Source organism: Eublepharis macularius, chromosome 14, assembly GCF_028583425.1.
Source record: "Eublepharis macularius isolate TG4126 chromosome 14, MPM_Emac_v1.0, whole genome shotgun sequence".
Lineage (NCBI taxonomy): Eukaryota > Metazoa > Chordata > Lepidosauria > Squamata > Eublepharidae > Eublepharis > Eublepharis macularius.
The window spans coordinates 44,385,357-44,664,091 of NC_072803.1; the positions used below are offsets into that span (position 1 = coordinate 44,385,357).

Below are 278,735 nucleotides of genomic sequence, written 5' to 3' on the forward strand. Positions count from 1 at the left end.
AAACTCCCGGCCCAGACCACCTCTTCTTCCTTCTGCCTAGGAAGAAAATGTACTTTTTGCCAGGAATTCTGGCCAAAACCACAATTTTCTTCTGCAGTTCAGAAGAACAAAGTTATCTTGAACAAGACTGTTATCTTGAACAAAATGTCAAATACCTCAGGATCTTCTCCTCTGGTCCATGGTTTGTGTTTGTCAAATATTAGTTTTTAGTACTTACCTAGAGCTCAATCTCTACCTAAGGAATTGAGTAAGGAACAAGAGCTGCAATTACTTGAACCTAATTTGGGACAAAAAAATTAGGAATTAAGCCCTGTTTGCAACAGCCGGCCAAGCAGCTCCCAGTTAATGACTTTGAGGGAGGAATCTAAAAAGTGGATTTTTCTATAGCTGCAAGAAACTCTCCCTTATCACCCCAGCAAAGGATAAGACTGTTGCTATTCTGTTTTTTTAATACAAAGTCAAAAAACATAGCCTTTTAAAAATTAAAGAAGGCCTGTAGACGGCAGCGAAAGTGTTGAGTAGTGCACAGTTAATTTCTGTACAAGGGCCACTGCAGGAAAACTGCATTTCTTAAAGCTCTGATACCATGTGCATCCATCCATTCAGTTCTTCCTCTATTGCTTCAGTCAGGTGGGTTAAGAAAGGAAGTGTAGGGAAGTCAAGTCACTAGTGCACGACTCTACCAATTTCATCAAGAACTCTACCACTGGAGAAAGCCAATACTGGAAGGAAGTCCTCGATTAATTATTCCACAGCCAAGTGTCCACCTTTAACCCCTAACAAGCCTACTTCTGACTTTTCCCTCTCTCTCTCTTCCTCTTGTTGTATTTCTACTGTCCTGACCTGAAATGTTAAAGGGGAGGAGGGAGATGTTGTTTGGAAATCTTGTTGGTATTGAAGGTGCTACCAGACTCAAATCTTGCTCTTTTACTGCAGATCAACTCAGCTACCCATCTGAAATAAACACTATCTGGTTTCTTCATGGTTGGTCTTGGTTTCTACAATAGAGAACACCTCATTTGTAGTGTCTTGAGTCCAGATTCGAACTCTGCCATGGAATCTTGAATCAGTTATCAACCCTGCTTCACAGATCTGTTGGGAAGATGAACTATGCACACTGTCCTTGTAGGGACACCAATCTAATAAATAAAGATAATCATCTAGCAGCAAGGGCTTCAGAAGAACAGTATGACTGCTTCCTCGGATAAAGGGAGAGGGAGATTGAAGAATCAACATGCTTCCTGAACAATCACATACACAAGAGGAATTTTGCTTTGGTGGAACACGCATGGGACAGCAGTGTGAATGTACATGAAATGAACATATATAGACTTCATTTTTTCTCCTTACAAGTGAAATTGTGAAAAAATGTTTTGCTATACCTTGATTAACATTTAGAGGAGAAGGGCAGACAAAATGATTTCAAAGGTGTCATCTGGTGTCATACTGCCAATCAGCTTCCCCCACTCTACATCTGAGAGGCAACAACAACAAAGATCCATCATAGAAGCAAAAAATGTAATTTGGATTCCAGAGGGGTAGGCACATTAACTTCACTGCTGCCAAACCACAAAGAGCCTTGCAGCACTCTGCATTTATCATGCATCAACTTTTCTGAGAAGGATTTGCTTTGTCAGATGCAGATTCCCTTATTACAGCTTGCTATAAATTAAGTTAAAAATGGTTTTAGGCCAGCAACAACCACAACAGGCACCAAACTCCTTTTTTACAAGGCCTATGCCTCTATTAGCAAACTCAATTCTTTCCTAATTAGAAAAATATTCACAATCTGCAAGAAGTAAAACAGGAGATTTGTGTGCCCCAGAGCATTGACCAGGGCAGCCAGGAACATTTTTCATTACTTTCCTTGCCACAACTGCAATTATGTGGTTGAAAAGAGATTTCTTGTAGGTCCAGTTCAAGGCAGCAGAGGGCATTCTTTAGAATTCCCAAAAGAAAATCAATGCTGATGCAACCTAGTTTAGGTTCATAGTATGAGTCACAACAACTCACCAGCCAATATTGAGGGACCTGTGTAAGGCCCCCCCCTTACATTCCATCTCAACCTTCCAAGAGATCAATCAGTAGAAAATGAAACAAGCAGGCTTTCAAGCAAAGGATCAATACACCACAACCTCAGGGTCAGACAGGGTGGAGACTGAAGTACTTCCTTACTGTTTTCTGTACTACATAAAAAGTGTCTGTTGAGTCACTTGCCCTTCATGTATCTGAAATTCTGCTGCACTTCCAATTCTGCTTGAGTTCTGTAAACGTCCAATACTGGAGCTCTGTAAAAGCCTAATACTTGAACTCGGAAAAAATGCCAGTATTTGCAAGTGCCCTTCACCAACCCAAGTTAGTACAATATTTTTCTGACCCTTGGTCTGTTCTAATGCAAAGTGGCTTCCCCTTCAGCTTTGGCTTGGCTAACATGAGATAAAAGCATCAAGCTGCACTAGCAGGTACCTGGAGTCATACCCAGGGGATGCCAAGATCACAGGCTGAAACCAATTTTGCTTGGCAGTGTGTGTTCCGAAAGAACAGAATAAATAAAAGTTCAGTGGCATCTTAAAGACTAACAATATTTACTTTGAGCTTTTGTGAGTGACAGCTCACTTCTTTAGGTATGCGAATGGACTGACAGCTAGTCATTCTGCTTTTCTCAGATACACATACTACCAGAGGAAATCATGGTTTTGCATGGAAATGTGTGTATTTTGATTTTGGGAACAGGCTTGATGTTCTGAGTCTAGAAATGCCTCCCTGTGTGCTTGCTTCAGCACCCCCTTAATGTGTGCACAACCAGTGCATTTGTAAATAAAAATATTATTCAAAGGACATCCAGTATTTCTGGTCTTCTCTCTTCCAAAAGCAGCTTATCTGGTAAAACAAAAAAACTTGTCAATATTCAGGGAATTAAGAGCATTAAAGCAATACCCCTTCAACTATATTCCCAAATCTGTGCCTATTCATTGACTTACACAGGAAACGTCCCATTCAGGCAATTTAAAACTGAATTAGGCTTACAACAATGATTTTGTCATTTGTGCCAAATATGGATGATGCTACCAGATGATTCATTTGCTAAATTTTTATAAACTAGAAGAGTAGTAGTTTTTTTTTTCCTTTTAGGCTATCAATATGCCAAAAATGACTATAATAGGTACATGGAGGCCCAGTGGGGCTAATACTATATTTTTGTGGACAAGAAATTTGTGTGGACATTTCTGTAAGGTTTAGCCAGAGAACAGTTTTATGAGAAGTGCCACAGATGAACTGATACATGGATGCAACTGCAAGTCTGAAGTCTCATAACTTCAACAAAAATTATTGCAGGAGATGGGTATGTGATTTCCTCCATCAAAAACCAAAACAGAACTAACTGTTTTCCCTTACAGATATACTCCAGCAATTAGAATGTGCATTGAATTGCAGTTACTTTTTGCTCTCATGTGGCAAATTCAGTTTATCCTCATAGCATCCCAAACGATGTTTTATTTCTGTCTACTTATCATTATCTGGGGCTATTTTACACATTGGATGAGATCCTCTGACAGAGCAACTATAAGCAGTCACTCTAGTGTACGCCCAATGGGCAGCCCACTCCCCCATTGACTTGTGTGTCCAGATCTTCAGAAGCCCTGCTCGGTGCCTCAGTCTACACCTTCAGTGGTAAGGTAGGCAATTAATGGAGACAGGGCTTTTTCGGTCGCACACCCCATCTTTAGAACTCCTTCCTCCATGGCTGTTTTGCCTGGCACCAGGTTCATTGGGCCCCAGGAGGCAGTTGAAAGCATTTTGACTTTCCCAGGCATCTTATTGATGGCTGCTTGTTATATTATCTGCTTTGATAGTTTGTTAGAGTCAGTGATGAGTCTCATACTAGGATCTGGGAGAGCCAGGTTCAAATCTACACTTTGCCATAGAAGCTTACTGGTTGATTTTGGATCTGTCTGCTTTGTTGGGAATATCTCTAACCAGTGACATTTCCAAAAATTTCCCCGTAACTCTATGTTGGATGAATTAAGGAGAGATTCTGATTTTTTCCCCAGAAGTCTTACTGCAAGCTATTAGACTGCAATTCTATTAGTGGTCTGCTGGTGGTAGTGGGCAGCAAATCCTACTTGGAAAAGGGGATGGAATTAGGGGAATAAAGCCGGAGAAGCAAACTCTTCATTGGGGGTCTAAACCTTGACCTGAGGTGTCGTTTTATCACAAAAAGTTCCTCCTATCTTCTTGCTATTACAAATACAGCTGTGCACACAAGGACCACACAGGGAGAAAAACTGAAGTTGTAGAATTTTAATTATTCTTAGCCTAAGAGTGTACAACCTGCTTTGTACAAAAAGAAGTAACCGTCTTTGGAGCAGGCTTTCAGCTTCAAGTAAGATCTTGTGAAGGGCTGTCACTGCACTCAGAGATGAGTGGGGAGGGAGGAGGGGGTGGAGGGTTAGAGGGTTGGAGAAGATTCTCTGACTTCTGAGCTGCTTCCCCGAGCCACAGCTCTTCGTTATCAATTGAAAGATCACCCTGAGCTAGTGCAGCCCCCTTCCGGATTGCGATCTGCTTACAATACTGCTTGTACTTGGACTCGCTTTTTGATATCTGGTGAATGCTGCTGTCATAACCTAAGCAGAAACAAAACAAAAAAAGATATAGGGCACAGATGTATTCAGCATCAATTGCCTTTATAAGACATGTATGCTTGAAAGAACATGCTTGCAGCCAGGGCTTTTTTTCTGGGAAAAGAGGTGGTGGAACTCAGTCAGTTGCCCTCGGAGAAAATGGTCACATGGCTGGTGGCCCCGTCCCCTAATCTCCAGAAAGAGGGGAGTTGAGATTGCCCTACGCGCCACTGAGCAGCACGTAGGGCAATCTAAACTCCCCTCTGTCTGGAGATCAGGAGGCGGGGCCACCAGCCATGTGACCATTTTCAAGAGGTTCCGGAACTCCGTTCCACCACGTTCCTGCTGAAAAAAAGCCCTGCTTGCAGCACTTTTAAAGTCAGCAGTGCAGATGGAAGCACAATCGGCATGGCGTCTGTAGCCAGTATTGCCTTGCCTCATCCTTGGTTAGAGCAGGAGCTCTTCCCCTTTTTGAAAAGCGAAATTCTAGCAATATCCATTTCTAGTAGGATCCCGGAGAGAAGACTGTAATATGCCATACACAGGAGGACTGCCTTGGAAACATGTTCAGAAGCCTCAACTCGCGCAAAATAGGGAAACCAAAAATGTCCAGTTTTTGTGTCCAGTTTTTGATTTTGATTCTAAACCTAATTCAAAGGGCTGTTGTAAAGACTGAACACCCAAAGTGAGGCCTGGGTAGCTAAAAGACTATTTACTCCTGCCGGAACCTGCCCCTCAGTTAAGTGCTTCACATGAGGCCCTTCTTCATGTTACCTTTCCTTCCTCCTTAAGCAGCATGAGTAGTTACCAAACAGCAGGCCTTTTCTGTACTCAGACTCTGGATGTCTCTCCCTAGGCATAAGTGCCTAGAACCATCTCTGCTGACATTCTCACAACAGACAAAGCCTGTCTGGTTTCCTTGCACTTTTAATAGCACTTAAAAACCATTTGTTTGAGTTTTCTGTGTTCTGCTTGTAACTGCAGCTGCAAACTCTATTTATGTGTTTTGTTTTACGCTGGCTTTATTTTTATTCTTTTTTGTCTTCTATTTTTCTTGCATAAACCAGTGGCAGGCAGAAACGTCCCAAATAAATAAGGCAGTCCCATTCACCACTACATCCATGTAATGATCAAATGGTTTTTTGAGACACATGCAAATGCCTTTGCTTTGAACTGTATCAGACATTTGTTACAGCAGAAAAAAGCCACACTCACCCTCCATGAACAGACTTGCTCTGTTGCTTTTGTACTCCACATACTTCGAAGCAGACTTCCTTCTATTAATGGCCACTTGTGATATCTGAGGGCTGCATTCTGGTAGGCAGGATTTCTCTGCAGACTAGAGAGGATTAGCAACACCCACATTAAACTACAATTTATAGGTTTCTGTGGCAAAAGCCAAAACTGGTATAAGAGGGATATGAGTGTACAGTTCCCTGAAATAACCATCACCAGCTACCCTGTTTTCCTTGCCTCTGTGGCATGGTGCACAAAACTGTTGCTAGTAAGCCAGACAAACAACCTGCTTGGTACAGGAGCTGACACAAGTTTGGTAGTTGCATAAGCTGGTCCAAAACACAAGGGTTTAGTGCCAACAGAACAACGCCTGAAGAGGATATGGGATTGTGTGGTCAGGTAACCTTTATTTTGGCTTTCAGTATTCTGGCAACTACATTTCACTGGTAAGTAGCTACCGGATTACTTCTTTTTTTAAGTGATTCAGGCTTCCAAATAAAGGGTTAAGAGCTCTAGGCATAGGCATTATCCCCAAGCCAGTATGACCCAGTAGGTTGCTGGTGTTACTAAGAATCATAAGACTTGGGAGGTGACACCTAACAGGCTGAGGAAAGTATAAAGAAGGAAGAGGTAGCACGTGGGTTGCATCAGAGACTAGGAAGTGCTATGCAACCAGGCTCAGGGGCACTTCCCTGACTGTAGGAAACCCCCAGAGACTAAGATGGATATAAGAAACTGCTGTCTTTGTTTGTACTGTGGACTTTTAAAAAATTAAACCACATTCATGTCACAAACATATCTTAATTCTGTGAGATTTCTTGACCATCCAAATCCCTAAAAGGCCCCTGCCTGCGGCCAAACAGTGAGATTCCAATAGGGATTGTACTAAAGGATTCACCGTTCTTTATCAGTCAACAGAAGACTAGCTTAGGGCACCAGGCTTCTGTGACTGGCACCTAGTGACAGCTATGGCACAGAGGACAGGGTATCACAGGACTATAGGATGGGAGGAAAGAACCATCACAGGTTGGAACCCAGACAGGAATGGCTCACGAGACTGTCTTCCATCACTTACAGCTTCCTGGGACAGACAGGTTCTATAGAGCAAGTTTCTTCTTTCACTCTTTCGGCCATAGGACTCTGAAGTCTGGAAAATGAAAGGAGCGCTGTTCAGCTGCTGTGCAATGGTTGACGCAAGGTGCTTTGGAACCCTGGGACCTAGAGCGAGGTCAGAAAAACAAGTGTTTTTTTCTAGAAAACATTATAGATGGCAACTAAATCAGGCAGTACCCAAACCCAGAATTACGATATCCAAACCTTCTAAGGCATCCTTGAATTGGCTTTGGATTCTTCTTATGCTTTTACCTTCCACAGGAACCTAATGAAAGAAAGCAACAGGGATGGGGTTAGGTGGAGAAAGATAAATGTGTTACGAGTCAAAGCATGTCTCTGAAAGCTTTCTTGCAAACCAAACACAACAGAATCATTTACACCCTAGACCACCGCAAATGAAGAAATTTGGGCCTCAGAAGGCTCAGTGCATTCTCACACAATGGATAATGACAGAAACAAAACTGTGATTTGCTAAATAACATCCAAACTGAATAGTATCAGTCTATATACTTTTGTTGCACCTTGCTTATTCTCCACTTAAGTTTCAAAGCCACCTAAATGGGACTAGAAAAAGGAAAATACTTAACTTCCCATTTTCAATTTCCTATTCCAGCAACCAAGCTATAGATCTTTCTTAGGTCAGTGCCAAGGTAGTTTCAATCTTTTAAACCAATTAATATGATTATCATCTCATCACTGATGAACCTTCTTTCCATGTTAGGGGATTAGACGTCAATACACATAAAAACATCCAAATATTTCATAATAATACATCAAACACAAACACAAAGCACATGACATCCTGATGCTCAAGAAAGCAAACCATATTTCACAATGTGGAAAACACCAAGAAAATCAAACCAAAACATCAGCCAGACTAGATTAACAGAGCAGAAGTTGAATTGAGAAGCAGGCTATTAACAATCCATTAGGGCAGTTATAATCTTGCATCCTGAAAAAATAGATTATGCTCATGGATTTTCTATAGCAGCTGAAACAAACTTTGTACAGAAAATTGCTTATACTGCTGGAAAATCCCTTGATTTACTAAAGACAACTCCCTCTTTCCCATGGAAAGGATGGGAGAAAGAACGAACCCTTGATACATATAAACTAGACCCATTTCTGAAGAGGGCCAGGGAGATTCAGGCCAGAAATACTGGTTAGAGGAGCTTCTGTGCATGTACACAGAGAGGTGGAGAGAAGTGAGATTCTATCCAGCTTTTCTATCAAATGCAACGTAAGCCTTTTCTGAAAAATTGGTTTGTATTCTTGCAGTACACTAACAAGGGAACTTGCAACTACTGCCACTAAGCTGTCCCAAGGAATAATTTTTTTTCTGCCTGGAAGAACTTGAATTAGAAGTGCTTGCCTCCTGCCAGTTTGGCAACACATCCACATCAAGATTTTTAATATTGCAGTGTTTTGTGCATCCCTGGATATGAGACTTTCAACCAAGAAACTAATATAACGTATGTTCCCCTTTAATTTCTGCTCCAAGTTCTTGCTTACCTTAGGTTCAAATCTGTACAAACAAGGTACCTTCTGCACAGTAAGTGGGGATGATTCCTTCTGCTTGCTGCCTGGTAACAATCTTCTCTTGGCCTCCAGATGCATGACTTCCCTGCTTTGCACCTCTGCTAAGGGAAAAAGCTGCAGGTGCTGTGGGAAGGATTTCCTCTTCCCAGCAGAACATTCCACCACCTTCTTTTCTTTGCCTGTAGGACTACTTCAAGGCAAAATCAACACACCAATCACTGTTCTGGGCTAAAAAAACCTAATTCCTAGGTATGGATAATTTTCCAAAGGATGCAAGTATTCACAATTATGATATTTGCACTTTCATCAGGGTCTCAAATAATTTGGCAAAGACTTGGAGGACCACAATGGCATTTCTTGTCCCAGAGGCTCTCCCAATGTTTCTCTTCATAGGGGGGCAGGAAGCCAGCCCAGTTATCTCAGGAGCTGGCTTTAGGCTCTTTCCCTTAACCCAACTCTCATGAGTTGTAGCTTAGGACTGACCTTGATTTATTGGCAGGAATCTTTGGGTATCTTCTTAGATGCAAGAGGTAGGGCTGGCCTCCTGTAGGAACTTTATTTGACTTTTTTCTTTTCTGTTGATTAGGGTAATACTAACAAGAAGGGAAAACATACACACAAAAATGAGAAAGCCAAACACACAGTTTCACTCTAAACATCACACCCTGCCTTGTGCCTGCCAACCTCAGCATCACCCTCCCAGCGGGGAGGAAAGGAAAAGAGGCCTGTTGTGATACAAAAGCTGTGGGTAGCAGGTACTCAAGGGTTACATGTAAGCCCCTGAATGGGCAGGCAAGGTTCTGCTCTCCTAAGGCTGCACTGCACATCTCTGCCATATAATTCCATATGTTGAACAGTCTCCTTAATCTTATACATTTCAGCTTGGAAATGGAACACTTGGGCTTCTTCTGTTTTGAGTGACGGGTGGCCACTGGCTCTACTCCTGCTCTCTAACAACAGCCTAACAGTCAAATATTTCAACTTTGTTCTGTTTGTTCCATTTTAGCCACAAGCTAAAAAATCATCAAGAGACATGGTCCATGTGTTACAAATTACAGCAGACAGAAAGCAATTAATCAAAAAAACGTTGCTATTACAATGATTATAACATTTCACAACATCACTCTCTATAAGAACTGCAAAGCTTTCTCTCTCTTTTTAAAAATGTATAGTTTATTTGTGTCATCATGACCATCAATAACAATAATATAAAAAGGAATAATAAAAAATAAAGAAACCCACATGATGTTCAGAAAAGCAAATACATTATATCTTGGTGCTACAAAACTAACTGGCAGAGAGGATGGTCCTGAAATTAAATTATGCCTTTGTTATTAGCTATTGAGCTCTGTAAATTCAAAGTGTAATATTCATCCAGGTAAGTAACAACCCACAGAGGGGAAAAAAGAAAAAGGAAAAAGACAGGGAAGAAAAAGTGGCACAACTGTGTGTGTCAACTGTGCAAACAGCAAGAGATAGGTGGTCACAAGCAGGGAAGGTATGGTCAGCATTGTGGGCCCTGCCAAGGTCCACAGCTCAGCAGAAGACCCACCACCAATGAGAGACTCTTGACCCATCTGTTCCAACAAAGAACATGAGAGATTACCCCAGGAGCTCTGCAGTGTCACAGGGACCTCTGGGATGATCTCCCATTTCCTCAAGGGGACACCTCTGCAAGAGAGAGAGCTGCATTCTGCTCCCTTTCAGTTCTCCCATTTAGAAACTAAAGTCTGTGATGTCACAAGGGCCACTGTGTTCATTTTCTATTTGGGACTGGAGATACATTAAGGTGAAAGTGGTGAGAGAGGCACTCTTGTATAAGAGAACCAACTCTACTGCTTCTTTCTAGCATCTCTCTGACAAGAAAATGGGACATCATTTCAGAGACCCCTGTGGTGTCACAGGCACCTCTATTTCCCATTGCCTGGTTAAGGGACATTAAAAGGGTGTGTTACTCAGCCCATCCACTCAAATTCTAAAGCTGGCTCTGGACCCAATGGCTGTTGCTGTAAGGCAATGTCATCAAAGCACCCCAGAAAAGTAACCCATATGCCACAGAATGTATGTAGAAGAGCAAGATTTGAGTCCAGTAGCACATTAAAAATGAACTAGATTTCCAGAGTATGAGCTTTTAAGAGCCTGACAAAAGGAGCTCTGATACTCAAAAGCTCATATCCTGGAAATCTCATTCATCTTTAAGGTGCCACTCAACCTGAATCTTGCTTTTCTACTACAAACCAACATGGCTATCCACTAGAGATGGGCACGAAATGGGGAAAAAAACGAAACGAGCGTTTCGTGTTTCGTCGCATTCCACAAATCATGAACTTTCACGAAATTGTCCTGTTTCGTGAAATGATTCGTCAGAACCCAGGGCACTTCAATGGCCCCCTTCATACCCAGAGATGCCAAACTCACAGGGAGACTTCAGCAAGCTCTCCTCCACTCACCCTCACCCAACAAGCCAGCAAGAACAAATACTCTAAATAAGAATATACACAAAGAAAATCCAGCCAAAAGCTCCCAATTCCACTCTCTCTCTAAATCCCAGCAACAGGTCCTCCCTTTCCCTCTGTCTACCGGAACTGAAAAGCACGAGGCTGTGCCTTATATAAGAAATGCTCACATAGAGCAGAACAGGAGGTCTCTGGTTGGCAGAGGGACCTGCCTAACAGGGCTTGGAGGGATGAGGTTGGTGTTCCCATGGCTACAGAAGGCCTATCTCCTCAGTTGCCTAGAGGATTAACCCTCCTCCCCACTCCTTGCTGTATAGGGCAGAATGGAAGCTCTCCAGTTGGCAGGGAGAGCTGCCTATCAAGGTTATGTGAGCTAAGATTGGGGTTTCCAATGGCAACAAAAGGTCTTCAGACATTCTAGGCCTATGTTGCCTAAGGAATCAATGGATCAGCACCAGCCTATCTGGCATCACGAATCGAACGAATTGGCCCCAAAAGTTCTGACTTTTGTGAAAACCACGGCCCCATATAATGCGTTTCATGAAACATGAATCGTCCTGATTCGTCACGAAATTTGATTCGTATTTTGATTCATGCCCATGTCTACTATCCACCTGGAAGAATTTATGTAAGATATTCCTTTATATATACACATTACAGTTACCAGAGAATTAATTCTAGGACTTCTGCTACGCAGTCATCAACATTGGTCAGAGTTAGATTTCCAAGCCTATAGCAAGTAAAGCTTCTTCCTTCACTTCATCTCAGGAAAAGCTTATCCTGTGAAATCTCTGTGTATCAAGCTGCTATTACATAAAATCACAGAATCAGGCCTAAATTTTTTTTAAGCAACCCTATTTTCAAATGACTTCTAATCTAATCCAGAAAAATCTATACAAGAAAACTTACATTCTCTTTGCTGTCCTTAAAAGACAGGAGGCTTTCCAAAGCAAGGTCTTTCACACACATTCTTTGTGTAGGAGTCGGTCTAAACAAAGAGAAGCCATACAGTTGACTTCTTATGGTCCTTCAGTAAGCATTGCTGGGGTCATTTAAGAGGTATGTGCAAGCAATTCCTTAAGTGTCAACAAGATGACGCTCTCTGGCTTTGTTATCTGCAGTGTACCCGATTTGCTGGCAGAGAAGGAAATCCTTTGCTCCCAAGCATATAACAGCATGAGATCTCCTCGGTTGGAGGCAAGCAATTTTCAAAGTTCATTGTGAGATGCTGTGTATAAGGTACACTACTTACGTTTTTGTCAGTGGTCTCTCACTCAGCAGCAATCTATGCCGTATGTCTGGAATCCACTTCACAACCAAGTTCCCACTGACAGGCTGGTAACCCAGTTTGGTTGAAGCAAGCTCACTGAGATCTGTCACCTGTATCTAGCATACACAAGCGGGGAAAAGACACTGATCAGGAAAATCTGTACCCAGTTACTCTGAAAGAGCTCAAACAGATCACAACTAAAAATTTCCAAGTAATCAAATTGAAAGATTTGGTGCCTAAAAGATGTAATACATTCTTCAATAGTTTGAAATACTGTTATGTTGTTGTGATGTGACAAGCAACACAATTCTGCCCTGCCTAACTCTACTATTTATTTCTTAAGGTTGGGAGGAAAGGCTGTAAGGCCCACAAATTACATGACCGAGCACTAATATATATATATTTACATGAACACACACACAATAGATGGAGAAGTTAGTGTCAGCTGTTCCATCTGAAAATGTTGTTTCTATAATATTTGCCTTTATAAAAAACACTCCAACACCACAAGAGTTACTGTCCCACATCAGTAAAGAGTCCTTTAGCACCTTTAAAACTAACCAACTTTATTGTAGCATAAGCTTTCGAGAACCACAGCTCTCTTCGTCAGATGCATGTGGCTCTCAAAAGCTTATGCTACAATAAAGTTGGTTAGCCTTAAAGGTGCTACTGAACTCTTTACTATTTTGCAGCTACAGACTAACACAGCTAACTCCTCTTGATGTATCTCACATCAGATCTCTAGATAAACCCTGCACGCCCAGCTGTTTTATTCTCAGCCAATATGCAGCTGTCTGGTCTTCAAAATCCAGTTTCTACATGCAGTTTCTCTGCCCTTCAACAGGAGGGATGACATCTTTAAGCTATGATGGGATCCTGAGAGTTATCTCAACGCTATTTTGTTCCTATTGACAGAAACATTCTCAACTCTCATTAATGTTCTTCTGTCAAGGAGCCTGGTTCCAGCAAGGAACCATAAACTAATTCATAGTAATCAGACAGGGAGTCCATTTTAGTTAAAGTAAATTTGAGTAAGTAAGACTGCCAGTTACCCTGACATGGATGGTCCAGGCTAGTCCAATCTTGTCAGATCTCAGAAGCTAAGCTGTTTTACCCCTGGTTAATTACTTGGATGGAAGACCACCAAGGAAGTCCAGGGTCACTATGCAGAACCAGGCAATAGCAAACCACCTCTGCTCATCTCTTGCCTTGAAAATCCATGGAGGTTTTCATTGCCATAGGTCAACTGTGACTTGATGGCAATTTTACACAGATTGGGTAGCGAAGGGCATGCTTGACTGATTTAAGGCTATTTACATTCTGACATAGGATTAAGAGGGAATGAAAAGGCATGGAAGATTATTTTTCTTTTTAGTGTTAAATAGTAGCTTCTGCTTATTAAATTGCAAGTTATGTTGAAAAATGCCTAGCCATGTTCAGGAAATATGCACACTTATTTAAATATAATTGACTGATAATTCAATCAGCAAGCAAGTTTTCATTATTATTTTGATGCCATGTTAGTTCCCACTGACACAAAAAAGCATGATATAAATGAATTGAATAAAGGCCACATAAAAGGAAGTTGTAGCAGTATTCAACAAGCCCTAAATAAAGTGGGATTATTGCTTGGGAGCTAAAAGAAGCAGAGATTAAGCTGAGCTATACCTTCCCATAACATCTATCCTCAGCAAATTGTTAAACTTACTTTGTCAGCTTGTCTTAAAGAGGTGAAACTGATTGGTGTATAGTGGGGACTGCGAGTCTCCACCCTAGAATTCAGCCCTGGGAAGTTATTTCTTTCAGAACTGGAATATGCAAACAAAACAAAAAAACTGAAAAGCTCATGCAAACTATATGGAACAGACAGAATTTATGACTAATAAATACAACTGTTGCACACCAACTAGCACAGGCTGTAATCCACTAGCAAACTAATTTGCACAAGCCAAATTGAAATGTATAAGGGATGTATATGAGCACTGCCACATTCTTGTAGGGCTCCAATTCATTCCAACAGGACTTGCACAGATGAACTTTCTGGTGGGCTACTATTGTTAAGGTGCTTCCAGACTAGGACACTTTTGAATTAATCGCTCCTTTTCTACAATCCACTGCAAGAACAACTGTGGCACCACTCAGTACTTAATATACTGTGCTATATTCCTCATAACATTCTGGCAATGCACTTGTCCATCAGAAAGATCCTACTGTATGTTTGAATGTAAGTCACACTGAGCTAAATTCTATTCTCCCTGCAATTGACCCTCTAAATTTTGCTTTTGTTTTACATGCACTACCCATATCCATTTAACTAGTTACTGGGGGGTGGGGGTTATTGCATACTGCAGCTAAAGAAATAGTTCTTTTTAAATTTTACTTTGTTAATTATCATAATTTTATAACAGTATGATGAAAATAACTGAAAGAAAGAATAAGCAATTACTCCAGTTAAAAAGCAGTCAAGGCCGTAAACTTGCTAGGGAGTCCCACTGAGGTCAACCAGACTTATTTCTGAGTACACACAGCACACTAGAACAGGAACCAGTACATTTCCCAATATTGAAGTCGGGTTACGGATCCATATAGGAATAAGCAGGAAATCATTACTCAGAAAATGGCAGAAGTTATAAAACAGAGGAGCAACATTTAAAGAGATACTAGCCCTGTAAAACCTCAATAGTATTTTTGCTGTTCCAGATGGACAGACTGGGGCTCCAGATTGCCAAAAGACCTGGAGAAAAATGTCCTGTCATTTAATAGAGATTTACAGTGCAATCCTAAGTGAAGTTACACCAGTCTAAGCCAATTGATTTCAACTGGCTTAGACTAGAGTAACTCTTCTTAGGATTGTACTGTTAATCAGTGGAAATAAGTTGCAGAAGCTTTTCTTGGTATGGAGGTAAATAAATTACATCACGTGGAAAATAACACCCTATTAAGTATCTATTAAAGAGACGGTATTTTTTTCCTCTAGTAATCCTACTGGCATTGCAGTTGCATTTTAAGGAAAAAAATCAACACAAATCAGGTATGGAAAAAACAGGTTAACAGAAAAACACTAGAATGCAACTGGTTGGCAATAATGTTATTTGCACTGCCAATAAAATGGTTTAAATATATATTTCAGTTTGGAATTAATATAATTAATTTATGTGGAGAAGGAAAGCATTGCAATTTTCTTCCTCAGGTACTAGGATGTTGTTGATTTATTTTAAAATATATATTCCACAGAAGCAATATGTCCTGGGTTTGTCCAGCAATCTGGATTTAATTTATGGGAAAGTATATGCAGCAGCTTTTCACAGAGTTACTAAAAGGTCTAGAGAAAATGTTATTTCTTGTTAATGGAGGATTAATGTGTGGAAGTGGGCAGCTGTTCTAGGCATAGAGATAAGTAATATCACCTCCTAAATAACGACCATTAAATAGGCCATTTTTTTCCTCTAGGCTGTTGGTAACCCTAACTATGCAACTCCGCATTTATCAAATAATATAAATTCAAAGCCCAACTTCTAGAAGCACCTATGTGTGAGCCAGAGACAGAGCTGAATTTATTAACCTCAGTACAGATAAAGGGGGGACAAACGCCTCAATCATCATAGAATTTGTAGTGTAATTTTGATCATCTTTGATGCTGATGACAGAGCTGGACATTTCAGCACGCTTGAGCCTTCCTCTGTAAGAATAATTGAGCGGGAGATTGAAAATTTTCAATGTTGGCAGTTCATCTGAAACATAGAGAAACCAATGTAAAGCACAAATAACAATACAACATCAACAGAACGGGAAAGCTTTTCATTTCATGTTTATTGCTTGTCTCTGTTAAGTAACAGCATCATTTATAGATTTTTTTTTTGTTGTTTCATATGGTTTGAGGGCTTCTGCATCACGGCCTCACAGAACTGGACTCTGACCACACATGACAGCTCACTGTGACCAATTTGCTACTTACTTTGCAGACAAAATAGTCAAGATCCACTCTGATGCTGGCATGGATGTATGGTCAAATGACATACCTCTGGCATCTGCTTGTCCAATATATATGGATACCTTTCAGGTTACGGAGCCAAGGATGTGGACAAGATCCTTGCAGAGGTGAGACCAACCATCTGTATTCTTGACCCTTGCCCTTGCTGTATGATAAAAGCTGCCAGAGAGGGTCTGGCCAGCTGGGTAAGGAGAGTGATAAATGTTTCCTTGAGAATGATAATTGTATCACCCATGCTCAAGGAGGCAGTAATTAGACCTGTACTGAAAAAAACTTCCTGAGTTTTACTATGCTGGAGAACTTCTGGACAGGCTTCAGTCTTCCATTGTTAAGCAAGATGATACAGTGGATGGTTGCTTCTCAACTCCAAGAGCTCTTGGAAGAGACTGGTTTTCTGGATCCATTTCAATCTGGCTTCAGACCAGGATTTGGAACAGAGATTGCACTGGCCACCTTGGTTGATGACCTCTACCAAGAACTAGACAGGAAGAGTGTGACTCTGCTGGATCCGTAAGAGGCCTTTGATTCCATCAACCATGGTATCCTTCGGGGACAAAGGGGCACTGTGTTATGGTGGTTCGAGTCCTATTTGGGTGATCAGTCTCAGAAGGTGGTATTGAGGGACTCCTGATCCACCCCATGGCCACTGACTTATAGAATTCCTCAGGGCTCAATTTTATCCCCCCTATTATTTAATATATACATGAAGCCACTGGGAGGGGTCATCAGGAAGTTTGGGCTTCTGAACCAGCACTTGGAGTCTGTAATGGGCTGGATGAGAGCGAACAAGATGAAACTGAATCCTGACAAGATAGAGGTTTTCTGGGTTAGTAGAAAGGCTGACCAGCAATGTGAAATCTCCCCAGTCTTGGATGGGGTTACACTACCCCTGAAAAATCAGGTTTGCATTTTAGGAGTACTTTCAGGTGGCTGCAATGGCTTGGAGTGCATTTGCCCAGCTTCAGCTGGTGTGTCAACTGCATCCTTTCCTGGTTCAGTCAGATCTAACCACAGTGATCCTTGTCTTAATTACGTTTCACCTGCACTACTGCAGCACTCTCTACTTGGGGGACCCTCAAAAGTTTGGAAGCTGCAGCTACTGCAGAATGCTGTGGCTAGACTGCAGGTTGGAACGAGCTATCAGGAACACGTGGCCCCAATATTATAGCAACCACACAGGCTACCAATCTGCTCCTGAGCCCAATTCAGGTTGCTGGTTCTATTCTTTAAAGGCCTACATGGACTATTTTCTCCCATAAATTCCTGCCCAAAAGTTTAGATCACAGGGAGAGGCCCTCCCAACTGTCCCACCACCCAAAGCGTCGTTGGTGGGTACACAGGAGAGGGCTTTTTTGTGGCAGTCTTACAAATGGTGAATAATCTCGCTAGGGAGGTGAGCCTGGCCCCATCATTCTCTAACTTCAGGAGGCAGCTTTATTCAGGGCAGCTTTTTAATGTGTTTTAACTCTGTTTTTAACTATTATGTTGTTTATATTTTACACTGTAAGCTGCCTTAAGCACCTTTGGAGGAAAGGTGGCTAAAATGCTTTAAATAAATAATAAATTAAATCATTTTTGCTTTCAATTTTGCTTTCAATTCCATATAGGCTAATTAAAATATGCAACTAAGAAGATACTTAAAAACAATTTTGCTCTTACATTACTCAAGAAAGTCAGATTTTAAAATATGTCTGCTACAACAAAACTACAGCATTCCAGAAGGGTATTTCAGACTGTTAAAGCAAATCCATAATGGTGTCTTGTAGCACCTTAAAGATGAATAGTTTTATTGTGGCAGCTTTTGTGGACAAGAGCCCATTTCATCTCATGAATAAAATGCATTTGGTGAAGCAGGTGCTCCACTTTGAAAGTTTATGCCACAAAACATTGGAGAGCTTTCAGAATCCTTTTGGGTTTTTTTTACTCTAAAATACAGCTCCCAAACTGTATTGAAACACTACTAGTTTCAGGGCTTAGGAAAACCATATTCTGCCTCGTTTGGGCATAGACCCAAGCAGGCTTTGCCCATGACCTGCAAACTACACCCATAATCTGATAGTCTACCTTGGTCCCACTTCTAGTTCGCCCAAGTGCTGCCCTGATCTACCAGGCTCTGTCCACTCTGGGCCTGCTCAGACAAGGGATCAATCATTTTAAAATCAAAAGTGCTAATGTGATCCATTACCACCCCCATTCAATATTTCCATTTACTATTGTAACCCAGGTGGGGGCAGACTCATAGCTGACAAAGGGGAAAACCTCAGTCGCAGAGCACCATGCTTTGCACACAAAACATCCTAGGCAAGTGTTGCAAGTGTTAAGAAAGATGATCTCTCTCTGCCCAAAGCCATGGAGAACCACTGCCACTCACAATACTGAGCTAGATGGACAAATGGTACAATTCAATATAAGGCAGTTTCATATGTTCTGAAGTTCAAACTTGACATTGGCCTAGCATCAATCTGCGGCCAGAAGAGACATGCATTAAGTAGGCAGCAGATTCCTTTTCAGCTGAACTCATGCTTACCTTCTGTTTCTGGAAAATGTCTCTCAAGTGAGTTAAAGTTTTTTATAAGGATCCGTGGTTGCCCCTTCTCGATTCTACGCATAGCCTCCCAGCATGGTGGGTGTTGGCATGCAATCATATTGCAAATGGTTTCATCCCATTGGCTGACATCTACGGTCACCATTTCTGCAGCCATTTCTTGGGTTAAGGAGCCGTCTGAAAACACTGAGTATAAGGAAGAATGCAAAACAGGAATAAGCAAGTTTTACAAATGGAATGGATTTCTGGCCAACAACTACTCCAGGGCTGGTTAGAACTGTGTCAGTTCCCTGCTGTCTTCTGGTCACAGTTCAGATTGCTGATGCTAGTCACTAAGGGCTTAACATTCTGATCCCTAAATAGAGCATAGACATCAGCTCCTCTCTGCTGTGCCATCAATACTAGTGGAGAGACTGTGTCATCTGTATACCAAGTTTTAAACTAGGAACAGAGCTTTATCAGTGGTGGCACCTCATAACTAGCCTTTCCAACTTCAAGCACCAAATAAAAACCTTCCTTCTTATGCAGGCTTGTGGTAGATTTGGGGTTCTTAGCTGGCTTATAGTGCCATCCTAAGCAGAGTCACACCCTTCTAACACTATTGACTTCAATGTACTTGGAAGGGTTTAACTCTGCTTAGGACTGTACTGCTTGTTATTTTCCCTCATTTGACTAATATGTGTTCAGTTTAATGCTGGTTTTATTGCAATCCAAATTTTATTGTTGTATTTACAGCTATGTTGGTCTGCTAGGAACTTTTACTTCCTGTATCATTTTTAGGGATGCGTCCATCTTTTAGGGAATTTAACTTCATTTCTCTTTCCCAGTGCTGGTTTTATTCTATCATTACATTGCTTTTCTTATAAACTGTCTCACAGTTCAAATCTTAGGATTTCACCATCAGTCGCAATTGGCTGTGATGTGTAGCTTATAAGTCTTTTAAATAAATAAACATACAAATAGTAAGGCCTTGTCAAGAGAGATTCTCAATGGCTATCTTACAGCCAAAGAACTCCATTTTTCTAGTGAACTGTCTGAGCATGTAATATTTGTATCTTTAGGCTAGCATTTGACAGCCATGACTAAGCATTTGTACAGCAACTTAAAATTTAATTTGATATTCAGTTTATCTACTGTTTTATTCTTCTTTGGTTAAAAATTAAAACATAAACAGCACTGTACACAGAACAAATGTGGCAATTGTCAGATACTGAGGTATCTGATTATTTATGGCATTTTCATTTTGTTGCATATTGGCATTCCAGTGCAGTGAACAAAAAAAAGTAAAACACATCCAATTTCAAGCACATAAAAATGTCCCTATTAGCAAAACCTTAAAACAAAAGCACATACCAATATAAAATGAAACAGATAGACAGTGGTTAAATCACCAGGATAAAGAACAATTCAAACTCATCTTGTCAAAGGCTAAATGAAATTAATCAACTTTCAAAATGTTAGCATGGATACTGCGAGTGTAAGTTCTTGAAATAGGGTGTTCCAGGGGCAGCTACTAAACAGGCCCTATTTCCTGTTGAGTTCAATCATATCCACCCAAGATGGCACTGAAAGCCACACCTACCAATCTCAGGCGTGAGAGAAGCTCAAATGAGAGAAAGTGGTCACTGAAATACAGTGGTTCTTTGGGTGTTTGCGCCATCACCAGCACTCTGGATTAGGCAAATTGTTCGTCAGTACAGTTGTTCCAACACAAGGATAACATGAAGATATCTTCTTATTGCCGCCAAAACTAATTTGGCTGCAGCATTTTGTATTAAAAGTTGTTTCCATACCATCTTCATGGCCAGCCCCACACAGAGGGCATTCAAAATCTTAAGCGGTTACAATGCACAGTCAGGTCTCTGTATTCCAGTGGGGAATGAAGCCAGCTACCAGCCAAAATGAGAAAGGGCCACAGCTAACACCTGAGAGTGCAGGAGTAAGGTCGTGGCCAGATTTATTATGGAAAGTGTGACCCCATCCAAAACAGGTCTCACACTGTCAATCTGTATTCAGCTGGATTGTTACACTTTGATTTCTAAAACAAAAGGCACTTGTACTCAGGGTCTCACCTGCACATTACAATGCCCCAAGATTCATTTACTTTGTCTTATTAAGAGTTTTACCCCATCCTTATTAATAAGAATAGTAACAGCACTTATATACTGCTCTTCTAGACAGACTAGTGCCCTACTCTGGGTGGTGAATAGTCAATGTTACTATTTCCACAATACAGCTGGGGAAATGGCACTGACAGGTGTGGCTTGCCCAAGGCCACCTACAGAGTTCATGGCAATAGAGGGATTTGAACCAACAAAGTGCTGATTTGCAGTCCAATTTAACCGGCATGCTACAGTAGCTCTTCTAAAGACCTTGGGCCAGTATGTACTCAGTACCAACTTCACACTGACCAGCCCAATATCAAATTCCTATCCAGCCATCACTTAATGGCTGGATAGGAATTTGAACCCAGGTTATCCAGCACTGAATTCACTAGCCTATTCTCTGACAAATATTTAGAACCATCTGTCAGATTTTAACCCGCCCTTCCTCCAAGGATCTCAGAGAGGCATAGTTCTTCTCTCCTTACTCTCACAACCTATGAGGTAGGCTAGGGGTGAGTAGGAATTCAAAACACGATCTGCTGTAAAGCTGATTAAGGGGGGGAAAGAACTCTGCACGCTCTCAGAGACCGTGCCTCTCCTTAAGTTTTGCATTCTGATTCAGGGCCAAACCGCCTTGTCTAACAGGCATAGGGGAAAAGAGCTAAAATACGGTGGGGTGTGATACACTCAGTAAACCTCCCCCCATACCCATATATCCCTCGAGAAAAACATCGGCAGTTCTCACGTGATATGGTCTCACGCGAGCACTTCTTCCCTCTTTCCCCGCCTTTCCCCCCCTTGTCCCAGCGACGACTAAAGACTGGCGCACCTAAACCCCTGCCTTGGCCTAGGCCAGGTTTCCCTTTGGTTGCCAGGCAACGCTAAACGCTCCCCACTAGCCTCAGTCATCTCCTACACATACAAAAGAGAAAAGCTAAAGTGACGCAAAAGCCTCAGCTTCCGGAAAACGGAAGACCGTTCTATCCTTGACTTCTCTATGGTAAGGAAAAGTCCCTCACGATCTATAAGAAAAGGCGAGTTTGTTTTATACCGGAAGTACTTCTTAGGAAAGCTATGGGTGTAGCATTCTAGGTTTCTCTCTCTCTCTATGGTAATTGGCTTTGCTTAAGGTGGTGCTGGTGAAAATCGTGAGCTTGTAGATTTTGGCGCGGAGCACGCTGGGACAGGGGAAGGGGCGGGGCGTAGTGAAGTGTGGTTGGAAGCAACGAGTCTCCTTCTTTCGCGCGCCTTTCGAGCGGCGGCGGACGGTAAGCTGGGGAAGCGGGCGCTCCTTGGGTATGGGAAAGGAGGGGCTCTGCTGCCTATTCTTCCAGCAGCTGCAGGGTGATGGGGCTGACTGGTTTCTTTATGTTGCACTTTGTACATGTTCAGAGACTCTTACTCAGTAGGGACAACGAGCTCATTATAGTGAGGGAGCAGATCATGGTGAGATTAGAGTGGATTCACATACCCCTTTCCTACAGCCCAGGCAAGTGTTATTGGTCCTCCTCCCGTCCATCTCTGCATCCCATTTTTAGCCTATATCCCATCTTTATCCTACCCAGTGGCTCAGCGTGACATACATAGATTTCCTTTCCTTCACTTTATTCTCACGACAATTCTGTAAAGTGGGTTAGGCTGAGTGAGGATGAGAGTGGCCTAAAGAAACCCAAGAGAAGATTTGAGTCCAATAGCATCTTAAAGACCAACTAGATTTCCAAGATATAAGCTTTCCAGAGTCAAAGCTGCCTTTGTCAAGAAAGGCATCTGACAAAGAGAACTGTGGTTTTCAAAAGCTTATTCTGCAGTAAATTTGGTTAGTCTTAAAGGTGCTACTAGACTCTTTACTATTTTGTCAAGAAAGGAAACCCAGTGAGCTTTGTGGCATGGCATTGATTTGGAGTTACCATGAGTATGACCTTCCTCCCTGCTCTGCATGTAATACCCAGGGGTGTGTCAGCATGTGAAATATTAACTTGCCTTATAAGTCAACTCAGTGGTCCAGCTAGGACAGTATTATCTGCATAGGTTCCTAGGCAGGGCTTTTCCAGTGCCTGGGGTCATTTGTCGGAGAGGATAATAACTGCACTTATATTCTATGCTTGTAGACATATTAGTGCCCCACTCCGAGCAGTGAGCAAAATTAGTGCTATTATCCCCACGAACTAGCTGAGGCTGAGTGAAATGGCTTACTCAAGGCCACCTGCTGAGTTCATGGCAGTAGTGGGATTCAAACCAGCAAACTACTGATTCCCAGCCCAGTCACTTAGTCACTATGCTACACCATGCCCTTGTCCTTATTTAAGGTATATGCTAGTGATTCCCCTCTCTGAGCCTCTCAGTAAGGTGAAAATCATACTCCAGTGGTAGTGGGAGATTCCCCTAGGAGAGGACAGTAGTTGATTTGGATTTCATATACTGATATAGGAGTTGTTTTTTACATTTTATCATGTCCTTCCTCCATTGAACCTAGAGTTGTGCACATGGCTCTCCCCTCCCCCATTTTATTTTCACAACACGCTTGTGAAGTAGATTAGCATGAGAAAGTGACTGTTTCCAGCTTAGCTTTCTGGTTGAGTGGGGCTTTGAACCCAGGTGTCTAAGCAGTGCATCGCACACTTCAGCTAATAGACTAGAGGCATAGTCCTTTATCTTTTCATCCTTCCTCAACCCTCTCTTACTCTTGGCTTCAGGTGCCTACAATGGCTGAACGGCCTGAAGACCTGAATTTGCCCAATGCTGTTATAACCCGCATCATCAAGGAAGCGGTGAGTAAAGGGTATTAGAAATCTAAGAATCCTGCTGGGTCAGACTAGTTATCCATCTAGTTCAACAACCAGTTTCCCACAGTGATCAATTGAGTGTACTTGGTTTTAGAAGAACTGCATGAAGTAATGGTTGTTTGCAAATTGGGTAGGCAGCTGAAACACTGGATCACTGCATAGGAAACCCAAACAATCAAATCATCCCTTAGTATCTCTTGGCTCTAGATTGTATTTCCCTGACAAATTAGCATCTCTTTTTTCCCTCCAGCTTCCAGATGGAGTGAACATTTCCAAAGAAGCCCGGAGTGCTATCTCCCGTGCTGCCAGTGTGTTTGTGTTGTATGCCACATCGTGGTGAGTGCTATATTTGTCACAGTGCAGAAGTATGTATATATAACTAATTTACCTCAAGTGGAACTATGCTACTCTTTAAGCTGTCTCACAAATTTTGTTTTGCTAATGAGCATTAGAGCATCTGCTATGCATGCTGTCCCTGGAATTCCTTGGTTAAAGGATCAGGCAGTAAGTGATAAGAAGCACCTCCATATGAGGCCCTGAAGAGCTGCTACCAGTCAGAGTAGACATTACTGACCTTAGCCAACTAATTATGTGTGATAAAATTATTTAAACTTGGTCTTGTTAGTTTAATCTGCAAAATATTAACAAAGCTCCTCTATTAAAAACAGCCCAGCCCCATGATCTCTTACAATATTTGACAGCAATTTAGATCATGTTTATAAGAACAGTGCACAATTCTTATGAAGAAGTTTCTGAAAAATATTCTGTGCCTATCAGTGACTAATAATTTGTATTTGTGCTTCCTTATTTAGTGCCAATAACTTTGCAATGAAGGGAAAGAGGAAAACTCTGAATGCTACAGATGTCCTCTCAGCCATGGAGGAAATGGAGTTCCAGCGATTTGTTGGCCCTCTGAAGGAGTCTTTGGAAGGTAGCACGAAACTTGTCCCAGTGTCTTTCTACTCTTCTTTTCTGCAAATGGATTCTTCTTAACATGAGTCAGATCTAACTTCAGTGCATTTTCTCTTCTAGCTTACAGGCGTGATCAGAAAGGCAAAAAAGGAGCTGTGGAGCTGAAAAAGAAAGACAAAGATAAGAAGGAAGATTCTGAGGATACAGATAAGAACCGTGAGGATGAGAATGAAGATGAGGATGAAAGAATGGAAGAAGAGGAACAAAATGATGAAGAGGAAGTGGATAACTGAGCAGCTCAGTGAGAGGCTGCTGAGGCCAGGCATCCTTTCACGTGGAAGGAAGCGATGCTGCCTCACATTTTGCAGTAAGGTGCCCTGGTGGTCTGTAAGGCCTGTTGCCATATTGGGGTAACACCAACAAAAGTCTTAGACTTCAGCTGCTTGAGGCAAAACCTATTTGGAACAAAGTGCCAGTGATGATGAAGAAAAGGCTGCCTCCCTCCATGATCTGGACAGCTTATTAATGTAATAGACTGGGTGTTGATATAGGGAGTGGGATGAAGCACAGAGGAATCCCGCAAAACTGAGGGAAACAGACATTAAATAAGTCAGTTTTGCTAATGATGTCAGCTTTGGTGCATCTCTGGCTGATTGGGTTCAAATGCGGGGTGTCGAATGCTCAGGCTGTGGAATAGGCGGGGCTTTTTCTCAGAGAGCAGCCCACCTTGGCTGTCTCACTCTGCTATCTCTTCCCTCCAGCAGTGCCTTCTTTTTTTTGTCTGAGGATGCTGTTTGGGTCCTCTCCTCTTAACCTTCATGTTTTCTGTGTCCCCATGGTGGCCATCTTTCCCCACAGTTCTGGTTCTCCTGATGCCTCTTCATGACTCAGTTTTGGAGCTACTGTTTCTACCATGAACTCTCTAAAGTGTGGTTTGTTAAACTGAAGCTTTTCTACTAAAGCAATTAAAAGACAAAACTAAGATGACATTTCTCTCAAGTCTATAAACTGCAGGGTTAGGAGAGGCTTGGGTCAGGTTGTCTACGGGGAAATAGCCTTTTTTCACTAAAGTAGCTAATGGAAAGCAGGGACTTCCCTGCACCTTTCATCACAGTAGTTCCAGTGAAGGAATGATGAGTCTGAGTAATCTCTCCTCTCCACTGGAAATGGAATACTCATCTGTCGCTCCAGAGCTGGCCTACATGGATATGCCACCCTTTCCTTTGGTATGTGTGTGGAGGGGGCGGGGGTTGAAGTCCATCCACTCTGAAAGGATGTACACCAGGGTGCTACTGTTGTTTGCCACCTTGACTGTGATAGACTAAGACAGTTTTTAGAAAATGTAGGTGCATGAGGCATGGGCAAGCCACTTATCACAAAGGCTTTTGGTTTGCTGAAACCAGGTCTTGTGTTTCAGGCTATATTTTGAAGTTCAAAGGTTAAAATACTCATAACAAAGCAATTGCTGATCAAAAATTGCACATGACTATAACCCAGGCAGAGGCTTGAATCCATTCAAACCTTTTTTTGCAGCTGGAAAGATTTCCCACCAGCAAGCATGACTTTCCTGCTGCAGCGCAAAATGCCTTCCCATGCCTGCTCCTTGGGGTGTCCCCTGTCCTAGTCCATCACAATCAAGGAGGCAAAGAGCACTTTCATGCCAGAGCACAGCCCTCTGCCTTTCTGAGGAATTGAAGGGGTGGGCTTCACCTCCCCCTATAGAGAAGAAAGGGTGGTATATCCACATACGCTGTCAGCGGAATCACTGTAGTAAATCCAGGAAAGAGGGTGGTGGTGACATGACTTTTGTGTATAGTCCAATGTTTTTAATACCCACTCACATAATGAAAAAGCCCTATGCTCAGTGTATTTGATGGACTCTTTCGCTGAAATTATTTCAAGGGCACATTCATAAATATAATTTTGTATTAGCTTACTGAGCAAAAATTAGTAGTGACCATTGCAAAAATGAAATATCTAACTTGGTGTCCAGTTGCCAGACAACTGAATCGTAGTATATTTGTTTAGCACTAAAGGGGTGAAATTTTTTTGTACATAGATTTTCTGTTAAGTAAAGGTAATTTTGTTAAATTGGGAGAAGTGACATAACCTGGTGGGATGAGACAGCTAAAGACAGAGCTGTCTCCCGGGGCTGTGTTTTTCAGTAAAAAGCAACTGATCTTGCACTAATCTTTTAAGGAAATGGGTAAGAGAGAAAAGAAAGTGCTAGAGCCAGTTTGGTGTAGTGGTTAAGAGCACAGGACTCTAATCTGGAGTGCTGGGTTTGATTCCCCACTCCTCCACTTGAAGCCAGCTGGGTGGACTTGGGCTAGTCACAGCTGTCTGGAGCTCTCTCAGCCCACCCACCTCACAAGGGGTTTTGTTGTAGAGATAATAATGGCATACTTTGTAAACCGCTCTGAGTGGGCATTAAGTTGTCCTGAAGGGCGGTATATAAATTGAATATTATTATTATCCTTTATGTAAATGAAAGTCTTAAAAAATACTTGCCAGTCAGAGAATCAAACACTATGGGAATTAGTAGAGAGGACAACTTGAGCAAAAGACCTAAACTAACAAACTTAAAACCTAACACGGATTCCTCTTCTAAGAATTTATAAAACAGTTTAGAATCTAAATTAGAGGCTCTGAGCCCATGAAGCTAAATTTATACAGCACTGGAATGAGTGGGTGCTGCATATGCAGCCACAGGGTTAAGCATTACTTTGGCAGGGGAGATAACAAGTGTTACACCTTCCATTTATGGCATATTCTGATTGGTGGTCATTTTGGGTTTGTTTGTTTTTTGGAATTTTGGCCTTGAAATTTCAAAATATAGCATGCCAAATTAGAATGGTTTGCTTGCTTTTCCCTCGAAAAATACAGTAAACCTTATCTAGCACATTCCATGATGGTAATTCCAGATAAGTGGCCATGTTAGTCTGTAGCGACAAAGCAAAAAACAGGAGTCTATGACTCACAAAATTTATACTGGAATACTGTTAGTCTCTAAAGAGACACTAGACTCCTGATCTACTTAGCTAGCATGACATCTCAACCATTCACTTAGTGTATGATAGATTCTACTGAAGTCAGACCTAGGCAAGGGAGAAGGAAAACACAGTAACTATACAAGAGGATTTTCTCATCCTAATAGATTGTTCATTGACTTTATACTTATGGAAGCTGCCCTGTAGCATCCCATGGCCTTTCTCAGGGCAATTTACAGATGAACAAAAACTAAAATCTAGGTCTCTTTTCTGAGGAGCTTGCTATCTACGTTTTGAAAGAATGGGAACTGAAGAGTTAAGGAAAACCAGTAAAATCCAGTCTAATAAGTTGGTACTACCTTCTTACAGGGCTGCTGTTCCTCCCAATTTAATACATTAGGGAAGGTTGCTTGTTGAAAAGTGCCGGCCCCACTCAAAAGCATTAGCTGAAGGATCTTATTACAAAGACTTGGCCAAAAAGAAACCTCACTACTGATTCTAAGCTTTGCCCAGAAGACTTGGAACATCCACCACCCTCCCCACGGATAAATCTGCACCACTCAGACCAGATTGTGCTATGAGAAAAACAGGTGAGCTGCTTCAAGGTGCCAGCAGATTGAAATAGCCAAGAGTGGAATGATTCCCGATCTGATAGAAATGAAACCCTTTGCTGATCTGAGCAAAACTCCAGAAGGAGAAGGCTGGGCTTGGTGGTTCTGCAACCAAAGCAGCATTAGCCTCAGCTGGGGGTGGATGGTGAGATAAGATCAGCAAAGTGAGGGTGCGTAGGAAGAGCTAGCAGAAGCAACTCATACGTGTGCTGGTCTTCTTGTAAGACCGCACTCTGGGTAGGCGAAACTCTTGACTTCAAAGTGCATGATGTATAAGTTGCATGTCCTAATGTGCTGAATGAATTTCAGCATCTCTTCGATCTTTGAAAACAAACGTTACGAGAGAGACTCAAATGTACATATTGTGTCTAATGTTCTTAATTACAGAGAAAGAGTGAGGCTGGTTTAGGGGCACTGCTTATGCTGCAGCTGAACCTGGCACTGGATATAGGGCTTAAGGCTCAAGCTTGGCCTGCTGTCAATTAAACCTCCTTGTGTTCCAAAAAAGCAAAAAGATTTGCAAAGTTTACTTGCAAGTAGGGTTGCAAACTCAAGAGGGCTTGTATACAGGGAATAGGGTTGTACTGTAACAAAATGATTCAGAAAGACGTTTAGGATAAAGGGTTAGTGACTGTGGACTATACCACTGCATATAGTTTGTGTTAGCTGTTGCTTTAATTAGGTTCCTACTATGTAAGGTTTGCCCTATTTAATGAGTCGTGTTAATACTTGGATTTGCCTCTATTTTAGATTTCTGGTTGGTTCCAGATTTCTACAACTCGGGTCCTTATAGTATTGTTTATTGGACATCCCAGCCTGTTGATTGTGTTGACCTACTCTGTGTAAGCTGCCTTGATTCCCAGTATGAAAACCAGATCCATAATAATAAATATAATTACTTATATACTCCTCTTCTAGAGAGATTAGTGCCACACTCAGAGTCATGAACAAAGTGTTATCTCCACAATATAGCTGGGGAGCTGGGGCTGAGAGGAGTGGCTTACCCAAGGCCACCTACTGAGCTCACGGCAGTAGTGGGATTCAAGCCAGCAGAGTGCTGATTCACAGACCTACCACAACCATTATGCTACAGCATAATGTAAATAAAATTAAACTCCAGCTTGGAAAATTCCTGGAGATTTGGGCATGTTGCCTAGGGAAGGCAGAATTTAGGGGAAAGGACAGAGCTCAGTGGGGACGTGACACTATAGAGTCTGCCTTCCAAAGTTGCTGCTTCCTATGGAGGCTTGAAACAGAGTGCCAGCTTTGCCCATAGAAAATCCCAGTTCAATCCCTGGCATCTCCTACTAAAAGAATTTAATAGAAGACAGGAAAAGACTTTCTCTGCCAGAGACCTGCCATCAGCCAAACGAGACAATATTAAGCTAGATGGACCAATGAGTTGCTGCAGTATGGAAGCTTTGTATCAACTTGACTAGAACATGATGCCAAGAACACAGATTTCTTAATTCCAGGGAGCTGGAGTTAGCATGCTGGGCCAGTGGTACTTACCAGACAATCGGGAGAAGGCCTCAGAAGTGCATCTAAAAAGTCAGGAAATATTGTTCTTTAAATTATGTATTATGTATTACATAATACATCCCTTGTCATGCAACTCAATATAGTGCACACTGGGAGATTCCCAAGAGTTCTTTGAGCTCAGATCTGCTTTGCTTTCAACAAGGCTGCCAGCTCACATGACTTACAAGTCCCAGTTTAAGAAGGGCAAGATTTCCACACCCTAGCCTATGTGCTGAACATCCAGAACAACTTTACTTAAAGAGGCACATGTCTTGTAGAAAACACAGGGTTTGTTTCTTATCATTCACACCATTGTTCCGCCTAGGAAGAAAGACTACCCTGCCTTGACATTTTTTTTTTGCCAAGAAAGATTTCGCAATAGTTTCCCATATTTTGATTTGCTCCCCAATAAGGACTGAAAGAATGACTCCAGTCTAAGCTCGTCGAAATGAACGGGCTTAGACTGGAATCACTCTTCTTAGGATTGTACTGTTCTTGGGCCACTGGTCTGATTCAGCAGAGAGCTCAGACATGAGATAAATGTGGCATTTTCCCCATCGTTGAATTAATGGCGAGAACCCTGACTCCCCAGGGAATTAAGGAGGAGGTCTGCTAGATCGGAGGGCGCTTTTTTGCAGTTGGAGCTGAGCCCCCACCGTCTCACAAGCCACTGCAATTTTCACGCGAGACTCAGCAGGCAGCGCCCGCGCTGGGCGCCGTGCACTAAGATAAGCAGAGCTTGTGCGCGGCCCGCCTGGCTCTTTAAGCGGGGCGGGGCGGGGCGCGGCCATGCAGATAAGCGGCGGGGGTTGCTGGGAAGGGAGCTGGCATTCCTTCCACGCGCGGACAGGCGTCTGTGCAGAAGGACAAGCAGTAGGTGAGCCGGCGGGTAAGTAGGTCGTCTTAAAGGCACCAATCCTGTGAGGCTGCGTTGAGGCTCCCAGGAAGACGGAGGATCAACTCCGGGTTGCCCCAGGGGGGAGGCTGGCGGGGCTTGTTTCGTCCCCGGGCATCTCCAGTTAAAAGGACCGGGCAGTGGACGATTTGAAAACTCTGAGACCTGGTAGAGCCTGCATAGACTATACTGACTTTGATAGACCTGTGGTCCGATTCAGTATAAGGTGGCTTTATGTGTTCGTGTGAACTACGTATGGCTCTTGTTCCGCCCCCGGAGGAGTGATCTTTGTCCTAAGCCCCCTCCAGCTCTGATTGGGAAATTCGTGGAGGTTTGGGCGGTGGAATCTGGTGGATTTGGGGTATGATGCCGTCGAGTCCATTCTCCAAAGCAACCATTTGCTCCAGGGGATCTGCTCTCTGTCGGCTGGAGATCAGGTGTAATTCCAGGGGATCTCCAGGCCGCACCTGGAGGTTGGTAAACCTTCGCCCCTTCTGTTTTGCAGCTGTCTGGTCAGTCCTTTGGGGGCGAGGGCCAAGGCGCTTCAACTTTCCCTTATATTTCATAATTCCTGTAGGATTTCACTGCGTGGGAAATGTTTTGCAATGCTTGCGGTGATCCCAGCTAACTAGGGATTAACGATTGGCTTATTGAGAGTAAAGTTGACGGGGTGGGCGGTGACTGTTCACGGGACCTCCTCCTAAGGGCTGAGGACCGGCGGCTTTGCGCTTCTCGAGCTCCCTTTCCCACCGGATGGCGCCTGTTTTGGGAATTCCACAATATCAAATTGTTATAAAGCAACGTGCAGCCGGACCCTGTGCACATTGACTTGGGAAGCAAGCCTCGTTGAAGTCCAGGTGCACGGTTGCGGCTTAAGGCTTGTGTTCATATGCTGGGTAATAACTGAGGACCCTACTAGCCCTCGGTCAGTTATCTTCTTTGTAGATACCGGTTAGCAAAGGGAGAGCTCGATTCCTCTTGGTTTGGGGGCCAGGACTACATGGACTCCTGCTTGGGGCTATTCATTGGGACTTACTCTCAGGAAAGTGTTTGCAGGCTTGCCCGGTTAGTTACTCAGCATTCTGTGTCTTCTTGTAATTGGAAGTATAAGCCATTGCACAAACCAGTTGTAGTTAAGTACACGATGTAGCCCCGGGGTGACAGGGTGGAGACACGAAAGTGGCATTTGATCTGTGATAAAATGTAGTTGCACAGGTGAGCCTTAGAACATAAGAGAAACCATGTTGGATCAGGCCAATGGCCCATCTAGTCCAACACTCTTGTGTCACACAGTAGCCAAAAAACCAGGTGTCGTCAGGAGGTCTGCCAGTGGGGAAGGGACACTCGAACCCCCAAACACACACTGATTGCCCCCCCCAAACACCAAGAATACAGAGCATCACTGCCCTAGACAGAGAGTTCCATCTATACCTTGTGGCTAATAGCCACTGATGGACCTCTGCTCCACTGAAGCCTTGTACTCTCCTTTCTCTTTCAAAATGTGTCAAAATGTGAATTGTAAATGCACTTTTAAATTTACGTGTGAATTGCTTACTTGTCATCTGTTTTTCTGAAGCTATAGAACTGTTCAATGCTGGATGGTAATAATTCTTGAAAACTTACTGACAATAGTGCCTAGTGTTCCACATATATTGTTGTAGCCCTTACCAGCAGCCTTGGAAAGTAGGCCAGGGATTACCCAGTGAAATTACTTAGCAGTAGATTTGGAACTGACCAAAAGAAATAAATCCATCCACACAGAATTTGCTGTTTAAAGGAATGAGACAAATTCATGGTGGACAAAATTTTCAGTGGGCTTGGAGCTGCAACAGCTAAATGCTTGAGGCAGCAAATGCCATTTGCATAGGATACCAAAAAAACCCTGGTGCTGTTGCCTTTGTGCCCTGTTTGTATGCTTCACCATAACATCTGGCAAGCTGCTGTGAGACCAACATGCCAGACTAAGTGGACTTTAGTTCTGATCTGGCAGGGCTCAGATGTTTATACAAGTTTTTTGCCGAACCTACAGCTCTCTTTGTTGCAAATACCACCTTCTCAGCCTGACCTTGAGAGCCCTGAGATCAACTGAACTGCCAGTTTGGTGTAGTGGTTAAGAATGGCAGGACTCTAATCTGGAGACCTGGGTTTGATTCCTCACTCCTCTCCTTGAAGCCAGCTGGGTGACCTTGGGTCAGTCACAGCTCTTCGGAGCTCTCTCAGCCCCACCCACCTCACAGGGTGATTGTCATGAGGATAATAATAATACACTTTGTAAACCGCTCTGAGTGGGTGTTAAGTTGTCCTGAAGGGGGGTGTATAAATTGAATGTTATTATTAAAACACTCCCCTGACTTTCTCTCTCTCATCACTCTTCATAATGTGTCGCTCTAAAATGTGCTGCCTCGTGTGTTGCTACAGGCTACCCTCTTACAAGTGTCTGTTTTTCTGCTGCTTGCAATGGTGGTTCTCTGTGAGTGCAAAGTAGGCTGTTTGACCCATTTGGTGCAAGCGGAAGCTGCTGTGGAGGACTTGGAGGAACAGGGGAATGGTTCTGAGTCACGTGCTGATTATTAATGTCTAAAATTAAATGTCAAGAGTCTTATTTTCTGGTCCCGGACTGTTCTTGTGCTTCAAAACTGATAAATTGGCTTTACTGTTACAGCCTAAAAGCCTTTATTATTTACGTATTTATGCCTACAGGTTCTCCCCAATGAGGCCCAAAACAGCTTACCTACATTGTTCTCTGCTTCTCCATTTTATTCTTTCAGCAACCCCCCCTGTAGAGTAGGCTAGGCTAATAATGAGTGAATGGCCCAAAATATATCTGTGGTGATAAACAGCTATCAGTTTGTGGTGGAGACTTGAAAGAGGGAAGGAGCAGAGTTTAAAATTCCAAAACGAGTGGTGCTAGGAAGCCTTCGTGCCTGATTCTTGCTGTGTACAGAGTAGACAAGGAGTTTAAGGCACTCTGCACACACACACACACACACTAAAAAACTTTCTCAGTACTTTGTGGTTTCGGTTGAGCCTGGGTTCTAGGATTAGGCCTTGCCTAAAATTAAGTCCTGCCTGTAGCAGATCTGTTAAGTGCAAGTTCCCCCAAATTCATCAGTTCTAAAGAAAGGCGGGTGGGAAGTAGCCAGGCACCCCTCCATCATGCCTGGATCCAACTCCACCTGAAAGCTGACTGCATGCCCGTACCAGCCTGCCCAGACAGTGTGCAGCTGTGATGAATACACTAGGTGTGTGTTCTCAGGGCAACAGTTTGGTCCGGGAAAGACTGGACAGTACCCTTTGAACTATGCACATAGTAGAAAATGAGTGTAAAGGAACATGTTCCACATTTAAAGCCCCTGTACTCAGTAGCTGTTTCTACATTTCAGAATTTCTTCACCTGAACTCTACTAGTAAGCTCTTATGATGCAGCTAGAATCTGTCTTGCACAGTGGCTATTTCCACCCCGTGCTTCGCTCATGGCAGACGTCAGCCACCGCTTTTGATGCCACCAATCTCATCTACCCCATCTTTGTTACGTGAGTCAGATGTACAAGTGATTTCACGGGAGGAGGACGATGTATATTGTTAACAAACTTAACACTTTGCAGACGTTAACCTTACAGCAATCCTTTGAAGGAGACCAGTATTATCCTCCCCATATGGTCGATAGGGGAGATTAGGGGGCCAGAGAGAGTGCCTGTGGCCATCAGGTGAACTCATGGTAGAGATGAATTCTAATAGGGGACTTTCTGATTAGCTACCACACAACAACAGTTCGATTAGAACTCTGATCTGGAGTTTTCTCCTTACCAAACCATATGGCTTCCTTGCAATTAGAGGAACTGAAATATGCAGCATCCCCATTTCAGGAGGGCAAAGCATCAGACCCCACTGAATTGTGAGTAGCATTGTTGTGACTCCTGGCTGCAGTCACTGGAGGGGTCAGCAGGAATCAATCAGACCAAAGGGAAACCTCTTGGTTCCATTTCCTTGAGACAGAAGCATTGTGACTAGAGAGCCTGTCCCATCCTGCTGGTGCAGCCATTTCCTGCGCTGCAAGATCTGGGTGGGTTGGCCACTGCTGTGTTGTATCAGATAACTGAAAAAGTACTTTCTCTGGCTGCACTGAAGGCTGCTGGCCTTTTCCGCTTCCCTGACTTGCTTTCAGCCTGAGCCAAGAGTACAGTCCGTGCCAAGCTCTTCTAAATCATTCATCTTTTTCTTCTATTTAACTCTTTCAGGGACAACCCTGATGCCGTGGAACCCATTCCCAGTCTGCCTGGCCAGGCCCGGTAAGTAACTCAAGGCCTCTTTTTGTGGGTGTGTGGCTTCCTGATAGATGTATCCCATGTGACTCCACTTGTTTTGGGGCTTCCTGCTTGCAGGAAGTTTTAGAGAGAGAAGGCTTGGAGAGGGTCATGAGGTCTGAGGACTTTTTTTGTCATGCCTGTTTGTTTACAAATGTACAAGTTGAACAGGGACAGTTGAAAGGCATCCAGGCCCACAAAACAGCAAAGTTATCATTTCTCTGAGCCTGATACAAACTTGAAACATGGGCCCTGCTCCTATCTCAGAATACAATCTCATGAGCAAGCTGTGAAAGAAAAAACATTTAATGTTTGAAGTATTCTAATTGGTGATAAGAATTGCAGTTTAGACCCCCCCCCTAGAGCCACAGGCTTGGGTATAGTGCTCCTGTCCCCACCCCAGGTTTGAGCTCTGAAAGCGCCACCTGGTTTTGGTCTCCAAGTAGGTATATCTAGTAGCCACCAGAAATCAAAAGCCATAGAACAAACATCTTTTAGCCATCTTGTATTTAGCTAATAATTTTCTCACTTTATGGCCATAGCAGTATGAAAGGAGGAAAGCACATCAGAGGGGTGAGCCATGTTGAAAATCCCCACCCCCAATGCCATCTCTATCCTTAGTTTGTTAAAGTAACATTGACACAGAAACTTCTCACATAATCTGTCCCTCCCATCTGATGTTCTCATTTCACACATTAATGGAAGGAATGTGAGATACAGCCAAAAAAAAAAAAAAAGCAATACCTAAGCCCCCCCCCCACCCCCCGTGTAACATGTCAATCAAGATGAAGTGGGCAAGGGGTGGGATTGGGGAGTATTGCTGGGGCAGGTTCTAGAACTATAGGGGAACAATTGCTGAATATGACCAAGGAAGTTGTTCAAGACACCTATGCAAACAGAAACAGGCTAACCCAGCCCCACAACTGGAAAAGCCACAAAGAGGCCTAGAATAAAACAACCTTGGAGAGGGGCATAAAACAATAGAGTTACATGTATAGATTAGAAGAGCCATCAAACTCCTACTAATGCATATAATGTACCAAGGCCCAGGTCTGGCAGGAATGTCTAACTTTATAGAAGCTGGCAATATTATAGATGTACTAGTGGAGGGCCAAAAGATATTCAGATGTGTGAGAAACCTGTGATCACTAATTCTACATAGACTGTGTTAACACAAAAAGTAGCAAGAAGGAACTAGCTGTTATATGTTTGAAGAATATGTTTCAAATATGGATAATCTTGTTTGGTGTATGAAATCATAGTTAGCCACAAATTTGAGTCTCTGAAAACAGCTACAGTTAAGAAAAGGTTCTGAAATCCTATAAATATGACAAGTTAAACTGATAGCAAGAGCTCCTTGCCTGTGACGTTCTTATTTTTGGGTAAGATACTTTTTGGATTCATGTAATTGCCCTCCTTAATGGTCGTTGTATTTGGTATAATGGATATGATTTTCTGTTGATCGAGTTGTTACTAAGAATACTAAGTAGGTACGCTGTAATAAAGGCTTTAAAAGGAAACAGACTCCGTAATTGTATTACTTGTGTACTACTATACCTAGTAATGAGCCAAAAACATTATTTGTGATGTATCTCTGGCCAGGAGTTAAATGATTTGCTATAGGAAAGCTAATTAGATGCTCAGGGCTTCTTAACTGGATGCCTGTATCTGAATCAAGTCTAACCAGAGTCATTCAGAACACATGCTGGATGAGAGGGAATGGGCACGACCCATTGGAGAGAGTATTGATTAGTGGGCCTGTCTTTCATTTGGATAGGGTATAGATCTGGTTCAGAATTTATTTCTGAAGTTAGGATGTAGTCAGGTTTCTTCCAGTGACAGGGAAGAAAGGCATGTGAAAATGTTCTTGCTTGCCTTTGCCCTGGACTTGCATGGGGTATAGTCTCTGGAGCTTGAAAGATAAAAGAATTCTTCAAGGGCAGAGCCAAAGAGGGCCCAGAGTTTGACTCTGCGTCTCTAAGATAAAGGCTCTTTTGTTGCTGGCTGCAAATTGTATTTAAGAGATAAAGTATATCCCAAGGATGCCCACCCATTCAGTGACAGATAAAATGAACTCTTCCCTAACTTGCACTGACTGTGTAGGCAGCTCAAAGCTTCTTGAAGTTAGACCTTGGGCTGTAAATGTTGGCCTGGAAGCTTTGGCAGTGCTGTTTCTCAGCAACAAGGATTTGGCCTGGGCTTGGACTAAAGGAAGACAAGATCTACGTATTATCATCATCTCTGTTGTCCACAGCCCAGCAGATGTTTGGACTTATTATTAATCCGTCAATATGCATGGTGTAAATACTTGGACTACTTTGTGTTTTATTCTGGTGGTTCATGACTGTAATAAACAATTCATTGGTGCGTTCATCAATATGAATGGTGCTTTACGGAATATTGTTTACTAAGTTTAATCCCCCGACAATCCTGAGAGGCGGGGCAGTGGTTTTCTGACTGTGCAGCGGGGAAATCTGGGATTGGTTGGAAGCTTCTCAGGGCCTCCTTAGGAAGAAAATAGAGGCTGGTGCTATGGCTTTTCCCCTGCAACAAGCAGTTACAGGAGGGTGAGTGAGTGAGTGAGTGAGTATATCCTAAGACATAAGTGTGTGGTGTGGCATTGAGACCCAGTACATCTGACCTGAATGTTGCCTGAACTGACCATCTGTCTTGAGAACATCCTGTCAGAATCATCTGCAAGGTAACTAACTCTTTGGCAGACGAGACCATGAAGGTACTTCTGAAGACGAAGGTTGAATTGAGGCTGTGAGTGGCCTTCCTAAGGTCATAAACTGAGGCAAATTGCTGCTTTTCCATCTTTTATCTGTAACTTGCTCCTTGTGCCTTAGTTTAACTGCTCAGGAAGCAGGAATCCTCCAGATCTAACTTTGTTCCTTTACTATATCTCTGCATGAGGAAGATCCTAATGTGTCGCATGCTTATCTGACCCTCTTCCCAGGTATGGAGTCAACAAGCTGGAGGAGATGCTGCACCCCCTGGTGGCCGATGGACTGAAGTGCATTCTGATATTTGGTGTCCCAACTAAAGCGACCAAGGTGCGAACAGGGGCGGCAGCGGTGATGGCAGTTGCAATATGAATCTGGGACCTTCTGTGTGCAAAGCCTGTGTTCTATAATAACAACAACAACATTTGATTTATATACCACCCTTCAGGACAACTTAACGCCCACTTAGAGCGGTTTACAAAGTATGCTATTATTATCTTCAAGACAGTCACCCTGTGAGGTGGGTGGGGCTGAGAGCGCTCTGGAAGAGATGTGGCTGACCCAAGGTCACCCAGCTGGCTTCAAGTGGAGGAACGGGGAATCAAACCCAGTTCTTCAGATTAGAGTCCCGCGCTTTTAACCACTACACCAAACTGGCTTTCCATTTGGCTGTTGCCCAGTTCGGCTAGCTAGGCTACATGGCATGCCCAGTTAGTTGTATTTTGCCCCCCCCTTCCCCCCAGGATGAACACGGCTCCACAGCCGATGCCAAGGACACACCGGCAATCCAAGCTATCAAGACAATCCGGTCGAAATTCCCAGAGCTGCTGATAGCCTGTGATGTCTGCTTGTGCCCATACACTTCTCATGGACATTGTGGTAAGTGCTATGGGACACTGGAGGTGGTGTCTGCCGTCTGTTTGTAGACACAAGGTACTGTTTGGATTGCATGTCTGTGAGGCTAGTTGAGGCCAGAGGGAGAAGAGGCTTCACATCCTTTGCCATTGTGTCTGGAGTCAGATTTCATTAAAAGTATGATCGATAATTTGCATTTGTTTTTAATTGCTGTAAATTTCTTTGAGAACAAATTTAGGTGGTTGTGGAGAAGCAAAGTAAAGATACAAATAATAATAAATGTAGTGGTTCTGCACCAAGAAAATTCTGCAATCAGTATACATTTTTTTTAATGGGACAACAAGGTGGGTGGCAAGGCAAATATTCCTTATTGCATACAACTAAAGATCTATGCAGAGAGCTCTTGTCCTCTGTTTTCTGGCTGTTGGAATACTGTTCAGGCTTTACCACCTCTTCGTCTCCCAAGTTTCTTTTTTCCACATTCATTTCAGTCTGATGGGCTAGAAACTGAGTTTTTGTTTTTAATGTAAGGTGAAAGTGTGATAACAGCCTGAGCTATTACTTATACAGTATAAGGTTTGACTAGTCCATGAGCTTGGTTCAAACAAGCCTAACTGAAGCACTGGGAAAGTGAGAGCAGGTGGAGAAATAGGGCTTCTTTCCATTGCTTCTGAGATTGGACATTGACAGTGGGCCCCCATGTTTTAACTTTGTCTTTCAGGCATCCTTCGGGAAGATGGCACCCTCCAGAATGAGGCCAGTTGCCAGAGACTGGCAGAGGTGGCACTGGCCTATGCTAAGGCAGGTGAGTGCTGAATCCATTCCATTTCAATTTATTATATATAGAAATGACGTCTTACATAGAGCTTGAAGGGATCCCCAAGGGTAATCTAGTCCAGCCCCCTGCACAATACAGGAGACTCCCATCTATCAATAAACATCATTTTTAAAAACCATTGGATCAGGCCAAACGAACATTGGCACAACATCCTGTTGTCAACAGTGGCTAACCAGATGCCCCAGAAGACCCACAAGCCTTGCCCTGTAGTTGGCACCCAAACAACTGGAATCCAGAGTTTATACTGCCTCTGAACATGGAGGATCCAGGGCCAGCCCACCCATTGAGGCCGGCCTGGCAGCCGTCTCAGGGTGCTAAGGCGCCGGAGGGGCGCTGGCCCGGGGGCAGGGGCACGCACCATGGAGCTGCTGCCGCCACCGCCACCAGCCAGGAGTGCGTGCTGGCGGTGGCAGCGTGGGGCAGCTGAGCGGGCAGCCTCCTGTTCAGTTGCTCTGCGGCCCAGGCACACCTGGCCCGCAGAGCAACTGAATAGGAGGGCTGGAAGGCCCCCCATGCGCGCACCAGCCCTGCGTGATGATGTCACACGCAGTGATGTCATCACGCAGTCTGGCGCTTGTGCACACGCACGCAGAGGCAGCCATTAAGCTGCCTCAGGTGCTGGCGACGCTGGAGCCGGCCCTGGGAGGCTCCATTTAGCCATTATGGCTAATAGCAATAGAATGATCTAATCCTGGATCCTGTGATAGTATGTTGCACAAGTTCATTACGTATTTCCTGAAGATGTACTTCTTAGTATCTGTCCTGACTTCGTTGCCCATCAACTTCATTGTGTGCTAGTCTTTGGGGAGGGAAAGAAGTTTCTCTCCATCCACTTTCTCTCCCACTACACATCATTTTATAAACCTCTGTAAGGAGGTTTATATTGATAAAAATAAACAAGCCATGAGTCATGCAAGTTGGCTTCCCACTCTCACAATTCAACACAGCATTTATAGTATACTGACTGCCGTCAAGGTGTTAATTGTCCAGTTGCAGGGTTACCTGGGGCCTCTCGTCTCCTTCATGTTTCTTATTCTTCCAGGATGCCACATTGTGGCCCCCTCAGATATGATGGACGGGCGCATCCACGCAATAAAGGAGGCCCTGATCTCCAACGACTTGGGCAACAAGGTGGGAGAAAAGGTCACAGAAGGAGATTGGAAGCTGCAATGCGAGTGCCCTCAGCTGTTTACCTGAGTCCAGATTTTATTTCTGGGCCGTGCCCGAGCCGCACAACATTTCTTTACACATGAGCATGAGTGCTTTTGACTTGCCACAACCGCAGAGTGTGATTTTTCTCTCATGCTATCCTGACCCAAGATACTGTTTCTTGTCTGCAAGTTATACTCTACAGTTAGGCCTAACCTTATCCAAAGCCTCTGTTGCACTGAGTCAATTTTCTCTTTCCTCAGTGTTGTGGCTGTTTGAGGGAGACACTGATGAGAGTCCCAGAGCATTATGAAACTCAAGACGTGCTGGTTGTGGTTTTCAAAAGCCTGCTGTGAGGGCCTGGTGGCAGGCAAACTGAGCCTTTGGCACAGCCTCATCTTTCTGTTGTGTCTGCAGGTTTCGGTGATGAGCTACAGTGCCAAGTTTGCTTCCTGCTTCTATGGCCCTTTTAGGTGAGACTGTGTTGGGCTTTAGAGTCCATTTCTGACTTCTGAAGAGGAGGGTTTCCATTTGGCTTAGCAAGCTGGGGGAATACTGTGAGGTTCTCTAAGCTGAGTGACAGATTCAAATGCGTATTTCCATTTTAGGCCTATTTCCCCCACGCCCCATTTCAAATTTTAGAAAGCTTCACAGGACAGGGAGCTTGTTTTTTACTCTACAAAGTGATATGAACATTAACATGGTGTAAATAAATAATGATGATAGTCAAACGTTTGCAGAGGTTGATGCTGGTGAAGAATACCCGTTAGAAGTTGCAATGAAGATTTTAGTTGAACAGTGTAAGGCCTTGCTTTGTGTGTGTGTTTTTAAAAAAACCAATAAAATGTTCAAAGCAGTTCACAGCGAAAGATGAAAACTGTTCATTAAGAAATAAATTTGAATTGCATCAGCAAATACATAAATCGAATTACAAATGACATGGAAATCTAATTCTACCGATATTAAAAAATAAGGAAAGATGAATGCACGTTCAAAGCTGCAGACTGTAAAAAAAAAAAATAATAACAATTTTGAGCTGAAGAAGTTAAACCACCTCAAGTGAGCAGGCTGTATTTGAAAGAATTTGTTTGTTTTTTAGCGTCAGCCGTCTTGGGATAATTGCCAGTGCAATACGAAATAGATCCCTCTGTCCTATTCCCACCCCCTTTTAAAAGGAAGGTCAAAGTTAAGCTGTTTTTCTAAAAGGCCTCTCTCTGTGGGACAGTGTGGGGAAATACCTTGTTCTAATCCTCCCTGATCCTCTTTTCCCCCTGCCTCTGTAGAGATGCAGCCTTATCCAAACCTGCCTTTGGAGATAGACGATGTTACCAGCTCCCTCCGGGGGCCCGAGGACTGGCTGTGCGAGCAGTGGTGAGTTGCCTCGTCCAGAGACCTAATGGGGGTCCATATTGCCAGGGTATTTCATTTGGCCCTGAAAGAGAGGCCTCAGCCTCCATCCCTGTTCTCTTCTCTTGAAACTTTAGCTGCTGCTGGTCTGGGTGCCAGATAAAAGCAGTCAGGTGGGAAGATTTTGATTCATTATTCTGAGGGGATCTTGGCCAGGGGAGGGGTTGAAAATATTCCACCCCAGCCTTCTTGCAACACAACTCGGAGTTCCTCTTAGTGGATTTACTTTGTTTGGGTTGGGGATTAAAGCTAAACTTCATGTTCAGGGGTCACCGTTAGAGATTGGGCTATTTTTATTTTATTTCTGTCCCTGTTTGAGAATGCACTACTCTAATGATGACCCAGCACTGAGGTGTAAAACAAGAATCAGGTCTTCACTAACTGTAAAATGGGAGCCCCTTAATCATAGAGTGCATCTGCTGCATGTTGCAAGGTCCCAAACGTAATCCCTGCTATTTCCAATTTAAAAAATTAGTCTTGGGGAAGGCACGCTGTTCAGAAATAACACCAAACCATACCTTGCTGGTGTGATCTGCTCTCATGTTCTCCCCTCCACCCCTGCCGCCCCTTTCTGTCTTCCTCCTTTTCTGTGGTTAAAGTTAGTATTTAGCACAAACCATCATTTGCCTTTTTATCTCAATTGCCAAAACCTAGCAATTTGTCCTCCTCTAAAAGACCACATTATACAGTTAGTCTGAAAGCCCCTGCCCTCCACTCCCATGAGAAAGATACACTCTTTTAGCATACAGATTTTTTTCTCTACCTGCTTACCAAGAGGTGATCTGTATTAACCATAGGTGACCAGTTAAAAGGCCATTCCCACATCTTACATTGATGAATAGAAATAATTACTTGAAAGAAGGTTTGTCTTATGATAAGAGTTTTCACTATAGCCTGGAGAATTTCCAAGGAGGCTGCAGTTTCTCAGGTGTAAGACAGCTTCTCATGTCCTTTTGCTGTTACCTGTTCATAAAAAAATATTACGGGGTACAAGGCACATCATCCAGCATTCTATTTGTGGACAATCATTACCCAAAGGAAGAGAGTGGGCGTGAGAAACCAAGTGTCTTGCCAAATTTGCCCTTTCAGAGTTTCTATCCCTAGCAAATAATCAGCAGAGGGGCAGGTTTGCTGAGCCAAGTTGGGTCATGTGTGCACGTATACATGAAAGAAGACCTGCAGGAACAAGGAAGCATCATTCTGCTTTGAGCTCTCTTCCTGTTAATGTCTATCTATTGTCCTGAGCAGCAGTCATCCTTGCTGTGCTTTATTTAACATCTTTCCTCTGTTTGTTGTCTGTTTTCCACCCTACCCCCAGGACCGGGATGTACGAGAAGGAGCAGATATGCTTATGGTAAAGCCAGGGATGCCCTATCTGGACCTTGTGCGGGAAGTCAAGGATAAAGTAAGTCCCCTGCTTCTCCTCCATAATAATGTGGGATGTCACTGACCGACTTTGCCTGCACCACTTCCCCATAATCCCTGGTGGGCTAAGGCATTCTGGTCTTTGCAAGATCTTGGTTAAACTGTGTGTGTGCTTGCTTTCCAGCATCCCACCCACCCACTGGCAGTTTACCATGTCTCAGGGGAGTTTGCCATGTTGTGGCATGGAGCACAAGCTGGAGCCTTTAACTTGAAGACTGCCGTTTTGGAGGCCATGACAGGGTTCAGACGAGCAGGTGAGAGAGGAAGGAAGATCAGAGGGGCCCGGAGGAAGCTGATATCAGAATGTTCTTGTCTGGGCGAGAGTGTCCACTGCCTCCTCGATTGTTGGCATCACAGATAATGGCACTGATCTTGAAGCACTCATTCTGGTGTGCCGATTTGTTTCGCACAGCAAAAGTCTTTATTGAACACCTACACAAAAACAGCTCCATAAGGTTAATAAAAAGACAGGCCTGCAGACCATTTCACAATTAAATGTGCACTATAAAGACCTAGGAGGAAGAAAGGGTCATGACTTAGTGGGAAAGTACATGTGTTGTATGCAGAAGATTCCATGTTCAGTCTCCAGCTAAAGGGTTCCAGGCAGCCAGTGTCAGCAAAGACCCTTCTCTCCCAGAGACCCCAGAGGGCCACTGTCAATCAGTGTCAACAATTAGATGAAACAATGGTTTGATTGGATGAAAGGCAATGCCGTGTGTTTAATTGAACAGTGGTGGTGGGGATGGGCTTTTAAAAATAGCCTAAGAAATTAAAGGGATACTTGAATTTTGCAACTAAAAATCAAGAAATTGAGAGGAGCACAAAAGATATTTAAGTGAGGGAATAATTTAAGTGAGGTAAATAAATGTTGAGACTTCAGGAGGCACCACAGAACATAAGCTCAGAATCCAGAAAGTTCCAGGTTCAATCCCTTGCAGTGACCCCTGTTTGTTACACTTTTATTTTGCCCTTCTTCCAGGGAGCTCAAAGCAACGTGTACAGATCTTTTATCCTCACAATGACTCAGTGAGGTAGGTTACACAGTGAGAGGCCAGGGAAATTCATGGCACAGTGTGGGCTCTCTTGTCTCAGTCCAGCTGTGTAACCACTACAGTGTATCTATAACCAGCTCAGGTCTGCAATAAATAGACTTTTTTTTAAATTCCAGGGGCTGATATCATCATTACATACTACGTGCCTCAGCTCCTGCAGTGGCTTAAAGAAGATCAGGCATGAAGTATGCATCTCACTCTTTCTCATAATGGGAGGACAAGAGCGAGCTTGGGAAGGGACTAGCAACCGTGTGGATTTTTAGGAGATCAAGCACAGCTTTCGTGCGTGAACAGTTGCAGCCTGCACACCCTCCTGCCTGAAATGTCTCTTAGAAATCATCATCATAATCTCTCTCGAAGTGTTATCCTGAGGCCTTTCCCCTCAGAGCTGGTGCTGCACCCTTCTTTCTTTTTTGAGCCAGGACAATTTCCACAAAATGTGTGTGTTTAAAAATGCCACTAGCAAGGAATGTTTTTCCTACTGCAAATACCTTTGTGGAGTCAGTGGTTGATAAACTGAAGTGTTTATATAGCAGAAGTAGATACTGGTAAAAGGTGCTACTCAACTGTGAAGGCCGGACTGAAGCCTTGTGGGAGTACGCCCAACCCCTTTCTCTGTAATTTCCAATTTTCGAATCTAAAGAGTACCAGAGTCTACTAAGGTGTCTACAAAAGAGGCAAAAAGCCCCCTAAACACACACCCCAAGTCACTCACTGATATACTCAAGGTAGCAATAAAGATAAACTCACCCTGTAAGTTAGGGATAGTGGTTATTTTAAGTATATAAGCTACATGGGTTCTAAAGTTGTTACTTCCCTGGTACGGCTTCTGTGTTCTTAAGCAGCAATATGACAGAAAGAAATTCAACTGTTGAGCTTCGTTTATTGAAATGAACTTTTTTGCGCACAACGGCTGCCCAAGGAATGAACTATGACTTCACCAGTTAATTGTTAATTTGTTAAAGTGGACTGCAAAGTGAGGTCATTCCTTGTCCAGATGAAGCCACTGTAGACAGGCAAATGGCCCATAACTAGGGTTGCCAATTGACCAGGAAAAAAAGTCTTGGTTTGTCCTTTAACAACAGTTTTAGAAGCAGGAGACTGCAAATAAAGCTTTTAATGATTTGGAAATAAATCTTACTACCTAATAAAGTCTATATGGTGAGTTGCTTTTAAAAGTATTGACAGAGGGGCTGGTTAAAAGGTTGGCAACCCTAGCAGCAGTTTACAGCTAAGTGTATTACATTTCTGAGTGCACAAGTGTTTGCCCTTCCTTGTGTGTGTTTTGACCACTAATGGACTAGACTCTCTCCACCCCCCATGCCATGCTGAGTTTCCTGGAGCAATGAGAATATCGCCTACATCTTCAAAAGAGCCAGCAGCCTGCCTTTCATTGGATCACATTAAATTAAGCTTTGTAGAGAAAGTATAAAAATACTGGTATTTTCTGGAAGTTGGGCCTGTTTGGTTTTTAAGAATTGTCTGCATATTTAGCATATAGCAGGAAGACTTTCAGGAGGGTATTGCTATGGAGATGGGCAGACAATGAACGAGGAAGGCTATGCTAGTAGTCATGGGGGAGAGAGGCAGGCGTGCATGAAGAACAGAAAGAAGAGGCTGTGTAAAACTCGGCTGTTTACAGAGGGTGCCTCCTGGCAGGATAGCCGACTCGTCTCCTGACGTGCTGTCTGTGATTTCATCAGATGGTGTCCATACACTTTCAAATCTATTTTCCGACTAGAAGTGTTGAAAAAGTAGGTCAGAAAAGGATTACTGACTATAGGTCCGTATAGTCTTTCACTGATCTTTTAGTCACGGCCTGTTCCTAGGGAATAAGAGTTCTTGCAAAGGAGCATAAGGATACTCACTGTTGTCCGGGCCTTATCCATTCTGCAATTGCCAGGGATCTATGCCAGTTAAATGTGTATTACGTTTCTGGCTGTTTATAGTGCTACAACAGTCAGGGAGCTCTGGGTCATGGGGAATAAACTATTGAAGAGCCTCTTCCTGTTTCATTTAACACATAGCGAATAGATTGCCTGTGTTCTTGGTCTTCGAGCTGGGTGGCAAGCAAGAGGCTTGGCTGCTCCCCCCATGTGACCTGTGCCCTGGAAGATGTCCCAGAATCCTCTGCAACATGTAAGGGGCCATAGATGTGGAAATAATCCTCTAAAGCCTGAAAATTTAGAAACTATACTCTTAGTAGGAAAATGTCTACCCAACACAGGAGAGACTCTATGGTTTCTCATTCTGAATTAAGATACTAGCTTAGCTGAATCTTGCTTAGCTACAGAGATGGCGACTCTTGGTTAATTCATGTTAGAACTGAACAAGATAGGGCTGTTGCTTTTTCTCGAGCCAATTCAAGGAGGCATCTCAAACAAGGACGATTCTGATTGTTATTCCTGTAGATGGTATTTGCTTTTTTAAAATTCTTTTAATTTCCTTAGATTTGTGAAATGTGCCAACTATAAAAGGTGGAAAACTAGCCATCCACCTCTGTATCAGCGCCCCCCCCCCCCCAGCCGTGCCTTTAATCATTGCCCTATCGACAGAAATGTAGCTGGTGCCATTGTTCCCATCATGGTGAACAAAGCTTCACCTGTTGTATTTCTGGCTCACATGTAGCCTTTAAAAGGCACAGGAGCCCTGCTAAGTGGAGAAGTGCTAATTTTTGGCTGCAGGAGATAGGGTTGCCAAGAGGGCTGGGGATTGGTGTTCTCCAGGAATTCCAACCGACTTCCAGGCTACAGAAATGAGTCTCCCTGGAGAAAATGGCAGTTTGGGGGGAGGGGGAGGGGGTATTACATCCCTGTTGATATCTCTGCCCTTTGCAGGCACCAATCTCAAATTTTCAGGAATTTTCTAGGCTGGATTTGGCAACCCTAGTCGGAGAAATTAACTCTGCATGTACCCAGAGATGCACAATCGTAATTTTAATCTAGTTGGGCTCTAAGGTGCTACACACCTGAAACCATCATGTTCCAGAGCTCTGCTTTATCTTGACGTTTGAAAACGGCATGCATAGATCAGGAAGCAAAGTGATCGGAGTTAAGTTACACAGGTTGAATTTCTGCCTGTCTTGCAGCTCTAAAAAGCGCTGTAGCCGAGCTCTACAAAAGCAAGTTCTGGGATTCGGTCCTGGATGGGTTGAAACTGATTGCCTCGCCTCCTTTTCACTGGCTAGAGAGCCCTGCGCGCACACAGGGCAAAGTGGAGGCGGAAGTGACTTTAGCAAGCGTCAACGAGCGTTTTTCGCACACTGTACAAACGAAGCTACATGAGTTTGGGTTTACAGGTAAGGGGGGGACTTGCACGCCCCGCTATGACCCCGCCACTGCTTCCGTCGTTCCTGTTGCAAATTATCCACCGATCCCTGTACGTACACATTCGACCATGCAAACGCAGATGCCAAGGGGGCATTGCGTTGCCAAGAAAATTCGCTACGAGCGCTGCACTTGCTCAGAAACAGTTTTCTTTTTAAAATATCCAGACCCTACTCAGCAAGGATTCTGGACCAAATATGGTCCGTGCACTAGGCGGAGAAAGATGTCATTAATTCTTCCTCAAATGCAATGGTTTCTCTCCCCTCTTCCTCCCCCCTCCTGAAAAGGAGTGATTTTGGGGTTCCTTTCATGAGGGTGACTGAAACGGCTACCTAAATGTGTGGTGGACAGATTGCAGGCCCAGGAGTGGGGGATTTCTGTACATGCTCAGAGGGCACGCTGTATTAAAACAGGGACAAATTGTGGGACGCTGCCTGGATTTATTCATTTATTTGTTTTGATTATTACCCTGATCTCGTGCTTTTGGTCTTTTGCTTCTTGAAGCCACTAACAAAATCACAGAACAATGCAATATCTCTAACAAACAACAATAAATATCGAATTTTTAAAAAAGAGAGATTGTGGAAGCAACAGGGTAAAAATAAACAGCAGCAATTCCCTTCAATACCGTAAATACATTTTGGAGCATTTATTTTTTAGATTTTTGTCTTGTCCTTCCTCCAAAAAAGTCATGGTTGCTGCTCATTTCATCCGCACAACAGCCTTGCGAAGTAAGTCAGATTGAGAGACAGCCCAAGGTCACAAAGCGAACTTTTATGACTCAGTGTTGGAATATTCTAGCTGCTACCCCAATACCTGGCTCAAATGAGAAGATAGTCAGAAACTGGATATTTTGCCCAGAGGAAGGGGAGTTGCCTTAAACTATCCATTGGTACTTCTAGTTCACTATTATCTTCTCTGACCGACAGTAGCTCTTCAGGGCCTTAAGTAGAGAGAAGCCAAGATGAGATCCTTTATGTAAAGATGCTCGAGATTGAGCATTGGATTTTCTGAGTTCCCACAAGTACTAGGGGACAAAAGTCCAGGGCTCCTGGTCACCATAGGTCAGGGTTGCCAGCCTCCAGGTGGTGGCTGGAGATCTCCTGGAATTACAACTGATCTCCAGACCACAGAGATCTGTTCCCCTGGAAAAAATGGCTGCTTTGGAGGGTGGGTTCTATGGTGGTATATCCTGCTGAGGTCCCTCCCCGAACCTCACCTCCAGGCTTCAACCTCAAAATCTCCAGGCATTTCTCAGCCTGGAGCTGGCAACCCTACCATAGGTACCTATGTTGCCAGGGAAATCATATGATTAATTTTCATATGCTTTGCGGGGTTCGCTTTCTATCTTATCTTTCTTTCAAGGCTGGTAACCAAGGCCGTTTGAAAAACTTAAAAACACTTTTTAAGCAAACTGGTTCTCTTTGTTTAATTTCTAAAACAAAGGTGTTGTGGCTCAAAACTGTCTCATGAACTAGACATGATCTAGGGGGGAGCAGATAGGATATGATACCTGATGTGATATTCTTCACCCTCCATGATGGTTATAGTATACATACTCTGCATCCTCACTCCATTCTTAGAAAGAGAGTAGACTCTCAGAGCAATGGCCTTGCCCACCTGTGATCAGGCGGAGTAGCCGGTTTTACTGCTTGGTTGTGTAACATTATCACTGTGCTCATGCTGACATTCCAGGTTAGCTCAGCACAGTCCTGCCCTGTTTTTACATCTCTGCCCAACTGGTTTGTCTGCCCTTTCCTGCTGAGTGACACGGGTTGAAACAGCCTGGCAAGGCAAAGAGGGAGGTGAAAATCTCTCTCAGCAAGGATCAGGAGATTTAAGAACTCTGTTGATTTTCAGAGCTTTTAGAAACCATCAAATGCACTGGAATTAATGATGATAGAGGTTTATAAAATTATATATGGTGCAGAGAAAGTAAATGAAAGATCACTTATCTTTTGCATTACTAAGGGGGACTTGGTTAAGGTGAGAGAGACAGATTCAGGAAAGGCAAAAAGAATTACTTTTTAACACAAGGCATAATTAACTTGAAGAACTCACTGCCACAAGATGGAGGGGTGTGCATTAGAAGGCTTTAAAAGGGGACTAGATCTCTTGGGCTTTTTTATTAATTTTGATTTATTGTAGCACATGGACTGGGAATTAACCTTGTATATTTTGTGGGGGAGTAGAATCCCAAAAGCAAATGTTAAGTAACATTGAAAGTATGTTGTAAAAAAAAGGTAATTGAAGCATATATTCTTATTTTTTCAAGCAAATCTGAAGTAGAATTATCTTTATTCTTTGTCTCTCCCCTTACATTAATTTCATCTAAAGACCCTGCTTGTGGTCGACTACTTCCTCTGTGCCGTCAGAGAAAGTTGCCTGTTGCTTCTCTGTGTGAATCATGGGTTTGAGTCACGTAAGAATGAAACTGTTTTTGTTATCTGGCTAGTCACTACAGCTCACTTTCTCTTTCCCAGGTATAGCCCCTCTCCTGTGATCTTGTCATTTCAAATCACCCTTAGTGAATTATTAAAGTTATTCGTTCTGCTTGATGACCAGATGTCAGTTTAGTAAATTATTATACTTTTAATTTGCATTTTGCTATTTTGGAACATTCCGTATTGGCAGAGATTGAAGAGTGGGTTTTTTGGCCTAGTGTCTGTGCAGGAGCCAAGTTTAACTTCCTGCAGGGCGAAGATTATTCCCCACCCCCTACCCCCTCTCTATGTGTGTGCAAAGAGATCCAATTTCCTGGTCTGAAGGGGTCCGGTCTCAGAACTTGGAGAGGAACATTGTACAAGATACTGCAGGGACTGCAGTTCCGTTAAAGAAGACGATGTTGCTATATGGCAGGCACATCTGCAGAAATGAGCTGACCATCGTCTCAAGCCCTTGTGTTAAGGTGGGCTACAAATGACAGCAATGGGAAAGTGTGATGGGATTGCTGGTGTTCCTTCTCTTATCTGTCATTCCAGGCCATTCAAGTGTTTTGCCACAATGCTGAAGCTACGGCTTTTGACATGGGATGTGAAAGATACTCTGCTTCGACTCCGGATTCCTGTGGGTGAGAGTTACGCTGCTGAGGCCCAGGCCCACGGCCTCCAGATGCAAGCTGAAGCACTCAACCGAGCCTTCTACCAGGCCTACAAGACTCAGGACCAGCGATTCCCCAACTATGGCCTAGAGAGAGGCCTTAGCTCCAAACAGTGGTGGCTGGACGTAGTCATGAACACCTTCCGGCTCTCAGGAGTCCATGAGGACAAGGTCCTCCTCTCCATTGCAGAGAAACTGTACTGGGATTACTGCAGCAAACGCAATTGGGAGCTGCTACCGGGTGCCAGTGAGACCCTCCAACAGTGCCAGCAGTTGGGTATCCGCATGGCTGTCATCTCCAACTTCGATCAGAGGCTGCCAGAGATTCTGGCTCAGTGTGACCTCCAGCAACACTTTGAATTTGTCTTGAGCTCTGAGAATGTGGGTTTTGCTAAGCCAGACAAGAGGATTTTTTTGGAAGCCCTGCGTATCTCTAGGGTACCCCCTCCCTTGGCTGCCCATGTTGGGGACAACTACGTAAAGGATTACAGGGCACCGAGGGAGGCAGGGATGCACAGTTTCTTGATCAAGCCAGACAAGAAACCTGCCAGCTGGGAGACAGAAGTGCCTCAAGAGCACATCTTGCCCTCACTTACATGCCTGCCCTCTCTTATAGAGAGAGGCTAAGTGAGGGAATTCAATATTTTGCAGAATTAACGTTGCAGCCCTTCCTGGACTGGACCACTAACATTGCCATCTTAAGCAGAATTGCACCCAAGTCCATTGACTTAGAAAAGAATAGCTCTGCTGAGGATGTTACTATTAGAATACCATGGAGTTGTGTCCCCCCCCTACCTGTTCCCTACACTTACAAAAAGAAAATGTAGAAAGTTATCACATCAGCAAAAGAGACTATCATTCAGCCCTCAACTTGATACGCTTGCTTCCCATCAGGGCTTTTTTTCAGCTGGAACGCGGTGGAACGGAGTTCCGGCACCTCCTAAAAATGGTCACATGGTTGGTGGCCCCGCCCCCTGATCTCCAGACAGAGGGGAGTTTAGATTGTCCTCTGTACCATGCGGCATAGAGGGCAATCTATACTCCCCTCTGTCTGGAGATCAGGGGGCGGGGCCACCAACCATGTGACCATTTTTGCCGTGGGTGATTTAAACTTTAAAAAACTCCCCCCTTGTTCCAGCTGACCCAAAGTATTGTCATTGTGCAGTCCTGAGTTCCACCACTGAGTTCCACCACCTCTTTTCCCAGAAAAAAAGCCCTTCCCATACACAAAAAGGTCCTCTCCCACTTAATAAATCAGAAGTGGCAAGAGTGCAAGAAGGATTCCGCGCCATGATTTTCCTAACTGTCTAAGTCAGCCGTACTCTTCTTGCTAGGGAGAGGAAGGAGAAAGCCTAATGTCTAATAGCTGAGCGGAAAACCAAATGGGCAAACTAACTCATGGAAGTGTGACCTTGCTTGGACATTTCATGTTTATAGTTCCAGTAAAATCAGCAGCTGCTACTATAAGAGCAAAATCCAATGTTTCTGAGACCTTCCTTCCCTTTCCCCACCAATATTATTTATTTAAAAATAGGTTTTTGTCTAACCCACAATAAATGTCAGGTTCTTCCCAACCTGTCAATGAGCATGTTCAGTAAATGGAAAGGTATGAATTGGAGACAAGGTATTTAAGAAACAGCAGCCTGCTTAGAGCCATACATGTCAACAAAAGGTAGCAGGACTTGAACTCGGGTCTTCTTGATTCAAGTCTTAATTTTGTAGGACACACTGGATGAACACGTTGATGTGGGGAGGAAATGGCTGATAATCTAGGACATAAATGTGATAGTGATATGTATGGGGCTAGAGACTACAAGAACACCACCTTTGTATACTGGAAAACACAGAGTAACACAAGCTAGAAATGTCTCTTTTGGAAACACCTAACCTGTCCTCTCCTCAAATTACATTCACACACAGCAAAAAGAAGCTTTGAGTGTTCCAGGTTGCAACAGCAAGTCTTTATTGAAGTGGGGTGGGCGTGTCCCCAGTCCCCATATTCAGGCCTGTGCCAGATGGATGTTATCTCACAAAACAAATCCAATTTAAATTCACTTGTTCTGAACATTCACACATCCTTTTCCTAATAATGCCTCTCTTGTGAGGTATTGCATCTTCCCATGTTGTTTGTTCCTAGGAAAATGCGACAAGGCCACTAGTGAGATTTGATTTCTTTATGAAACGTGATTGTGTTTCATAGCAACCTACTGGCCACTAGCATATGACAGTTACGGTGAGAAATGACATGCCTGCCATACACATAATATCTGGACTATTTCCTGGCTGTGAGGCAGAGTTGAAATGTTGTTGCCCAGGGCTCTGTGTGTATTGCTGTTCTGTAGGAATACAGCTTGTTACATTGGATGTAGAATTTGACTTCCTCAGAATTTCAGCTTTCATTTTAAAACAGCAGGTAAGTGTCTAGCCCTTATACTTGTGAAAATGTATTTTAAAAGTGCGTAGACGCTGCTTGCGATCAGAGGGGAAGCTAAAGACAACTTCCAGCGATTGGAACTCCTTGTCCCTGTTTGGAGCTTGCAAAACCATAATAAATAATGCATAATATTTTTTAAAAAAAATGCAGATTCAGTTCTAAGAAAAGAAGAGCAATTATATGTCAATTTGCTAAACGTGTTATGCAAGGTTAAAAGTTCCATTTTGCTTGGCACCGAATTTGGAGTGCATGGTAGGGTAGAATTTTTGTTATTGCTTTAGCATGTGGCCAAACAGACCTAGCTGTTCCCCTCTCTCTCGGGGCTTAATAAGGAAGAACTTGCTTTTCTTTGTATGCAGCAAGTCCCAGGTTCAGTCCCTGGTGTTTCAAGTTCAAGGAGAGTCTTGGGAAAGATCTTTCTGTGCTGAAGACCTTGGACAGTCACTACCAGGCAAAAGAGATGATACAATCTGAGAAGGGCAAATTGGTCTGACTCAGTCAAAGGCAGTCAAAGGTTTCATGTGAATACATATAATGTAACACTCTTTTCCAAGATCAAGTGGAATGGCCCTCTGTGCATAAGCCCTATACATCAACTGCTCTCTCTCTCTCTCTCTCTCTCTCTCTCTCTCTCTTACACATACACACCCATTCATACAGACCGCCAAAATTCAAGCCAGTGTAAAAGATTGTATAGTACCACAGTGGCAAGGAGGATGTTCCGACGCGTTAAGTTCTAGCCATGTGATGGAATAAATGATAAAATGGCGGACTCTGGATGTACCACATGTTCAAGTTTCACTTCTCAGATTCCGGGGGTTTCAGGAGCCCCTCGGCTTCCTCACTTCTAGTGAATGAAGTGGAAGTCATTGCCCTTGGCGTTTAAGTTGTGCTTTTGGCATGTTCAGCTGTCTGCACGAGTCTGTAAAACTGTAAGGAACCATAATGCCATAATTGTAAGAAGCCATAAATATAGGATGATCCATACATGGCTCTACTGTTTTAAGAAATAAGCTCAGTGTTCACGGAAGATAAATATGACCTCATGGGCTGCCCCCTTGGTAGACGCTTGCTCTCACTGCATCAGAGATATGCTTTGATCAGCTACAGCCAAGGTTGGGTAGATGGGAGCAGTGAAGTTTTCACGGTGTGCATGGAGAACAACACAGGACTCTGGGTCATAGAACAACAGTTCTCCCACATCCAAGTCCACCAGGACCCCAATTTCCATTGGGCATTTGAGGAGCTCCACCGTCTGGTGGCAATTGTCATGTGAAAATTGAAACTCCTTATCATAGCGGGAGAAGACCCAGGAGAATGGGTTGTAACCCAGGCGGGCTTCAGGACCTGTGCCCTTACGGTGCAGTGATTTATATGAGATGCCCAGCTTGTATGCACCACTTGTCGCCACGCTGACTCTCCATGCATGGATTCCTTTGTGGAATGATTCTTCAGCCAAGGCATTGGGCCAGTGGTCAAACCGTTCTGGACCATCAGGGTCACTCTTGACTTTCTTAGGGCTAAAGGTCAGTGTTTTCTTGTCTTCAGAGAGGATCAAGAGTGGGCTGACTGTTTTCTTATCAATGTGGACTTCATCTGTGCTAAGAGAAGAAACAAACTGGTTAGTGCATGTTTGTCAGAGAGCTTGCATTAGAGATCTTCCCTTAGATACTTCAAAGTATTGAATTTGACTACTGTGGTCTTTAATATTGGCCATCAGTAAAGCAAGACTTTTTTTTCCAATTTAAGCATCCCTTCAAACCCATACATTTAACAGAATGTGCCATTTCAAGTTTGAGTTTCTAAACTGTATTACTCCTTTAAATTTGTTTGGTTTTCACTATGCAAAACAGGCATTTCTAGAACTCTTTTGCCATACAAATGCCACACAAGGAAGATCGTAACATGTAATTAAAAACAAAAAATAGATCTAAAACAGCAGCCAAATAAAAGCAACCCAGATTAAAGAAATAAAAAAATGGGTCTGTCATAAAATTAGAAGGCAGTCACAGAATCTACAGAACAAAACAGTGTCAGGGCATACCCTTTGGAATAAAACAGTTTATGCACGTTTCTGGAAGGTCAAAAGGGAGTGGCCTAACAGATCTCTTGGGGTAGGGAGTGTCACACTCTGAACGCTCACACTCGCTGGCAGTCAGCCTCCACAGATAGTCATATAGATTGCCAAGGAGGTGAATTGTAGAGCATGAGTTCAGCTTCAGATGAGTGCACACACGTAGCAAGACAGTTTTCCAGGAGTGAATTTTGAAGACAGCTTATAAGCCTCAATTTGAATTATTGGAATAGGTCTGGTTCCAATGTATACACATGCAGAAAGCTGATGCAGAAATTGACACCTGCATTTGGAATTTAGAAAGAGTGACACTGGGAAAACAATCCTCCATTCTCCTGGAGGATGAGACACTGACCTGAGTTCCAACACAGAACAGCAGCAGCCCATAACCGGCTTAGTAGCGGACTCTGGATGCACTGTGGGTTAAAGTTTAACTTCTCGGATTCCTGAGGTTTCAGGATCCCCTCCGCCGCCTCCATTCTAGCCAATGAAACAGCAGAAGTCATTGCACTTGGCATTTAAGTTACACTTTTGAAGTGCCCTGTACAATCCATCCAACATTCTAGCAGGATAGGTCAAATTTGGCCTTCCTTACATGCTACCTGCATTTCTCACAGCAATCCTAGCCTTGCAAGATAGGCCAGTAGCAGTTTGTCCAGGTCTCTTGTTAATTGTGTGGGTTTATTTTGTTCTGCATCCTCATTTTTGCCTTCAGTTGCCTTCGTTTCCTATCTGATGTTTTCATTGTTTAAGTGGTGCGTTTCATTGCCCTTTTATTTTCTCCCGCTTTTACTGATGGATTTCTATGTTTTTAGCTCTTGGAAAGCTTGTTTGATTGATAGTGCAAGCCGCCTCACTTTTTTTTAATGGAGTGGCTAATAAATGTTTTTCATTAACTAATGAATTGTTCCATATGAGAAGTTGCCCAAGGCTGAGAAAAAGCAGCTTACCCAAGGCCAATTCATGAGTTTATAGCAGAGGAAACGTTTGAGCTCACAATTTCTCTGCTTGTGCTTTCAGACATCATGCTACACTTATTTTCTCAAAAAGCACTGGATAGTCCTGGAGATCTCTAAATGAGGCCTCAGAGGAATACACAATTTTCCTTCTAAGGGCACTGAAGTTACGCAGCAGGACTGTGACTATTTAGAAGTCCAATGGCAGGTGAGAATTATCATTTAGGCCCTAATCCTAAACCAGAAAACGGGGGCACATGAGAGCAAGGTGGGGGGAGATTAGGGGGTTATTTTATTTTGGCTTTAACTGTAAATGTTTTTATTCTGTTATTGTAAGCCACCTTGAACCACGAGGAATAGTGGAATAAAATGTTTTAATGAAGTACAACTGCAGACAGGTTTGTATCTCAGTCTCTATAGTTCTGCAAACCCCACTGTGCACCTTAACACAACAGTCTTGTGGGAATTGTTGTGTATGACCGATACATTTTTGCTGCAGAACATTGCAGCCTGTGAATTGCAGGTGTTTTTTTTAAAATGCCAAGGTTCTAGTCCTTAAGGCTATTTAAACTCAAAAGGATGTCAACAACCCTTGGAGGAGACTATGCCTAGTAAAGTATCAGAAGGCATAATGCTCCATGTGCCTTTTGGTTGGCCAGAGCAGAACAAATGTGGGAAGCTGAATCCTACATACTTCCTTTGCAATATAAATTTATACACACACATATGCAAATTTCAGATATATGCAATGCACATGCACATTTCACCTATATATGCAAATCTGCTTAGTTTAAATCATTTATGTGTATCATAAAATCCTGCCAAATTTGGATTCTGGTGATACAATTTCTCATCTGCAGTTCTGTGAACAGAATATAATCAGCACACAGCTACAAAATTGAGGACAAAATGAACTGTGTGCTCATCCCATATAAGAGAGCGGTGTGTGCCAGGGAGAGGGAAGTAAGGCACATGGAAGCTGATTGTAGGAATAAAATAAACCACCACTCTGGTACTCACCTCTCAAAGATTTCCTCTTCTGCCTGCTGGAGACACAAAGAGAAGGGAAGTGTTACAAAATATGAAAACTGCATCCCATGAATGAACTTGGAGATGCCGCAACAGTATAGAAGCTAAGTGGGTGTGAACCTGATCAACCTCTTGGATAGGTACTCTAAATAAAGGTAAGATAATGAAAGAGCCCCGTGGCACAGAGTGGTAAGCTGCAGTACTGCAGTCCAAGCTCTGCTCATGACCTGAGTTCAATCCTGGAGGACGCTGAGTTCAGATAGCCGGCTCAAGGCTGACTCAGCCTTCCATCCTTCCGAGGTCAGTAAAATGAGTACTCAGTTTCCTGGGGGTAAAGCGTAGATGACTGGGGAAGGCAATGGCAAACGACCCTGTAAAAAGTCCGCCAAGAAAACGTCGATGTCCCTCCATAGGCCAGCAATGACTCAGTGCTTGCACAGGGGACTACCTTTACCTTTTTTAAAATGCTTTTTTAAAGAAAGAGAGTGAAAACATGTTTTAATTCTTGCCTGAGAAGGCAATCTCAAGACCAACGTGTTTTGCTGCAAGCAGCCATAAAATAATCTTGAGGGCTATTATAGAGGCAGGGCTCCCCATCACTTAATGAGCCCATGTCCCTTTCTCTAGGCTTAGTGTTTGTTTTCTCTCTCAACACACACTCACACACACAAATAAGATGGCAGAGCCCAGAGGTGGTAGAAAACACACTTCAGGTCTCTAGTGGTGGAATCCAACTTTGGATATTCCTTTGTAGAAAAAAAATCCCTGCAAGCAGAAAGCTATCACATCAGGGACAAAAAGTCACACTTCCTCGTTGCTTGCTGTGCTGGTCTTCTATTTGTAGAGGCTTTTTTAAAACTTGGGGGAGCATTCCAAAATGTGATTCTCCATAACTTCTATGAAATGGTACAGTCCAGGACTCAGGGTTCTGTCACCTCATTCCCCTGCATGTGTGAACGAATCTTTATTCATCATGTTTGCAGTGGTGCTGCTAACCAGGACGTTAAACCAGATTCTGAAAATGGTGAAGATTTAACTCTAGTGGATGTGGATACAGCCATACTGTCTAACTGTGGTTAAAGCTGGTAAGGATGAAATTACACAGGAGAAGGAAGGGAGCATGTGATTCTATAGTTGTCCCCTGAAGCTGAAGCAACAAACAAAGATGGGAAGACAAAGCAAGAATGGTTACCACAAGGCTGTGGTCATCCGTAGCAGTGATCATGGCCACCAGATAGTTCCGGAGGGCATCCAGTTTCCGGAGTGACTCAGTCCAGTGAACTTGCTGCGTGAGAATGTTCTGGTGGGCCCGCTCCTCCTCCGTGTGCGCCATCTCCAGGAGCCGCTGCTCCTCGCTCTCACAGATGTTCCTCACCAGGTTCAAGCGCCTGATCAGGACCTCTCGGGCATTGCTGGCCACGCTCTGTAAAAGCACAAGATGGGTTGGTACAGGTCAGGGCTGCCGTTCCCCAGAATTAACTTGCCATGGGAATTCAGAGATTGCAAGAGCTGTGGTCACGGGGAGGATATCTTCACAAGACCATTTAGGGAGGGGGTGGGCTGACTTCCGTCTGGCATCACCTACTTTCATTTTTACTAGACTTCATGTGGTACACCAAGATTACTTAAGAGATTCCAACTATATACTCTTGTTTACAGACACAGGAAGCCTACTTAGGCAAGAGTTCTTGGGAAGAACTGCAGCAACTAGTGGTTGCTGGATCATTCCCTCTTCCCCCCCCCCAAACTGGACAAGGTAGTAGAACATAGCTAGTAGAACGTAGCGGTGAAGAGAATGAGCTGTGATCCCAGAAGTCACCCCAGACAGAAACTCACCCAGTAGCCTTATATAAGCTGCTTAATCCCCTTCATCTGCAATAATACTGGCCTATGTTGAGGTCACTGACAACCAGAGAGTAGAGAGTATATATATCAGGCATGTCCAACTGGTAGTCTATGAGTTACTGGTAGCTCATCAGCTATTACAGAGTAGCTCATTCGTCTTTACAGACGGGACAATACCTGCCCTAGGGCTATTGCAATTTTAAAATCTTTTATTTCATAAGATTTTTCTCTGTTGTGCTTAGTTTATAACTTTATTTCTCATGATCTCCCACGTCCATGTCCTGTTTCTAAGACAGAAGAAGACTTGGGGGCGGGGGGGGGGGGGCGGGTGGAGTTGAATGGGATATTTTTCATTACTCAGAAATAGCTCTCATTAAAGAAATGGTTGGTGGACACTGCTGTATATGAAGTGATCTGGAAATTTAATTTTTTTAACTTCTATGTGAATGCTAAATAGAGTTGTCTTAAGACAAGGCTTGCCTCCCCCCCCCCCCTCCCCAACCAGCTCTGTTTATACCAGCAGGTCAAAGTGCAGTAATTAAACAAGGAGTGAAACTCCTCATTAGTCTTATCTCCATCTTCATTAGCTAAATGGCTTCGCTTGAATCCACAGAGCAGGGCCCAAAAACACTACAACTAATAATAATAATTTAAAAACATGACACCCAAGAACTAGCTGGGTTATTTATTTATTTATTTATTTAAAGGGCCTTCTGTGTTGCATCCCACAGCTGATGGCTCCCAAAACACAATACAGAATAAAAGTAAAAACAATTTAACAAAGTGCTCTGTAAAAAAAACAAAAAACAACTGTCTGAAAGTTTAAAACTCCTAAAAAGACGACCATAAAATTAGGAGCTTAGTTAAGGTTGCCAGCTCCAAGTTGGGAAATTCCTGGAGATCTAAGGGGTGAAACCTGGAGAAACCTGGAGAAAGTGGGGTTTGGGGAGTGAAAGGACCTTGGCATGGCATAACCCCATAGAGTCCACCTCCCAAAGCAGCCATTTTCTCCAGGTGAACTGATCTCTGTGGCCTGGAGACCAGTTGTAGTTCCGTGAGATCTCCAGCCACTACCTGGAGGCTGGCAACCCTAAGCTTAGTCCTTTTAAGGTATCACGTTTACCTCCCCTCCTCAGCTCACTGAAAAATCTCACATCCAGGCAGAAAAACGTGTGAGAAAGATTTATGAAATGGGGGGGGTCCCAAGTAGGAATTTAAATTATCTCTTTCCTTGCCAAATTTTTTGCAAATTCAACCCTAAAATCTCTCGGGAAACATCTTCTCCCACATTACCCTGCCCCTAGGCTCCTGATGTTTTAAGATCTGCTTGTGAGGCCTTGCTTAGGATGCTGTCCTTTATGAGCATCAGGCTGGCTTACACCAGGAACAGTCTTGATATCATAAGCATGGGCTGGTCTTTTGCCTCCTTTGGGAAGCAAACAAAGGCATTTTTGTTCAGCCGGGCTTTTGAATACTGAGGCCTCCAGTTCCTGGAATTAATATGTTTTGGAGGACTGAACCTGCTGCTTGTCTGTTCCGTTCTTCAAAAAGAAGAGAAAAGAAAAAGATTGTCTAGTTTTTACATTGCAAACTGTTTTGTCAACCAAGCATTGAATAGAGACATATTAATGGTGCAAATAAAGCCAGTAAATGACCAGACAAGACCTGCAGGGCAAGACAATTGAGGACTCTCCACCCCACCCACACAGTGTGCCTTTCACAACAGCATTATATGGAAGAATTCAACCAGTGCAATGGTTGTTGTGGATTTTCCGGGCTGTATTGCCGTGGTCTTGGCATTGTAGTTCCTGACGTTTTGCCAGCAGCTGTGGCTGGCATCTTCAGAGGTGTAGCACCAAAAGACAGAGATCTCTCAGTGTCACAATAAATAACACTGTGACACTGAGAGATCTCTGTCTTTTGGTGCTACACCTCTGAAGATGCCAGCCACAGCTGCTGGCGAAACGTCAGGAACTACAATGCCAAGACCACGGCAATACAGCCCGGAAACTCCACAACAACCATCGTTCTCCGGCCGTGAAAGCCTTCAACAATATATCAACCAGTGCAGTTTCCCCTCTCCCCATCACTCCATTGCCTGTTCCATTTCTGCACCCTGTCATCTCAGCATCTCCTGAGACTTCATACCACCACATGCTTTTTCTTCTCCGGCAGCACCTCTGCCACATATCTGGCAGTCACAGCACTCTGCAGCTGAAGTTTCTCACACTGATCGACAATTGTGTTCTGAAACAGAAGAAGCAGGAAGCTGTCATTGCCACCTTACTCACTTGCCTTCGGTTGTCAAGTTTTGTAACAACAATAAAGAAGCCTGCTTTTGAGCCTGCTGAGGATTGAGACCTCCACCCCAAACAGATGCAGGGTTGAGAAACAAGACTTCCAGGAAGTGGCTTCTTGGCAGGCAGCAGCCCCCACTCCCCACATTAGTCACCACCTGAACCAAACACTGAGGAGAAAGGCGGGATATAAATTCACCAATAAATAAATGCACATTCCAGGAACGGTGGCCACTTTTTAAAAGCGTTCCTGGCCTGAGTTTCTCGGCTGGATTTCTATGCCAGAAGAGCTTTCCCAGTTGAATTGCTGCCTGACCGCTGATAAAAATGCAACTGGATTTTTTAAAAAGAACTGAAACGGTTCTGGATCTCTCTTAAAGGGAGGGGGGCAACGGGGCATTTCTGTTTGCTGTCCCTCCCCGGAGCTCCCACTCCCGTAGCACCCCGAATAGGAGCGCATCAGCCCGCCCCGTCCAGCCTCACCCGCCGCTCGGCCGCCTCCTCCGCCAGTGGGCGCCCGCGGTGGCCCCGGCAGCTGCCCCGGCTCGGGCACTGCGCGCACACCAGCCGCCTTTCGGTGCCGCAAAACCAACTCAGCTCCAGGGAGTGTTCCGGGCACACTCCAGCGCCGGGGCGCCCGTCACCGCGGCCTCGGGGCGGGCCCGGCTGCTCCTTGCGATCCTCTGCTCCGCTGGCTCCCGGTTCCTGAGCCATGGCGCTGGCACGAAAGAAGGAGCGGCCGAGGCACCTGCTGCTCAGGTGGGCGGAACGGGCCGGCGGAGAAGCCGGCGGCACCGCCCTTCGTGCCTTGAACCCGCCCAGCGAGTGTGGAAATCTCTGCGCTGCCCTGCCTTGGAGCGGCTGGGTACGGGCCGGCCTAGTCCCGGTGTTTGCAGACTCGCCGTTCTACAGAACGCATTCGTTGGCTCGGAACTTCCATGTGCAAGAGCAGTCTATCTCCGAAGATCCAGAGCTGCTGGCAAAAAAACAGGGGACGTTTATCATTATTCTGTCTTTGCTTGGGAACTTTCCAGAGAGACCTATTTTGAAAGCCACCGTTATCTGGAATATATGCACAATAATGGATGGAATGGAAGGCGGCATGGTACAGCCCCAGCTCCTCAGATCTCGGAAGCTAACCAGATTCAGTACTTGGATGAGAGACCACCAAGGAAGACTCTTCAGGGGAAGGCAATGGCAAACTGCCTCTGCTTCTCACTTGCCTTGAAAGCCCCAGCAGGGGTCACCATAAATCAGTTGTGACTTGACGACACTTTACACACATGCAGACTAATAGCCACAAAGAGCAGGCTTGAGTATGCGCAAAGTGCTTCTCAGAGACTCTTGGAGAAATGCTCATTTGAATGCCAGCATGGACGTATGCTCTATATTTGTTTATCCAAAATATCTTCCATTCATTACTTCCATTCTGTGCTGAATCTATCATTTCCAGATAAAGTGGATTTCTGCTGAAAATTAACAAATTTCAAAACAAGCACTCCAACAAAAGCCAAATCCAGATCCCTAAACTTTGTGCTGATTCCTCTTCTGTTTTGGAGGCTGGTGTACAGCAGCATATTTTTAGACTTAATTTCCTTGTTGGGAGTGGTGGGAGGCCCAGTTTCACTAGGAAACTGGGAGATGATCACCCTGCCAGTCACAAGGCTTTGTCTGAGCTTGCTTTTTGCTCCAGCATCTGCCTAGAACTCTAAAGCTCCACCCAGGAAGATCTGGATTTGAGTCCAGTGGCAGTTTAGAGAGCAACAAGATTTTCAGAGTGTAAGCTTTTGAGAGACATAGCTCCCTTCTTCAGAGATGAGGGAGTTCTGATTCTTGAAAGCTTACATTCTGAAAATCTTGTTGGTCTCTAAGCTGCCACTGAACTCAAATCGTGCTGTTCTACTGCAGGCTAGCTACCTAAAATTATCCTCAGGAAAATCTGTAATAGTTCTGCAGACACAGAGCATGTTCTCATTTTAGTTTGAGAGGATGAAGTCATTAAAGGGTGGCGGAGGAGGTGGCCGAGCGGCGAGTGAGGCTGGACGGGGCGGGCTGATGCGCTCCTATTCAGGGTGGCATACGGAGGATTATAAAATCAGGCACAGTGTAAAGAAGGTGGATAAAGAGAACTTTTCCTCCTTCTCCTAAAGTACTAGAATTCAGTGTTGTCTGATGAAATTGATCTGTAGTACATTCAGTACTGAAAAAAGGAACCTTTTCTGGAATTCACCACTACATAGTGGTGAAGCATAGTGATGGGATGGCTACTAGCAGGGCTTCTTTTCAGCTGGAACGTGGTGGAACGGAGTTCCGGCACCTCTCGAAAATGGTCACGTGGCTGGTGGCCCCGCCCCCTGATCTCCAGACAGAGGGGAGTTTAGATGCTGCGTGAGGGCAATCTAAACTCCCCTGTTTGGAGATCAGGGGGCGGGGCCACCAGCCATGTGACCATTTTCTCTGAGGGCGATTTAAACTTTAAAAAACTCCCCCCTTGTTCCAGCTGACCCAAAGTGATGCCATTGTGTGGTCCTGAGTCCCACCACCCTTTTTCCCAGAAAAAAAGCCCTGGCTACTAGCATAGACAGTTTCAAAGGGGACAAATTCATGGAAGAGGATAAGGCTATCAACAGGTATAGTTTCACTACAGATGTTAAGGAAACCTGTTGCCAATTGCATCAGTTGTGAATGACCACTCTTGTATATTTTTGAACTTTGCACTGAAATGTTACAGGTTGTGTGTGTGTGGTGCCGTCAAGTCACAGCTGATTTATGGCAACCCCTGGTGGGGTTTTCATGACAAGAGACTAACAGAAGTGGTTTGCCATCGTCTGCCTCTGGAACCCTAGTCTTTGTTGGAGGTCTCCCATCCAATTACTAACCAAAACAGTCCCTGCTTAGCTTCTGGCATCTGACAAGATCAGGCTCACCTGGGCTGTCCAGGTCTGGGTGTTACAGGCTGTTCTTCTTCCATTTAATCCTACTCCCACAATATTTTTTTCTTCTTTTCCTGTATCCATGTGCTGACTGAAGATACATCTGGGCATCTTATGAAGTGGCTGTAGTCCACTAAATTAATTTTGTTTTTTAACATTATTTTATAGTCCACCTTTCTCACTGAGACTCAAGGCAGATTACACAGCATGAGTACAGTCAATTTCATGGGCATTGCAATAAACAATGTAATAGGGTATATAAATGCAAATTTGCAAGATTTAAAACCAGCAGAAATCCAATACAGAGTTGAAGAAATGCTGAAACCGAGGATAAGCAATTCAAAGACTGACATATTAAACAACATAGAACTACCCAGTAGGATCATACTTAAAGCAACAAATAGCACATAGTAGTAAAGTCTACGGTCCCTATCACTTTACTGATGCATCTCTTTGAGACGCACAAAGTCAGAAAAGCTGATGCCACAATACACCCGCTGGTCTTAAAGGTGCCACAAGTTTCCTTTTAGGTTTTACTGCAACTGGCTAACACAGCTAGCCTCCTGGAATTTATAGTCATGATGACTAATGAAGCCTTCATGTTCCAAGGCAGTATACCTCAATTGGGGGCAACAGCAGGGAGGAGATTGTTGTCTTCAAACTCTCTTTGTGGCTGCAGTTTCAAACGGGATGCTGGACTAGATGGACCTTTGGTGTGATCCAGGAGGCTTCTGGGTTGTCTTTATGCCTTCTCCACCCCACTAAATAACCTCTGCAAGCCATATCCAATCTCCTCTACAAAACTATCTATCTATCTGCAGAGATTGGAGGGTTTGGGGTTGCTAATGATTTCCTGCAATCAAGGAGTGCTGCGTCTGAGCCCTGGCACCTCTTAGTTTGAGAGAGGAAAACAAGCCCTGGGCTCAGTCAGACAATCCTTCCCTGGCAGAAGAGTCTCCGCCCCCTGACAGCTGGTTGCCAAGGACAGAGTGGCGGAGCAAAGCTGAGAGGATGCAGAAAGCTGGCGAGATTCAATGGGAGGCAGGCAGGTAAGAACAGGTGGAGGCTGGGAGAAAAGGCACCCACCATCCATCCAGCCCTGGGGGAAATCACAGCAGAATGGCCCATCATTGCAGCCCCCTGCAAAACAGATGCCAGAGGGGTTCTTTTCCCATGCCACCTTTGGGAGGTCGACCCACCGTCTTGCCTAGGTTGGCAAATCTGCACCTAGTGAACTCCCCTAACTGGGAGATTTGTCCCCCTCCTCCTAAGTTCCTTTCCAAACAGAAAAAGAATGACCAAAATTATCAATAGGATGGTGCCCCCTTCCCCAAAGGCTGAAGAATTTTTCAGTTTAGAGAGAAGCCTGCAATATTTTTCTCTAATAGTACTAGACCTGAGTGAAAAGACAGAGGCATTGATTGATGCCAACCGAGCACAAGCAAAAGGAGATAATTCAAACATAGAATGGTTTTGAAAGAGGATTAGACAAAATTATGTGAGATGGATCCGTCAACACCTGTGAGCCATGACAGCTAAACAGAACCTCCCTGTGCTTGGTGGAGCAAAAGGGAGGGCTGCTGCTTTTGGGCCTTGCTTTTGGACTTCTTTTTGAGGCATGTGGCCTCTGTTGGAAATGCAGAACTGGACTTAGATAGACTCTTGATCTGATCCAAAAGGGCTTATGTTCTTAAAAAGAACATGTACAAACTGGACAAATTTTAGTTTTTTACTAATATACAAAGAGCCCTCGCTGGATTGAACCAAAGATCCCCCTTGTCCTGCATCCAATGGTGGCCAGCTAGGATGCTTCCTACAAACAGGACATGAATGCAAAAGCCCTGTCCCATCGTTTACCTTGCAGCACCTGGTATTCTGGGATATATTGCCCCTGAATATGGAGGGTTCCGTTTAGGTATGATGGATAATAGATCTGCCCTCCCTTTTTTGCCAGGTTGAAAGTCTTTTAAAAATTTATTATGAATTTGATCATTTGCAGGGCTTTTTTTCTTGGGAAAGAGGTGGCAGAACTTAGGACTGCACAATGATGTCACTTTGGGTCAGCAGGAACAAGGAGAGAGTTTTTTAAAGTTTAAATTGCCCTTGGCATGGTGCAGTGGGCAATCTAAACTCCCCTCTGTCTGAAGATCAGGGGGCGGGACCACCGGCCATGTGACCATTTTCAAGAGGTGCCGGAACTCCGTTCCACTGCGTTCCAGCTGAAAAAAAGCCCTGATAATTTGTATCCATATTGTTATGGAGAGGGGAAGCTAATGATGTTGATTAAGTGGAGTATAATAATGGGTTTTCAAAGACTGGACAATTATTTATCCTTTAAATCTTTTAGATATACAAATACAAGGTTTAGCTGTGACTTACTACATATTTAGCATAAGGGTGTAAAATTAGAATAGTCTTGTACAATGCAGCCCCCAGTGCCTCTGGCAATGGTTTATCGGCCCATCTCCTCCAGATTCCTAAATTCGATTGTTTCAATAGTATTTATTATTTTCAAACAGGAAATAATGGTTTTTTTCCCTCCTTGCCATTGTAGGAGTTTCAGACAGTGAAACACCAATAGAGGAAAGCTACAAAGATCAATCAAGTAAGAGCATCCTTTGCAAGGAAAGAATCTTATTGTGTTATTATTATATGTTATTAATATTAATTTACTGGATTCTGTCTGATGAAAGAAATGGAACTGTTTTGACTGCATGAGATTCCTGGACAGAACTTTGATGGCTGCAGGTTTCAGAATCATTGTTTGCTCATTGTGGAGTGGCACAAATTATTAACAACAACAACATTTGATTTATATACCACCCTTCTGGACAACTTAACGCCCACTCAGAGTGGTTTCCAAAGTGTGTTATTATTATCCTCACAACAATCATCCTGTGAGGTGGGTGAGGCTGAGAGAGCTCCAAGAAGCTGTGACTGACCCAAGGTCACCCAGCTAGTTTCAAGTGGAGGACTTGAATCAAACCTGGTTCTCCAGATTAGAGTTGCTCTTAACTACTACTCCACTACACCAAACTGCATTTGTCTGTGTATGATTCAGGTTGTGTGATTGGAAGCCTGTAGTTTCTTTATGAATTGCACTTCTGGGTCCTGGAAATGGAAACTCAAACAATAAGTAAACTCTGTGGTGCAAGATGATCCCTATCGCCTCAGTAAACTCACCTAGGTTCAATTGGATTTATTCACGGTAAACATACATTGGAGGGCAACTTTAAACTGATTTTTCCCAAGAAGGCTCTACCTCCCTAACCTTTCCCTATTTTGAAATTAGGAAGTTTCCAGACAGGTTTGTGAATGATATAGAATGCGGAGGCAATGTTTAAGAAGAAAAGTTTTAAAATGCATCTGAGGTGGTAGGTGGTGCACAATTGCAGGGGGACTTAACAGTGCTATGCTATCCTATGCACGCTTACCTGGGAGTACAACCCATTGAATACCGTGGGACTTAGAAATTAGTAAACTTCAAACTATACTGTAGTGTAGTTTTTTGGAATCCCAACCATTTAATAATTTTTATGGAATAGTATGGGAGAAAATATGGAAGAAAATAAAGAAATTAAATATACTAACTCCAAAATACTTTAAAAGAAAGATATTTAGATAAATAAATCTAAATTCAGAAAGAGATTAAAATGTTAGTTTCAGATAACACAGCTTAGAGTGCTTCAGATGCTCAGCCTGTGAGGAGCTCTTCCTATCAGACAGGAAGTCTGAATCTGCACATGTCCCTTGAAGGGCTTTTCATCCCTTCTTCTACCATTGCTGTGGGTATGTGGAAAAAACAAAAAGAATAGAAAGGCAACTTTAACTGCACTTCTGCACATGTAAAGGGTCAATTCATCAAGCCTGAATTCTCCCTAGAAGCCTAAATTGAGGCTATTGTACTTTGGTCCCATCATGAGGAGACAAGACTCACTGGAAAAGACAATAATGATAGGAAAAGTTGAAGGTACGAAAAGAGGAGGACCCAACATGAGATGGATTGACTCATCCCTATTGCATCCGTTTCCCTGAATGTCCTAACTGTTGTTCATTATTGTACTTTGTTCAATAAATGTCCTAGCTATCGATTATATTGTATTTTCACTCACACTTCTTGTAATCTGCCTTGAATCTCATTGAGAAAGGTGGGCTATAAATACATCATTAAATAAAAATTTAAAAATAAAGCCACAGCCCTTAGAGGTCATTAATTCCTAGGAGGGAGGGAAGGCAGCATGGTATAGCCCAGTCTCATCCAATCTTGGAAGCTAAGCAGGGTCCATACTTGGATGGGGGTCACAAAGGAAGACTCTGCAGAGGAAGGTGATGGCAAACCACCTGTGCATCTTACTTGCCTTGAAAGCCCCTTGGTAAGGTTGCCATGAGTTGGCTGCAACTTCTTGGCACGTAACACACACACACACACATGTAATGAACAGAAAAGCAATTCTAAATCCACTTGTATTGAGTTTCGGTGTTGACTGATGGCCAGGCGAGAAGATAGGTTCACAATTTCATTTAAGTGCCTGTTTGACTTTGGTCTTAGAGCTTCCACAGTTGCACAATTCAGGTCTCCTTAAATTTTCTGCCTAAATGCAAGTTTCATAAAAACATTGGGGCAAACTACAAAAAAAATACAAAAAGAGAGAGAAAGGTTTATCAAATAGATCTTTTCACCCTCAATACACTTTTCTTTGACAAAAATCAACATGCAGAATTACTAGAAATGTCCTTAACTACAATAATGAAAGTAGAAAACATTGCAGAGTAGACCATCAACGTGGGCATGAAGCAGCATCTGACATTCCCTCTTCCCTTTTTGCTCACGCAAGCTTCATGTAGGCGGCCTAGAAATGACAAAATATCTGTCTAGGGCCAGATCACCCACAATATGTGCATTACTTCATTTCGGTCACTTGATGGGCATCAGAACAAATTTGGAGGAGATCTGGGGCAAGGACGCCAGCTGTATTGATAGTGTTTGATCAGTGATGGACCACTCACACACACATGCTACCTTTCAGTGCTGCAGCCACAAAGTCAGGAACCTGAGCCTACATAATAAACTGGAAGAATATTCAAAATGCAAGGGAGAGAATTTTTAATCATATCCTTGTGTGTACTCTTGCCATTTATTAAATGTTATAATTAAAATACATTGAAATAAATATAAAAGTAATAGATTTGACTGCCAGATGGTTCTAGAGTCAAGAAGGATGGGATGATGGAACAGGACAGGGGTAAGATGGGCAGGTAATTAAGCAGCCGAATAGTCTCGATTTTGGCAGCATGCTGTGATGTGAAGTCCATTTCTAATTCCCTTCTTCGTCTTTCTGCCAGGGTTTCCTGCCAGGGAAAGTGCTTTCTTTCTACTTAATCAAGGGATATTATGGGGAAACTACAGAGCAAAATTAGCAACAGGCCCTCTAAATACAGGTAAGGGGGGATTACTAGGCTGGCCACTGTCACACTGAATGAGTTCTGCGGTGTTGTAATCTGGAAGGGAGGGGTGGCAATGGCTTACTGCCTGCACCTCTGTTCCACAGGCGGTGGCTCTTTCCTCTGGCACATGAAGCGTTCCCTTGACACAAGAAGCTCTTGCATCAGGGAAGTCTCGGTACACCAGAGGAAAGTGCAGCCACAAGTGGAAAGGGTCTCTGGGATCCCCCTCCCAAGTTTGATCAGTTTTGTTTTCACTTCTGTAATTTATTTATTTAGATTTATTTGGAGACCCAATGCAGCTTACAACACCCCTCTTTCCTCTATTTTATCCTCCCAGCATAAAACCAATGAGGTGGGATAGGCTGAGATCCTAGTGCAACACTCTGACCAGTGCACATCACTGGCTCTCAGATACCAAGTATACGATCCATCCTCCTCCTCTTCATATTTTCATATAGTTCCATCAAAATACATGGCATTTTATACAGTATAGGACTACAGGTCTCCACCCCAAGGGGCTTACTGTTTAAAAACGGACCCAAAGAAGCAACAGAAGGAAAGGACAAAGATGCAGGTAGAGATAAATTGGGGGAGATCCTTTGTTTATTTTGGGTAGGCTTAGTTTCAGTAGGGGATTGAGGGCTTGTGTAAAAAGCTTTGCAGAAGACGACTGAGTGGGACTACTGACAACCAGAAAATCAAGGCTGGCACTGACCTCTCATTTCTTTTCTCCCTCCTGCTTGACAGGGCTGAGAAAGAGAACGCACCGGCTAAGGCTGTTCTGCAGTACAGCCCTGCTCACAGCGACGCTGTCACTTCTGTGGCTTCCCTCCCGCCAGACCTGTGCCTGTCAGGAGGAAATGACAAGGTCGGTGATTGGCAACAGCATTCGAATTCTGGTCTGGAGAGACCATCAGCCTGCCTTGGTGTCAGTGGCTTCATAAGATCATATATGTGGCATGGAAATGTCACCTTCAGCTTTCAGAGGGGCTGTGGCTCAGTGGCAGAGCACCCACTTTGCAAGCAGAAAGTCATAGGTTCAGTCCCCTGGCATGTCAGGGGCTGGGAAGTCTTTTCTGTGCCTAAGACCTGGAGAGCCACTGCCAGTCAGAGCAGACGATACTGGGTTAGATGTACATTAAACTACAGTTCCCAGAATTATTTGCTTCAATGAGTTGGTGTATAATGTGCCAAGCCATTCACCCAAAGTAAAATATTTTAAAAGTAGTAAAGCAGTGACATTCCCTGACATGGTCCTGAAGAACCTGTCAAAATCATCTCTCTCTCTTTTCAGACAGTTGCTGTGTACAATTGGAGATGTGGCACTTTGGTCAGGCGGTTTGTGGGACACGAACGGGAAGTCACAAAGGTAAACTGTGGGCTGGTTTGGCTAAAAGAATGCCTAGAAGAATGAGGTGTGGTTCAAGAAGTCCCTGATTCAAAACTTTCCACCAAGATGGCTTTCAGCGAATCCTTGTCCACCCCTCCCAATCTACAGTATAGGGACGAAGAATATCAGGTGTTGATACAGATGATAAAATGATCATGTCTATGAAGCACTTCGAACATAAAAGAGCTATATGAATGCTAAATAGTATTATTACTCTTGTATCCTAGCTGCAAACCTGGTTCTGTTCCATTCCTTGCTAAGCAGTGGTGCAAATGCAATTCATGTTCCAGTGGCAAAAGAACAATGTCTCTGTAGGTTGGCAAACCAGTGCACCAGTTGCAATCTTTACAGCTTTCTCCTTTATCACCCCCACTGTTTGTAATGGGGTTTCAGGGGAGACCACGTCTCTTCCAGCCTTTACAAAGGCATGCATATCTCGTTGAAGGCACTTGGTCATTCATGATTATAACCTAAGGAAGTTATTCTGAACTTTAACTATTCTTTTTCACTTCTGATACTGGCTATTCCTAAATGCTCAGTTACACAAAGACTTGAACTCAGCAGCAGGGTTCTGGGAGTTTCTGTTGGTAATGAAAAAAATCACTGCCCTTTCAATCCTTTGTTGAAGCTCCATCTGCAAATGCAGCAGCCCCACCTAGTGGGGAAATCCAGCTACAGCCCTGTATAATTCAAGTTTCTGTTGCTGCCAACAAAGCACAAAAAGATAGAAAGAAAATAATCCCCTTTGCATAATTATTAGCATTTATACAAGCATTTTCTGTTTTCAAAGGGCAATATATATTATCTCAGAGATCCTTACCACCTCCTGTAATGTGGGCCAGTGTTACTATCTCCATGTTACAGACAGGTGAGTGAGTAGCTGAGACAATGTGGTTTGTCTAAGTCTCTTGACTGAGTTTGTGGCAGAGAGAAGGTTTATTGTGTTACTGATTTGGATTTATGTACTAAGATTTATATAGTTTTCATAGCAGTTTGTCACAAATGTTAAAATGTTGAGAGTCAGTGTGGCATACTGGTTAGAGTGTCAGAATAGGATCTGGGGGCCACAGGCTCAGATCTCCTCTCTGCCATGGAAGCTTGCCGGGTAGCCTTGGGCCAGTCATACCCTCTCAGCCTAACCAACCTCACAGGGTTGCTGTTAAAGTAAAATGGAGGAGAGGAGAATGATGGAGCTCCTTTGGGTCCCATTGGGGAAGATAGGCAGGGTGTAAATAAAATAAAAGGAAATAAATAAGCAAGAACCAATTAAGTATGTAACGCATTAATGACTTACATGATGTGTGGTTATTAAGAATGAAACGCAGAACCATGAATTGTTTATCATAGTAACTTCACCTACACATCTGGCTATTATAGTCAATGTTGTTCTGGTGTAAAGTATCTCCTATCCCTGGATGTGGGAAGACTCCATCAAAAGTTGCAATCAAATAATCAAAATCAACACACTGTTGGCAACACTGGCAATCCGAACCATAAGAATCAGCAGCACGCAAGCACGCATAAAAAGCTTTGGCGGACTCTCCTAGCCTCAGACTCAATGGCCAGGGCAGACCGGAATGCAATATGGTCTGGCAGCAAACCAAGCTAAGCTGAGCTCCATGTTGTTGCTGCTGCTGACCAAGTGTGAGCTGAACGGGCCTGGCAGGAGTGCCAGCACCATTGTGGCTTGGCTTCCTCCTCTCCACTGGTGGCCCTCCAGGGCAGCCACCTTCCCAGTACTTTAAAGAGCCAGCCTTCCTCTGTTGACGGAATACTTTGCCCATGATTGGAACTGATGACATCCTGGGTACAGTCACAGGCCAAAGAGGCTTTCAGACAACCTGCATACCATGCTTCCACAAGGAGAAAAAGGTTTGTTTGAATCCACCATCATTCTGTCTTGCCTAGGTCACTGGACTCCTCAGTTCCAACTGGCTTTTCAGTGCTTCTCGAGACAAAAAGGTGCTGATGTGGGAGTTGCATGGTACTTCTGGGCCAGCCCAGTGTTTCTTAGGACATGATCTGGTTGTAACCGGTTTGGCTGTTAGTCCAGGTGAGGCAGATTTGGGCTCTTGTCTCGGACTTCTAACATGATGAAAACTTGTTGCTGCCCTTCCTCACAACATTCTCTTGCTCATTTAGCTTTTCGACAGCTCTGCACGGGTTCCCGTGACAACACTGTCCGCCTGTGGGACATAGAAACAGGCGACTGTTTGCAAAAAGCTGCCATTTCAAGGAATCTGGTAAGAGCAAGTGAAACTTCTCTGTTCCTTATGTTGCAATGGAAAATCCTACCAAAGATACAAACCTGCTTAATTTTTTAAAAAGTGATATGTAAACATTCTCCATGTTCAGAGAAAGTATACCATTAAAAACCAGGTGAGAGAAACAATAGGAAGAGGGCTTCATGCCCTGCTTGTAGGATCTTTGGAGAAATCTTGTTGGCCGCTATTGGAAACAGGATGGACCTACAGTCTGATCCTATTAGGGCATGGTTTGTCTCCTTATAAAAGCTGATCAATAGCCATAAGCTATCAGGCTAATAGAACCTCCATGTGCAGAGACAGAATACCTCTCTGTGTCAGGTGTTGAAGGTAGGTAGCAGTGGAGAGCTGTTGCCATCATATCCTGCTTATGAACTTTCTCGAAGCATCTGACTGGCCACTATGGGGACAAAGATAGGCCTTTATATCTGATCTGGCAGCATTCTTCTTATGTTCTTAAGAGCTTTTTGATCTACGCCAGTTAAGTTTTTCAACAAACAATTGCAATAAATGCTTTGGCAACATGCTGCTTGCTTGCAGTATGATCTTGAATTATCCAAGAGCTGGCCTTGTACATCCCTATAATCTCTGCATAGAAATAACAGCTCTGCTGCCACTGTTTCTCTCTTTCAGGTAACACACCTGTGCTGGATTCCTGGTGAGCCATACATCATCCAGACATCAGAGGATAAAACAGTCAGGTCTGTGTCACCCATCAAGAGTTTAAATGAAATTTTGCAAGAACTCAGTATCTTTGGACAAAATTGCTTATTAAACGTTTAGTTCTGGGATGGTTTTAAAAGCACGGTTGAATAGCATGGTGGGAGGAGAAGGACTTTAAAAACTTTTTTCTCCCCCGCTGTTTTAACCCTGCCAGGGAACTTATGAGTATGTGTAGGCTATGCAGTACAGGTAATTTAGGGTGGCAAAATATCATGAACTAATACAGAAGGAGTTGTAGGTCAATGGAAGAGTACATCCTTTGAATCAAGGCCCTATTCACAAGTTACAGTGAACACACAAACGGCATACAGTGTACACTTGATTGTGCTTTTGTATATTGAGTAACTTTCATGTTACAGTCAATGCATGTACAGCTGAACACATGATACAAACTTCACATTTATTCAGGTACTGATCCCTGGTTTCATTCATAAAATGAACAACATGCATTGGCTCTTTCTTACAAACAGATATATACACATACAGGCAGGATGTAGGCACATTCAATGTAACATGTGAACAGGGCTACAGAAGGTCCATGTTAAGTCTCCATCATTTCCAGGTAAAAAAGGTCTCTGCTAGCAAGTGGTGGGAAAGCACCTCCCAGGATAGGACCCTAAGGAACCTCTGCCAGGCAGAATGGACATTACTGAGCTAGACCGAGCAGTGGTGTCTCTAAGGCAACTCTCTGTGCTTCAGTTCCAGCATCTTTGCATTCTGTTTTTCATTCCAGGATCTGGGATACCCGTGAACTGCAGGTCGTGCATTCCTTTCCTGCTAAACAACACATCCAGATGTCCTGCGATGTGAGCCCAGATGGGCACTACTGCATCAGTTGTAGCTCTGGATTTGGTGGAGATGGCTGTGAGGCCACGGTGAGGGGAAGCCCAGCAGATTCCCACTGGCAAAACACAGCCCAAGACCAAAAAAGAAAAAAATTAGAAAGGTGGCAGCGCTGGGTGGCGTTAGTGAAGGGTCCCTATTTTCTGGTCACTTTCTGTGGTAAAGAACTCTCTGCCCAAGATGCCTAGATTCTCACTGAAGAATTGCAATTCCCATGGTTTCTTGGAGAGGGGCAACAGTTAAACCAGTTTATAATTTGGACATTACTTAGGGCCAAGCTACAAGTGACGAATGACACTTGAACAGCAAATGAACAGACTCACGTGTATTCCTCCCTGTTCACTTGCCCTCCACTTGCCACTACATGATCGAGTGAAGGGCAAGTGGAACGCAAGTGAACAGGGAGGAATATACATGAGTCTGTTCACTTGCCATTCAAGTGTCATTCGTCACTTGTAGCCCTATGTTATCCAGTTCAGTCCTGCTTTTTGCACACATAGGGCTGCAAAAAGGGATTTAAAGGAATGCAGGCAGCAACTGCTGAAATCACATAAAGTGCAGTGTGAGGTCAGAAAGATAGTGGTGGCACTTTAAAAAATTAACACTTTAATGAGGCACTTTAAAATACTTTTAAAGAGGCACTTTAAAAGACTAACATTTATTTCAACATGAGCTTCAATGAGCCATAGCTCCTGAAGAAGTGAGCTACAGCTCATTGAAACTCAAGATGTGTGAAAGGAAGATCACACCGGGAATTCTTTCTATGGAGAAGATTATGGGGAGGAGGCTGAGGGAGAGAAATGTGGTGTGACTTCTGTCTTGGCTGTTTCAGGTGTAAGGGAAAAGTGGACAAAGAAATGTTAGGAATGAATCCCATTATTAGCCTCCAGAGCTTTATCTTTCTATGAGTGGCAGAATAGATTATGCAAATGTGTACAGAGGTGCTTGACTGTAGAATGGTTACTGGCCTACTTCAAAAAAATAACGTGCAGAATGATACAAACCAATATGGATAATGAGTGGGGCTTACAGGATGCCTTCCACAGATGTATCACTTTTCCTTTCCAGCTCTGGGACCTACGGCAGACTAGGAGCAGTGTGCGTGAGTTCCGGAGCCACTTCCAAACCACAGCATCCTGCATTTTCCTCCCGAAAGGCCTCACCACCTTTCCTGCCGTTGCCACCGCATCACATGATGGCACAATAAAAATGTGGAGCCAGGAAACGGGAGGTATAATAAATCTCAGTTGCTAGGGGGCAACCCAGCATAACAGTTACCTTCCTGAGTTAAGTCAGGGTCCATCTTGCTCATTATTTTGATTCCAGCATATGCTATCGTGACTCTCAGCAGTTCACAAGCAGAACATAAAGGCATCAGCCCTCCCAGGGCTTTTTTTCTGGGAAAAGAGGTGGCAGAAGTTTGGAACTCTCAAGAGGGAAATGAGGAAGAAACACACGAGATTCTTTGAAACAATGTTATTTTCACGCGCTATTGCCAAGTAATTTCAAGAGGTGACGGAACTCCATTCCACCGTGTTCCCACTGAAAAAAAGCCCTGGCCCTCTCCCATTGTATCTCCTCAGCACCTGGTGTTCAGAGACATACTGCCTCTGAACATGAAAGTTCTATTTAGCTATCAGAACTTGATGATATTTAGCTATCATATCTTGGTCGAGGTGGTTGAAGAGTGCCATCAAGTCGTAGCTGTCTTATGGTGACCTCTGCTGGGTTTTCATGGCAAGAAACTAACAGAGGTGGTTTGCCATTGCCTGTCTCTGCATAGCAATCCTCGTCTTCTTTGGAGGTCTTCCATCCAAGTACTAACTAGGGCCAACCCCAGTTAGCTTCCAAGATCTGACAAGTTCAGGTTTGCCTGGGCTATCCAGGTCAGGGCTTTCCTTTTTAATGAATTAGTCCAATTATTTTAAAAGGGCATTTAGGCTAGCAATCATCATTACACCCTGTGACAGTGAGTTTCATAAGTCACTTGCACATTGTCTGTAGAAGTACTTCCTAACTGCAGGTAGTTTTGATTTTTTTAAAAAAACTTCGCAGTTTCTTTTCCCAACTTTCAAGCCTACAACAAGGATGGGATGCAATTTCCAGCCGGTATGTTGGCCAGAGGCCTCACTCCCACCCCATAACTGCCCAGGTAAAGATATTAACAAAGTAATCCTTGCAGGTCCCCAATAACAATCTTTGGCCACTTGCAGAGGAAAAAGACAGGCTCTGTGCAGTGACCTCCATGCTGTTGCTTTCTCCCCAGCCTGTCTAACCACCACCTGCCTCGAAGGGGCTGGGCCTCTGCCTTCACTGTCTGCCTGTGAGACAGGCGGCCTCCTCTGCGCCAGCTCAAACTCTGGGATTCATTTGCTGAGAGTCAGTGCCACAAAAGGACTGGAGCTCCAGAAAGTGGCCAAGTTCTGACCCTAAGAGACCACCTACTGTGGCTTCACGAGAGAGAATGGGCAGCATATGAAGAGATGAAGTAGAAATCTGCATTATGTGGCATTTTCATGAAGCAAAAGCAGCGATGGATGAGAAGACGTGTTGTTCACATTGAGTTTTGTGCTGCTCTTGAAGGGACGTGGGAGCTCAACCAATGGAGGTGGCTGGAATTATAGCAGCCCAAGAACAGTCAGTAGAGCCCCAAGTGCTCTTTTTGCTGGTTGTAGCCCAGCAAGAATGTGCCTGACGGCAGAGCAGTGCCTTGTGATTCATACATTTTTCATACTGCTTCTATCTGGACAGGTTTTTAAAATTATTATTAAATATCAAAACATGGCAGAGGCGAGATAGGAGCCACTGCCCTGTTTCCCTCCACCTCAGATGATCTGGCAGTCTGTCAACCACATTTATATCTCATTTTTCAGGGAATTGAGGATGGTCCACTAGGTCTGAGATTATTTCATTTCCCACCCTCACCGTAATCCTGTCAGGTAGGTTAGACTGAGACTGGCTGTAGTCACCCAAAAAGCTTTGTGGCCCAAGTGAGTGAAACATGTTAAGGTTCAAGTGTCAGATTATAAATGGGGAGAGACAGGTTCAAATTCCACTCTGCATGAACCTCACAAGCCACATCACTCACTCTCAACTTAAATTACCTCATAAAATGGGAGGAGGAAGAATCACATATGCTGCCTTGCGCTCCTTAGGGAATAGTTGGCAAAAATCTAATAAACCTATGTGTTTCTAATCTGTTATAGCTCTGTTCTTTCATTTCTCCAAGAACTTCAGGGCTGCGTATGTGGGGTTATCCCATTTTATAATCATACTAATAAGTGGATTAACACAGGAAATATCAGGGAAGGAAGGAATACCTGGCTAACAGCATAAATGAATATATATGGAGTCTGTACACTCAAAATAATCAAGTTTGACAATCTTAAATGTTGGAACTGGCATGTCTCCTTTTCTTAAAAAAACCAACAAGCACTTTTATAGTAGCCAAAAATAATATACTCAGATTTCTATATAAAAGATGGCACAGGCCCTGAGCAAACCAGAAAAATAAGTGCTTCTGTAGATTTTCTATAGGGAATGAATGCCCCATCAAAAAATTTCAAGACATTCTCCTCAAAGTCTTTTATTCACTGAACACCACACACAGGTTTCTCTAACAAGCCAACACACATATTTTCATATCTTAAAGTGTGATCAGATAGATCCACTCTTCAACTCCAGAATGTATCTTACATTCTAGTAAAATGTCTAAACACTTAACGTTCCAAAATTCTCTACATGGTTAACCAAGTGGAAAAACTCAAGATCAGGCTTAGCAAAGCAGACTAGTTTCAGGTATTCATGACACTGCAGCAGCCTCTACAATTAGTAGACAAGTCCATTTAGAGGATCGGAAGTAAATTATGTTCAGTTCTTAGTTGGAGAGAAACGGGCGGGGGCTTTTCTTGAGTCTCATTGGTGAACTACAGTGGTACTTTCCCAGAAGTGGTAGTGCTATCAAACCTCTTCCCTCCAGTTGTGTGGACTCAGATACAGACCCCCCCTCTCCCACCATGACTGGCAGCAGCTCTCCAATGATTCCTCCAGCCTGGCTGCTTGAGAGATGCTTTCACCTCGAACTGTTGGGGGCTGAATCCACATTCTTCTGTTGCACTAACGTGACCTCTTCTCCAATTACATTGTGTAAATGCAGAATATAGCACAGTCTGAGAATAGTCTGAGATCTTTTATTAAAACAAGTTTCTAGTCTGCATACTTGCAAAATTAGTCTTGAAAGTCAGTAGGTGATACCTAGTGAAACTTCAGAAGCAACAGGTAAATGGAGCAGAACTTCCAGTGTTTGAAAGATGCATCATCAGCGGCTTGCAGTAGTTTCAGAATTCTGCAGATAATATGCATGGCTTTTCCTATAGGGTAATCCTTTATACTTATTTATTTTAGCACAGGACATCCACATTTCTCCACTTGATTGTTAAAAATGAACCTTTGACTCTGAACCAACCGAGAGCCATTGCCTCTTTCTTTGATACTGAAGGTTCAGAGGAAAATACTGAGTTACTCTAATACAGACCCAGGTTGTTGGCTCTCCTAAAGAAGGAAAGTGCAGTTGATCATTTGTATATACTTGGTATACATTTGCATAAAAAACAAAAACAAAACAACCTCAAGCCAAACAGCTGGAAATGTCTCTGATTGCTGAAGGAAGATCTGAACCAATCTAGGCATTACGAAGTAAACCAAGAAACAGGACCACGGGCAGTATCCCTACCACAAACAGTATGGCAGCAGCACAGATGATGGTAGGGTAGTTTTCCAACAGGAGATGGCCGACATTTCTATAAGTGGACGTGGGGTGATGAGTGCTGATGAAGTCCTGGGGCCTATTGTTATGGGTGATGGCTTTATACAAGTCCACTGTTACAAGCCTCTCCACAACTACTCCTTCAGAGTCTCCTGGTAGCTTTTTCAGCCAGCACAGGCGAAATCCATCCATCCAGACCTCTTCAAGTTCTTGCATCCATAGAGGGAACTGTTGGATGACTTCCATGTTAGGTGGGAGGCTGGGGACCCCCTCTACCGGGATAATAATGCTCTCTCGGCAGAGAGGGCAGCAGAAGGTCTGGTTTGGCTTCAGGAAGGCACACAGCCTGGCCAAGCACTCCAAGCAGAAAGTATGAGAGCACGGCAAAAGCAAAGGGGTGTTGAACACATTGTTATAGGCAAGGTAGCAAACAGGACACTCAGGAGTAGATACCTCTGTTTCCTCTTGCCCAATTTGGTTTGCAGGAGCAGGAGAACCGTCCATTGTTTACCTCTTCCCCCCGTCCATTTCAGTAACTGCTTAGAACCTGTCAGGCTCAGAGCTACCTTCCAGGACTGCCATCAATAAAGGGGTGATGCTTCTTCCTACCTCAGTGCTGTTGCTGAGATGATAATCTGCTGTATTCCTTCAATGGCCTTTTCTTCTCCTTTCATAAGAGGGGGAGTGGGGGTTGGTTCTCATGAATCCCAGATTCAGATAGTCAACCAAATATCCAAGCTACTTGGAACATCCCAGAATTCCTTGGGAGTTCAGCCCTTCTAGGTACCAAGGCTACCTCTGACTGCCATAAGAACCTTTCAAGCTCTCTAGTCCAGTTCTCAGTCCCATCCCAAGCCCAGCTCTTGGGACTTCAATCTGTTGGAGTCTTGGTAACAGTTATTTAGCTCCAAATGTTTCTTTTGGCTTGGGCTAATGAGTTCCTCTCCTCACTAAGCAACCAGGACTTGTCAAAGCTAGCTCGTCTGGTCTGGCATGACGAGGCAGAATGAAAAAGCAAGCACAACCCTAACTTTATACTCTGTGGTCAATTATGACAGGGGTCAGTTATTCCTTAACAGAAGCTGTGGCTGGTCCTAAAGAGTACACATGACGTGGGCTTGCACTGTTGCATTCACACTTCTGAGTGTACCCTTAAAAATGTAATGAGGGAAGACACCCTAAGCATACATTCAAAGCAGGGCAAACAAAAAAGTATTATTTATGTGTATTAAAAGTATTAAAAAGCCAGTTTCCAACATACTGGCCGCACTCTAGCATGATCAAGCAACAAATCCCACACTGGGCTTGTACAGATGAGAGGGCAGGGCTGTGCTGATAGAAACAGGACTGCTTCAAAATGGTGACAGCCACTAAGGACAGGAAGATGACTTAGCCACACAGTAGTTGGAACTCCCAAGAGCACCTCTTCATTTTCTCCCCCGCAACTTATCTTTATAAGGAACAATAAAGAGCCACACTTGGGAATACTGTTGGGGCAAAGGCAGAACCCAATCCAGCTGTTAGCAACCGTGGAGCTGATGCCTGATCCACACATAGGGTTGCCAGCCTCCAGGTGCTAGCTGGAGATCTGGAATTAGAACTGATCTCCAGGCTGCAGAGATCAGTTCCCCTGGAGAAAACAGCTGCTTTGGAGGGTGGTTTCTATGGCATGATACTCTGCTGGGGTCCCTCCCCTTCCAAAACCCTGCCTTCCTCAGGCTCCACTCCCAAATCTCCAGGAATTTCCCAGCCTGGAACTGGCAACCCTATCACACATGAAGCCGCTGTGTAAGCAGTTGGCCCGGTTCCACCATCTTTAATAGGCATTTAGTATGGCTACCTGTGATACAAATTCACAAGGCCCCTGTATTTAAAATGGGGTTTGAATTGCAGCCAGGGGAATTCCAGCTAACATTTGCTGAGTCCCACCCCGGAGACTCAGACATGAATGGAACGCCATATGTAAATGTGATTATTTTTGCAGTCTCCCCAACCCCTAAGGGAATCCAGCGCAACAAAGGTCTCACAGAGTCACCTCCACTTAACACATTCCTTTCCCTCCTTCCGTGATGAGATCTCCTGTCCATGATTGAGGACTGAATCAATTAGCATTCATAAGTGTTTATAATTCACTCCTGGGAAGGTACGTTCATCAACTTAGCTCCAGCGAACTTCATTAACAAACTGCCCCTTTTGTGCAGAGCCAGGACAAATTTGCATTCTCTTTCACACGCCCCAGCAGCTACCAATCAAGGTAATCAAACCTTTTGTTACTCCTAGGAATTGACCGTTGGAGTCTTTGTTCTAGCAGCTAGGTGGGCTATCCTACCTCAGGGCACATTTTACCCTATAAAAGTACTGCCCTGGCCCCATTAAAATTGTGCATGCTTCCTGGCTGCTCCCTTAGGCTTCTCTAACCCTCTCTCTCTCTCTGTGTGTGTACACGCTTACTGGATCCAAAGCGCTGTTCCCTTGAAGTTTGCCCTAAGCCTCTTGCTCTCCTGGCCAAGAATGCTGGCATTTGAAGCCAGTTTGGTGTAGTCGTTAAGAACGCAGGACTCTAATCTGGAGAGCCGGGTTTTATTCCCCACTCCTCCTCTCAAAGCCAGCTGGGTGACCTTGGGCTAGTCACAGCTCTCTGGAGCTCTCTCAGCCCCACCCACCTCACAGGGTGTTTTGTTGTGGGGATAATAATGACATACTTTGTAAACTGCTCTGAGTGGGCATCAAGTTGTCCTGAAGGGCGGTATATAAATCGAATGTTGTTGTTGTTGTTGTTGTTACTCTCTTATCCTGTGGACTGGACTGCTCTTCAGGATAGGTAGATATACTTTGCCCTCCCTCCCTCTATTCCAACTTCTGCCTAGCTTCCTAGGGCTCTCTGTGTGTGTAACCATTTTTGCTATTTACCCTGTGTGTATGTGCATGAATTTCCCTTTTAATAAAAGTTTGCTATAATTGGAAGGGACCCCATAAAAACTGATTAAAAAGATCCCGTAATTATCGACCTCTTGCATAGCCGTCTTCCTTGCTTGCTAATTCCTCCGCTCTTACTCGCAAGGAAACCAGTTCAAGTAACAGCTGAGGTCCTTACAATACACATGCCCTCCATCCTTCCTTTTCCATTAGGCCTGTACCACTTGCAACCCCACCCACCAAATGCATCCCTCTCCTGGTCTGAAAGCATTTCCTGCTTTTACCTGCAACTACAAAAATAGAAGAGGAATTTGTCAAGCATTTGACTAACCTCAATGAATAGATGGAAAAACACTGCCTAGAATGACAGTGATGTGTAATGGTTAATGTTAGACTAGGATCTTGCAGCCCAAGTTCAAATCAGGCCTGCCACTGAAGCTCACTGGGAATGATGGTTGTTGTGGATTTTCTGAGCTGTATAGCCGTGGTCTTGGCATTGTAGTTCCTGACGTTTCACCAGCAGCTGTGGCTGGCATCTTCAGAAGTGCTACACCTCTGAAGATGCCAGCCACAGACGTCAGGAACTGCAATGCCAAGACCACAGCTATACAGCCCGGAAAATCCACAACAACCATCATTCTCCGGCTGTGAAAGCCTTCGACAATATATTTTCACTGGGAATGGTTGCCAACTCCAGCTTAGGAAATTCCTGGGGATTTGGAGGTGGAGCCTGGAACATCATAGAATCCACCCTCCAAAGCAGCCATTTCTTCTAGGTGAACTGATCTCTGTAGTCTAGAGATCAGTTGGAATTCCAGACCACCTTCATGCTCCACCTGAAGGTTGGCACCCCTATCAGTGTGTCTCATACTAGTTGCTCATGTTCTCTCTCAGCCTAAGCTACCTCACAGGAACATTGTGAAGATAAACTGAGGAATGGCAGACCACGTATGCTAATGTGAGCTCCTTAGAGAAAGGGTGAAATAAAAATGTACCGGTCAAAAATGTACAATTGTGATGATGGGTAAGCCACAGTGCTTGACTCATACCATATAAATCTACCTACCGTGGCTGGTAGCAGCTGTAAAGATCTCAGGCATAGCACTCTTTTGACTGGAGGTGCTAAGGCCCAAACCCAGGACCCACAGCATATATGCACATGAATTGTCCTACACTGAATCAGGCTACTGATCCCACTGACTATCCTGTGCTCTGGCAGTGGTTTTCCAGGATACCAAGCGGAGTACTTCCCAAGGGATATGCCACTTTCAAACCTGGTCCCTCAATCCCACAAGGCAGGTGCTCCATCAAAGCCTCTCTCTATTTTATTAGCCTATATTCTGCAGAGCAAGTGCTCACTCTGTTCCAGGCTCTGTCAATAAAACACACTGGAATGCATAACGAACACTGAAGCTGGTCATAAATCTTAGCAAAGTGTGTATTCCAGTGGAAAGTCCCCAAGGATACGAGATAAACATGATCAATCAAAGTCTTCAGTTCCTGCCACCTCTCCAAGTTGAGCTAGGGTGCAGGTTACAGCAAACACAAACAGGAGGCAGCAAGCGATAAGAATCCCTTTCTTGTGCAACAAACTATTAGGGGACGTCCCCGCTTGGGTGCCTTAGTAGGAAATAAATGTGGTGCTTGGTGCACTCTGCAGCAGCTCAGAGGTCCATCAAGGCCATAAATGAGTTCTGCATTCTGGCATCGCTTTCATGCTTGCAAAGTATGCTATTCGGCCCGATAGGCAGTCAAGTAGCCAGAATCGAAGGGGCTGCACTCACAGGGAACTGTGATGAAGCTTTGCAGAACCAGGCTACAGCTGTAGAGATTCCAAGGAAGTCAGGAATGCGGGATGAGACGGAGAATTCAGCATCTCACAAATCTCAATTTTATTTTTTAAATGCACAGAATACACATTGTTCCTCCAGGAATCAAAAAGCAGCCCTGTCTGTCCTCTTCCATTCCCCACATCGATGACGTTGTGTCTATTTGACAAAGGGTCAGCCTGGCCTAGGCCCTTCAGCATCTCCATGGCAGCCTTGGCCCGCCCTGTTCTGCCTTCGAAGGCTCTCTCCTCTAGTGGCAGGTCTTTGCAGTAAACAACAGCTGCCTACCAACCCCATAGAGCAGAATACCAAGCTTCGCTCAAGGGACAAGGTCCCTTGGCAATGGAAGGAGGAGGGTGAATACCCTCAACTTCAGCGGTGCCAGCCAAGGAAGCTTCGGCCCTGGGAAGGCTCCCTGCCTCCCCTCCCCAGCCAGAGCCAGCCTGCTCTCCAGGTGAACTCTGCTCCTGCCAGCTCTTAAAACATCAAAGCAACGAGGAAGCAAGAGAAAGGGGAGGCAACAGAATGGAGGCGCAGGCAGCAGTGCCACTGCCAGGGATTCAGCTCCTTTGTGTTTGCAAAGCAGCCATATTCCATTCTGGTACCCAGGCAGGATGAAGCACCACAGACCACGTCCTGCTTTCAGGGTAAGTGTTATGGGGCAAATGCAAAATTGTGTGGCATGAGGGGGAGGGGCAGTGTCAGACAATCATGAGGGGCCCATATTGTCAGACCCACTCCAAGCATAAGGCTCCAGTATTTGGGGTTACCCATTGATCCTGCCAGCCCTTATTAACACAGAACTGCCAATAGAAATGGCACTTTACAGAGCTGATAAGGAGACGAGTTCTCTATCCTTCAAGATTGCAGACTAAACATTCCACAGGGGTAGCTGTGACACTCAGGTGCAGCAAGGAATCTTGAAGCACCTTAAAGATGACTCTTTATTAGGGCAAGAACTATCTGGGACTACAGCCCACTTCGACAGAAGTGTGTAACCAGCTATACAAGCATAGAAGTGGGAGAAATTGTTGCCAGCTGGGTCATTTAATTGGCTTTTGACACCTCAGATTTTTTTGCCATGAGTTTGTGCATATCTGCCATCTGAAGATATACTTCATGCCTTTCTTGAAGAGGCTCTGTTGCAACACTGATGTATTTTGCACAGACTCTATAGTAGTGCTGTTTTACTGCTGCATATTCTAAAGGTCTGAAAACCAGTTCCACAGCTGAACTCAAAAGAATCCTTGTCTCCAGTTCTCCTCTCAAACCACAGGAGCAGAGCAATTGGTTGGCCCACCAGTACCAAGATGCATTGCTTAGCTGTCATAGATCCAGAGGAGTTAGCCATGTTCGTCTGTAGTCACAAAACAGTAGAGTCCAGTAGCACCTTTAAGACTAACCAACTTTATTGTAGTATAAGCTTTTGAGAACCACAGTTCTCTTCATCACATCTGGACACGGACTCTTTACTATTTTGTTTAGCTGGCAACATCCACTGAATTTTTACTCAATACCTAAGTTAACTCACCCGTTGTATCTATCATCTGCCCTTGGTTTTGGACAGCTTAACTTTCTGAAGATTTTGGAGAAAGAACATTCCTTTTTTTAAAAAAAGAAACTGTCTTGTTTATTTCTGGTATTCAACATCAGCCAATGTGGAGATAGCCACCAGATTGTCTTCTAAAGAGGAATTATGCAAATCCATAAAGGACAAGTCTGTCCCAACTGATATTAACAAGAAAACTTAGCATTCATAGAGCCCTAAACAAGTTTGCATGATTTCTTATTGCAGTTTTGCTTACTGTATACCGTTGATGTTTTTATTTACTGTTTTGCATATTTTATTCTGGGGTTGAGGGTTATAGGAAGGAGCAAGCTGTTATGGAGGGTACTGAATGTCTGTCCCCACCTAATAGAAATGGTCACCTATTCCTTCTAAGGTTTTTGTGGATATTGGCTGCATACTTTCAAGCAGAGCCATGTAGGCTTCAAACTTAAAAAAATAAAAAGTTCAGAACTGCAGGTACTTGGTATTGAAGATAGTTTACCACACTCTGCACTCTTTTTATGATCATACTATAAAATTCTATGTACTGTACATTGGTGTATTTATGTGAACACAACAGTTCACTGAATCTTTAGTGTCTTTTCGTCTTTCCCAGATAGCAACCTAGACTTACCAGGGTGGGCTCCTGTCCATCAACGGCATGACAGAGAAGCAGAACCAAGGGCCAGCAGCCGACTGCCCAATTTGCTGGAACCCCTACGACAACACTTTCCGCACACCCAAGGTGCTCCAGTGCCAGCACTCCTTCTGCATTGAGTGCCTGGCGCACCTGAGCTTGGTGTCTACAGTGCGGAACCGGCTGCAGTGCCCACTTTGCCGCCACCCCACTGTGCTCCCCTCTGACCAGACAGTTACTGAGCTGCCCACTAACGATGCCATCTTGAGGCTGCTGCGCTTGGAGCCCAATCACATCATCCTGGAAGGCAGGCAGCTGTGCCTCAAGGAGCAGCGCAAGAGCAGATACTTCTTGCGACAGCCGAGAGTCTACACCCTTGACCTGGGCCCAGAGACAGTCTCTAGCACTGCAAGCCACCAAGACCTGACCCCGGTGGGGGGGACCACCACAACCACCACCCTGTCCAATCGCTCTCCACTGCGGGACTGTATCCGGGACCCCCAGCTTCGTATTTTCACCTACCTAATGGCCATCATCTTGAGTGTGACTTTGCTACTCATTTTCTCCATCTTCTGGACCAAGCAGATCTTTTGGGGCCTGGGTTGAGTGTGGGAACTGAGGAGCAACTCAAGGGCTTTTACTAGGAACATATACAGCAAAGTAGCAGAGGCCCTAGATTTGGGGTGGCCATGTGGAAAGGCCACCCATACAGGAGTTCTCCACTTCCAAACACGGTGAATGGGATCCAAAGAGAGAGGGTGTACTTGAACTGGCGTCTTCCACTGTGCCAAAACCCCTGCTTCAGCTTGAGGACACCTATTCTGCTATTGGTAGCAGAAACTTGGAGGGAGGAAGGTAAAGATAGAATTGCTGAGACTTTTTGACGCTTTAGATCTTACCTCCTCCTCCGTCCCAAGACTGAGTGCAGAAGTCTGAACACTGACAATTTAATCAGACAGAAAAAACATTACGCTGATTGTTTTCTTTGCAATTGTACTGCACCCACTCATGACCCGCTTTATCTCCTAGTCCATTCCAATGCCCCTGTGTGCTCTACCTCTGGTGCGTTTTCCTGGTTGGGGCATGCTAATTTACAAGAGCTTGTGCTACGATGCTCTCTGTAAAGCAGAGAACATCAGCAGTTGGGAGAAACCACTCAACTTCCCAAGAAGAAAGCAGTTGCAGCCAGCCACCCACCCTCAGTCCTAGAGAGCATTTAAAGGATTGACGTTCAATCCACCTTTTCGAATGGCAGCAGTCACTTCGGTGATTCAGCGATGACATACAAGGCAGGGAGGAAGGGGAGAAAGCTTTGGTTGTGCTTCTCCTGATCAAGAAAGAAGCTGTAGAGGGCCAAAGTGGCACTGTGAGAAGGGGCGTCAGTGCAGTTGGCTGGAGCACCATGCATCTGACAGGCACTTATTTCCATAACAATGTCTCAAAGAAGGAATACATGGAAAAGGTGGCTGAAGTGGGTAAGGTACGATATAGGCTCAAACATGAAATCCTAAAGGAACAGCTGGCCGCTCTGTAGAGGGACTTGGCCCAGCTGAGGCAGAAACAATGGCCTAACTGCAAGCAGTAAAAATAAGAGAAAGCTGCCTCCTGGGCCAATAAATGAGCCAAGGGTTGCAAAAGAATAGCAATGTAGGGTGTCCTAACTACTGCTACACTGCGCCTGAAGAGACAAGCAGGCACCAGGAAACTAGGAAAGAGGTAGGGACTGGCCCCTGCCCACTCTCTTGTAATTGCCTTTGGTTGAGCAGCCAAGTGACCAACTCCAAAAGTCCCCCCTTCCCAAACTTCATCAAGTTTCTCCAACTGCTCCTTCAAAGCTAGGGAAATTTATCTTTTTGAGCTGCAGCCCAGTGGTACAGCACCCGGTGTTGCAAGCAAAACATTTCAGGTTCAGTCCCCAGCATCTCCACTTAGAGGATCTCAAGAGATGGGAAAGACCTTGCGCTGCCTGGCACCCAAAGATCTGCTTCCGGCACCTGTAGGCAGTACTGAGCTAGATGAACCAATGGTCCAACTTGGAATATGGCAACATTCTATATTCATACAGCAGCCTGTATTGTGTAGGTTTCCTCCTCTGGCTTAACAAAGCTATATTAACTCAGTAGGGTAGGGTGGGGGCAGGCAGATGGAAACAAGAGCACAGTAGACAGTGTGCAGTCAAGCACTGGAGGAGGCAGCACCCTTTCTTATAAAATTTTGCAGGCAAAGTCATCAGGCATTGAACCTGCTCACCCCTCCTTGCAGCAGGCTAAGAGTACATCAGTAGGAAAGACACACAACCAAGGCTTTCCAATTTCAGCAGAGATCCTGCTTTAATTCTCAAAAACCCTCTCTTTAACATGGCTGGGGTTCCAACCACGACCATCCAAGAGGCAAATCTCTACTGGTACTGGATATTCCCAAAAGTGGCAAGGAGCAGGCTGGGCATCCAAGTACCAGGCTGGTAAGAAAAGTATTCTTGCTATGGACAGCCAAAGTCATAAGCGCATACCCCGAGTCTGTCAGCAAGGGAAGGAGGGGAGGAACAATACAAAAATAAAGTCTCTGAAGGGGAAGACTTCTCTGACTCTGCCTAGCTTGATAACGGTGTGTAGAGCACCACCTTTGTGCACTGATCCTAATGCAAGCCAGGCACTGCCGCCAGTGGAGCACAGGTTATCCCAGCAGGTGTATTCCTTTGCTATGGGAGCTGGGAAGGGCCAGTCCTGCCCAAAGGAGCTGCCTATTCTGCCATCCAGAGCTTGAAGGTCCTGTCGTAAGAGCACGTTGCAATCAGCTTTCCATCCAGGGAGACATCCAAGCCCATCACTTTGCCCTCATGTCCGGCCAGGGTTTTCAGTGGAGACCAGCCTGGGTGTGTCCAGACCTTTGCTGTGTTGTCATAGGCACCAGTGAGTAGGAAGTTGCCATGATTTGCTAAAGAGGGGGAAAAAATACACACTAAGGAAGGCGTACTCAGAAAATTGGAGACAGGCGCCTTCGCAGTGGTTATACTGTTCCAGCTTCCCACCCAGACCTCCTCAGAGAAAGCAAAGTACAGTGACATCAGAAACTGGCTATATGCAGAGAATGGGAAAGGTGCAGGAACACTGACACAAGTTCAAGGGGGTGCTCCTGAGCAGGCTAGTCCAGAATTGCTCGAGCATCTTAGGGGGAGACGGAACAGCTCCCATACAATGCACAGAATCCTATGATTCCAGTTGATACCATGGCAGAGAAAAGCTTAAAGAATACTTGAACAGATACGCTCACAGACAGTAGTCGTATCAAGCTCCCAAGCTTCTGCACATGGGCCCGTCTTTATCAGTCACCATCACCAGATCCTCACAATCACTATGCTATTTCCAAGTATCTCAGTTTGACTTACTAAGTTTTCTTACTATGCTGTGGGGTCAAGTCTTCCTGGCCCAGAACAAATCATGGGTGTTTCCTGCTTGAGGAACTGGTTTTTTTTTTTTTTAAATCCACACTTGGTTCCTGCTCCAAGAGGTAGTCAGCTATGGTGAGACTTACGTTCAAACTTCACCCCAGTCACCAGGTTCTGGTGAGCAGGAATGGTGTAGATACATTTCCTCTGGCGGAGATCCCATACTTTACAGGTGTTGTCGCCGCTGCCAGTAGCAATGTGGTACCTGCAAATGGAGACAAGGGAGTGGAAATATGCTGAAGAGCTGGAAGGGAAGAGAGAATCAGTATTCACAATACCTTCAGGGATTGATCCTTACCCATTCGGGGAGAAGTTGATCCCATAAATCTCCTTGAGATGACCCTCCAAGAACATTATGCAGCGCCCTGTACGAAGGTCCCACACCCGGCCGAATGCATCAAGGCCGCTGAAAAATATCAGAAAGATGCAAAATGCACACAGGCCTTCAAATACCTTGTCTCTGTGTAAGAGGAGTTCTTGGCCCTTTTTGCGTCTCTGTTTTAGCCCCGCTGGAGGTTCCTGAACAACTTCACAGGCAGCCAGGACAGCATTCTACAAGCAGAATGTACACTTTTATCCCACCCTTTCATTTAGATCCCATTTTCCCTCTACTGGGGCCCCAAAGTGGTTTACATTATTCTCTTCTCCTCCTCCTCCTCCTCATCTTGCAGCAACTCAGTGAGGTAGATTAGACTGAGAGAGCGTGACTGATTAAAGTCACCCAGCAACCTTCCATGGCAGGGTGGGAATTCAAACATGGGTCTCCCAGATCTAGTCTGACACTTTAACTACTACACCACACTGGCTCTCTGCCAGAAGATAAGTTTGTGCTAAACTTGCATGACAAGGTCCTACAAACAGAACTTCAAATCACAATTAGCAAATTTAATATATTAATGCTTTTGCTAGCATGTCTAAATGAGGAGATGCCTGGATCAGAATTTACAAAGTAATTTTTTTTAAAGCATTGTTTATGTCCACCTTTAAGCTTCAGCCACAGGAAACTATTTACTTATTTAGCGGCATTCTTTCAGGGTGCAAACATCAGAATATTTAAACTAGGTTCTTTGAGTCCACTTCCACAACACAGATTAAGAACTGGAAACTTGGGAAGGATCTTCTGTGCCAGAAGTCCAAACCTCCCTCTTTGGGAATTGTAGAGCTAGGAATAAGCTCCATCCTTAGTTAGTTCTTGCTCCTGAACCACTCCTACAAGATGTCGTTTCCATGCACAGATTTACCCAGTGCCAGACAGGGAGCCATCAACATGGAAGGCAATATCATAGACCCCTTTGCTGTGTCCCTCCTGGTGTAGAATTTCCTCCTGGGCCTCCAGGTCCCACAAACGCCACGAGTGATCATAACTACAGGTAAAAAAATAAAAATATTTGTAGAGTTTGCATCATGGCACTATTTGCCCAAATACAGGTGGGATCCTGCACTCCCCCCACTCAGAAAGGACTCAACGTTTGTGACTTTCTGCATGTAAACTAAGTTGGGTTTGCGCTCAACACATGCCCAAGGTTTTCAAAAGGACAAGCAGGTGCAGTAGTGAGACATGCAGAGTGTGGACAAGAAACATCTGTGAAATTCAGCAGCTGCCTTCAGCAACTAGGATACAAAAGAGTCCCCCAGGCTTGTACTGCCCACCTCCCACAACTTCTTATAACTTCTCCTTTGACAGCTCTTGGGGTTTCCCTTCCATTACCATTTCCGGGGCTCCTCCCACTTGCACTACTTTTCCCTCCCCTTTAGTTCCATTACCACTTCCATTCTCATACAGTGTGTCCAGAGAGGGAAATGCCCCTTACCAAGTGGTGCCCAGGAACCGGCCAGACGGGTGCCACGCCACCCGTGCCACTCTCACTGTGTGCCCCTCAATGTCAGCCACTGGCTCATCACTGAAAGAAACAAAAGGATGCTTCAACTGAGAGAACTTGCAACCCTAAGAAACTGAAGCAACTCACAGGACTGTGGGGAATGGCAGCATTTTTTCAGAAGCACAGGATTTGAAAAGGATAGTCATCCCAGAGTGCTCAGAAAGGAAAGGAAAACCAGGTATTTCAGACCCAAAGTAAGAGCCAGTTGTGTACAAAAAAATAACAAGAAGGGAAAACAAATTGTACACTAATTTGTATACCACGGTTACTAGAATGGTTTCAATTATTCAGAAGTCTTTTGGAATCTTAAGAACGTACAGTTTTATTCTAGCACAAGTTTTCGTGGACTTAAATACTCTGGAAAAGTCCTTCCATGGCTGGAATAGTACTAATAATTCTGCTGCTATAAGTACTTTTAAAGTATTTGAAAGTTAAGATTATCAAATAAAAGGTGCAGGGGATCAGTGGACGCTAGAAGCCACATGTTTTGCTCTGAAAAACCAACCTCTAATCCTACAGGTGTGCAAGTTGATTGTGATCACTAAACAACAAAGCAAAGCTGTTTTGCTTGTTTCTGTATTTAATTACGAAAATTTATACCGAGCCTTTCTGCTCTCATAAGGGCCATCAAAACAACTGTCAAATTAAAACATATATAAACGTATCTTAAAAACAATTAAAAGTTAACAAAAACACATCATTAAAACAACTAAAACCAGAGCTAAAATACATACAAAAACATAAAAGTAACACTTAAAATTAGAGCAGGAAGGCCGGATCACTGAGGCTACACCAAGATAAACAAAAACGTCTTCACCCACTGGAGGAAGATGGCAACAGAAAGGGACAGATGAATCTCCCTGGGGAGAGAGTGCCAGAGTTTTGGTACCACTACTGAGAAGCTCCTCTCCTGAGTTGTCAGCTGTCTCATCTCAGAAGGTGGGGGCACCTGAAGAGGCCTTCAAAGATGACTGTAGCAGTTGGGATGGTTCATAATGGAGTTCATAAGGGATATATGCTGAAAGTGCTTGTCACATACTCCACATTTCACCCAATACCCAGAAGAGGTTCTGGAGTCCAGTTTTAAAAGAAAGAAGGGCCCCTATTCTACCACTTCTCAATCTCCTGCTATGGAGAGAGGGAAGGTTGTTGGAGCACAGTGAGGAAGTCAGGGATCGATATTCCATCATTGAAATTTCTGCCCACAGCAACAGAAGCAGACAGAAATAAGCCTCTTCCCCAAAGGACCAATTAAAGACAGAGCCGCTCCTTCTCAGCACGTCCCTCAGTATGTCCCAAAGTATGCTGCCGTCTCAGAGAAATGCAACACTTGGAATAGGCTTGATCTCTGAGAACAAACTTGGCACTGCTGAGAGGGGACATAGCTAGGGAGAGGTGCAGGCACCCAGAGCAGTAAGAAAACCCAGGGTAGAAGTGTCGGCAATGCCAGCAGGTGTGGAGCCTGGAAACACACTGATAATTCCTTCCTGTCCACCTCCACAATCTATGCTAGGGACACATGAGCAGTAACCTGAATAAATATCTGCCTCCATATAGCTTTGGAAGGAGCAGCGCTAACATGGAAAAAAACCGGAAAGAAACTTCTTGTCAACAAAAGTAGTTGACAATTGAAGAAAAGTTCTCCCAAAAATGTTTGTTATAGAAACACCCGGCTTTAAGTGTGAGATTCCTTGTTTTTTTAACTATCAGTTAAAAAAAAGACCCAAATCCAAACCATTAGCAAGAACAACAAACCAGCAGCACTTCAACTAGCAGCAGATAAAATAGTAAGATTGTAAAAGAAAGGCTTGCAAGGACTTGCTGGAGAGAAGAAATACTACCCCCCCCCAGCCCCTGCTCATTCCCTCTTATTCTGCCTTTGTCCCCCTCCCCTCCCCCCCGCAATTCATCCAATCACTCACCTTTCCTCCTCATCCTGCCCAATCATCCATTCCCCACAATCACCTGTTGTTTACTGCCTCAGTCCAATCCCCACTTAAAAAACAACACACACTTTTTTGTGTGGCTGAATTTTTTCATGACATTGGCTACTGCAGGGGAGGGGTGTAGGAGTGAGAAGGTCCAAGTATTGATGACAAGGACCTAGAGACCCCTCCCCAAGTAGCCCAAAGCATCCAGTTTATTTACATCTCCCTATCTAAAGGTACATCAGAGTGATTGTCAGTTAAGCTACCTTATTTAAATAAGCCTCCATTCCCTCAACTAGTTAATGCACATTCAAACATTAATCTCCAAATAAACTTCACAAATTCATACTAAAACACTCACATTTGTTTCTTGTTTATTAAAGGCAATTCTTTCTTTGACTGCAAAGTCTGACATTGTTTAAGCCTATATTTCAAAGCGTCATTGAATGGACTTTACTTTAATATTTGTGATTTACTCCAATCAAATCTTGTTTTGATCAACTGGGCAACCTCTTTTCTTAGGGGGATGTTATCAGTTAGGGGTGCTCAGGGTCCCTTGAGGATTTCTCCCCACTGGTAATGCTATGGCCTGCTAGAGATGGATAAAAAGGATGGAAGGATCTCTGGATTACTTGGGTCTAGAATCACCTGTCAAGGCTCCAGAGTTTGACCGAGCCATCAGCTGCACATGAGGCCAGATTCACGTCCTTCTTGTCCAGGGAGATGGTTGCCTTGGGGTGGAAGACGATTGCCCCAACATTGGTGTTGTGCCCTTGGAAAGAGAAGACAGTCAATTAGTTAAAGACTTGCTTCCAATACTGTTTTTAATTGACTGTTTTCAATTCACTGCTCCCACCAGGGTAAATTCTGATATTTGACAGAAAAGATGCTCTTTTCAGATGCTCCGTGTCAGGGTTACCAGAGAAACATTAGTAGAACGCTTAGATATTTAAAACAGCACATTTTAAAGACTCCATATACTTCACATACATCATCTCAAGCAATCCTTTAAAAAGATCTGTATGGTCTGTATGTACTGCAGAGGAAGGGGAAAGAGGCTTGCTAACTGGGAACTCATTGCCTCAGGCTTTTAACTTGTTACTCTAGCAGCCTTTTACCTGTTCTACCCTAGATGAAATCCAGCTAAAGGAGTGGCAGAGGGGAAAAAAATCACTGCTGTGGATTCAGGAGAGTCCGATTTATTCATAAAGGATTGGTTTGTGGTTCCCCTCCTGCCTATGATCTGAAAGTTTTGTTCTCTCCCACCTCCAGGACTGCCACAATGAGAAATCAGTGGTATAGGGTTGCTCTTAATAAAGGACCTTGGAAACAGGCTTTGCTTAAATTCTCTCTGGTCACTTCCTGTGGAGGCCAGGAAGGAATTTTCTCACAATTCAGACTGGCTATTAACCTCAGAGGCATTATGCTTTCTGCTGCCCCACGTATTCTGGCTTTCTCACTTGAGCTCTCAAATTATTTACTTCACAGGCATCTTGGTGCAATATATACAACTGGGAGGAAGCAGCCCTGCACTTCTCCATTTTATCTGGCTCCTGCTAAGATCCAATAGGGCCATCAGAGGACAGGAAGAAGCTAGGAACACCTCCTTCACATCTGGATCCAGTTGAGCCGATAATCCCCTCAATGGAGAACTTTTGTACTAATCTGTAATACCAACTGTATTTTTAAAAAATACCCATGGGAGATTTTGGAAGCCACTTTTTCAGATGAGTGGGATGAAAATTATAATAAAAATCCATCCTCGGCTTTCTGTAGTCTGGATTACATGTGTTAATATGTGTGTGTGTTGGGGTGGGAGCTGGTGGATGTTGCTTTTACTTGCCTTCCTCAGCAACATGGAGAAAGGCCAGTAAAAGACTGCTTCAGCAGAAAAGGTCACAGTACCTCGTAATGTGTGGATGAGATTGCAGTCAGGCACAGACCACAGCTTGCAAAGTCCACTCCTGCAGGGGTAAAAGGGAGGTTGTCACCAGGAAGGAGCCGTAACCCCTTTATTCTAGAGGCCGTCAGACATCTATGATCTCATTGGATGCCCTCCCAATACCCCAGCAGCCTCTCCTGCACAAGACTGAGAGGGGATGGAAGAGATGGGGTTGGGAATCCTTACCAGCAGGCTGTGGCCAGGAGTTTAGAATTAGGGCTGAAGTGGCAGTATGAGATTGGACGGTCATCCCCAATTTGGCTGCAAAAATTATTCAAAGACTGAAAGGGGTGGAGGGAAAAAAACAACACAAACATTACTATCAGACCACCCAAAGTGTTTAGCTGAAAGAGGGCAGAACTAAGAGGAGGAGAAGAGAACAAGGATTCCAGAAACATGAGCTGCCCTCTCCCCAAATGGGATCAAAAGTGGCACAATATGTCTTCTACACATGAAGCTGTCTTACATGGATTCAGACCACTGGTTTGTCTAGCTCGGCATTGTCTCCTCTGACGAGCAGAAGCTCAGGGTGTTGGGAAGAGAACCATCAGGATGTGCTAGCTGAAATCCTTTAATTGGAGATTGCATCGATTTAAACCAGGGCCCTCCAGCAAGCAAAGCACACACACTATGTCTGAACTATGGGTGATGGGAGAGAGCAGAGAAACAGAAAAGCTCTGCCTTGCAAGGCAGCTCATTCAAAGGTCCAAGTTTCAGAGGAGTTCAGGCTGCAGCCATCCTATGCCTGGAATGTTAGTGATGATGGAAATAGTCCTACCCTCAAAGATTTGTGCAGCTCCTGTTTCTGGGACGTCCTTGTGGCTTCAGGGATGTCCTTCAGCAACCGGGCTTCTTCCAAACGCCTCATGGCCCTGTGACAGGAAGCAGATGCATTATGCCCTCGCCAAACAAAAACCACCCTTGTAAGCCCTTCTTCCTTGCCTGCAGCTGGCCTGCTAGTTATCGTGATGACAGTTCTTCTATCAGCTGCATCCTGCCCTTTTGCTTATGTGTGTTTAAGGACCCTGCATCTCCAAGCCCTTATCAGAGCTGTCATTCTGTCCTCCATGCCTTACCGAGGGAGTGAGTAGTTAGCGATCCACAATCTGGCCGTTTTCAGAGTATTTGGTCCTTCATGGTACCAGGTTTGTTGATACTGAGGTGGCAAAAAAGAGAAATAAAATAGCAAAACCTCTAGTGAGATTTGGCTAGTAGGTAAAGTCATCAGAAAGAGAGCAAGCAGCAGCCAGCGATCCCTCCAGCATGACTGGATCCAGTCGAGAGCCTCCTTCAACTAAGCCCATTCTGTACTGAATTTTAATTGTTAGATTTTGACTCTTGTGAGTTACTTCGGGAGCTAGTTTTTGGTTGATGCATAGCATAAAGTTATAATAAAAAAGTAGGATAATGACTTCCTTTTTTATAATAACTGAAATGAAAGACATTATGACTTGTACAAATGGGCAATTCTTTACTACATTTACAGCATGCATACCAAAGGTCTGGGGGCCTAGATGGTCTTTTAAGAGGTTTCAGTACAATACACACACAGAGCCAGTTTCATCATGACACCGTCTAAGTCAATCTGGAGGTAGTTACAATGCATTCCTAAGCAGAGTTATACCCTTCTAACAGTGCAATCATAAGCAATTACTCAAGTCTAAGCTTATTGATTTTGGATTGCATTGTCAGTCCATTAAAGTCTATGGACTTATAAGGGTATAACTTTGCTTAAGACAGTACTGGTAACCAATTAATCTAACCTTTTCAGTCTTATTGAGCTGCAAGCAGATGACATTAGTGTCATATGAAAGGAAGAGAGAGGACCAAAGTTATGAGTTCACAGATGTCAAGAGTAGAACCCTGGACGAGAGAACAAGAGAGCTGAGAACAAGCTGAGCACCAAGACAAGTAAAGTAGTGAGGAACAAGCCAAAGGTCAAAGCCATGGAAGAATCCTCTCCACCACAAAGAAAATTTGCCTTGCTGTCCAGTTGCTCCTCTCAGCATGCAGGCAAAGATAACAAGAGCTCTGGTGCCACTGCTCTCTATCTATGCATGTTAGCAGCAGGTTCTTCTGGAGCTTGTGACCCAAGCAGATGGAGTTCCACAAGCCTACCAACCTCACAGAATGAATTCTACAGTACTAACTGAACCATACTGGATGTTAAGCACAGGAAGAAGAAAGAACTCTGAAGGGTACTAAAAAGCTTTCCCAAAGGTTATTTAGTGCCATGCTTTACTTTCATTACCTCTTCTTTCAATTTCTTAGATTTGTCATCATCTTTCTTGGTCTTCTTCAAGGCATCTGTACCAACCACTGAGAGAATATTACGTAACCTGAGTAGAAAGGAATTAACGGTTCAGCAAACCAGCTCTCTAGAAAAAATACAGAGCATGAATGAAATTCCTCCTCAGTCTCTCACCTCTCCCTCCTCTCTGCAGGGCCTTCACCGAAAAGCGTGATGGGCTCCCCAAGAGCTCGCAGGCAGGCCTTGACTTCAGAGTCATCCGTGGAAACATTGATTTGTCTGGCTCGTTTCCGGCGTTCAAACTCAGCCAGCACTTCTGCCTGGCGCTCACTGATGTGGTCCTCCAGGTCAAAGACTTCACCTGGCCCAAACAAACTGATGATGTTAGAGCAGACTGCCCCCCAAGGCAGGAGCAATATGCACCCCTCCCTCCAAGATGTCCCCTACAAACTTTCCTCTCTTGTAATAAGGGACGAGGTTCAACTTGCTTCAATTTTATCAGCCCACAAGCAGAGAGTGTATGCTATTCAATGTGACATTCTTGTCCTCTTCCTTCAAATCTCAATGTACAGCTTTCTTGGAAAGCCTGTCACTTAACCTCATCTGCAATGAAAACTCTAAAAGCCTAATTATGTGCAACTGGATTAGCATATATTTCTCCTCAACTCTCCTTGCCTGGTCTGTTGTGCTTCTCCCTACCCAATTTAAACAATAAATCTCTGGAGTTTTCTTTTTTACTTGTTACCCCTTTAAACATATGTAGAGTGTTGTACACATATATTCCTCCCAGTATAGCTATATTATGGCACGCTTCTCACTTCCTTCAAATCTCTCCACAAAATCACCTTTTCTACAAAGGCTTTGGCACAACCCTTAGCTCCCTCCACTCACTAAAGCTTAGCACAAGTAACAGGAATGAATGAAGGGCTTTTTACTAAGACAGGAGAGCTGTACTGAAGGAAGTGGTCTCAAAGAGATGCATTAGTGAAGTGATAGAGAACTATAGACTTTATTACTATGTTGCTATAAATATGATCTTACTGGGTAGTTTTTATGTTGTACAATACGTCAGTTTTAGTATTACTTATGCTCTGTTTCAGCATTTCTTCAATTCTGTATTGGATTTCTGCTGGTTTGCAAATTTGCATTTATATAACCTACTGCACAGTCTTTGAAATTGAGTCTCAGGAAGAAAGGCAGGCTATAAATTACTTAAATTAAAAAAAATAGATTCTTCCCATTTCTCCCTACCTCCAGCTCCTTCTTATGTTGGGACTAGAATCCCCTTGGGGCAGGGACCTTTTTTCTTATCATTTGTAAAATGCATGGCTATTAATAACATCTCCAGATCAGGCAACATCCTCCCTTCAGAAGCAGGGGCAGCATTTCCATTCTGCACTTTCACATACAGCTCATGGCCACTTCTTACCAGTGGTGATGTTGATATTGCCTGCTTCAATTGCAGCTTTGACCCCATCCTTGCCCAACATTCCTGACTCTCCCTTGGAGAGCCGCTCTCGTTCCTTCTCCTCCAGGCTTCCATAAAAAATAGGGGCCTTCTTGGCAGGAGGAGCCTCGCTGTCATCTGAAGCCTTCGTTTTTGCACCCTGTAGGAAAGAAAATCTTTCAGCACTAGCTTTAGGTAAAGGCCCAAGAGCGAAAGTGGTTTGCCCCCTTTCTTCCAGACTAATGTTACCAAAAGATGCACTATACAAGAGAAGGAGCTTTCTGAACTCTGCCACATCTTTCGTTTTGAACAGAAAAAAAGAATACCCTCCAACTTGCCTCATGCTAGACAGTCCACCAAGGTTTAATTCCCAGGAAGTAATTTCCAAAAATTGCCCCGCTTGTAGAGTTGTCAACTCTACAGTTGGGAAATTCCTGGAGAGGGTGGGAGCTTGGAGGGTGGGGCTTGGGGAGGTACCTCAGTGGGGTGTAATACCGTAGAGTCCACTCTACAAAGCAGTCTTTTTCTTTACGTGAAAAAATCTCTGTAGTCTGAAGATCAGTTGTATTTTGGGGGATCTCCAGGCTCCACCTGGAGACTGTCAACCCTACCATGGACAATTAATCCAACTTCTCTTTATCTAACATTTTCCCACTGTGTATACGTAGGAAAATAATTAAATTTACAGCTTCCTGCACAAGAAGTGCCGGAAACTTCCATCACCCTTTCCCTTACACACTCAATTGCTTACCGCGGAGGATCTCGACGCCGCCATCGCGGCCACCCAATGCTTCTCTCAGTCCGAAAAAAGCGGCCCAGCACCCCCGCCAAAGCACTTCCGGGTCTCCGGAGCAGCGGCTTCCCTTAGTAACGACGGCGCTTCCAGGCAGTTGGAGCAGCGGGCTGCTCTAGGTTTCAGCTGGGGCCTCTTTCTATGACCACGCTGCGGACCGTCGCCCGCGAGCACTTCCGGGTGTGTGGTGGAGCGGTACGCCGAGTGTCCTGACGACCTGGAGGCGATTGGCCTAGTGGAGCGCTCCGAAAAGGTGCGAGGATGCTGCGCCGGAAGCCGACGCGTCTGGAGCTCAAGTTGGATGACATCGAGGAATTTGAGGGCGCCAGGAAGGAGCTCGAGGTGAGATTCGCCCATCGGGTTGCCAACCTCCAGGCGGTGGCTGGAGATCTCCCGGAACTATAGCTGATCCCCAGGGCTTAGAGACCAGTTTCCCTGGGGGGAAATGCCTGCTTTAGAGGGTGCACTCCATGGCATTATACCTCTCCTTCCCGAACCCCGTTCTCTCCAGCTGCACCCCCCCAAGTCCCTAGGAGTTTTCCAACCTGGAGATGGGAAACTTATGTTCTTGCTAGACATATATGCGTTAGAAACTGCTCACAGGCCTGAAGATTGTTCTGTCCTTTTAACAAAGGCTTGGTATGTTCAAAGGGACAGCTTTTCGTGGTGTGGAGGTAAGTAATACCGCATAACACTTCAGATGAAGAGGACAGGACACTTTTTCTTAAGGTAGTTTGCAGCAATCTTAATGAGAGTTTATGGAGAGAGAACCCTTGAACATGTGCAAAGTGCCTAAAGAGATTTCATTCTGCATGCAAAGCAGATACTCTGCCAATGAGCCACACCTTGTCTGTTACATAAAGAAAATAAAACAGTATCTCTGACTTGCTAAAGCTTAATGCTGGAATAATTTGACTCCTCTCACAGCAACCTATTCAAGGCAGCTTTTGTCTTCCTGCTACAGACTAATCTGGCTGCTCATCTAGAATTAATTTAAAATAAACAAGTTCAACGTATGTCAGTCCTATATGTGAACACAGGAAACAGTTTTATGTTGAGTCATGCCAGGGATTGGACCTGGGAATTTACGTGTACAGAGCGTGCTCTACTACTGTCCCTCCTTTTTTTTGGCAGAGTCGTAAGAAGCAGCGTGAAGAAGTTGATGTCGTGGGAGCCAGTGATGGCGAGGGGGCTCTGGGACTGAGTAATGACCACAAGAGCCGGGAACAGATGATACACGACCGCATTGGCTACAAACCGCAACCCAAACCAAACAATCGTTCTTCTCAATTTGGAAATCTTGAGTTCTAGAACGTGGGAACTGAGCAAAGTAGGAATCTATCCATAGTTATGGAAAGCAGGTTTGGCCTGTCATCTCTGGGTCTTAAACTGTTGTCCTAGGAAGGGAAGCCTTTCTCTTCTGTGAAACTAAGACTGGATCCTTTCCATTTGATGTTATCTATCTTGCAGCCTTAATGGCAATGTCTTAAATAAATGTTTTTTTTTAAATGTGGGGTGGAGAGGTTGCTTACATTGAGATGGGGATGGTAGCATTCTGTGCCATGCCAAAGGAGGGGGCTGTGGCTTAGTGGCAGAGCACATGCTTTTTGTGCAGAAGGGTTGCTGATTCAGTCTCCAGCTTAAAGGGATCTCTAGTACAAGGGGTGCCTAAAAACCATTAGCAGTTGTAGATAGATAATATTGGCTAGATCAGTGGTACTCGCTCTATGGATCATGGAGAGTCACATTCTCAGTTCCCATAAATCAAAAGAGCCATGATGACTTCTATATGTCCTGTGCACCATCCCAAATGCACACACAAACAAAAATATGTAATATAACCCTTTTAATTACTAAAGTACCTCTGAGCATCTAGAGTTATCTTATGCAACTATTTGGACAGTTTTTTTTAAAAAGATCTAGTATTTAACGGTGGTATCGTACCCCACCAGCTGCATATGTTGACCCATCCTCAAACATAAAATCCCTGGATCTGCAGAACCTTGATATGTTATGAACAAGTTGTTTTAAAACAGTTTTATCTTGGGTCCATAGTAGTAATTAAATTATTTTAATTAATAAAGCAATTATCCACTGTCCTGGAACATGGGATAGGTGCCATGAGGAACAGCGCTCAGAAGAGCCATATTTGACTCCTGAGCCATTGAATATCACTGGACTAGATGGACCAATGGCTTATTAGGATTAAAGTGCAGTCTTCTGCAGCTTGGGAGTTGTACACAATTATTTGTCAAATATATACATGAGTAGAACAGACAAAGATCTTCTAGTTAACTTTTTGGTGATGTCAAATGAGGTGTATTCTTATCATGACACTAATACATTGTGATTTTTGGCTGGTAAGATGTTCTCCCCTAAAGCTGTTGCTGAATTAATTTTCTTAGTCATTTTGGTCAGTAGACAGGTCAAGTATTTTTAAACCATTAACTGTGAGAACAAAAAAAGCAAAGTTTGATGTGCTACTCACACAAGCATGTTGTGAAACAATAAAAATTAATTCATTCGTTTTTAAAAATTAATTTTTAATAATGTTGGACAAAGTTATTATAAGTGGAAGACTCACTGAACTGTTAGTTGCTCTTTTTTATAGGCTTCACCTGGTGTGTAAGATAAAAAAACAAAACGTAGTTATGAACATAGACAGCAGATCAGTTCTTCCTGTTCAGAGATACTTGTGGCATTGGCAGGTAGCCACTGTAAGCAGCTTTGCCTTGCTGCTGAATCTGCCCTCAGTTATTGTAGGGCTGGGTACCTTGCAGCTTTTCCTCACTCCTATGCTAACAAATGGCACCATATAATGAAATACAAAAGGGAAGCTGCTACCTGCATAGGGGTTTTTCTTGGTTTCATGGAATGTGACTACAATTAAGTAACAGGCTGTCAATTTACAATAACTGACAGATCAACTGATTGATGTGTCAGCCATAAAGCTAGTACACTGTTGCTGTCTTGCTTTTTCATAAATTAGGACACATGAAATACATGTTAAACTTTTTGAATGTAGCCCATGTGTCTGCATGGAGATTACAGGGGCTACATAAATATTTTTGATGTGTATAATGGGGAGGGAAGAGTGTTAGCTGCATCATACAGCTGCTCCAGTCCATATGACCTAAAGTGCCTTCCTGCACATGAATCTAGAGAAGGGGATACATTTGCTAAGACAAATGCTAGAAACCAAACTCCTCATGCTTGATCTTGTATCCAGTAGAGTTGCTTTGTGCAGCTTAGGATGACTTAAACACACTCCACATGTCCACCATTAGAAGATATACTCTGCTTTATTAGTGATATACAGACTGATTATCAGTATACAGTAGCATGAGATGGGCAGTCTCTAGCCTATCGATTTGCTAATACACATTGACCCTGGCATGTTTTGGAAAAGGCACCATTTGTCCATTAGACATGTTTGACTATAGCAGCAAGCCCAATCCTGCTTGAAATAGGATGGGCTAGGTGAATACAGCATTACATTGCTTCCAGCATCATACACAAGACAGTCATTAACTGATGAGTACAGTGGGAGAAGACAGATTTTTCTTGGTACACAGAGAATCTTATGATGTATGCCCTTTGTATACATCTGTAAATAGATGGCTGCTTGAGGGTCTGGGAGCCCAGGCTCTGCCTTGATTGGTTCAGTTGCTGTTGGGTATCGGGTAACATGTGGTGACCACTGATGAATTTGTGTAGGCCTAGAACATCCACCAGTACAGGCAGTTAGCTGAATTGTCTTTAAAGGTAACTCATACTATATGGTTGGTTGACCTCATTAGTACAGATTAAAACTCTGTAGCAAGACTAATAGGCTAGTACAATTTCTAAGCTGATCTGTCCACATTTACCACTGTCACTTATTTGTACCACACCGAGGGGCAGAAAGTCAATCTCCCTTCTATTTTATAAAAACTTTCCATCCAGGCAGCTTGCAAAAAAATCCTTGCTCACCTTATGTGAGAGGCTTTGTGCAAGTCTAGTTTATAAGTGGCTTCAATGCAGCTAGCAGTTGTCTCCGTTCTACTCGTTATATTGATTCTGTGGGGCTGTAGGAGGAAGCAGCATGAGGCCACGAGCAGAGCCTGCTGTTTAACCCTGTTTGCCTGGAGCTTGCATTGGGTGGTAAAATCAAGATATACCAAACTAGTTCAGGAAACTTTTGCCTCCACATAGTCACAATGCATTTCAAGCTGAGATCCCTTCCTTGCAGAGGAAAGGGATGTTTATAGTTCTTTTTGGTCCTAACCTGATGATGAGCATTCAGTTCAAAACACTGCCAAGCACATTTTCTTTCCTGTAACTACACCCAGTTCAAGGTTTTTATGTTGCTCATGGCAAATCAGTAACATTGTTTTACAAGCTGAGCAAATACCAGCATACTAAACGAACAAGCATCTTTGGGAATCGTTAGACTTAAGGAATTTATCGTGGCATAAGCAGCTATGAGCCATAATCCGGAGGGCATCTTTCCAGAAATGCCACCAGTCCTCTTTGAATGCTCATCACAATTCTATCTATCCGGTAGTAATCAAAAGGCTCTTGCTTGCCCTTCCTGGAAGGTAGGGGAAATCACCCATCCAAGAGTACAGGCAATGGTTCTGCTTTCTGAGAAATTTACATCGCTGATGCAGTTGCCCCTGGGAATTTTGCCCCCACCCAGACTAATTCAGCTTATGGCAGGGCTGATCCTGCCTGTTTCCTTTGCATTGTTGTTGGCTTCATACCTTGCAACATAGGACAAACAAGTGTCAATCAAAGCCCTCTTTGGTTTCTGTGTGTAAGCTACTTCATTTTTATGCTGTTTGACAACTCCTTGCTGAGGCAAGTAATCATTCTCTCCCATGCACCTTCATAAAGCATCTTTATTGGAATGAGGGATAAACTCCCCCCACCCCCATGTTTTCTTGCTTACATTTTTGCTGTAGATTTAGACAAAACTTAACTGACTCAAAGCCAGGGGATTTCTGCAGCAGAGACATCAAAGCCAGAAGTCTGTCAAGTCAACAGGCTTTCAACTGAACTACCAGAGATTAAAGCAACACCTTGCAAACACCAACTGAGAAATCAGTAAGCCAGAGCACTAAATTACTGCCACAGTCTATGTCAGAACTAGCTGGATTTGTAGGCTTTGCTCCAAGCCAGCTATTTTTACCATTTCTAGAAGTAAAATGAACAACGGCATATAACACAGTTAACTCTGAATGGCAAGGTTTGGTGCCCTCTTTTCTCCCTGCTATGAGTCTGGTCCCTGTATCAAATAAGAGAGATGGTAGGTTTGTTTTTCTGTTTTTTTATTATTCCTTGCGCTGCAGGTTGATTTAGCCTGAATAGCATCAGCACAGCCCTGCAGCCTTCTTGAGGAGGATCTGTGTACCATGGGTTGCTGGAGGTCACTCAGTACTCGGATACAAAAAGGTATGAAGTCGGGTTATTTAAACTTTAGATGGGTACACTGGACTTTGACACACCATGCCATCACACAGCACCATAATAGCAATTTAGCAGCAAGGAACTAAAATCTGTAGTTACCAAGTCAGCTCTACTGCTTACCATAATTTTTGAGGAATCAGGGTGGGTGGAATGATATTTTCTCAGATGCAGCTGCCACTATAAGAAGGCTAGTGCAGGTTGGAGGAAAATGCTTGCCTCCATACACAGAAGATGTTTTAGGGATGAATTGTCATCATTTAATACAAAGTATAAAACATATTAGCACTCTCATCTCTCTTGAATCGCTCCATGCAGGTAATCTTGGGTGCCCCAAAAGAAAGTTCCAAAGATAGATAGATCTGTACCAACTTGTTTTCTCCAGGTTATGCCCCAGAACATACTGGAAATAGCTGCTAGAGTCTGCACCTCATCTTGGGGTAGTTTTTTCATCAGGGGTCCATTTTCTGGGTTTTGATCCAGCAAAATAAAGTAACTCATAACTCACTACGTTCCTCCCCCAAGAGGGACAATGGAAGAAGCAGTCTCCTGCAAGCTTCCTGTCTGAAATTGTAAACCAAGGCCTGTAAAATGAATCTACTTCTAGGGCTGGAGTTCTTATTTGTACATGATTCCTGTGTTGCTCTCTGTCTACGTGGGCTGAACACACAGAAAGCCACAGGAATAGACCAATGCACTCCCCCCTCATTGTAACTGCAGGTACAACATAAGGCTGCTTAACCTCGATCTTGCATGAGGTAGTTCTAGTCATGAATTTAAATAATACAGGCTCCCTTGCAAAAACTGCTGTCTCTTTCTGCTTGCAAACCAGAACCAAGCCAGTGCTTGTTCCATACATTTATTTAAAACAGGATTTTTTTAAAAAAGTGGATGTGCGTTCAGTTTATATGTTTCAGAAGCAGCTAGTCACAACAGACATAACCTGTCAGCGTCATGCTGCCCCTGAACAACTGTACAAGTGATATGTAAAGCCCAAGGCTGCTTGGGGAAAGCAGCTATTAGGGCTTTGCTACATCAGAGACAGCTGGGCAATACCTAGGGCCAGAGCCAATCCAGCATCACCACTGGCTGAGGGGTGGGGGCATAAAGCTAGATTTGGCCCTAGAGTGAACAAATGACCAGGAATGCCTTGCACTGAATGGCAGAGGCCTCAGCTGTGTAGCTGGATAGAGGTACTTGTACTAAGATGGCAGCAGCTTCATGGCTCCCATCAATAGCAGATTAAGACCCCTCAATAAGCTTTCCCCCACCCCCATCGGCAATCCAAGCATATGCTGCTTGAAGTATTATAAAATGATGTAGAACTAATTATATTCTATGTTAGCCTGCTAGCTAATTCCATCATGGTAAATTCTAAAAAATAAAAATCAAAAACCACTAATTGTATCTATTATACAAGCCAACCATCCCAAGTAAGCCACCCTATCTGGAGAATGGCTCCCTTAGGGAGCCACTTCCTCAGGGAGGAGCAGGAAGCAAGAGGCATGGGAAAGGGGTCACATCCCCAGAAAGTTATTGAGAGCATCCCATAGATTTTCTTGGCATTGCTTCCAGTAAGCTTGGGGGTGACCCTTGTCCTTCTGGAGGTTACAGGGAGAAGCTTAAACCCACTGCCAGCGTTAATGGCAATGCTCCGTGATATCCACCACTACTGCCTTTTTCCAGCTGAAGAAGAAGTAGCCCGTGCCCGCACCTGCTGCCACGGCGATGCAAAGGTAGGCATTGTAGGTCATGAAGATGAGCATGAGGAAATAGCTGATCACCACTTGGATGATGTGTAGCACCGTCTGGAAGATGTGAGGGAAGCTCAGCATCTGTTGCCTGCGGATTGGAAAAGGGGGCCAGGGAGAGGCAGAGGGGAAGTGATCAGCATATACCGCAAACACTTCTGAGCTCAAGAGTCTGCATAGGGAATGAGAAGAGATGGTGATGAAAGGCGGAACTCTGGGATTCAAAAGCCTGCTTACTGTTTTGAGACACTGTGATAGGTTCTAATATATTATACCACTGCAAGTTTCTAGAATCTGAGAATGTCAAGCTAAAGGATTGGCATCTATCACTTACACCCTCCTGAAATCCATGTTAAGATTGCCGCAATATGATTTATGTGGAGTTGCCTTGAGGGGAAAATGATTGGAAACTGCAACAGGTCCAAAATACAGCAGTGAGGACTTTAACAGGGGCTTGCAAAACAACCATAGAGAAAAGCATCCAAGTGAAAAAAACAGACTATATTAAAAATAAGCAATGTGAAAATGTTAATTAACATAGTAATACATATAGAACAATATTAACATACCATGCTGAGCAATATACATGTAATCATGGTAGTACAATAAGAATATTGTAGAACAAATTAATGTCATATTGAACAATGAATATAACTGATGTGGTCACCAAGCTCTTGACTTGTTTCGTACAAGTAGCTTCTTCAAATATCCAAAGACTTCTTGGAGACTAGTTTGACTGTATGCCTGAAATGAATAGAACTAGTATGCTATTCACATGGAGGAACGACTAATCATTGAGCACGGATATCTGAAGAAGCTAATGTGTGGAATGAGTCAAGAGACCAGGAGCTCGTGAGTTACATCCGTCATTCAATATGTCATGGTAATTTGTTCTATGATATACTTACTGTGCTGTCATGATTATATTCAAGTCTACTGACTTATTGTTCAGTATATTATTCTACATGTATTTCCATTATAATTTACACTGTCACATTGCTTATTCTTTAATATAATTGATTTTTTTTTACTTGGGTCCTTTTCCTCATGGTTGCTTTGGTTTTCAAGAGACCCACCCCCCCCTTCAATGTATTGTAATGCACACTGCTCTGTTACTGTTTGAATTCCAATGGTTCCCAGTTGATTTCTGGGTGCAATTCAAAGTGCTGATGTTGACCTTTAAAGCCATATATGACCTGGAGGGAAGGAAAATGGCCATCCTACTGTGTGACACCCCCCCTACTATTTTCAGTAGTGGTGCATATATGTTGTGGAACTTCCTTCTGAAGGAAGTGTGCCTGGTTTCCTAGTTAATGGGCTTTAGGCAGGCAGCAAATTAAAATGTTGTGTTGTCGTAAATCCTTTGGAGAAAAGAGGGATAGATGGCTTCTATAAATGCTTTTCCTTATATGTTTTAATGTTGTTAGTGTCATGCTGTTGTTATTTTCTCATAATTGTTTTAATGGCAGTTGTTTTTATTTTAATGCAAGATGCCTTTCAGTTCATTTGGTGGAAAAGAGAGATATAAATATAATTATTTTTACAAGGAAGTGGGGACAGAGATTAAATGAGGGAATACCAGGACATTTCTCAGAAGCATGGCACAGAATAACCCTACACATTCCCAGAATACACATTAAAGAAGTCATGATTCCCACAGCACCTCACAGAACAAGGCATATCACAAAAGTGTAAATGAGACCACAGTGAGTCAGTGAACCAACCCTGTATGGATCATATCCTAAATTGTCACATTAGGTCCAGTTCACACTTGCCAAAGAATGCAGTAGAATGGACTGCCTTGCTTTCAGAATGCAGGTGGAGGATTCCAACTTTGAATGTTCCTTCATGTGAAAAGAATCCCTAGCACAGTACAGAGAGGTTCTGTCTCCTCTTTGCTTGCTGTGTTAAGTTTTCTGTCTGCAAGGAGTTTATAACCAAAGGGAACATTCCAAAATGTGATCCTCCACCTGCAGTCTGAAATGATAAGAGTCCGTTCTACCACCTCTTTCATTTGTATGCGTGTGAATCTAACCAACGTCTCCCAAAGATGGCATGTTTGCTCACCCAACTGTTTTGTGAGTCTCCATCAAGACGGTACCATTTGGTCCTGGGACAGGCATGGAGTTGTAGCGGATGCTGACCTGTGACTTCCGGAGGAGGCTCTCTCGGGCAATCTTCAGGCCCTCATAGAACATGGCCAGGAAGAAGACAGCCACAAATGCACCAGCCATTTCTAACAGGGAAAGGGAGGAAAGTCAACGACTCCATCTGTCTTCTTGTGAAGATATCGGCATCCAGGCCCACCAGGCAAAGCACCCATTAATCTGAGCATGGATATTAGCGTCCAGTTGTAATCGTCACTCAAAACATGGAACACAGCACCACATTCCAAGTTATTCAAAAGGGGTGCACAGCAGCTTCTCACCATATTCTTGAATTTAAAACCTGTGTGCCTGAGTTATCAGAAGGCCAGATTTTACGAGCAATGCTGACTAGCCCAATCTTGTCATATGACTCATGAGGGTTGGACAGCTGGGTGGTAGTTATATTCAACATCTTTTTGAAAGTCTTATTTATTTACTTGCTTCATTTATACCCTGCCTTTCTCCCTAGTGGTGACCCAAACCAGTCTATATCATTCTCCTTTCCTCCATTTTATTCTCACAACAACCCTATGAAGAAAGTTAGGCTGAGTGTGTGACTGGCCCAAGGTCACCTAGCAAGGTTCCATGGCAGTGCTGGGGTTTGAACCAGGCTCTCCCAGATCCTAATCAGACAGTCAAGCCACTACACCACACTGGCTCTCTTGAGGCACCTGGTTGTGGCACGTTTACTGCAGCCTCGGCTTTTGTAGACAACAGCCTATTTCATCAGATGTATCCAGTGGATAGAAAAAAGATCAGAGGTATGTATTTATGTATGTTACACAAAGGGGCCTGAAGGATAAGCCAGAGGAGGGAGGTTACTATGAGGATATTAGAGAATAGATCTTGAAGGGTGATATACAATACAGGGAACATTCAAAGTTAAAGTTCCAGTTAATGGGTATCAATAGACCCCAGGCTGGAGGTTGACAGACATCCAGTCTTGAAAGATGCATCCCCACACTTGGTCTGGCTGCTCCTTCCCTGCAGCATCTTTTGCTGAAGAACATATGAAACTTCCTTTTCCAAGTCAGACTCTTGAATCTAGCTCACAGTATGTTCTGCTCTGACAGGCAGCAGCTCTCTAAGGACGTGGGCACAGAAGGGTCTGTCCAGTCATCTGCTACCCAGGATAACTGGAGAGCTTTTCCTTCAGTGCATGGCCACATAGGAGGTGTTGGGCGTCTCCTTGGGTACATTCTCAATTCAAGCAAAGCCGCTATGGGCATGGCCTGGATTGAGCATGCTCCCCAAAACACGCTCCAATATCTTCAGCATTACCATGGAGTTCCATGGCAGAGGCTTCCCTCCCACACAAGTCCACATGGAAAGGCTTCTCTGAACTTTGAAAGCCAGTGTTATAGCAGAGTAAATGCAGAAAAGAAGGGCACTAGGCAGTTCTTCAGTTGAGGCAGCATGAAACAGCCCACCATAATTTGGCCTAATTCACTCACCTCCAGCTGTATTGATGATAAGCCCAGAAAACAGCAAAGGCACATTCTTATAGCTGAAGTGGAAGGTCATGTCCTGCACAAGAGACAGAGAACTCTGCTACAGATCCTTGCAAACTGTAAAGTCTTTTGGCACCAGACCTTCAAATAGGAGAAGTCTGACTGGAGTCTCCGAGACTGCAAATTCACTGACTTAAGAATTAGAGTGGACTACTCACCACACTGATTTTCTTCTTCATCATCAGTTTAAGGAGAAACCAAAGAATGTTCCTAATGTAGTAGGTGTGTGCATGTGTGAAGGGGGGGGGGGGGCATTTCCAGACGCGCAACAAATTGACTTAACTGAAATAAGGAGGGCTAACATTTCTTCTCCATGATTTTGGACTGGCCTAGACAGCCAGCCAAAATTTGTTACTGCCTGTGACCCTGACCCTCTTTCAACTCATGGCAGACACAGGGTCTCCACTGCATTGCTGGTCTGAAGCTACAAGAAATCTTGCTGGTTTATATGCTTCTGATGGTGAACAAGACTGCCAGGGCAAACCCCATTTTCCCACTTCTGGCTGGAACACGCAGCACAAATGCACACATCAGAATAAAAGAGCAAGAGTCCAGTAGCACTTATAAGACTAACAAAATTTGTGGTAGGGTAAGTCACAGCTCACTTCTTCAGATAATGAATTTTATTAGTCTTATAGGTGCTATTGGACTCTTGCTCTTTTCTACTGCTACAGACAGACTAATACGGCTACCCATCTTGATCTATCACTCATCAAAATAATAAACTTACCATTGGAGAGCACTTTTGGGGCACACATATACACAAACCTCAGCTCCAGGGCCAATTCTATTCTCTAGATAATGGTATGGGGGCCAGAAGTGCATGTGGCTGCACAAATTGGCCACTTCATAAGTGATCAGGCTTTGTGATCATGTTGGTGCCAACTCACAATAAGAACTTCATATATATGAAGCACAAGCACTCACCTGTAGTGAGTCCAAAGATGAACTATCAGAATGTGCATTCTCTCTTACAATGCCCACAAAAAAAATACTGGAAAATGTTTTTTTCCCCCTCTATTCCCCCAAGACCTTCTCCCAAAGTTTTCCAGCTGAAAAATTGGGGGAAAAACCCTCCTGTTTTCTTCGGGGTGCACTGAAAAAAACCCTCCTATTTTCTCATTTGGAATTAGGAAATGCTTTAGTCACTTAAAATGGAACAGTGAAAATAATGTACAGCATTAATTATGATATTTTCTGTGTATACTGTAGCCACATACAAAACTTCCAAGTATAAATTTATTTTTATATGTGACTACTTTTGTCCATATCATCTTATAAAGTGTATGACAATACACTATTGGAAAGTTCAGGATTTTCAATATTCAACTACACTGCTAATTCTATGAGGACTTTCTGAGACTACTTCTGTACAGAGATAACACATCTTAATTTTCTTTATTACTAAACCGGGGTTTTCTACTTCCAACTTCAATTTTTTCCTATCTCAGGGGGCAAAAGATAAGATACATGTGATAAGGAAGCAGAGGGTGCAGCAGTTTTAAGCACTCTCCCCCACCCCCAGTATGGGTCTACTCACATTTTTGCTTAGAGTAAATTAAGGCAGTTATTCATAAATACAATTCAATTTTATAGGCTAAGTTATACATTATACATTTGATGTTTTGTATCAGTAAAAATTTGGCTTGAAAAGAAAATAATATTACATATATTTTAGTTTCCCCCAAAATGTTTGGATTTTTTTCTTTCAGAAAAACAAAACCCAAGGGGGAAAAAAAACTACACTTAAGCCATGGCTTCAACGTTTCCAGAAACTTTATGTCTCTGCTTACAAGGTGATTTTCCCTCCCAACCCTACGGACAAACCTTTTGCCATATCTTGATTAAAATTTGGTACAGCCACCATGGCTCAAAGCAAGTCCATGGATCATTTGCTGGTCATCTGCGAGCAAGAAAGGCCCCGTGGAAGGTGAGGTTCGCTGGTCAGAAAAACAGATGGAAACATGAAGGGAGGGGCAGTGTCAAGGCTTTCAGTATCTCCTGCACCTAAGATTCCTTAAGTGCAAAAGATCTGTCAGGCCAAGGGTTGTCCTACTCACCATCATCATGCCTCCACCATGTGAGTGCTCTGTTGATGGCGTTGTGTGATGGTGCGCATGAGGATCAGCGGTGCTTATTGCTGAGCCATTCATATGATGGTCCATATGCGGCATGGAATGATGCTCGTGTGACATCCTGAAGTATCACTGATGTGCTGTTAAGAGAACCTGGAAGAAACATAGAATAGTAGACATTAGGAAGAGAAGCGCAGGGAATCTGAGCATCGCCTGAGAAAGCAGCTTGAAGAACCTGAAGGCTCCTTTGCCCTTAGATCAAGACTGTGCATATTCTAAGCATTAGTCACAGAATGTAACATTCTAGGAAGTTCAATTTTCCTTTTAAAATGAAAGCAAGTTTCTAAACAAGACTGGAAAATTATATAAATACCAGTGGTTTTATAGAAGGATAAAGAGAAGATGTGGTGACTGCACTGAAAAAAAGTATGAATAAGAGTCCTCATCACCTTCAAGACCCCCTAAAAACAATCTCTAACAGACATAGGAGAGGGAACATACACTAGATTTTCTTTAGGAAGCAAAAGCACTCCAAGACAGGAAACTGTGGCATGCAGCTCAGTACTGAGAGAGAGGTCCCATCTTTTTCAGGAAGGAGGAACAACTGTGACAACAGAACAATTATTTAATTATTAAACTTCAAAGCAATCTCTTAATCTGTATTAATACATATACAGATTGGGGGCTCACAGATCAAACTGTTCCCTAGAAACTCATTTTACAGCACTTACAGCGGTTAATTCTTATCTATGCTGATTTCCAAACATTGGACACCTGCCTAAAGTCTTCTGCATTTGGCTCTCTGACGTGAAGACTAGAATTCCTGTTCAGTCAGCAGCTATGAGCTAAAAGCTGATAACAGTTGGAGGAAAAGGAGAGGGAGATTACGACTGGCCTGAGAAGTACTCACACATTAATAGAACAGAATTGCGTATTACTGTATCCTGGTGTGTGTGTTCCTCTTTCTTGGCTACCTTGGAATATTTTTGAGATCTCCAGTGAACTCTCAGAAGCTAGAGGAAGATGCTGAACTCTGCTTTTGACCTGCTCACAGCTGCCCTTCTGGGATTCCAAACCCATCCTAATAGACTAGCAGTGTTCACTCTCTCCCCACTTACACCCTTTAGACTTCAGAGAGGAAGTCTAGGTTGCCCCGTTATTCTCAATAACAGCAGGAGGAAAGGAGCATTGCAGTGACATGGTAGCATGCACAACTCACTGAACAGTACATAGGTCTTCTCCAGAGCTGGAGGAAAAAGCATAAGGCCGTTCTAGCTGCCTTTCAATTGTCAAGGTTGCCAAGTTGCCTGCCTGCCACACTACATTGCCCTGCTACTCTTGGCTGCCATCACCAGCTTTCCTGCACCTCTTCCCTCCTTCCTGGTCATCAAAGGCTATGATGACCAGGAAGGAGGGAAGAGGACAGGAAAGCTGGCAAGAATAGCAGGGCAGGGTAGTGTGGCAGGCAGGCAACTTGGCAATCTTTCTGTAATTTTCCACAATGGTTGCTGGAGACATACGGATCATGAGAGGGACTGAACATAAGCCAGTGAATTGGTGATGTGACAAAAAGGAGCTCATTTTAATCAAATCAGTGCTGGGAAGCTGCAGATATCCTCAATACACCAATAAATAAGGTTAACTGTGCAGCTACAGGGCTTAATTGTGCCCATGGTTCATTTTAAATTGCATCAGCTCAAGAATCAAATGAGCAAATGTTTTTTTCCTCCCCGCTTCCTTAAAAGGCCTCTGTGCATTTACTGAGAAGAGATTCCTGCAATTGTATTAACCTGAAGAGTTAACCAGACACCAAAAGGTCCCTCACTGCCCCTGGCAATCTAATTCTCAGAACTTTAACCTCCACTCATATCACCAGAATGGCACTAGATAGGAAGTGATAAGCACACAGAGGCTGGAGACAGAAATCCACATAATTGTGTTATCACTGATTTTAAAGGGGCAGGACAACTGGCAGCCAACAAGGGGGGAGACTTCACCACCCAGCATTCAGAACACCAGGGACATAAGCTGGAACTTCTCAAAAGCTTACCATGCAGTGGCTCGTGCTGTAAGGGCCAAGGTGCAGTTTGTAGTCTCTGACTATACAGTAAGCATGATAGCACTTGGGAGTCTACGGAACAGGATATAGCTGAGAGCTCCAAATGACCCCTCCCAAATTACAACCACCAGAAGTTTTTAAGAGGTTCCTGTAGGGTGGTCAACATTCAGGTATGGCCTGGAGTTCTTCTAGAATTACAGTCTGAGGGGATCAATGCCCTGGAGGAAGCAGAGCTTTCAGAGGGTAGCGTCTATGGCGTTGCCTCCCCACAGAGGTTCTCCTCTCCTGAAACTTTATCCTCCCCAGGTATACCCTCAAATCTCCTGGAATTTCCCAAGCTGGAATTGGCAACTCTAGGTGCCTGGATGGCCTCCAGTCTCTTCTGGTGCTATGAAAATTAGGCTTCGAGGAGCTAAAGTATTTCACATATGCTTCTAATGACACTTCTAACAACTGTGTAAGGTAAGCCAATATTATCCCCACATTGAGAAAGATGCTAATGAAGAAATAGTACCTGGCCTTTAAAAAGGGGATTCCCTCCCCCAAAGTGATTGCTTACAAAATCCTATCACTGCTTCATCGTACCCTGAACTGGAAAAAGACAAATAACAGTGATTCAATTGCTGGTTTCATTGCACTCCAGAGTATGAAGCAATGACTATAGTTCTCAAAGACTCACACTGAACTACCAAGAATTTAGCAATCCAAGCATATTTTAATACACACAAAAAAAGGGGTGGAAGGGTGGTTTTTATGGTCAAGAAATCTATTCTCAGCTATAAAGTGACTAAAAAGCGAGTACAGATAGGTAATGAGGCAATCTCTTCCCACCCATCACAGTAAAAAAACTCAATGAGGTAACCAGATGGAAAAAGCAGAAATGGCAATTAGAACTGCCCAAAGCACACTGCACAGCGTACATGCTACATTCCCTGTATGTGGAAAACTAGCAGATCAGGGGAAAGGCTTCTAGCATGTCCAAACTAGCAATCCCTTCATGTGTTTCAGAGAAAAAGTCATTTGAAGGTTAAAAAAAGAAAGCAAACTCTTTCCCACAGAAGAAACTTCATTAATACAGAATTCAGAACCTTTATCTGGAAATGCCAGGGATGAAAACATACCGTATAGTGCTATGTGTTACATGTTAAGGAGTAGCATGAGCAAGAGGATAAGTCCCCACCCCAAAGAGTTACAATCCAAATTTTAAGAGCGACAGAGGGAAGGGAGAAAAAAGGGGGAGAAGTCCAGGTAATGAAGAATGAATGGAAGCAAATGCAACTCCAACACCTTGGGCTTCATTTCAATTGGGGAAGAGGGCTAAATGGGCTTGAGCAAAGATTACATGAGAAAATGGGTTTTGAAAGTAGAAAGGAGTCCACAGCATGAAGCTTAAACATGGAACCATATACATGCACACTCTGCACTTTTCCATGAGCTACAAGGGGCTTTTAGTCCCTCCAAGACTGAAAAGCAGTAAGACCAAGTCAGTGGATAGGAGTCCAAATGCTACAGGGTTCAACCAGGTAGTCTGCAGTTAGTGGGACAGCAGCAGCACCAGCAGCAGGCATGCAGCTTTTGTGTAAAAGGCAGAGTAAGAATGCTTCTCTCCCCATCCCCCCTTCTCAAGGCCTGAGTCCTACCCAGTGACGTCCCAGTCCATATTCCATAGGTATCTGAGGATTCTTCCAGCCTTGGTGAAGGAAGCAGCCAGCATAAGCAAGCCAGGGGAGAGCACAAGCAGAGCTGCACGTCTCAAAGTGAGGCATGTGGCCTCTTGACAGGAAGCCAGCAGTTCAGCTTGAAAGGCCATTATTGTCTTTCCCAGGCAGAACTTCAAATATACATGGCAGACCAACCAAACCCAGTGGATGGGATTCAGGGGGTTCCACCTGGAAGAACTGTTTGCTTTGTACATTACATAAGCATGAATTATGGACAAGTGTTCACACTGAGAGCTGGACAGTTTCCATGGCCAGCCAAACTATCTTTTCAAGATGTACCCACAAGCATTCTTAGGGCTGTGCAGGTTCTACAATCATAACAGCAGAAACTGGAACCAGATATATAATTCAGCATCACTGGAATCACAGATCTGACCACAACCTCCCACCCCATCCGAATGCTCTAGACCACAAAATGGGAAAAGATGGGCTTGGAAGTAAACAATGCTTGATGAAATATCAGGAGGAGTGAGCCAAGCAGGATCTCTAATGCTCAGAGTGCCCTGCCCAACTCCTGCCCTTTTCCCGTGGCCAGCAGATTTTTAAAAAATTTCATTTATACTCCACCTTTAGGGGATTAAGTATTAGGGCTGCAACATTTAACTGAGTAAATCAATCATTTAACTATTTTGATTGGCTAAAAATAAGCAGTTGAATGAAGTCAGGAGATTTAATTTTTTTTTACAATGTAAGTACTTGCAAAAACTGCAGATAGCATGTGACATCTTAAAACAGGTATTCTCTCCAGTGCAAGAAGGAAGAATGCCTCTTCTAAGATGAGGCCTGCATCATATAAACATGCATCATATAAAAATGGATGATTTTCTCTCTAGAGCTTTTTTTCTTGCACTCAAAATTTAAGTCATTACTTAATCAAGCAGAGCTCAGAGAATTAACTAAGATTTCTTTAATCATATGATGGCCCTAAGCAGAAGAAAATGTGATCATTTTATACTGGCTGTGTAAATTGCCTTCTCCTTTTGGTGCAGGAGTTTTGATTTAGAAAATTCATAGCCAGTATCCAGAGAATCACAGAATTAGTTCTGTGGACAAACACTCTTCCCCAAAACAACACATGTCAAACTGCTTTTGAAACCAAGAGGAATTTCAAAACCACTTTGCATGATGGCACTCGGTCCAGTTGTTCCAAGGACAAACATCCCACTGACTGTACCAAAACTCTTGAATTACTCTCATGTAAGCAGTGCTTTGGATTCTGACCCACACACACACCAGAAGAAGACACAAAACCCAACCAAACCCCAATACCTCAGCCTTTCCTAGCCAAACAAGCTATTTAAATGCATATTACTTAAAAGGGAGCCTGTTGAACTACATATTTGGTTAGATTACAGCACAATACAATGATTCAAATAAATAAATACAAGGAAGCTTCCCTTCCCGTAACACACAATACCTTGAAAGAAGTGCAAGCCAAAGGTCTTCCTACTCTCACAGCGCTTACAAATGCAGGACACAATAGGATGGTTTAGCCTTTCACAACTTAATCATTACCCACAGTTCTTCTCAGGTTTCCATTGTGCCAGTGTGATTCAAGCCCTATACCTGAAGCTTTGTTCAATGTTCAAGGTCTGGAAAAGCCAGCAGCCAACACCACCCTTTCTGGGAGGCTACTGGGAAACAGTAGGCAGCTGCAACAGGAATTTTCTCTCTCACATTCTCCCTGGACAGACAACCTGTGCTGGACATGGGGTGACCACAAGATACTACTGTGACACAGGTGGTTTTTACTGCTCTGTTACAATTTAGATCAGTCTGCAAGGCAGGCAGCAAGCACACACAGACACACAAAAGGTTTTTTTTTCTTCTGGAAGAATGCAGTCAAACCTCCAACAGATACTAGCAAACATCCAGTCTCTCTCTCTCTCTCTATTAAATCTGAATTATCTCCCTATCATACCCATCATACATTCAAGACTAGATAAAACAGCTGTAAGAAACTGATGCGGCATCAGCAACCTCTCTTCAGCCAACTGCCCCCCAAAATTGTTCTTACCTCTGGCCAAGCTCTTTTCTGACTAATTTTCTACAAGCCAAAAAGCCCGGGCAGTCTGACACACAGTTCATTCACTGACTTGCCAACTGCAAGGGATACCATAAGCCCAGTATCACGAGCCCAGGGCATTGCTCCCACTTTATTCAATTTCCGGACATCCTTTGGTAATTTTAACTGCTTCCTCTCCAAAGCAAACAATCCTCCCCCCACCCCCTGCTGCTCTAATATTTCAACTGCTGAACCTCAGCGTTGCAAAAGGAACTCGCTAAGGGAACTATTTACAGGAAGAATGATGGGTCTACTTGAGTGCATGCACTACTGCAAACATTCAGAAAACATCAACTACAAAGAAGAATAGGTCTTTGCCTCCTTATATCCAGGATATAATTCTCATATTTTCAATCTCTTTACTTCCCCCTTTTTTAAAAACAAATTGCCTTGCCTTGTCCAGGCCCTTCCCCTTTCCACTCAGCACTTGCGTCACTTTCTCCTTTCCCTCCCAGATCCATGTTGACTCCGCCACTGTTGAAATTTAGACTACAAACTTCCTGAAGCATGAGCCAACTGTTATGAGACATTCAGTATGCAACTGTGTACATTTGGCTGGCACTAGATTAATAACACAGCAGGACCAAATGGGAAACAATGGCGAAGTCACAACTCTTCATTCATGTATCTGTCCCATTCATATATAAAGCAAGGGATGTCATCTGCTCTTGACACATGCTGGGGAACGGACAGGGGTTCAGCTTTCTTCACCTCATGTCCCTTTTGATGTAAAAAGCAAGCCTGTACCTTCCACTCATGCTTTATCCATGAACTGGACAGATATATCAAACACAGCTGCCCTTTTCAAATCCAATTTTGCCCAGCAGAGTTCTGAATATTAGGACTGACATCATTATGCCTTAAACCTTTAAACCAGTCATTTATAAGAAGGGTATAAAGAGCACAGCAAAATGCCCTAAGTTACAAAAATAACCTAGGAAGCTGCAGAAGCCAAAGTAAATAAGGTCAGGGGCAGCAGCAGCTCCGTAATGTGTGCATATATCAGCATAACTCTTGCAGGACGAGGAAGCAAGGGTATAGGTAGGGCTACCCACATGAAGGAGGGATGTATGCAGCCTCTGGAGGGAGGTCGCTGGTCCCTGACTGTTCTCACAAAATTTACATGGTGGCCACCAGTAAACAACTTTTATTCACCATCTGGCTACAGATACAGGGTTTGCCAAGCACGGTTCGCCAGGAGTTACTCCATGCCCATCAGTCCCTCGCCTCTCAGTCCTCCCCACTTTGACCAACCCAGACTCCTAAGAACCATCGTTTTTAGAGCCCTGCTCAACATCTGGACCCTCCCCCTTTGCCAGTGGACACAACGCCTTGGCTGGGGCCCACAACCTCCCCAGTGTTCCCAAGGCTCCTGCAGCCCTAGGGGAATGCTGTCTCCATCAGTGATAGTCAGTCCATGGGTTTCATCCACAGCACTGTTACTTCAGCCCAGGCTCGCGGGTGGGTGTCTGGCCCCTCCCCAGTTGGAATCACCACCCTTCCAGTCCTTCTAGGCCATCAGTTGACACAGAGGGCACGAGCTGCAAAGGCCACAAAGGAGCTTTTGCTTTTGCTACTACTAATGAAGAAGCCCAGGTTTTAAATTAAAGAAGCACTTACACCAGATACGCAAGGATACACCAGAGTATCCTTGACTATACAGAATACAGGACAATATTTGACTGCAGTTGGCAGAACATCCAACTCTACAAGACATTCTCTCCTGCCTTCATGAAATCCAGTCCCCCGGGGAGAAATGCAATCAGGTATATGTCAAGTGTTAGTTCACAGTGCAGGAATACGACAGGACTTTGCGATTACCTCCTTTACTGGAACACCCTGATGGTGCTTGTCTTGGACTGTACATGAAGACCAGATTCCAAGCATACCAGTTTATACATGACCTCCCTACCTCTCTGTTTTATGACACCCACAAACCACCAACTCAAGGATTATTTATGATAGGTTATAACAATGGAGAAGGCATTACAAGGGTATACTCCTTAATTAATGGGCAATTCATATTCGTTTCTGCTAAAGTCATCTACAGGGCTATGTCCACTTTTAGGTACAGGTTGTACAAGTTTAGTCAGGATAAGGCAGCTTTCAGTCACTCTTTCATTACATCACATCCACGCTACACCTCCACACGATGCTTTTATTTATAGCCTGTTTTTCTCCCCAAAGAGGACCTAAAATAGCTTACTTGATTCTCCCCTCTTCTATGATATTCTCACAACCACTACCCTGGAGGTAGGTTAGGCTGAAAGAGAGAGAGAGAGAGCAATTGACCCAAGGTCACCCAACAAGCTTCTATGACAGAACTGAGATTCAATTCTGGATGTCCCAGATCCTACTCCAACACCCTAACTGCTACACTAGCAGAGACTGATGTGCCTGCAGAGCACTGCCTTTATTCAAAGACTGTAAGGCTGAAATTTGCGAGACCTTCCAGCTCCTCTGCAACAGGAACACAGCATTCATCCTTGGGTATGGTCCCTACACTCTTATTTCTCTCACTCCTAACTATCCTTTTAGAACACAGGACTAGAGAACATACAGATCAGACCACGGGTCATCAATTCTTTGGAAATGCCCTTTTGTCCAGAATATAGTGGTTAGATTTTTAATCATAGCCCACTGAAAAGAGCATAGAACAACCAGTATCTAAAGATCTTCACAGACTCCAGGCACAATTCAATGTGCTGGTTAGTAACCTGCATCTGGGACCCAGGCACCTTCTTCCATATAAAGCTAGTCAGCTACCAAGATCATCATTTAAGGCCCTTTTCTTTCTTTGTGCCTGTAACTGCTGGAGTTTAGCATCCAGCAGCTTCCCACCTATGCTTTTCAGCACCAGTCACAGTCCCCTGTGCTTTTGGTGCTAAGTTTTAGTATCTTGTAAATGAAGTGCGCTTCTTTTTAGTTTATTTTAATACACAGAACTTGAGTTGCTTCTTATCTGTTGCCATATTTTCACTCTTACCTATTCCTCCACTTTAGATTTATTCTTAATTTTTATTTTTTTGCAAATCGCCATGAATACATTTGTGGAAGGGCAGCCGCAAAGTGCTGTAAATAAAACAATTTGTTCTTTGCTTCCAAAAACGAACAGAGATGCTTCTAAAAAGCTCAACAGTAATCCCCTACAATTTCCCCTTTCTTTCCCATACCGCAGTCGTTCTCACAGATGTGACTTGCAGACACAAAAAATCAACCCAGTTCCAGTACTGACCAGCTTCTTTGATTTTTTTCTAAGTCTCAAATGCAACATTTGTATTTTTTATTCTAGAACTGTAATTGAACCTTCAAATGTTCACTATGCTCAGGTAAAAGCTTCCCCCTCCAGTAGGTGAAATCCACAAAGCTGCCTTATACTGAATCAGACGACTGGTTCATCAAAGTCAGTGCTGGCTACTCAGACTAGCAGTGACTCTCCAGGGTCTTAGGCGGAGATCTTTCATATCACTAGTTCTACCTGATCCTTTTAGTTGGGAGATGCTGGGGGTTGAACTTGAGACCTCCTGCATCGAGCAGCTGCTGTATCACTGATCCATGTCCATTCCTGGCAGTACCTCCTACAGCAATCTTTTCCCTAAGCAGAAAAAGGCGCCAGAGTGCTCTTTCCAGCCTGTACAGGAGTGACAGATGCTGCCTGCCCCGATCCATTAAGCCTGGGAAATTCAGAATATGCAGCCATGGTAAATTTATTTTATAATACTTATAATCTGCTCTCCCCACGAGCGAGCTAAGAGTGGAGCACAACAAGATAAAACATGGTAGCATAAAAACAAGATAAAACCTATAATACAAATTACTTAAAAACAGCAGTGCACGTAATAGCACAACCTGTTGAAACAGAGCCTGTGGGGCTGGGTGGCCCGTCTGCCTCAACCACCTTATCCCTGGTGGACCATCTGTCTTGCAGGCCTGGTGGAAAGATAGCAAATCCTGCTGGGTCCGGGTCTCCACAGAGTTCCACTAGGTTGAAGCCAGGACTGAGAAAGTCCTGGCTCTGGTCAAGGCAAGGCGGACCACTTTGGAGCTGGGGTCCACCAGCAGATGTTTGTCCGCTGAGCAGAGCATCCTTTGGGGCATCACATTCCATCTCCTGATGGGCAAGAAGTCTGTAAGGGTTTGGTTTCAGAAGGCAGGACAATTAACAACATTAACACCACAGGCTATGTCTGGCATTAGGTGTGGCAGGTCCAGGCAAGTGCTATCAGAGGCAATGCAAGGTTGCAAGGGACTCAAGCACTCCTTATCCTACAGCCCGCAGAATACCACTGCTATTCCTGCCCCTGAGGGAACAGCACACGCTTGCCAGATCAGGTTACCTTGGGCTGGGACAAAGCAATCCTGGGAAGAGGCTTGCTGTGGGAGTTATGGGGACTGAGGCAGGCGAATCACCCAGCCCTCCCAGTGGCAGTGGTAGTGGTGAGGTGCCCCAACCTGTATTCATTAGAGTCACCACCCTGCCCCATGGATTGTATGGATGTTGATGTAGGGTGCAAAGTGGCCTGCCTTCATATGTTTTATAGATGTGTATGACTGTTTTAAATTCAACTTTTTAATTGTTTTATGGCTTATAGTTTTTTGAAATTTATATCCACGTGTTGTGAATCCACTCTGAGCCTGCATGCGGGGAGAGCGGACTACAAATTAAATAAAATAAGTAAGTCCATGGCTCAAGCCAACTCCATGCACCTGCAGAATCAGGGTCACTAGCTCTCACTGCAGCCAATTTATTTTCTGAAACATGGCTCTTACTTTTTCCACATTAAAAAAAGATAAATATGCAATTATCCCAAGTGTTTTGCTAGTTTGATCATATTTGATCATTGACAAGAAGCAATTGGACATCACATCCTTAATTCCACAAACAACTATGGAGAAAAATAACTACATATACTTTCGGTTTTAATGTCATTCGCTCGAGTGTCATTCACTTGCCATAATATTTTGAAGTATTGCAACAAGCTGCCAGGATCCAACTGGCAAAGCATACCTCTGTGGCCCACATTTGACCCCAGGAAAGAAGTTAAACCTGTTCATAATGGGGTTCAAGTGAGTCTTCTCTGCATCGCAAGAATGTAAGAGCAGTTCCAGCTCTGACTGATGGCTGCCTGCAAGCCAAATCCAGTTTCCATCCAGGCGCTGGACTCGAGAAGTGAGCAGACATTGTGATTTCCATGCAGGTTGGCTGGGATCAGTTCCCAAACTGATGGCCATCACTAGGACACAAGGTGGGTAGAACTTGAGACATCTGAGCTAGCGTAGTCAAATGCCTGGGAACCACAAGTTCCTGGTTCAAATATGACCTCTGATTCAAATCTCGCCTCTGCCAAGAGTTTGCTTGGTGGCCTCAAGAAAGCCACTATGACTCTGCCTCCCATATGGTGATACACAATGGCCAATCTGATGGGACTGCTTTAAGAATTAATGAAATAATGTACACAGTGCTTAAGAACAGCCCCATAGTGGCATATAAATGCTTATTTTATTTTACTCATTTTAGGTCACTTTTACAGAAAAGGATCTTTTGTCTTTTCTAAGAGGCAATTCTCAATACGGTCTAAATTTCTGCTGTTTTTCTTTTTCCAGATTTGAATGGCACAGGCTGACAGGAAAGGGGGGGGGGGCAATATTTTTGCTATAGCAACTGATGTGCAACTTTGAACCTTGGAGCAGCACCCAGCTTTGTCTTGGCATGGCAAAGCAGATGGGCAAACAGATTAGCGCTCTTTCTTTTGTACACAAGTTCATCAATTGCCAGGGGCAGGTTCATGACAAACAAGAACAGCAAGTGGCAGGAACTCCCCCCTCCCCCTTTAGATGATTTGTCTGTGCAACAATATTATTGCCATGAGAAACTGGCTGGGCAAGGATACCAGAGATTATTCTGTGCGCTGGCACTCACAGAAAGGAGCAACACAGGAGTAGGACAATGGGGATGAGGCACAAGGCCAAAAGAAACAGCCAACCCAAGTAAATCTCTGGGATTTCAGTATCTCAGGCACCAACAGGCAGCTTCAAACGCTATGCGAGGAAAAATGATTAGAGCAGACCAGACAGCATCAAAAATTGTGATGGCTGCTGGTTAACAGTACATACCAAAGAACAAGAGGCCACGCATTTTGGCAGCTTCTCTCCATGCTGTATAACTACCACTCGCTCAGGAATGTGGGTTTTCTACAGGAATGATCCTCCTGATATGGCAACAGGCTCCAGAAACTTTTTGCTTGTAATAAAGTGCTTATTATGGCTGTACACTTCGAAGTTTCCTTCCAGCAGGCTTTTGCCAAGATATTTTTTTTAATGTGAGAAGCCACATGTTATAACACATGTTTTTAGAACATGTGTTATAAATCCTCGGGTACAATTTCCAGCATTTTTACTCAGTGGCTCTCTTCAGCTACAGATAAAGTATGCCATGAACTTGAAGACCCCTTTTAAAAGCCACTCTTGCCATGTAGTAGTCTTCTCTGTTTTAACCAGACACAATGGAGTGGCACTGACTGTTGTCATGTTAGATGACACATTAAAATACTGTTATGCCCCCAGGCTTCTTAATGGTCAATTTGGTTCAAGTACTTCCAGACTGGTTTAATTAATGCTCTTAAATTTTGCTAATCAATTCATTCAGAGCACTTTTAGTCTGCCATCCTCCTACAAGGAACTCAAGGAGCATTATGGTGATGAGTTAAAGCATATCCATAAAGTGTACATAATGCAAATAATAATTAAAATGGAAATGACAACATTTTAAAATGTACACATCTCAGTTTCAACTGTTAGCTGGGAAGGCTCTTCTAAACAGCTCAGCCTTACAGAGCTCCTTCCAAACACATTCTGCAATCTAGGGGCTACAATAAAAAACGCCTTTTATTTACCTACAGGATGGAATGACCTAAAAGGCTCTAAACTAAAGAGCACAACTGTTTCTTGTAAGGTGGCTTGGGGGCTTTTTCTGAGTAGAAAGGAGGGATGTTCGTTTTCTAAACAAATTTATCAGTGTTCACTTCCCCCCATCCCACAACTCTGCTAATTTGTCTCTCCTCCTTGATGACTGAATACTTTGCAAACAGCCTTATCCAGTATCAGGACTGAAGAATCTCCTGAAGAATCTCTGTCCCAGACCCTGGAAAGCCGCAGCCAGCCATTACCAAACTAGACAGAACAACCCAAATCCTGGTAGACATTACCTTCTCATTTTCCAAGCCACGCTAGAATAGCGAAAAAATGTTCCTATAAAGCATGTACTTTTGTTGACTTTAACCTTGCAACAGTTTTCTCTGTTAAGGCTGCTCCTCAATTTCAAAGATCAACAGTGCCTTCAGATGTTGCCCTCATTTTATCTGTCATGGGTATGTGTGCATCTGGGAAGATTATGGTTCAGTAACTGCAAGGCCATATTGCAACAACTGTTTGGCCAAAACAAAGACATAGTGATGACCAATGACTTGGATTACAACAGTGCCACAGGGAAATGTGGGCACAGCTTTTTCTTTCCAGTGTTCTCAACCATGAGGCCCTTGGGAGAATCCACAGCTCAGTGTAGAGCACAGACCTTGCACCTAAAGGGTCCTAAATTCAAATCTCCATTTGAGAAGTATTTCAAGTAGAGGTTTATCTCAGCTCAGCTATCTAATATCCCTGATAACTTCTGTTGAAAAAGACCATATTGAGCTGGACAGGCCAACTAAACTTATTAAAGACAGCCTCATATGTTCAGAAGATACCAATCAACTATCAATTGATGTAGGAGTATTAATTTCTACATGGTATCAGGACTATGTATCAGTCATCTATAGAGGACTGAAATGAAGGCAATTTCCTACTTACACAATTAATTTCATGGCAATTATCCCCAATAACCTTTTGTATAGGAGCATGAATGCTGCTTGTCAAGCGTTATTGAATATGGAGTTTTGGACAAGGTTTTTGTGGCTAGCACCCACAAAAATCTGAGATCTGTTTTTCCACAACCTGATATACTTATTTTTCAATGTATTTATGTTTAAAATCTTTCACCCCCAAAGGGCTATTTCCAGGTCAAAAACTGTATAGTGAACTGCTGAAGAATAAGGATGCACCTGTCCCAAGAAAGGATGCAACCACCAATTATGTACAGAGCATATACTTTACATGCATTCAAAGTTAAAAGGAGCTAAGATAAAAGGGCTGGGAAAGACCCCCACATCAGACTTTAGGGAGTCATTGACCATCATAATAGCTGGTGCTGGCCTGATGACTTGGTACGAAGGCAGCTTTTATAGTGTTCCAGCACACAGGCATCTCCAGTTTTTCAGCTGTCTTGAGTCAGCAACATGTCAGAGCATCCCTCAGTATGCTGGCTAGGCATTTGCTTCAACTCCTCCAGTCACTCCTGGCAGGAGACCAGTGTTCCACCCATGGCAGATCAAAGTTTCTAAAGAGCAGTTTCCAATAGCACTGACACACAGTATCCAGACCCACTGTGTATACCTGGGTATTAATTATTAACTTCCATGCTACTCCAACTTGAGTCTCTCTCTATCTCCTCTTCCAAATTCTCAATGCAATTCAATTACCCACAGAAACTATAAGAACAATTCATTCTGCTCAAAATGTCTGTGAAGGACAGCAAGAGAGAGAAAAGGGGAATACAACCAACTAATGCATAAGCAACTAGCTCCCACAAAATATCACCGTTTCCAGTTATTAAAGATTCTGGTGTGATGGAACTGGTCCAGAAAGACTCTCCTCCCAACCTTGAATAGTCTCCCAAAAAATCTCAAAAGGATTTTTCTCATTATACTAAGGAGTCTCAGGTTGGAGTCTAAACCCATGCATAAGACAGTGTTGTTGCTGAAAAGGTAAAAGAAGACGTAAAGATCATGAGGCATGGAACAAACATGCATTGGGAGCATACTCATTCTTCAGTGTGGCAACTGCTTTGTTAATGGGAACCTTATGTGTAAATCATACCTGCAGCCTTCAATTCTGCCATGTTTTTATTGCTGTTGACTGAAGATGACAATAGCCGTTTCTCAGCAATACAAACTATTCTGTATATTACCATGAACTCTTCACATGATGTATTTATGGCACAGACAAGGAAGTATAAATTATAGGCAAACTTAAGATACCAGAAGTAGGTCTCTTTGGGACACCTCTGAAAGAAGGAGAATGAATTTCTTCAAATAGAAAACATCAGAAATGGTGCTACTCTCCTGTTCAGATTGCTTCCAACTTTTGGGGCATGGGGAGATGTTCCACTCAGTCTTTTATGCAGCCCCCCCCCCCCCACAGCAGCACGTATAAACTATGCTGAGGGTGGCACAGTTGCTTCATGTACATGGCCAATGTTGTATTTCGCTATGGTTAACAATGTGAAATCTGTTTTCATTTGGCAAAGCTGTACCTGGACATTTTATCTGTAAAGTATAGCCATTAGGGATACAACATTAGGCATCCTGCTATAAACAACAATCTTGGCTTGCAAGGGAAAGCAAACAAGAGTTGGGAAAAAAAGACGCCAGAAGCATTTCACCTGCAGGACTCCATACTGAAAACTGTATCTGCTACGACATGAAGGAAATGTGCAGTACTCTAGTTATAGCTTTGTCGGTTACATGTGATCATTAGGGCATGACCAAACTTGACTTTACTATTGTAACAGATACTTTGCTCTTTCAGTATCCAATCTCTTATATCCTAAGGGCCCTATATTTGCATTTAAAAATAAATGTAGCATATAATGCAGCTGCTGAACATCACGTATGGATGCTCTAGATTATTCATGCAGTACTTTGAAGCATGCTCTGAACTGGATAGCGCAGGTGAGCCTGATCTTGTAAGATTTTAGAAGCTAAGCAAGGTTGGCCTTGGTTAGTGATTGGATGGGAGACCTTTAACGAAGACCAGGGTTGCAGATGCAGGCAATGGCAAACCACCTCTGTTAGTCTCTTGCCATGAAAAATCCCACCACGGTCATCATAAGACAGCTATGACTTGAGGGCACTCTCCACCACCACCACTTTGAATTATATGAGACTGCTTCATCCTTCAGTTCTGCTTCATTCCTCCAGTTATCTTTCATTGTTGGCCAAGATTAGTACAGAAACTCCTCAGGAGATTTTGGATTCAATGTACACTAACAACAAGGAATAAGAAACTCACCAACTAATACATGAGACTCTTACCTCTTTGCTGTTTCTCTGAAAGCAAAGAAGAGCGGTTGCTCCAGCAGTGGGATTGTCAAGCTGAAGGCAGAATCTCACCCTATCCAGTTCAACACTACTCCGCAAATTCCTACTTAGTACGGGTTCCAACTGTAGGCAATGCAAGCTGGACACCTGTTCACTGCCAACAAAATAAAATGGAACAGTTTACATAGGAACGCTCACACTCAGAGAGACCAAAAAAACACAAACAGCACTTGTCAAAAGGCTGAAAGATGCTTTCATTGCATTAATGTTAATTTCATATCACCCTCTCATGGGAACGTTCTTGGCCTGGCAAATACACAATCTGAGGTCACATTGGTCATTCACCAGGCACAGCCAAGATGCAGAACCAGTCCTCACTGCCTAGATTTTGCTGGTGTGCATGTGTGTGTGGATTGCAGTCTAAAGCATCACAGAAAAAGCATCAAGATCTCAGCTCTTCTCCTCCTGGTCTCCCTCAAAGCGTGGTCTTTGAACTGAAAACTTTACGGGAACAGTGTGAGGGAAATGGCAAGCATGTTCTTTCTTTCACTTAAGAACTGATACTGTGAGATAGTCAAGAGATTATAAGCAGCAGTTTAATCCATTTTCTATCACAATTCAAAGGTGTTTAGAATAAGGTACACACATCTTCATTCCTATCAAGGCTATCTCAGCTTCAGTTGTCACTTCAACCATTTGTCTCCATCCACGCACTATATTCTCTAAACAAAGCGCTTGATGGCACACAGAACTTTAATTTACCTGTGCTTCTATTGAAATGGGTTTTCAGAAAACTAACTGGAAGCACAAGTGTTGAAAAAATACAACTGGCTTCCAAACCATCAATCTGAAACTGGCTTTTCAAAGGAGTTAATCCACAAGACTTCAAAAGATCAATTTTTAATTTATTCATAAGAACTGCTTTGGTAACTTTCTGAACAAAGACATTCTAAAGTAGTAGCAAAACTGCCAAAGAACTTGGCTAAATGCCCAGAAAAGAACCCGAAGCAAGCAAGAGCACAGCTTAATTTTCCAAATACACCTCCAGAAAAGTGTTAAACTCCTAGCAGTCAGCACTTATTTTGAAAGCCAGACCTGCATAAATCTGAGAAATACCTCACAGGCATTCTAGGTATCAACATTACGTTTTTCAGAACTTGAGAGATCTAACACTCAGAGCATTTATCCACTTCTACCCAGCAGTTTATCCACAAAGTATTCAGCAACCATAATGACAGCAAAAGCAGGGGTGGAAAAATATTCCAAGCTATACAACTCACCCTCATACAACACCAGTAGAAATTTGAGGAAGTTGGCACTTGGGATTTTTTTCCAGACCTCTGTTTTAAAAGCTCCACAAATATCATACACTTTTAAAAATGAAAAATGATGAGGGTCTATTTTGACATAAAATGAAGTTACAAAGGTATCTGTCACCCCTGGAATGGCATGCAAACAGACTTACTGATGACAGATGGATACACTCACTACTCCCACATCCCAGACTTTCCCACTGGATTGTCATTTACATTGTGCATTCTTTCCCTTTCCACTGCTTCTGTTTTTCCTTATCTTATCCCATCCAGCTCTGGTCCCACAGTCTACTCAGCACTGTGCCTCATAATTTTATCCAGCCCAGTAACATTCTCTTCTCCCACAAACTTCCCTTTCAGTAAAGGGGCAGAGACTATACAGTACTACTATGTACTGTCTGTTGCTGTAAGTATGATCCTACTTGATATATTGTTTAGTATCTCAGTCTTAGAATTGCTTATGCTCCATTTCAACATTTCCTAAACTCTGTATTGAATTCCTGCTGGTTTTAAATCTTTGCAAATTTGCATTCATATACCGCATTATATTGTTTATTGAAATGCCTTTGAAACTGACTGTACCAACTCACACTATGTAATCCGCCTTGAGTATCAGTAAAAAAACAAAGGCTATAAACGATATAAATAAATAAATAAATATAAGCTAACCCACTCAGACCTGCTCCCATCTTCCTCTCTCCCATCCCGAAGGGACAGCAACTGCTCCATCCGACTCCGCTTTTTGTTGCCTCCCCCTCGGTTTCTTCTGCCCTTCCCACCCTTCACCCACTCCAGCCGTTCTCTCCCCTTACAATTCCTCCTCCCATCATTCACCTTAAGGTTGCCTGCTCTAGGATGGGAAATTCCTGAAGATTGGGAGAGGTGAAGCCGGGGGGCAGCAGGATTCGGGGAGGTGAAGGACCTCAGTAGGTTTCAATGCCATACAGCCCACCCACCAAAGCAGCCATTTTCTCCAGGGGAACTGATCTCTGTGACCTGGAAATCAGCTGGAAATCCGGCAGTTCTCCAGGTGCCAACTGGAAGTTGGAAACCCTATTCCCTACCCTCTTCCCCTCAGGCCCCTTTTTCATTCACTCGTCCCTCCCCTCCCTCACAAAAAACCCAGAGCGGAAGAGGTAGTCCTGCCTCGGAGAAACTCACTCGTTGGCACCTTCTCCACAACCATCGAACAAAATCTCCTCTCCTGAGCGTCCCTCTCGACCTCCTCAAACGTGTAAGCCTTCCAGCTTCCTCGCCCGCTCATTGGGCAACGCAGCCATCACATGTTCAGAAACTTCCACCTCCCTTCCGCAGGATTTCGTTTTTATTGGTTAAAGCACGCTTCATTTTCCTTCCTCCTCTCGTCCTTTCGATCTCGATAAGCCCGCCCTTCTAAGAGGACAAGTCCCCTCCCCTTTCAAGACGCGGCAAACGCAATGTCTCCCCTGGAAGAATTTTGGGCTTTTCGGCGATCCGTAGCGCGCCGAGCTTAGTCACCTGTTTCAGTCGCCGGCCACTTTAACTTCCTAGTTTGGAGGCGGTTGCTTCATGGGCGAGTTTAGAAAGGACGCCGGCTGATTGTGCGACGCTGTCGTGAAAGGAAGTGCTGACGTCGCGCTTTTCGGCATTGCCTGCTGCTTCTGTTTTTTTGGCGGTTGAGGGAGTGAGGGGAGAATGTTCGGGGGCTCGGAAGAGGATGACGCAGACTTCCTGTCTCCCACAGGCGGGTGAGGCCCCAGCGGGGCGGGAGAAGGGAACCAGCACTCGGAACCGGAAGGGGAACAGACGGGAGGGAGCCGCTTCCGTTCACTTCCACAGCCCCAGAACCTATTTTCAGTCAGGCTGAAAATAGGTTCTGGTTTTGCTGCTGTTGAGCGTGTGCAGCCCCGATTAAGGGAGCCCTTGGACAGGCGTGGAGTGTCTTTCTGCCCCCCCAAAAAGGGAGCTGTGACTAGAAAGCTGACACCCTGAAAATCTTGTTTGTCTCTGAGGTGCCCCTGGACTCAGGTCTTGCTGTTCTACTGCAAACCAACACGCCTACCCACTTGAACCTGTCTTCTGTCCCATACCTCTTCAAGGAACCCAAACCTCCCATTCTGTGAAATAAAAGGGGCTTTCCTAGCCTGCGGATTGGGTTGACCACACTTGCTGGCTTTTCAGCTTCTGAACGTGTTGGGGCGCATTTGCAGAGTGTCTTCTCCACTCAGCTAACCTATTAAAAACATCTACGATGGGGTTTCATATAAGTTATCTTGGTGTAGTTGGCTAGTATTGCCCTTATATTGCACTTAATAGTATAGTTAAGTTAAAATGTATTGAGATACCTACTTCTGTACATTCCCATTATGAAGGGGCTTAAGGTGGTTTAATGAATTTTACAGCTGGGGGACTTGATGCTAAGAGAAGAGTGGCTTACCTGTGGTCACATAGTAAGAATAATATTTATTCTTTGTGTAGCACTGAGACCAACCCAGATCATAATTCATTCTCTTAGGCTTTCCACCAATCGTTTATGTGGAATAAAGTGCTTCACAGGTTACAGGGTGTGATTGCCTAGTTGGGCTTTTCAGTCCATGAGTGTGAAGTGTGTGCTTTGCTCTCAGACACTGATAGAGATAATGTTTAGTATTTACATAGCACTTTCAGTGTTAACAGTGTTTTGTGATAATCTTTTAAAATATCCCTATAATGTAAGTCAGAATTATTAGTCTAATTTTCTTTGTGGCTTTGTGTTTCTACAATTTATGAAGCCAAAAGTTTTTTGCTTTGACTTCCAAATAGTTGTTCTTGGGTTACATGACAGAGCAGGGGCTTTCTGTGAAACATAAAGAAAGAGAAGTTCAATGGTGATGGTGGGGAGAGTTTGGATGGGGATCTGGATACTGCCTGTGAGGCATTGAGCAAGTTGTGTTTTTATAATCTCTAGTCCCAAAATGGGAATATTAATCCCTTCCGTCTCAGATTATTGTGAAGGTGATACAAGCGGATGCAATTGCGTCGAAGAGCCTTTGTTGTGTCTGTTCAAATGTCCCTGTTGCCTTAAAACTTGATTGGTTGGGTGGAGATGAATTGTCTGGACTCTGAGTAACTGCTGCAAGGACCAGATGAGCTAAATAAATCAGGAGGTCAGATTGTGCAATAGAGAGGTTGGGTTGGGAAGGGGGTGATAGTCCATTGATTAGACTAGGATTGCAGGAATAGTTTACCTCTGACTGAAAGGGTAAAAGCACTGTGCTGTCAGCCCTGGTCTTACCAAGATCATTTCTTCAAAAGGGGAAGCTACAAAAATCCCTGAGTTTGCTTCTGTGTTGCAAAAGATGTCTGAGACAATCAGGAAAAGTCTTGAGGCATCTTAAAGCCTATTGTACTAAATGTACCATGTGTGTTTGTGAGATAGAGTGCGCTTCATCGCTTGCATGATCCTCAGTGGTAGATATGCATGTATGTATGCATGCATACAAACACGTGTTTCTGCATGTTGCACACAAGTGTGCATGTGAAGTTCTTTCCTAGCCCTCATACCAGAGATCATTTAACTAAAGAAGCCCAGAGAGCAGGATCTGTTGGAATGCTTGTGTGTTCTCTGTGTTGGGACTGAAGTTCAGACTGCTTTGATTCTGTTACTCCCCCGCCCCCAAGTGAAGCAGGCAAGGCACGTGAGGGCCATGTGATGGAGTGACCGGTGAGTCTGCTACCAGAGCTTTACTGTGTCATGGCTAGATGCCTCTCCTGACCCAGTTTTCCAGGAGGAAAACGCTTGAGCCTTAACCCCCCTTTTTCTTTCTCATTCTGTGAGCCCCTCAAATGCACATTCAGCAGTTGTTAGTTTCTCTCTAGCAAAAATCTAAAGGAGGGCCACTTGGAGTTTGCAGGAGAGCCTTTTCTGTTCACAAGGTCATGCAGCCCTTGCAGAGATTGGTGTTTGTGCAAATATGAGATTGCCTTTGGACATCCAAGCTGCTATTTAGTTGCTAATACTCCAGCATGGGAAGGGATTGTGAGGGGGGGGGGGTTACGCTTGAGATAACTGAAATGAAGCTTGGATTGATAGGACTGGTAAGAAAAACATCCAGCAAGGTGGGAGCTCCTGGGCGGCAATGTCAAACCTATGGCGGACAGAATATCTTTGGCAGGCAACCCATGGGTTTGTTCTTTCTCTGGTGGTGCTTTTTTGATTGTTTGAGTTGGGGTGGCTCAGTGTTTAGATTTCTAGAATATTTTTGATTGCACTTTAGTATAGAGCAATACCGTATTGGGCTCATCATTTAGCGTCTCAGAATGTAGCATGGAAAGAGAAGGGTTTTCAGCTTTGTTAAAGCTTACTTTTATTTTAGCTAATTTCTGTGAAACTCCCCAAATGTTACAATTCAGAAATTGTTTTTACTTTCCGTTTCTAGAAGAAAGGTTTTTGTCTTCTTTAAAGTGAATAATTATTTTGGAGTTCCAGATGGGTAGCCATGTTAGTCTGTGGCAGCAGACTAAAACATGAGTCCAGTGCCACCTTAAAGACTAACAGCATTTATTTCAACATAAGCTTTTATTAGTCACTTTATATATATGATGAAATAAGCTCACACTCACAAATTCTGATTTACTTTGGAATAAAATGTTAGCATTTATGGTTCCACCGGGCTTCTGTTTTAAAAAGATCAACAAAACGTTTCCTAATTTGTAGTTTTAATAGTAACATAGATGTAATATTTGTGTACCAGGTATGAATCCAGTAATATGTTTTAAGCTGTTCTGCACTGCAGTTTTGTTTTATCTATTGATTATGTTTTTATCCTGCCTATCTGCTAAGGATTTCAGGGCAGTGTATGTGATGATGCACGTGTACACATTTTTTCCTTGCAACAATCTGATGATGTAGGTTAGGCTGAGATAGACTTGTTTAAGGCATCCAGTGAAGAGGAGAGGGGTTTTGGTCCTTGGTACCCCTGAAGAACAGTGTTTTCGAAAAAGAGCCAGTGTGCTGTATTCATCTAGTTCACTTTTATTTGGCCCTTTCTTCAAGGAGCTCAGTGCATTGTATATGGTTTTCTCCATCTCATTTTATTCTCACAGCAACCTCGTGGTTGGACTATGAGTGCATGAGTTGTCCAAGGTCTCTTGGTGAGTTTCATGGCATTGTAGGGATCCTAGCCCGTAACCATTATCCTAAACTGTTTAGAGCGCTGGAGGGACACAAATCCCCACTAAGCTATATTTCTCACTATATGAAGGGAGCTTGACTCTCAAAAGCTTGTTGGTCTTTAGTGTGCTGCTGGACTCAAATCTTGCTCTTCTACTGCATACCAACATGGCTACCCACCTGGAGCTATGGTTCTCACTGTGTTTCTCTGTCTCAGCCTATCCTATTTTACAAGAGTTGTTTGCAGAACAAAATGGGGTGGGGGGGAGAGAAAATATCTGTACACTGAGATTCTTGAAGGAAAGGTGGGATAAAAATGCAACAGGCAGAAAAATGTCCTGTCAATCTCCCCTCCCTGCCCCCTGGAAAGAGGAGCACAGGATTTAATATCATAATTCCTGAGCTGCATGAAAGCCTGCAGTGGATCTAGTCAGCTACATCTCCCATTGAAACTTTAGCATGGTTGTACTGCCTGTCTTGTTTGTTTCTAAGAAAGCTATGACATCAAGTGAATAATGTCTTTCTCTTCATACAGAGCCAGGTTGGCCTCTCTCTTTGGACTGGATCAAACGGTCACAGGCACAGGGAATGAATTTTTTCAGTACACAGCACCCAAACAGCCTAAAAAGGGCCAACCAGTTACTGGTGAGTTAACTGCCTACACAGGTGCTAAACAGCTTGTTCCAAAATTTCTCGTTCCTTTTTTTGGTGCTTGATGCACAGCTGTAGCAGAGGCTCATGAATAAGTATCTAGCTATGGTTAAAGATGGGGCAGAAGGGAAATTTGTCCCCATAGTTACTCCTCCAGGAGTCAATTATATCAAACAAATGCTTGAGAAACATTGGGAAGAATTTTATGGAATGGTGACTGTACCAGTTGCATCATACAGATGTTTAATTCCAAGCTTTTTACTTTTAAATGTAAGTTTTTGTATGACCACAATGACATTTACATGCTGGGAAGAATCCAGAAAAAACCTGCTAGTTCTGAATTCCATTCTGCTGCTTAATGAGGATTGGAAAGAGCTGTCAAAAAAACAGAAGTCCAGGCACTTGGGGCTGGTGTCAAAGATCAGCATGGAGGGGCATCTGCCAAAGCCTGCAGCTGGTGAAGGAGCTAACACTAGCGAGAAAGGTTTGGTCCGTCTGCTGCCACCAGGAATGAGAAATTGACTAAGAAGTTTCTGCAGCAGTCTCATGCTAGGAGAGATGCCTGGATCAGTCAGACATAAAGAAGCAAAAGAGAGTCATACTCCATCCTCTCTTGCAGGAGGGTTGCATGTGCAGAAGAGGATGGCCTGCTTAGTGAGGAGCATCTTTCCCAGGAATCTGGAAAACCTGAAGGCAGCCCTATAGATACGTGCTTATCTGTAGCCTGGAGTGAATGTGTAGAAATGCTAGATTCTTTCTGGTCTTTGCAACTATAGGAGAATCTCATGTTTGGAAGCTTCCTCAAGTTAAACAAGCAAAAGAACTCTTTGCACACAACATTAGTACATTTGGTGGGGAAGCAAGGACCACTTGGCGGGGAGGGCAGACTAAAAATCCACTATAATAAATAAATAAACAAACGTGCATACATACATATGTACATATGTATGTATATATATGTGTGTGTGTGTGTGTGTATACACACACACACAAACATATACATGACAATATATATATTGTCTTTGACAGTTTCCAGATTAGAAAGGATTCAGACATACAGCCTTCTGCCTGTAGTCTGCAGTAGTACAGTCCAGATTGTTTTATGAAAAATTCTGTAGTTTGCAAGTCAAAGAAGCATGTGTGTATGCTTGCTTGTTTCTAAGATTTATATCTTGCCTTTCAATCAAATGATTCTCAAGCCAGTTTACAAACAGATTAAATACAACAAACACACATCCCTCCGTAGTAGCCTTTGGACTTCTGGCTAGTGGCCTTCCCCCCTCATGAATGCAGTCCTCAGGGAACTTGGACTATTATGTACCAACACTTGGTGGGAGATGCTAACTGTGAGCTGAAGTGTTTACACATTTCTTTGTGTGCTTCAGCTGCTGGTCCACCATCGCAGAAGTCGCCTACTCCCACTCCTGCTTCAGGAGCACCATCTGTCTTCATTGCTACAGCTGTTCATGCATATCGGTTGTAAGTACCATAGCAGTGGGAGCCACAGTGGCTTTTTGTTGCCCAAATTCTCTAGTTTACACAAATAACAGGCTTAATACCCAGTGAAGAACAACACAACAGTGATCGCACCAGGTATTCACTGCTCAAGATGTATCGAGAGAAACAAACAAAAAGTCCCGTCTAGGTCTTCCCTGGGTTATGCAAGAAGAGAACACACTACCGGGCCACGGATCCCTGAAGAAGTCCTAATGAAAGCTGCCGTCAACCGGGCACAGTTAGGATCGCAGGTGGCTTTTTGCGGTGGGAGTGGGGGCTCCGGCTGAAGACAAGTAGATTGCATCTAAAAAACGGAGGAGAATTCCGGAGCACCCCTCCTTACCTTGTTACCCACGGAGCACATACCCGACCTAAAAGCAAAAAGGAAACAACGGAGTGGACTTTCCCACTTGCATAAAGAGAAAGACGGGACTTTTTGCAGTCCCATTGGACGTTTGGAAAGGATTCTTGAAAGCATATTTATTTGTATAGAAACTTATGCTGCTGAATGGCACAGGAAAAGGTTGTCTGTTGCATGTTTGTAGCACTAGCACTTTGAATACACCTTCTTATGAATTTTGAAAAAGGGTTTATTGTATGACTATAGCTTTAAGAGTTTCTTGTTTCTCTCGATACATCTTGAGCAGTGAATGCCCGGGTGCAATCACTGTTGTGTTGCAAATTCTCTAGTTTGGCATCTTCTTCCTTGCCAGTGCTTTGACCCTACATAAGCACTGCTTGGTCTGACCTAGTTGATTCTGCTCAGAAAAAGGATCACAATGGAAGCGACACCAAAAAAATAGCCTAGAACAATGAGGATGAGGAATGGGACATGTCTAAGTGACGAAATCCCTGATTTGTCTTCAGAAACTGACAGGTTCAATCCTTGGCACTTCCTGTAAAAGGATTTCTGATACCTGGTATTGGGAGGAAAGATCTCTTATTGCCTGAAACCTGGAGTGTCATTGGCAATATGAGTAGCAATACTGAGCTAGATAGCATAGAGGTCCAACTCTATAATGCAGTTTTGTGTGTTTATCCACTTCACATTAAATGGATTGGGTTTTAGATACAACACTTTCCAAAGTAAAAATCTTGTGTAATGCAGAAACTGAAGAACAAAATGTATCATAAGGTATTGTGTAGGGCCTGTAGGGAATCTTCTTTGTTGCTTACACTTCATTTTGAGTTCTGCCCTGGGATTGCTTGAATGGTCTTGCTGGGTGAGGTTTGGCATCCATCAAGTGCAGTTTTGGGATGGAGTTTGCTGCAAGATGTGGTGATGTGTGTTTGCTTGGATTAAAAAAGGGGTTATAGATGATCGTTCATGGAGAGTAGATCTCTTAATGTTTAATTCACAGAGAATAAATCTGTGAGAGAATTTGCCAGGGAATCAACCAGGATAACTGAATTGAACCCTCCATAAACATCTGAGTAATGGTTATCAAGGACAAACAAGGAATGAGTACCTGTGTGCCCTGTTTGTTTCCAGAAACATCTGCCTGGTCACAGATGAATCAGGATGTTTTAGGGACCCTTGGCTTGATCCAGTGAGACGTGATGGCATCTCACTAGAGATACCAGGGTGCTCCCTGGGAGCTTTGGAGCCAGATTAGGGGTGGAAGGGACATTGCACAATGTGTATCATGGTCAAGTGAAACATCAGCTGACATCTCATCTGGGTTTTCACCTGGCCATGACATTGACATGTCATGCAGTGTCACTTCCACCACCACCACCCCATACTGTCCTCCCACTGGCCCCAGAAGCAAGAACAGGTGGAAGGGCTCAGCAGCAGGAGAGGGCCCACCCAAAGCAGACAAATGGCATGCCTGCAGCTTGCTAATGTAGGTGCCAAGCTCATTTTGGAAGCCACTACATAACCAGGTGTTTTTTTTTTTTTTTACAATTCAGTGTAAATGGGCAATATGTGAAACAAGGAAAATATGGAGCAGCTGTAGTGGGGAGCCACCCTACCAAGGAGGTAAGAAATGATCCAGTGTATCACACTAACATTTCCTTTTACATGTTTGCTGCATGCTCGTGGTTGCCTATCCATTTCACTGAGTGCCATCTTCCCAACTTCTTTTATTTGAAAGAAGAAAAACTTCACTCTTCTTTCCCCATACCATGCATAATTTTATAAACCTTTCTCATGTTCATCTCTTCCCTTCCCCTGCCGTGACTCATAGGGAAGGTGCTCCAGTCCCTTCAAAACTTTGGTTGCCCTTTTTCCAGCTCTGAGATACCTTTTTCAGCAGCGGTTTCCCAGAGCTGTATGATATAGTTTGGTTCTGAGTGCTGGTTGTATGATTACCATGATAGCACTGCTTAGCATTATGATACTAGAAGCAGCCTCTTGTGTTCAGGTTACTGTATCAGTTGTGGATGCTTTTTGAATGTCCAGCCCACTGGTTTCTGTTCACTTTCCCTCTTCTTTTCTCCTTTCCATCTGTTATGGAAATCCAGTACAGAATCCTTCTTTACATCAGTCAGCAGCAGCAGGTCACAGCAGCCAGGATCCATTCAGGGTTTGTACTCACGGTAAGCCTTAGTACTCAGAACTAGCCATTGAGTTGGATCCTGTGGATCCCTGCCAACTGTGGGACTTCTCTGTGGGTCAAGGAACCTTCTGCTGCTAAAAGAGGCTGTTGTGGCAGCAGAGCATTGCTGTTGGCAGAATAGATCTGTGGGTTCCATTCTGTTATGTTTTTTCCTCAACGAACCATTAAGCATTTATAATTCATCGTAGACCGACTATGCAAAAGTGTTTCCTTTTGCCTCTTAATTTTTTATAATTATCTTTCCTTTTCTTGATCCAAACCAGGCTCACAAGACAGTTTTTGAGAGTAAAAGTAAAACATTCAAACTCATAAAGCCAAAATGTTAGAACTATATGCTACAGAATAATGGAAACAATATATACAAAAAGAACCTTCACTTGCTGTGTGTTATTTTAAAATTCTTGGAATATGTTTTTTGTAGGTATAGATCAGTTTCATCATGCATAGTTTTTTCCCCTTAAAGCAGTGATGCTCAGTTTGCAGCTTGTGGAGAGCCACTTTCACAATTACTGTCAACCAAAAAAGCCGCATTTACTTCCATCCCTAGCATGAGACCTGTACCTCAAGCTTGAGCTTACCCATTCCTTCCAGCAGTGGCTGTGTTAAGGTGGGAACCACCTGCTGACCATATGCCTCACCAGACAATGGCCTGGCCCACCTTCCTGGCCTTGCCCACCTTCCTGGCACATGGGGCAGGTGCTGCATTGTGGAACAATGCTCAGAAAAGCAATGCTCAGAAAAGCTCCCAGACCAGTAAATGAGTATCACTGCCTGAAGGGTAACTGAAGTAGTCTGCTGCAGCATAAATAAACAGGAGACTTGTGGCAATTTGAAGGCTAACAGGGTTTTACTCTGGCTTAAGCTTTCATGGATGAGAGCCTGCTTCACTGAGTGTGTACAGTTAGTCCTCGCAAGGCAGACACACAATTATGAAAATCAAGTTGTTAATAGTGGGGTCAAAGGGGGCTATGAAATGCAGGAAGTAGAGAGTGAGAAGTAATTAGATGCAAAATGGAATGAATAAAAGTTCACACACAATTCACAGTAGTAGTATTTGTTTGTTTGTTCGTTTGTTTCAACTTCTATTCCATCCTCCCCGCACAGGCAGGCTCAGGGCGTATTACAGTCTGTAAAGCATTTCAATACAACTTATGTATAACAATTTAAAACAACAATATCAACAATATAATAAATATTTAAAAAATACAAAAGGCAGCACAGAAATAATCAAACTACCACCCACCATCACTTAAAAATGAATTAAAAAGTTTAGATGGTGGATGCTTCAAGTAGGGAGGGACTCGTTCTCATCTATTTGGCTGGTGGGGGCTCAGCTCAACCTCAACCTCAACCATATGCCTGGCGGAACAGCTCCGTCTTACAGGCCCAGCGGAAGGATAACAAAAGATGGTAATGCAATTCTGCTAGTTTTGTTAAACCGGTTAACACCTGCAATGACTGAGGAATCTCAGGTCCTTAGGAAATAGCAGCCTTTCAACTTTTTTCATAAGTTTTTTTTAAAAGCCACCAGCAAGATGCATAGATGATAAAACTCAGTTGCTTGAGCAGAATTGGCATGGTGTAGCAGTTAGAGTGTTGGACTAAGATCTGGGAGACCCAAGTTCAAATCTCCATTTTGTCATGGAAGCTGACTGAGTGACCTTGGGCCAGTCACACACACACACACACACAGCCTAACCTACCTCAGGATTGTTGTGGGGAGAAATGGAGGAGAGGAGAATGACGCTAAGCCACTTTGAGCCCCCACTAGGAAGGAAGATGGTATAAATGAAGTTACATAAATAAATAAAAATGTTGGTGGCTTGCTTCTTCCATTCACAGGTGCAACCCAACAACTACAGTACGTTTTATGATGAACAAAGACAGAATTGGTCCGTCATGTTTGAGTCAGAAAAGGCAGCTGTGGACTTCAGCAAGCAGGTGAGTGATATGTGTTTCTTGGGGTGGGGGGAGGTTTCCTGGTGAAAATCTCTGATTCCCAGTACTCAAATATGTACACGCAAACCACTGAACACATTTATCTGGTCAGTTCTTTGACTTCTCAAGTGAATTTCCATTGCCCTGGAATAGCAGAGTTCCTGTGTTTGTGTCCATTTTTAAAAAACAACTAACTCATTCTTTGCTCAAAAGCAACAAATGCTTCTCATATCTTGGAGTAAGAACTATTTCCCACTGTGTGGAGTAGAAGAAGGGAAGTAGAGTTGAATTCAACTTCTGCCAAATCTGGGACAAGTTGTTAGTGAAGCAAAGATGTGTACTGTGAGGCAAAGGTCAGGCCCAGGAAAATCAGGGCAGGAGTAAGATGGAGGCAGTGGAGTGGTTTGAGTGGACTGAGAAGATGCAAAAGACTAAGTCAGTCAGATGTGGCTCTTTCATTCCCAGTGCATTTTGGCTGTCCTCATTAGGAGCATTAATTCAGCTGTTTACTAAGGCACAAATTTTTATTTCCTTCTAGTGTGTCATATATAGAATTTGATCCATAAATAGCTGCAGTTAGAGTCAGTTCTCTAGGTATGGCATATTAGATAGAAATAGAAATTTAAATCATAATTTCATCTTTTCTACTTTACTTCATTCCTATTTGTTGCTGTGCCCCCTCCCCCTTTCTGTTCAAGGGACAAGAAAAGCTGCAGTGTCCCCTTGCTGCTCAGATAAGAGTGCAGGGCTCACATAGAAGCTTTCATAATAGCCAAGCCTTCATTTTATGTGACTTATTCTTGATCTGTTGCTGTCCAGTTGTCATCTTCGATCATCTGGCTGGTTTCCCTATAGTTCTCTGCTTTGCCCAGAGCTTGGTGTTGGTATCCTGGCTGAATCCCTGTCTGTGCCACTTCAGGCTCTGGATTAGAACCCACTGTGGGTTGAAGGCCTGATAGGCAAAAGGAAATGATTAGTTACTTTATTTTGAGGAGCATGATGGAACATGCAACGTGGGACTGTCATGTCATCTGGCAGCTCTCCAGGATAAGAAACATTTTTTTTAAAAAACTGAATTTTGCAGGGCAGCAGATTTAACACCAAATTATGTTTTCTGTTTCTCCCTTTAATTGAAAGCCCCCTCCGACCTTCCCCCCACAGTGTACGAGCTCAGTCCTTGGCTAGTTTGGGTTGTGGCAGCTGCTGTGGACCAGTAATACTAAAGAAATTTGTTTTTTTTCCCTTTTGTAGCTATGCATTGCCAAATATAACAGCATTCCTTCCCCTGATTCAGTGCTGCATCAGGATCTGATTCTTGGAGAAGGTCAAGGTGTGGAAATAGGAGACTCCTTGGAGGTTGCCTTTACGGGTTGGCTGTTCCAGAACTGCGGACTAGGACAGGTGAAAGAGGAAGAGGGCCAATGCTTCATTTCAGTTGGTATTCGAGGGATGATTTAGCTTCGCAACAACCTTTGGGGAAAGGTTCACTTGAAAGAGAATGCATTACCCAAGTTAGCTTGCTGGAAATTTGAACAATCTAGCTCTCTCCCACAAAAACCTGATGCTCTCTAGCAGTTTCAGCACACTGGATATGAGCTTCTGCTCAGGGATTCTAAAGTGTACATTGTATCTCTTGCATCCAGTGGACTGCAAGTAAAACAGTTAAATGTTTTCAGCTGTGAGGACTGGGATTCATGTCCCATTTCAGTTATCAGCTCACTTGGCTGCAAGTTTGTTCCCCAGGTCAAGACACTTGCTGCCAAGTTTTAAGTCACCAGGTAAAAAAATTATTTTCCCAGACATTTTGGGTGGGATCTTTTTAAACTGGAAATGCTGGAGATTAGATCTTGGACTGTCTGCGTGCAAAGCTGTGTGCCACTTAATATTTCCATAGGGATAAGATGCTGAGCTTTAGTCCCCAGTCTAACATAAAAGGCACAGTGACCCCTGAGAGTCCATTATGGTCCCTGTCTAAATACTGTGCAGTGGTGTGATTTCAATATGATTTATTAAAGCTTAAGTAGCAATATATGATACTGTTGGCTCCATGTTAAATAATTTTAATTGTCATACTCCATTGTCCTTCACTAAAAACAGGTGTTTGACTCAAATGTTAACAAAGACAAGCTTCTGCGTCTGAAACTGGGCTCCGGCAAAGTCATAAAGGTAAATATCCTAGCACAGTCACGGCATGACTTTTCCCCTCATTCTCTTTTCTTAACTATTAGTATAACAGCAGTTGCTTTGATAAAGCCAGAAATGAAATAAAATGTCTGAGCCCAACCTCCTATTCTGATCATTGTAAAACTTAGAGGTCCCACCCCTGGAAGACCTGCTTGATCCTTTCCAAATGGCTTTTAGATGGCAATTGAAAAAAAGCACTGTTATGGAAAATCGTTTGCCTTACAGCTTTTAATTGGAACTGCTATCATGTTTTTATTAGGCTACATTAGCTTTTTGATTTTAAGTGTCCCTGGTTTCTCTCTTCCTTTGCTGAATTTTATTAGAGTTGTGGTTTTGAAAACAAATTTCCTCAGGTCTGTGGAAAAAGGTGGAGTTTAAATATTTGTATAAATAAGTATATCCCTCCAGAATGTCAGATGGGGAGTTGTCATGCCATGGATAAGAATTGGGCACGAGGACCATTTTCACCAGTTTTTGGCAGTGGCTCTTGGTGCATATATGGTAGAGATCCTGCCTTCTCCCATATGACCCTACCCATCTACTCTAGTCATTTTCGGAAGCCCTGCTTCAGGTGCCCCCACCATCTGAGGCTGGGGGAGTGGCAACCTGAAAAGGGGCCTTCTTGGTTGTGATGGCAAAACATTTGAACTCCTTTCCCAGGGAAATTTGTCAGTTTCCCTCTACTGGAGTCTTCCACCAGAGGGTGCAGACATTTTTGTTTAGTGTAACCCCAATAACTGTTATTGGCCCTCCTCCCTAGTTGTTTGTGTGCTTATGTTTTTATTGATTTCATATATACTTTGTTTTAAATGCTATTTTAATCTTTTGATGTTTGCTGCCTTGGGAACCCTATTTGAGTGGCATAGAAACATTATAAATAAATAATAAATGAATAAATCCCCTTGCCATGTTACTTCATTTTTAAAGTTTGTATATATGTGTTAAATGCTTGCCAGACTCTTTTGCAAAACCGTGCTATCCATCCCTCATCAGTATTCCAAGTAAAAATATCTAGGGTAGAGTCATGAGATCTACCTGCCCCACTTGCTGGTCTGATTGCCTTTCCTTTATTTTATTTGGAATTTATATCCTATTTTTCTCTTCATTAGGAACTCAAAGCAGCTTACAGCATTCTCCTTCTCTTCTGTTTTGTCCTCAAACAGCCCTGTGAGGTGGCTAGGCTGAGAAAGTAACTGGTCCAAGGTCACCCAGTGAGCTTCCGTTGCAGAGCAGGGATTTGTACCTGGGTCCCACATCCTAATCCGACATTCTAACCCCTATGCTGCCTTGGTTCCTCAGGAGTAAAAGAGAGGTTGGGATTGTTATGGTCTAGTAAATGTGTTCTGACACTTCTTGTTCAGATTGTTCCAAACTTTGTGTTTGTGCGTGTGTGGTTCTGTGTTTTTGGACCCAAAGGGCTGGGAAGAAGGGATGATGGGCATGAAGAAAGGAGGAAGGCGTTTTTTCCTTGTTCCACCAGCATTGGCTTATGGGCCACAGGGAGTAGCCAATCGCATTCCTCCAGACTCAACACTTGCCTTTGAAGTAGAAGTCAAGCGGGTGAGTAGCTCATCCCAAACATGTAGACCTTGTGGGATTTATTGAGAAGCTAGATGTGTTATTGGCCAGGTAATAAATCTACTTGGCATATGACTTTCACTCCCTTTAGGTGAGGCTTGTGAAGGATTCAGGCTCCAATGGACAGAACCTAGGCCCCAGAGATTCTCTTTTGCCTTCCCCTGGACCAAGCCAGGAAAACCTCTGCACAGATCCTGCAGGATTGCTTCCCTCAACGCTACCTCCAAAACCAGGGTGAGAAAACCAGGTGTTGAAGAACTTAAAACAAAACTATCTTACTATGTTGCAAATACACTGTTACCTCTGTGCTAGAATTTGGCATTGCTAATAATGTCTATCTGGATCAGACCAAATGATCCTCTGATCCATTGTTCTGTTTCCAGGCAGCCAGATGCCACTAGGCCCCTCACCAACAGAGCATAAAGGCAACAGCATGACTCTGCCTCTGCCCCAGCCACTCAGTGGGGGACACTGCCTCTGCACTCGGAGGTTCCATTTAGCTTTTATGCCAGTTGCTATCAACAGATTTCTCTGGCATGAATTTGTCTAACTTCAGAGTTGTGGCTGCAGTTACTCTGTCTGTTCTAAAGAGTGGTTATATATGTAGCCTCTTTGAGAATATCTTTGCCCAAGGCAGGGGGATCTGCTGATTTTTGGAAATTGTGGGATATCTCTTTGGTTTTAAAAGCAGCCAGTGGGCCAGTGTAGATATAATTCTGCCTATCCTTAACCATGGCATGCTCCTTTCTCTTTCTTGCATGACTGGCTCTCATCACCTGCTTCAGCCTTGGGTTTGCTTTTAACAAGTGTTCTAGCTTGCTTGAAATACTGATGGCATTCAGATTTCACAATGAACAGTAGCTTATGCAACACAGTGCTTAATTCAGAAAACATAAGTAACAAATCCCGTGTTTGTGTATATCCAGTTTTGTCTGTTTGTAACTGACCTTCATGTCAGTAGGGAAGTTGTCCTTCCTAGTTTGATGTAGTGGTCAAGAGCGGTAGAACTCTGATCTGGAGAGCCAAGTTTGATTCTCCACTCCTCCACTTGAAGCCAGCCTAGTGACTTTGGGTCAGTCACAGCACTCCCAGAGCTCTCTCTGCCCCACCCACCTCACAGGGTAATTGTCATGAAGATAACACACTTAAACCACTCTGAGCAGGCGTTAAGTTGTCCTGAAGGGCAGTGTATAAATTTAATGTATTATTGTTGTTATTGCCACCCCAGTGGCTAGGCAGCTGCAAGGGACAATGAATTCAGACATTGCAACAAACCACAATTAGCCAAATTAGCTAACAAACATAGTTTGAAATTCTGGTTTTGTGCCAGTTAACGACCTCAGTTTATTTAGCCAGTTGCCTTCTGACTTCACAACTAACCAAAGTTTGATCAAATCATGGTTTATCATAATGTCTCAGTGCAGCCAGTATTTCAAGCAAATTTTAAAACTCATTTGGAACAAACCTAAAGAAGTTGATAATGAAAGAGAGCAGATCATGCAGGGAAGGGGAGGAATATGTGATTGCACAAAGTTACTGGTCAAGGGTGAATTCTTTTTAGTTTAACCATCGTTAACATCAGTGTTAATATAATTAACTAAAGTTAAACATGAGGACAGGAAAGTGTGAGTAGTAGGGGGCTTTGGGATGAACACTCAATCCTGCATCCTGTCTGTTGGTGATCCCTTAACATGGTTCAGGAAGCACATAAGTACCACTCGGCTGGATCAGACCAATGTCCAGCAATCCTGTTTCCCACATCAGCTGGTCAGACCCCAGAAAGGCCTCAAGAAGGGGCCTTGCTGCTACCCCCTGCCAGTTGGCCCAGAGGTATATTGCCTTCCGAGGTGGAGGCCCCAAGGTTGGATCTGTCCTCCGTGAACTGTCTACTTTGACAGACAGCAGCTGTCACCCATCTCAGGGAAGAAAGTCCTTCAAGCTAGTTACATGAATAGTCAGTTTTTCTGCATCATATCCTGTATCGTCATCTTGACGAAGGGCAAATGGGTTCCACTGGAGATCCATATGTTTAATTGGGTAATGTTTAAGTTTAACAAGCGTTTTAAGAGCTGTAGAATACTTCTGCCATGGATGGAAGTGTTAAGCTCCTTTCTGTCTTTCAGGGAACCTGCAGTGCGGGTGAAATCAAACTCCATCAGTGAACAACTAGCAGTAAGTCCCTAGCTCAGCCAGACCTCTATATTTGAGATATTTGATGTAGGGGGTTTAACCAAAACACATGAAGTCAAGAACCGAGAATATGAATGACACAGTAATCTCGGTTAAGGTTGCACTCTGCAAAAGCAAGTAGGATGGGGAGACAAGACTAGCAATTGTTTAAGGAATCTAGATTACTTCTTTCTGCATTTTTTTTGTTATAAAAAGCACTCTTGGGAGGGTAAAATAACAATACAAATGTGATTTTGCAAACATATAAAAGCAGTGTTGCTTTTTGATAGCTGAATCCCCTGTGGTCATACACCTTGATTTCACCATCAGTGAAGCACTTGTAATAATGGGAATCCCTAGAAGAAATTAGCAAGAGAAAGTAATACTGTTGTGACATAGGGATGCTGCCTTTTGAAGTCTCAATATACTAATTATCAGTAGTATGAATATTCACATCCATCAGTGGAAAGCAAGCTTGCTGCATCCTGTGAAAAGAGAATGATGTCCTGTCCTGCCACACAATAACCATTTGGCTTTGGAAGAGTAAGCAGTGGACCAGTTGTAACCTTGTTTCCTTTTCCCCAGAATCCCGATGTAGCGAAAGCAAAGCTGATTTCACGGATGGCAAAGATGGGGCAGCCCATGCTGCCTTTCCTTGCAGGCACAGCTCCAGCTCAGCTTGATTCAAGTGATTCAGAGATGGAGGTGGGTTTGTTTGAGAGGTTATGTGGGGCTGCTGCTGACAAGTTGCTGAGACCAAAGAGCTGATGCGGTGGCATTCAAAACAGGATGCAGGGCTAAAGCAGTGGCTCAGATAGAAGCCCATGGTGGGATGCTCCTGCATGTCTTTCTGCCTTTAAGTGAGATTTAAAACAAAACATTTCTGATTCTACCAGATCATTAAGGATGGGACAAGCTTAGGGACCCTCACTTATAGCAACCTGTAATGATGAGTTGCTTTTTAAGCCCTGCTAGGTCACTGTTCCTAACATGGTCCTATATCAAATTAGCTGTTCCACAAGCAGAAAGCTTGTCTTGCACACAGTTCAGACAGGTTGCTGGTCGCAACCCGAAGTCAGCACTGTACTTTTGAGTTCCCTAATGTAACAGGAAATGAGGCATCTGCGCCTTCTTCCGCCAATCCTCTCTCCCAACACATCTGAAATATTACTTGTTTGAGCATTTGGGGGTGGATGGTAGGAGATGGTAAAAGGGTTAGGCAAAGAACATGCTATGGCTATCTTGTCTTCCACTACACCAGAATGAAAAATCTAGTTTAAACTCTGCAGTGAGAACTGGCAACCAGACTGTTCATGGGACCAAGTTCTCTTGTTAGCAGGGTTTGCTTCTTTTTCTCACTCATCTCATCTTACTTATTTGCTTCACTGCATTTCTCACTGAGTCTCAACACAGATTACAAATACAACAGACAATTCTGCCAGACAGTATATGATGTCCAATAAACGATACAATAGGACTAGGATTACTAAATTAAAAAAACAAACAAAAACCCTGTGTAAGGCACAATAACCTAATGCAGAGAGGAGATTGCAGAACCAGAAGACAGTGCAGTAAAAGCAAGATGATACCTACAATGAACATTTTGGTTTGGTTTTGCTCTTTCCCTAGGACCCAAATTCCTTGCGAGGAGCAGCAGCACAGCCAGCAGCATCCTCCCCCTTGAAGCCATCCCCTCAAACAAGCCTGCCTCAGATGATGGCACAAGGTAAAGAGCCAGGAGGGTTCAGGGCTGCATGTTCTTCTTGGGGCAAACCTCAACTAGCTGCTTGCTAAAGTCTTGCATTATGAAAGAAGCAGCCGATGAGTTAATACTCCCCAGAGCACCAATGATCTGGTGGGCATGGGTTGTCTGTCATCTTTCCCTCCATAATATCTTAAAGCGTGTGCGTGCGCGCGCGCATGTGCGTGTGTTTGTGCGAGTGCGCACATGCATGTGTGCGCACTCTAGCAGAGGTCATTTGGAAGTTATCTTTTATGGACAGCACTTACCATAGTTGTACACCCTTCCTGTCTGTCCCCCATCACATTACCTCAATTAGGGTCTTGAATGTACCATGCTAAGAACATGGCAGATTCTCTTATGCAGTATACACATTACAAGGAGTAAAGCTGAACACTGTAATCTGCATAAATAAAGCAAATGTGCATCATCTATAATAATCCAGGTTTTGTCATGGGGGCTGGGAGGAACAAGGAGGTGAATCCTTCCTTTCTAATAATATGGAAATATTTATTAAGATATTTGTATGCCTCTTTTCTGCATGAAGTTGAGCTCAAGGCAGTTCACAAAACACGGTTCAGCACACACATTACAATCCTTAGAGTAATGTGATTGTGTATGTTTAGGTACCCTTCTGTCTTCTAAGATTGCCATAAGAATGTCTTCTTTACAGCCATAACATCTAGACGCTTGCTTTTTCTAAATACACATTTTGGAGGAAGCTGAATTCTGTACCTACTGCCTGGTGTAAAATTGAACTTCTTCTGAGCCTGTGGACTCTTACAGAATGGCAACATTACATGCAGCCCTTGCCCCTAGCTTCTACAGCGGTGCTACACTATCAGTGCCTGTTGTTGCTGCAGAGCATGTTGCAGTTATTACTTTTACTGGCTTGTACTGTCCCATTTGCCAGTTCTGTCATAGAAAATCTCTACATTTGGGGCTTGGGGGCAGTATGGTTTGTCCCAGGCTAGGAATGGTGGATGTGATTGATAGCAGTGGGCACAGTGTAGGCTGGTGTGAAGCTGCTGCACAGATATGGGATATGTGCAGAGAAAGGGGGGCTGGCACATTTAATCTGTACTAACAAGCACAGCCCATCTGCATGATGTTGACCAACATAAATGCCTCTGGTTTCTTCTTAGTGCCTCAGCCTGCTGTCTCGGGATTGCAAATGCCCTCTGGTGCCCTAATGCCTGCAGCCCTTCCGACACATTCAGCTGTTCCTGGAACAGCCCAGAGTTTTCAGGTATGGAGATGCTGGTTGCTGAAGCTGCTTTGTCAGAAGACAGGCTGCATTTCTTTCCACCTCACCCCAAAACATACTTTCAGACTTTCGGGGCATATTACCATGATGAATTGCCTCTTCTGTGGTCCAGTACTAAATAAATTACACTTAGATCTAGGAAGTGTGGCTTCAAATCAGACCTTAATTCTTTGTCTTCTCTCAGCCTCAATTCCTCACTTGTGAAAGGAGAACTAATCATCCTACCTCATAGGCTGAGAGTAATCACAACATATTTTGGAACTCAAAAGTATTAAATCAATGAGGTTTAGTAGCTGTGATTTTAAAGCTCTAAACTGAACAGAAATGACCTTGACATTGTTGGTTCTGCAGCTGTGACATACTCTGGCCTTGTAGCCTTTGACCACTTATTTGTCTTGTCTGGGCTTGGGGATTATGAATTGTGCTTTTATTTATTGATTGATTTGATTTATACCCTGCCCTCCCCACAAATGGGCTCAGGGTGGCTAACAACATTCATAAAATACAGAGAATTAATCACAAAACTATAAAATCAACAATCAACAATCATTAAAATAGTCCAAGCACGGGCTATTTAAATAAATAGTTGGGGAGTCCATATGGGCATATATATGGGTATAGCACATGGCCGAGGGCAGTCCCAGAAAAAGTGGTGGTCTTAGGTGGAAGAAGGGGGACACCCGCTGGCACTCAACCAAAGGCCCGGCAGAACATCTCCGTTTTATAGGCCCTGCGGAACTGTAACAGGTCCTGCAGGGCCCAGATCTCCAGTGGGAGAGTGTTCCACCAGGCCAGGGCAGAAAAAGCCCTGGCCCTGGTTGAGGCCAGACGGGTGTCCTTTGGGCTAGGGACTACCAGGAGTTGCTTGTCTGCAGAGCACAACACCCTGCAGGGGGACATAATGTTAAGGGGGATTTGACATCACCCCAACATGCACACAGCCTGTTTCACAATTCAAACAGGAATATTTTCAAGGTTCTGTCAGATTGAGGCTTTGCCACTTTCTCTGTTAAGCTTGATTGTTCTTGCCCTTGCTTTCTCAGCCATATGCAGGGGTGACATATGCTTACCCACAAGCCACTGCTGCAGCTTCCCAGCTCCAACCTGTTGGGCCAATGTACCCGTCTCCTTTTCAAGGTATGCTAAAAAACGTGTAGTGCATATAACCAAGAAATATTAAGAGTTGAGTGTGTGTTGGAAGCCCCTCATTCAAATCTCTTGGCCAGGAACTCACTAGGAGGCCTTGGGCAAACCACTCTCTGCCTCAACATTGCCTTGTCCCTCTGCACTCCAGTCACAGTGCCTGTTTATGTTTCTAGTGCCCTTCTCTGCATGTGTTGGCTGAAACAGGAAAAGCTGGCAGGCAGGCAGGCCAAGACTCTTTCAGCAGTTTCTCTTCCCGCCCTATCCCCATGCTGACCTTTGGAATTCCCTGCTCCAGGTGGTGTTATTTTCATTGTATTTATACCCCGTCTCTCTCCTCAATGGGGATCCAAAGCAGCCCTAACTTCCTTCTCCTCTCCTCTATTTTATCTTCACAACAACCCTGAGAGAGAGGCTAGGCTGAGAAGTGTGTGTAAGTGGCCCAGGGATACCTAGAGAGCTTCCATGGCAGAACGGGGATTCATACCTCTGTCTCCCGGTTCGTAGTCTGACATTCTGAATGCTGCACCACATTAGCTCTAGGTGTGTGTCAAGCCCCTTTCATTGCTACCTTGCAAAGGCCCAGTTATTACTTAATTTTGGAGTGCTTTTAAAATAATTTTCTTCCTGATTTGTGTGTTGGATTTGATTGCTGTTTGCTGGCTGTGAAGCACTGAGAGAAATAGAAATTATTCACTGTTGCAACTTGGTATGATAGAGTCTGACAAACTAATGGTAATAAATAAAATATCTGCACACTGAAAAATACTGATAATCAAAACTGTGTCCATCTTTTTAGAAAAAATGATAACTATTTGTGTTGTGTATATATTCTGCTAAGATGTAGTGCAACAGACTTACTAAATTCAACTAGTATCCTTGTTATTTAGGATAATTTTTATGTGAGACTTTACATTTGATGTACAATATCTGTTGTAAAGATTAACAGAGTAATGTGGTAGAAGATACCTTCTTTTTCTTCTCTATCTATTTCTCAGATTATAATACACTTACCACAATATGTATTTGCTGATATTTGTATTTCTCCCATTTCAGTAGCATTGAAAACTTGTATACCTAAAAAATGAAAGTCTTTTTAAAAACTTGCATGCTGTTTTTACCTCATTGCTGCAGCTGGAGACATTGGTTCATTCCTGATGACGGAGGCCAGGCAGCAAAACACAGAAATCCGCCTGGCGGTTGGCAAAGTGGCTGATAAAATAGATCAGCTAGCAGACAAGGTAATGAAGTTTTCAGGGTGCTTAAATTCTACATGAGCTTGCTGGATTGAACCAAAGGTACAGTTTCATCAGCCAGCTAATGGTCTCTGGGAAATTCAGACGCAGGGCACTGATGAATCGGCATTTCTGTTGACCCCTTCAAAATCTGGTGTTTTGGGAACTGTTCCTGTACGTGGAGGTTTTAAGCAGCCGTGTATCTCAAACCAAATTCAGTGAAGTGGATTCCTGGGCTACAGAAAGAGCTGCTTATTTGCTATATTATATGCTTGGCCTGTTGCTTATGCTGGTTGCTCTTCTAAGGCATTGTGGTTTCTTGCTCTGTTTGAGCCTCCATTACTCAGGCAGTGTTTATGAAGAGCCTGTCATCTGGTAGGCCCATGAAGCCCTTTCTGTTTCCATTCTCTTCTCATTTTTTCTGATCCTTCTGCGAGTTTCAGCTGCCATGCTTGCTTAGGATGGTGTATATAAATGTAGGGGAACGTGGTGGCTGGGGCCACTCCAAAACAACTGGTCTGTGGAATAAAGAAAAGGCCAGAAGCTAACAGATGGACTGGACCCATCACTCATGTTACTGGAGAGTTCATCACACTGACACTACTATTTGGTCACCTCAACACCAAAGAACTGAACTGTTTCCCATTCCTGTATAGTATCAGTTCCTATGCAATGGCAACAGCTTTCTCTGACCCTGGGTCACTCTGTTCAGTAGTGGCTGAATGGACTCTTAGGAGATATCCTGTTCCTCAGGATATCAGGGTTGGCCATGCTTGCAAATCATTCAGGAGGCAGTTATCTTCCTCTTGTTTTGCTGCTCATCTCCCTCCATGCAACTGAGCCTCAGTCCTGCCCCTTCCTGTCTAAGCACAGCTCAGCAAATCCTCTTTCCTGCTTCAGAGGGGAGGAGAACCAAAACTGCATGGCTTCCTCTTGGTGCTGACCTTTCTTAGTACTCCTTGATCAACTGGCAGCTTATAACCTAAGACTGTGGAGGAAGAGCAAGAGAGTGCCACTTGCTGCCTGAATATGTTAAAGCTGAGTATGTTAAAGCTGCAGCTTGTTCCTCTGATTATCCTCTGGAGTTGATTGCTCATCGCCTTGGGTGAGCTGGTAAGGTGAAAGCCAGCTCTGGGTTTCTCTACCTCCTATAGGCTGACATTGAAACACTGCAACTTTGTTCTTTGCAGGTGAAGGAGCTACAAAAGGAAAACCCCAGCCATAGTTTGTTGCCAGGGAGCTCCTCTGTTACCATGGAAACAGCCATGATCATGAGCAACATCCAGCGCATCATCCAAGTGAGGAGCATTTAGCTTGAAGGGTATCCTTGTTGGCTCTCTGGAGAGAAACTCATCCCCTAAGCTTTGCCTAGAGGATTGAGAGGCAGGGGGGAAATAGTTCCATGTGACTTTGAAGAATGCCCTAGAGATTTTTCAAAACTGATCTGAAAGGTTCCCAATCCAAATCTCCCCACAGAGACACACTCAATAGTATTAGGCATGTTGTGCTGTCTCAGCCCCAAGCATTACCTTGCAGGGTTGCTGTGCGAATGTGAGTGAAAGCACTGTTTAAGCATCTAGGGGCTGCAGTGGAGTGTTAGGAGTATTCAGGTGCATACTGGGTCATTGTAAGGCTCAAGGAGACTGGGTAGGGCCATGCATGAACTGAGCTTACACCCTGGAATGTGCCCCAGAATCCTTTGCAGAACTCATGAGACAGTAAATCAGAACTTTAGGGAAGCATTCCTGTAAATAGAAAATCTGAAAAATGCTGCCCCAGGGGAAGAGAGACCAAATTTGGTGGTGCGGGGGGAGGGGACACTTGGGCTTCAGCAGTGGCCAAGATGTGTTCCCTTATGTCCTGATTCTGGAATACCCCTGGGTCTCTAATGCACTTGGTTCTTGATACAGGAGAATGAGAGGCTGAAGCAAGAGATTTTTGAGAAAAGCAGCCGGATTGAGGAGCAAAACGAGAAGATCAGTGAGCTAATTGATCGCAACCAGAGGTGAGGAGAGGTGGCTCTCTGGCCTGTAAAAGTGTATTTTTTGAGCACAGCAATCTCTTGATGGAACAGAGGAACACCCTGCATGCCCCTTCCATGTGGGAGAGGTAACCCTTGCTCAGTTCTGTAATGAAAACTGTTGGCATCTCCTGCTAAGTCTGTCACTGCTTACAGACTGTGCGCTCTCAATTGTAAGTTTACTTATTGCGTTACTTTACTCCTGGCTGGCTGCCCCTGCAGGCTTTTGGAATTCCCAGTTGACCCTGCTCCTATAGCCTTCTTTCCTTACAGGCTGTCAAGTGTGCATCCTGCTGTACCCTGCAGAATACTTTCAGCATGCCTTTTGCAGCTACCGTCTTAGCAGCTCTTTCTAGCTGGAGCAGCAAAATATTGGCAATTTGCAACAGTCCTAGCAATGTTGTAAAGGTGATCCAACCAGCAGTGTTTCCTTCTCACTCTGGCTAGCTAATATCAGAGGAAAGGAAGGTAAAAATGAAGCAAAAGCCTCTTGTAAAGACTGGGAATTCAAATTATAGAACAAAAAGGACTGGAGCAGGCAGATAGGATCAGAACCTCCTGCCAGAAGGGATCACTGCTTTATTTTGAGAAACCTGCTGTCATCCACAGAGAAATTGTGTTGCATTAAAATGAACAAGCTCCTTTTGCCATCCCGTGATGAAATTCAGTAAGACTGCTACTGGTTGCATAACCATTCATTCCCGCCTCAGACCAATTCTGTCATTGGGTTCATAAAGCCATGTGCTATGTCTTCTCTTCCCAGATATGTAGAGCAGAGCAACCTGTTGATGGAGCAAAGGAACACTTCACTGCAGATGAACAATGAGCACACGCAGGCAAGAGTCTTGCATGCTGAGCAGGAGAAGGTAAACTCTGCAGGAGTGGTGGTCGAGAAGCCTGGACACTGAGCGATGCTGCAGGGAGGGCAGCAGCAGCCTGAGATCACAATAAGTCTGGAGCCCTCTCTGTTTGGGTTCATTATTGTAGATTGGAACCCCGTTTTGCCTATACCAGTCCTCCGAAAGATAAGAGGGGAAGTAGAACCTTTTAAACCACACTTTGCCCCCTTGTTGTGAGAACAACTGAGTGGCTAAAAAGCACTAGGACATAGCTAAACCTGCTCTTGGTAGTCTTAAATATGTGCCAAACCCACAGAGTGCCGCTCAGCCCCAGAGCTCTGATAACCTTTCTTTCTGCTGACAACTCTCTCCTGCCTTTATACTGGTGGTGCTAACTTTCCTCTCCTGTTGCTACCTTCCCCCCCCCCATAGCACATGCTGCCATTGGAACAGGGCTGGGATCAGGTGAGGCATTGTCCTCTGACGTCCAGAAAATCTGGAATATTTCCCCCGTTATTTTCAGATAGGCTTCCTCCACTGATGGCTCAACCCAGATACTGGCACAAAGTAGAGTGAATTAACATCTGTTTAGACTAGCCCAATCTCTCAGAGAATTTGGGACACAGTTTAGGAGCAGAATCTTTCATGTTGCAAAAACAATTTCATCATTGGAATGAAGGGGAAGGCTGAATTCTGCACTTCTGATTTTTCCTGTCAAGAGGCCAGGCTGTGGGCTCTGCTATCGGACTTAACTATTTATTTGGAGATATTTAGGATTTAGTAATCTTGTGAGGTAACAAAGAATTCCAAAACATATTTAGAACAGTAAATTTTAACTGGGGGAAGTACATGAAATGTAGCAAATGTTTACAGCGTGTTTAAGCTGTACCACTTCAGAGAGCTGGTGGGGGCTCTTGTGACTGGATGACTGCTCCATGCAAAAGGCAGTCTCTGCACACAGGAGTTATAGTCTAGCTAGTTTTCCTATGGCAGGCTTATGCATATAGCGGCAAACCAGGGTTTGCTGCCACATGGACAAGCTTGGAGATTCTTAGATTAGTTCACTGCTTCATCCCCTTCTGCATAGCCATCCAGTCAGGCTCTTCTACTTTTGTGACAAATTGGTTCTTTTTTCCTTGCAAATCAAAATTCCAAACTAATACTTGATCTTGGCTAACTTGGTTAGCAGGACAAGCACAAAGAATCATTTGCCACGTCAGATATAAAGCAGACTATTGTTTGCTCTGAAATTACAACTCCAGAAATCTTTTAACTAGAAGCTCAGAAGCAGAAGACAACACAGTATTTATGTATTTATTTTATTTACTTTTCTCCCTAGTGGTGTCCCAAAGTATCTTACAACAGTTTTCCCCATCTCCATTTTATTGTTACAGTAACCTTGTGAGGCAGGTTAGACTGAGTTTATTTGATTAGCCCGAAGTATGCTTCCATGGCAGAGTGGGGATTCGAACCTGGGTCTCCCAGCTTCTGGTCTGACACTCTAACCACTAAAAAGTACAAAAAGAAGGGGGGACCCCCCCAAATGAATTAAGAACCAAGAAGATTAAATAAATCCCAATCAAAAGGCCAAGTATTAAAATTACTAAATGAACAACATAAATCTATATCAATATACAAAGATACATGTATTTATTGCAGGAGAATATAAAAACTATTACAGGCCCAAATATAGCCTCAATTCTGATTAAAATCATACTGCAAATTCAAACAAGAACCTTATGCGATCCTGACCAAACTGTTTCCGCCATATGGCCTTCTTCAGTGGTCAAAGATAGTTATTACACAGTTACTTCAGACAATACAATAGTATGACAATAATTAATGAACATAATCAATATAGAACAAATCAGAATTATGTTTCAATTAATATCACTAACTCAAGGCAGAGAGGTTCTAAAAAAGCTCATTTGGAATCACCTGTCCTTTTCAGGTACATATATCTTGGGAGGTAATTCAGTTGTGTACCTTCCTATTCTGGTCCAAGAAGAATCAATGCTAAATGCAGTGTAGACATAGTAGTGTGTAGTGAACTCTAACCACCACAAAAGTTCCTGAGTATTTCCCAGTCATGTTCATGTAGCAACAAATCATAGTTGTAGGATTACACACAGCCACAGCCCTGGGGAAGCATTCAATCCAGTGAGCCCTCACCTGTTGAATGAAGTGATACAGACAAGACTAGGGGTGTGATTCGCGGATTACCCGGAAAAGCTTTGGAAAAAGCTTCAGAAAAACCTGAAATCCAAAGCGGCATACATTTGTGTTTCTAAGTCGCTTCAGTATACTCCATAAAGATTCAATGCATACTGAAGGGAGGGGGGAGGGAGGAGGCCCACCCCCACCCCCCTTACCTGGCCAGGCAGAAGGCTGGAGCCACTGCCATGCTGGCCAGCTCGCTGGCGGAGAAGGCCTTCTCCATCACCGCCGTGGCACAGCTGCAGCTGGCTCAGCCAGCTGACCAGCAGAGAGGGTCTTCCTCACCGCCGCTGCGCAGCCATGGCTGGCGCAGCCAGTTGGCTGGCAGAGAGGGCTGCCGCTGCTGCTGGAGGCCAGCAGGGAGGCGGGAGGGCCATCTTCTCCAGCATGGTGCCAGGTAAGGGGGGGGGGGTGTAAGGGGGTGTAAGGGTAGGGAATGGGAAAGTTTAAAGGGCCCTTTCCTGCCACTTGCGAAAGGGTCATTTAAACTTAACCCCCGGGCCCCTGAAGCTTTCCGAACCATTACAAATGCTTCAGGAAGCTTTGATTCAGGATTTCTGAATCAGGGCCAGCATGCAAAGTATGTTTCTGAGCTCCTTATGACAACAGTACACACACTAGGATCTGGGAGACCCATTTTCAAATCCCCACTCTGCCGTGGAAGATTGCTGGGTGATCTTAGGCAAGCCACACATTCATTGCCTGTTGATGGCTCTTAACTATGATAACGTGCAGCCTCCATGTTCAGATTCTGATGCTGAGTACAAACATACAAAGCTTGTGTGTTCATGCCCTGGTTGTGGACTTCAGGAGGCATCTGGTGAGTTGCAGTTAAAATTCTGACATGGGCGAGCCCTTGGTCCTGTCCAGCAGGGATCGTCTTCTGTTCTGCATTCGCACGTTGCCCAACAGTTATCCATTCACTGTGTTCCTGATTATTGGTTACTGCATAGTCCTAAATTTACGTGCTTCCCATGCTGGCTCAAAGTAATCTCATACATTTAGGCACACAGGGGTCTTTGCTGCCAGGAAGACTAGCTTGAAGTGTGCTTAATGGGAACACTGGCCAGGATCTAGGTTTTCTGCAGAAGCTGCCCTCTGGAAAAGCCACCTCTTGAATCCTTCTGGTGGGAGCCCTCATATGAGATTTTCTCCCTTAAACCATCTCTTTCCCACTCTGCAGGTCAAGGTGGCTGAGGAGCTGGCAGCTGCCACAGCACAGATCTCTCGGCTTCAGCTGGAGCTGACCGATCACCAGAAAAAGGAGATGGATTTACGTTCCCAGTTGAACATTGCCCTGAAGGAGGCAGAGAGACATGGAACACAACTCAACCAGCTGCAGGCCCAACTGGCGGGTAAGAGAAAGGGAAGGGCCAGACTTTTGAGGCACTGCCTTCTACTGTTGTCTGCTGTGGTGCTCAGTAAGTTCTACCACTGATTATCTTTGAGTAGTTCCATTTGATGTTAGGTTGGTGCTTGCTGCCAGATGGGCTCTTTTGTTGGTGGCTTCCAGTCTGTGGAACCAACTTCCTGCTGTTTTTTTGCTGAAGCCTAGACTTTGGTGTTTTTAAGAAAGGCTTGAAGAGTCATTTATTCATCTAAGCTTTTAGTGATTAGCTTACCTGGTGTCCATTAGTTAGGGATTAGTATTTATCTCTTTATATAGCTGTCTAGGTAAACTCATTTTATTGTCTTACCGTTGTTTGTTCTTTTTTACGTACATTGCTTCGAGAACAACATTTGCTGAAAAGTGAGTCAGAAATTTTTCTCAATAAGTCAAATAAGAGACGGTGCTTCTCAACGTTTGCAGAGGGTCCCTTCTCTCGGCCTGCATGACCCCAGTTAAAGAATTCAGCTTTCAGAGATGCTGTTTCTTTTCTTTTCCTTTTTTAGAAAAGCAAAGCTTCTTATACCTTCAAAATTGCTAAACTTATTTGGGTTTTTAGAACTTGACATTTTGTAGCACAGAACTGGTACAGAATTTGCAACATTTGCTTAGAGCTCTGGTGAAGAACAGTGGCTAGGAGGGCGAGCCATTTAAGCTCTGGCTCAAATTTGACTCCTGGCACAAACTTACTTGGTGGCCTTAGGCCGACTGCTATCTTTCTGCTTCCCCTGTACGGTCTGCAGCATGGGGACAGTACTGGCCTGCCTGCCATATTGGTTTGTTGTAAGGAGTACAAAATAATGTGCTTGAAACACTTTAAAAGATCAACCACGTGATTATAAATGTGAGAAATTGGTAAACCCAGCCCTGAGATTAAGACACTTGTGTAATTCTAGCCGTTTACTGCCCCTAGATTACCAGAAGGTTACTCCATCACTGTAAAAAAGTTTTTCAATTAATGTTTTTATTTTGAGTTCAGTGTTGTGTGTGTGTGTGGGGGGGTACCTTTTGATTCCAATACTGTGTCCTGCTCTCTGCAGAGCTTCGACAATCATCTGAGGATACCCAGAACAAATTCCAATTTGAAAAGCAAAGCCGAAGACAGCTGGATGCCAAGTTGACAGCTCTGGAAGAAGAGTTGTCTGACCTGCGTGTGGAAAAGGAGAATCTGGAGAAGGTAGGGAACTGTGGAAGGTGCAGAATCCAAGTAGAGATTGCTTATTTTTACTTTTCAATATGCACAATCCAGGCCATCCTTGAAGACATTCTGAATGGGTAGCAGAAAATATCACTGTTTTTATGAGCCTTGAGTTCCTTAAGAGAAAGGACTCTGAGGCCTGGGTCATGCAGAATTAAGCGGTGGAGAGGGCTGCACTACTTGATTGATTTTAGGAAATGTGCAGTCTTCTTTTCAGTACTGCAAGTTGCAAGGCAAAGAGAAATATAAGTGCCACAATAAAATGATAACATCATTTATAACAACTGCTACAGTAGGAAGGAGGGAAAGGTGACTTTCCTTGTTGGGAATTTCCCTTAGACCCAAGGGTTCCTTGGAAAGCACCCTGGTAACTGGCTGCCACCACTCGGGGATCTCCTGAGAACATCTAGACTGACCTGCTGAGAAGGGGCCCTTTCAGTGCAGTCCTAGAATAATAAAAAGGGCACTGAGTGAAAACCTGAAAATACTTTGTAGCAACTGTGTAGCACCCATGCGATCTGGCACATAGGGGAGAGATTCAGAAAAACATCCCAGAGAAATACATTGTACTAAGGAAACAAAAAAAGTTTTTAATAGAAAAGTTCAGTATATAAAAAAAGGGAGAAAATGGTGTCTGGATTCATAAGAGGACAAAATACAAAATGGGAAAAGCACACTATTACACAGTGTCTCAAATAAAAGTAATAAAGTTGGTCTAACTCAGCTAAGTACACTTTACCTAGATTGTAGCAAGTTCTTCAGAGCATATACAAAATTTCTTGCAGTACCAAGATAGCAGAGAAGTCCTTAACTCCTGCCCACTGGTCTTGAGGGTCTCCAGATGTCATGCTGTTCGAAAGTAGGGACAAAAGGAAAGTCCAGAGCTCTCGGATATTTATGGGCAATGGAGTATGATCTAAACCAGCCTCCTCTATAAAATGGACTCGCTGATTTAGCCAGTCCCACATAATGCTCCATCTCTGATGTCAGAGGCTGTTGTCACCAGTCAGAGAATTTCTGAAATGATCATCTTAGCTTGTTAATGCCTCTGCCCTTCTATGACAAAAAACGGAATCTGGCGCAAGCTGGTTGTCCTTTGTCAAAAAAGGATTAAGTTGGTCAGGTAGCCCCTATGTGGAATGGGTGATAAAACATTACTCTCCTATAAGCCCCAGGGGACCTAGAATCCAGACTCTCCAGGTGGCACGCTTGAGCCATATTGAATCTAGGGTTTCTGTCACAACAGCATAAAATAAACATGTTTACAGAAGAGCAACTTCCTTAGCCATAGCACATAAACACGTAAAGCTGCCTTATACTGAACTAGACCATTAGTCCAGCTATATCAGCAATGCCTACTCAAACTGGCAGTGGCTGTCCAGGATCTCTGATATTCACATCACCTACTACTGTAACTTTTAAAATGGAGATGCTGAGGATTGAACTTGGGACCTTCTGCATGCCAAGCAGATTTTCCATCACTGAGCCACAGCCTCTCCCCAAACATCAGATTGCGAGTAAGACGTCCTACTTTTGAATGTTCCCCTTCATTTAAAAATTTTTGCAGGTGGAAAACTAGCACAACAAGGAGAGGGCTAGGCTAAACCCATTCTCCCTGTTGTGTTAATTTTCTGTTGGCAGGGATATTTATGTGATGGAACATTCAAAAGGAGCATTTGCCTCCTGCAGTCTGTAGTACTGGTCTAGTTCCTCGGTCCATTGCATGAAGACTACTGGTCTATTCAGATCAGTATTATCTTCTCTAACTGGCAGCAGCTGTCCAAGTTCTCAGGCCAAGGAATGTCTTCCCCAGCATCTGTTACCTAAAATATTTGGAGATGCCAAGAATCAAACTTTGCACCCTCTTTGTACAAAGCATGTATGTAACTTTGAGCTATGATCCCTGCATGTGTAAACCTGATCTTGCTATCTGAGCGGTGTTTTTTTTTCCTGTTTCTAGAACCTCTCTGAAAGGAAGAAGAAATCCCTCTTAGAGAGAGGACAGGCTGAAGAGGAGATGGAAGAGATTCGCAGATCTTATCAAGAAGAGCTGGACAAACTCCGGCAGCTGCTGAAAAAGGCCCGGACATCGACTGATGAAGCAGCTTCTGAGCAGGTGAGAAGTGGAAGACAATGGAAAACCACCTCCTTGACTTTTTGTCAGGAAAGCAAGCTGGGGAAGCTATCATTGACCTGGTGGCAGCAGACCAGTTGGGCTGTATCCTGTTTGCAGCAGATCTGCTTTAGAAGTCTGGATCTCACAGCACAGGGGCCCTTGTTCTGATCACCTTAGCCAGTTTTTTCCTTATAATGTTGGGGTCAGATGATGTCTCCAGCCTTGAATTGCTTGGGCGGGATAGGTCTTCATAAGAGCGGTATCCAAAGCCAGTGGACAGGGAGGTGAAAGAAGGTACAGAAAAGTCTTGTTGAGGACTAACAAGATTATTCTTTGTTGGGTGGGGGGCTGGCAGCTGTCTCTTATGCAGGTGGAACTGGAATCCCAGTGGGAAGCCAAATGTGAGCGTATGCTGAGCTCTGCCAAGGAACAACATGCCCGCCAATACCAGGAAGTGTGTGAGCAGAGAGATGCCCAACAGCAGAAAGTCTCCCAGCTAGAAGAGAAAGTAGGTGGCCAGCTCTCTGTGTGTATGTGCACATGCCTTCCTTTTCTTTCACAGCTCAATGAATGTATGCCGCACTTCTGAGTGGCTTTCTGGACCATTGGGCTGCACCTCATCCCTTCCTTTGCTGCCCTGCTTCTTTCTGTAGGTCTCACTCCACCAGTGCCCAGATCCTTCTTCCCATGTTTCCTTAGGATACCTGCTGACACATGCATACACAAACATGTGCACTTAGTTGGCTGAAGAAGAATGCACACAGAGTGTGTAACTTCTATTTCCCAGGTACAAGTTAGCAGAAGCCCAATCTTTTCCCAGTTCCCTCTGACCTGTTTTTTTTAAAGAAAATGTCCTATTGTACACAGTCTTGGAAACCAGTGTAATTCCTGTGTCTTTCATATTTAGGGAATCTCTTGCTGAATATAGGGTTTCTCACCCTTTGTAGGGGGCACAGGCTAGCAAATGAGGGATTACTCAACTGCCGGGGCTTATGTGTCAAACTTGGTTTACTTCCAGTTACTCCTGCTCAAAACCACAAGAAGTTCAGAGGATGAGAAGCTCTCTGTGTTGCAGGAGCAGCTGGAACAGCTTGAACCTGTGAAAAACAAGGTGAGGAAAACTTTCTCCCTCTCCCCCCAACACTAAACTTTTGCTGCCTTTTCTGCCTCACACTCAAGGGTGGGCAGCACTGGGTGTACCTGCAGTTAATTGGGTTTTTGTGAATCTCTCTGCAGCCACCTCCAAAGAACCTGTCAAAACTAGCCTGTGATGTGGGGGGGGGGGAGATATCTGAAAGCCTTTGCACCAAGCTGTGTCTCAGGGCTGAGAATAGTGAAACAGGAAATATTCTGGACCTTCATGTTTCTCTCACTCTCCTGGCACTATCCTAAATGGAAATTGGTGGTGGAGAGTGCCCTCAAGTCATAGCTGACTTATGGCAACCCCTGGTGGGGTTTTCATGGCAAGAGACGAACAGAGGTGGTTTGCCATTGCCTGCCCGTGCAACCCTGGTCTTTGCTGGAGGTCTCCCATCCAATTACTAACCAAGGCCGACCCTGCTTAGCTCCTGAGATCTGAAGAGATCCGGCTCTCGTGGGCTATCCAGTCAGGGCAAATGGAAATTACCATCTAACACTCATCCTCTCCAAAGAACTGAGGGCCACTTATAGAGAATTATCCAACTTTATCTTCATGACAGCCCTTGGGGATAAAATTTTTTAAAAAAGAGATAGTGCCTTGCACAAAACTTCATGGTTGAGCAAAGGTTTTAATCCTGGGTCGTCCAACTCAAATCCAGCACTGGAACCACTAAGTGATACTGGCATTTGTGTATGACTTAATTCCTTCTCTCCCCCTTCTTCCTCAAATAGTACTTGGCCTTACAGTCCCAGGTAGCTGCTCTCAAGGTCCACTATGAGGAGCGGATCCAGGAACTTGAAAAGCACCATGGGAGGCCTTCATCTGTAGACTCTACAGAAGAGGTGTGTTTTCCCCCTTTACCTGTTCAGTATTGCCCTAAATGGAGTTGTGAGAGTGTGTGGAGTGGGAGGTACTGTGTGCGTGTTATGTGCCGTCAAGTCGTCTTCCAGCTATGGTGACCCTATGAATGAAAGACCTCCAAAACATTCTATCTCTAACAGACCTACTCGGATCCTGCAAACTGGAGGATGTGGATTCTTTTATTGAGTCAAGCCATCTTGTTTTAGGTCTTCCTCTTTTCCTGCTGCATTCCACTTTTCCTAGCATTATTGACTTTTCCAGAGACTCTTGTCTTCTCATGATGTGACCAAAGTACGATAGCTTTAGTCTTGTCATTTTAGCTTCTAAGGAGAATTCAGGCTTGATTTGATCTAGTACCCACTTATTTGTCTTTTTGGCTGTCCATGGTATCCGCAAAACTCTCCTCCAGCACCACATTTAAAATGAATTAATTTTTTTCCTTGCTTTACTGTCCAACTTTCACATCCATACGTAGTAATGGGGAGTACCATAGTTTGGGTTATCTTGATCTTGGTTCCCAGAGAGACATCTTTGTCTTTAAGGATCTTACCTATCTCCCTCACAGCTGCTCTTCCAAGTCTCAATCTTCTTCTGATTTCTTCATTGCAGTCTCCCTGTTGGTTGATGATTGATCCAAGGAATAGAAAATCTTGAACAACTTCAATTTCCTCATTGTCAACTCTGTAGAAATATGAATGACCGTACTTTGGAAGTGAATAGGAGTTTCTCTCCTGGATGACTGGCAATTGTAGCTCCTCTCAGAAAAAGTGTTGCAGTGTTGCCATAGGTTCAGAGAATGCTGGGAGAAGTGGCTGCAATAACACTGCTTAGCTCTTTCTGATTCGGAGAAGGATCCTTGGCAACATTGTTCCATCTCTTCATCATGTTGTTGACATCATAGGCATAGCTGTGGGCCTCTTCTTTGCTAGGTTTACTTGCTCTAGCCAGAAAGAGAGCCGCAATGCTGTTGCAGCTGCATCTCTCTCTTGCCTTTGCAGCACTGCTCCAGAGCAGGTCCTTTTGGCATCCTTTGCTCTTCCTGAACTCAGAAGCACAATCCAGAGAGCCCCTTCGTGTGTGTTGTGGTCAAGGGCAACCTTTATCACCACCTTGCTGCTCCCTACTTAACATTATTCTCTTGCCCTAGCCAACCATGCATGTACCAAAGATGATCATGAATACCTGATGATCCAATTTTAAAAAATGTTTAATACTAAGTTTTTATTACTATACATACTTGGAACTTGTATGCAAATGTAAAACACACTTTTTTTTCTTAATGGCTCACCTGGAAAAAAAAACTCATCTTCATTTTGCTAAATAGAATACTTCACGGCCTCTCTCCAGGGAGAGAACCTCGTTCTGGGCCCTCTAATTTCTTGGCATGTCTCTCTCCAGGTAAAAAAGATCATGAATCGAGTGTTTCAGTCTCTGCGGGGTCAGTTTGAGCTAGAAGAGTCCTATACTGGCAGAGAAGTCCTGGGCATCGTCATGAACACTATCAAGGTAGAGCTGCTCCATACAGATTCCATGCCAAGAGAAGCTAAATTCTGCAAACCACAAATTGAGTCTGCTGTCACAAGTTTTGTATACATTTCTTGAGCAGTGTTACCTAAATCTGGTGTTGCTGTTCACAGGAGTGGCAAGAACTCAGAAACTGTTTATTCTTGACTCACCTGCTTGGCTTCTGAGATTTTGGCAGACATTGTCTACACACTAATAAGCATGTATTTGCAGTTACAAAGGCTAGGAACTTGCTTTTTAATTTATTTTATTAAAGCTGAGATGATTGAGAAGCTGAATTCTGCACACAGTTCAGTGTTCTATATTTTCTTTGTGCTGCCATGTAATCATAGTATATCAGGCAGATTGCAGGGGGAAGTGGCTCTGGAAACGAGCCCAGCCCCCACCCCCACCCCCCAAGGAGGGAAGGAGCACCTTGCCTGGTCAGCCCCAGCCAGGATGTGCCTGACAAGCTGGGCAGCCTCACAAGGGGAGGCTGACGGGGGAGCTCTCTCACCAGGTGAGGCTAAGCAGGATGGCCTGTCTTTGGCAGGGTTGGGTGAAAGGGTAGGACGGAGGGTGATCCCTTGCTGCAGCGACTCTTCCTCCCTTGTGCCTCTGGCTGGCACTCAGCACACTTTTGGAGCTGGGGTTGCCCCAGTGGGGGGTCGCCTCAATGGGGGGCAGCCCCCCAAACCACCAGGTCTCTCCACTCTGGTCTTAATGGTTAATCTGCTCCTGTGACATATATCCACTGCTGCTGGGACTTGCTTCTAGCATTAGTACCTCTGCTTAACTGTGAGATGGGTAAGACAGGAGCTGAGTGGCCTTTCTGCTACTAGACCAGTGCAAATCTTACTCAGTCACTCCTGAGATTTTTACCAAGTGATGCGCACAAGCTTTCAAACTTATTTTAGAATCATAAGAACTAGAAACTTGCTTTTTTAAAAGGAAAGCTGAGGTACTCAATCACCAATCTGGCATATGTTTCTATACTGGGTATCGATCATCCATTGTTTTCTTGGCTAGTTTGCCACCTCCCCACTACAAAATGAAGTCCAGTACATTAGGGGAAACAAATATATACAAATGTATTTATTTTGATGGACCTTTTCCTTCCTTTTGATGGAAGGAAAAGAAAGGACTTTAGATTTGGGGTGCCAGTGAATGCTGCTGTGCCTTTGTGGCAAGCAACCCTTCACTCTTTCTGCTTGCTTTCAGACAGTAACATTACAGCTGCTGGAGAGACATGAGGAGAGGGAAGAGAGCAGCAGTGAGGAGGATGCACCGGGCCCTGCAGAGCAGAAAAGGACAAGCCCTGTAGGCCTGGAAAAGGAGCCCAGAATCGATCCTGCACATGAACCATCCATTACAGTGCCTTCAGTTCCCCCTGAACTTCCAAAGGAGGCATTGGCTCAACTTCCTTCTGCCTCTCCAGAAGGAGTCCAGAGCAGCCTGGCTCCTGCAGTGTCTGAGGCACAGGCCTTAGAATCACATAGAGAACAGACCCTTTCAGCCTTGAATCAGGCCACAAAGCTGGAAGTCTCAGACCTCCTGGCCAGTGAGGAGGAGGGACCCTCCAGTTGCTCTGAACAGGTGGAGACAAGAGCTCAGAATGAAACCTGTACAGTAAACTCAGCACTTGCTGCAGCAGGAGCTCCAGAGCCTTCCAAGCCAGCAGCTGACGAGGCAGAGCACAAGGTGAAAGAACCCTCACTGGGCCCAGATTACAGAGGAGCAGAGAGTTGCTTGGATGCTTCAAATCAGAATGCTGAAATTGCCATGGCAGCTGACAAGTATGGCTCAGCAGACATCCAGGAAGAAGCAGCACCCAGTTCTTCCCAAGTAGATTCTGGGTCAGTCTCAGGATGGTGTGTCGGGGGCGGGGGACACAGGCATGTTCATGCCTTCCTTGTGTTGCATTTGTTTTAGCTCCTCACCATTTGCTGTCAATGCAAGCATGTGGCTTCAGTCTTGCATAATCTGTTTTTTCTTTTCTTAAAATCCCCATAGTCTACCGAACTTTTAAAAAACTGGAACACACACGGAACATATGAAGCTGCATTATGCTGAATTCAGACCCTTGGTCTATCAAAGTCACTATTGTCTACTTAGACTGGCAGTCACTGTCCAAGATTTCAGGCAGAAGCCTTTCACATGACCTATTACCTGACCCTTAACTGGATATGCCAGGGATTGAAGCTGGGGTCTTCTGCATGCACTGAGCTACAGCCCCTCCCATCACCAAGCAGGAGTGAACATTCAGGATCTCCTCACAGTGAAGGCCTATCTAATCTGTCTTGTGTAAACCTGGATGTGTGCTCTTGCTTAGGTGTACTCAATGCTAGTTTAGGCCAAGGTCCACCTAGATCAGCAGTCTTTGCGAGAACCCCAGCTTACCAAGCAGATGCCGGTGGGTCACACCCTGCTTTCTTGCCCATCCCTGCTCAAGGTCTCAGCCCATGTGCATTTCAGCAGCAGTGTCATCTGAGCAGTGGACCCCTTCATGTTACCACTTCCCTCAGTCCTTTTAGGATAGCAAGTAAATGAGTACAGAAGCTATACTAGTTTGGCTAGTATAATGCTGTGAACTTCCTACTTGTGTTTTGGCCCAAATACAGTTCTTATACATTAGATACACAACCCAGGATCTAAATGTTAAGAGGTGGGGAGTGAGTAGGATTGTGGCTTTTGCACAGAGAGGCTCTCCATACTACACCCATTCCCCTCCCCTTTCTTTGTGAAGATAGATAATTCCACTTTTCTTGCTTATCTCAGCCTCCCTGAAGACCAGGGAAGTATGTTTAAAGCTGTAACTCGAAAGCCTCATACGCCAGGAGGGCCACTGGAAGACAACGAGGATGAAGAATTGGTAAGGACTGGGGGGGGGGGGTGTCCCTCATTCCTAGAGGATTCTGTGACTGGCACCCTCCAGTGTGCCCTGGAGATGAATCTGTGGGCATTTAAGATGGTGGAGCCATACTTAATGTTCTGAGGCTTTTCCTTGAGTGTCCTATATGTGTTTCAGAGGAATTGCTTTGGATGCAGAGCAGCAGCCTATCTTTCTGTTGTGCTCTTGTTTTAAAAAAAGCTTCTGGCTCTTGTAACTGGAAATTGGCTTGGGTGGTGTCTGGTGACAGGGTCTGAACATGATTAATGTTGATCGGAGGAAGGAGAGGCTTCTCTTCCTTGCCTTGTTCTGTGGCCAGCCATAACCTAATCAAGTAATGTAGTCAAGGAAATAGGTGCAGACTTGTTTAAAACAAGTTGGGAACTTGAGGAGTGGGAGAAGACTTGAGATAGACAGACTTTCCACCAACGCTAATCTCCCTCTTCAGAATACCATAAGTTTATAGGGACTTGAGCAGGCTTATAACCCAAACCTTCCCCCCCACCCACTGACACTCAACACTCCATGCCTCCTGGAGGCTATTGAAGTGGCTTAGTTCTCATCATGCCTCCTGGAGGCTATTGAAGTGGCTTAGTTCTCATCATGCCTCCTGGAGGCTATTGAAGTGGCTTAGTTCTCATCATGCCTCCTGGAGGCTATTGAAGTGGCTTAGTTCTCATCATGCCTCCTGGAGGCTATTGAAGTGGCTTAGTTCTCATCATGCCTCCTGGAGGCTATTGAAGTGGCTTAGTTCTCATCATGCCTCCTGGAGGCTATTGAAGTGGCTTAGTTCTCATCAGGCTGGTTAAGAGGAGAGGGTTACTGCTTTTTAATCATATGACTACAAACACACACACCAGTATTTTTCAACTTACCAGGAGAATCACCTGTGTGCAGAAACCACTCCTTTATCTGTGTGGCCCCATTTTGTTGTCCTGCTTATGAGCACTTCAGCTAATTGATTGTTAGATCACATTGGGCCCATGGGGATGCTTTCCCTGACCCAAATCTTCCTCCCCAAGAAGCTCTTAAGAAGTTAAGCAGACCAGCCCCCCTCCCCCCCCATAACTCTCTTAAATTTCCAAGGACAGTGAACATGTTCAACACTTATTAGACTAATCTTAGAGGCTTTCCTTTTTTTAATGTGAGAGTTCTGCATACACGAGTTTGTAAAAACTGTCTATAGATAGCTTTTGTTACTTTTGTGACCAGTGCAAGCTGCCTGTTTTACCTTTAGATATCGTGGTGGTGGTGATACAGAGCCATTTCGTATCCCAGAATGTTACTTTTCTTAGTGCAAGATGTACACAGCCCTGTCTGTAACCCTCTCCTTTTGTGCTTAGCAGTGCTGACCTAACTTGTCTTTTGGGGGTTTCCAGAGCATGAAGGGCCGGCCTCCTCCAACCCCCCTCTTTGGGGAAGATGATGATGATGACGACGACGACCTGGATTGGCTTGGGTGAGCAACTGGACAAACAACATGGCAAGACTTTGCGGGTGCAAAGTAATGGCAGAGCAGCCATGGCCTGAAATGGATGAAACCATTTTAGAGGAGCTCCCTGGATTGCTTGGGCAGCCTCTGCAAGTTACTGACCATTACTTGCACTGTGTGGGGTTGAGGACCATGTCCCTGCCTTATGAGCCTGGACTGATTCAAGAAGCCAGCCTCTCTCTTGCTCACATGCCCGCATCTGTCCTACTAATCCTACTTATGCAAACAAGGAGATGGAGGAGGAGCTGGAAGTGTACCCTCTCCAGCAGCAGGATTCCCTCTCCATTTGAATGTCAGTACAAAGGCTCGGAGCTGTTCTGCTCTTTCCCTCCAACTACCTGGATCTTGGATGCTTTTTGCAAAAATTCCGTAATTCCAACTCCTGCCTTTGCGTACTTAGATTGCAGGCAGGTGTAGGTTGGCTAGGATTGTGGGACGGGATCCTTCCCTGTGATGCCTTGCTTCCACACTGGAGGTGGGGTGGCTGGGGCAGGGAATGTAGTTAGCATTTTGTTTTCTCTGGTGCTTGAGGGAGGGTCTGGCCCTTTAGCACTGGCAGTTCCTTATGATCCCACTCGCTGCTGGGAATTTAAATGGTTAGAGGCCTCCAAAAGCTGAGAGACAACATGCATGGGTGACCCTACTATTGTTTTCCTGGATGAGAGGTAGTGACTTCTGCTCTCTTGGCCCCGGGCATATTTCTGGTGACCTTTAATCCTGTTAACCTAAGTGTGTGTTGCAGGGGAAAGAGCATCTGTGGCTTACCATCAAACCTGATGAAATGTTAAACTCGTCCTGGGTAGCCTTTTGCCTTTAACTTGTTTTGCACAACACAACTTTTTTTTTTACCTCCAGTGTAAAATGCCTATTTAAAGAAGTGGTTTCAGGGCACTCCTGAGCCTCCCCCACCCATATGTGAACCTTCCTAATATCTATGTCTGGGGCAGATTATTGATCTTTTTTTTTAACCTGGCATATGAGACGAGCAGTTTATCTTATCCTTGGGGCACAAAGAGGTATTTAAAATGAACTATTACATATGTACTTCTTAGGGGTACTTTGGATATTACCTCTTTTTTTGCCTCTTTGTGTCATCATGAGTTTGCAGGGTGAGCAGTTAAGTTCTTTTTGAACTGGCTGGATACAACGTGAATCTTCTCCAGCTCTGCTGGAATTCTACTCATGAAAAAAGTTCTCTAATCATGTCATCCTGTGATCACATGCACAATTCCCCCGTGGCCACATGGAACTATTTTTGAAGTTGCCTCAACAGGATAACCATCTTGTTCACAGTGACCATTGGTTACAAGATGTTGTGTTGTTTCTGTATGGGGGGCAGTCAGCATACTTTATTCAGGGGAGAATGGATATTTAAATTCATTATTCTGTCTGGCATACTCAGTCTGTTATTTTATTCTAAGATTTGGTTGCTGCTTTTCTCCCCTCTCCCCCACATCATAATGTTTAGTTTTAGACCTGATAGGAAAAAGAAACATGGGGAAACAGAGCATTTTGAAGGAAATTAAAGCTTTTGAATTCAGGTGGCTTAAAACAAGCCAGATCCTGCCTTCTCTCACCACTAGTCACAGCTTCTCTGTATCACCCTCTTGGCCTCAGCGGCAAGCATGGTACTGAGCAGTTTGGAAATGAAACTTACCAGTGCCATGGCTCTTCCCTTGTTTAAATCTTGAAAGAATCATAACGTGATCTGACTTCTTGGAAAATAAAAGTGCAATTTAAAATATCTTCTGGTTATCTGGTCCTTTTCAAATCAAGGATGGGTTGGTTTGTTTAAACTTGGCATTTATATGGTGCTATATGATCTTTAAAGCACTTCAACAAATTTCATAGGAGCCCTGTATGCTAGATCAGTATTATCTCCATGTTACAAATGCAGACTGACAGTGGCTTGAGATTGAGACTCAGGATTTCCTCTCTTATGCTCACACTCATGGCCCAGATTCATTTGCTAGTCCAAAGTCAGTTACTTTCAGGGGGTTGGGGGTTGGTGCATATCCAGGCTGTAGCTCTTTCTGAACTCTGAACAGGCTTTGTATTCTTAACAAGTGCAAGAATCAAGGCTTGGCTGGAACCCGTATTCAGTCCCAGATACTTCGGCTTAGGTGCAGAACATGTGAAATGCTAACTAGTGCTTCTGAGTGTATGCAAAATGTGTGCTATTCTCAAGTAAGTAACGGTGCCCTTTGCCTCATGCAGCTTAGTAAAGAGGTGGCCATACTGTGGCAGGGCAATTTTAACGTACAGCACTGCAGGCCAGGATCCAGTAGGGACCTGGTCATAGCAAAGAATCAGTAGAAGCACTCTCTTTGGGCTCAAGTCACAGAAAAGGCTGACCACTCTTGGATTAGGGCAGCCATTACTGACTCCCCTGCTTGAGCTACTGAACCCAAGTAATTTCTAAGGGGCACAGGGTGAATGTATCTGGAACAGCTTCTTAATTGCTTGAGCAGCTGGCATTTTTTACCATCTTAGGCAGAGCCATGGCTGTGTGCCCCAGAGGAGTGCCCCATAATTACCACCCCATTAATCATGGCAGGACTTGATCCCAGACACTTAATTCTTTGCTTAGAAGCTCATTTTTTCCCCTGGAAGGAGGGATGAATGACCCAATATCTCCTCTTAACTGTGTGTGAATGTACCCACTAGAAAGTTCTGTGCCAAAGGGAACATTTTTCTCCGTACGTCTTGCTTCTGCATTGGCAGCTGGAGGCACATCTGTGTGTATTTTGAGAGCCAGGGTGGTATAGTGGTCGAGTGTCAGACTAGGACCGGGGAGAGCCAGGGCTGAATCTCCACTCTGCCATGGAAACTTGCTGGGTGACCTTGGGCCAGTCACACTCCTAAGCTTCCTCATAGGAAGATTATAACTCTTCCAGACGTGTATCTGAAGATGGGAGTTTTGACTCTTGAAAGCTTACATACTTAAAATCTTTGAGAGCCACTGGATTCTAATCTTGCTGTTCCTCACAGGATGGTTGTTAAGATAAAGAGGAAGAGAACAATGCAAGCTGCTTTGGGTCCCCACTTTGCAGAAGGGCAGGGTATAAATGAAGTAAATAACTTTAGTCTAGGAGTCTGTAGTTATCTTCTCCAACTGTGTGTTACTTTCTCAAGGGCACAATTACATAGTTTACAACTGTACAAACAGTGTGCTGAACTCTGCCATTAGCAGTACTTGTAACATGCACCTTAGAATCATAGCATCATAGGGTTGGAAGGGACCTCTAGGGTGATCTAGTCCAGCCCCCTGCACAATGCAGGAAATTCACAAACACTGCCTCCCTCCCCCTTCTACCTGACACCAAGATAGTGATCGGCGTTATCCTGGGCATGTAAGAAGGGGCCGTGAGAACTAAGGACTGATGTAGCCCTTCCTGCCCTCCGTCTCATGATCTGCCTAGGTTCACAGAATAGCCTTGCCTGTCCCTTGTTGTACATACCCATATCACAGAATGGGAAGCTAAGACAGCACTTCTGGGCATGGAGCTTTCTTACAACCAAAGTAGAAAACAAAGGCCACCTGTTGTAACTTTCTGGTCCTTATGGAAGCAGTGACAGGATTGAGTGTGTGTTATAATGTAAACATTTTGCATCTAAATCTGGTTGAACAGGTTTTTTTAGGGGTAAGAGCTCAGGTCCCACAGTAGCATTTTGCTATATGCTCTGACTAGCAGATAAGAGAATAAATGGTAGAAAATCAAATCACTTTCCAAATACAAGTTTTTGTATTTAACATCTAAAATGACCTGGGTGCTGTACAGGAATTTACAAAACAATATTTTGCATGTACATGTCACTAACAAGCTTCCTGGAGCAAATTATGTGTGTTATCCTAGATACAGAATTTATTTTTCATCCTTTTCCCCTCTCTGTCCCCCTGCAAAGACCTTAGACTTCTGGAATCAGTTGTTTCTTCTGTGACATTTCTGGATCTTACTTGCCTCAAATCTTCCCATAGCTACACTCAGTTCAAGTACTTTAATGGCATCACTTACGACTATGATTTAGTATCATTACTTGAAAACAAAACCGTTTAGTGCTTCAGGAACATGCTTTTCAGAGTTGTTGCATAGACACAGCCAAGGTGATGGGGAGTCTTGAGATGGGGTGGGTGGGTGGAGCTTTTCTTTCCAAAAGCCAAAGATGATCAGAAGGCAGCAGGTTTTGGTTTTAAGCCCTCTCCACTTAGGACAATTTAAATTTTACAAATTTTTCCCCGTCAGCAGGGATGAGCCCATTCAATCAGTTCTCAGCCTGGATTCTTTCGATAACAAAAAATCTATGTAATCACGACTGATCTGCCAGTTATCTCCACCCTCTACCAGACTACAGCAAGAGTCACCTGGTTTCAAAACCTTTGTTCCTGCTTTGAAGTTGGACCCAATTTGAGTGCTTGAGCTAGTTACATTTTCATTGGAATTGTATGAACAATGTTGGCAATTTATAGTTTTTTTCCCCTTCAAAAGCTGCCTTTGTTGTTAGATCTGTGCTACACAAATTTACACCTTTGTAACTTCATTACTATGTGCAAAACCTCAGCTTAATTGCTTGCAAGTCCTTTGCTGCTTTGCAAACTAATGATAGCTCCCATCCTAAAACATGTTACCTGCAAGTAAACCGTGTTGGATTCAGTGGTGCTTCTTATCTGAATAAGCATCTTAAGATCAGGCTGTAAAACAAACCTTGCTAAACTTCAACTGCTATGTTGTTTGGATCTAAGCTCTTAGAAAACTTGAGAGCTTTGGGCTGCTTGCTGAAATTGAATGGCTAGATTACAGTTTACAAAGAGAACAATTTAAAAAGAGAAACTTATCTGTCTTTTGTAAGGGTTTTTGTAAATTGCTGGGTATACCCTCAATCCCATCCTTGTTAGAGACAAAGTGCACCACGCCCCATCTTGAAATTGGCAGGCCTCAAAGTCTGTGGGGCCAGATCTCTGTCTACATGACTCATATAATATGACCTGAGTTTATCGGCATAGAAGAAGAGAATTGTATCCAGGGACTTGTGCAAGGTCTCCATCACAACGCTGAACAGGCCAAAAGCTTTTTGATTGATTCCTCTGTCTTTGGCTGAATAACTAAAGCGCGCCAGTTCCTTCAGTATCCTTTATTTGAAGAAGACCAGTGAAAAGAAGATTGAGATTATGATGAGAATGATGGTCACAGCAAAACAAAGTCGGACATTTTCCACTGATGATGGAGGTGCCTGGGAGTTCTGGGAGGAGGCATTGCTTGGAAACTCCACCAGCAAGGTGTTCAACTCCTGCAGCTGAAACCTGCCCAAATTCCCCCTTCCAGGATGAAGACGTGTGGGGTATGCTGGGACTAGACTGCTGACTGTGAAGATGGGCGAGTTGGTGATGTAGTTAAACTCCACATCTAAGGACAGAGCTGAGTCACTGAGGGACCAGCTGGATGATCCAGATGAGTCTTTGTTATCCACTGGTTCCTCTTCTGAATCCATCCCTTCCAGTCCTTGTGGAGCCATCTCCTGCAGAAGGGCTTCATCGTCCCTCAAGGCCTGCAGTCCTCGTTCAGGTACAAATGTTACCATTCGGCAAAAGGGGCAGACCACAAAAGAGTAGGCTTGGGTCTCGCAGACCAGTTTTCTCAAGCAGGCCAAGCAGAGGGAGTGATGGCACCACAGAAGTTTGGGGACCCGTCCATGGGAAGCTTCTCTGTAGGCCTCGTAGCAAATGCCGCATTCCATCATGTGCATGTCTAGCTGCACACTGGTAGGGGGCAGAGTCATGTTGGTCCGTGGGCCTGGGCTGCTTTCAGGCTGGAAGGATATTCAGAACCCAGCACACACCCTGGCTCCAGGAGGTCTTCTCTCCTTGGCCTTGGCTTCTTGGAGAGGTTTCCTTTGCAGTAAGGAATGGCCCTGCCTCCTAGGTACTGCAGCTTGCTTTTATGATCTGAGTTCACTCTGGTTTCTCTTCAGATCGCATAAATCTTTCGCCTTTTATGATCTGAGTTCTTCTGGTGCCTGTCTGGCAGCGGAGATCTCTGAGCCTAGATAAGTAACAGAGCAGCTCCCCAGTGCGTGAATTGAGGGTTGTGGGCAGCAGATAAACCCCAGCCTGATGAGCGAAGCCCCGCCAAGGCTAAACTTTAATCCTTAATTGATGACTTGTTAACAGAAGGCTTACCTTTTGTTTGTGTAGAATGGCAAAGGGTGGGAATACCCGCTACCAGGAGGCAACAGCGGGCCTTGGACCAAACTTAATTCGGCTGGAGGAGAAGACAGTGAGCCAAACTGGGCCTGGAAGTTGCTGGGTTTAAATTCATATGCAAATGTTACACTAATCCAAATTCTGCTCCGTGGGGAATGGGAACACCAAGTTCTCTACAGAATCATTGCCTCTTTTGATGTGCTTGTGTCAGTTTTGCTTGGTGAATTAATTACCCATTAGGAGAGGGCTTGGCTGAATCTTTTACTCTCTTTAGTGGATCTCATTTTCATAGGCAGTGTGCTGCCTCCCTTGTCTATCTGGAACTTTTCTCCTGGATTTGCCATAACAGTCCCACCCTTCACTCTTGGCTGTCTTCTCTCTGTTCCCATATAGATCTGCCAAATAGGCAGTTCATGCATCTGATAAGGCAAGCTTTTACCTGTGAAAGTTTTTTGCTGTGATAAATTTGAATGTTTTTCAGGCACCACAAGACTCCAGGTTAATTTTGCTTCGGTAGACTAGAATGGAAGGTGCTTTGTTTCTATTGTAAAAACTGGAGGCCTGTGAGCAGGGCTTTTTTTCTGGGAAAAGAGGTGGTGGGACTCAGTGGTGGAACTCAGGACCGCACAATAATATCACTTTGGTTCAACTGGAACAAGGGGGGAGATTTTTAAAGTTTAAATCGCCCTCGGCGAAAATGGTCACATGGCCGGTGGCCCCGCCCCCTGATCTCCAGACAGGGGAGTTCAGATTGCCCTCTGCAATTGCACAGAGGGCAATCTAAACTCCCCTCTGTCTGGAGATCGGGGGCGGGGCCACCAGCCATGTGACCATTTTCAAGAGGTGCTGGAACTCTGTTCCCCGTGTTCCCCCTGAAAAAAAGCCCTGTCTGTGAGGAATTATGAGAGGCACAAACAACTGAGAAATTCACTGCTGATCTCTCAAAGCTCCTGCTCCAAGACATCCTCAGGAGCTTGAGCAGGCTGTTCTTTCCACCCTTTTCCCCTAAACCAATTCCTATTCGTTCTAAACATTCTGTCTGTCCAGGAGCATATTCAGTCCTAATCAGGCCATTTTAAGGATTTCCATTTTGTGTGTGTGGCTTGCTTACAAAGTCGTATTTTTCTGCGTATCTGGAGAGTCCTCTCATGAGGTAGAAATTCCAGCCTTTTCTGTGGATGACCTTAGCTCTGTATACAGATTACAGTGAACACATGCACGATCTGTGTACAGTATGCTCTTGATTTTTCTTTATATATGCATCGAGTAATTCTCATGTTACTGTCAGTGCATGTAGAGCGGAACATGTGACTGAAACCCTACATTTAGCCAGGTACTGGTCTCTGGTTGTGCCTGGAGTAGGACTCATCCCATGGGGCTTGTGGCAGAAGGTTGACGAAGACACCCTGTGTTGGGGAAAATCAAGCCACAATTTTATTGATTACAGGTTCCTCAGGTCTTGGCGCAGCATAGGCGAGGGAGAGTGAGTGCAGATGACAACTCAACTGCTGTCAGCAGCACCTTCCCCAACCTGCCTGTTGGGGTAACTGAGGGAGAAGGGTGATGGTAATAGGGCTGGAAGTGGCAAAAACCGCTATTCCTACCCATTAGCATCTTCTGGGGGAGCATTCTCATTGCATCCCTTAAGGTTTTTTTTGTGCATCCCACCCAGAGCCCCTTAAGAGGATCCTATTTTATGGTTCTGTAGGAAGCTTGCCCTGCACAACCTGTTCTCCAGCCAAAGCCTAAACACTAAACAATTCGGTGGAGAACCCACACCAGAGGTAAGGAAATACAAATAGTAGTCAGTAATTTATAATGGGTGCCTCTGTTATATTTGAAAGCCTAAACACCAGCAGCCAATTGTGATGGTTATGCTCTTATTAACAGTACAGACATACATACAAGCAGGGCTTTTTTTCTTGGAAAAGAGATGGTGGAGCTCAGTGGGTTGCCACCACAGGGGGCAACTCCTGGTGGGAGGTGGTGCCCCTGGTACCACATGAGCATGCACAAAGTGTGCGCACGCTCCCAGGACCACACAATGATGTCACTTTGGTCAGCTGGAACAAGGGGGGAGTTTTTTAAAGTTTATATCACCCTTGGCAAAAATGGTCATGTGACTATTTTCAAGAGGTGCCTGAACTCCATTCCACCACATTCCAGCTGAAAAAAAGCCCTGCCTACAAGGCATATATACTCTCTGCTAAGAGGAAGGTGGAAACCTCAGGGCCTATTGGTGAAATTGCTTCCCAGACCTGTTAACCAGCACTCTCCCTGCAGACAGAGCAAAAGATGGGTAGCCACAACTGAAATAAGATTTAAAAACATTGGGTCGGGGGCTGTCTTTTGCTGGAAGAAAATCCTTGAATGCCTGGCATCCTGCAGCCCCTTCCTTTTTTTAACGTGGGTCGTGGACTAGATTGAACAGCCATGCTGCCCCCAGATTTGCTTGTGGCTGGGCTGCAGGTTGCTGTTTGGGTGTCAGATTATTATCTTGTTGCCCCCCGCCCTTCCACCAGGCACATATTAAGGTTGGGAGCTAGACTTTCATTTGTAAAGTGAATGCACATTTGCTGTTCCTTACAAATGTGTATGCAGGTACATTCAGGTTGTATGCGCAATTTTTCAGCCCTGTTCATATGTTACAGTGAATGCATGTATACTTCACTTGTGTGTGTGCATACATCTGTTTGTAAGAAAGAGCCAAGAGATCTTCACTTTATGGTTGAATTTGGGGAGCGGTACCTGGATAAATGTGTGACTTATGTACAATGTTTGATAAATGTATATGCATTTTAACATGATAATTACTTGGTGCATATATGAAGAAAAATCTGTACACAGACTGTAAATGCATTAATTGTAACTTGTGGCCAGGGCTCCCGTTTTGCTGCTTTCCGAATTGGCCTGAAACACAAATGTTATTGTTAAATAACGCAAGACCTTCCCAGTTTGGTTGTTTTTATCACTTCCTTTTTCTGTGCTACATAATAACATTCGATTTATATACCGCCCTTCAGGACAACTTAATGCCCACTCAGAGCGGTTTACAAAGTATGTTACTGTTATCCCCACAATGTTCACCCTGTGCGGTGGGTGGGGCTGAGAGAGCTCAAGAGAACTGTGACTAGCCCAAGGTCACCCAGCTGGCTACAAGTGCTTTTTTAAAAATCATAAAAAATCAGTGTTTTTAAAAACTCAAACAGCTGTTAAGTTCAGCAGCTCAATAACGATATGCTGTTCCTTGTATTTGAAAATAATATGCTCCTTCCCCAGGTGGAATTTTTAAATTTAATTCCTTTAGAAACAATTACAAATGTATGTAACTCTGCTGTTGGATAGTCTTTAGTAAACTCCATGAAAATTGATGCTTACAAGAGATGTCATAAAAGTCTTGATCAATAGCCCATAATATGTAATGATAGCCACCGTTCTCACCTGTGGGATATATGGCTGAGCGATATTAACACAACTGTACCAAACTGCCTATTTATTATCACATTTTCATCTCGCCCTTCTGCTGAGTAGCTTGGTGTGGTAAACTTAGTTCTTCCTTCCTGCACAATAGATTCTAACACTTGCCAGTTCTGTGTGTTTTAACACAGAAAGCATATTGTACGCTTAAGCAGCTCTCTCCATAAATTCTTACCATGTTCTTGGTTTGCTACATTTTTGTTTATTTTCATTTGATACTCAAACACATATCTCTTTGGTTTTTTCCTTATTTGCTTTTTACTGTTAACATATTCCACATAACTGCCTCTCTTCACATTTTCCAGCGTTTTTAAAAAATGTTCTGCATTATAAATTTATGCCATCAACACTCCCTCTGTTAACGCCAAACTAGAGTTGCCTACTCCAGGTTGGTAAATTCCTGGACATTTAGAGATTGAGCCTGGGGAGGGAAGGGGCTTCAGCAAGGTATAATGCTGTAAACCCTTCAAAACAGCCATTTTCTCCAGAGGAACTCATCTCAGACATCTGGAAATCAGTTTGTCATTCTGGGAGATATCCATGCCCCACCAGGAGGCTGGCAATTCTATTCCAACCATATGTGAACATTGAACAATATATTTTCTTTATTGTCTGTAGTAGTACAACAGTTTCATTTTCTCACTCTATTTTTTAAAAAATCCCTATTTTACTTCCTCATCTTAATGTCCCTCGACTTTGGACTGTTATTAACGCCTGGTGTCTTGACTTTATTTTTCCTCTTATCACTCACTGCCCTTGTGCTCCATTCCTGCCCTTTTGAGCTTATGAACAACAGTTTGCTTCTGCATTGCGTCAAGATTTCTCCCACATTTTTAGGGTATATTTTTACAATGTTCCTTTCTACTTTCGTATGTTGTATAAATCTTCTATAATGTTAGGTCCTTTTTCTTTTTTATCATATACTTTCAAATATACTTTAAGTCTATCGAATTTTTATCCCACCCTTCCTCTGTTTAGCTTAAGATGGCTTACATGGTTCTCTATTCTTCCATATTAGTGTAGCATAGGGCAAGTGTGGTTTTCCTCCCTCTCCTGGGGTTATAATATGTACGCTACCAATGAGGGCAGGAGGGCTGTAAATACAATCCTTCCCCCAACTTTAATTGAATTTTTCCTGTGAATTTTCTAAATAGTGAATGCTCTTTTTTAAAATGTGGCATGGCTTTCTACTTCATAAAAGCTTGTGCTGGAATAAAATGTTAGTTTCTAGGTGCCTCTGGACTCCTGCTTTATTTTGCTGCTACAGACATGTGGTTACCCATTTGGAATTTCCCCCTCAAGACAAAAGTCAGTTTCTGCACTCACATACATCTGTCACTTAATTTCACCCATCTGTCAAGGAACTCTGGGCAGCCTGTGATCCAAGGTCATCCAGGAAACTTCACAGAGTGTGAATCTGACCCCGAGTCTTCCTCTCCCTAGTCTGATGTATACTTCATGGCATTAATATTCTTAATTTCTCATACAATGTACAAAATTAACCTTGAGATGTAGGGAGGGGGAGGTCTTTTAAATTTTTAAAACATTTTTCTGTGTAACTACTACATCCCCTTGGTTTGCAGAGCCTCCCTGTGTTGTACCTGGATGATTTTGCATGGCTGTCAAGTTACGGGCGCAGTTTCTAAATGCCAGTGACCCCACCCCCACCTTCCCTCTGGGATTCCTTAAGCTCTTGCGGTCTTTAGAAGGATGCTTATCTCTTGGTCCTTCTTCCTTTTAATGGGCTTAGCTGCTGTTAACGTCCCGTGTCTTCCAGCACAGGTTCAGTTTTCATCAGTCCATATTTTATATATGTATTTTTTAAATTTAGTTCATTTACAACCCCCCACCCTGCCTTTTTGGGGGGGATTACCTGATGAGTACCCTATATCAAGTCTCCTACTTTGAGGATGGTCTGAGTTTGTTGGTGCTGTGGTTGGCATGAAGGGCCAGCCACTTTACTGTTTCAGGTTCTGTCTTGGGCATCGCCCTGTGAGGTGCCGGCCTGCCTGACCTTGAGATGGGGATTCCGTTATGGAATATGCAGGCTCCTGCTCTGTGGACGGAGGAGGGGTGTCTACATCACCCTTGCCTCCCTCTCATTCCCCTCGCAGTCCTGCTCCACCTGACAGAGACCTGGCTGCCTTCCCTCCCTCCTCGCCTTCTGCAGCCCCCAGACTCCTGTCCCTTTCTCTTCTTCATCTTCCGTCCTCTCAGCTTCTCGTTCTCTCTCTCTCCTCAACTCCACCATCCTCCTACACAACAACCTACCACACCCTGTGGGTGGATTCTCCTTATATCCTTTCCCCTATTCCCAGCTCCACCTGCCAGCCATGCCCTCCCCTGCACTCTAGCCACAGCCTTCGATGTCTCGGGCAGCTACACCTGGGTTTTCTCTGCTACCTGCCTTGATCAGCCACAGCTGTGCTTTCCTGGCTGGCTGCCAAGCTTTCCCTGCCGATTGTCTCAGGTTGCCACACCTGGGATGGCTTTGTTCCCAGCTTTTCCTGGTCCTGGCTAATCCCCTCTAGCTTGCCTGGAGGCTGGGGCGTGGTCCTGAGCTGTCTTTGCTGCTGCTTTTCCTCCCCTGCTGGTAAGGTTGCCGTTTGGCTTGCTGGCTGATTGCTCTTGCTTTCTGAGCTTTCTCCCTTGGGGCTGTTTCCTCCCTTGTGGTCCTCACTCTCCTGGCCTGATCCTTGGGCCTTCCCCCGGAAGGTGGGGCTAGCTGGCTTCCACCTGCCCCACCTGACTCTCTGGGGCTTGAGTGCTGCTCTTCCCTCCTGAGACTGGGGCGTCTCTCTCCTGTTGTCGGCCTGGTCTGGTCCTGGGTGTCCATTGGTGTGTCTGGGTAGCAGTCCCCCAGCTGCCTCCCATCCCCTTCTGGCAAGTCCGGGGGCTGGGCCCCAGATTCCGGACAACTGTTAGAGAGATCAGATTTATATCTCCACCAATGCCTTTCACTGGTGAGTGGGTGGGGGAGAGAAAGAACCAAAACAGGCCAAATGTAGCTGGATCACTCCTTGCCCTTTTCCAGGTTCCAGCGGCAGTAAACTCTTCCCTTTCTCTCCTCTGCTTTTGGGAGATCTGGCAGCTCCCACCCTTACACAGTATTGACACAGAGCTGCTATATTGTACTCTAGCTAATCCTCTAGGCCTTGAATGAAGGGTGGGGCTGGCTGAGTTGCGTAGTTCCCCCTACATGCTGCAGGCCACAGACAGATCGGCCTTGCCTTGGGTGTCTCTGTCAGCCTGTGACTCTGCCCATCGCTCAAAGCCACTCAGTGATTTCATTATGCAGCTGAGTGAATTCATCCAGAACACGAATCAGAGGATCAGGAAAGATGCAGGATTGATGGGAGACAGGCTGACATAGCATTCTCCCACGATGAGTGGAGCTTGACTGCCCCAGGACAGCCGAGTATGGCTTGATTTGAGGGGGGGGGGAGTGGACCGACTTAGTTAAGGATGCCACTCTGAGCTCCTTGGACAATGGGTGAGATGCAGTACTGAGGGATGAATTAACAAAAAGGCTGGGCTTCAGATCTTTTATTTCTCTTCTGGATACATGAGACAATTACACTGGAAAGACCAAAACTGGAAAACAGATTCATGCATGACACAGTGTAGTAATATACCCCGGCACCTGCCTACATATGGCAGACCTTCTTCCAGGGTCCTTGTAACTTTGTTCATCCTTCCTGTTCTTTTTGGGCCAACCCAAGCAGCAGCAATGAGCATTACCATTAGCTGAGGATGCAGTGATGGCTAAACCAGTAAGGTGGTGTAAATGTCCTTCACACATGGAAGCTTGGGAACTGTAGTCCTGCAAGATTTCTCCCAGAGTATCCTTAAACCACTTCCAAAACTTGCTGGGAGAAAGAGAGGTTTAAAACTAGTTGATGTCTGTAATATTGATGGGACCACAAAACCCACTGTGAGATAGCACATGCTCAGGGTGCTGGGAAAGTGCTAGTTAAGGTTCAGCAAAGGCATTCTAATCACATGAACAGAGGGCTTAGAACCCAGTGTGGAAACATATCCAGCCAGAATGGCTGTCAAGGAAAGAAGCGATTCACTGATTATTTTTGGCTTGTGTGTGTGTGTCTCTCTCTCTCAGTTGGGATGCTGCCATTCTGCATATTCAGGAATGAGGAATTAACCCAAGTGGGGGGGAAATGCACACAGACAGGTGTGTGTACGGAAGTGGAACTTTACTTGCATCCCCAAGGTTCAAGCATTTAAATAAACTGTGCAATTCCAATATTTTGCTGATGTGAACTGTGTTGTCTCCTCCTTAAACTACTGGTAGGGTAGGGCCATGCCTTCTCTTGGGGGTTAGGCAATGCCCACGTGAGACTGGCCACAGCACAGCTGTTCCCAGAAGTCCTTCCTGGGCAAATTGCCCTCCTGCTATGCCATCCAGAGGGGCTGCCAGAAGGGGAAGGGAAGATATGCTTTCAGATTGAGTTGTCATCCCATTTCTGAGCACTAATGCTTGGCCCTGCTGCGGCCTGGACTTCTTTGGGGAGGGCACACAAAAGACAGTGAGTAATGAGGGAGCTGGAGCGCTAGATCAGCCTTGCTGATCTTCCTCTAGGCCAGTCTGGGGCCTTGCTTCTGCAACCATTTCTGCTTTCCATGGCTAGCTTAGTTTCAGAAAAGCAGGATGCAAAATGCTCGCAATGCAGTTCAGGGTGGGGGCAGGGGCACAGGGAACAGAAACTAGAGAAAGCTCTGATTGTCACTCTGCTGGGTTCTCCTGAAAGGAAAGCAGCCAACCCTGACCAGTAGCTACTGGCTACTCCTGGGGGAGGTGTCAACTTGGCAGTGCAAGATCAATTACTGACTAAGTAACTGAGATGCCTGTTAACCACATGCGGTAAAACCACTTCCTCCACCCAACCAGAGCATCTGCTTGCTGTTCCCACCCTACTCAGCCTTCAACTTGCCCCTGATGAACAGACAAGGAGGGAGAAGAGCCACTCCTTTCTTCGGGAAGGGCACAGCATCAATTAATTCAATTGCCTCTTCTCCCACTTTCCATGTGGGAGAAAACAGCAAAAACAAAGGAAGGGGCTGGGGAGGAGACTGAGCATGATTCATATAATGACTGCCACGCAGGCTAAACAACAATGGAAAATGTTGGCTGTCACCTCCGTGCCTGTTGCATTAATAATAATATTTGATTCATATACTGCCCTTCAGGACAACTTAATGCCACACTCAGAGCAGTTTACAAAGTGTGTTATTATCCCCACAACAATTACCCTGTGCGGTGGGTGGGGCTGAGAGAGCCCTGAGAGAGCTGTGATTGATCCAACATCACCCAGCTGGCTTCAAGCGGAGGAGTGGGGAATCAAACCCAGTTTTCCAGATTCAAGTCCTGGCGCTCTTAACCACTATACCAAATTGGCTCTCATTACTGGTAGTCTTAAGGCCGGCCAAAAAAGTGGGAGGGGGTGGCCATAAAAGGACAGTCATCAGCACATGCTCCCTCCAGCCTCTTCCTAGACCAAAGGAGGAACACCCTTATAGCACTTTAATTAATTTTCCTGGGCCACTTTCCTTGTGGGAAGGAAGAACAGATCTCCTTCCCACTGACATCTCTATACTTAATGCCACAGGCAGGCATGGTTGGTCCGTGGCAATTCTAAATATTATCATTTTCATTCTGTGTAAGGCTGCAAGATTTAAAAAGAAAAGTCTTGCAGGCTTCCCAAAATCTGAGGCTGGCTTTAAGGAACGGGAAACCATTTTCTCCATCCTGGGCCATGTGAGTGTTCCTCGGCTCGAGCCGTGCTCTCTGTGCAGAATGGCTCCTTCTTGGCATCAGGACCCCTGCAGGGGTGATTGATTAGCAATGGCAGAGGAAAGGAAACAGCACCCATGCTTTGTGAGTATATGACGATGGCATACAGGCATATGAGGTACAAGGATGTAGTGCAAATCCCAGGCTTTCCCCATAGCTGCCCTTGTCCCCAACCCCAAACAAGGGGAGAGGAAGGGGTGGATACGTGATGGGAAAAGCTGTTCTGTCCTTGGAGCTCCCTGCTGGTGTCTAGCCACTGTGGAAGAGGCGTATGCGCTGCACAATCTCCTTGCGGCAGAGGGGGCAGATCTGCAAGGCCTCAGAGCAGGTCTGGCAACAGCAGACGTGACCGCAGCTCAGGAAAACCATCTGGGCCTGGGAAAGAGACAGAGAGGGTCTTTAGCCAGCTATTAAACTCTGGTTTCCCCACCATCTGAACCAGTCCCTCCGAGCCCTTAGCCAAACTGGCAACATTCTTATGGACAGAGAAGGCGACCAGGATGCATGTTTTATTGAAAGAGCAAACAGAACTGAAAGCAGAGAAGATATTAGAAGCTACTGTAGAACCCAGCTTTGTACCAGGTACATGGCATCTGGTACAGAAGGTTCCTCTGAATGTCAGCATTGAAATCTCACTCTGGGGTTGTGAGAGAGGGAGAGAGAATCTTAGCAGGACTTTCTGTGATCATGAAGTATAAATGTCACATATATACTTGAGCAGGTGCTCTAGAGTGACCTTGTCTCGTCCTGGCACCCAAAAACTAACATTCAATGCCCACATGACCCAGGAGGCCTTACCTCTTGCTCCATACAGACCACACACTCGCAGCTTCGCTCTTCCAGGGGTGGAGCAGAAGGGGCTTCGAGACCAGAGGGCTCCTCACTGGGTCCTGGAGCAGAAGGGATTGCCTCCTCTTCTGACTTCAAGAGCTCTGCAAGCAACCAGAAGAAAGACAGAGAGCTAGTGGAATGAGGTGTTCAGTGACCTCAGAGAAGAAATGGGGTGGCAGGAAAGAGATGGAGTTTGGCTGAGCCCTGTGCTCAAGCCTGCTATAGGGCTACAGCTCATCCCTACAAGGCAGAAAAACAAGTTTATTGGCACATTTTCTTAAGCATGTGGCTGACTGGCCCCACTTTGCAGTCAAAATACTCTGCTTACATTACCTTGTAGAGATTAACAAACACCTGCCTGCAAAGGAAGCAAACAATTCATATCCTATTTGGATGGGTTGAGACTAAGTGGTTTGCCTAAGGCCACCAAGTGAATTAAAGGCTAAGGTGTGAGTTGAACCAGGCCACATCTGGCTCATGGATCATGCTCTTCACTATTGAGTCAGATTGTTTGCCCAATCTGCTGGCTTTTCAAAGTCTCCATGCAGACAAAGCTCTTACCGAGCCCTCCTAACCTGAGATGCCAGGGACTAAACCTGCGATTTCAGGTGTGTGCTCAGCCACTGAGAATATGGTCTACTCTGCTGTCTTTGGAGGAAAGGAGACAGATTCCCAGAACATTACTTCATCTGGAAAGAGACCTCTGAACCATTACCTGGTATGGTTTTAGCCACTGCATTTATTTCCTGTGCCCGTCGGATGATGGAGAGCTGCAGGCCAGTTTCTGTTATTCCGATCTGAAAGAAAAGGTATTTGGTTACCTTTCTCGGAGAAATGACAGTGCACCAAGAATCCTCTGAATGTCATGACTCCCCCCAAGGGAAGACATTTCCCTCTTGCTCAGCGCTTATTCTCCAAAGAGCACCATTGTGCTGAGTTAGGGCAGCACCTGCATTGTGTGGCTTTGCATGGACGCAGATTTCATTTATTTAAAAGATTTCTATCCTTCCAACCCTTCCCATTACATCTGAAGCGGTGCTTGTGGAAAGAGGAGAGTTCTTTTGCAGCACTCCCAAAAGCTCGTTCGGAGTGCAAGGCATTTTATGTTCACTAAGGAAGTGACACGAAGGCAACTCTCCGGGCCGTGCTGAAACCTCCACTCAGGAAGCCACTTGCTCAAGACAGCAAGCAAGGAGAGGAACCAGAATTGTCCACTTTGTACCTTGGCCAGGTCACTGGGGGCCATGGAGCAGAGCATTCCTAGTGATATCCGGTGATGAGCAAAAATGGGCAAGTAATGGTCAGCTGACAGGTCAGTCAGCAGCTTCACTAGCTGCTTCTCCAAGCCCTCCTCCTGTGAAAAAATGGAAGACGAACATCACGGGCCTGCATCTTGACAGTGTGCCAAAGGCTGGGTAACCTGGAATGTGCCACAGGGAAGACGAGTCCCAGAGAGAGCACTATGAACCAGTCGGGCAATGGTTCCGTTTCCTGGCCCCTGGCTGAACAGCGAGCAAGGGGTTTCATCTTGGGGTTTTGCTTGGCATCTGCTTGGGCTGTGCCTCAACTGCAAGTCACCTGTAGCCGGAGGGAGAGGGGCTTCTGGTTCAGCAAGCGCTGGTACTGGATCAGCCAATAGTTCTCCTGCTTGGTTTCGCTCTTGGCTTCCAGCTCCCGCTGCAAAGAAGAATGAGATCGTTTGGTGCTTTCTTACTTCAGGAGAAGTGGTTGAGGATAAGCAAGTTCATAAGTGTCTCTGAAAACCTGCAAGGAGCCAGGAGGCATGGGAAGGGGCAGAAAGGGCCAGCAACACACATTCAGATCACCCAAATTATCCTTCTAATGGCACAATTCAGATGTTACACACAGAGGCTACTAGATGTCTTAAGGAGGGCATCTTCCACCATTTTAGCCAGCCTTCACATCACTGCACTTGCTGACACCACAGGTTGCTTCCCTGGTCCCAGCCAGCAAGACAAGAAAAGCTGAATGGCGGAGAGCTGCTGTACCGTAACAGGCAAGAGACTGAATTAGGAAGCCCTCCGTTTCAGTGTCGCCTCTGCCATGAACTCAACAGTGGGGCTCTGGCAAGCTGTTTTCTTCCAGCCTCAGCCCTACCTATATGGAAGTAATATAATGTTCACCTACTTTACAAAGTTGTTGTAAGAATTTTAAGTGTGTGAAGTGCTTTGAAAATGAAAGCACTATCCAAATGTATTATTGTTACTCTCCTTTTGGGATCCCTCCAGAAGCTGGAGAGATTCTGACCTTCAACAGAACACAGACTGCAGAAGAAAAGGACACCTCTGACCCCTGAGGCTTTATCCCTGCTCTTGCTTCAGCACGCACCAAACCGCCAGAAGAATTGTCCTGAGAGCTCTTACCAGGATCTCCTGCAGCTCCTCTTCCCGCTGCTTCTTCTCTTTCAGCAGCTGCTGCAACAGGTAGGTCAAGGCTCGCCGTTGCTCTGCTATTGCCTCCTGAAACACAGCAGAACACACAGAGGTTGGCCTGGCTCTAAACCTCCCTCAATAGTTCCCCTTTACCTAATCCCATGGCCCTCCCAATGTGGCGCAGAATTAATCTGGGAAAGTGACCTTATGATAGGGCTGGGGCCCTGCCCCCAGACTTCTCAGCATTTTAAGGTTAGCTTTGACTTGGACAGCGTGGGTGTGCCTCACATAGAAATGTCATCACATTAGGACATTTTGCCCTGTAAAAACGCCAATCCCAAATAGTTTTTGCAAGAACCAGCTGATTCAACTCCACAAGGGAAGTCACTCTCTGCAAAGTTATCAAAGACGGAAAGGCAGAACCATCCTGAGCTGCCTGTTCACTTGTGTGATTGTAACCACATGAGCTCCAGCCTCGGGCCCACACCTCAACATTTTGTGCCAAGAGAAAGCTGAATCCAGCAATGTGTATATGTTACGGACATACACCAAATGTACAGAATATATTCAGGGGGAAAGGAAAGGACCCAGGGCACAGGGCGGCACACATCCAGCCCAGAGGACAAGCTGAGGAGCCTCCTTCCTGGTTTCTGAGATTTCATCAGGCATCACCGTTTGCTCTACAGTCCAAGGACTAACAACTTGCCTTCCCAAAAAATGAAAGCAGGAATTCTTACTGAGCTGAATTCTGCGTCCAGGATCATGCCACTTATCAGGAACAGTGAAAGACACGCAGCCCTGGCTCTACCCACTAAGCAGAGTGGATGCAACTGGAGAGATGAATGGTGCTCTTTGGAATGTCACTTTTGAGTGGATATTAAAAAAAAAATCAAAACAAACCCAGCAAAAAATCATGTAGCAAAATGTGAAATGTTTGGCATGGGGTTCCTTCTGCCCATCAGCCCTGAACCCAACAGTGGCCAATTCCTTCTAATGATTCCAGATTTTTGAATGCAACATTGTTTGCACGAAGCACCAAGCCATGGGAAACCAGGACTAAGATATCCCCTGCCCGACCCCAACTCCTGACCAAGCACCAAGTCAAGGGAGTGAGAAGAGCATGAGCGAGCAGATGGTTCAACATCAGCAGCCCCGGAAGCCCAACCTACCTGCAGTGCCTCTGTGTCCAGCTGTTGCCTCTTTACCTCCAGCTGTGTCAGCTGCAATAACTCTTTCTCTATTAACTTAATCTAGGCAGAAGATGAAACAGGGGTTTTTACTTGCATAGGAAAGGAGTCTGCTGTCACTGGCTTCAGCTCTGGCCTTAACCAAACTGTCCAGGGCTCCACTGACCTCCTCTCACTAGGCCTAGCAGGGCCCTTGCAGCAACTTCCTAGCAAACAGGCATGTTTTGTTGAGGAACAGGCTCCCTCCTTGCATTCTTTCCAAAATCCACACATGTGCCCTTATTGCCCTGGGGACGGTGGCCACATGGCGACTGTCTAGATTTGTAGCTGGGTGCTATTGCATGGAAAATGTATGTGCTTTCTTTCTTGGGGGGATGGCAGGCACAGCTAGTCTCAGTTGTCATCCTTGTCATATATAGACCTGAACACCAAGAAACTGATATCCTGAACGATGACACCCAATTAAACCATGTGCTGACATGCTCAGGAAGAAAGCTGCAGTTGTTGGCTCTGAATGACAGAAGGGAGGGGGGGAAGAGTCTGGCCAAGGAGAGACTAGCAAAATTAAGTATAGGGAAAGCTGGCGCTGCCCCTTGTGCCAACCTAACAGCCTCAGCCAAGCATCTGCCATTCTGCATGCACAATATACTTATGGAGCGTAGAGGCAGACAGAGCATGCCACTCGCGTGTATCTGGAAGTGAAGCTTCATCTCCAGCAAAACTCCGCCCTGTTGAGCTACGGCAGATCCCCCCTCTGGGATGCAGGAGCTTCTCTCCTCCTATGGTGACCAGCAAGGAAAAAGTCACTGGATCTAGCTAGATGAGAACCCAGTGGGAGACTGAGCACCCAGCCGGACAAAATCCCATTCTTTGAAATGAATAAATTTCATTTGGGGGATGAGGTCAACTCCTAACCCACAGCTTTCCAATAGTATGGGAGAAGCAACCCAGTGCAGAATGCCTCCTTTTCTACTATCCAGAATGCAGTGAAAGGCCCCGGATTTCCTAAATGCCCCCCTAGGGTATCCACTTGAATTGCTCCTGGTATGCTTCTCAGAGACACTGGGCACAGGGGATAAGCTTCCCAGAAAGGGAAACTGAAGACCACCAGAGTCCAGCAAAGCCACCACAGAACAGTAAAGTCAATGAACACCCTTGCCCAGCACCTCTTAGAAAGTCCTCTCCCAGGTTCAGAAGACCCTGTTAACCAAAGGAAGGGGGCAGGGGAGGGCACATTGTTGAAGAACTTGCAAACTCTATTGCCTCAAACCTCTGGCAACAACACTTGGTCCACTTCTGCCCAACTGGGTTGAGGTCTCATGCTCTTACATTGATGCACCTCATTTTTGCCATGATGGATCTGAACAAGCAGGTTGGTGACAGAAACAGAAACTAAAACACAACTATAAAACATGAAGTTCATGCATTTATGGACCATTCTCTGATGTGGGATGGAAATGCAATGAAGTTTCCTGGAAGGGGGCATGCCTAACTGGTTCTGAGAGAATGAAGCACAAGAGTTGGCTTGCAGGCCAGGAGCATTCCCCTCTCTTGCATCACAGGTTCCTGGGACTGGACTTGCAAAGACAGACTGCCCAGAGTGGAACCTGATGTGGTCCTCACAGAATCCTGATTTCCACTCACCTGATTCCTGATCTGGCAGTGCATAAGATCTCGCTTCACCTGGAGAGCTTCAAAGGCAGCCTTCTGCATTTCACTCTAAAAGCAAGAGGGAGATATGAAGCTCCCAGTAAGCTCACAGGTCCCTATAGCTCAGAAGTCCACTCTAGAGGTTAAAGGCAGAGAAAGGGCTTGAAATCCTTTAACTGGAGATGCGAGGAGCAGAGCCCTTCCATGCCAATACAGATGCTATGCCACTTAGCCATGTCCCCCTCCCCAAAGATGCTCTCATATATGCATATGGAGTCAGACCATCTAGCCCATACTGCCTCCCCTACCTGGTAGTGGCCTTCCGAAGCCCCAGTGATCAAGATCCACTTTAACCGCAGATGCAATTAATGTACTGTCCCACTGTCAGGCTCAGGATATCTAGACCATGCCTGCTCATGTATGAGCTTGCCTGTCAGTTAAGATCTTTATCTGAGGCTCTCCTGTGGGTTCTGCTGAATTTAAGTGGGTGGTTATCAGAGAGGGATTTTTGTGTGTGTGGGTGCCCTGGTTAGGGAACTCTTTCCACATCCAAGTTTGTCTGCTGCTTATGTTAACACTTTTCAAGCATCAGGCAAACGCCATCACGTCCCACTTAACGTTTTTAACCACACAAGTTTCGACCCTGTGTTTCAGTGAGCAGAAGCCACTCACAGATCTTTCCCTGATCTCCGCCTTGCACAGCAGCCCACTGTGATTCCCCAAATGGCATTGCCAGAAACTGTAAGAGTGCTATGGGGCAAAGGTCACTGGAGGGGGGGGGGCTGGAAGGAGGCGGGGGAAATTGGGCAAAATCATTACCATCTCCCTCTTCCACCAGTGGAGCACTAGCTTCCTCTGCCAAGGTTTCTGATGGTGCAAGAACCAATGTGGATCCAAGCCATACAAATATCCACACTTCTTGTAAACGAACATCATGGGTTTTATTGCTAGATTTTAAAATCTTTTTAACATCTTCGGTTTACGTAAAGTTTTTTTTTTATCCGCTTTTTGCTGGCTGTTCTGTTGTAATGTGAGTTTGTGTTCATGCTTTCTTTACATTTTTGTGAGCTACCATGAGCGCTTGGGTGGCAGAAAATCGTGATGTATGCTTTTTAAACTGTGAGCCAGTGTTGTGTAGTGGTTAGTGTTGGACCAGGATTTGGGAGTCTCAGGTTCAAATCTCCACTATACCATGGAAGTTTGCTGGATGACTGTGGGCTTGTCACACATACACACACAGTGTATAACCTTCCTCACAGGGTTGTTCTGGAGATCAAATGGAGGAGGGGAGAACAACGTAAGCTGCTTTAGGCCTCCACGGGGGAAAGGCAGAGTATAAATGAAGTAAATGAAACAAACAAATAAATCACATGTAAAACTATGTTTAAAAACAGCAGGAAATAAGTAGAAAGACCGAAGAGCTGTACAGGGAAATTACATGGTATAGTCTCCCTTGGACCAATTCAAAACACAGAGGAGGTGACTGCATATACAACTTAATTTCTGGTGAAGTTTCTCCTACAATGGGGAAATAAGTAACTGACCAGGGAAGAGACTATGTTAGCCTTCGCCTCCCTGAATTGCTATTTTGATACAAGTAGGGAAATGGTTGGTTTCTAACCCCAAGTGAGAAAGTCTGGGAAGGCTGCATGCTATCTAGATGTGGATAGCTTTAAGAAGACTTCTTGGAAAACAGGGGATAAGAGCCAAAAGTACTAGAATTTAAGGCAGCCAAAAGTCTTGACAAATGCAAAATTAACACTGAAGTCTACCCAATCACCCAGAAAGGTTATTCAAGTTACGAAGTTCTTGCAAAGGCTGGTTTGTGTTTTTTCTGTTGTACTTGAAGAACATAAAAATTGCTTTGCTGAGCTAGACCAAGGTACAAGGTACATCTAGTCCAACATTCAGTAGTTAAGACCAGCCAGAAAGATGCTTCCAGGAAGTCCAAAAGCAGGACAATGGCTGTTCCCTGAAGTTTGCTGCTCAGTGGCTTGCAGAAGGAATACCTCTGAACACAAAAACTTATAGCTAAAAGCTATAGGAAGCAGCAGCATGGATACGGCTTCCTACAAATGTTCTGCTAATGGAAGAGCCCTCCTGTAATTAGTGGAACAGTTTCATAGGATTCAGCTCTTTAAATCTTCCCCAAGCTTTGCTTCAGTGCATTCCCTCCATCTTGCTCATCCATGTCCTTCCCTTTTCCCTCAGTGGCCCGAGGTCCACCAATACGCAACCTTACCTCCTGCAGAATCTGGCTGATGGCTTTGTTCTGGTCCAGCTGTTGCCAGGCCAGGATTTGCTGCAATTGCTCATCCATCTTTGCTAAGCTGCAAGAGAAACAATACCGGAGATTATCTCTGTCGACTTTTGCATGCTAAAGGCAAATTGAAGGCAAGCTGGGCATCAAACCCAATTTAAAAACGGTTTGAGTTGGTTTGATCAGGGCCAAAGTTTAAGGAAGGACAGAAGAAAGGGGCCTGGTGGTGGGTCTGAAGCCAGAGCTGATGGCAAATGTTTCTTCTTTGGTTCTCTGGCTGATACTGGCAGACCAGGGGTGAGCATAATGTGTCTGGATTTTAGTGCAAGGAGATGGTGCAGAAGCATGTGAAAACAGAGTGCCAAGGTTGAGCTGTTGTAGTCAAGAGCTGGAATTTGCTGGTTTGGTGAAATCAGAAGAAATTTTTCAATAAATAATTGGTGCCTTATCCCATTTGCAGATGCACAAGTCAAACATGAGCATTAAATGAAAATGCCATTGCTGAGTTTTGTTTTTTTAAATCCAGACATCCAGTCAAAATTTCTAACACACAGTCCAGAGGTCAGAAAAACAAACAACACCCAAATCAGAGTCTGGTTGGCAACACTAGAAAGAGTTCCGAAGCGGTGAATTGTCACAAATGGAACTATGCACTCTGCCCAAAGCTCCCTGGAAGAAGGATGGAGGAAGAAAGGATATCTCAAAACCCACTTCCTGACTATAAGTACCTGCTACAGGTCTGGTTGACAAGGTCTTGCCGGCGAGATTCAAAGGCCACCTGGATGAGCTTGCTCTTGTAAGTTTCTGCCAACATCTTCTGCATGGCTGCTGCAGGGGCAGAAAACAATTGGAGTCAGTGGCCTTCTCAGGCCCCTCCTCGTGCACATATAAGGACTGGCTGCCAGAACTCCCTTCTACATTTCATAGTGGCAGCAAAGTTTCCACTGAAGCAAGTTAGGGGTCTGTCTAAGCAACTTCCAGATCTGCTTCTTGCCACTTCAAGTATTGGCAGAGAAGGGGGCAGGTGGGCAAGATACTTATTTGAAGGGCACAGCAAGGAAAGGTTAGGCCTGCTCTTGGACAAGAGGAACCAAAACAGCAGGCCTTTGTTGCTGGTGGAGTGCACTGATGTGTGCAAGTTCCAACTAATAAAAACCTGTGCAGCTTTATAGGAGGAGGACATGGCAGGACATAACTGGAATGCATCCTTCACATCGTGTGACCTCAAAGATAGGTCCCAAATACCCTACTGCAAATGTACCCCCTGCCCTTCTTGCTAGGTGCACAGGTGGTGAAAGTGATTCCCACCGTGGGATCTCCTCTGTTCAGCTAATGGATGGGTGATTCACTATGAGCTGGGACTTAAAAGAGGCAACGGCAGCTCTCAGCTTTGCCAAATGCGCCCATCAACAAACTCACAGGCCACTTCCCTCCTGCGCAGCTGCTCTGCCTCCTCCTGCGTAATGGCCATCAGCTGCTCCATCCGGATCCTAGAAGCAATGAAGGAAGTCACCTACTGCGTAGCTTGATTCTTTCGCAATCTGCCTCCTGCAGATCATCATATTGCCAGACTTGACTGAAGGGCCACCTAGTCCAGCATCCTGTTTCCAGCACTGGACAGCCAGATGCCTTTCGTAACTCACAAGCTGCTGTCCAGAAGCTGGAGACAAAGCAATGGGGAATGGCCAAATATCTTCTGGCATCCTGACCCAGCTGCTGTGCTCTCCAAAGCCACCCCAAGTACAGATAGGAAACTCACCGATCGTTCTCCAGGGATTTCAGAATCTCAGAGTTCTGCTTTTGCCTAAAAAGGTGAAAACAGAGGATGTTGTCATGCCAGGGAGACACTTGTCTCCCCTCCCACCCATATATCTCTAAGCCTTCAATCCCCTCATCCCCAAGCTACAAAAGATGTCCACCCTTGTCAAGAACAAAACAGAATGAAATAAAATATGTAACTCAAATGTCAGATTCTAAAACTAACAACAACTAAATACATCCAGGAATCTTTCTCTTGCTTTTCCCTTTGCTCACTTTTAGGTAGTTTTAAAAACCTTTAAAATTTAAATGTTGTGACATTTCATAAACACGTTCTGTGCCCTTGCTTTTTAATATCATAGTGTACCGTTTTAACATGTGGATTCTAATTTTTTTTAATAAGGGATGACTCACACTGAATTCCTGTCCTGAGTGAAAATTTACATGATTGGATCATTCCCTACTGTGACCCCTTGCCTCTACGGGAATGTAGGGAATGTAAGGGCTGCAATTGGGACACACCTGCCTCATTTTGTTGTCCCAGGGTTTAGGGAGGTAGGTGTGGTGGGCAATTGGGCCATCTCTCCTGATGGTTTTCCAAAGTAGACTCCCCTTGAATTCTGATGTGACTTGCCTGTGGTGCCTCAGTGGAGTCCCTGGTTATTGGGAAATCTTGGGTATATCGCCTTGAGTGCTTGTTAATAAACTATCAATACATTTTAAATAACCAGAACAGTACTGAGTGAGCGAGTGAGAGGAAGGAGAATAGGAGGCAGGCTACAGGATTGGATGTGGGGAGGGGGGAGAAAGAGCTGCTGGGGCTCTTGCCACCTTCCGTAAGTGGGGCTGAAGCTGCTGACGGAAGCAGAGTTCTACTGCTAATTATATCTGAGTGGGTGTTATTCTGTTCTATCTTTATAAGCAGCCTTGAGAGCTCCTAATATTGCAGCCAGCATGGTATAGAGGTTCAAGTGTCAGTCCAGGATTTAGGAGAGCCAGGTTCAAACCCCTGCTCTGCCATGGAAGCTCACTGGGTGACCTTGGGCCGGTCACACACATTCAGCCTAGCCCACATCACAAGGTTGTTGTGAGAATAAAATGGAGGAGGGGAGAATGGTGTAAGCCACTTTTGGCCTCCATGGAGAATGAAAATAAATAAATATTATTGAACAATTAACGATATTTTTAAAGACTGGTATATTAGTATGAGTATGATTATTAATCATATTATTAGTCTCTGGTACTCATATTATTAGTCTCTGGTACCTATAAATCATTCTCATTCAAGAATCAGGAGTTTTCTGGCAGCCAATCTTGGGATTTTTTCAGCAGAAAATCACTGATCGGTTTCTCTAATGGACTGCACCTGGATTCTGAATCCTGCTGCCAGAAGTTCCAAGAATGATACCCCATCTGATCAATAGCTACTTGCTGGGTTGATGCCAACAAATCAGAGATTCTCACCAAGATATTTTGAGACTTAGTTAAGGAAAGCCAGCCTGAACTGCCAAGGGCACGACTCCTGCGACCGCTGCCCCCACCCCCCCCACCCCTCAAGGCCTCTGACCTCTGGTTCTCTTCTAGCAGCTTCTGGATTCGGCTGGTGACACCCAGCTCCATCTGTTTTAATTGATCCAGCAGCTTCATTCGCTCCTCTTCCAGGTGCTGCTGGTGTCGTGACAGACCCTGCTCCAGCTTCATCCGCTCCTGCAGCCAAGAGGAAACCCGCTATATTTACCTAAATCTACGGAAGCACCATTTCTCCCATGCAAACTTTTGGAATTTTAAGATCTACAAGAGAAGCCTGGCTTTGGAATCCATCTGTAACTAGAGAATGGTGAAATTGTAAAGCTTTAAAAAAATGGAACTGCCTTAAATCAAATCAAATTATTGGTCTAGTTAGCCCAGAGCTATCTTGCTGGGAGTGACTGTCCAAGATACCAGAGAATGTCTTTTCTAGCCTTGCTACCAGATAATCTTTGAACTGCAGACACTGGGGATTTCTGCTTATGCTTACATATGAGGGCATGATGCTTTATGGAGTATCACTGTTAATCTCTGCCTGTAGGAGTTTATAATCTAAATATAATCTATAATTTATAAATGTAGGCAGTGGAGCAAGGAGGGATAACAAATGGAGGGGAAGCAAGAAGGAAGTAAAACATAAAGAGCTCTGTTAGATTGGACCAATGGTCAATCTAGTCCAGCGTCCAACACCAGCCAAGGAGTTATCTTGGAAGGCCCACAGGCAGAGATATAGAGGCCAAAGTCTTCTCTCGTTATTGCTCCTCAGCAACTGGTATTCATTCAAGAGAAATGGGGAAACTATTTTCCTTACAACAGATAAAATTCATAAGACATTTTAGCTCTCTAAATTTGAATATGTTTAATAATTTGACTATAAGATGATTGGTTAAATAAAGATAACTGGAAGAACAGAATGTAAGATAGATAATATTGAAATACTGGTAAAAAGTCAACATTGTTATTGTTAAGAAATATATAAGTAAAAGGTAATGACAAAACAGGGGAAATAAGGACTTTTTTATTTTCTAAGATAAGGAGTAGAAATAGGTTTCAATTCCCAATATTATTTTAATACTCTTAAAAGTTATGATAATTAGTTGTATTAAGGAATTAGCATTGTTATTGTTAAGAAAACGTGATTTTTTAAAGATGAGTAGAAAGAGGTTTGAATTCTGAATTTGTTGTTTATTTGAAAATATATACACTAAACAGTTTTAATTATTACTTTAACACCTTTAAAGGTTATGATTTTGTACTCTGTACTTTAATAATCCTTTTAGCACACACCTTTATATTTGTTTTTCTTGTCTCCTTCCTTTATTCCTCTTTTTTCTTTATTCCTTTTTGGTTATAATAAAATAAAATATTTTTTAAAAAGCAACTGGTATTCATAGGAACACTGCCTCTGAACATGGAAGCTCCATTTAGCCATCATGACTAACATTGGTGAATCTATCTACTATGAATTTGTCCAATCACAACATCCTGTGGCACTGAGTTCCACAAGCTAATTATGTTCTGTGTGAAGAAGTATTTTGTGTGGTCCATCCTGAATTTCCTATAAACTTATCTGCATTATCTCTGGTATTAGAGGAAATAGAGAAAAAGAATGGAGAGGGAGGGGCAGAGAGGAAGAGTGAAGGAAAGAATGAACATAGACATAATTACCGCTTTCATACTCTGGAGGATTTCTCCCTTTTGGTTCTGGCTCTGCTGCATCAACTGCGCCTGTTCCCTCTGCTCCAGGTCTAACCAGCGTTCAAACTCCAGTTTCTCCTGCATTTTCTGCTCCTGAGACACCAACAAAGAACCTTAGCAACATACTCAAATGCTTCTGGTCACTATGAAACTTGTGGGCCTAGCTCTCTCCAGAAGCGGATGAGATGGTAAACTTGCACTAGGATTGTACCACTTCACACCACAGTGCAGGCAGGGGTTGGCATGATTGCATTAAAAAAATCCCCACACATAAAAAAACTAGAATATCAGGAAGGAAACCAGGCAAAAACTTCCTTCCCTGACATTTTTTAACGTGTGGGTAGTATATGTATGGAGAACCATTACATCATGCAAGGCTTACATGCAGCATGAAGCATTACAGCCCAGGCACAAGTTTCATTCCTCACTGTAAGGGTTATGCCAAAATCAGTGTCTGCCAATGATGAAACCCAGACGAATCAGTAGGGAAAAGAGCGACCTTTCCTCCAAGAGCTCCAGGTAGTGTACAGGGTTCTCCCCACTTAGATTTTGTCTTCACAGCAATCCTGTGATGTGGGTTAGGATGAGTAACTGGTCACTCAGACAGTGGGGTTCTGAACCTGGCCCCAATCTGATGCTTCCCAGTCCCAATCTGACACTAGATACGGGCACAAACGGCAAAAAACCCCGAACGGTGCGGTTCATGGCATTTTCACGAACCAGGAACCACGAACTCAGAGCGGTGGGGAAATGGCCATTTAAAGAGTGGGTGAGGCTTGGCTGGCTGGGAACTCCTGGCCGGGAAGCCAAGCCAAGCCAATTTAAACTGCGGGTGGGGCTTGGCTAGCTGGCCAGGAACCCCTGGCTGGGCAGCCAAGCCCTGCTGTTTAAATGATCAGCTGCTTGTCGGGGATCTCCCCGACAAGCAGCTGATCCGTGGGTTTAAATGCCCCTTTCCCTGCCGCTTTGCAGTGGCAGGGAAAGGGGCATTGCTAAAATGAACCAAATGAACCAGTAGACCAGTTTGTGGAAACGAGCTTCCACGAACCACTGGTTTGCGAACCACAAACCAGGCTGGTTCGTGGGTTTTTTTGGTTCGTATTTATGTTTGCACCCATCTCTACTAGACACTCCATCACACTGTCTTGCTTCCCCTGCCCTCAGCTTTTGGGCAGTCCTTCTCCCACTTGTGCCAGCGAAGTCAATCAAGAAGAGAAAGTAAGCAGATAGAGAGACTTGTGGAAATGTGGAGCATCACCTACAAGATCTAGATAGCAGTCATTGATGTGTAAAAGGGTTTAGCATTATTGCTTCCATTCTATAGGTTAAAATCTTGTCTCAGACCCCAGCCTGACCAAAGCTGCCTCTCTCTCAAGCCTGCCTCTGTGGTTTATGCACCAGAACAACTTCTCCTCTCCTCTCCTCTCCCCTTCCCCTTTTAAGAGTTTCAGGAGACTCTGTTCTCAGGGGATGGCAAGAGAAGGTTTTGGCTGGTTTGCCACTTGGAAGGGCCAGTTAAAGGAAAACTACTTACCTTACGTTTCTCATAGTCCAGAAATTTGTTCTGAAAAGGAAACACAATCAGTTAGGTGAGCTTAACTTTTATGGGCAGTCTGAGAACCAGAGTGGTGTAGTGGTATGAGTGTCAGACTAGGATCTGGGAGAACCAGGTTCAACTCCCCCTCTGCCATGGAAACTTGTTGTGACCTTAGGCCAGTCACATACACTCGTTCTAACATACCTCATAGAACTGTTGTAAGGATAAAATAGAGGAAAGGAGAATGATGTTAACCCACTTTGGGTCACCATTGCGGAGAAAGGTGAAATATAAAAGAAAGAAATTAATAGATTACATCCCATCCAACTCCTCCCAGTTTAGGGAGTAAGTGCTGATTGTTAGGCAGTTCTTAATGCTGTCCTGTGAAGCAAAAGTGTCCTTATCTAAGTCAGAAAGAGCACACACAAGGCACCTCACTCCACTCACCAGATGGAGCAGAACTGACCTGTCAGAGGAGGGTGTACAGTGATACCCTGAGTGGAGTTCATGGTTGTCTGGTCTTAGCTCAGTAGAAAGCAATTATATCTTCCTTGGGGGGCCATGAAGGGAAACCAAGGCAGGAAGGGTAGCTTTGGGAGGTTGCTATTGTTGCTGTTAACCATCCCCAGGTTCCCTCTGCAGCCCCTTCTGTTCCCTCCCTCTGGAGGGAAGAGCCTGGAACAATTGGCTAGTGGTCAGAAGAACTGGTCCTGCTAGGCTGTACCCTACTGACCTCCATGGAGCCCTAACAGTCTGTGCCCTTGGGTTGGATTTTAATTGTTCTCAGTCACTTTGGGAGCCTTTGTTGGCAGAGTACCAGGGTATTAAACACTATAATTGTAAAATAGTAAATAGTAAAATAGAACAAGGGTGATTTTTATTCTGCCCTTCCTTCAAGGAGATTAGGCTGGCGTACTAAGTTCTTCTTTCCCCATTGTATTCTCACAACGACTGTGAGGTAAGTTAGGCTGAGAGTGTGACTGGCTCAACAGCACCCAGTGAGCTTCATAGCGAAGTGGGGATTTGAACCTGGATCTTCCTAGTCCAGCACCCTAGCCCCACACCAATATGTGAGGTGGGAGTCAGAAGTCACCTAGGTAGTGAGGCTTTGGTGCCTTAAGTATATATGGCAGTGTGAAGGCCCACAAGCCAGGCTCCGGCCTAGCAGACAATCTCCACTCCTTGCCCCTCTCTGATCTCAGTAGAATAAAGGCAGAACCATTTCAAGGTTTGTTTTTACACTACATTTAACTTAAGAGACTTGCAAAAAAAAGATGCTGCTGCATTTTATTAAGACAGATTATTGGTAATTCTAGTATAGAAGTGTCTCTTCTGGCTGACAGCCACTTTCCAGGGTCTCAGGCAAAGAAAGGCTTCTTTTCAACACCTGTTACCCCTGTCCTTTAACTAGAATCGCCAGGGACTGGCTACCACTTGCCTGGAAGATTTTACCTGCTCACCTGCCACTCAGCTTCATCGCTCGCATATTTACAAACTGCCCTGCTGACCCCATCCACCGAGGTCTCTCCTCCATCACTTTCCAAGACAGGGAGTAAATATTGGGATGGAGAGTTGTATTCAATTCCAGATTCTAGAAGAACAAAGGGCAAAGAATGCAACATGTCACACCACAAACCTCTGTGGGAACAGTTAAGGTTCAGAGCTCCCAGCCAGCGTGGTGGACCAAGAAGACCCAGATCCAAAATTTCTGCAGAGCCAGGACACCCACCGGGTGGCCTGAGAAGACTCAAAGTCCATGTAACCGTACCAAGTTGTGAGGATAAAAGGGGTAATTCCATGGCTGCCAATAACATTCATGAACAAATATGCCCATGCAAATTAAAGAACACAACCAAATGTCCTCGTTTTGCTCCCGGACACTTGCTGTGTGGCCTCTTAAAGCTGAACATATGAAGCGGCTTTATATGGAGTCGGAGTACTGGTCCATCTCGCTGAATACTGTGTATACTCTGGTTAGCAGCAGCTCTCCATAATCTCTGGCAGAGAAAGCTCCTACCCAGTCCCTAAGAGCCTTTAACTGGAGATATCAGGGATTTAACCTGCTCAGCTAAGGAGTTGTCCAGCTTCATCCAATGGGACTTACTCGTAGAGATAGTTGTGTAGGTCTGTAGCCCTGGTAAGCTAGAACTGTTTCTTTCCCTTCCCAAGGAGCAGTTTCCCTCCCTTTCAGAGGTGCGTGAATCCTCAATCCATGGTTCCATTTCAAACTCATCAGGTTCTCAACCTTACACACCTTCACACAGAAACTGTTGGATGGCTTCTGTGCCAGCGCTGCAGATGGAGTCTGGGGGATAGGTCATGGACAAGGCATCCAAAGTCAGCATCTGTGGAACATGAACATATACAGATGGAAGTGTAGCATTTAGGGCTGACTTTCTGCCCAACCTTCAAATCAAACTTTATCCTAGAAAGCAGGATTTGGGATTTAGAGACCAACAAGTGATCCTGGAAAGGTCAGTGCACAAGAGTACAAATCTCAAAAGACACAAACCGGAAGCTTCAGCTGATTCCTGAGGCAACAGCAGTGTTATTAAGCCGGACTGCTTGCGGTGAGCATATTCAGTGGATTCTCTGTCAGCTACCCTGGCTGCCACTTCTCTTTCAAGTTCAGTTCAGAGTGCTAGAACTTACTTTTAAAGACTTTCAGCGCCTTCAGCCATGTACCAGAATGGCCACCTCTCTCCACAGGTGCCTCGGACCCAAAGAAGCCAATAGGCCTTACTGGCAGTACCACTCCCCCCACCCTCTGACACTGAAGAAATAAGGCCTTCTCAGCTGGAAAGTCAGTAGAGAAATTTTAAAATAAAATGTTGTCCAACTAGGGTGGAGTTTCCCCCCCTAGATCTCTCTGCATCTTGGCAAGCAAAGAAACAAGCCCACTCCAAACAAAGAGAAGACTACCTGGCCGTACCTCTAGGGTCCGGATATGAGCCAGTGCCTGTGGCAACACCCGCACCTGGTTCTCACTAATATCTAAGGTCCGCAGGCTGCGCAGGTTGCTCAGAGCAGCAGGCAACTCCTTCAGCTTATTGCCTACAGGGGGAAGGCAGAGAGAGAGATAAGAGGGCAGATACTCCATCACTCAACATGTCATGGGATACTTGAACAGGCAGGAAGCTGTTCTTACATTCATAGTGCAGATGTGATTTATGTCAGGGATGGCCAACTTCTTCAGCCTGGAGAGCTGGACCTTCCATGCAAAGTACTGTTTCCACCTTAGCGGGCTTCTCGTACAAAATGAGAAAATTACCCAGAATCCCCTGCATTGTGGCCGAAGCCTTTGGGAAGGCCTCTCATTTAGTGCAAGGAAGGACCTTGGCCAGGTTGAAAATTTTGCCAGGCGGGTGGAGCTCCCTGAGTGAAGTTGCTTAAAGAAAGATGCTGGCCAGACAGCTGCCTCCAACTTGGAGAAGTTCACAAAAAAGAAGAGTGAGGGCTAGAATGGTTCATGGGCTGCCTGTTGGGTTTAGATACCGGTGTGGCACACATCCATTATTCTTCCTCTGAATATGATTGAGACAAACCATTGTTTGATCAGGCTCACTATCGTTTGCTCTAACTGCCAACAGCTCTCCAGCAGAGAAGGAACTTCCTAGCCTTTAATTAGAGACGCCAAGAACTGGACGTGAGACATGGGACCTTCTGCAAGCAAAGCATGTGCTCTGTCATTGAGCTACACAACCCCTTCTGCTAAACAAATAAAGCTGCCTCATGCAGACAGTCCACTAGTTCATCTAGCTCAGCTCTACCTCCTCTCACTGGCAACAGCTTTCCTGGGTCTCAGGCACAGAATAGTCTTTCCCAACACCTGCTACTGGAGACGCCAAGGACTGAACCTGGGAGCTTCTTCATGCAAAGCATATTCGGTCTGGCAGTGGGGACCAGGCAGGTAAAGGGCTTTGCCAGCAACTGCACCTGACATCTTTTAAATAACTCCCCAAGATAGGACAGCCAGTTCCCCAGTGGGGGCAGGGGATCCCCTACTCCTAGTCTCCACCCCCTGCCACCACTTACCTGGCCAGCAGGGGGAAAAGGTTCAGGGAATGGGCCCAGGGGCTCCACAGAGTGCTCCCACTTCAAGCAAAATAGCCTCAGGCAGGGGCCTTCATTTCCTTTGTCATGTCGGGAATGATGTCATTCCCAGTATGACAAGGAAGGCTCCAGAGTGCGCGTGCAGTAACAACTCTGGGAGCACCCCTCCGGCCCCTCTCCCCTGGTCTTAAGGCCAGGGGACCTGGCAACCCTCCCCCCAGATTCAGGATGTCCCTTCGCTATGAAGTTAGTGGATGCCTCTTTCCTGTTTCTGAACTGCTCTCCTCAGTCTGTCAGAAGGACAACACGTGAAGGTGTCCAACCACTTGTTCAGGTTTTGTGGAAGCAAAGTTCTCTCCACCCCAAACTCACATGGCTGGGAATGAGGTGATTCAGAGATGTTTTGTCCTACCTTTCACATTGAGGGTCTGCAGCTGGACAAGATCCCCTATAGATTGCGGAAGTGCCTTCAAGAGGTTCCGTTCAACATTCAGGACCTACAAGGGAAGGGAGATAAGAATAGAGATGTTGATGTCTCATTGTCTAAAAGGTGCAGGCCAGGGCTGTGGTTGGCTACACCCAAATCCAGGCCTCCAGGATACACTTCTGGTTCAGTTACCACCCTAAGCTAAAGCCCCAGATGCAGACGATAAGAGATAGTACCATGCTAACTAGCCAATGTAAGGCTTCTCATATTTGTACCAGACCTGACCAACTGAGGGGCTTATACAGGACCCTTTTTTCCTTTTGTGTCTGAAAAGTAGGGCCAGCATTAAAAGGCAGCATGACTGGGCATCTGCTGACGTGGCAGAGGACCTGCAGCTGACAAGAGATGCTTGGCCCACCAACACCTGATGAGAACGGGAGTTTACTGCAGAGGCTCTGTAATACTGCAAGGTCCCTGGAAAGATCTCCCATTTCCTGTGGACAGAAGGCAGTGAGAGGGGGGTAGCAGAGCACAACTCATTTGTGGTCCTTTAAAACCCTTTGATGCAAATAGGGCTTAACTGAGCACAAAGGGGTTGCACGCCTCTCCTTATAGCTTTCCTGCTGGGACAGAAGGCAAATAAATGGAACTCTTATATTCTTTTACTCTAGACCAGCACTGGCAAAGATAGAAATGTGAAAAGGGACATTCAGCTCCTTCTTACAGGAGAGAATGTGCACAAGCATGCACCCCTGTGGGGGCAGTGGTGTACTTAGTGGCTGAGGCATCTCACTCAGGTTCCCCCCCAAACCTGGAGCCACCACTGCCAAAGACAGCTCTGATGTCCAAGGAGGCACACAGCTCAGTCAAGCAGGTCCCTGCTGAAGGTCATTAAGCTCTCGTGCAACCTCCCAAGCCCTGAATGCTGTCATGCTTTGTGAGGTATAGCATTAAATGTAAGTCCAGGAGACAGAAAGGACCTTGTATGTTCCACAGACGACAATCCCAGCAGCCAGCAGAAAGATTTCGGAAAAGGCTCCCTAGGGTGTGGATCTTTTTTTACCTGGAGAGACGTCAGTTGACCAATTTCAGCAGGAAGTGAGGTCAGCTGGTTGTCATGGAGATCTAAAACCTGGAAGAGGAGAAGAGAGGTGAAATAAGTGTCACTCACCAAGGCCCTAAAGCAAGAGGAAAAGAAGATGTGGTACTTTAGCTGGGAATTTTTAAGGGGACGCAATTCTATGATGTATCATATGGAAAACAGGCATCGTGATATGGAGTGAGAAGCAAAAGTGCTCAGATGACAGTCCAACTCTTTCCCCAAAACATGCACTGTGGTTCCGTCTTCTCCCTCACTTCCAGATCAATAAACCTACACTGTAGCTGACTCCCATTCCCCGTACCCCAAGTAATTTACAATAAGAATTTTAAATCACCTTCACAGTTATAAGATACAGGAGATTACAAGACTTTGGGACCAGAGATGTCAAGCAATTTGTATGAGCTATCAGCACCTGGGGAAGAAATGAAGGTGGTATTGTTAAAGTGGCACTCATAGTCAAAGCAGGGCATTTTTTTGGCCCTCTTCCCTAACTTAAAATTTCGTTTTTAAAAACAATCAATCAATGTAAACATCATTCCTGCAAGTATCCTCCAACCTGCCCATTTCCTCGCCCAAGCAGAAAATGAAGAAGATGCTAGAATGGATGGACTGCTGGCTTGATTCAGCAAAGCTCTTCTTATATTCTTATTAAGTGGAAAGAAAAGAGAGGAACAGAAAACAAAAGGTATAGCAGATAAAGAAAAAAAGGGACATACAATTTCCCCCGTGGTAACACTATCAAGAATCATCCATAATAGCATCAGATTATCTTCAAAGGTAAGACTTGGCTTACCTTTGAAGATCAAGCTTTGAAGAATAAACTGTAATCTTGGTGGACCCCAGTTCAAATCTAGCTTCTTTCTAAAGTCACCAGGTGGCTTTAGGCAAGCCACTCTCTCTCAGCCTCAGTGCCCACCCCACCTACAATATGGCCCACCTTACAGGACTGTTGTAAGGACTGCAACAAGGGAATGTATGTGAAGCACTTTAAGCACTGAAAGTTTTCAGAGCAGCTTATTTTTAAGAATATGCATCCAGGATTCCTCATTTCCCCCATACAGTTAAAGATAAGCTGATGGCAGTACCAAGGAGTTTAAAGGAAGCAAAGGACACAAAGAAAAATCATTACACTTTTAAACTATTTTGGCTATGTTGCAATGCTGTGTCATATACTGCACTGGAGTGTTCCCTGACTCTCAATGGGTGTGCATGTTCTGGGAGGCCAAAAAGTTCCCATGCGCATGTGGAGGGTACCTCTCGGTTCTCTGTATCCCTTACCTTTTTCTGCAGGACTTTACAGGTCGAAAAGACTCCATATGGAAGCTAAAATGATAACACAGAAACCAAGTATTGGTTAGAATAAATGTCATGAAAATAATCATAAAAGAAAGTCACTTTCATGGCTTAAGGGATATGAACTTAAATTCCCTGCCTCCCATAGTAAGATGTGCAGCAAGGCAGTGGGTGTGGGGTGGGGAGTATGTAGACGGCTGGAGCAACAGCAGCTGAACATATGAAACGACTTTACATACAGCCAGACTGCTGGTGCATGAAGCCTAATATTGTCTCCTCTGACTGTAGAGCTGTAGCGGTTCTCCAGTGTCTTAGGGAGAGACAGGTCCTTCCCAACAGCTGTGACCTGAGATCCTTTAACTGAAGATGCCAGTGACCAAACTTGAGACCTTCTGCATGCAAGGAAAGTGCTCTACCACCTTATCTTTTGCTGTCTTGGATTGTGCTGTATTGGTGAGCAATGTGAATCATCAGTCTGAAATCTGGCAACCTTAAGATAATTTTCAGTGGACTGGATGTTTCCTCCAAAAAAGACTATATTGATCTTAAACCATATCCGGGAAGCAAAACCAGCTGAGCCTTCAGCCTTTAACAACTAAGACTGCCAGACTGCAGACTGGGAACGTCCTGAAGATTTGGGAGGGATGCCTGGAGAAGGGAGACTTTAGAGGGGAAACTGAGCAGGGATCTGTCGCCATAGAGTCTGTCCTCCTAAAGTGCCATTTCTTCTGAGCAATCTGATCTCTTTACTCTGAAAATCTGTTGTAATTCCAGGATAATTCCACATCTGACCTGGAGGTTGGCAACCTTTTAAATAGCCTCTGCTGTCAGCCTGGCTTCCCAACCCAATCTTCTCACAAATCACCGGCCCACCATGTGGGAACTAGCACTGGAACTGGCACCATACCTCTGACAGTTCGCATTTAGATATATCAAGGATATCATCAGCTCCAGCTTCCTTTGCCTGAAAAGAGAGAGGAACAGAGAAAGAGAGAGAGAGGTGAACTGCAGCTGCAGACTCCAAAGTTAATTTTCACTGTAAGATTATTGGTGATTTTTATCTCAATGCATCGTCTGACCAGAGTTTTTAAAAAAGAGTTTAGCGTGAGCAGTACTATATGCCCCAATTACACTTTCCCCGTTGTAATGGTGTGCTCCTGGCCCCACCCATGTATAGGTGTTATCTTTAGCAAACTGAATTACTGTGCAAGATCAGATTCTGGTTCCTTCCTGGTTTTTCTGTACTTGTCTGGTCTGCTTTGGGGAGACCCAAAGAGGAGAGAACTAGTCCTACTGAGATCCCAGTTCAGCTCCCCCTTCTCCTTCAGATTGGTGGAAGGGCAGGTCTATTTCTTTCTATTCTAGCTTGCTCCAGATCTTTCTGTCCTTAGAATGAAAGCTCCAAGATTTAGGGGCTCCTGGCAAGAGACCACCAGTGGGTCTTTTTAGGCAGCAGGTCATGCAAACTAAGGGTGCTCTCCTTTGCCCAGATGGCTCAAGCATGCAAGCCAAGCCACAGGCTGATTACAATATTGTTGAAAAATTCTAGAAGAGTAATATATTGTTTCTCAACAGAGCCCTTCCACTATCTACCTAGGACAAACTGATCAGCTTGTACAGAAAAAAATATATAGCTTGATATTGGACATTAAAAATGACAACATTTAGAAACTAGTGAGGAAATACTTCAGTTTACTAGAGGACACTGTTTCAGACCCAGGGTCACCATTCTTCAAAGGAATCTCAAAGTGAGATTTTAATGTGAAATTGCTGAATTAGTATTTATTTTTATTTTACTTATGTTACGTATAGTCCGCTTTTCTTGTTGAGACTCAAGGTGGATTACACAGTGTGAATTAGTATATTGTTTATTGGAATGTTCTTGAAATTCTAATTCCTCACCCCCTAGCTGGGAAGGGACTCTTTGGGACCTATCATAAGTGGGGGAGCTAGACACCTACTTCCCACCAAACATGCATTCCCTTGCACCATTGATTAAAACTTATTCATCCTGGGTCCCTGTGACAGTTCAGCCACATAGGGAGAGCTTTCCCCCAGGTTCTCACTTATCTATCACCAGTGCACATACTTGACTTCCTTGGCAGGGTTCACAAAGATGTCTGTATTTCTCATTCATATAACAACTACCCTCAGAGTTAGATTAGGCTAAGAGAATGATGACTCTCCTGTCACTCAGTTAGCTTCGTGGTCTGAGTGGGTTTGATTCACACAAGCCAGAACGGTGGGGCTGTGAAATTTGGTAGCATCCTTCGACATCTGTACAAATTGATTTTAACAGAGGCCATTTGCAAGCCTAGCCAAGGAGGTGGGGGGTGTAGCAAATGCCACACAGTACTGTTACTCCAAGGTTTTGGCCAGCTTCTTTAGACCTTCATGATGGAACCTGTTAGCTTCAGGGTCCCAGCAACTGCTCCACTTTGCTATGACCTTATTCCCCAGGGCAACTTACCAGGCACATTTGATATTCAAGACGCTTGCGGGCTTCATCGCTGGGTTTCCTTTTACGGAAGAAGAGCATCATCTTCCTCCTTTCCCCCCTGATCTCTACTCAGTTCCTGAAGGCATTCAGTGGATAAGACAGATGATGCAGAGAGGGAAGAGCAACACGAATTTCTGGATCATCTCAACATTGTTAGACAATTACCTACCCTGTCAGGCAAGTTCTGCTTGATAACTGCCACCTCAAAACTACTTCAGAAGAAGTCTAGTCATGTTTATGTGTTAAAAATACTTCACCCAATATATGTGAGTGGGAAAAATTCCGGGATTCGAGTTTCACATTTTATATGGCTCTAAGAATAAAAGGGGGCTTGTATCTCCCTGTCTCTATACTGGGAAATCATGTACCTAAAAGCCATATTAATTCAGACATAGAACCATAAACAATAAAAATGGTTGAACTTGGAGAAAGAATTCTTCAAGTACCTCGAAAATGTAGTTTGGCAATTAAAACATAGCAGATGCCTGATAAAGAACCTTTTCACTTTAGCCGCACTCCAACTGTAGGGTTGTTGGAGAAAGCATTTAGCTCAAGATACCTCATTCGTTTTCTTCATAAATCAACCACCTTAGGGCTAGTACCCAAATCAGCAATGTTTTGAATTTGCATGAATATAAGCTCTATAGATTTTGTGATATCATACATGGTACAATATATTGCCGGAGGCTTACATTTCAACATATGTGTATGGATATGAGGATCTGCAAGTTACATATGAGGTCAGTTCTTCCTTCTCCCAAAACAACTGAGATAGGAGCTGATGGCCTTTGAATATTAATTGTAAGTAGAATCGCCCACTTCAAATGAGCTGTCTCCTTAGATTGCTTACCAAGATCATACCACTGGGGAAAAAAATAAACTTGAAGATGACTTCGGAACAAGATTTAGGGGAACAGCTAGGAGATGTTTGTATAGAATTTATATTTCTTAAATGCAAGATACATTACTGTGAAAGAAATCACAATAAAAGGGAATGGCCAATAACACCTCATGCCAAATAAACTCACATGGTGTTCACCTACAAACTCAGGGTTGTTCTGGTGGAACTTTGGCATGCGTGGCAAGGAATTTAATACATGGCTGGCGGGCCTGTCCTAAGATCCAAAAATAAAGGAGTACTTCTCCAACACAGAGAATGGATCACTGAATGGACCCAGGTATCAAAAGACCCTAAGATTACCTTTCTGAATCTCCTGAAGAAAGGTAAAATCCCACTCTGCAAGAGGGAACTGATCTCCTCTTTTTTAATAGATGCAAAAATGCCATTTGGAGCACAACAGAAAAGCAAACAATTCCTATCAGTAAAAAATGAACTGAAAGAATATGGGCTCATAATCAATAAAATAATACAATAAGCTCAGAGACGATAAAAAAACCATACAAGCAACTTCCTTGAGCAATGGCATTTTCTTTATACTTGGAACATCACTTCTATATATTTGTCTTCTCTCAGTACATTACAGTGCATTCCTATGCATATCCGCATTCCTATGCATATCCGCCCTGAGCCCGCTGATGCGGGGAGGGCAGAATATAAATGTAATAAATTAAATTAAATTAAAATATGCCGAGTTACTCCAGTCTAGGCCCATTGATTTCAATTGGTTTAGACTGGAGGAACTGTAACAGAGTTACAAGCTTTAAATCAATTGAAGTAAATGGGTTGCATCCAACGGAGGAATTCCACAAGTGCCATAGCCCTTGTAACATTACTCTTTGCTGTATGCTTGAGCTAAGTGAAAGTATTGCATCCCTACTGCCTTTTCCATGTGCTCAGCCAGAACACAAAGGATTTCTTCTGAAACTATTTCAAAACGCAATCCAATGAAATTACGTGGTGGTTGACCATTCTATTGTTCAATATTAATGCTGTTATTTTGTTAAAAATTATATTAAAGCATTCTGTGTTGCTGCAGTCGTTGTACTACTACACCATGCATAAAATGAACTGCACTAAGTGCATTCTGTTTTCTGCTCGTGCGTTGCTGAATCCCATCCAATGGATTGAGAAGCAGTATAACTCTGCTTAGATGTGAGTCACGTAAAGTGCTCCGGTTGCTGCAGTGCCAGCTGCACCTTGGTAACTTATCTTCTTTTCCTTTGGAAAAGTGATATGATAAAACTGTATGATGTATACCTTGCTTTTGCCTCCAAAAACAAATCAGCATATTGTGTGGAGAGCCAGTTTGGTGTAGTGGTTAACAGCAGCGGGACCCTAATCCAGAGAACTGGGTTTGATTCCTCACTCCTCTGCTTGAACTGGGTGACCTTGGGTCAGTCACAGCTCTCTGGAGCTCTCTCAGCCTCACCCACCTCACAGGGTGATTGTTGTGGGGATAATAATAACCAGGGCTTTTTTTCTGGGAAAAGAGGTGGTGGAACTCAGGACTACACAATGACATCACTTTGGGTCAGCTGGAACAAGGGGGGAGTTTTTTAAAGTTTAAATTGCCCTTGGAGAAAATGGTCACATGGCCGGTGGCCCCGCCCCCTGATCTCCAGACAGAGGGGAGTTGTGCGCAGGGCGATCTAAACTCCTCTCTGTCTGGTGATCAGGGGGCAGGGCCACCAGTCACGTGACCATTTTCAAGAGGTGCCGGAACTCCGTTCCGCCGCATTCCAGCTGAAAACCCCCCTGATAATAACATACTTTATACTTTGTAAACTGCTCTGAGTGGGTGTTAAGTTGTCCTGAAGGGCGGTATATAAATAAAATGTTGTTGTTATATTCTTGAAGCAATTATTTGTACATATTTAGAACGTAATATTTTCTTACGATATTGTGTACTGTCTGTATGAATGAATGTTTCTATGAAAAGTTAAATAATTCAAAAAAGATTTTCCCCTCCTTCCCCTACTTTGTCATCCATTATAGAATCTGCAAGATGAATTATGATAGATTTAAAACAACAAAACTCTTGTACAACTGGAGGAAAACCCGATTAATTTCAGCACCACTTTTTTGTGGACGAGAATCTACTTAATTTGATTTACTGTGGTTTATGTTTTCATAGATTAGGCACCTGCTTCATCAGATGAAATGAACCCTAGTCTACAAAAGCTTTTGTCAAAAAATGCTGCAGGATACTTTTGATTTGATCATTTTGCTTTGACATGGCAATGACTCGGGGATAAATAAAAAATAATATAAAAGTAGTACAAAAACAGCCAAACACACACAAAAAGCAGTAAGCAGGCTTAAAGGCAGAAATGGAAAGAGTCTGAGACAGAAAAAGCTTCCTAAAACAGATTTAAAATGATACATAAAAAGTCACAAGCAAGGGGGCAAGACAAAGCTGTATTTCATCAAGCATAAGGTCAGTAACTGGCAGTCCTTGATCTAAAGACACCCTTTAGGGAGGGGAGAGATATGAGAGCCCTAACCTTGAGGCTTGTCATTGTTTTATGGGCAAACTGTCCTGGTGTCATGGAGGAGCTTACAGACTCCTCCTCAGATGAGGAGGCCAAAGACAAGAGGAAGAGGGAGCTGGGAGCAGGAGGAGGCAGATGGGACACCTCAAGGATCCTCCTTTGATGTGAAGAAGGTGCCCCGAGAGTCTGAGTTGGCTTGCTCACCCTGGGACTCAGAACAACTTCAGCCTCATGACAGCACTCATTGCCATAAGCAGGCACAGCACCTTTAAGTACCAGTACTGATCGTGGAGGGGAAGGACCTGTAGTTTCATCTCCTTGCAGTGGTATTTAAGGCCTCAGTTCACCCACAACCTTTGCTAGAACAACATCTACACAGTACTGTTGGCTCTAGCTTTGATTCTTGCACTCCAGCTGTGAGTAAGACACTTGTTGGAGGGAGAATCCTAGGAATTTGTGTTGAGTCAGTTTGGGTAACAGGAACAAAAACTGGGTGAGCCATTGAGTACACGAGGGAGGTTTGTGCCTTCAAAAGCGGCCTAAATGGGCAGAAATTCAACATGTGGTGTTTCTTGGTATGGACATATAGTGCCAATGAAAGGAGTATTTTAAACAGCTGTCTGGTAGTTAGAAATAATAAGGCACAGGCATTCTGCCAATTTCATCACTGCCAGATACTCTGAGCCTTTAAATGCTGCATAACAGGCAGTACCTAGCAGGAAGAATCAGTGATGGGAAATGCATGATCTGATGGACTTCTGTCTATTAGATAGCTGGTTAAGGGTACATGTGCACTGCCAAGAAAAGCGGCAGCCCTAGCATGCTAATTTTCTGTGTGTGTGGTTGCGGGAGGAAGATCTGGAAAAGCATTTAATCTTATGAGCCTTAGCTTTGTGGAAGAGCTGCAGCTCAGCAGCAGAGACTGCTTTTTATGCACGGTCCAAGGGTCAGTCCCTGGCATGAGTCTGAAATGATGGTCTAGGCACAATTACTTTTCCCGACCTTGATGAGAACTGGGTGTTTAAGCATTGCTATTATTTTACAGGTTAAATAAAATAAGAGTCCAGCGGCACCTTAAAGACTAACAAAATTTATTTCAGTGTAAGTTTTTGTGAAACAGGGTTCCTTAGATGCACAATTTCCAATGGTTAGATAGGTAAAATAATCGAGTGTAGGATGAAGTCAGATAAGAAGATATTATAAGAAGTAACAGAGGTATAGGTGGGGTATGGACGAACCATAGCAGATTCAACCCTATTTCTCCCACTCTCCAGTTGCCAAGCTTAGCCACACCGGTTTGATTTCTGGCAAAAGAGGATACAGGCCTATATGACAAGCAGCTATTCAACAGGTGTAATTTTGCATAGCAGTGGGGGCCACGGCCGAATCAAAACCGCTTCAATCTCCCCTCCCACTCTCCACTTGACAAGCAAAGCTGCACCTGTTGGATTCCTGCTTGTCACATCCAAGTGTTATTTAAAAAAACAACCCTCCATGAGTACTTAAACTGGCAGCCACCCAGATTTTGCATCCGGCATTGCAGCAACTGGAGGGAAGAGTCCCAGATTCTTTGGACACACCCAGAATCAGATGAGGGAGGGGGCTTTTGAGGAACAACTCCGCCTCCCCCCCCCCATTCAAGCCCAGCGCTGAGAAGGGTAAAATGGGCCCCGCCTGCTCTACACGTCCCTTTCCGGCCCCCGTACTCACCAACTCATAGCTCCACCGATCCTTGATCTGATCTCCTTACAAACAAAAACCACCTCAGGCACTTCCTGAGTCCTCCCCGGTCCCCGCCCTCATGCCTGCCGTATCCCATCAATACCTTCTCCTCCGCCACCCACAAAGACTAGAGGCTAGAGCGTTTCTCGGAAGAAAAGTTCTATTTCCTTGTTCCCAGAACTAAAATGGCGTTACAAGCCTCGCACGCTTGAGTCCATGCTTTGTCAGTGCCCGAAACAGTCATGACGGAGGAGCTACATAGATTCTCGCGAGATGAGGATTTGAGAAAACCGTTGGAAACTGCAAGAATTCAAGTTGGGTAGCCCTGTTAGTCTGTACCAGTAGCAAAGAGCGAGTCCCGTAGCACCTATAAAACTAACAAAATCTGTAGTAGGGTATGAACTTTCGTGAGCCATGGCTCACTCTTCAGATACCAGCTCACTTCTTCAGATATTTGAAGAATGGTATCTGAAGAAATGAGCAATGGCTCACGAAAGCTCTTACCCTACTACAGATTTTGTTGATTTTATAGGTGCGACTGGACTCTTGCAAGAATTCAAGCGGTTTTCTAAACAGGGTTGTAGTGCCTCTGCGTATTAAGGACGAAGCAACTTCGGGCTTTCGATTTAGCACCGCAAGTTTAGGCTGTGCACATCTCAGAGAGAAAGAAGTGATTGTTTAAATCTCTATGATTAAAAGCCTCACAGAGATTTCCTTGCCGTCGTGACGCATAATCTCGCGAGACTTTAGCCACTATATCATTTGAGACCGTGAGCGCGAGGTTCTCTTTTGCCATCTTAGCGATCGTGTAGGGGGACTTGGTGCTCCCTGTATCCGTCGTCATCCTTTCCGGTGCTTAGCCCGGCACTCCTCGCGACGCCATGCCGCCAAAGTTCGACCCCAACGAGATCAAAGTTGGTAGGTATTGGGGCCCCAGCCCTCTGTCCTCGGCACTGAATTCGAGTCGCAGCGTGCCCGGGACGCCTTTTTGTGATCAGGTCTGGGTAACGCATGCGGACGCAGCAGGCAGGAACAATCCATTTCATAATGCAGGGGGAAATTCCAGTGTGGAATCTTCTCCTGTTCAAAAAGTTCTTACGTGTGTTGCGAGAGACGTACTTTCTATATGCAAGCGAAAAGCTGGAGTCCACCACCTCCTGCCTGAAGTTGTGCTGCCCGTTCCACACATTCAGGGTTTGCCCCTCACCCCCTGCTTGCATCAACAACGGCTCTGCAAATTTGGCATTTATGAATGCTTCGCTGCGTGTCTATTTTGCACTTAAGATTGCCTTTATTTAGTGTTGTATACCTTTGGGAATTATTGGATTGTGATTGTTTTTATATGACCTTAGTGTATAAAAAGGTCTTGAGCACTCTTAATTTAACTGTGTAGTGTATCAAGTAATTATTAGCATTTTCTGGTATCCCGTTTTGTTTGTAGCGTTGCAATAACAGTGAATGTGAACTGGAATTATGAATTTAGATGCATATGCTTTGAATCTCTGCTGTGAATATAAGGTCAGGGTTTTAGGCAAGCAGCAACCCTTGTCTAATGGGGGCGGGGGAATAAATACAGCAGTGAGGCTTTTCTCAAAAGAATGAAGTGCATTGCTTTCTTGAACCTGAAAGTGATATATCAGAGTTAAAAGAGATTAGCTCAACATTTATTTTGGGTAGCATAGATGGGCACATGTTCTTTTAATGAATGGGCAGAACCTTAAAATGTCATCCTACAAAAACTGCAAATCCCAAAGAAGTGAGGGCATTATACATGGACTTCCCCTCTTTTTCTACAACAAGCCTGTGAGGCTGGTGAGATTGTGGTCGGTTCACCCTGTAAGAGCATCTCAAGAGTAGGGATTTGAACTTGAGTCTCTTCAGTCCTAGTTCCCGTCCACCACCCTGGCCTCTACAAAGTTGGCAGCAGAGAGCTGATGCAGTATGTAAGCTTCATTCAGCATCATTTTCTAATAGGATGGCTTCTTGTTACAAGCCACAGTTGAAGAGTAGGAGAAATTGATGCAAGCAGTATTTGAGGGGGCTGCACCAGGTTGGGCTCATTGTGAGAATTCACAAAAAGTTGATAAGGATTGTCTGATTTCACAAACTGTAGTTTATTTGCTTTATTTGTACCCTGGCTTTCTCCCCATTTTGAAAATGTAGAGCAGGTTACATAGTTGTCTTCTCTGATTCGTTCTTGCAACAACCCCCATGAGATAGGTTAGGCTATAGTTCTTCCCATTACTCTTTCTGAATACGTTAAGATATTTTGTGGCATGTGAAAACTGTCCATGTGAACACCAGCCCCAGAATGAGGGGTTGTACATGTCTGTTCTTTCTCTGATCTTGCTTACGATTTATTTTTTCCTCAGTGTATTTGAGATGCACCGGAGGTGAAGTTGGTGCCACTTCTGCTCTGGCTCCTAAAATTGGGCCCCTGGGTTTGGTAAGCATTTTCCTGTGCCCCTTTTGGTTTCATGGCTGCTCTATTAAGCTGTATTACTAGTTTCACCATTTAAGGTGGATGCTTGACCAGATAGACAAATCTCTGCTTTAAAAGGATTGGCTGGGGGGAAATTTTATTATATAATTTCAGGGCCTGCTTAGTCCTGTAAATAGCCACTTCTAGACAGAGAAGCTTTTCAGGATGTTTCTTCTATTCCATAAGTGTGTCACCAGAGAGTCGTATATAGGTATATATTGTTAGGTGGGTTAGTAAGCTCTGTAGACATATTGTGAGACAATAGCATTTGGTGAAAGCTCGGAGCATTTTTGCATAGCTTGTTATTTCAAGAGACTGAATGTTCCTTAAAACATATGGAACGGAGCATCTTTCTGGTCTGAGGTTATTACTTTAAATCATCTCTGTTCAATGCTGCTTTGTTCTGACGCATACCAGCTTGGTCAAGTGTGAGTCCCTTCTGAAAGATTGGGAGGGTGGTCCACTTGTTGAAGGGCAGGAGAAATTGTTGCAAGCAGTATTTGAGGGGGCTGCACCAGGCTGGGCTCATTGTGAGAATTCACAAAAAGTTTGGGTTGACATTGGGGAAAGTAGGCGCAGATAAGCTGATTTTGGGACAGGGGCTGGGGCAGAAATGGCCACTGTTCATAACGTCCATACACTCTTCTTTAGCTACTAGTTTTGCAGATCAAAAGTGTAGGTTGGCTTTTGTTTTCTTGCCAGCTACTGTTCTCGTTCCCTTGTCTCAGAGCTGCCTTCTTCCACTGAGCTCCTGGATCCACAGCTGCCCATCAAAACCATGTGTTCCAGTAGAACAAAGCCAGTCATCCCTGGTGGAATAGTTTCGCTCTCTGTGCTGCCCCTTCCCAAAGCAGCACCCCTTACTGTGCGCTTGTTCTTCTAGTCTCCCAAAAAGGTAGGAGATGACATTGCCAAAGCCACCGGCGACTGGAAGGGGCTAAGAATCACTGTGAAGCTGACCATCCAGAACAGGCAAGCTCAGGTACAGAGAACGCCACATGGGATGGTTCTGCAGCTGAAGCACCGGGCTCTGAAAATGACCCACCTAGCTGGTGCTGCGAACCGTAATCCTGGCAGGGTCGACTCAGCCCTTCATCCTTCCGAGGTCGATAAAATGAGTGCCACGCAGCTTGCTGTGTGGGAGGTTTGGGGGACTGGGCCTCAGAAGAACAGTCCTGGGGGAATGGGGTGTTGCGATGGTGACAAAGGCATGCCGGGTTTCTGGGTTAGGCCGCTGAAATTCTGCCTCTTTCTGGGGGGGCAGCGGAGCTAGGAGGATGGTGGGAATCGAGTTGTGCAACTTGTGCAGGTGGGACTGGGCCTTAGAGCTGTGTCCGCTACCAGCGTGAACCCAGTGGCTCTTTGGCTTCTTTACAGCCACCCGCCACCATGCCTTTCCTGCACCAGTGACTGGCATGTTCCAGTGGTAGGCTGAGAGCAACCCCAGCTTAGGAAGCAGGGCTCTTCCCTTTGGCCATGGAGAGTTCTGTGCCGAAAAGTTGGAAACACAAAAATGATGAGAATGTTGTTCAAACATTTTGGTTTTGGGGTTGGGGATGGGGGTAACATTGCTGCCTGCCTGTACTGTTATAGTGTGAATTGAAAATAGCTCTCCTGATCCACTCTAAGCTTACAGTTTTCACCGCTGCTGCTGTTCTGGCTGCCACTCATATTTACCATTTCTTTTATAACATTGGGAATCAAGGGCTCCAGCAGCAGTGGAGAATAGCCAGGAAAGAAGGTGGTGATGGCAGAAGCATTGCATGCAGGTGGGGTGATGTGTCCTCTTGACAGTTTACCAAGAACAATGGAATGGAGATGCTGTTGGAAGGACCTGCTGGCTGAAGGGGGTTGGTGGGAATTTTGCTTTGTGGGAAGCTTGTCCTGATTAAATGATAGTGGCCAGTATCCCACCATTGACTGGAGGAAGGCTTCAAACTTTGATGAGCGGAGTGGTTGGAGAAAGGCTTTCAGCTGCCTTCTCTTCTTCATTCTCCCTTACCCCCATTCTAATAAGACTCAAACTTAGCTTCTGTCCTCCAGATAGAAGTGGTTCCATCAGCCTCTGCCTTGATCATCAAAGCTCTGAAGGAGCCACCCCGTGACCGTAAGAAACAAAAGAACAGTAAGTGTCCTTGGGAGTGTGGTGTCCCCGCCTTGGTCTAGTTGGGTGAAGGTGGAAGGATCAAGGGCCAAGCAATCTTTCATCTCCTCCAGCCTTAGTGTGTACAACTTTGACCTGTGTGTAGCCAGAAGACAACCAACATGTGGAATACTAGGGTGGTGGTAGTGGGGCGGTTATTCACAATAGAAGACAATAAAACCTAACTCTTTGTTCTGGTTGCGTGTGCTAAATTTGAGCCTGATTCTAACTTACGTCACGTCACTGCCACCAAACAAAATCTTGGGAAATGTAGTTCAGTAATGAGAGTTAACAGAAATACTGCTGAAATGAGCAATGTACTGATTCAAGGCAAACAAACTTATTAATGTTTAAATCCCATTATGGGAAACGTGTGGGAATAATTGGCATTAGGTGTTGTTTTACTTCAGAGTAATTTAAATGGACAGTGTTGCTCTTTTCTGCACAACTGTGACTGTACAACAGCCACCCGCCACTGTGCCTGCCTTGAAATCAGCTCTGGCTGGTACAGTCCAGTGGTGAGCTAAGAGGAAACCCCCTTTCAAGGAAACAGGGTTGCTCTCTCTGTGGGTAACTCTGTGCCGAAGATTGGGAACAAAGGAACACACATTGCAGCCTTGCTGAGCGAGGAATAGCTGCTAACTCTGGCAGAATAACTGGTCTTCCTTTATTGCAGTTAAGCACAGCGGCAACATCAGCTTCGATGAGATTGTGAACATTGCCAGGCAGATGCGGCACAGGTCCTTGGCCCGGGAGCTCTCGGGTAAGGGGTGGGGCACTGTTTGTGGGATTGGAGGCATGGGCCAGCTCTTGTGTGAGGAATGTCAGATCCAAGAATCTGCCAGTCAGCCCATCCAACACACGGCCCAGCAACATCTGCTCATCAGCAGTACCTTTTAGACATCCTGGGTCTTTCCTAGTCCCCCCTCCTCAAATCCTTTGAAATAGATCACTGTGTGTGTGTATGTGAGAGAGATAAACCAGTTCATATAGACTGGATGCACGAACTAAAAAACTGACATTTTACTTAAAACTGCCTAAGAGGTGACCATGTGTGACTTTACCATACTTAGGTGTGAAATCAGCTGCTTACTGTGTGGTATTTTTGACTGGCACAGAGTCACCTGCCTAGTTTCAAAGCAGAGTGTGAGGATTTGAACTCTAATCTCCCAGGTAGTAGCCAGTGGCTGCAAGCACTGAACTGTGCTGGTTCTATGGTTGTTGTGGGTTTTCCGGGCTGTGTAGCCGTGGTCTTGGCATTGTAGTTCCTGACGTTTCGCCAGCAGCTGTGGCTGGCATCTTCAGAGGTGTAGCACCAAAAGACAGAGATCTCTCAGTGTCACAGTGACACTGAAAGATCTCTGTCTTTTGGCACTACTCCTCTGAAGATGCCACTCAGACCTGCTGGCGAAATGTCCAGAACTACAACGCCAAGACCATGGCTATACAGCCCGGAAAATCCACAACCATCGTTCTCCGGCCGTGAAAGCCTTTGACAATATATGTGCTGGTTCTCTTCGTAAAGCACCTTGCTCTTCCACAACCTTCATAAAACACCTTGCTCTTCCACCACCTTTGTAAAGCACCTTGCTCTTCCATAACCAACAGCAAGTGTTTGGCTCTTTCTGTAAACCCTGCCTTGCCCTTACTGAAATCTTTGCTCTCTGTACCAAAATCTGAAGTGGCGTCCTGAATAAGAGAATAGCTTGTCAGCCTGTTCAATCCTCGCAGCAAGATCCTTTTCATGTTTAGTGTTGACTGCAAAACTGCCTTTGAGTGCTGGCCCTGCATGATGTTGGGCTGGCTTCTCCTGTAACATGTGAATGTGGTGTGCATTCCCCTGCCCCCTAAATAAGAGGTTTGAGGTGCCATCCTGCTTGGAAGCTGTGTCCTGTAGCCTTGAAGTCCTTAATTCTACTGCTAGAAAAGTGGGGATTGGATATAGATGCTCTGTGGGCAGAAAGCTGTCTGCATATGACCAAATTAGTTCTCCTTACTATGTGTCCCATGCCAAACTGTAATGATGTTCTTGATCGTGATCCCTAGCTCAAATTAAGGTCCTGTTTGGGCAGTAATGCAGCACACCTGGATTCCTCATGTGTCTGGATGGGAGGAGAGGCCTACAAAATGCAGATTGAATGAGGGAGCTCAGAGTCTCCTCAGTCCTAGGGAAGGCCAGGCTTTGTAAAACAACTGGCAAAGGTGGCCCAGACATAGGACAAGCTAAAGGAGCTGCTTGGCGGGCAGATTGAAGGAGATCTCCGTATCTGACCTATGGGACACAATCAGTTGCAAGTTTTATTGAATTCTGTGGTGGATTGTGTGCATCCCATGTCCTCTTCATGGTCAGGCACCTAATGGTTCAGTTGGATGTTGTATTCATATTCAGCTTTCCTCTACAGGGACCATTAAGGAGATCGTAGGAACAGCTCAGTCCGTTGGCTGCAATGTTGATGGGAGGCATCCCCACGACATCATTGATGACATCAACAGTGGCGCAATTGAATGCCCAGCGGTAAGTGTCCATCTGTTCTGGAAGGGGCTGGCAGGTCTCACTGGCACCTGGTCTTGGTGCGACACTGAATTGGCTTGTCCTTTTATTTTCCCCCTCTACACAGAGCTAAGACTGCAGCCCATGTGAATTCTCAGCACAGCAGCTTCTATGGTGCTCTGCAACCATGTGACTGTTCAAAATAAAAATGCAGTTTATCCAGTGTATCTGTGTCTTCTTTAGACCTCTGGTTCTCTTTTTGTGTGTGCTTTTTTCCACCTCATGCCTCTTCTCAGGAAGATCCAGGTAAGTATTCAAGATCTGAATATGACATTCAAGGATGCTGTCCCCCTTTCACAATCCATTGAGCTGTACATATGGCAGGGTAACTGGGATGTTGTGAAAATGAGAGCAGAGTGGATTGGAATCCTGCAACCTTCTATTCCATATGGGTTTTTATACTAAAACTATTCTATCAATGCTACCCTGCACTGCCTGGAGAAATGGAGGTGTTGGGTAGGATTTAAATGTAATTAGGTGAAATGGTTATTGCTCCCAAATGCTGGATATTTTACCTTTGGCTGCAGGATTTGAGTCCAGTGGCACATTACAGACCATTATCTCCCCATTCATGGGGAGGGCAGGATATAAGTCAAATAAAATAATAAATAAGGTTTACTTGTCCCATCTGAAGAAGAGAGCTCTGACTCTCAAATACTTATTCTTTGAAAATCTTGATCTCTAAGGTGCCACTGAACTCAAATCCTGTTGTTCTACTGCAGACCAACATGGCTACCCATCTAAAACATCATCTTTGACTGCAGTGCATTTTAGAGGTCTACAGCCTTGGTCTGCATATTCTCTGCGCAGACTTCACCTCCTCCTGCCCCCTCTGGAATTGGAAGTCTTAAACGGTGTCTGGAGCTGAAAATGGGGGCAGCAAGGTGGGACGCCATAGGAGCAGAAAGGTTTTTGAGAAGATGAGCTGCCTTACTCATTTCCTTAGCATTTAGAAACAAGTATCCCATGCTACACAGACAGGTATCCCATGCTACACAAACAGGTAAAATGCTTCTGTTCCCACACGCACATCAGCTGGTTTTCTTGGCCATTCTTCCACTTGGGGCTGATGCAGACAGACAGCTGACTAAAAAGAAGCGCAGGTGCTCCATTTTTAATAAATTCCAGGCTGTATTCATTACGTGAGCTGCCTTTGACGCTATATTGGAGAGTCACGTCACACAGAGTCACAGTGTGGAAAATGGCCCTGTTTCATGCTTCTTGGGTCTCCTCACACCTTGGATGAAGAAGCTTGGTGAGCTGGGTAAGCGGGCAGTGTGCCCATGCTCTACATTATAAGTGCCAGGCCCTGGTGTGCCCTCTGCAAGACAGAATAGGACAGCTGGTAAATGTATTTATGTCATTTATAGTTTGCCATTCTCACTGAGACTCCAGGCAGATTACATAGTGAGAGATCAGTACAATCAGTGTCAAGGACATTTCCATAAACAATCATTCCAAGCATTGTTGGCATCTCGGTGTTCTATTCAGTCTAATCAGTCCTTTCTGGGCAAAGTGGTTGAGAGAGCAGTAGCTGACCAACTGCAGACCTTGGACAACTCTGGTGCTTTAGACCCTTTTCAGTCTGGTTTTGGCCCAGGGATGGAGATGGCACTACTTGGTGGTGGTGGAGAGTGCCCTCAAGTCATAGCCAACTTAAGGCAACCCCTGGCGGGGTTTTCATGGCAAGAGACTAACGAGTATTGCCTGCCACTGCAACCCTGCTCTTCATTGGAGGTCTCCCATCCAATTACTAACCAAGGCTGACCCTGCTTAGCTTCTGAGATCTGACAAGATCAGGCTCACCTGGGCTATCCAGGTCCTCTGCTTAAATGTAGATAAAAACCATGCTTCAGTATTGCTCCTCTTATCTGCAGCTTTCAACACAGTAGACCATGCCGGCATTTTGAGGCAGAAACGGGTATCGGGATGTGCCTTGGAGTGGTTTAAATCATTCCTCATGGGATTCAAAGGGTTGCTGTTGGAGGCCAGCTATCTTTGGAATTTGTGGGGTTCCACAAGGTGCAATCTTAGCCCTCGTGTTATTCCACCTCTGTAAAGCCTTTAGGAGAAATCATTTGTAGCTATAGAATTGGATGCCATCAATATACGGGTGATACCCAGCTCTAAATCTCATTATCCAAATTCCCTGGTGATGCAATAAAGATAAGATGGAAGTGATTGGAAAAGCAGGGATCTTGAAGGCCATTGTGCTGACCTTTTATGGAGTTCAATTGACCCTGGCTGAGAGCCTAGGGGTTCTACTAGACCCAGCACTACTGCTACAGAAGCAAGTAAATGTAGCTGCAAAAAAGGAAGGTGGACCCCTGCTTTGGCCACCTGAGACTAGACTACTGTAATGCACTCTACATAGATCAGTCCTCAAAGTCAACTCAGAGAGTTCAGTTGGTGCAGAACACTGCAGCTTGTCTACTCTCAGGAGCTAGATGAAACACGTATAGGACTCCCATTCTGCCGTCACGCCGATGGTTTCCCATCGGTTACTGGGCTCAATTCAAGGTCATGATTATCACATTCAAAGCCCTTCAGGGCCTTGGCTTCTACCTGTGCAACTGCCTCCCCCATGTTCAGCCATGGCAGTTTCACTCATCAGGGCCTTCTGCAGATATCCTGTCGTTGGGCAAAATCAACAGCTGCCCACACAGATGCTTTCTCTGTGGTAGCCCCCACCTGCACAATGGGCCTGCACAAGGTCATCAGGAACTGAATTATTCAGGAGTGCTTTCTACCCAAATTTCAGGACTATATCATAAGAAATGGCTCAGAGAGGTTCATTCATGGGGATGGAGACTAAACACTATGCTATTGGGTACTGCTTGCTGATGTTATGTGCCTACTTGGGAGTTTTCACTCTGCTAAAAATGCCACAGAACTTAGTTATCTGTATCTGTTGTTCATTACTGTACTTTGCTTACTGAATAGCCTAGCTGTCGATTATATTGTATTTTCGCTCACACTGTTGTAATCTGCCTTGAATTTCAGAAAGGCATACTATAAATAAATTGATAACACACTTTTCAGCTCAAGCTAGCATACAAATGAAAATTTCAGCTGTCAGAACCTGAAAAAAGCACTGAGCAGCAATAAAACAAGCTTAAAAGACAGCAAAATGGAATTTCTTCTTGGTACTGGAATGTTACAAAAGCAGATGGGGTCATCTTTTGAACCTCAGGAGCAACAAAAAGATGCTGTTCCATCTGGTAACCAATTTAGCTTTCATGGGCGTTGGAATTAGGGCTTTGTTAGCTGACCTTGAATTTCACAGGGGGCTGCATATAAGTGGAAGCTCACCTAGGTATTGGCAGCTTTTCCCCTGAAAGGGCACGCTCCTGTATGAATCCTCTAGCATATTAAAATGGGGAAAAAATCTCAAAATCCCATCTCCAGATAATTCACGATGGGTCCTGTTCCAGAGCAGCCCTTTTTCAGTTTCAGCACTGGAATGGGCTTCCCCATGTTTGTGTGGAGACAGGCTGCAGTGCTGTGGGACAGCACGTGTTTTACATGCAGGGAGAAAAAAAACCCTCACCTTTGCTTGCCCATCTGTATGGGTGTTGTGGTGCAGGACTGATGACGAAGGATGGAGATCTTTGTAGCACGTGCTCATAGCTGTGCACAGTGTTGTACTTGTTGGGTGCTGGTTTGTTTACAGCATCTGCAGCAAAAATGGGAAGGGAAGGGAAAAGGGCCATCCAGGCTGGAGCAACAAACTGGCAACATACTGTGGTTGCTAGAAGATGATATGCATAAAGCTGTGTTCCCCCTGGACGTTGTTGGGATCCCTGTTCACTGCCTTTGTGAGCAACTAGAAGTGCTAGTGAAGGAGAGCAGCTTAGTTGTGTAGGGACCCCAGCAAAGTTTTATGACACCCACCAAAAGCAAAGTCCCGGTCCTGACTTCTCCCTGCTATTCTGGAGTAAGATGTGCTTACAGGCCTATTCATCCTTTAAGATCTTGGTTAAGGTAACTGAACTTTGATTTAAATGTGTTTGCTGAAACTCACAGGATAGTCTTGGACTGACCAGCTTAGACTACCTTGCAAAGTACTTATGAAACAACAGGTAGTCTGTTGCGTTGGTTCTGTTCAAAAAGTTTTGCTTACTGAAGCTTGCAATTATTTTCTCATTTTGCTGAGAAGGGATAAAAAAATACGGAGTTCGTGTCTCAGAAGAGGAAGATCGGATATTAACTGCTTCTTCACGGAGAAAATGATCAGAAACTGGGCTCGCATTGGACAGAGACACAGACTAGTGTGGTGTAGTGGCTAGAATGATGAGCTAGGATCTGGGTGACCCAGGTTCAATTCCTTGGTCTGCCATGGAAGCTCATTGGGCAACCTTGGGTGAATCACAAACTCTCAGCCTAACCAACCTCATAGGGTTGCTGTGAGGATAAAATGGAGAAGGATTTGAGCCACTTTGGGTCCCCATTTGGAGAGAGAGGCAGGTTATAGAGGCAGAAAAGCTTTGCTACCAACCTCTTTGTGGCAAAATTATCCTTAAGGCTTGGCATGATAACAACTGGCTTATCAGGTGTGCCTATTACTATGTTTTCATTCTGCTTTCTAGCCAAATATTAGTCCCCAAAGCAGCTCACTGAAATCAAAATCCAATGCAGAGGCAAAGCTGAGCTAGTTTGGGGGTATGTTGAAAAAAAGTGAACTATGTTTGACGCATAGATAGCTCTGTCCAGGACACAGAAGGGTGCAATATATGTACATAGGAGGGCATGGAAAGGGATCTCCCAAACTGAATGGCAGCAGCTGCAGTTCCTGGCCAGCTCAAGCACAGCAGAGATACGCTCTGGAGTATAATTACCCCGAGGATAGTAAAGGTAACTCCTGCTCTAGAGTCTCCATAGAAGGTAGAAACCCTAAGAAGAATGGATCCTCACCTTTGCTGGCAAGGGAGAAGACCCCTTTCTGTCCAAAGGTAAAGCCAGGATTGCTTGGCCTGTTGGCTGGTTTGGAGTCTGTGGATGGGCCATAGTGGAATGGAGACGGCCACTGCAGAGAGACAGGGCTGAGCTATGAAATTCCTTTTTAAAAAGCAAATATGTTTTCCCCTTCCCATTCAAAACTTAAGGCTGAGGAGGCTGAAAGGGTGTAGGTGGGGAATACTTTTCCTGTTATGGAAGAACCATACTCGGTGTTCACACAACTGATTAGCTGAAAGACACAATGGCACAGAGAGGTGTTCCTGATCTGCCTTGAGCTAGAATTAACTTGGGCCATATGGAAGTACATGTAGAGAGTTCTAGCATGTGTGAAACTGTTCGGGAAGTGCCCTGCCCTGCCGTCCTGCCTTTCTAGGTCCTCTCTTCCAACTATGATCTGACTGGGATCAGCTCAAAAACGCCCCTCCCAGTGTGACACACACATTTGTCTCACGGTTAAAATCGGCTTTCATGGTGAAAGGGTTCTTGCTCTGGAACCAGGTTTTCTGCCAGGAACGGCGCCCTCCGCCCTCTGGAGAAACGGAGAAGATGGGGTGAGGTTGCAGCAGAGATTGGTGTTGCAGGAACAAGAATGTGCTTGAATGGGGGCCTGGCCTCGACCCCATTAGCCAAAGAGACTGATGGTAACGTGGCTTTCCCATCACTTTAAGCACTGATTCTGGAAAGCTTCCCAAAATCAGACTTTGATGCATGTTTGCCCACAACACATTCTGTTGTGGCATATCAGCCCCCAAAGAACAAACAGAACCTGCTCTCTTTACGTCCTCATCCCATCTGGTTGCCTTGTATCAGTTTTTCTTTGGCCCAGCCAACTAGGCAAGTGACTACTGTACAAGAGGTCTCCCAGATGTCCCTTGTCTAGGCAACTAGTTACTTGTGGTGGTGGGGGGGAGATATTTTCATTCCCCCAGTACCTTTAGAAGGTGTCTTCCATCCAAAGGTGTAGGATGGAGCAGTGGTCTCCCTGCAGTTGACACTGGGGGGCGGGTATGCCGCTGGCCCAGGGCTGTCCACATTCACAGTCAGTGGCAGTCGGCTCTCAGTTGCCCCTAGAGAGATCATGAGAAGCTTAACTTTTGCAGCAAAAGGTAACACAACATTCACTGTTGTAGGGACTCTTATAGGGAAGGGGAATGAGATCCAGGTGTCTTTCAGAAAGGGTCTTGGCCTCATATGCTTTTAAAAGCAGCCATTAGCCATTCTGCATGGCAGAAACTCAACTGAGATAGCTTTCACCAGCACACACCTTATACAGCTAGTAACAAATTATTTATTTACCACATTGGTATTTTGTGTTTCTACCCAATCAGGGCCACTAAAGGTGGCTAACAATGAACAGCATAATAAAAAACATTAAAAAGCCAATTTAAAAACAGAAGTAGGATAGGAAATTAACACAAGACTGGAAGGAGGGTGCATTAAGAGAAAGGCAAGACAAAACAAAGTTGTCACCTACTGGTTAGACAGTTAGTGATTAACAAACTAGTTTCCCTGGGGAGGGAGGCTGCACTGGATTAGCTTAAACAAAAATGTTAATACTTCTAAGAGGGCGACCATCACAGAGAAGTCTTGGGCCTGACAGCCACTAGGTTTTACTGGATGGAGATTCACGCTGGGAAGTCCAATTCAAATGCTCACCCAGGAAGTTCACTGGTTGACTTCAACTCACATACCATCTCTCAGTCTCGCCCACCTCACAAGGTTATGCAGAGTGAAATGGGATGTTCTCATGCAAAAAAGCCAAAGATGCACATTTCTATTGTATTTCATTTTTTATTTAATTTTCCCATTTGTTTTTAAGCTTCTCCTGATGACGAAACCGCCTGGCGGGGTAGCCCCTGTTGCAACAAAACCCAAAAAGTGCTTGTGGTAACTTAGAGATCGAACACAGCATCTGATTTGATAGTGCAGTGGTCTTCAACCCAAGGTTGGGAGCCTCCGGTGGGTCGCGGAGCCCCTCCTGCCAAATCTCAAGCCTCTGCCAAGCTTCTTCGTTCCCCCTTTGTTTGCTACCTAGACAGCCGTCGCTCCTGCCTTACCTTGCACTAGGGTTGCCAGCCTCCAGGTAGTGGCTGTGGATCTCCGGAATTACAACTGGTCTCCAGGCCACAGAGATCAGTTCACCTGGAGAAAATGGCTACTTTGGGGGTGGACTCTATGGACTTATGCCATGCCAAGGTCCTTTCCCTCCCCAAACCCTACTTTCTCCAGGTTTCTCCAGGTATCACCCACAAGATCTCCAGGAATTTCCCAAGCTGGAGCTGCCAACCCTACCTTGCACACTTGTTGCAAAGAGTAGCATAAGATGGCAAGATGGGGGTCATCATCACACTGGTCTAGAAAGGATTCCTTCCATTGGCCCTTGGCTTGTTCCTCACCACACTGAACTTCCTAGTGCTTGGCTGTTTTGGTCCATTGCTCACGGTCATAGTCTTGCCAACAGTGAGGTAAAATTTCTGGTTTCCCCTCTTACAGTCATGTGACTGATGCCACAGACAGACAGACACACACACACAGCCCAAGAGGCTCAGCCTTGCTATTGTAACATAAAACTCTGGAGTTCAGAAGATAAAACACAGTGACCATTTGGGACCCATGTAATTGGTGGTAATATAGCCTCTTAAATTATGTTAAGCAATTTAACATTACCAACCTTTTCCATATCACGGTCTTTTTATCCACACTTTCCCAGTCTCTGTGTATGCGAGAATATCTGTTGAGGGGTCACTTTAGCCCCCAAAATCTTCTGCTAGAATAAATGTTAGTCTTTACAGTGGCACAGGATACCTTTTTGATTGACCTTTTTCAATCCCAGAGCTTCTCAAAATGTTTTTACAATCGGCCTGACCAGTGGTTAAAGGATTAGACTCAGATCTGGGAAACCCAGACTGGAATTCTCACTCTGCCATTTAAGCTTGCTGGGGGGGGGGGGGTACTGGGCCAGTCTCTCAGCCTAACCTACCTCACAGGGTTGTTCTGAAGGTAGAATAGAGCAGGCACCAACATACCAAGGGCGAAATACAAATATAGTAAATAAAATAAATACATTGAGAATGTGCCTTTGGCTTCCCCTCAACTGACCAAAAGGAGTGCCTCTGTCAGGCTTCCTTCCTACTTACGACTGTGCACTCCAGAATGAATGTCTGGGAAAAGCGGAGATGTGCTGCGCTGTCTGGTCTGAGGGGTCCTGGAAACCAAACACAAGTTATGAGGGGAGGGAAAGAGGCATGGTGTTTATAGTGGAGTGAGGCTGAGTTGCCAGAGCCCACCATTGGTCCCACATTGCAAGGCTGTACCACTGCCCTGTTTGCAAGATTAATTTCATTTGATAAACGTAAGTTTTAAAAAAACAGGCTTTGAAATTTGTTATAGGATAGCTTGTATTTAAAGAAAAGGAGCTCAAAATCAGTGGCATTGGTACCCAATAAATTAATCTACTTTATTCTGAATCAGACGATGAGTCTAGAGAGAGAGGCCACTCTCCAGGGTCTCATATATTTTTTTTTATTTATGTCATTTATAGTCTGCCTTTCTCACTGACACTCAAGGCGGAATACATAGGGTGAAATTAGTAAGGGCAATATCAAGGACATTTCCATAAGCAATGCCATAGGGTAAATAAACACAAGTTTACAAAGACATAGCATTAGCAAGAATCCAATACAGAGCTGAAGAGATGCTGAAACAGAACAAGCAATTCTAGGACTGACATTAGACAACATGAAGCACACATATTTAAAACAACAGGTAGTACATAAGGCAATATAATAGTGAAGTATATGGTCCCTAATTCATTAATGAAGCATCTGAGACCTCCTCCCTACAATACAAAAGCCTTTTTGAATAACTCGGTTTTGCATTGTTTGTGGAAAGCTACAAGAGTAGGGGCTTTCCTGACCTCCTCAGGCAAGCTGTTCCACAGGGTAGGGGCCACCACAGAGAAAGCTCTTTCACATCATCTGTGACCTCCATATAATTTATGACTTGTTCCTTCAAATGGAGATACAGGGACTGAACCTGGGACCTTTCACATATAAATCAGGAGCTTTACCACTGAACCACATCCTTACCACTGACAATGCACCAGACTCGACCAACCTGACCCATCCAGCTCTGTCTTTTAATCAATGATTTAAAAAAATAATCAAAAAATGGATTTTAAAAACTTAAATTGGATTTTAAAAAAATTATTTGAATATTTTTAATAAATGTTTTTGAGGAAAAATCTAGCTAAAGATAATTTTCTATTTAAAATACATTATAGTCCAAAGGTTATCATAATGAAATAAGGATTAGTTTTTAATTATGTAGCATGAGGCTGTATATTCATGCAATGTTTTAAATTTTTTGGTAAACGAATTCCATTAACCCATTCACAATGTCATGCTCTTCCAGAGGTTTCTGTAAGATTATTGGGCAATTTTTCTATCTAGAAGACATTATCACAGAGGCTTGGTTTTACAGTTCTCAAAACTGTGAATTTGTGTCTGCAGAGTTCACATCTCTTCTTCACAGCAAAAAGGTTATAACATAAACATACACCGTTGAGAAAAAGACCTTAATCCCATTGTTCCTTTGCAAATCTTTGTACACAGAACCAGCCCCTTGCCATTTAAGTGCTAAGTTTCAAAAAATTCAATGAATAGAAGATTGTTGGGAGTAGAATAGATCTGCACAAGAATCTAAGTGTGAGGAGTGCTTGTAAAAAAGTGTGAGTCTTTAATGTAGAAAACCATGATTTAAATCTAGTCTTACTGACTAGTGATTTAAATCGTGATTTATATCATTCATGATTTATATCGATTTGATTTAAATCATGATTCAAATCCACCCTGCTGCCCACCCAACATTAGAACACTTAAAGTGGGGCAAGGGTAACTAGGAATAACAAAATTGTTGTATATTTTATTGTTCTTATTGCATTTGTAAAGATGTAATCTGCTCTGAGCCTCAGCAAGAAGGGCAGACTGTAAATGAAGTAAATAAAAAAAATCCAAGGAAGTTGTTCATTATAAGAAGGTAAAAACGTCTGAATTTAAGCTTCTCCCTGCCCAGCTGATGAGCGGACAAGGGGAGGCAGGGAGCCCGCCCCCTTCCTGTCCAGGCAGGTGCTTTAGCCCTCTCCAGCTGATCAGCTGGGGGCGAGAAGGGCAGGGGCCCTTGCCAGCTCACCTGCCTGCCAGCCAGCCAGCCTTCCTTGGCCGCCTTCCTGCCAGCCCTCCGAACCCCAGCTTTCTAGAGCCCGTTGTATTCCCACAATGGGCTTTGCTGCTAGTATGATGATAAAATTCCAAAGGGGAATAAAAGAGAATAAAAATGTTTTTGCCTGACATTTCAACGCTTGTAAATGTGGTGGCAGGTGAGTTACTTTAGGGATGGAGTTCTAGAGCTTAGGTGCCATTCCAGGAAAGGCCCATCTTAGTTGCTCACCCATCTAGCCTGTGAATGTGCCCCCCCCCCCAAAACACAGGGATTCCAGTGAAGCTCCCAGTGCCCAACCTGTTTCCTACAAGATGCGTCGAGCTTTCAAGTTTTTAGCCTTGCCCTTTCTGCATTACCGTTTATTTTGTAGATGCCGCTTGTAGAGCAAAGGTGTGCCTTTAGTTTTTGCTGGCTGGCTGCTGTTCAGGTACTGCTGGGCCTTAAACTTGGTATCTATCTGCCGGAACTCCATTCCTGCAGCTGCTTGTACCTGAGGCAGCTCCCTGATGTTGACTCATGCTTTACCTCGGTCCATTCGGAATGGTGATTGCATGTTGTATGACATCAGTGGGTTCTTATGTTCCACTTCCGTTCTGCTTTTTCATGCCCAGGCTCCCAAGACAGTGGAACAGCACGGCAGGAGACTTGGGTTCCAGTCTAGAACCTCAGGCTCATACCTAAAAGAGAGTTAGGTGGGCACCTCAGATGGTAAATTTTGAATACCATGAAAGAGCGAGAGATCTTTGCTATCATTTCCCACATCAAAACCTGCCTTTTCCATTAGACTTAGGACTCTGAAGTCTGCTGAGCCTGCACACACAGAATTGGAAGTGCATATTCTCTCTCCCCCTCTTCATTTATTTATGACATGGCCTGCTTCCAAATACCAATGGCCTCCCAGTGACACAGGGATCAGCAGCACCCAGGTTTGCAAATTAAACAGATAAAATATACAGGCGTAGGGGAGAGGAGGGATCTCGGCCAGTATCTGCATTTGTATTCAGCTTGGGGCCCTCTGTTTATCTATAGTGTATTTTTATCCCGTCATTCCTCTCAAGGAGCTCAAGTTGGCATATAAGATTCTCCCCCATTTATCCTCACAACAGCCCTGCCCAGTAGGTCGGGCTGTGAGTGACCAGTCCAAGATTACCAAGAAAGCTTCATATCAGAGTGGGGATTTGAAACCAGGTCTCTTGGACCTTAGTCCCAAGTATTTTTCCAGGAAAAGGGGCAATCTCCTAGCATCCCTAGGCCCTCGGACTGGTGGTTGAGGCAGTGTCCTTCCCTCTCACGCAGCCTGCGGTGTTCTTTACCTCAACCTTCCCTCTCTGTATTCTGTTTTAGAAAGGAAGAGATCTGTCTTATTTTGTTTTAGTTAAATTGCCATTTTTAAAAAATCCAAGATACCCACCCTCTAATTCACATTGCTTCCTATCTCCCTAACAGTAAGCAGCAAGGAAGGAGTTAAAAGGCTGCCAGACAGAAAGAGAGAAGAGATGGGTGATGATGAAAGAAAGGGGCAGAGGGCAAATCAGGTATACTGAGGCGGTACTTCAATATTCAGACATTTTCAGAAATTTAGACCAGCTACAATTAAATGCAGTCTTTGACCTTCGCTTATTAAAATCTGCCTTCCCTCTGATAGCTGTGCAACCGTGTCTCGCTATCCAAATTTCTGTCTGCAAGGGCACTGATGCTTGGTTGGCTCTTCCAGAGCTGTTTTGCGAACCGCAGCGATTTTCTCCAGCTGCAGGAAAGTGCCCTGGTTAGTGGGCTGGGACCACAGAATCCACCCCATGGCTTTGGAGAATGTTGTGCCTGATGAAACTGTTCCTACGGTCCAGTTTCTAACCCAGGCAAGTCAGATCTCGGAAGCTAAGCAGCGTTGGCCCTCGTTAGTGCTCGGACGGGAGACCTCCAACGAAGACCAGGGTTGCAGAGGCAGGGAACGGCGAGCCACTTCTGCTCGTCTCTTGCCTTGAAAACCTCGCCAGGGGGCGCCATAAGCAGGCTGCGTCGGGAGGGCTCCTTCCCCCGCCACATTAATCTCGGGTCCCGACGTCACCCGTCGGCCGGCCTCGTCTCCTCACGTGACCTCGCCTTTCTACGTCATCGCGGCGCTGCCGCTCTCTGATTGCGCGTGCGCGCGCGCGCCCGCCCAAAGTGGACAGAGCGCGAAGCCGTCGAGGGACGAGTGACGCAGAAGTGCGGCTCGCGCTCTGATTGGCCGGCGCCGCGAAGGGTTGGCGGCGGCGGTGGTGTGTGCGGCCCCGCCCCCTTCCCTCCTCGGGCGTGCGCGAGGCGGCGGCGGCGGCGCGTGGCAGGGGCAGCGGCGTCTCCGTCTGCGACTCCCCTCTTCCCTCCCCCTCCCCCCTCCTTTTTTTTCCTCCTCTTCTTCCCCGACAGGCCGAGGCCATGACCGACTTCAAGCTGGGTATCGTACGCCTCGGCCGGGTGGCCGGCAAGGTGCGGGCGGGGCCCCGCCGGAGCGGGAGGAGGGAGGAGATGGCGCGGGAGGCCCCCTCGGCCCGGCCCCCTCACGCACACGTGACGCGGCCTGTGACGTCACACAACGCATCCCCACTCTCCGTCTGTGACGTCACCGGCCTTCGGGTTCTGAAGGTTTGAGCGGGGAGCCCCTCCTCCTCCCTCGGCTGCGTGTCTATAGTGAGTGGATGCGGGCAGGTGGCTCCTGTGTGGCGGTCCCTCCGTGCAGAAGATGCCCCTGGCTGTGATGTTTTCCTTCCTGCAGCCTCCTGCCTTGTAGCTCACAAATAGGTTACTAAGAAGGGAAGGAACTTTAGGGGGAAGTACGATAGTGAGCCTTGAGCCGGGAAGCCCTGGGTTCAACTCGCCTCGTCCGGCTGTAGTTGTAAGAATTGCTGATAGTTTCAAGTGGGTAGCTGTATTGGTAGAAGAGCAAGATTCGGATCTAGTAGCACCTTAAAGACCAACTAGATTTCCAGGGTATGAGCTTTTGAGAATCAGAGCTCCTTTCTTCAGTATTTCTCACTTCAAAGGTAGCATAGCATTGTTACAAAGAGAAGGAAATGTGAATCAGGAAAGTCTTCAGTTGAAATTTGGTGGTGGAATTTCCTCCCTCCAATCGCTAACTCAGAAGCAAAGAAGTTTCAGCAATGAGACTACTTAGCGCATCTTCCCTTTCCTAAAGTGTTCCTCCAGCAGAACTAGCTGCTTTTCTGATGAGCTGAATGGCATATACAAACAAACGAGGGCCTCTTCTCATCTGGCTTACTTTGGTTTAGATCAGGTCATGAAATTGGGCTGTCCCAGATGATTTATTCCTTTATCTACATAAGTCATGCTTTTGGGAGGCCATCACATTTCCTAGAATAGTTTAGCATTGTGGTGAAGAAAATAAGAAGGGCCTGCATAAGTGTGTTTAATTTTCAATTACTTTTTCTAATTTCAGACAAAGTACACACTAATAGATGAGCAAGACATTCCGCTTGTAGAGAGTTACTCTTTTGAGGTAAGAATCCATCTGTCTACCTGTTGTGTTGATGTTGTGGTTTTATTTTTTGCCATGTTGCTGTCCCTCTCTATTCTTTAAGAATATCCACCAGAGTCATTATAGATTTAGTAGTAGGCACAGGTTCTCCCTTGGTATAATCTAACTTTATAAGGGGTGCTGTATGTCTCTACCTTCTCCATCACCTGAAATAGTTGATGACCTTAAAGAAAACGTAAAAGATTAGATGGGCATCAGCAATATCTATAGCAACAGGATTTGACTGAAGACATTGACGTGGTCCACCTCTCCCCCTATTTTTTCCAGTATCCTTTCTGCAAAACTAGTTTCAGATAATGGCTCATGTTAAATTTATTTGCTCTTCCACCACCACATTATTCATCATTGGCCTCCTTCCTTTCTTTGGCCCTGCAGTGCAGATTGTAAGCTTCTTGGAAAGAGACTGGCTTCTGTGCTCATTCAATGTGCTTTGGTAGAAAATGCTTTAAAATTGGTATTGACCATCCCATAAATAATGAATGGGTAGTTGAGAGTTGATTTGCCCCAAAGCCACACCGCATGTGATTTGAACCCACATCTCCTGGAGCTGTCCAATTTTTAGCAACTGGATTGCATTTTAAAAGCCCCCCTGTTTATATTAAGGTGTCACTCTCCAGTTAACATAAATCTCATCTTGAGACAAGATTGGCACCTGGAAGCAGTCCTAACCCTATACCTATTATCTAAACCCTGGGTACTGTTATGTAAGCATCAGAAGGATACCTGCATTAGAATATTTATTTATTCAGAACAGTTGTATACTGCCTCTCCAGAGACCTGCTTGAAGTGGCTAATTGCCATAACTGTGTAACTGTTAAAAAGTTACTTCTAGTAGAATAAAAATTCTCATTGCCATGTAGTTGCAGAACTGATAGCTTTCATGTAAGGAATTTTTCTTTATACTTTTTTCCTCTTAGCCTCAAATGTTCACAAATACATTGTGGGTGGAAAAGGAGGGCAATTTTTAGTTAAACTTCCATTGTGCTTGGTTCTAGGGCATGGTTGAGGGTATATAATCCAGCAGACTTAACTGAAGCTAAGCAGGTATGGGTCTGTTTGGGTGGGTGACCTTTGAGGTAAATTGTATGCTGCCTTAAGTTACATATGAGAAACAAAGGCAAGATAGCAGTGTAATAGATAAAGGAATAAAATTAGCATTTTAGGCATGGTGGTTTGGGGATGGGAATCCTTCATAAAGCAAGACTTATTGTGCTTTTCCCCCGTTGCATCCTCAGGCTGGTTTGCAAGGAAGCTGATTTGAATCTGATTCTGAGTGACCAAATTACTAAATTCAGAATAACTGTAGCTAGCTTGCATGCTACAAGGAAGCAGAGTGTCTGAGCCAAAAACCTTCCAGTCAAATACTTTTAGGTTCTTTCCCCCTTTTCCCACTTCCTTCCTAACTGTACGCTCTCCTTGGTCAGGCTCGGATGGAAGTAGACGCTGATGGAAATGGTGCTAAAATATTTGCTTACGCATTTGACAAAAACCGAGGAAGGGGGTCTGGACGCCTGCTACATGAACTACTATGGTAGGTAGTGCTGTGCAGAGGACATATGTGACAAATTTCCAAAGAGCTAAATTATCTGTATCTTTGGAATTGGGCTTTATGATGTGTAAAAAGATGAAGCAAGATATGTGTTGGACTTCCTTTGTTTTGGATTCTTCACAAATTGATAAACTATTGATTGGCTTCCTCTTCATTAAGACCTTGAGACATCATGGATCCTGACTGTTGATGTGAGAAACCTTTACGCATGATTGGAATAGGAACGTGCAAACAGCTGCTTAAAATGTCCTTTGGTGCAGAGTACCTTGGATGACCTTTGCTGTGCTATATCTCCCTGCCCGTCTCCTTCCTCTTACTTCTCCTTTTCACCTTCCTAACAATTTGATCTTGAGCAGTTACAGACTGAATAGCACTCTTCTCTTACTTCCTCACATCTCCTGAATCTTTACACACACAAAGATTAGAGGAAGAGACAGACAGGATCTTGGGGGAGTGGCACTGAGGAACCGCTAGTTGTCAGGGTTTGCCCTTCTGTGGCCTGCCACTTAAACTGGTTGCCGAACAGAAGTATCTATACATTCTGCTTGTCAACACTTCCAGGGAGAGACATCGGGGAGGCATTGCTCCAGGGTTTCAAGTGGTGCATCTCAATGCCGTGACAGTGGACAACCGTCTAGACAACCTTCGATTGGTTCCATGGGGCTGGAGACCCAAAGCTGAAGAAATTTCTAGTAAACAAAGGTAAGTCCTGAAGTAGTGAGAATTATAGATAAGTGAAGTGATGGCATTGGAAGTTCCTTATCCCCTTGGGCTATATTTGTTTGGCTTTTGCATCTGGAGGAAATAGATCTTATTCTTGCTTGGGGCAGTCTTTCCCAGGCTCCTTTTAAAGTCTGGGCAAAAGAGAGTGAGTTTGGAGCGTCCATAAATACTTCAGTTTAAACGCAGTTTAACAGAGCTGGATGAGTAGCTGAGAGAGAATGCCATTCAGCTGCTTGTCTAACTGCAAATAGCATGTCTGCTCTCATGCCTACATATTCTGACTGCAAAACAAAAACAACCTGTCAATCGGGTTAATAGAAAGGAACGTTGAATGCTTGAAGTCAGTAGCACATGTTATCTGTTTTTAAAATGTGTCAACAAAACAACTTGGACCTAAGTTTTAGTGCTGTGCTGCATGTGCCGTAGAGCAAGTTGATCATGGGAACCTTTTAAACATTCTGGAAGCAAGATTTTTACAGAATGCATTTTCACTCATAAGCGTTCAAACAAAGCAGAAAGGAGAGATTGTACTGCCTGGTTGAGTTGGTTGCTTTTTTAATCAAAGCCCTAAAAATTGTGTTTAGTCATCAGAGAGCAAAGGTTTTTTTGTAGAGGGTTTATTTTGCAGTGAAGGAAAGAAATCTGCAGCAATAGGTGGCCATGTATGCATCTCCATTACCATTTTAGAATTATGGAAACTTTAAAAGGCACAGAATGGATTGGACAAGACACAGTAGTTACTCTGTTGGGAAAGCCCATCTGTTTGATGTCTCTTTCCTGCTACCAAAGTTCCATTAGACTGGCTAAATTTATATTTTCCCTCTCAGTCTTTATAGAAGAGTAGCAGCTCATTTAGTGAAAGTGTTGCTTCCTCGGTGACAATGAGAACTCATGTTACTGTCCCTTTTCTGTTGCAAAGTGTTAAATTTTAATGTCTCTAATGACAATGTGCCCTTGTAGAATCAGTGCTTAACTTGTTGATTTTTGTTGAAGGGAACAAAGCTTATACTGGCTGGCAATACAGCAGCTTCCCACAGACCCCATAGAGGAGCAGTTTCCTGTACTGAACGTGACACGCTATTATAATGCTAATGGGGATGTTGTGGAAGAAGAGGAGAACTCGTGCACATACTATGAATGTCACTACCCTCCGTGCACAATGATTGAGAAACAGGTGTGTTCAAAACCCAGTGTGTGTTGTGGATGAGACTGTCTCTGTTATGCTGACTGCTTCTTTCTTGGCAGTGATTTGCCAAAGTAAAGAAATGTTTGAAGCTATAGTTAATGGAATTTTTGTTTTATTTTGCAAGAAACGTATCCATGCTTATTTAGCCTAAGCAGTTGCCTTGGGCACCAAACTTCAGTACTTCTCCAGCAAGGGTGGCTTCTATTCTGAATATAAGCGACTTCCCCATGAACAATCTTTCTTCCTGACCCTTTTGTGATCCAGTTATGTCACTAGGTCCAAAGCTTGTTTTCCTAGCTTCCTATTTTTCTTACATCAGGGGCAAGACCAGCAACCCTCCAGCAATAGCTTTGTTCTTGTTAAAACAGCTGCATAGGAAGTAACCTGAAAAGTTACTTGTGCAGAACAAGGTTGCTGAGTCTGCATGCTTTTATCTGAGTGTAATTTTGAATGCTTTTGTGGACAGAAAGTATGGGAAGGTAGAGATTGTATTAGACATATGTCATAACTATAGGCTCTCGGGATGGGGGAGAGAATGGAGTGTACCATGTCTTTGAAAATGCAGATAGTCTTCATGAGTGTATGAGTTGGCTCCCACAGATGCATTTTGCTAACTGTGTCACCTCTATTGTAAGAAACCTTCCACTGATACAAGAAGCTTGGTGGAATGGAAGGCTGTTTGTGCTCGAGGAAAATGCCAACTTTAGCACAGAGAATCCATGAAAACTCTGTCCAGAAATAATAGCTATTATTTATAATCTATGCCAAGTACTATAATTTTTGTAAAAAGTTCTCAAATCTGAGAATGGCAGAATATGGTCTTCCTTGGAACTTTTGGTTGGCTGCTTTGGGATTGGTTCTTCCCGAAAGCGATACTGATTATTGTCCCGTGCTCCTCTCTCTAGTTACGTGAATTTAACATCTGTGGGCGGTGCCAGGTCGCACGGTACTGCGGCTCGCAGTGCCAGCAGAAAGACTGGCCAGCTCACAAGAAGCACTGTCGAGAGAAGAAACGAGTCTTCCAGCAGGAGCTTGGACCAGAGCGATGACTGGCTAGCCGAGGCCTTAGCCCCATGGGCACCTTCCTGGAGGGCAAGGGGAGGTGTCTGCTTTGCACAGACTGCTCACTTGAAGCCAGAGGCACTGACAACAGAAACAAAATTTACAAACCAACCCCTGTGATGCTTGAGGAAAGGGACTGGCTTTCCCCTTCCAGTGTTAGTCTCAAGCAAAAAAGACTACTGGGGAAGTTCTCCTGGCAGGAAGCTTCCCATTATTTATATGTTAATATGTTTGTAAACTTGTGTACAGTTTTTTTTTGTTAGCAGTTCTCTTATATAGGACTCATTTACTGTAATGTTCAGGTGAGAACACATTGTTGGTCGAAATAACTGTCCTGTAGCGAAAGCTTTTCCTCTCCCTGTGGCTGGGAGACGGCCAGGGGAGCTAGCTCAGACATCAGCAGTTAATCTGAACAACTCTGCATGGAAGCTGTTTTCAAGTAAAGGATTGGAATGGATTGGTTGCCTTCTTACTCTTAGTTGATGTGGAAGTGGTTAATATTTGGAGATCCTGTTTGCTACCGCTGACCTGCTTAATCTCTGCATCTTCCTATGTCATTGTCCCCACCTCTTTTCAGCCTCGGAGTGGCTGCCACACCACCAATCCTTTTATCATATTTCCTGAAATTGGCCATAAGACAACACTGGCAGCGGGAGCATAGTGCGTTAGCAAGTCTCCGTGAATTGCATTTAAAGATGAACAGTAGTTAGTTTTTGATAACTAAATCAAAAGGTTACAGCCCTTACTGGTATGTTTAGTTTAGAAAGGTGAGATGTATTGGCCTAGGGTACCTCAGTGATTACTTTTACCCCAAGTGCTACCATAGTTGTTAAAATAGATGGGGTAATGCTCTCAAAATCATTCTATATGTAAAGTTACATCTGCAGAGAGATGCAGTGATGTTCTTGTTCATCAACCTTCAGATTTGTGGTTGTCTTCCTCTGAAGACTTGCCAAAGTCTATGGGGTCTTCTTCATATGGCATAAGGTGTTTTTATTCAAACTAAGTCTTCTGTGGTCTGGATCGAATATAATTGAATATATTATATGTTCTGGCCGGGGGTGGAGAATTGGCCTAGCTATAAATCAATCTGAGCATCACAGTTTTCTAAAGACAGAAATACCATAGAGATGTAGGAGTAGAGTGGCACCCGTTATCATAATGGCAGCATTCAGTTTTAAACCAGATGTTCCTGTCTTTTTCCTTTCTATATGAATAGGTTTATTAAATTAGGGGATGTCGTTCCTGCTGGGGTAGTGGTGGCTAATACAAACCCACGTTTTAAGGCTTGCCACAAGTCCAACTAGTTTCTTGTATGCAAGCCTTGGGCTAGTGCTTACAAATCTTGTACTCCGGAAATGCATGAAAGTGTGTATGCGCATGTATGTGCATGCATGTGCTCCTTACTGTATGGCCAGGTGAGTTGGTTTTTCTGGGGCCACAGGTCTGCAGCAAGTGGGTAAAATCTGGCCCCTTAAGAAAACCCAAGTATAGAGAGCTAAAGCTCAAGGAGGCACAGAAAGAGGTTACAATTGAAATTGAACACCTTTTGCCTGATAACAATAGACAATTTTATGTAACAGTGAAATAAAACAGAATAATCAAAGTCCCATTCACAAAATTATGTGTTTTCTTATTTCTTTGATTTTCAAGGTTGCCTGTAACGGAGCACACACAGTCTTTCAATCTGTAGTTAGTGGAAGCCGCTTGTTCCCCTGAGAAAAGGGAAGAACAGAGGCGGCATTTCCAATCAGATGGCTACGAGCTTTGCCGGCCCCGTCTCCTTTGGCTCATTTCGAGAACTATCTTCTTCTGGCCAATATTCTTCTCAATAACCAGTGTTTCAAACTTCCGTCTCCAGTGTAGTCAATATCAGTGGGGTGGAGATGGAAGTTTGAAACACTGGTTGGAAATGCCGCCTCTGTTCTTCCCTTTTCTCAGGGGAACAAGCGGCTTCCACTAACTACAGATTGAAAGAAAACCTATGATAATGTTGTGAATGGGACTTTGATTATTCTGTTTTATTTCACTGTTACATAAAATTGTCTATTATCAGGCAAAAGGTGTTCAATTTCAATTGTAACCTCTTTCTGTGCTTCCTTGAGCTTTAGCTCTCCATACTTAGGTTGACTAATAGGAGGTTTCCCTCTCAGTTTTTGGCTTTGCCCTTAAGACAACCACCTGATACCTAAGTTGCTATCTTTGATGCAAGAGAGCCCCAGAGAAGGACATAACCAAATGTGTTGGCAGTCCACACTCTGAGAAGTGGGGCTCTGGCTTCCCCTTCTCCATCACCTCAAAGTGGTGCTCATAAAATGTGTTGCTTACTGAGGCTGTAGTGGCACCACTGCATAGTGTATTAAGTATTCCTGTGTACGAATGGCTAAGGTGGTAGATTGTGTTATACCTGAGAAAATCTCAGGCTCATCTTGTAAAATCCTTTATTCTTCCCAGGTGTACTTAAATCTGCCTAAAATTGTCTGGAATTGTAATGCTATTCAAAGCAGTAGTCAAGGGGTGCGAGTCTGTTCAGCTGCTTTAGATACTCCATTGTACTGAGTGGAACTGGATAAGGAAGAAATAAGAGGATGTGTTGAGTTGAACAGAGTAAGAAGGAAACATGAGCATTAGCTGTTGAAAATCAAGCCATGGAATGTGAGAAACTTGAGACCTCATCTTGTTATGAAGCATCTGCCCGTGCTTTGGGTTCAGAGTTCAACACCTGTTTCTGTTGAACCTCATTATTTCAGATGTGCAGCCTAAGGCATATTATCCTTGCACTATGCATTAAAGTGCTCACTCTGGTTGTACTTAAAAGTGTGCTAACCCGCCAGAAGTAGCTTTGGGATGCATTTGCACCTATACCTTTGAAACAGCAGGTTAGGCTAGTAAAAAATAGTTCTTTTCTGTACTATTTGCAGTGCCAACAGAACATTTATTGAAATAATTTTCTGCTTGACAAAACTTCTGTTATTTAAGAGCACAAATACACCTGCATAGTGGTGTGTTGTTTTTCTGGGTGTGACATTCTTCTGCTATGTAATTTCATCATGCATTCTTGGAAATTAATATTTCCTCCCCACCCTCACATTCTTGTCGCTACCCCTGAAGCTGTAAAGTATGACTAGGACAAACAGGTGAGCAAGATTTGGGTCCAGTAGCACTTTAGAGACCCAACTAAATTTCCAGGATATGAGCTTTCCAGAGTCCTAGCTCTCTTTGCAAAACAAACTGGTTTTATATATACTGCAGCTGTCAGATCACTGTTTGGTTGGGGTTTTTTTTTCAGGCATACCTTTGGACATCCAGTCAAAAGAATTGCCCCACTGCCTTGCACGTAATGCATGTGGCCATCGTTTAAAATTGTATACCAGGTTGGGAAATTCCTGGAGATTTTGGGGTGGTTTGGGGAGGGAGGGACCTCAGCAGGATACTATACCATAGAGCCCACCCTTAAAAGCAGCTATTTTTTCCAGGTGAGCTGATCTCTGTAGCCTGGAGATGAGTTGTAATTCCAGATCTCCAGTCGTCATGCATAGACTGGCAACTCCAAAATAATCCACGTGTGCGCGCGGGCCAAAAAACAGGCTATTTTGCACAGATGTTCTAGGCAGGAGTACAGATCACCGACAAACATGTGGCCCTTCTCACGACCGGTCTGATACCCTGTCTCTGATAGGGTCAGAACAGTTTCTTTAATGCATTGCTAGGAAAGCTAGCTGCGCCTGGCCGGGGGCGAGGGAGACTGGGGTTCGAGCTCTAATTATTCATCCGTGCCTCTCACTGGGTGATGCCGGGCTGGTTACCCACCTCCCGGAGTTGTGATGAGGATAAAAGTGGAAGAGGAGGCGGAGAAGAACCCCATCAGAGCAGACCTGATTTATTCAAAATGGCTTACTCCCCGGGACGTGTGCACAAGATTGTAGACGGCTGGGATCAAATAATCAATGTAATGTTGATGGCGGGGCTAGAAGCAGCCGCAAGGGGCTTCTGCCCTCGCCCCAAGCCTGTGTCTGGGATGAAGGGAGGCGAGCACTGGCTCCGCCATGGCCGCCCTCTTGGCAGCAAGAAGGAAGGAGCTGGAAGGACTGGCGGTCGCCTCAGGTCGCCTCAGGCCAGGCTTAGAAGGCGGAGGCGCGTCGGGGCCCGGCCTCCTTCCTCTCTCCTCATTCACTCCCTTGCGTAGCTAGGAACGGGGCGGCGGCGGGCGCGTGTGCCGTTTTCGGGGCCCGTTCTCGAGGCTGTGGCTGGCTTCGCCTCCCGCCCGCTTGGAGGTGAAAGCGGCTGAGACGCTTCCTGAGGGGCCGAATATTATTCCCCTTCTCTTGGGGTGGGAGGTGGGGGGGGCTTCCTTGTGTTAGAGCAGCCCCACCTTCCTCGGTTAAGGGGGGCGGCGGTTTCGAACCTCCACACTTCTTACACACAGAACTTGCTGTTCTGGTGGAATTTTGCTGTCAGGATGAAAGGGGGACGCATTTTTATTTCTACCCCACCCCTTTTGGGAGATGAAATGTGGGTGTGGTATTTTTTATCACGCTGGTTTGTCTAAGGAGTGTGTGTGCATAGAGATGGTAGTTAACGGTTGGTTGTGTGTATTGACTGTAATTCACCACAACACTCACAGCCAAATTGTTCAGGAGTCCTTGTGTATACGGCCTGAAGCTGTTCTGAACTCTTTGTGTTAGGGGAATGTGTGGGTTGGGGAAAAGCTCTTTATCCCCCAAGATGGGCAGTGGGTGGATGTTTTTGTGAGTGTTGGTGGATTCCGGGGAGAGTAATGAAAGAGTAGTATAGTAAAGCACGTAGTATGACTTTCACCTAGTGAGGAAATATAAAGAAGAGACTTCCCATAATAGGTCAATGGAGACAGTGTAACAGGATTTTAATCCAGTGGCACCTTGGAGACCAACAAGATTTCTAGGGTATGAGCTTTCAAGAATCAAAGTTCCCTTCTTCAGATACAAGGAGGAGTGGAGGTCCCTGAGCCTTTATGTCCCAGTCAGGAGATGGGTGGGAGACAGTGTGTGTATGAGGATAATGGGAATGTTGGGTCCGTAGGTAAACTATTTTGATTGTGTGGCTCATATGTCAGGATCGTAGAGTTTTTAAGAAGGGAATTTTTGTTTAAACTCTGTTCTTCCTTGGAGATGAACTGTGATGGAGTGTGTGATGGAGTTATGAGATGTGTGATGGAGTTATGAGATGACCCATTTACAGCTGTATCTTCTGTTTCAGTGAAGGTAGTGTGGATTTGGAGAGGTGGCCCTTAAGCTGTGTGTGGCAGCTGTTCTTTACGGGTGGGGTGGAGGGTCTGACAAAAGGACCTCTGAGCTGTGTGTTTTTTGTTGAAGGACATCTTGTGAGCTGAGAATTGGGCTCACAGATTTGTAGCAAGATCATCTGTTAAGGAACGATTTTAATCCACATTGATGACTGTGAGTTGAAGCTGCAAACTTGTAACTGTGCCAGATTAGTTAATGCGACATACAAGGTGGTACTTAATGATCCTTGGGGGCTGGATTTGGCTGCTTGTCCCCAAATGCTCTGTGTTAATTAAGAATTTCAAGCTCACTAATATGTTTTCTGTGCCTCCCTCCTTTCCTTCCAGACAAGGATGAGTGTTTTCTGACATGGCTTTGCAGTGCAAGATACAGACTTTGCAAGTGGTTGATACTGAATATAGTGCTGATGCTGTGGAGTGGTGCCCTGTGGAAGGCTGGCACAACATCCTGGTATGTGGCACCTACCAGCTGAAGAAACCTGATGGCAAGGTGAGTGGAATAGCCTGTGCAAGCAAAGAGCTGTGATAGTTTCCAGACATTGTTAGATTCAGGTTATGAGGCTGTTTTTTAGTTGCAACCTGCTGAATATTGAGATTATTTTTTTCTCCATTTATAACTTGTCCCCCCCCCCCCGCTTCTATCCCTCCTTTCCCCCCTATTATCCCTCCCTCCCCATTCTGGGACATTAGGTTCACAGTTAGATGCAAAATGAAGACAAGTGCATGGCCTATAGTGCAAAATCTGTATTTCCAATTTTGCCTAGGCCAAAGAATACACTAGTTGCTCTTAGGCAAGCTCTAGCCTCGACTAGAGCCAGGGCCTTTTCGGTCCTGGCTCCCACCTGGTGGAACGCTCTGTCTGCTGAGATCAGGGCCCGGCAGGACCTACTATCCTTCCATCGGGCCTGCAAGACAGTTGTTCCGCCAGGCATATGGCTGAGGCAGGGCCTCCGCCAGCCTGAAAAAAGGGGTGTATAAAATTTTAACCCTCCCTGTGAAGGCTGTCCACCATCCTAAATGTGTATGAATATAAATTCACTGCTGTTTTAATGATGTTTTAATGTAGATGCATTTTTATTGTATTTTAATATGTTGTTATCCTCCCTGATCCTGCTTGCGGGGAGGGCAGAATAGAAATTTGAAATAAATAGTCTCTCAACTTGCACTTCCACATCCATCTATAATATGCAAGGTGCAGTGGGTGGGTAGAAGTACTGGCCAGCTTTGAGTAAATATATGAGAAGTGTATTGAGCACCCATATTGATACAAAGTGTGTCTCTGTGTATATATTTTGCTGGGTTGGTGCATTTTTTTGGTGATTGGCAATATTTTTCTTGGGTGAGAATTGCTCTTTTGCTATAAAATAAGACAGTTGGATCACTGTGAGGGCACGTTGTGGCATTATGAGCCTTGGCTTTTATCTATTGAGAGATGGAAGTTTTGTTGTGCCTCAAACAAACTCTGAAGAGGGTTGTGGTGAGCTGTTCCCCATTGAATGTGATAGTGGTCTTTGTCCTCAATTATGATTTGATTTTTCTGAGAATCTCTGATCTCCTTTGTCTGTGAGGAAGTCTTTCTGATTGAAGGATAGCACGTTGGTTAGCATGGACGAGCAAGAGATGACAAATTGCAAAAACTAGCCAGTTTCTGTTCTGCTTCCTTTCACAGAACCCTGAGGAGAGCAATAAGCCCCATATCCGACTGGGCCGCCTCTACCTGTATCACTTTGAAGAACAGATTTTTTCTCCACTGACAGAGATACAGAGGCTAGAAACAGCTGCTGTGCTGGATATTAAATGGTAGTAATGGAGGCAAATACCAAAATCATTTGAGTGGTTCTCATTAAGTTATTAGCATATTATTATTATTTTCTCAGGGGGAGGGATGGCAGCATTCCAAGTGGACATGTATACGTTTTCACCAACAAGCATCCTGAATATGTTGCTGTATATATGGAGGCCACTGTTGGATCTGTATTCAAGTGCCACCTCTTCCACAGATGTTGTGTGGCTTTGGGCAAAGGACCCTGCTTCTCCCCCACTCTGTAAAATGCTACTCTCAAACCACAGTTGTGAAGTTAAGCATGATAAACTGTGCAAATTGAACTTCCTGTTTCAAAATTGAATCTGCATTGCCATTTTAAAAAATAATACTGGTGGCAACAGGGTTTTAAAGTATAGATCAGCAAAATAGTTACTTTCCTTAGATCTTGGCATGGTCACTAGAGCTGGAAAGGGTTCAAGTGAATTAAAAGGATCCCTTTTTGCATTTCCTTCCTAAAGAAAGGTTTGGTCTGGTAACTATTCCTTTGGACAGTAGGTAAAGTGCTTCCTGTTGATTCCTTTTCAAGGTGCCATGTTCCTGTTGCAGAACATCCCTTGCTGGCTGTTGCAAATGCCAAGGGAGCAGTGGAGTTTTGCTGCCTGACAGGAAGTGAGGTAGGTGACCAGCGCATGAGGTAGAGATGGGTAAAGCAGTTCCACTCATAAGTATGCAGGGTACTCTTCTGCCTTCCTGATCATTGTGCTTTAGTTGGTGTGTTTGAGAACAGAGTCCTTGAGGAAAAGGCAGCAGTCAAGAGATAACTAGTGTGAGAAACAAGGAGGAAATGGGCTGCATCCAGACATCACAATAAAGCCAGGTTTATAAACCACAGCTTGGTCAAAACTCCACAGTCCTACAAACTGGGATTTCGATCTTGTGTTTGTATCTGGGTGTTTTTAAATCACGCTTGTATTGATTATGATTTGTTGTGATGGCCAAATTTACAAACTACTTGAATTGCCTGGCCACAAAGAAGGGAATATTGGATGTTCTCCCGGCCAAGAAATGAAGAGGAGGCAAGAAGCAGATAAAACTTGGTTTTGTGAATAAACATTAGTTTATTATTTATGTCTGGTAGACTAGCTAGAGTTCGTTGCCCAAAGAATAGTTTATTATGATGTCTGAATACAGCCATAAAAATATGAGCACTGTTGGAGAAAAGATCACCAGAAAATTCCTGTGTAAGAGCTGTAGAATCCTTCAGGAACATTAGGTAGGTATAGATCCAGAGGAATTAGCCATGTCAGTCTGTAGTAGCAAAATAGAAAAGAGTCCAGTAGCACCTTTAAGACTAACCAACTTTACTGTCGCATAAGCTTTCGAGAATCAGTTCTCTTTGTCAGATGCAGCTGTGATTCTCAAAAGCTTATGCGACAGTAAAGTTGGTTAGTCTTAAAGGTGCTACTGGGCTCTTTTCTATTAGGTAGGTATGTGTGTGCGCTCATACACACATCCTTCTATATATATTTTTTGTGCTGTATGTATTTTATAGTCTACATTAGTACAGTAAAGATCTTGCTTTGGTTAAATCAAGCTGTGTCCAAATTCCACTACAAGCCTTCTGCTCAGCCACTTGCTAGAATTCTGCACATGCACAGTCTCTCACCAGTTATAACAGCAACTGAAAATCACTCAGTTTCTCACTTATCTAAAACACACTCCTTTACCTAAAGAACTGCATCTTCAGAGGTATCCAGCCAGATTTTAGAATTGGTACTGGATGGCATGTTCTTCTTTAGACCTTGATCAGCTTCCTTTTCTCTCCAGTAGAAGAACAGCTGCAAGTTCAAACCATTGTGCAGCGTTGACCTAGGAGATGAATGCCTCACATTATCGTTGGACTGGTCTACAGGACGAAAACAGGGGTGAGCAGAGATGAGGAAATGGAAATTTGGCTGGGTTGGTGAGGATAAACTTTCTCTAGCACTGCCCTGTTCTAAGAGCTGAAGAAATGCCTCATGCATCTGCTTGGCCACTTTGGGAAACAGGATGCTGGTGTAGATGGACCTTTGGACTGATCCAGCAGGGCTGTTCTTAATAATATTTTGACCAAGCTGAAATTTCTGCTGTAGAGTTTTTGGAGTACTCAGGAATGCTTCCTGCCCATCCATGTATTCCTTTCCTTGTTGACTTGTTGGATTGAGCTATATTGTGTCTTGGATGATGGCAGAAACACTTAAAAGACATGACAGTTTGCAGCATGTGGTTTGGAGTGTGGCTTGATCATGGTCACATTTCTAAACTGGGTGTTCTTGTTACTGATGGTCACCGATAGCAGCTGTAACTATCATTTTTTATTCCACCCTTCCTTCAAGAAACTCAGGGGAGGCACACCTGGTTCTCCCTATGTTTTTTATTCTCACAAAAATCCTATGAGGTAAGTAGATTAGGCTGAGAGATCATGACTAGCAGAAAGTTACCCATTGGGCTGAGCAAGGATTTGGATGGAGGTCTCCCCATTCCTTGTCTGGCACACTAACAGTCTGTTATCCAACATCTTATTTTTTAAAACTGTTACATAAAATGAATTGCTGCATTTCCTGTGCATGGCTGGCTGGAAAGACAAACAATGAATAGCCACACTCATGGTTCTACTGGCAGGTTCCCCTGCTAAATTATGGACCACCAATTTATGCTTACTGTTTTGTACCTCCTTGTACAGGGGGAGCCCATTGCAGCTGGTCAGCAGTGATTCCAAAGGGAGGCTGAGCTTGCTGTCTGTCGATGAATCTTCTCCTTCTGTGCACATTATGCAACAGTGGAAGGCACATGATTTTGAGGCCTGGATTGCTGCATTTGACTACTGGAATACACATGTTATCTATTCTGGTTAGTGAATGGCAGGACTTTGTTTTTGCAGCTGGAGGCTCTCTCTTTTCATTTCCGTGGTAATAGCTTCCATCTCAGTGACAGTCATATGGGGCTGCCACCAGAGCTGCATTTACACCACTGAGTATACTCTGGCACCTTGGGGAGGTGCCCCAAAGGTGCTATTCATACAAGCTTTCATGCTTGGTTTGGTAAGCCACCTTGAATTGCAGGAGGAACAAGTCTCAGCTCCTTATCTCTATTCTGTCAGTGCTTTTTTTAAAAAAAGGCTGTTCCCTAATCTTCATGCTGGTATAAAAGACTGGGAAGGATATTGGTAGATACTGTAACTACTAGTACACCTTCAGGACCTCAGAGGGCATAGTTCTGGCCCTATGCTTCTTGCCTGCCTGATCCCCAAGTCTCGTTTTCCACCAGAGACATGGACTTAGCTCATCATCAATTGAGCAAGAGTTAAATGTCCCCACAGGAAAAGATGTTTTCTTTCACTTTTTTGCCTGGACATGTCTTTCCCTCTCTGAGTATTTGGGCATCCTTTTGCTTGAGAGTTCTTTGCCATGTCTGTCTCTTCTGCTTCAAGGAAAGAAGTCCATTGGCCCCTGCCTCTGGAGCACAGAAGTTAGGGGTTACTTTGGCTTTCCTGTTTACTGCTGTTCTCTTCTCTTGGCATGTTCATTAGAGGTGTTTTACCCTGGGCCTCTTGACCGTCACTTTTGTTTGCTACAAGAGTAGCTATAGAGATTCTAATGATGGGGCTGGGGATTGACTTTTTAGCCTTAGTCCCATATTTAGCTACCATTCTATGTATCTCTTTCCTTAGACTTGTGGTGGAGAGAGACCGACTTTATCTCCATAAGACAAGCTGTGGACAAATGACACTTGTGCATTGCTTGCCAAATGGTTGTGCTTTACATTTTGCTTCTGGAAGTTAACCTGCTAGAGCAAAGTTTCAAATTGCTTGGGGCAGACAGCTGGAGACGTGTGGTGTTTCACCCCCTCTGAATGTTTGTTGGTATGAATGGGATTGGGTGTTTTCAGAGAGTTTTGCAAGCCCTCGCAGCAAGATTTGAATTGGCCATCACATCCTGCTCTCCATACTACTGTCTGTGGAGTTGCCTTTGGAGACTGCTCAGAAAGTTGCTGTTGGGCCATAATGCAAGAGTGAAGCTGTTGATTAGAGGAGATTACTGGAAATTCATCTCACCAGTTCAGCAAGAACTTCTTGGGCATCCAGTTTGTTACCTGCCACAGTATAAATTCTTGCTTTTTTAAGAGTCTTTTAAAAACTGTCTGGGACCCCAGGGTAAACGAAGGACCATCTGCCCAGTTGCTAAGATCCTCAGTGAAGGTCCTGTTCTGTGTGTCTCCTCTGCCTGAGGAAAGGTGGGTGGCTTATAGGATAGGGCTTTTTCTGTTGTGGTGGTTTGTTGGTAGAGGTATCCTCTGTATCAATATGCTTGACATCTAGGTGTCTTCCCCCCATGCACACACCCAAGCAGCTCTGACTGTGATGGTTTTACTATTTGTATTGTTTTTGAATTGTTGATGTGTGGTGTGTGTGAATGATTTCTGTGGCTTTTAATTGTATATTTGCTGTAATGTGGTACACCACCTCAAACTTCTCTATTGAGAGGCAACATAAATGTATCCAAAAGAAATAAAAATTCTCAATATGGCACTGCTCTGTGTTCCCTGTGTAGTGCAAGGGAAGGACATCCTAGATGCAATTATTATGAGCTGAGCTGTCTGAAGGAGCAATCAGCATTACCAGTCTTCTTCTTTTTTTCTTTTTGTCCTTTTCAGGTGGAGATGATTCCAAACTAAGGGGCTGGGATGCCCGTGTCAGTCCCATGGCTCCTGTTTTCACATGCGAGAGGTAAGCAGTAGCCTGCTGGATAAGGGTCATTGCAAAGGTTGCTTCCTTCCCACTGGCAAAGAATGACTGCACACTGAGTGAATTCACATCAGTGGGCCCCAATAATATTCACACTCTTAATGGCCCTTGTGGCCCCAAATTTGACTCCCATTCCATTGCAGGCACTCAATGGGGGTATGCAGTATTCAGTGCCATCCACTCAGAGAGAATCTGCTGGCCACAGGAAGGTGAGTTTTGCTTCCATACTGTCTGCTGTACTGTCTGAGCAAGTGATGGAGAGGTGGGTAGGGTGATTGTTGCTTGTGCAGCATTTAGGATAGTACGCTGTAGTTATCCCAGGGATGGAAGATTAGAGCAAGGATAAAGCAAGGATAGTTGTGGCTTGGCTATACCTTACAGGGTGGCCTTGTAGGTGTGTTGAAAGATTTAACTAAGACTATATGAAGTGCATATTTTTCACATACTTGAGGCCTATTGGGTGTTTCTCCAGCTATGATGAACATGTTCTCCTGTGGGACACTCGAAATATGAAGCAGTCATTGGCGGACACCCATGTGCAGGGAGGAGTGTGGCGGCTGAAATGGCATCCAACACAGGAGCACTTACTGCTGGCAGCCTGTATGCACAATGGCTTCAAAATCCTCAATTGCCAAGGCGCTATGGGTGAGTGGGCTGATCTTGGAAAGCCTAAGAGTTGCTTTGAGGACCTGGTTCCTGTAGCCACTTGCTTGTTTTACAGCCATTTTCATCTGGATGACAGAAATATGAGTACATGGTGGCCTATTAGTATCTAAAGAGCAAGTTTTACACTGCATTGTCTTTATCCTTTCTGCACCTGCTACTTCTGTAACTGACTGCTGCAGCTGGGATTCGCATCTGGGTTTGTAGGAAGCAGCACCCATTCAACCAGTAAGTTTGCCAGACTGACTCTGTGTCACAGTGCATACTGAAGTTGACTAGCAAGCATGCTGTACTTAATTGCCTCCCTTGATAATATAGCAACTAGCCTGTTGAGGTCATTCTGTATGTTGCGTTGTGTTGTAACTTGACATACATGCACATGTGATCCATTGTGTCTGCCTGGGAAAGAGATTTAGGCTGATATAACATGTGGATTAGATTGTTTTAAGTGGACCACTGGCAACATGACACAGCCAGCATGAGTTCATGATCTATCTGGACAAGGATTTGGAAGGTCAGTGGGTCTGCTTGTACTGCTGCCTGCAAAACCCCATCAAGCCACCAGTGCCCCGTTTCTGGAATACTGGAGAAACTGTGGATGTCACACTTGGCAAAAAGTCTGGTTGATAATAAACCTGGAGGATGCTTTTTCTGACAATGACCTGAATCTTACTAATAAGAGTGTTTACATTTGGCCTATTTCCCCTTTGAAGTTTGAAAGAGATTGACTTGTGGATACAGAATACAGCTGTACATAAATAGTTGATCACAGCATCCTTTGTGTTCTTGGAGAGATTACAGTATAGCTGTCAATCTGTTCTCTTGTCTCTTCCCAACTAAGAGGAATAGGAGTTTAAATCTTGTTAAAGTGACTGTGTGGAAAAAGATATTTGCTATAGTACTTAGGATAGGCTGTAAGAAGATTTAAGCTCTAAAGAAAATTATTTATGAGAGTTTTGTTGTGTTGGTGTGAATGTCCCACAGTATCTTTAACAAACTACTCTCCTTTACTTTTTAGAGGAGAACAAAGAGCGATGTCCTGTTCTTTCATCCTATGTTTTGCATAATTCCTTGGCTTATGGAGCTGATTGGTCAAGGCTTACCCTGAAGAATCCCTTGGTACTGTCTACAGAGATGCCAGTGGTTCATGAAGATGAAGGAGCGACACATGTGGATCTTGAAGTCCACAACCTGAAGATAGTTTATGAATCTCCTACTGCTACCTTTGATGTGTTGTTAGATGAGGATCAAACCCCTGCTTCACCAGTCCAAGTGGAAGGAAGCTTTGACTTTCAACAACCAGGTCCTGGTGGGGATGGTTCAAATACCAAACTGGCCAAAGCCCAAAGAGAAACCAGCCTCCTGGCAACATGCTCCTTTTATGACAATGTTCTACATGTCTGGAAGTGGGAAATTAGCCAGACTATCTCTTCAGCCTAGACATAATGTCAGCATTCATTCTGGACTAACGTTTTGGCCTGCTTGCCTTTCTCTTTAGTGGGCCCTTTAGCACCAAAGGATAACGTAGAGGAAGCTGTCCTGGCCCCATGGCTATATATTTCCTACATGAGGTTTCTAGCTTTACTCCTGGGGTCCTGTGGCTTTAAGAGCTTTGAAGACTCCTTGGACACTTTGGCCGAGTTATATTGCATAAAAAGGTGGGCTCAATGGCACTAAAGCTTGTCTTCATAAGAGTAAGGGCCTTAGTTATAGCACAAATTCAATTATCTGAGGTTTTCTTGTTCTACTAGAAGAATCTTTTGTACACAGCAATTCCTGCTTGAGATGGAATAAGGTTCTATTGCTCCCTATACCTAGCATTTTAATCCCTTTTTACTTTCCCTGTAAAAGAAGCCTTTCTCTGTTATGTTTGGAAACTGGGGTAAGACATGGGTTCAAGAGAAACCATCAGTCCCTTACTTTTTTGTTGGGGAATGAGCTTTTCATGGGTATCTTTTTTCAAACACTAGCTTAAAATAAGGTAGACAAAAAGCAGAAACCTGTTTGCCAGCTGCCTCATTTGGCAGTCGCTTAACGATTAAAGATCTTTTGGTTCCAGCCAGATACTTGAAGGCGAGGAAATACACCAGCAGTACTATACTCACTTTTCTGTAATCCAAATCCTGAGCCTAGGAATGCCTAGAGTCTTAGCCTCTGGCTTGAAGCTTGCAATTGCTTTGAACTTGCTACTGGGAGTATGTTAATGGGGAACAGAGAAGCCGTTTTGCCCATCTCTGCTGTAGATTGCCTCAGAGCTAAGGCAGCTACTACATACTATGAAGTTTTAGTATTGCTTCCATATCACAGAATGAAAGACCACCAGCAACAAACAGTATTAATAGCAGGCAAGGATACTCGACACCTAGGGAAAAACTATGCAAGTTCCTTAATTCTGCAAAAATCCTTGCTGAAGGGCATAAAGTTCTCGAGACACGACATACTATCTAGGCTACTTATGTGCAAATATGCACATTGTGAACAAAAATCGCTTGTTTAAATAAAATATATATTTTGAACTTTTCTAAAATAAAAATAGATACAACTTCTATCATTACTGTTCTTTGGTTTGGGGTATATTTTTGACTTCAGTTACTGTCAAGGGCATGCTTGCAGTATTATTTACTAGTTAAAAATAATAGAATAAATCCCCATATACACTCCTTCCAGTCTTGGGAAGGCTTGGTGTGTTAGGTGTGAGCCTACTAACACTACTTCTGAACTCCCACATATTTAATCCTACATAGTCTCTTCTACTTCCATATGGCTCTACCACTCATCCAACAGGCTGCTGTAAGTTAGCTCTAGTAGCTGAACAGGCTTCCTCTTGACTTTGATAGTAGTAATAGCCTAATTTCAGGAGTGTAATTTTAGATCAATTCTAACTAGAGTAGGACTGTACCCAGAATTATATGGTCTGTAGTATGCAACTAGCAGTTCAAAAATACTTTGGGAAGACTATCTAGCGAGGTTACCCAGCTGAAAGCCAGGTTCAGAGATCAAACAGCAAGTCTGCCCATAAAGTGCCTCCTAATACCTTGCAACTTCCCATTTTGTTTAAACTGCTATGAATCGCAGCCTTTTTAAGTTGTATAATGTCTTGTCAGGAAAATGGCAATTAAGCAAAGCTGGCAGTACAGTACTGGCAATAACAGACCAGGAAAAAGAATCTGCTGTTGTAGTGGATGACTAGTTGATGGGTGTAAGAGTGCTAAAAATACAAATTCCACTATAAGCTTATTAGAAAAAAGATTAAAAACAGAACTCACTACAGTAAGGCACTTGTGTAAGTCCCTGCTCCGGTGAAATCTGGAATACTGTGTATAGTTCTGGCATCCCAAAAAGAGAGAGAAGAGCAAAACATGGCAATCAACATGACCAAGGTGTCAAAGTGCCAGCCCTGCAAGGCCAGAATAAAGCATTTGGGGCTAGTAATTAGAAAAGGGCAGTTAATCAGTTAAGTTGTTTTATGGTCTGGCTGATCTTTTAATGCTGGGTTTTATAATGAACTGTTATGGCATTTTAAAAATAGTTTTACTTTGTAAGCTCCCTCAATTAGGTTCTGTGGACAGGTGACATAGAAATGTTCAAAAAAAATCCTAGAAATCACTGTCACCCTATGAAATGAGGTGACAGTACTCTAAAGATGGACAAAAGTAGAAATTCATCCAATAGGTAGGTGACTCACTGCCATAAGATGTGATGGCCACAGAACTGAAAGAATTTAAAAGGCATTCTGACAGATCTACTATTGACTACTAGCCATGATCACTGAATGGAGCCTACTGTCAGGTGCTGGAAAGTAGACAGCAGGTGCCTATGAGCCCTGGCTACTAGGCTTCCCTGTGGTATCCCTTTGGTATCTGACCGTATCTGACGGGCAACTTCCACTGGAAGGTATCCATGTGAACAAGTCATCTTAGCAAATCTACATGACCATCCTCCCTTACCTCCCACTCTGGGCTGCTTCAAACAATTTCCAGCTATTCATTTAAAACGTTTTTAGGCTGCCTTTCCAGGAACCCGCCTAGAAATAGCTAACTTTTTTTTAAAAAAAACTTGCATTAATAAGGACAGACCCTGCATAAAAAAATAAAAACAGACCAGACAGAACTTAAATAGTTTTCAGGTTGAAACATCTTTATATGGGTTTCTCTCTGCCCCTTCCCCTCACGAAAACTGCCCGCGTGACAAATTTCTCCACAAAGTCACTCCACAACGAAGCCATCGCTAAGTGGGCTTTTTACTTTTTGCGCCACAAAAGTTTTCAAGTTTTTTTTGCTTTGTGGGTCAAATCCAGCGAAGGGCCTCTTTCGTTGTCTTAAAGCAGGTGAGGCGGGAGGGGAAGAGTGCTGCTTTATCTTTACAAGCTCGGCCTATGGCTTCCTCCCTCTTCTTACCGCACGAAGTTCTTGGGAAAGAGCTGGAAGAGCTTCCCTTCCTGGCTGGGCTCAAAGCCATATTTCTCCAGGTTCTCCGCGTCGAAGGTGCCTTCCTGGATGTCCTCCTTGATCCGGGGGGCGACAGTCTCTTGGAAGAGGTCGTGAGCGGTGAGGGGCGGCTCGCTGCCTGCAGGGGCGCGGTAGGAGACGTAAGGCCGGAGTTTGAAGCCGGTCAAGTCGGGCACTACCAGCTTAGGCATCATCTCGGGCACAAATTTGAACTTCCTACTACACGTGAGGTAGCCGACGACCTTAGTGCCCCGGCTCTTGGAGAAGGTTCGTGGGCCTCGTTTGCTCGTCCAGGCTGCCGTACGGTCAGCGCCCCGAACCAGGCCCCGTGTCAATTCGCCCAGAAGTCCCATGGAAAGAGAGGCTAGGAACGGAGTAGAGAGAAGGCCTCGGGAACGTTACCGCGCCTTTCCCTTTTTCCAATTTTACCTCAGACTGTAAACCGCTTTCCGTTTCTTCAGCCACCTAGAAGCATCGCTTGTCCTCATTGGCTAAGTGGCCCGTCGGTGCTTAGGCGGGAGCTGCTTTTCTGACCAATCAGATTTAAGGTAATTAGAGATCCTGTTTCCTCGGGCGGGACGAAGGTGGCTAGCGCGTGAGGCTGATCACAGATGTTAGGTGTCACTCACTGTGATCCTGCCCGCTTTTGCAATCTCTATGCTCCGATTGGTCTATACTGGTCTCTGAATCCCCTCCCTCTTGAAAGCTCCAACCTGGTTGGTCACTTTTACAGACGCGCCTTCTCATTGGTGAAACAATCCTGAAATTTCTGACCTACTCTCCATAGAGGTAGGAAACAGCTCATGCATATCTAATCTTCCGGTTTGAAACCGAAAGCTTCCCTATCCTTCGGCGATTTTATGATAAAAAACCCCGAGCTTTGCCGCAATGGAACGGCTGACGCTCGAAGTCCCCACAAGGATTACGACGCTCCTCCGCGGAAGTGACGGTTACGGAAACTGCTGATCCGAGAACTTCCTGACCTTTCCCTACTGAACTTTGACACTTGACCTCTGGGGTCCGATTCTCAGGGGAGAAATAACCGTTAGTGAGTTGCGCTGACCCCGCCTCCCCCGCCCCGGCCACCATGGATAACGAGGATCCCCCACCGCTCGCGCAGGTACGTGGCCTCCTCCTTCTCTTGGGCCTTTTAGACTTTCTGCTTTCCCCTCTTCGGTCTCATCATCACAACAGGCTTTTACAAGCACTTTTGAGTACTTCTCAGACTTTCAGTGCAATCCTATGGAAAGTTAATCCAATCTAAGCCCATTGATTTCACTGAGTTTACACTGGAGTGTACACTACATAGGACTGCACTGTCAATCTGGCATTTGCAACTGCTCTGTAAGGTCGACTGGTACTGGATGTTTGCAGGGGGTAGCTCTGGTAGTCTGTTGTAGAGAAATAAATGAAAAATCCTGGGACGAGGGGAGTGAGCTTTGACTCCTGTAAGTTCATATTGAAATTAATGTTGCTAGCCTTTTAAGGTGCCGCTGGACTTGTGTTTTACAGTATTAGGTATGTCACTCGTCCTTTATTCCAAGGAACCTCCTTAGGGCTCATGGAAAAGATGACTTGCCCCTTCGCACTGTACAGAGCAACTGCAATACCTTACCAATAAAATCTTCATAACATTTTGATGCATGCAAGATATTTTGTTTTGTTCTCATAGGGTCTTTCCTAATTTAGAGCTGTTCAGGTAGTAATCCTAACCATTGTTATTATGCCTGTATTGTAAATAAGGGGGTGGGGGGACTGGGAGACAGTTGTCTAAGGCTCCTGGATCACCATTCATTCTTCTTATCACTGTGTTGCAGCTGTTCTTCCAAATGCATTGTAAGGTGGGATAAAAGGCTTCATGGGTTAGGAGCTGAGACTTTTCCTGCATGCATCTCAGCCTATAAGCTTTTGAGTTTGTACAGAATACTGGTCTCAGTCAAGCTGAGTCTTATTGTTGTTAACTATGTTTATATAGGCTTTTCATTATTTAAAGTGGTTCACATTATCTTTTATTTATAAAATGTGTATCTTGTCTTCTTAATTTATTTACTCCATTTGTACCCCACTTCTCCTCAATGGGGACCTAAAGCAGCTTACATCATTCCCCCCTCCTGCATTTTATCCTCCCAACAACCCAGTGAGGTAGGCTAAGCTAAGAGTGTGTGACTTGGGCTGCTAACAATAAAATTAATAGTATGGGACAATGGAAAGTATAAATACAACGGGTTGGATCCAATCAACTTCTTAAGTGGTGAAAAAGTGAGGAGAGTGGCTCTTTGATCACCAGAATGCTGTGCTAGGGATTATGGGACCCGAATGAACAAGAGCTATTTGAAATGGAGGTTGTAGGAAGGAGGGAAATTTGGTGAAACAAAAAGCTGTCTGGGTACAACTCAATAGCATTACCAGTATTAAAAGCTAAATCAACCAGGAGCATTGATCACCAAACCTGGTATATGAAAACTCTCTCTGGTTTGTTGTAATCGTTATAATAGCCCAGAAGGGCCAGAGAGGATGTTCCTTCACTTCTGTGTTCTCAGAACAACTGTGGAGGCATTCATTCCCTGCCCTGCCACCCCTGGTCTAGATCAGGTTAGTTATGACTAAGTCCCACTGACAACAATGAGCTTTAAGCGTTGAATTGCTGGCTTTGATGGGCCAGTTAAACAAGCTTTAGCTGAATTAGGCTCATGCAAGCCCTGTCTTGTCAGATCTTGGAAGCTAAGCAGGGTCAGCCTTGGTTAGTAATTGAATGGGAGACCTCTAAAGAAGACCAGTGTTGCAGAGGCAGACAATGGAGAACCACTTCTATTAGTTTCTTGCCATGAAAACTCCATTAGGGGTTGCTATAAATCAGCTATGATTTGACAGCACTCTCTGCCACCAGCTGAATTGGAGGTCCTTGATGGAATCATTTATTGGCTGTCACACTTGTGAACTTCTATTTAAAACAATGTTTTAGACGAAAGCAACGTTGACTACTGCATCTCATAAATGTCAAGGTCATGGCAAGTTAGCTGTGACTAAGGCCCACTGAAACCAGTTAGAAATTGAAATCACAATGTGGTCAGGGAAATTTAAGATTAACTTTATTGGGCGGACAGGGAGGGAGGGAGGGGCATGATGTTAACTATTGGATTTAAATCTCCTAAAGTTCTGCAAAACAATAAAATGCATGTAGGATCCAGCCTGCAGTTGTTACGAACATTGCTGCAACTTCTGAGGGTTTCATGTGGATTTAGGACAAAATATAATCTTGGCTTCAGCACCTTGATATGTTACTTGCCTTGGTTTTGCTAATATAACAGAATGCTGTGACCCAAACTTCCCTCCCACTTTTCCTCCCTTTGGAAGTGCAGCCAAAGTTTAACTGTAAACTTGTTGACACTTTTTAAAAAAAATCTTCCTAGTTCTTTCCTTGCAGAGACATCTATATAAAAAGTTAGCCAACTGACCAACATCTTGTGGGCTGGCTTACTTTCATTTCGTTGGCCAGCTACCAGAACAGGAAGGGAAGTGTAGGCCAGATCCCCCCCCCCCCTTTCTACTTGATAGGAAGCGTTCAAGAGAAGGAAAAGCACTCTGTGTATGTTCTGAGCTTTCACTCACAGGAACTCTTGAAAAGTAAAGCTGGGAACTCTGCCTGTAAGTGGTGGTGGTTGTTGGTGTACGAAGTAAGCAAGAAATCCTATTCTAAGGTGTCCTGGTTATAATGAATGATTCATATACCATTTTTCAGCGTGTACTTATTTTCATTCCAGTACTCATGTTTCACACTTACGTAGGGCTTTAAAGGTCAAAAGCAACACTTTAAATTGCACCCAGAAACAGTTTGACAAGCAAGGTAGCTCTTTTAACGCAAAAATAATAATATCATCCCTGTGGCCTTGTGGTGAGGCTCCAGTGTCTTTTTTCTAGATTGTGTACTTGTGTATATGTATAGTCTGTGCTTAGTAATGAAATTTGTACTTCCTACTGTACCTATTTGACTGTCCTAGCTGTGTTTTGCCGTACATGAAAATAAATGGACCTTGTTACTTTTTCTACCATGTACCAAATAATTAATTTCTTAAAGTGCTTAACCATATGATAATAAATATTCAGATTAACAAGCCTAAATGTGAGTGTGTGTGTTTTTTGGGGGGGGGGGGCAGCAGGCTGTATGTTTTGGAACTAATGGCTGCCTCTAATAGCATGGTGACCTGGAAATTAAAAGTAGAAACAAACTGTCCTGACTTCCTGCCTGTAGTTTAATTGCTCTGGCATAAGTAGAAGCTTCAGGACTTTCTTATTGCCCATCTGTATACACTTACGTTTCACTTTGGTTCTTAATCCTGTAGAAATTTAAGGTGCGAATTTATATTAACCCCTAATTTAGGCATGTCTAAAATAGCTTCTTGGTCCTAGACCATATCTCCATGGTACAGGTGGTGGAGAGACTACCTTTCTGGCTTGTTCAGTCCAGAAATGAACCCCTTTGTGCCGCCGCCCCCTCCCCCTAACATGTCACAAAGCATAGCATGCAAACAATTACAATCTTAAGTATCTGAAACTTTTGTCTTTAGGATGGTTTCTCAACAAGCTCAGACCTAAGAATACGAGTTCTTCAGTTTTTAGAAGACGGATTGCAGACAACTATGGTGGGTATATATCAATGTTAATTCAGGCATTTCCAAAGAAAAGAGAGTCTTGAATTGATCCTGCATTGAACTCTGTTCCAAAAGCTAAGGCTTCAGGTTTCCTTGGCTCCTAGTTTATTGCTGTGCTGTGTTCAGGTGTTGGTGTTGGTTCTTGTCTCTGGTACTGCTTATGGGAGGGTACTTTGGGGAGGGGCTTGTATAACAGGCTTACAGTTGGGGACAAGTCTAATACATAGTAAAGTCAAATACACACAGTTCATAGGTATTATACTTTAGCTATCAAATGGAGTAGAGTTATTTCAGAATCAAGTGTGGTTGTGGTGGGGTGAAGAGTGTGCTGAGCATTTTCAGTAGGCTTGACGGAAGAGACTGGGGGGGAAATGCAGTTTTTAAGGCTCATATCTCTTGTCTAACTATTTCCCACAGTTAACTGGAATAATCATTGGAGCAGCAGTAGCCTTAACCCTTATTGGGATTGTCGTGTGTCTTGTTTACAGGAAGGTCAAGCAGTTGAGTAAGTTGAGTATTCAATTGTTCCTGGGGGGCTATCTTGCAATGGAGTTTGGTGTGATCTAGGGTGGTGATGGTGTTGTTGAAGTCATCTTGGAGTGTAACATGGGTGGTGGCATGTGGGTTTCAGTACCTACTTGTTAAGCTGGTGTGGAGAAAAGTCCAGTTTTATCCTAGTTTGATGGAGATTTTAATACCCCTGTAGCCATTTAACAGATTTATTTTCTCTTCAGGATGTGTAAAAATAAGAGGACTTGGAAAAGATGGTGTTCTGTCTGTAGCTTTAATGGAAATAACCTTTCACAGACATTAAGCTGGTTCTTTTATCTTTCCAGCTCGTTACCTTCCTGATAACTGTACTATCTTTGTCTATCCTGAAAAAGTGGAATGTATTCCAAAGGAAAGGGAAAGCTGGGACAGGGGTGGTGGAGAGGAGGAGCAGTTGGAGTCTGGAAGCTCTTGGCTTGTGAGATTCCAATGTCGTTGGTCCACAAAACATTCCAGAAATGAGGTTCCGTGCCCCCTGTGAAGGGAGCCTGGATGCTGCTCACACAGCACCACCCTGTGTAGGAGCCAATCGTGGTGCTGTCTTTCATCATCATTTTTATTGCACTATTCTTCCAAGACACTCTGGTTGAAATGCACAGTTCTCCCCTTTTTACACTTATTCTGTAAAAGAAGAGGGTTGAGAGAGTGACTCGGCCAAGTGCACAGATGACTGTACAGGTATTCGAAGCCAGGTCTTTCTGGTCAAAATCCAGCACTCTAACAGCTATTCTGTTCTGAATTTCGTAGTCTTGAAACAGTGCAGATTCTTTGCACTGAATGGAGAGCTTAGGCAGAGTGCATGAGCATACAGTATCTCATTTTGGACTCATCTTAGCAGCATGAAGTGCCTATATAATAGGCAAGTCAGGAGGCTTCTTGGTGCTTTTCTTAAAAAATCAGACATCAAACTAAATATGAGCAGTCAGTGTGATGCGGTGGCAAAAAAGGCCCATTCAATCCTGGGTTGTATCAAAGGGGCCATAGCATTGAAATCGCAGGAGGTCATAGTCCCTCTCTATACTGCCTTGGTCAGGCCGCAAGTGAAGTATTGTGTGCAGTTCTGGAGGCCTCACTACAAAAAGGATGTGGACAAAATCGAGAGGGTGCAGAGGAGAGCGACGAGGATGATCAGGGGTCTGGAGCTGAGCCCTATGAGGAAAGGCTGAGGGCCTTGGGAATGTTTAGTTTGGAGAAGAGGAGATTGAGGGGGGACATGATTGTTCTCTTTAAGTATTTGAAAGGCTGTCATTTGGAGGAGGGCAAGGAGCTGTTCCAGTTGGCAGCAGAGGGTAGGACCCGAAACAATGGGCTTAAATTACATGCACAAAGGTACCGGCTGGATATTAGGAAGAACTTTTTCATGGTCAGAGTAGTTCAAAAGTGGAATCAGCTGCCTAGGGAGGTGGTGAGCTCCCCTTCACTGGCAGTTTTCAAGAAGAGGCTGGATGAATATTTGTCAGGGATGCTTTAGGCTGATCCTGCACTGGACAGGGGGTTGGACTAGATTGTCTGTATGGCCCCTTCCAACTCTATGATTCTATGATCTCTCTTTCAGAGCAACCTCAGCCACAAGTGCCTCAGTACCGATTTCGCAAGAGAGACAAAGTAATGTTTTATGGCCGCAAGATCATGCGGAAGGTAAGAACTGGTAATAAGATGGAGGTTGGTAGCAAGTTCAGCATGACTGCAGTAATGCCAGGCAGTCTTGTTGCACACCAGAACCCTCTTCTTAGAATTTATGTACACAAAGTTGGCCTTGGTTAGGTTTGAGGGCTGGTTTGGGAACTGTGCCCCCCGACCTCTCATAGAGATAAAATGTGGCAGGTTTAGCTTGTTAGTTTTTTGTTGGGAGTCATTGTGCTTAGCTTTCCCCTTGCCTCTATTGATGACTTTGCAAACTGTTCATGCCACTCCTTTGTACCAACATTTGTTCACAAGACTCCTCTGTAAGAAGAAATGGATGTTCTTAGTGGTTTATGTTCAGTGCTTGCAACTGAGCTAGGGATAATTGTGAAAGACTGCTTCACAAGGGGAGAACATGGCTTGGTTGCTAAGCCGCTGGAAACATCTTATGTACATTCATACACTAGGAGAGGGGATGAGCAGATCGTCTGTGCATGTATTCATGCACACATGCCTGCATGCACACATTTCTGGGATTGCGTTAGCATTTCTCTGATCCTGAAATCCAAACTGATATGGAACAAACTGGGACTTGGGAAGGACTGTGGCCTCAGTAGCCACCACTGATCCCTTTTTTTGTGCATGATGCCAGCCCTCCAATAGTGAAGTGCTCTGAAGTCCACCCCAGTGTACTTTGGTTGGTATTTTCTAAGCTTTAATAGCACTTGAAAAGCCTGGGCAAACCATTGGGTGCACTACATGCCTTGCTGCTGTAGGTGGCACTCTATACACTGCTTTCACTAGCTGAACATAAGCCCTGGTATCCAAGAGCCACTATCAGGTACTGATTATATATAATCTCTCATAGCACACAGTGTTAAAAGAAATGGCCTTCAGCATTAGAATTCATGTTATGCTTCCTAAATATTTATGGGTGGGAGCTTTGTTGGATCTTGCTGTAATTGAAATGCTAACCTTTATGGAATGAAACATCTAGGTTGATTATGGCTCCATTCAGAGTTAAATCAATCTTGTGATGGTAACCTCAGTGTTCAAATCACCTGGGCAGGCCCCTTGTCTGGTCTTCCCTATTATGAAGGCAACCTGGAGTTCCCTGTTCTTTTGGAGCTGCTTGTTCATTGGCCAGGCAAATCCAGAGCTGTAGTACATTTCTCCTGTCCCTTCCTCTGCTGAACCAGATCTTGCTCCTCAAGGAATCTCACTTCCTTTTAGGTAACAACTTTGCCAAACACTCTGGTTGGAAACGCTGTGCCTCGGCAGCGGATGAGGAAAAGGGCCAAAGTCTTGTCCTTGGCCAAGAGGTATGGGGCATGCAGGGGAGAGTGGCTGCACTGTTGCTTGGGTAATATGAAGCTTCCGTTCCCTGTATCTCAGGTGGCTTTTTTTGTGAGCTCAAGGAAATAGACAAAGGTGTCACGTGTGTGTGTGTGTACACATACAGGTTTGTTTTCATGGGAGACAATTTGTGTTGGTGAAATGTATCTTGAAAAAAGCTGACCAGACCCGGGTCACAAGTGGGCTAATAGTAAACTGACAGGGAGAGCCTTTACAGGTCAGAGTTGGAAAAGAACAGATCAGATCTAGAGTGGAACATAGTCTGGGCAAAATGCAAGGCAGGATCAAATCCAAGGTGAAAGCAAGGCAAGGTCACAAGGAAGAATACAGCAGAATGGTAGGAAGAGACAGGTAGACGAGATGGAGTAAGCCGTTTGATTGCTATTTTTATGCTGGCTTCACATGTTTTTTGTTACTATTCAGACTTTATTCTTTTTAAAAAAATTATTTCTAAAATAGAAAGGGGGTACAGAAAAGGAAAGAGGGACTAGAATTTGAAGGGAAAAAATTCAGAACTATGTTACAAGGGCTATCAGAGTACAAAAATCTTATAACATTTAAGATATGTTTTTTTCAGATCAAGTCCTACAAAATTCAAACATACTTCTACTACTCAGCTTGGAAGAAAAGACTCATTATTACCTTTATCTTATTGTTGCCTTATACTCAGGGATTTTTTTGTGAGAAAAGAGGTGGTAGAACTCAGTGGCCTCGGAGAAAATGGTCACATGGCTGGTGGCCCGGCCCCCTGATCTCCAGACAGAGGGTAGTTTAGATTGCCCTCCACGCTGTCTGGAGATCAGGGGGTGGGGCCACCAGCCATGTGACCATTTTCAAGAGGTTCCAGAACTCCATTCCACCGTGTTCCAGCTGAAAAAAAGCCCTGCTTGTACTTATGTATTTCTTAACAGTATTTCAATACTGGCTATAATAAATTATCTTCTACTAATTATGTTACATTAATCAAATTGAAAAACATCTATATATATACTTTCTTTTCATTATATAATGTTTATCTATTCTCCATCTCAAGAATTGAAAGCTTAAAATAAACAGCATCTCTGTGATCTCTAATAATTAGAACTCATAATCAACTTTACAGGGCTAATTTATCTTGTACATTTATTTCTTTCCAGTTTTTATCTATTATAGGCAAAATAATTTCCCCATTTCTCTTCAGATTCTTTAATCGGTCTTCTGTTTATATAATTTGTCAATTTTGCCATTACTGCGTATTCTGACATTTTATCTTTCCAGTTTTCTCTGGCTGGTCATTCTTCTTCTTTCCAATTGCTTGCCATTACTACTCTAGCCACTGCCAGCAGATATCTGAATAATTTGTGTTGTAGTCTGTCAACATTATCTGATATTATTTCCAACAGCATGGGCTCAGGTTTCATAACAAAATTAGTTTTTAAAATCTTCTGAATCTCAGCATGTATATCTTTCCAATTTTTTTTTTTTGCATGTCCACCACATATGGGAAAAAGTGCCTTCTGCTTCCTTACATTTCTAGCACATCCCTATGTACTTCTTATCCATTTTTTTCAATCTATTTTGGGGTGATAGACCGTAGAAAAAACATCTTAGACCAATTTTCTCTCAATGTTTGACTTGCTATAAATTTTATGCTGTTAGTCCATAAATTTTCCCACTGTTGAAAAGTTATTTCTGCACCCAGATTTTGCATCCATTTCAGCATACAAGTTTTAACTTGTTCTGTTTCTGTATCACATTGAAGTAAAAGTGTATAGATTTGTCCTAACATATGGTTCTTCTGCTGAATAATGATCTTCTCAAAATCAGTCAGATCCCTCAATCGGCCTCTATAATCATGAAGATGTTCAGATTGTATTCTTGTTGGTTGCATTTAGCCCCCTCCATAAACTGCTGTTTGATCAAACCCTGTTTTGCTTTGATGTCTGAGTTCCAATGGGATTTTAGACCTGAGTTTGTAGCTGGATTGTGAACCGTGGTTTGTACTGATTGTGGTTTATGATGTCTGAGTTCCCAAATCCATTGTGTTGACCCTTGTGGTCACAGATGGCACAAAAAGGGAGATGTTTTCCCTGTTGGGAGGTGGGTGAAGAGGCAAGAAATAGAAGCCATCTGGGGCTTGTACATCAGCTAGGCTGTGTGTTAGGCTAACCAATGTTTGTTGCACAGGCCGTGGCTTATCATTACAGCTGCCTTGCTGCTGGCTCTATTGCTGTGCTGGCCTTCTGGGGATCTTTGTTTTCAGCTGCTGTGTCTCTTGCTTTCTTAACGCTGGGTTAATTTTAAATTGAGTTGTTTTTATTGCTCTTTTATCGTAAGCTGCCTCAGGAACCATTGACTGTGTATTGCGGTTTATGAATCATTTAATAAATCTTCTTACCTGTAGTGAGAGAGGGAAATTGTCCTTCTTCATCTCTTGCAGGATCCTGCGCTTCAAGAAAGAATCCCCAACCCTGCAGCCTAAGGAACCTCCCCCCTCTCTGCTGGAAGCAGACCTAACAGAGTTTGATGTGAAGAATTCCCACCTGCCCTCTGAAGTCCTTTACATGCTTAAAAATGTCAGGTAAGGGCGAAGGTAGGGAGAGAGCCAGGAGTCTGATGGGTTTTAAAGGTGATTACTTCCCCTTCGCTTAAAGGTTTGCAGAAGAATTGGATCTGACATAATTTGATTTGGAAAGAATAAGGATTGACTTGGCCCACTCAGCTGGCTTTTCCCATTGGTAATCTGGGCAGCCGAGGGCCTGTGGGAGGTTCATAGGCAGGCCATGATGGCAATCACATTCACCACTAATCCCCAGCAGCTGGTACTTGGAGGGATGTTGCCTCTGAAGCTTGGCATCTTTCAACTAAGGTTGGCTAGTTGAAGTTGCTGATCTTTCTCCCGTGTACGTGTCTGGTTCCCCCTTTTAAAAGCCATTTGAAGGAGTGGCTGTGGCAGCATCCTGTAGGAATAAGCTCAGCAAGCAAGCTATGTCTTTTGAAATTCTGTCTTCTGCACAAAAACTAAAGGTCCTGATCCTCAGTTGCAACTGGGCAGCCAGTTTGGTGAGCATGCGACTCTAATCTGGAGAACCAGGTTTGATTCCCCACTCCTCCACTTGAAGCCAGCTGGGTGACCTTGGACTAGTCACAGCTCTCTGGAGCTCTCTCAGCCCCACCTACCTCACAGGGTGTTTGTTGTGGAGATAATAATAACATACTTCGTAAACCGCTCTGAATGGGCATTAAGTTGTCCTGAAGGGCGATATACAAATCAAATGTTGTTATTGGGACCAGCTGCCAATCCAAAGTATGTCCCAGGGCTGCCTGAGCATGTTATAGCTTTTCTCAGTAGCTACAAAACACATTTAAAACAAAAGCCACACTTTAGCACTTTTTTTTGTCCTATTAGATGCTCCAGACTGAATAGTTAGAAGTTGCCTTAAACTATTTCAGACCAATGGTCCTCCTGCCCTGGCATTGTCTGTTTTGACTGGCCACAGCTCTGTGTGGCTTTAGGCAGAGATCTGTCACCTTGACAGCTGGAGATCAAACCTTATACCTTCTGCATGCAAAGCTTGTGCTCTTCTGCTGAGCTTTAGCCTCTCCCATAGCCTGTCTTCACACTGGTAAAGACAATGCCTTGGCCACTTGTAGAGCAATTTGATGCCTGGTTATTTCCCTTTGCCATCACTTCTTTTCCCACAGGGTCCTTGGGCACTTTGAGAAGCCACTTTTCCTGGAACTCTGCAAGCACATGGTCTTTGTGCAGCTGCATGAAGGGGAGTACATCTTCCGCCCTGGGCAGCTAGACAACAGCATCTATGTGGTACAGGATGGAAAACTGGAAGTCTGCATCCAGGAAAATGTAAGGCGACAGCTTAAGAGAAGTTACATATCCAAAGTCCATTATATAAATCTGACAGAATCAAGTGATTATGCCTTTGGTGGACTGTACCATTTCTAGTTGCAAGGCGTGGAGCAGTGTTACGTATTTGAGTGCTTTCCTATGGAGGAAAAACCCTGCAGCTAGAAACGTAGCATTTTGGGAGGGAAAGCTAGGCTGAAGCCTTCTCCCTGGCATATTAGCTGTCTTCAGAAAGGAGGAGTTTTTTCTCCTTCATGGGTGAAACTTTCAAACAAGCACACCTCTCCATACCCCACCTTTAAATGACAATGATCCAGGCATAGCTTTTCTCACTTTAGTCTGTTGAAAATATAAATGGGTTTGGATTATGTAACAGTTTGGAACACATTCTGTTCCTCCTAGGGGAATTTCTTTTTGCCATTTCTCAAATTCTAATCTTAATTGTTAGGCTTGTTCATATTTGGGTACTGTAGTTCTGTACTGAGGGAGAGAAGGCGGCATGATATAGCCCAGTCTTGTCAGATCTTGGAAACTAAGCAAAGTCAGTATTTGAATGGAAGACCACCAAGGAAGACTGCAGAGGATGCTAGTGATAAACCATCTCTGCTTCTCACTTGCTTTGTAAGCTCCTTGTGGAGGTTGCTGTAAGTTGGTTGCAAATTGACAGCATGTATGTACATATGCAGTGCTGTACTAATGTCTACAGATGTCTTGAGGGTGCTGCTCCTTTGGGAAGGATGCCCTTTGCGGTTTGTCTCTTTCTTCAGTTGCTTGGGCCTGGAAGTTCAATGTCTGGGTCAGGTGGGGAATGATTCTGGAGGACAGCAGGGTCTCCTGGCTGGCTAATGATTATTCCCCATTATCTCCTTTCCACATCCTTTCTTGGTGTGAGTCTCATTCTCAAATGACCTCCTTTCTGGAGGTGGAAGATGACTTCTACAATATTGAGAAAGGGAAGGCTTAGTAGGCCATCTCTCTCCCCTTCTTCATCTTATGTTAAATGTTTTTAATTCCTGTAGGATGGCACGGAAGTTGTGGTGAAAGAGGTTCTGGCAGGAGACAGCGTCCACAGTCTACTCAGCATTCTGGATGTCATTACTGTAAGTCTATAACCTGGACTTGGAAGTCAGGGACTTGGATGAATTGTTCTTTATGTGAAAGACGCGCATCTCTGGCACGGGAGCTTGAGCCGGCTCTGCGAAGGAACATATTGGCAGCTGTTGGAAAAGCTTCAAATGTGTTCTTTGTGGAGTTGCTTTTAAAAAGTGCCCGGAGTGTGGTTGCTGGGGTGCTAATTGGAGCAGGCTACAGGGAATGGATTATGCTGATTTTTGCAGCAGTTGTGGGGGCTCCCAGTTGGCTTTCAGTTCGTGCTCAGAAATCTGTTTAATAACCTTTTAAAGCCTGAAATGGTCTGAGTTCAGAACCATCTCCTCCCGCATGAGCCTATCTGCACATTCAGATCTTCCTTGGAGGCCCTGCTCTGTCTCAGCAATAGTGGGTGGTGGCAGTGGACAGGGCCTTTTCAGCAATGGGTTCCATCACTCTTTCTCCTGCTAAAACGAAGACCAAGTTGTGCAGAACTGTGTATGCATCCAGGCTCAATACAACATTCTGGTTTTGTCTTTGAAAGTTCACCGAGTGTCTACTCCCATACATCCCTGACGTCTGTTAAGATCAGCCAGTAAAGCCTCATTCTAAATACCGTTACTGATGGATAATACATTGGTATTTCCCAGGAGCAGGGCCTTTTGTACGGTGCTTCCTTTTCAGCCTTCCCCTTCCTACTTGGTTTCTTGCTATTGAACTGAAACCCTTTTTATTTTTACCAGGCTTTGGTGGTATAATTTAAACTATGTTGGAAGTTTCAGCATGGTGCCATTTCTAGGTGATTTTAGTAGGCTATGTGTTTGGTTCTGAGTAACTTTTTAGTGTATGAGCTGCATAAAAGGTTGTTAGATGTCTTGCTTGTTCTGATTTCCATTTCATTTTAGTAAGTTTAAGACCGGTTAGCAGGAATGCTGCTTAGAAGACAAGGCTAGGTTTGCTCAGTTCTCTTGCTAAACTACTTAGGAGGCCTATTTGTTACTTCTGGCCTTGCAAGCCTCACAAAAGATTAACCTCTAACTGTGTTTGATTTTTTTTTTGCTTGCCTTTATATATTAAGACAAAATGCTTGAAGCATGGCTACGAGCTGCAAAAGGGGGGAGGGAAGGGCCCCTCTTTTTCAAATTAGAAAAGCTTGTGAGATCAGAGGCAATACATGGCAAGTGACTACTTATTTAGTTCATTTATGCTCCACGTATCTCCTCAGTGGTGACCCAAAGTGCCTTATATTATTCTCCAAACAAGGTTAGGTTTGGTGTTTGTCTGGTTCAAGGACACGCAGCAAGCTTCCATGGCCGAATGGGGATTCAAACCTGATGTTCCCAAGACTCCAACCCCTGCACCACATCGGCTCTTACTTACCTTGCTGTGTTACTTGTATAGACTGTCTGTCTGGTGTGTTCACATCCAGCACCTTATTTTGGCACTAGCCAGTCCCTTCCAGTCTGTTTGTGCATGAATCTAATTGCGATTGCCTTTTTTTTTCTATGGAGCTGCTGACAAGGTTAAGCATTCAAGCTCAGCCTTGGGCCAGTTTATTGCTTAGTCAATTACTCTTTTAATCTCCTGTAATTAAAAATCAGTCAGCTGGTTGGGAGCAGAGTAATTATGACTGCATGAAACCAGATGATGACTTTCATTGTTATTATTTTTCCTTGTGGCCATGGAAGGTTTTTTTGTTTTGGAGAAAGCATGTTGGAGAGAATGCTGGTAGGAAGGGTGGTAATGAGGCAGATGGAGTGGGCAGTAACCACAAATCAGCTTGCGTGGTACTAGTTTTGTAAGCCAGAAGTATTCAAGAACCTAGAGGAAACCCACAAGAATTTACTGTCTTTTGTTATCCTCAGTGGTTAGGAGTTTAGTCTCAAGACAACCCTGTTCTGTGAAACTAGAAGTCAGTCCTAATTTGGTGGTGGAGCTAGCACAGAAGTTAAAATTAAGTAGCCTGGTCATCATGGGCAATCTCCTCTGGGCACCTAGGTTAAGTACACTTTGGTCCATTTATCCAGGTGATCAAGGTGTTAGAAATGATTCACGAAAACATTTGAAGGCACACTTTATTTATTTATTACCTTTATATCCCACCTTTCTCCCCAATGGAGACCCAAAGCTGCTTACCTCATTCTCCCCTCCTCCATTTTACCCTCACAACAACCCTATGAAGTAGGCTAGGCTGAGAGAGTTACTGACCCAAGGTCACGCCCTGAGCTTCCATAGCAGAGTGGGGATTTGAGCCTGGGTCTCCCAGATCCCGGTCTGCCACTCTGCCTCTACACCACACTGGCTCTCACATTTGACGCAGCATTCAAAAATATGTATTTCTTGCTCAGCTTGCAGCTGATCTCCTTCCATGGGCCCACCCTTCCCTCTGGCCAGTCAGCCAAGACTCTGGGGTGGGGCCATGCTTCTTGGCCTATGGGGATGCTTCTGAGATTCCCCGGCTCCTATTATCTTTAGCATGGGCTGCCTTAGGAAATTACAGTGTGCCCTTTCTTCTTCAGGATGATGTTGTTACCCATTATTAACAGATGGGTGGGTTAATGGGTCAAAGACTGAGGAGGATTCAACATGGTGGCTTAATTTTTCAAGCCGTGTTCGAGCCCCTCTCACATCATGTGGTTGGAGAATCACTGCTCTGATGCTACTGCATTGATTGATGCTACTGTATAGTCCTCTGGTGGAGCAACTTGGCTTCTCTCTTCCTTAACTGCTAGAGACGTCCCTTAGACTAACGCTGCTTTTGGCCAAAGCCTCGTCTTTCTGCTTGGCGGCCCCTGGAGAAAAGGAAGAGGGAACTGCTGGGAGGTGGGGGGAGGCACATGGACCCATGCAAGTGATGAGGGAGACCTGAGTGTGTTTTCTCCATTCTCTTTTGCAGGGTCACCCTGCCCCATACAAGACAGTTTCTGCTCGAGCAGCAACGCCCTCCACCATCCTGCGGCTTCCAGCGAATGCATTCCACGACGTCTTCCAGAAATACCCTGAGACCCTTGTGAGGGTTGTGCAGGTGAGGCTAATGCAGTTTTGTTATGGTGTGTTTGACAGTAGGGTTTTTTTTTTAGCTTGATTGAGTAGCTATGAAAATGGATGTATTGATTGTGGGAGCTGGACGCATCCGCTCTATGTAGTGCATAGGGATGTTCTTCTGTACAAGTTTCTCTTCTTGTGGACTTACAAAGCTGCCTTGTCCTTGGCCAGGCCCTTGTTTCATCTAGCTTGAGATGTACTCTTGACTAGCTGCTGCTCTCCAAGATCCTGCTCAGAAGCTGTTTCCCAGCACTGCTGTTTGAGAGAAGCTGGGGATTGAACCTGAGAGCTTCTGCATGGAGAGCATGGCTCTTCCTCTTTCAACAGGTCTTATATGAGAAAGTATCTCAGTGAACTATGTGCCATATTATCTAGTGGGACTGATGTACTCCTTGGATTTTTCCATCTCTTGTCCCAAATGGTGTTTGGCTGGACTAGAACAGATGGTCTTTAGGTCCCTCTCTTGTAATAATGATGTTCGGGGAGGATCTTGTGTACATTAGCTCTGGAATGATCCCACCCATGACAAGGGTTGTGTGTGTCCTCTTCCTTTGCTCTGTAGTAGGATATGAAAATTTGTTGTACTTCATGTGCCTCATTCTGGTTCCTTCATCCTTGAGCAGACCCTTCTTGAGACCAACCATAACAGGTTTTCTTGCCTGCTCTTGATCCTCTGTTCTTAGATCATCATGGTGAGGCTCCAAAGAGTTACCTTCCTTGCCCTGCACAACTACCTTGGTTTGACTACTGAGCTCTTCAATGCTGTAAGTATAAAATAGTTGATGTCTCTGGGGAGCAAGTTTAGAGAGCTCTGATTAAAGGCCCAATGGTTTTTATTGAGACTCCTTTTGGTCTGCTAAATATTTTATGCTGTTTTTTTTTATTTAAAATATTTCTATACTGCTTTTGTACATAAATAAGGTCCCCAGGGCTGCAAATATCAAAATTAGGGGTGTACATTTGGCTATTTCCAGTCCAAATATATATCCAAAAATACCTTATTGGTATTTTTTGGATATGTTACGGTATCCAAATAGTATCTAGGATTTTTGAATACTGGTAAATGGCTCCCAAAATATTCAGGAATATCTCAGGCCAACATATTAACAGTGAACTCCTAAGAAGAGTTAACTCCAGTCTAAGTCCATTAAAATCAATGGGCTTAGATTGGAGTAATTTTTCTTAGGATTTCACTGTAAGGCTCCCAGGATTGCTTTTCTTCAATTTTACTGTGTGTCTGTGTCGGTGTTTTCTTGGTTTGGCTTGCCAGGTTGGTTTGGCTTTGATTCTTTGGTTTGAAATTAGTTCTGTTGGTCTTACAACAGTCTTCCTGCTTAAGTTGGTTTGCCTTGGATTCTCTAGCTTGACATTGATTGTGTTGGGCTTGCCACATTGGCTTGTGGTTCTGCTAGGATTCTCTTGATTGGCATTGGTTATGTTGGGTTTGTCGGTTCTGTTTGCACTGGGAGGCTTTTACTCTTCTGTCTTTGGATATTGGTTTCTCTGCCCTGGAAAAAGCTTGGGGTTCCCTCACTTAATAGGAAACAGTGGAGAATGGCTGGGGGCACCTTATTCAGAGGCCTGTAGAGCTGGGCCCTTGGACTCAACCTACTTGAAACATGGGGGGTGGGGTGGGCGGTCCTTTAGTGGGCAGGCAATTTTGCTCCACTGCAATTTTGGTGTCTTTTGCTTGAAAAACAGCCACTCCACCCCCATGGAAAGATTTTACATAGTGATTAATGGACTTGAATAATTTTAGAATCCCAAAAAAGCTCTGAATCCAAATAACAAACTAGTATAGGAACACCAAAATATCTGGAATACTGATATTTATGCACTTCCTGGTACCCAGTCAAAAACCCTAAATTCTTTTCAGTTACACACCCCTAATCAAAATATTAAGACATTTCAACATTAAAATGACCATAAAACTATAAACAATTCAATAAAACATGTAAACACACAATAATACAACTAGAGAGAAGGGCCAATAACAGTTATTGGGGGTATGCCAAACCAAACCAAAAAGTCTTTACCCACAATGATAGAGGGAGACAGATGAACTTCCCTAGGGAACCCCATTCACCCCCATTCATGAATGACAGAGCTCAGATTAATTTCTACCTTTTCCCATTTATTGTAGCATTTGGGGACTAATCTGTGCTCAAGGGGCACAGATTGTAAAGTGTGACATACTTGTGTAGCATTAGGAGAGGTTTGTATTTTGAGTTTTGTCCGGTTGTGTGGAGTTAGATCTACAGCAGTGACAAAAAGCTCCATTCATCCAGTTTCCATGTTTCATGATCTGAATTGCACTCCCTGAGCCTCACTCCATCTCTTTGCACATCATGTCCTGCCAGGAGAACCAGGCCATCCCGCTGGTGTCAGTTGCAAGTGTAACCTTTGGTGGAAATACAAACAAAGCTGTGAAAAGGCAGCTGTCTAACCTGTCTGAGGAGGAGCGGGCAGAGAGGCTGGAGAAACAGGGTGATTCCTTGGAGACTGGTAAGAGTTCCCTTACTAGAAATTGCTCTGAGTGATGTGGGCCAGGCCTTGTGCTTGAAGACTCCTTGCCACTTGCTTAAAGAAATGTGATACACCTGCTTTAAACCCATGTGTGACAGTCATGTCCATGCAGATGCCATAACACGGAATGCACTGTGGGTATAGGAAAAGCCAAGCATGCTTTGATGGCCGGGTGCACACATCTCACTGGCATTAACAGCCCATCTTCATGGTATTGTGATAACCCAGCTACTTTTGTCTTGTGCATCCCTTTGTCTTGGGAAAACACCTGATCTTGGGAGTCTTCATTGGATCATTGCATTTATGTTCTGAATCACAGATACTGGAAGGTCTCCTGGATCTGAGAGTACCCTCAAAAGGAGCTTGTCTCTGACGTCTGGGTCTGCTGACAGTACTGGTGAGCAGGAGCTTGGAGGGGGGCGTGATGGAGAGGTCTGCTGTTGTTTATAGGTGCCTGATGTCTTTTAACAGAGTTCTAGAAAAGAGAGCTCTGCCCTGAGGAACTGATAACATTTGCCCTAAATGAGGCTATTTGGGGGGGGGGGTGAGAAATGAGGGCAATCTCCATTTGTTCCAGTTACATATGCTTAGGCTTGGCTTTATTGTGGCAGACACATTGCACCAAAGGTTTATAGAGCAGGTGGTTTTTGAGGAAGGAGCGAAAGGAAGCCAGGGAGGTGGCATCATGCTGGTTTCCTGGGAGGAGTTTGAGGCATAAGGCGGCAAGGGGAGACTTGTTGATGGGGGCAGAAAACATGAGACTAAGGGTAGTGGGGCTGGAGAAGTGATGGTCACGGACTGGGGTGTATCAGGATAAGAGGAGTGTGGAGAGATTGGGGGCAAGGCCAGGGAGGGGTTTAAAAGTAAGGGTGAGGAGTTTGTACTGGGCCCAGAAGTGAACAGGAAGCCAGCATAAGGATTTAAGAACTGGATGGTGAGCATGTGGTACCCAGTATCCCTCCAGATCACGTCTTAATCTCTGTCCTCTTAAATGGTGGAGAGACATGCTGTTGAAGCCTGGAACGGTGGGGTTTGAAACTACTTTTATACTCCTGTTTTGTAGGACTCTCAACTGGAGCGAAAGCTGACCTGGACATGGCTTATGAGAGAGCTCGAGTGTCCTTCTCCTCAGAGGAGGCGCTCTCCAACTCTGCCGCATACAAGGTAGATTTCCTGGGACCTTTGTGTGCTTGAGTGAATTAAACCATGGTGCTGAGCAAAGGGTTGAGCTTGGTTGAGGGATCTGGATTGCTACTGTCAAGCACAGTGTAGTTTTTTACACAATTACTCTTGACTTTTTTAAGGACCTAGTGAAGACATTTCCCTCCATTTTCCTAGCTACTTGGCAAGTTGCATTTTAGCAAGCTTGATCAGTTCTCACTGACTTTAAATGTATGGGCCCAGCACATTGCTCTTGAAGCAGCTTCCCATATGAGATAAAACAAACAACAGTATTAA

The 278,735-nt window shown here is 44.3% G+C and overlaps 19 protein-coding genes and 2 non-coding genes across 34 annotated transcripts in view; 13 read left to right on the forward strand and 8 right to left on the reverse strand.

The window, feature by feature from the left end:
• Positions 1 to 4,306: 4,306 nt before the first annotated feature.
• C14H9orf43 (chromosome 14 C9orf43 homolog) lies at positions 4,307 to 21,789 on the reverse strand. 5 transcript variants are annotated; one of them, XM_054998564.1, is made up of 12 exons: positions 21,710 to 21,789; positions 18,758 to 18,961; positions 15,802 to 15,970; positions 13,948 to 14,047; positions 12,222 to 12,355; positions 11,879 to 11,957; positions 8,997 to 9,106; positions 8,487 to 8,703; positions 7,179 to 7,239; positions 6,937 to 7,079; positions 5,841 to 5,964; positions 4,307 to 4,628 (listed from the first exon to the last, which is right to left on the reverse strand). In XM_054998564.1, the coding sequence occupies exons 2-12, from the start codon at positions 18,930 to 18,932 to the stop codon at positions 4,381 to 4,383; spliced, it is 1,560 nt and encodes a 519-aa protein (XP_054854539.1). In that variant the 5' UTR covers positions 18,933 to 18,961; positions 21,710 to 21,789; the 3' UTR covers positions 4,307 to 4,380. The 5 variants fall into 5 exon arrangements, 4 of the variants coding, with proteins under 4 accessions (XP_054854539.1, XP_054854537.1, XP_054854538.1 ...); XM_054998562.1 differs by having other exon boundaries at positions 21,626 to 21,781; XM_054998563.1 differs by lacking the exon at positions 21,710 to 21,789 and adding an exon at positions 20,358 to 21,529.
• Positions 21,790 to 22,048: 259 nt separating this feature from the next.
• Positions 22,049 to 25,557, forward strand: POLE3 (DNA polymerase epsilon 3, accessory subunit). The gene is made up of 5 exons (XM_054998118.1): positions 22,049 to 22,148; positions 23,574 to 23,648; positions 23,914 to 23,999; positions 24,476 to 24,594; positions 24,696 to 25,557. The coding sequence occupies exons 2-5, from the start codon at positions 23,583 to 23,585 to the stop codon at positions 24,866 to 24,868; spliced, it is 444 nt and encodes a 147-aa protein (XP_054854093.1). The 5' UTR covers positions 22,049 to 22,148; positions 23,574 to 23,582; the 3' UTR covers positions 24,869 to 25,557.
• Positions 25,558 to 30,501: 4,944 nt separating this feature from the next.
• ALAD (aminolevulinate dehydratase) lies at positions 30,502 to 45,503 on the forward strand. Of its 2 annotated transcripts, XM_054998435.1 has the most exons (12): positions 30,502 to 30,586; positions 33,976 to 34,125; positions 34,831 to 34,881; positions 37,856 to 37,952; positions 38,366 to 38,501; positions 39,199 to 39,282; positions 40,358 to 40,446; positions 40,882 to 40,937; positions 41,748 to 41,835; positions 43,190 to 43,276; positions 43,421 to 43,550; positions 44,465 to 45,503. In XM_054998435.1, the coding sequence occupies exons 2-12, from the start codon at positions 34,010 to 34,012 to the stop codon at positions 44,530 to 44,532; spliced, it is 1,002 nt and encodes a 333-aa protein (XP_054854410.1). In that variant the 5' UTR covers positions 30,502 to 30,586; positions 33,976 to 34,009; the 3' UTR covers positions 44,533 to 45,503. The 2 variants fall into 2 exon arrangements, with proteins under 2 accessions (XP_054854410.1, XP_054854411.1); XM_054998436.1 differs by lacking the exon at positions 33,976 to 34,125 and having other exon boundaries at positions 30,530 to 30,586.
• Positions 45,504 to 47,562: 2,059 nt separating this feature from the next.
• On the forward strand, positions 47,563 to 51,701 carry HDHD3 (haloacid dehalogenase like hydrolase domain containing 3). Of its 2 annotated transcripts, none has more exons than XM_054998201.1 (2): positions 47,563 to 47,646; positions 50,656 to 51,701. In XM_054998201.1, exon 2 carries the CDS (start codon positions 50,678 to 50,680, stop codon positions 51,398 to 51,400), a length of 723 nt encoding a protein of 240 aa, XP_054854176.1. In that variant the 5' UTR covers positions 47,563 to 47,646; positions 50,656 to 50,677; the 3' UTR covers positions 51,401 to 51,701. The 2 variants fall into 2 exon arrangements, with proteins under 2 accessions (XP_054854176.1, XP_054854177.1); XM_054998202.1 differs by lacking the exon at positions 47,563 to 47,646 and adding an exon at positions 50,067 to 50,096.
• A 1,011-nt stretch (positions 51,702 to 52,712) lies between these two features.
• Positions 52,713 to 62,147, reverse strand: BSPRY (B-box and SPRY domain containing). Of its 2 annotated transcripts, none has more exons than XM_054998489.1 (6): positions 61,892 to 62,147; positions 61,260 to 61,358; positions 58,459 to 58,689; positions 57,258 to 57,280; positions 55,637 to 55,761; positions 52,713 to 54,803 (listed from the first exon to the last, which is right to left on the reverse strand). In XM_054998489.1, the coding sequence occupies exons 1-6, from the start codon at positions 62,120 to 62,122 to the stop codon at positions 54,283 to 54,285; spliced, it is 1,230 nt and encodes a 409-aa protein (XP_054854464.1). In that variant the 5' UTR covers positions 62,123 to 62,147; the 3' UTR covers positions 52,713 to 54,282. The 2 variants fall into 2 exon arrangements, with proteins under 2 accessions (XP_054854464.1, XP_054854463.1); XM_054998488.1 differs by having other exon boundaries at positions 57,258 to 57,283.
• Positions 62,148 to 66,901: 4,754 nt separating this feature from the next.
• WDR31 (WD repeat domain 31) lies at positions 66,902 to 78,131 on the forward strand. Its single transcript, XM_054998426.1, has 10 exons — positions 66,902 to 66,946; positions 69,685 to 69,780; positions 70,534 to 70,654; positions 71,081 to 71,155; positions 73,085 to 73,229; positions 73,319 to 73,419; positions 74,074 to 74,141; positions 74,897 to 75,038; positions 76,075 to 76,237; positions 77,273 to 78,131. The coding sequence occupies exons 2-10, from the start codon at positions 69,734 to 69,736 to the stop codon at positions 77,431 to 77,433; spliced, it is 1,023 nt and encodes a 340-aa protein (XP_054854401.1). The 5' UTR covers positions 66,902 to 66,946; positions 69,685 to 69,733; the 3' UTR covers positions 77,434 to 78,131.
• A 6,741-nt stretch (positions 78,132 to 84,872) lies between these two features.
• Positions 84,873 to 89,016, forward strand: RNF183 (ring finger protein 183). Its single transcript, XM_054998266.1, has 2 exons — positions 84,873 to 85,163; positions 86,682 to 89,016. Exon 2 carries the CDS (start codon positions 86,727 to 86,729, stop codon positions 87,306 to 87,308), a length of 582 nt encoding a protein of 193 aa, XP_054854241.1. The 5' UTR covers positions 84,873 to 85,163; positions 86,682 to 86,726; the 3' UTR covers positions 87,309 to 89,016.
• Positions 89,017 to 89,252: 236 nt separating this feature from the next.
• On the reverse strand, positions 89,253 to 100,510 carry PRPF4 (pre-mRNA processing factor 4). The gene is made up of 14 exons (XM_054998265.1): positions 100,347 to 100,510; positions 99,578 to 99,755; positions 98,323 to 98,509; positions 98,149 to 98,236; positions 96,974 to 97,053; positions 96,676 to 96,769; positions 96,084 to 96,178; positions 95,861 to 95,919; positions 94,604 to 94,727; positions 91,959 to 92,048; positions 91,389 to 91,511; positions 90,446 to 90,553; positions 90,234 to 90,352; positions 89,253 to 89,636 (listed from the first exon to the last, which is right to left on the reverse strand). The coding sequence occupies exons 1-14, from the start codon at positions 100,368 to 100,370 to the stop codon at positions 89,443 to 89,445; spliced, it is 1,563 nt and encodes a 520-aa protein (XP_054854240.1). The 5' UTR covers positions 100,371 to 100,510; the 3' UTR covers positions 89,253 to 89,442.
• A 45-nt stretch (positions 100,511 to 100,555) lies between these two features.
• Positions 100,556 to 102,928, forward strand: CDC26 (cell division cycle 26). The gene is made up of 2 exons (XM_054998272.1): positions 100,556 to 100,730; positions 101,523 to 102,928. Exons 1-2 carry the CDS (start codon positions 100,650 to 100,652, stop codon positions 101,697 to 101,699), a joined length of 258 nt encoding a protein of 85 aa, XP_054854247.1. The 5' UTR covers positions 100,556 to 100,649; the 3' UTR covers positions 101,700 to 102,928.
• Positions 102,929 to 103,671: 743 nt separating this feature from the next.
• SLC31A1 (solute carrier family 31 member 1) lies at positions 103,672 to 131,917 on the reverse strand. Of its 4 annotated transcripts, XM_054998267.1 has the most exons (6): positions 131,833 to 131,917; positions 129,353 to 129,512; positions 113,306 to 113,473; positions 111,189 to 111,261; positions 109,655 to 109,823; positions 103,672 to 107,678 (listed from the first exon to the last, which is right to left on the reverse strand). In XM_054998267.1, the coding sequence occupies exons 3-6, from the start codon at positions 113,438 to 113,440 to the stop codon at positions 107,477 to 107,479; spliced, it is 579 nt and encodes a 192-aa protein (XP_054854242.1). In that variant the 5' UTR covers positions 113,441 to 113,473; positions 129,353 to 129,512; positions 131,833 to 131,917; the 3' UTR covers positions 103,672 to 107,476. The 4 variants fall into 4 exon arrangements, with proteins under 4 accessions (XP_054854242.1, XP_054854243.1, XP_054854244.1 ...); XM_054998268.1 differs by lacking the exon at positions 129,353 to 129,512 and having other exon boundaries at positions 131,833 to 131,913; XM_054998269.1 differs by lacking the exons at positions 129,353 to 129,512; positions 131,833 to 131,917 and adding an exon at positions 119,118 to 119,253.
• A 300-nt stretch (positions 131,918 to 132,217) lies between these two features.
• FKBP15 (FKBP prolyl isomerase family member 15) lies at positions 132,218 to 173,177 on the forward strand. The gene is made up of 29 exons (XM_054998321.1): positions 132,218 to 132,398; positions 136,338 to 136,447; positions 137,839 to 137,932; positions 139,865 to 139,934; positions 140,420 to 140,494; positions 142,357 to 142,455; positions 143,704 to 143,853; positions 144,550 to 144,618; positions 146,053 to 146,196; positions 146,306 to 146,448; positions 148,338 to 148,386; positions 148,969 to 149,088; positions 150,013 to 150,109; positions 151,270 to 151,373; positions 152,435 to 152,528; positions 153,669 to 153,775; positions 154,960 to 155,067; positions 155,680 to 155,774; positions 156,553 to 156,655; positions 160,029 to 160,200; positions 161,273 to 161,409; positions 163,391 to 163,546; positions 163,902 to 164,054; positions 164,565 to 164,657; positions 165,419 to 165,529; positions 166,947 to 167,054; positions 168,273 to 168,907; positions 169,830 to 169,923; positions 171,321 to 173,177. Exons 1-29 carry the CDS (start codon positions 132,346 to 132,348, stop codon positions 171,402 to 171,404), a joined length of 3,627 nt encoding a protein of 1,208 aa, XP_054854296.1. The 5' UTR covers positions 132,218 to 132,345; the 3' UTR covers positions 171,405 to 173,177.
• A 3,386-nt stretch (positions 173,178 to 176,563) lies between these two features.
• On the reverse strand, positions 176,564 to 177,789 carry LOC129341900 (uncharacterized). The gene has a single exon (XM_054997258.1). The coding sequence runs from the start codon at positions 177,206 to 177,208 to the stop codon at positions 176,564 to 176,566; it is 645 nt and encodes a 214-aa protein (XP_054853233.1). The 5' UTR covers positions 177,209 to 177,789.
• Positions 177,790 to 184,640: 6,851 nt separating this feature from the next.
• On the reverse strand, positions 184,641 to 216,342 carry LRSAM1 (leucine rich repeat and sterile alpha motif containing 1). The gene is made up of 25 exons (XM_054997847.1): positions 216,238 to 216,342; positions 211,105 to 211,210; positions 209,542 to 209,598; positions 208,620 to 208,664; positions 207,676 to 207,753; positions 207,303 to 207,371; positions 206,225 to 206,309; positions 204,692 to 204,813; positions 204,014 to 204,104; positions 203,220 to 203,350; positions 201,757 to 201,786; positions 200,193 to 200,315; positions 198,565 to 198,704; positions 196,999 to 197,043; positions 196,659 to 196,729; positions 195,968 to 196,067; positions 195,222 to 195,309; positions 192,974 to 193,048; positions 191,312 to 191,392; positions 190,134 to 190,229; positions 189,328 to 189,426; positions 188,972 to 189,103; positions 188,465 to 188,546; positions 187,717 to 187,850; positions 184,641 to 187,293 (listed from the first exon to the last, which is right to left on the reverse strand). The coding sequence occupies exons 2-25, from the start codon at positions 211,174 to 211,176 to the stop codon at positions 187,168 to 187,170; spliced, it is 2,172 nt and encodes a 723-aa protein (XP_054853822.1). The 5' UTR covers positions 211,177 to 211,210; positions 216,238 to 216,342; the 3' UTR covers positions 184,641 to 187,167.
• Positions 216,343 to 217,018: 676 nt separating this feature from the next.
• Positions 217,019 to 223,590, forward strand: RPL12 (ribosomal protein L12). The gene is made up of 7 exons (XM_054998508.1): positions 217,019 to 217,167; positions 218,622 to 218,695; positions 219,615 to 219,713; positions 220,775 to 220,856; positions 221,551 to 221,637; positions 223,277 to 223,389; positions 223,493 to 223,590. Exons 1-7 carry the CDS (start codon positions 217,131 to 217,133, stop codon positions 223,496 to 223,498), a joined length of 498 nt encoding a protein of 165 aa, XP_054854483.1. The 5' UTR covers positions 217,019 to 217,130; the 3' UTR covers positions 223,499 to 223,590.
• On the forward strand, positions 220,112 to 220,242 carry LOC129342755 (small nucleolar RNA SNORA65). Its single transcript, XR_008598248.1, has one exon. It is a non-coding gene; the product is annotated as a small nucleolar RNA SNORA65 (small nucleolar RNA).
• LOC129342754 (small nucleolar RNA SNORA65) lies at positions 221,343 to 221,474 on the forward strand. The gene has a single exon (XR_008598247.1). It is a non-coding gene; the product is annotated as a small nucleolar RNA SNORA65 (small nucleolar RNA).
• A 915-nt stretch (positions 223,591 to 224,505) lies between the features above and the next one.
• On the reverse strand, positions 224,506 to 235,473 carry STPG3 (sperm-tail PG-rich repeat containing 3). Its single transcript, XM_054998479.1, has 8 exons — positions 235,457 to 235,473; positions 233,961 to 234,281; positions 231,522 to 231,589; positions 229,317 to 229,451; positions 228,825 to 228,913; positions 228,340 to 228,451; positions 226,976 to 227,101; positions 224,506 to 224,746 (listed from the first exon to the last, which is right to left on the reverse strand). The coding sequence occupies exons 2-8, from the start codon at positions 234,074 to 234,076 to the stop codon at positions 224,613 to 224,615; spliced, it is 780 nt and encodes a 259-aa protein (XP_054854454.1). The 5' UTR covers positions 234,077 to 234,281; positions 235,457 to 235,473; the 3' UTR covers positions 224,506 to 224,612.
• Positions 235,474 to 235,905: 432 nt separating this feature from the next.
• ZMYND19 (zinc finger MYND-type containing 19) lies at positions 235,906 to 242,113 on the forward strand. Its single transcript, XM_054998131.1, has 6 exons — positions 235,906 to 236,070; positions 237,038 to 237,097; positions 238,561 to 238,667; positions 239,247 to 239,387; positions 240,402 to 240,582; positions 241,500 to 242,113. Exons 1-6 carry the CDS (start codon positions 236,020 to 236,022, stop codon positions 241,641 to 241,643), a joined length of 684 nt encoding a protein of 227 aa, XP_054854106.1. The 5' UTR covers positions 235,906 to 236,019; the 3' UTR covers positions 241,644 to 242,113.
• Positions 242,114 to 245,557: 3,444 nt separating this feature from the next.
• DPH7 (diphthamide biosynthesis 7) lies at positions 245,558 to 256,694 on the forward strand. 3 transcript variants are annotated; one of them, XM_054997885.1, is made up of 10 exons: positions 245,558 to 245,605; positions 247,265 to 247,427; positions 248,607 to 248,737; positions 249,289 to 249,376; positions 250,533 to 250,627; positions 251,425 to 251,591; positions 253,395 to 253,467; positions 253,629 to 253,694; positions 253,958 to 254,130; positions 255,167 to 256,694. In XM_054997885.1, exons 2-10 carry the CDS (start codon positions 247,287 to 247,289, stop codon positions 255,586 to 255,588), a joined length of 1,356 nt encoding a protein of 451 aa, XP_054853860.1. In that variant the 5' UTR covers positions 245,558 to 245,605; positions 247,265 to 247,286; the 3' UTR covers positions 255,589 to 256,694. The 3 variants fall into 3 exon arrangements, with proteins under 3 accessions (XP_054853860.1, XP_054853859.1, XP_054853861.1); XM_054997884.1 differs by lacking the exon at positions 245,558 to 245,605 and adding an exon at positions 245,855 to 245,930; XM_054997886.1 differs by lacking the exons at positions 245,558 to 245,605; positions 248,607 to 248,737 and having other exon boundaries at positions 247,264 to 247,388.
• Positions 256,695 to 258,264: 1,570 nt separating this feature from the next.
• On the reverse strand, positions 258,265 to 259,072 carry MRPL41 (mitochondrial ribosomal protein L41). Its single transcript, XM_054998214.1, has one exon. It carries the CDS (start codon positions 258,947 to 258,949, stop codon positions 258,542 to 258,544), a length of 408 nt encoding a protein of 135 aa, XP_054854189.1. The 5' UTR covers positions 258,950 to 259,072; the 3' UTR covers positions 258,265 to 258,541.
• A 373-nt stretch (positions 259,073 to 259,445) lies between these two features.
• The window catches only part of PNPLA7 (patatin like phospholipase domain containing 7), a 99,439-nt gene continuing 80,149 nt past the window's right edge, over positions 259,446 to 278,735 (forward strand). For both annotated transcript variants that reach the window (XM_054998074.1, XM_054998075.1), the window contains exons 1-13: positions 259,446 to 259,716; positions 263,162 to 263,236; positions 263,663 to 263,750; positions 265,350 to 265,432; positions 266,651 to 266,739; positions 269,193 to 269,333; positions 270,458 to 270,617; positions 271,637 to 271,717; positions 274,603 to 274,731; positions 275,435 to 275,515; positions 277,112 to 277,256; positions 277,597 to 277,674; positions 278,341 to 278,441. In XM_054998074.1, the coding sequence (XP_054854049.1) occupies positions 259,684 to 259,716; positions 263,162 to 263,236; positions 263,663 to 263,750; positions 265,350 to 265,432; positions 266,651 to 266,739; positions 269,193 to 269,333; positions 270,458 to 270,617; positions 271,637 to 271,717; positions 274,603 to 274,731; positions 275,435 to 275,515; positions 277,112 to 277,256; positions 277,597 to 277,674; positions 278,341 to 278,441 (1,284 nt within the window). In that variant the 5' untranslated portion in view covers positions 259,446 to 259,683. The remainder of the gene's footprint in view (positions 259,717 to 263,161; positions 263,237 to 263,662; positions 263,751 to 265,349; positions 265,433 to 266,650; positions 266,740 to 269,192; positions 269,334 to 270,457; positions 270,618 to 271,636; positions 271,718 to 274,602; positions 274,732 to 275,434; positions 275,516 to 277,111; positions 277,257 to 277,596; positions 277,675 to 278,340; positions 278,442 to 278,735) is intronic.

Excerpts from the sequence above, each read along its gene's own strand:
- BSPRY (XM_054998488.1), bottom strand. The coding sequence starts at position 62,122 with ATGGCTCAGGAACCGGGAGCCAGCGGAGCAGAGGATCGCAAGGAGCAG. Across the intron at positions 55,762-57,257 it reads GAAGAGGAAATCTTTGAGAG|AATGGAGGCGGCGGAGGGGA; the intron begins GTGAGTACCAGA and ends TTCATTGGCTAG. Across the intron at positions 54,804-55,636 it reads TGTTCTGTGTTGGAACTCAG|ATGAAGTCCACATTGATAAG; the intron begins GTCAGTGTCTCA and ends CTCTTAGCACAG.
- ZMYND19 (XM_054998131.1), top strand. The coding sequence starts at position 236,020 with ATGACCGACTTCAAGCTGGGTATCGTACGCCTCGGCCGGGTGGCCGGC. Across the intron at positions 238,668-239,246 it reads CTGCTACATGAACTACTATG|GGAGAGACATCGGGGAGGCA; the intron begins GTAGGTAGTGCT and ends CAACACTTCCAG. Across the intron at positions 239,388-240,401 it reads GAAATTTCTAGTAAACAAAG|GGAACAAAGCTTATACTGGC; the intron begins GTAAGTCCTGAA and ends TTTTTGTTGAAG.
- C14H9orf43 (XM_054998564.1), bottom strand. The coding sequence starts at position 18,932 with ATGGCTGCAGAAATGGTGACCGTAGATGTCAGCCAATGGGATGAAACC. Across the intron at positions 7,240-8,486 it reads TGTACAGATTTGAACCTAAG|GTTCCTGTGGAAGGTAAAAG; the intron begins GTAAGCAAGAAC and ends TTCTTTCATTAG. Across the intron at positions 4,629-5,840 it reads AGCAAGTCTGTTCATGGAGG|GTTATGACAGCAGCATTCAC; the intron begins GTGAGTGTGGCT and ends GTTTCTGCTTAG.
- PRPF4 (XM_054998265.1), bottom strand. The coding sequence starts at position 100,370 with ATGGCGGCGTCGAGATCCTCCGCG. Across the intron at positions 98,237-98,322 it reads CCTGCAGAGAGGAGGGAGAG|GTTACGTAATATTCTCTCAG; the intron begins GTGAGAGACTGA and ends CTTTCTACTCAG. Across the intron at positions 89,637-90,233 it reads GACTGGGGTGAAGTTTGAAC|CAAATCATGGCAACTTCCTA; the intron begins GTAAGTCTCACC and ends CCCCCTCTTTAG.
- ALAD (XM_054998435.1), top strand. The coding sequence starts at position 34,010 with ATGATGCAGCTAGAATCTGTCTTGCACAGTGGCTATTTCCACCCCGTG. Across the intron at positions 39,283-40,357 it reads ACTGGCCTATGCTAAGGCAG|GATGCCACATTGTGGCCCCC; the intron begins GTGAGTGCTGAA and ends TTATTCTTCCAG. Across the intron at positions 41,836-43,189 it reads GACTGGCTGTGCGAGCAGTG|GACCGGGATGTACGAGAAGG; the intron begins GTGAGTTGCCTC and ends CCCTACCCCCAG.
- WDR31 (XM_054998426.1), top strand. The coding sequence starts at position 69,734 with ATGGGGAAACTACAGAGCAAAATTAGCAACAGGCCCTCTAAATACAG. Across the intron at positions 71,156-73,084 it reads ACGAACGGGAAGTCACAAAG|GTCACTGGACTCCTCAGTTC; the intron begins GTAAACTGTGGG and ends TGTCTTGCCTAG. Across the intron at positions 74,142-74,896 it reads TCAGAGGATAAAACAGTCAG|GATCTGGGATACCCGTGAAC; the intron begins GTCTGTGTCACC and ends TTTTCATTCCAG.
- LRSAM1 (XM_054997847.1), bottom strand. The coding sequence starts at position 211,176 with ATGATGCTCTTCTTCCGTAAAAGGAAACCCAGCGATGAAGCCCGCAAG. Across the intron at positions 207,754-208,619 it reads GTAAAGTCCTGCAGAAAAAG|GTGCTGATAGCTCATACAAA; the intron begins GTAAGGGATACA and ends TTTCTTCCCCAG. Across the intron at positions 196,068-196,658 it reads GCGCAGGAGGGAAGTGGCCT|CAGCCATGCAGAAGATGTTG; the intron begins GTGAGTTTGTTG and ends CTGCCCCTGCAG.
- RNF183 (XM_054998266.1), top strand. The coding sequence starts at position 86,727 with ATGACAGAGAAGCAGAACCAAGGGCCAGCAGCCGACTGCCCAATTTGC.
- FKBP15 (XM_054998321.1), top strand. The coding sequence starts at position 132,346 with ATGTTCGGGGGCTCGGAAGAGGATGACGCAGACTTCCTGTCTCCCACA. Across the intron at positions 151,374-152,434 it reads GAACAGCCCAGAGTTTTCAG|CCATATGCAGGGGTGACATA; the intron begins GTATGGAGATGC and ends TTGCTTTCTCAG. Across the intron at positions 155,775-156,552 it reads CTAATTGATCGCAACCAGAG|ATATGTAGAGCAGAGCAACC; the intron begins GTGAGGAGAGGT and ends TTCTCTTCCCAG.
- HDHD3 (XM_054998201.1), top strand. The coding sequence starts at position 50,678 with ATGCTGAAGCTACGGCTTTTGACATGGGATGTGAAAGATACTCTGCTT.
- LOC129341900 (XM_054997258.1), bottom strand. The coding sequence starts at position 177,208 with ATGACTCTGCCCCCTACCAGTGTGCAGCTAGACATGCACATGATGGAA.
- RPL12 (XM_054998508.1), top strand. The coding sequence starts at position 217,131 with ATGCCGCCAAAGTTCGACCCCAACGAGATCAAAGTTG. Across the intron at positions 218,696-219,614 it reads AAATTGGGCCCCTGGGTTTG|TCTCCCAAAAAGGTAGGAGA; the intron begins GTAAGCATTTTC and ends TTGTTCTTCTAG. Across the intron at positions 219,714-220,774 it reads TCCAGAACAGGCAAGCTCAG|ATAGAAGTGGTTCCATCAGC; the intron begins GTACAGAGAACG and ends TCTGTCCTCCAG.
- CDC26 (XM_054998272.1), top strand. The coding sequence starts at position 100,650 with ATGCTGCGCCGGAAGCCGACGCGTCTGGAGCTCAAGTTGGATGACATC. Across the intron at positions 100,731-101,522 it reads GCGCCAGGAAGGAGCTCGAG|AGTCGTAAGAAGCAGCGTGA; the intron begins GTGAGATTCGCC and ends TTTTTTTGGCAG.
- DPH7 (XM_054997885.1), top strand. The coding sequence starts at position 247,287 with ATGGCTTTGCAGTGCAAGATACAGACTTTGCAAGTGGTTGATACTGAA. Across the intron at positions 251,592-253,394 it reads TACACATGTTATCTATTCTG|GTGGAGATGATTCCAAACTA; the intron begins GTTAGTGAATGG and ends TGTCCTTTTCAG. Across the intron at positions 253,695-253,957 it reads AATCTGCTGGCCACAGGAAG|CTATGATGAACATGTTCTCC; the intron begins GTGAGTTTTGCT and ends GTGTTTCTCCAG.
- SLC31A1 (XM_054998267.1), bottom strand. The coding sequence starts at position 113,440 with ATGTCACACGAGCATCATTCCATGCCGCATATGGACCATCATATGAAT. Across the intron at positions 109,824-111,188 it reads TATCATCAATACAGCTGGAG|AAATGGCTGGTGCATTTGTG; the intron begins GTGAGTGAATTA and ends TTTCCCTGTTAG. Across the intron at positions 107,679-109,654 it reads GAGACTCACAAAACAGTTGG|GCAACAGATGCTGAGCTTCC; the intron begins GTGAGCAAACAT and ends TCCAATCCGCAG.
- POLE3 (XM_054998118.1), top strand. The coding sequence starts at position 23,583 with ATGGCTGAACGGCCTGAAGACCTGAATTTGCCCAATGCTGTTATAACC. Across the intron at positions 23,649-23,913 it reads CCCGCATCATCAAGGAAGCG|CTTCCAGATGGAGTGAACAT; the intron begins GTGAGTAAAGGG and ends TTTTCCCTCCAG. Across the intron at positions 24,000-24,475 it reads GTGTTGTATGCCACATCGTG|TGCCAATAACTTTGCAATGA; the intron begins GTGAGTGCTATA and ends TTCCTTATTTAG.
- MRPL41 (XM_054998214.1), bottom strand. The coding sequence starts at position 258,949 with ATGGGACTTCTGGGCGAATTGACACGGGGCCTGGTTCGGGGCGCTGAC.
- STPG3 (XM_054998479.1), bottom strand. The coding sequence starts at position 234,076 with ATGGAGTTCCGGCAGATAGATACCAAGTTTAAGGCCCAGCAGTACCTG. Across the intron at positions 228,914-229,316 it reads ATGGAAGACACCTTCTAAAG|AGGGCGGAGGGCGCCGTTCC; the intron begins GTACTGGGGGAA and ends CCGTTTCTCCAG. Across the intron at positions 227,102-228,339 it reads CTTCTCCCTTGCCAGCAAAG|ATGCTGTAAACAAACCAGCA; the intron begins GTGAGGATCCAT and ends TTTTTGCTGCAG.